The 286,134-nt window shown below is 47.8% G+C and overlaps 5 protein-coding genes and 3 long non-coding RNA genes across 24 annotated transcripts; 5 read left to right on the forward strand and 3 right to left on the reverse strand.

Annotated features, from left to right (window-relative positions):
* The first annotated feature begins 1,877 nt into the window (after positions 1-1,877).
* On the forward strand, positions 1,878-15,487 carry ISX (intestine specific homeobox). The gene is given in 5 exon segments (XM_081590512.1): positions 1,878-2,070; positions 11,410-11,561; positions 13,779-13,895; positions 15,196-15,384; positions 15,386-15,487. Coding segments are annotated over 5 exon segments (753 nt in total).
* Positions 15,488-22,054: 6,567 nt separating this feature from the next.
* Positions 22,055-23,861, reverse strand: LOC145503866 (uncharacterized). Its single transcript, XR_014051857.1, has 2 exons — positions 23,781-23,861; positions 22,055-22,448 (listed from the first exon to the last, which is right to left on the reverse strand). It is a non-coding gene; the product is annotated as an uncharacterized LOC145503866 (long non-coding RNA).
* Positions 23,862-43,759: 19,898 nt separating this feature from the next.
* On the reverse strand, positions 43,760-134,067 carry LOC145547137 (uncharacterized). 2 transcript variants are annotated; one of them, XR_014083568.1, is made up of 4 exons: positions 133,483-133,733; positions 123,578-123,736; positions 106,095-106,298; positions 43,760-45,053 (listed from the first exon to the last, which is right to left on the reverse strand). It is a non-coding gene; the product is annotated as an uncharacterized LOC145547137 (long non-coding RNA). The 2 variants fall into 2 exon arrangements; XR_014083567.1 differs by lacking the exon at positions 43,760-45,053 and adding an exon at positions 90,895-92,584 and having other exon boundaries at positions 133,483-134,067.
* Positions 133,689-165,636, forward strand: HMGXB4 (HMG-box containing 4). Of its 6 annotated transcripts, XM_081595930.1 has the most exons (12): positions 133,689-133,765; positions 138,522-138,621; positions 139,271-139,419; positions 139,680-139,758; positions 139,866-139,980; positions 140,544-141,502; positions 154,331-154,412; positions 155,351-155,415; positions 156,629-156,734; positions 157,190-157,359; positions 162,903-163,025; positions 163,499-165,636. In XM_081595930.1, the coding sequence occupies exons 6-12, from the start codon at positions 140,612-140,614 to the stop codon at positions 163,541-163,543; spliced, it is 1,482 nt and encodes a 493-aa protein (XP_081452056.1). In that variant the 5' UTR covers positions 133,689-133,765; positions 138,522-138,621; positions 139,271-139,419; positions 139,680-139,758; positions 139,866-139,980; positions 140,544-140,611; the 3' UTR covers positions 163,544-165,636. The 6 variants fall into 6 exon arrangements, with proteins under 6 accessions (XP_081452056.1, XP_081452053.1, XP_081452052.1 ...); XM_081595927.1 differs by lacking the exon at positions 139,866-139,980 and having other exon boundaries at positions 133,689-134,390; XM_081595926.1 differs by lacking the exon at positions 139,866-139,980.
* A 3,105-nt stretch (positions 165,637-168,741) lies between these two features.
* Positions 168,742-207,981, forward strand: TOM1 (target of myb1 membrane trafficking protein). Of its 7 annotated transcripts, none has more exons than XM_081595932.1 (15): positions 168,742-168,815; positions 186,490-186,574; positions 189,127-189,205; positions 190,313-190,480; positions 190,762-190,896; positions 191,006-191,152; positions 194,243-194,359; positions 196,574-196,707; positions 198,474-198,507; positions 198,902-198,995; positions 199,678-199,798; positions 202,289-202,364; positions 205,955-206,014; positions 206,952-206,991; positions 207,071-207,981. In XM_081595932.1, the coding sequence occupies exons 1-15, from the start codon at positions 168,764-168,766 to the stop codon at positions 207,223-207,225; spliced, it is 1,497 nt and encodes a 498-aa protein (XP_081452058.1). In that variant the 5' UTR covers positions 168,742-168,763; the 3' UTR covers positions 207,226-207,981. The 7 variants fall into 7 exon arrangements, with proteins under 7 accessions (XP_081452058.1, XP_081452059.1, XP_081452060.1 ...); XM_081595933.1 differs by having other exon boundaries at positions 190,331-190,480; positions 206,952-206,994; XM_081595934.1 differs by having other exon boundaries at positions 190,331-190,480.
* LOC145547138 (uncharacterized) lies at positions 175,973-181,550 on the reverse strand. The gene is made up of 3 exons (XR_014083569.1): positions 179,403-181,550; positions 177,207-179,095; positions 175,973-177,021 (listed from the first exon to the last, which is right to left on the reverse strand). It is a non-coding gene; the product is annotated as an uncharacterized LOC145547138 (long non-coding RNA).
* Positions 207,982-240,343: 32,362 nt separating the features above from the next.
* Positions 240,344-247,479, forward strand: HMOX1 (heme oxygenase 1). 2 transcript variants are annotated; one of them, XM_081595940.1, is made up of 5 exons: positions 240,344-240,506; positions 241,650-241,770; positions 243,964-244,455; positions 245,676-245,775; positions 246,749-247,479. In XM_081595940.1, the coding sequence occupies exons 2-5, from the start codon at positions 241,651-241,653 to the stop codon at positions 246,877-246,879; spliced, it is 843 nt and encodes a 280-aa protein (XP_081452066.1). In that variant the 5' UTR covers positions 240,344-240,506; position 241,650; the 3' UTR covers positions 246,880-247,479. The 2 variants fall into 2 exon arrangements, with proteins under 2 accessions (XP_081452066.1, XP_081452065.1); XM_081595939.1 differs by having other exon boundaries at positions 240,344-240,502.
* Positions 247,480-250,529: 3,050 nt separating this feature from the next.
* Positions 250,530-269,331, forward strand: MCM5 (minichromosome maintenance complex component 5). Of its 4 annotated transcripts, XM_081595941.1 has the most exons (17): positions 250,530-250,615; positions 250,853-251,027; positions 252,412-252,538; positions 252,633-252,761; positions 255,335-255,507; positions 256,367-256,522; positions 258,127-258,293; positions 258,741-258,912; positions 259,903-260,014; positions 261,453-261,596; positions 261,920-261,985; positions 262,214-262,390; positions 263,028-263,140; positions 264,904-265,032; positions 266,000-266,142; positions 267,993-268,120; positions 269,070-269,331. In XM_081595941.1, exons 2-17 carry the CDS (start codon positions 250,861-250,863, stop codon positions 269,169-269,171), a joined length of 2,205 nt encoding a protein of 734 aa, XP_081452067.1. In that variant the 5' UTR covers positions 250,530-250,615; positions 250,853-250,860; the 3' UTR covers positions 269,172-269,331. The 4 variants fall into 4 exon arrangements, with proteins under 4 accessions (XP_081452067.1, XP_081452068.1, XP_081452069.1 ...); XM_081595942.1 differs by lacking the exon at positions 262,214-262,390; XM_081595944.1 differs by lacking the exon at positions 261,453-261,596 and having other exon boundaries at positions 250,572-250,615.
* Positions 269,332-286,134: the final 16,803 nt, after the last annotated feature.

Below are 286,134 nucleotides of genomic sequence, written 5' to 3' on the forward strand. Positions count from 1 at the left end.
TCATTCTGTCTTGTTTTCTTCATAACACTGTCACAAATAGAAATTATATTGGCCATATATTTTTTACCTGTTTATTATCTATTTCCAATGTAAGCTCCATAAGAAGGGGGTGGCAGGGGCGGGATGCTTGCTTATTGTGATCACAACTATCTTTCCAGTCCTGCAATCACAGTCCGGCACATCTTCATGGGTACTTTAAAAATATTTTTTTTTAATTGAGGTATAGTTGATATGGGCTTCCCTGATGGCTCAGGTGGTAAAGAATCTGCCTGCAATGCAGGAGACCCAGGTTCGATCCCTGGGTTGTGAAGACCCCCTGGAGAAGGAAATGGCAACCCACTCCAGTATCCTTGCCTGGAAAATCTCATGGACAGAGGAGCCTGGTGGGCTGCAGTCCATGGGGTCGCAAAGAGTCGGGCACCACTGAACGACTAACACTTACTTACCTGGAGAAGGGAATGGTTACTCACTCCAGTATTCCAGAAGGACCTCAGAAGATGGCTCTCAAGTCCAGGAAAGCACATCTGAAACAGACTGCCCACAGCCAATACCCAGCAGACCGCACCCTGGCCCAGCCTCCAGCCTACATGTGATCCATAAATTCTCCCAGCTGAGCAAACACGTTTTATGGGGCCTGGGGACGCTTCCTGGCCTCACTGTTCCCACCTTCTTGTGTCCTGCTCTGGCCTGGCCAGCTCCCCACCTCTCTGGGACCCCCAATCCCCATCCTTAAGTTTCCCTCCACCTCCTACCCCTTTCCCCCAGCTCCCGCCACGAGGAGGGTGGAAAGTTTCTTCTCTTATCAGCCGTTTTACTGCCCCCTCCTCCCTGGTTACACAGTAATTGGGAACAGATCTCCTGGCAAGAACGGGTTGATCAGTTTGCGGTCGACAGTTTACTAGACGGAGGGAAAGGGTCCCCTCAGCGAGGTCCCAGAAGGCAGGTAAGAGGCGTGCAAACAGGAGGGGAACAGAAAGGTCCCCCAAAGGAAGGGAAAGGAGCCAGGAAGGAGCCTACCGAGAGGCTTGTGCAGCGAAGTCAGGGAGAGAGCAGAAGAAAGCGCTGGCTGGACCAGAGACGCCAGGGGAGGTTCAGACACCAGCATTCAGCCCAGCCCCGGCACAGAGAGCCAGCCTGGCGGTGACCCCGCGACCCTCTTCGGAAGCCTCCACCTGCAGGGTGGACAACGCACAGGTGCTCTGGGAGGAAGGCCTGTTCTGGAATCTGGGAGCAGCAGAAGTCGGAGGAATCTAGGAGGATTTCTGGAAGCACCCCTCAAGCTGCAGTGTAGCCCAGGACTGTGTTGGCCACCTGGGGGTCTCAGGTGGCACTCCAGCCTTCCAGAGGTCTGGCCAGAGCCAGCAGGAAAGAGCCACACACCAGAGAAAGGGTAAAGGTGGACACTTTGCCTCCAGATCTCCTCTGGGGGTAGCCTCCCTCTTCCTTCCAGCTCTTTTGCCCTGTTCCCCACTGGCCATGACCTCAGGGTCCCTGGCCTAGGCTGAGAACTGTGAAAGTGACCACCCCGGAGAAGATCTGTCACAGTAGGACTGAATTCAGTTTAGCAATGGTGATTCCCTTGATGCTGAGTCAACGAGGGCTCTAAGCCTGTGGGCATGGGTACAGCCCCTTCCAGCTTTCCCGACAGGACCAGCATCCTTGATTCCAAGGTGTTTTGAGGTGACCCACAGAAGTTCCCATGAAGACATAACCGTGCTGGATAATCCAACGTGAGAATCTCTGTTCACCTCTGCCCGCCCTCTTGATTCCAGGAGTTTCAGGAAAGCAAGGACCCCTCACTCCACGGACATTGGCCCCTCTGCCCCCTCACAGCTGCCCACGGAGGGTGCCAAGGCAGGCTCTGCTCTCCACGGGAGATGGAGAGAAAGAGCTTGGGGTGCTGTGAGGCCCCAAAGAAGCGGGGCCTGTCCTTCTCCATTGAGGACATCTTAAAGAGGCCGGCTGAGATGAGCTATGTGGTCAGGCCGGAAGGGGAAAGTGGACAGGGCACCAGCCAGGCAGCAGCTGCAGATTTTGGGCCAGAGAGACCCCCACAAGACCAGCCCCAAGGTAAGTGTCTTTTGGCCAATTCTTACTCACTCCTGGGTCTGCAAGCCCCAGCCAGGCTCAAGCAGAGAGAAAGCTGCTCTGTATCAATAGAAGAGAGGACTCCAAAATTCAGAGAGATGTCAGGTACTGGGCCAGTAGCCTTAAATACCATTCTATCTAGCCCAGAAATGAGGCTGTTCTAATTTGGCCACCAAGGCCCGGTTCACTGCAGGATGCGGGGATCTGGGGCTTGTTCCTATAACCAGGCCGTAGCTGAGAATGCCGGTGACCAGGTGGGCACCATCCTGGAGGCTGTGCATGTCTCTAACTTCAGCAGAAAAGTATAATTATCATAAACTTGACTGATGAGAAACTCATCGGTGAAAGAGAAGAGGCGGCTGGTGCCCCCAGGTCACACAGCCACAGAGCAGAGGACCCGAGACCCAGCCGCCCGAACACCTGCTTAGGCTGTCATGTTCTTCCCCTTCGTAAGCGGAGTTCAGCCTACACGGCCTCTAGTGGCTGAAGCTCTGCCCCAAATCTGCCCTCCCTGATCACACACTAGGCCAGTGCCCATCCCAGGATTTACCGCCAAATAACAGTGACCAGATCCCAGGCCCCTCCTTGAGGGCTAGCTTGAGGAGGGGGCGGAGGAGGGCACATACATGTTCCTAGCGGCCAGGCAACCACGGTGGCCTGCCAAGCCACCCCAGCCAAGCCCGTTTCCACTCTGGCCTCAGCTTCATCTTCAGTGAGACAGCTGAGCGAGGGAGAAAATGAAGCTGGTGATGTCTTGGGGGTCCACTGGAGTCTGACCGGCAATGAGCCTGGAGTACCCACAAGAGTGTCCTAGTCCTCTGTCCTTTCTAACACTTTAATCCAAGGAAGGGCTTCCCCGGCGGCTCAGTGGTAGAGAATCCGCCTGCCGATGCAGGAGATGCTGGTTTGATCTCTGGGTCAGGAAGATCCCCTGTAGAAGGAAATGACAACCCACTCTAATATTCTTGCCTGTGAAATCTTATGGGCAGAGGAGCCTGGTGGACTACAGTCCATGGGGTCACAAAGAGTCGGACATGACTGAGTGACTAAACAACAGCAATCCAAGGGAAAGAAGCTCAGGGCAGCCATGATGCCTTCTCCTCCCTAACACGGAGCCCCACTCCCTCCCCCAAGTTGAGTCTCCTAAGAAGGGGTTGGTGCTCACTGGTGGTGAGCCAAGAGAAAGAGCCTTGGTGGGGGGAGGGGGGGTGTTCATGTGTCCCCAGAGAGCTAGTGGGTTTCCTAGTAGCTGACCCTATCAATAGGAAAGGGTCCCAGCTTAATTGTCAGAAGTTCATTAATATCTTCCAGTGAATTGAATGAGCAATAAGCATTCACAGGAACCATTCTGCTGAGGGTCTAAACTGAGTGTCTCCTGCTGCAGCTACATAAAATCTATGTTTGTCCTCTCTGCTGCAGAGGAAGAGAGAGAGAGATCTTATTTCCCTTCCCAGAGAAGTTTCCCTTCCCCTAGCCCAACACTGGCTGTTGGCAAAAAGGAGGCCAGTCATGCTAAACCTCCGCTGAAGCTGCTGGCATGTTCCAGGTCAGCTAGACCCCGAGGAGACACTCAGTAAGTGCTTGGGAAAATGGCAGTCATAAGATTGGACTGGGCTCTCATGGCAATGTCATGGCCATTGTCTCCATCCATTTGTCACAGTTGTGAGCCCCACCTTAGAGCTGATGAAACCAAGAAGAGAAGATAAATCACCTGCAAAAACCACACGAGTATGTCACATTAGAATTGAACCCCAGTTGCCTGAGATCATCTACTCTAGATTATTTCTGAATGTGGCTAAAATCCATCCATCTCCCTGCTAGGCTGGGATTAAGCATTTTTACTTTTTTGGCCATACCGCACAGCATTAAGGATCCTACTTCCCCAACTAGGGATCAAACCCATGCCCCCTGCAGTGGAAGCACAGAGTCCTAACCATTGGACTGCCAGGGAAGTTTCAGGAATTCAGTGTTTCTAAAGAGACTCATGAGGGTCCCCCTGGAGGTTTTCAAGATGACTTTGAAGGTGAGGAAGGCAAAGATTATTCATGTCAATAGTCCCGTAATGATTTCTACACTAATCTTCTATTTATGATGCATGATACCAGTTACCCATTTATGGTCATGATATGAGGTTTTCTTTTAATATATATGCATTTATTTAGGGCTTCCTAGGTGGTGCTAGTGGTAAAGAACCTGCCTGCCAATACAGGAGATATGAGAGACGTGAGTTTGATCCCTGGGTAGGGAAGATCCCCTGAAGAAGAAAATGTCAACCCCCTTCAGTATTCTTACCTGGAGACTCCCTTGGTCAGAGGAGCCTAGCAGGCTACAGTCCATGGGGTCACAAAAGAGTCGGACATGACTGAGCAACTACACAACAACAACTGTCATAACTAAAAAGCAGACAAAGTATAAGTGAATGGGTATGTTTATGTCCCAATAAAATTTTATTTACAGTTACAGGCAGAATGCTAGATCTGGCCTCAGGCTGTAGTTCATCAACCCCTAAAGCTATTGGCGTGACATTCAAAGTCCTTCACAGACCAGCCCTGCGGGTCCCCAGATTCATCCCCCATCACAGCCTGCCTGCCCCTCACCCTCCAGGCACATGGAGCATCTCTCTCACTTTCAATCTTTCAAGCCCTTTTATGTCTCCAAACTTTGCCCTTTGAAACCCTCACTCTTTCCCCTTCTTCTTCCTCCTTTTCCTCTTCCTTCCCTCATCCTCTGCTTCTATATAAGCTTCCTTTAGCTGCTGTGCCAGTTACCACAAACTGAATGGCTTAAAACAACAGAAACTTATTATCTTAGAGTTTCAGAACCAGAAGTCCAAAACCAAGGTGTCGGAGGCCCCAAGGGAAAACCTACTCAGTGCCTCCCTCCCAGTTCCCCGTGGCTGCCAACAATCTACAACCATCTTTGACCTGTAGACACATCATCCCACACTCTGATTCCGTCGTCACTTGGCCTTGACCTTGGGCTCTATGTGGAATCCCCCTCTCCTTTATCTCATAAGGACACATGTTATTGGACATAGAATCTACCCTAAATCCAGGAGAGTCACATCTCAAGATCCTTGGCCTAATCGCACCTGCAAAGACCTTATCTCCATATAAGGTCACCTTCACAGGTACCAGGGGTTAGAACTGAGACGTTTCTTCTTGAGGGGAAGACAATTCAACCCACTCCATCTTTCCTCACTTCTTCGTCCCCCTCACTTTCCTCATTCCCCCTCCTTCCTTGTCCCCATCCCTTTTCTTCTCTCTTTCCCCTCTCCCTCCTTCCTCATCCTCTCCTCCCCACCCACGCTGCCTAGAACTAAAGACAGTGGGCCCTCTGCTCTGCTCTGGGCCCTGGGAGAGGAAGCCCTGACTCAGGGCTGGGGCCGTCTTCTTCTTGCTGTTCCTCTTCTTCTCTCACATGGTTCCATGCTGGGATGATAGTTTTTTATGACTCTTCATAGATCATTTTTGGTCTCCATACATAGAACTCTCAAAGTTTCCTTTTTCAGTTTTTAAATCCCTACTGTGTTCCTACAGAGTGTTTACTTCCCCAGATTTGCCGTGTAGTGGGGCTTCCCTGGTAGCTCAGATGGTAAAGAATCCACCTGCAATGCGGTAGACCTGGGTTTGATCCCAACCCCTGGAGGGGGGCATGGCAACCCACTCCAGTATTCTTGCCTGGAGAATCCCCATAGACAGAGAAACCTGGCAGGCTACAGTCCATGGGGTCACAAAGACCATGGGATCGTGGACACGACTGAGTGACTAAGCACATATGCCTTGTAAGATGGCAGTTGGTCATCATTTTTTTGGCCAGAAGTGGCTCTTCTCCCTGTTACAAGACCCAGGACTTTGGCTACCTCTAATCTGGGCACTCTGCAGGTTTGCATTTAGGTTGGCCTTCTGTGTGCATTTTCACAGAGATAAGAATTAGCTGACTTCCTCCTCAGTCCTTGGCAGGAAGGGCAACTAAACATGAACTCTCTCATTGAATAGAAACAAGTTCTGTGGCTCTTCCCATGTCACATCAGGGAACCTCCCCCAGTGTTACAGCTGGTATCGTGTCTGGTCCCCTGCTGTGTCACAAGTATAAAATGGAAAGGAACAAGGGCAGGCTCCCTTTGGGGCCCTCCAGCAGGCTGAGGACAGCTTCTAGACAGGACAGGTGGCTTGCAAAGAGGCACCTCCCAGAACAGGATGTGCCGGTCTTTTCACCCCAGAGTGGTCCTGGACTTCTACAATTGCCTGTGCCCGCAGCATGCAAGGCATGCTCCTTGGCTCGGCATTCAAGGCTCTTCACTCTCCTCTTTAACAGCCTCATCTGCTTTCTCCCCAATCCTCACTTCCATGGGTATGGGAGCCTGGATCTCCATCCAACCGCTGCTTTAGGAAGACAAGGACAAGGCTCATTTCAGGAGTCTTAGCCCAGCTGCAAATCCCCTGGGGCCTCTAGCTGAGAGGCCAAGGCCAATTAGCAGACTGCAGAGAAGGAGCAATCAGGGGAGGGAGCCAAGCACAGAGAAACATCAGTTTATAATTAGGTGGCCTAATCACCTGTGTAAATTGTGTATTTCTTATGATCAATGTGCTAAACGGCTCAGGTTTAATTAAGTTCTGCTGACTCGGTCTCTTTGAAGACCCACTGAAGTGTGATCACAGCTCAAGCAATTAATAACGTGCAAGGAGCAACTTGAGAGAGGTGGCAGTTCCCTGCCTCCTTCATCCGCCCTCTTCCCACCCTCCCTTGGGTGTCCTTGGATGGGGTTCCACACCCCTATTGTCCTCTCTGAGCCAGGGCCGGAAACTCCCAGCCCTCCTCCATGATTCAGAATCATCCCGTATGATGGGCGTCCATGAACTGGTTCTCCCAGCTTCCTCCTTAATGAGGTTACTTCTGGTTCCAAAATATTATGTTCGTTCAGTGTCCTGTGTTCTGCCTTCTTCCCTGTTCCATAATTCATTTATGCTGTTCTTCCTGCCCTCACCAGCTTCCTCTCTTATCACCAACTGTGGTCTGTAACCCAAGCATCAGGCTTGCTGGCCCCCCTCCCTCCTTTCCTAAAGCAGTTCTTGTATTTGATGGGAAAACTGAAGTGTCAACCTTCACCCTTCCTGAGCCAACCACTGAACTGCTCTTCCCGGTCCCCGCTTCCCTGTGAACCACGAGCAGGTCATTCTGCTCTGAGTCACTGCCTGGAGCTCTAGGGCAACATCCACTCCACTGGTCATCCTTCTCCCCAGGCACCAGCAGGAGATGGGTGTGGGCCAGCCTTCCCTTTCTCTTACTTTTCCTGTACTTCCAGTTTTCCCAACACCATCAAATTCGGCTCTATGACCGATGGATACTCATTTTCCTAGAGATATGTGGCAATTAGAGGAAAGTGCGACACAAGGAGAAACTTAAAATGAGGCCCAGAATATGACTTTTTCCAGAACCCAATGGGAAAACCTGTAAGGGAGCCCTATCCAATAGAACTTTCTCTGATGATGGAAATGTTTTCTATCTATGCTCTCCAACATGGTAGCCATTAGCCACATGTGGTTATGACCTATAACTAGTGTGGCTAAAGAACTATATTTTTTATTTGATGTGATTTGATTTAAATAGCCATAGGCAGATAGTGGTTACCATATGAACAGTGCAGATCTAAAGAGTTGAACTTCTAATAAGGTCCAGGCTTAATCCTATCCTTATTTCCCTGATGTCAGGGTCAAGTCTATCTGTCTCTCAAAACTGCTCTTCTGGTTGGGTGTCACTAGTCATATTTCAGGGACCCCACTCACTGGGGGTGATGTCAGCTGCAGGATTCCTCTCCCTACCACTCTTTTTTACAGTTCTCCAATTTAGACATATTTAGTTTCAAATAACATCCCAAGAAGGGTTGTATGGAGATAATCAGTGTGGACTACTGACACCCCAAGAACCCATGCTCAGTCTTGGGAGAAGGGCTTTGGCCCTTGAGTCCTTCAGGCTGGTCCACGTGGGGCTCAGCCTCCATCTTGCCAACCGTGTATATTTTAGACAACCCTCTTTCTTTACAGGAAAAGTCACTAGATCTGTTGGACACACACGTATACACCCTGTCACCATGATTGAGAGATCATCATCTCTCAAGAATAAACATTTACCCTGAGGATGTTTAGTTCAAAGTTAATGAGAATAAATATTTTTCTAACTGGCTCATAACTGACAGGCAGCCCCTCTCCGCAAAGTCAGCAATCACATTATTTTGCCGAGGAAGGCTCAGATCCTTTTCTTGTAACCTTATCTCCAGGTTATGTCCTTCTGATCCTCTAGGAAATAAGGGAAAGCTGTATTTGTCTTATTAGCTGCTTCCCTAGTTACACAAATGGAAACTTGAGATAATTATTTTATTAGGGAGTCTATACTTAGTCATGAACACTTGTTTGCCTAAGTTTCCTTCTGGGGAAAAATCAAGAGATGGCTTATTTTTGCTATTTTCTTAATAACTTTTTAAAATATGTATTTATTTAGCATTCTGACTCCTTAGTTGCAGCATGTGGGATCTAGTTTCCTGATCAGGGGCTGAACTCGGACCCTGTATTGGGAGCACAGAGTCTTAGTCACTGGAACAGTAAGGAAGACCCTATTTTTGTTATAATTTACAATCTGTTTCTAATCCTCTGTTCTCCATGTTGCTTACCTGCCTGTATTCCAGCTCTACACCTTACCTTTTTGGTTCAGTATCCTCTATTCCAAAGTTCTTTGTTCTTAGAAGAATCCCAGATCCATGTTATCCTGAACCTCCGTTTGCCCATCCAACCTGAAACCTTCCATTCTGTGAATTTTTTGGCAATTTTCTATAAAACTGCACTGTATCATTACAATTATCTAAAAGGCTGACCTGGTGAAGGAATGAATGAGATACTGTCAACACAGCTTGTTCATTTTTGTACTCCTGCAGACAGGCCCTCTGTGCCTAGCACAAAAGACATTCAGTAAGGTCTTGGCAATGGAGTCATACCTTCCATTTCTGTCTACACCAATTCTGGTTGGGTTTGGCTCTACCCCTTAAATGCACCACCAGCTCTAAACATAGAATAAATCTCTCTTTTTTTTTTAATTAAAAAGTACTGTGGACTTGAGGAGAGAAAGGGAGATAGAAAAGGTAAGAGATCAGATCATATCAGCTGGTTCACAATCCAACAGCTTCCTCCAAGGGGTGATTATGTTTGAAATCTCACTGTCCACAACCCCCAATAAGCTTCCAAGAGTTAGGAAAATGAGTAAAATTACTTTGAGGGAATAAAAAAAAAGATGGACTAATAAAAATGAGGGGTAATTGGGAGGGGTGAGACGAGTGGCTGGACCTAGAGTATGTCATACAGAATGAAGTAAGTCAGAAAGAGAAAAACAAATATCATATATTAATGTGTGTGTGTGTGTATGTATATATATATATATATACACATATATATATATATATATATATATATATGGGATCTGGAAAAATGGTACAGATGAGCCTATTTGCAGGGCAGGAATAGGGACACAGACGTAGGGAATGAACATATGGACACAGTGAGGTGGGGAGAGTGGACTGAATTGGGAAAATAGCACTGACATAAGTACACTGGTGGTTTAGTCTCTAAGTCGTGTCCAACTCTTGTGATCCCATAGACTGTAGCCCCCCAGGCTCCTCTGTCCTTTACAGGCAAGAATACTGGACTGGCTTGCCATTTCCTTCCCCAGACATAAGTACACTACCATGTGTAAAACAGATAGCTTGTAGAAACCTGCAGTATAGCACAGGGAGCTCAGCTCACTGCTCTGTGATGACCTAGAGGGGTGAGATGGTAGAAGTTTAAGAGGGAGGGGGAAATATGTATACATATAGCTGTTTCTCCAATAATTTGGCCACTTGATGTGAAGAGCTGACTCACTGGAAAAGACCCTGATGCTGGGAAAGAATGAAGGCAAAAGGAAAAGGAGGTGGCAGAGGATGGGATGGTTAGATAGCATCACCAACTCAATGGGCATGAATCTGAGCAAACTCCTGGAAATAGTGGAGGACAGGGAAACCTCATGTGCTGCAGTCCATGCAGTCGCAATGAGTCAGACACATCATAGCAACTGAACAACAACATAGCTGATTCATTTTGTTGTACAACAGAAACTAACATAACATTGTAAAGCAATTATACTCCAATAAAAAATAAATAAAATAAAATCAGAGGTTAAAAAAAAGGGCAGACTATGAAAGGCACTTGTCAGTTCTTAGAAATGCAGAGTAACTCAGCCAGAAGTGTTATCCTCAGCAGAAATCTCTCCTTCATCCATCTACCTTTTGCCCAGCCAACTGGGCCCCCAGGCAAGCCTGAGGCCAGGTCTTTCAAGCCTCCACCTGAAGAGAAAGAGAATTGCAGAGTTCCAGGGTGGATTTGGCCTTTGTGATTTGATCATTCAACTCCTCTACACTCCCCCATTCTACAGATGGGGAGACTGAGGCCCAGAGAGTAAATAAAACACTGCCCAAGCAAGGACCAGGGTCCTGGGGCCTCAACTCATGTTCAGTGCCCCTCTCACCACCTCCTTGCTTCCCTGGGATGGGCTTTCAGTCCTGTTTCCCCATACCCCCCTCCCAATCCAGTGACCTCTGCCACCTCCATCGTGCGTGTGTTAGTATTCTTGTGCCTGAGGGAGAAGGGCCTTAAGTAGCAAGTGAAAGACCACTATGACCAGTTGAGAGAGAGACTGTGGAAGAAAGGAAAAAGCTTTTTTTTTTCTTTTTGCACTAGGCCCCACCTATGATATAGCATCCCTGAGTGGGCCTGAGACTGGACAGGTGGCTGGCAACAGGCTGTCAGGGGCTGACTGCTGAGGTTTTTCTGTAAAGGGCTAGATGGTAATTATTTTAGATTTTGCAGTCTCTGTTTCAGCAACACAATTCTGCCATTATAGCACAAAAACACCCATAGACAATACATAAACCCATGAGTCAGGCTGTGTTTCAATAAAACTTTATTTCTAAAAACAGACAGTGGGCCAGATGTGACCTCCAGGCTGTGGTTTGCCATTCCTTGTTACAGACAAGGGAAATTTGCTTGAAGGCATCTGAGCAGCAAAAAGGATAATCAAAGAAGTTTCTAGAAGGTCATCTTGGCCACACTGTCCAGGATGGATAGAGGGAGTCAACCTAGGGGGAGGGTTTCTAGGAGAGAGAACATTGTAAAAGTCCAAGCCTAAGAAGCCAGAGGCCAAGTAGTGGCAAAAGTGGTTTAACGGGTACAACAAGGCAGCACAAAAGCTTCACTGAGATGAAGGTCACTAACCTAGCTTGGACCCTCCTCCCTCCAGAGGGGAAGAAGGGTAAGCGGAGGATCCGAACCACCTTCACCACAGAGCAGCTGCAGGAGCTGGAGAAGATCTTCCACTTCACTCACTACCCTGATGTCCACGTCCGCAACCAGCTGGCGGCCAGGATCAACCTCCCGGAAGCTCGTGTGCAGGTACAGCCATCCCAACCCTCAACCCCCTCCTCAATGCCTTTGGGGACATGGGTGAGACCCTAGGTATCCTGCACCCTCTGGGACTGCCCCATCTGAAATTTTCCATTGGCTTTATCTCACGAATACAGTTATTTTGTCCAAATATCATTTTCCAGGAAATGAAGTCACCATAGTTATAAGATGCTTTCTCTGCTTGGAGGATAGACATGGAGGGGGTTTTATGATGATGGCCATTGGCATCTGCTTCCACTCCCTTCTTCTCCACTTGACTGTAGTTCCAAAGCATCATTCACCAGGCAGCCTCATTCACAAAATAGGTCTTGACAATCTAGACTAGGGCTCAACAGACTTCTTCTGTAAGGGACAAGGTGCTAATTATGTTAGGCTTTTTGAGGCCATATGGTCACTGTCATAACTATTCAATTCTGCCCTTGTAGCACAAAAACAGCTATAGTTTACAACATATAAACAAATGAGCATGTTCCAATAAACTTTACTGATGAGCACTAAAATTTGAATTTTGTGTCATTTGCATGTCACCAAATTTAGATTCTTTTTCCCAACCACTTAAAAATGTGTAAACCACACTAAGCACAAGGGCTATACAAAAACAGGTGGGAAGGCAGAATTAACCCGAGGTTAACTCTGCCAATCTCTGATTTGGAACACATGGGTATCACTTTGGCAGAAACACAGAGAAGTGGCAAGGACCCTCCATGGTCAGAGACCTAATTTGTAATCTGTCATTTCTTCCTCCCACCCCTTGAGTGTCTAGGCTTCCTCTGTGGTTAGATATACATCAGCCCCTCACCAACAGTATGTCCCACTCTCTTTGCACATCCCCAGTTCTGCAAGTATTGCTCTAGCAAATCCAAAACCAATTGTTACATATTTGCACTCTCTCTAAAACAATTTTCTAAATCACTCCTCATTTTTTTTTAACAAATATGATGGGGGAAATATACTCAACATCTTTCTTTATAACTTAATTTTTAATGAATAAACAAAACAATCTTTGAAAAACAGAAAAATACAATATTTATTTTATATTGGAGTATATTTGATTTACAATGTTGTGTTAGTTTCAGGTGTACAACAAAGTGATTTAGTTACACATTACATAGATCTATTCTTTATCAGATTCTTATCCCATATAAGGTTATTACCGAGTACTGAGCAGAGTTCCCTGTGATATACAGTAGGTCTTTGTTATCTATTTTATATACAGTAGTGTGTATATGTTAATCCAAACCTCCTAATTTATCCCTTCTCCTCTCCACCTTTCAACATCTTGTAATAACCTATAATGGAAGAGAATGTTAAAAAAGAATACATATATTTGTATGTATAGGTATAACTGAATCACTTTGCTGTACATCTGAAACTAACACAACATTGTTAATCAATTATATTTCAATACTTTCTTGTAATATATGATGGACTTATTAAATTCAAAATCTGCACCAGGGTCCACATCAATATTCCACCCTTCATTTCATCCAAGCCTACTTTTCTTCTGGTCAAGGCCCACCCCTGTCTGGACTTCTTCCCTTTTACTTCCCATTTGAAATCAGTCACCAACTAGGTGGGTAGCATCTACATCTAGTGTAAAGCACAGAATTCAGCAGCTGCCTCAGCAGAATGACCAAGTGCAAATGGCCACGTGTCACAGACAGTCAGGGTGCCCATGAATACAGGCAACCCTCAATAGTCAACCTATAGATACCAGAGGGCCCACTGGGGTTGCAAACAGGCGGCCCACCAGCAGGCAAGAGCCCATGGATGGGTTTTCTCTGATCTGCATGGTTTTTTGAATCTCAGAGCTTTCACAGAAAAATCAAGATTTCTGCCTTAGAAGTTGGATGAAGCTGCAGTGCTGGCCTCACATTTCCACATGGTGGCTATTGGCTGAGGCTGAGATGCTGCCCCCTTCAGCCTCTGTTCACCCCGGACCCCACCACCCCCAGTTACAGGGCACCCTGCTGGTTCACGCTCCCTCCTATGAGCCCCCCAGTCCCTGTAGGCATAGAAGGTTATGACCTCGGATCCCCTCTCCCAAGGCAGATCAGATCCAAAGAAAACGTGGCTGCCGTTGACCTTTCTAAACTGTAAAGGGACGGTCCCTTGGAAGGCACCGTCATCATGTATTTTGAGGAGAGGAACTGGATGGAGAAAAGCCCCTTTGCTTATCTGCATCCTCTCTCGCCTTCATCTCAGATCTGGTTCCAGAATCAGCGAGCCAAGTGGCGGAAGCAGGAGAAGACAAACAGCCTCGCGGCTTCGCAATTGCAGAGTGAGGCCGGCTTGGCCCCGCCCACAAACCCGGACGTGGCCGTGAGTGGCTGAGGCACCGGGGGAGGGCCTGGGGGCGGGGTCACTGTCTGGGACCATCTCATCCAGACTGGAACCCCTCGGGGGCTCTGTCCACTGTTCAGTTTAGTTCTGTTCAGTTCAATTCAGTCAAACAGTCATGTCTGACTCTTTGAGACCCCATGGACTGCAGTACGCCAGGCTTCCCTGTCCATCACGAACTCCCAGAGCCTACTCAAACTCTACTGTAAACATTGGCAATTCTTTTAGAAAGAGCATGGGCATGGATGCCTGGGAAACCCGCTGGAAGTCTCTGCCTCTGTCCCCGTGTCCTCATCCACTGAGTGACCATCACAGTCCTCTCCCTCTTCCAGGGACTGACTTGTATTACTTGTGTAAAACGTCCCAGTTTATGGAGCAGGGTCACAGAGTAAAGGGCATTGTGTGAGAATGGAGCCCATTGGTTCGGGAGTCAGGCTGCCAAGATCGAGGTTCGAATCGCAGCTCTGCCCTAAGCATTATGTGACCTGGAAGAGTCATTGTGCCCCTCAGAGGACAGTCATAGATTTGATGAGGATGAAATGACCAAGTCTTGAAGAATGTCTGCCACCCAGGAAGTGTTCGCTAAAAATTAAACGTTCATGGAGTCAACAAATTTGGAGTGTGTATCAGATGCTAGTACTGGATTCAGATCCAGTCTTGAATACTCATCGGAAGGACTGATGTTGAAGCTGAAACTCCAATACTTTGGCCACCTGATGCGAAGAACTGACTCATTTGAAAAGATCCTGGTGTGGGGAAAGATTGAAGACAAGAGGAGGAGGAGTCGACAGAGGATGAGATGGTTGGATGGCATCACCAACTCAATGGACATGAGTTTGAGTATACTCTGGGAGTTGGTGATGGACAGGGAGGCCTGGCGTGCTGCAGTCCATGGGGTCAGTCAGACATGACTGTTTGAACTGAACTGAACCAGATGCTAAACAGAGGTGAGACAGCAGTGCACAAAATAGACAGTCCTGTAGTTAACGATTTGTACAAATCCACAATGCCTCTATGAGGTAGGATTTTTATATTTATCCTTTTTTGCTGATGCAGAAACTGGACTCTGAGAAGAAAACTGACTTTTCCGAGACAAACAGTTGCTGTAAATGCTGGAATGAGGACCAGATTTCCTGGCCCCCCTGGGCAAGTGCTTCTTCCCAGGTTGGTCTCCCTATCCACCCCGAGCTGCTGGAGAGTCACCAGGAAAGGTTGGGAAGTCAAGGGACAGCGTGGAGTAAAGCTTAAGGCTGACTTCTCTCCTGGCCTTTCCTTCTGACAGGGCCCCATGCTGCCACCCCCTGCACAGCCCAGGCTGCTTCCTCTCACCAGATGCTGTCCACCAGCTCAAGGTCAACTGACCTCTGCCTGGCTCCCCACCCAGATCGCCCTCCTCCCATGCCACCCATGGGAGACACAGCCTCTGCCGGGCCCTCTCATCATCCAGCAGACCTGTATCCCTACACTCTGCTTTGTTCCCACCTCTGCACCCCAGAGGAGGCAGCATCTGTACCACCTCCATAACAGAGACTGGACATCCTCTTCTGAGTGGGGCCGCTCTCCTCTCCAGGTGAAAACAGGTGGCCGGAAAGTAACCACGTCTCTGAAGGAATCAATCTCATGATTCAGAGATGACCCACAGTTCAGGAAGCCACCCTGAGCATGTCCCTTGGCAGGTTGCTTCCGATTCAGCAGCAAGGTGACCAGTAAAGGAAGCTCTCCTCTCTCCTGGCCAGTGTGGCCCTCCTGCTTCAGACAACAGATGCTATGTGAGGTCTCAGGATGAGCCCTGGAAGAAGGAGGTTGCCCTCTTGCACCTGTGCTTCCTTTATGTGGTTGTGTGACCTCCAGTCAGTCACTCACCCCTCTGGACTTCATCTGTAACACAGGCAGTTGCACAAGATGACTCCTGAGCACCCTTCTGGCCCTTACTTTGGTGAGATGAACCATGGTGAGAACAGAAGCACAGAGAAGGCCAAGGAGAGGTTGTTTGTTTATTCACTCGTAAGACACTTATTAAGCACCTACTGAGTGCTTCATAAATGGAACTGGATATTGGCATGAACAACTGAGGCTCTGCCCACAGGAGCTCAGTCCAGGTTGACCAAAAGGGTAGTGCTGACCTTCCCCTGCAGGCAGAACATTCGCTCAATGACCTTGCAAGAGGCCCACGGCTAACACATTCTGTTTGGCATTGATATGAATGTTCTAAAGAGGAAGAGAAATATAGAAACATTTCTTTAAAACTTTAAACAGAATTTAGTGTCTGGTTATTCTGCCGGGCTGGGGAGGGATGTTGTCATTTCTAGTTTGGATGAAAGGAAAGATAGTAAGCTCTTGTCACAGTTCATCTTCCCAGAACCTTGCAAGGGGCCCAGTTAGAAAGCCAGCCTCACTCTATGCTGAAAAGCCAAGAAAGAGGGAGAGAAGGAGAAAAAGAAATTGATTTTTTTTAATATAAGGAATTGGCTTTCACAGTTATGAAAGCTGAAAAGTCCCATGAGCAGCAATTGGCCAATTGAAAATGGAGACGCAGGAGAGCAGAGGGTATCAGCTCCAGTGTGAGACTGAAGGCAGAAGCTCCATGTCCCAGCTCAAAGATAATCAGGCAGAGAGAGCAAATTCTTCCTTCCTCCACAGTTTTGTTCTATTCAGCCCTCAATGGATTGGATGAGGTCCACCCACATCGGGGAGGGCCATCTGCTTTACTCAGTCTATTAATTACAATGTTCATCTCGTCCAGAAATACCTTCACAGACATACCCAGAATAATATGTAGCTGAATATCTAGTTACCCTGTGGGCCAGTCATGTTGTCACACAAAATTAACCAGCCCAGGCTCCATCCCCTTTCCTAGTTACACATCCTCTCTCCAAGCACAAGGGGTTCAGGTAACCAGAATGCCTCAGCTTCAGTACAGATGTGAAAGTTGGTTTTGGGGGGCCACCTCTTCCACTCTAGGTGTTCCTTTTCCCCCAAGAACTATTTTCTTCCTTTTACCTTATATTTGTGGGGCAAATGAATCACTTTAGCACTCTTACCAGCTGTGAAAACTTGGGCAAGAGACACATTACCAGGACTTCCCTGGTGGTCCAGTGGCTAAGACTCCAAGCTCCCAATGCAGGGGAACTGGGTTCAATCCCTAGTCAGGAAACTAGATTCCACATGCCACAACTAAAGATCCCTCATGCTGCCAACGAAGATCGAAGATCCTGCATGCCGCAACTAAGACCTGGTGCAACCAAATGAAAAAAAAAGAGAAACACATTCCCTCTGTGTATCTGTTCCTTGGAGAGCAAGTTTCTTGTCTCTGAGGGTTTCTCTATTACCTGAGTTAATAAGCATGTGCATGTGCATACTCAGCTGTATCCAACTCTTTGCAACCCCACAGACTATAGCCCACTAGGCTCCTCCGTCCATAGGATTCTCCAGGCAAGAATCCTGGAGTCAGTTGCCATTTCCTACTCCAGGGGATCTTCCCAACACAGGGATCAAACTCCTGTCTCTTGTGTCTCCTGCAGTGTCAGGGTATTCTTTACCACTGAGTCACCAGGGAAGTCCAAATGAGATAATACATTGTGGTAGATAGTAAGCACAGGTATTAAGAACAAAGTCATTTTCCCAACTCTCCCTTTTACCTCCTTCAACTTCTGATCTTGAGCAGCTATACTCATCCCCGACTCTATCCCAGGAGTTCTTAAACCAGCTTACAGGAAGTCAAGGAACTCTGAAAAGAGTAAGCAAAATTGTGTGTGTGTGTTTATTTTTCCCAGGCAAAACATGCATTGTTTTCATCAGCTTTTCAAAGAGCTTTCAGCTGACAACAACAATAATAAAGGTTTCCTGTTAGACATATCTGAGTCAGACCCAGTAGGATCCAATTCTAGCTGTGTGGACTAGAGGCATGAGAGAAGTGAAAGGGTCATTTTTTTAAAGGTACTGAAACCGCATATTTCAGATTGAGACTTGAACTCATTCTCTTTTAATTGAAAGCACATACCTGGTCTCAGGACTTACTGAAGCTCAAATTCTTTATGTCTCAGCACAGAAGGAATGCAGTGACAGACAGCTGGCAAATATTTCAGTGTTGGTGAAGGCTTGATGAAAGTCACCTTCATATATAATGAAGTATGAATTGGTAAATTATTTTGGATGGTAACTTGACAACTACTAACATCCTAAATGTACATCTCTTTGACTCAGTAAGTTTTTTGTAAGAATTCATCTGATAAATACACATAGATATAAATACTGAAGCTCTAGTACTTTGGTCACCCGGTGCAAAGAGCCAACTCATTTGAAAAGACTTTGAGGCTGGGAAAGATCAAAGGCAAAAGGAGAAGCGGCAGCAGAGGATGAGATGGTTAGATAGCATCACCGATTCAACAGACATGAATTTAAGCGAACTCCAGGAGATAGCAAAGGACAGGGGAACCTGGCGTGCTGCAGTCCATGGAGCCTTAAGAGTCTGACATGACTTAGCAACTGAACAACAACAAATAAATACAGTCTACAAGAATGTTCACCAAGGCTTTGTCACAGATACCCCTGGAAACTATGAAAATAAGACACTGGTTGAGCCAATTAATTATAGCATATTCACCTAACTATTAAAAATAATGAAAGAGACTGAAATATATATACCTCATGGGAAACTGTCAGTAGACACATCATTAAATGGAAAAGACACGTTTCAGTACAATATTATGGTCTCATTTGAGTAAAAAATATCAAAATAGCCTGATAAATAAACACCATCAAAATGTGATGCTCTCTGCACACATTAGCTTTTGCTCCATAACAAATCTCACCAAAACATCAATGCTTGAGGTAGTGACTTCTTTGGCTCACAACCCAGGATTGACCGGGCTCTTGGTCTGTCCGGGGCTAATTTGGCTGATCTTGGCTGGGCTTCTTCAAGTGTCTGTGGTCAGCTGGTCAGTTGGTGGCTGCTAAGGGATCTTGAGTAGCCTCACCCACAGACTGGCCTGGGTTTGGCAGGCTGTTAGCTGAGGTCACAAGGAGGGCATGGCCACCCACTCCAGTATTCTCGCCTGGAGAATCCCCATGGACAGAGGAGCCTGGTAGCCCATAGTCCATAAGGTCACAAAGAGTCAGACATGACTGAAGCGATTTATCATGCATGCATGCATAGCTGAGGTCACAGGGTGACTGGGTCACAGTAGGCTTCCTAGTGGAGTAGCCACAGGATTCCAAGAACACAAAAGCAGAGTGTGCAAGGGCTCTTGAGGCTTGGCCTGAGAATTCACTTGTCACTTCCGCTACATCCATTGGTCAAAGCAAGTCAAGGCCAGCCCCGACTCAAGGTGTGGGAAGAGCTATGAAGTGTGTGGCCATGTTTACTATCCACCATAACACCCAAGATGCTTGCTCCTGGAAGAAAGCAAACCTAGATAGCACGTTAAAAAGCAGAGACATCACTTTGCCGACAAAGATCCGTACAGTCAAAGCTATGGTTTTTCCATTAGTTATGCACGGATGTGAGAGTTGGGCCATAAAGAAGGCTGAGCATCAAAAAATTGATGCTTTCAAACTGTGGTGTTGGAGAAGATTCTTGAGAGTCCCTTGGACAGCAAGGAGATCAAACCATTCAATCCTAAAGGAAATCAACCCTGAATATTCATTGGAAGGATTGATGCTGAAGATGAAGCTCCAATACTTTGGCCACCTAATGTGAAGAGTTGACTCATTGGAAAAGACCCTGATGCTGGGAATGATTGAAGGCAAGAGAATAAGGGGACGACAGACGATGACATGGTTGGATGGCATCACCAACTCAATAGATGTGCATTTGAGCAAACTCCAGGAGATGGTGAAGGACAGGGAAGTCTGGTGTGCTGCACTCAATGGGGTCACAAAGAGTAAGACTCAGCAACTGAACAACAACAACATAATACCCAAATGAATATCTCATCTCAACTTCTTCCTTAATTTCTCCTGACACCTCTACTTGACTGTCTAACTTGACTGTCTAACTTGACTGTCAAACTTAACATGTCTAAAAACAAACTCTATTCACTCTCTAGCCCAAACCTGTCTCTTCCTCAGCCTTCTTCCCCTCAGCACAGGGAAATGCCTTTCTTTTCATTGTTCACACTCAGATCCTTACAAATACTTACAGCGCTTTTGATAACTATCTTCTCTTTATAAATAGATATAGCTACATATGAGGGAGGTAGCCACATGGCTTGCAGAATCTTAGTTACCTGACCAGAACTGAAACTGGCAGTGTAAGTTCAGAGTCCTAACCACTGGACAGTCAAGAAATTCCATATATATATATATATATATATATATATATGTATGTATATAAAATACATATTTAAAAATATATGTATAGGGGACTTCTCTGGTAATTCAATGGCTAAGACATCACATTCCCAATGCAGGGGGCCCGAGTTTGATCCCTGGTCGGGGAACTCAATCCCACATGCTGAAACTAAGATCTGACACTACCAAATAAATATTTTTAAAAATATGTATATATATTTAGTTTTTATTGGAGTGTGTCATTGACTTGCAATGCTGTGTTAGTTTCAGGTGTATTTGTCTGATGACTCTCTTTTCTCATCAAGCAGCAAACCCAGCATTCAACTCTTCCTCCTCTATGCCAACCTCGGTCATCTTGGTCATCTCCCCAGCGTCTCCCTGTGGTCACCTCGCCCCACCTGGGCTCTATTCTTCACTTCATAGCCAGCGAGATGCTGGAGAATGTGAGGCAGATCATGACTCAGACCCTCAAGCTCTTCTCTGACTCACATGGAATCAAGTTAAAGTCCTTCTCGTGGCCGCAGGGAGGTTTTCTGTGGCACCCATCATTTTCCCCGTTGGTCCCTGCTCCAGTCTTGCCGGTCCCGTACCAGTTACTGCTCCACCATGCTGAATACACTCTTGCCCTAGAGCTTTTGCACTTCTGGTCACTGCCTGAAAAATCCTTTTCTAGCTATTTTTCTGGCTGACTCCCTCACTCCCACCAGGTCTCCACTCAAATAGTACTCAGACAGCCATCCTCAAGCCAGCGTATCTAAGACAGCACACACATACACCCCTTGTCACTCCTCACCCCTTACCCCATTTCTTAATTTTTATACTTCGTATCAATACCTGACATATTATGCATTTACTTAGTTATTGTCTCTCTCTCAACAGTAGAATGAAAGTTGCATGAGGTCAGGGATCTCATGTGATTTGTACACTGCTGTATTCCCAAAACGGTGAACAAAATCAGGCCTGGCACATAGTAGACACTCAATATTTGTTACGTGGGTGTGCACACACACATCCCTATACATCTAGAACGTTCCTAGACAAATACAAAAAAAAAAAACCCTGACAGCAATTATTTCTAAAGAGTGGAGTAACATGATGGAGAGAGGAATGTTTGTTTTCCTGCTGCCTGGTAGTGTTTGAATTTGTGTGCCCTAAGTATATAATTTTATGAATTAAATGTTAACAAATAACAGGACAATGGATGTTTTTTCTCACTTCTTTTGTGCTTTACAGTTTGACCTCTTGCTATCAAAGAAAATGTTTTTCTGCCTCTTCTGGTGCTGGAGGGCTCCCCTGTTGGGACAGGGGGTCACCCAACAAGCCACTGCTGAGAATCACAAGATGAGGATGGAGGGCTGGAAAGCAGCCTCTGGGGGCAAGGAGGGGAGACTCGGGCACAAGGGGAAGTGGACAGAGAGATCTGGGACAAAAATCAATGGAGATCTATTCACAGAAAAAAAAATAACACAGAGAAGGCAGGCAGGCCCAGAATCTGAGAAGAGAAGGTGGGGTCACCAGTGTAACAACCTACTCCACAGTGCGTGATCGCGAGCCACTTAATTCAAGAAAGGGAATTTCTCTGCACTTCATTTTCTTCATCTATAAAGTGATGGAGCTAAAATCAAGGCTCTCAGCTGTCCCTTCTCCCAGCGGCCTTCCTATAATGACAAAATCAAAATGGAAATGAACCTTGAAGAGCTGGCTGAGACAAAAGAAAACTTCACTTTGAATAATATAAAATATAAAGATTACATACGTATGATATTTATAAGTTTTATCTGTATAAATATAGACCAAAAAACCAAACAGGAAAGTTTATGAAGAAAGAGAGGTGGCTTAACAATAGCCCATGAGAAAAAGACTTAGAAGATTTATTCAAAGTGAGCTTAGTGGAAGTTAGCAGTGTGTTGCAGCCCCGGAATGAGTTAAGGGAACCTTTGGCTGCATGAAGTATGAAGTGCAGAATGAGGGAGGTGATACTTCTCTATAATCCAAAACAGCAGGAGTGATGCAGTCCTTTCTCCATGCTTCTTTTTAAGAGTGAAGGGTAGACAAACTGGACTCTGTTCAGAAGAGATGGCCTGTAGAAAGATCAGTCTGACACCATCTAAACCTCCATCAGCTTCCACTTCACTAAGAGTGGAACAACCGTCCACTGTGGGACTCCTGATATAAAGCACACAATGCCATCTGTGAGTTGTTCTTCTCCTTGAAAAAAGTATTGAACTTGACTCCAATCATGTTCTAGAAGACAGAACAATAAATTAAATACCAGGAAGAAGCAGTCAGTCATATTCAGAATATGGGATGGTAGAGGTGGTGGTGGTTTATTTGCTCAGTCATGTGTGACTCTTGCAACCCCAGGGACTGTAGCCCACCAGTTTTCTCTGTCCATGGGATTCTCCAGGCAAGAATACTGGAGTGGGTTGTCATTCCCTTCTCTAGGGAATCTTTCTGACCCAGAGATGGAACTCAGGTCTCCTACACTGCAGGCGGATTCTTTACCATCTGAGTCATCTGGGAAGCCCCAAATATACTATAGGAAACATTTTTTGGATCCCAATTTTTTAAAATGAGAAAATCTCAAATATAATCAAGGAACTCTGAACATGAGTAATAGAGGATATCAAAACTCTGTAATATGGTCAGGTTTTTTAAAGTCCCTTTTTGTTAGTGACGCATACTAAAACCTTTTGGACTAAAAGAGTTGATGTTTGAGATTTGCTCTAAACTACTGGCAAAATGTTCATAGTTTCTGAGACTTATTGATGGGCATAAGCTATCCTCTCTAGTTTTGTATATGCTGGAGATTTTTCATAATGAAGAAATTTTAATCCAGAAACCATTCATTTAACAGAGGTACAGGGGCACAGAACAAAAACAAAATTGATCTGGAAGGCACAAAAGCACAAGTTCTTGAAACCAGGTCTCCTGAGGGTTGTGTGAAAGAACCAGGGATGTCTGTGACACAGATAAGGGGTTCCAGGAGATCCAATGTTTGAAGGGCTTGTCTGGAGGAAGAGGAAGGGCTCACTCTAAGTACCCCAGAAGGCAGCATCAGGACCAAAACAGAAATTATAGAAAGGGAGGTTTAAAGTCAGTGCAAAGAACATTGAAATTAGGTTTTCCAGAAGTCCCTTCTCCCCGACTTCATCAAATTCCTCTTCTCCTGCAGCCCTCCGTGAGCCCTGTGTTCCAACCACACTAAATTGTCTGAGGTTCTAGGGCACAGCGGGGACATTCCTATCTCCTGCCCTTTGCACTGCATTTTCCTGGCTAGGAGTGCACTCCCCTCACCCCAGCTATTGGAATTCTGCTCATGCTTCAAGGCCCAACTCAAATGCTGCCCTCGTTGCCCTTGATCTCTTTTGAAGTAATATCATCCTATAATTGCTCTGAATCTGCTGGTGGCTGTTCCGTGCATATCTTTATAGATGGATATCAAAGATAAGTTATAAATTACCTTTTATAATGATTCTGCCTCTTTACTCTCACAACACTGTGTACCTTAATTATGATAAGAGTGGCTCTTACATATGGAGGGCCCTACTAGGGGCCAAATACTCTCATTCTCACCCTAGTCCAATGACGTAGGCATCATAAGAGTCAGAGCGGGGTGCAACTTGCTCAGTGTCACACAGCAAAGGGCTAATTTTAACTCAGACTTGCCTGATGCCAAGGCTTTAAGCATTTATGTTTATAACATATGTGTTGTTCAGTCATTGAGTCATGTCTGACTCTTTGTGACCCCATGAACTGTAGCCTACCAGGCTCCTCTGTCCATGGGATTTCCCAGGCAAGACTGGAGCAGGTTGCCATTTCCTTCTCCAATGTGTATATACATGTGTGTGTATATATATGTCGGAGAAGGCAATGGCACCCCACTCCAGTACTCTTGCCTGGACAATCCCACGGACGGAGGAGCCTGGTAGGCTACAGTCTATATATGTTATTCTTTATATATGCTGGGACTTCCCTGGTGGTCCAGTGGCTAAGACTCTGTATACCCAATGCAGAGGGTCTGAATGTATAAATGGTATATATGTGCGTTTACACTCATCCCATTATTCATTGAGTTTATTTTCCTTTCTAGTAACACTGTCTGGAATATAGTATGTCCTCAATAAACATTTGAGAATGGATGGACAGATGAATGAATAAATCCTGTAGTATGACTAGTTATGCATACACTTCTTCCCACAATCCCCTCACCCTAGTAAACTTATACACAATAGAAAAAATAAATGGGACTAGGCTCTAGGATTCCACATGGAGTAGAAAAGTAGTCCAAGTGGTAAAGAGTGGCAGGGGCCTTGCCAAGGTTCCCAGGAAGCCGATGGGGTGACAGAGGGAAGGGAATTGCCAATAAGGTCTCATTACAGTGGCAGTCACCAGCCCAGGCTGCCCCTAGGTGTTGCCAGATTTGCGGGAGGAGGTGATGGAAGAAGAAAGCCTCTCTCTTCTTCCCCAGCTGCCAGGGCCCTGACCGCTGTGTGACCCCTGGGAGTGGGGACCCACACTCCCCAGGGGAGGAAGGTTACAGCCCAGTTATCACCAGGAGGCAATAAAGTCATTTCTTGATAATTAGAATCCTAACCAATTTAAGGCATTTACAGCTCTCAAACAATTACCTGGTGATTCTTATCTCCCCAAGAATCCTGAGATGTTATTTGAAAGAGGTCATAAACTAAGAACCTGGTTGGGGGCGGGGAATGATGACAGAGGACATGGAAGAAAGATGGCTGCCCATGAGGATAAGAAGAGAGGAAAAATTTTAAACTCCAGTCGCATGCCTGGTCATCAGATGTGGGCAAGGCAGATCTATCCTTGTGGATTTTGTAGGAGAAAAGTGTTATGTCTCTAGAAGATTCCTCTCCAGAATCATGAAATATTAGCTAGAAAATCTTTAAAAAACTAAATAAATAAACCCAGGAACATACTCTGGGTGTCTTTGGTTTATGTTTGTGGCTACTGGATGAAAATATTCCTATTTGGTGTATTAGGTTCGGGAAATCCATAAACTGTGACTCCCTCATAGAGAACCACAGGCCCCACTGCATCTCAAAGGTTCTGGCAAGATTTATAGGGAAAAAAACAGGATCTACAGGAAAGTTTAATTCAATGAAACCCCCGATGTGTTCAGACTCTGACTACCGGACATTTTCAAACCCCACAGGAAATCTATTAACAGCACAAGAAGTTTCTAGAAATATGGATTATCTTATCCAAGTTTCTTTCCCATTCTTGGGCTGAAGTTACACTGAGTGTTTAACTCTCTGTTCTGTAATACACTCCCGGTTAGGACAAGTAGTGTAGTGTTGGTCACTCAGGCGTGTTCTACTCTTTGCGACCCCCCGGACTGTAGCCCACAAGGCTTCTCTGTCCATGGGCAAGAATATTGGAGTGTGTTTGTCACTCTCTTCTCCAAGGGTTCTTCCCAACCCAGGGATTGAACCTGGGTCTCCTGCATTGCAGTTTACCTTCTGAGCCACCAGGGAAGTTCAAGTATTTGCAGTCAACAGTAGGCAGTCAGTCATCCGACTTCCAGAGATGATAGGAAAAGACTTGGTCTGTACTAAAAGAGCAGAATTGATCCAGTTAAAGAAGGAACTTTCTAACAGTCAAAGCCACAGACAGCAGAACAGGTGACCTCAAGAAGGAACAAGCTCCCTGACAATATGTGCAGATGAGCTGAAGCTGAACAACCCCCTTAAGAGTGCAGGACTCACTCAGTAAATATTTGAGAATCTATATTGTTCAAAGCCCCAACTGAAGGTAGAAAAATAGTAATGAACAAAGTCCCTGATGTATTGGGGCTTATATTCTGATGGGGAGGGGAGAGAAACAGATAAGAGCCAAGTAAACAAAAAATAAATGTAATAGTTACAGAGAACTCGAAAGATATTAAAAGGGTGATGTCATAGTATGGGAGAGAGGCTAGTGAAGTTATGGTGACCAGGCAAAGCCTCCATAGGACCAAGACGTCTGAACTGAGAGCTAAGCTTGAAGGGCAATGAACCAAGTGCAAAGATCAGCACATCCAGGAACTCTCCAGCGGAAATAATTTGAGCATATTTGAAGAACAAAAGGGAGACCAGCATGGTGGAACTTAGTGATGGGGCTGAGAGAACCCTGTGGGTGAGGGTGGAAGGGTACAACACAGTCTAGCATCAGTGGACTAGGCAACTCCATGCATCCTTACAGTTCTGAGAATCTTTGTCAATGCCCCTGAATGATCAGACTGAGGTCACAGTCCCTCTCCCTTGACAAATGTCAACAATCTGAGGCCTCGATTTCCTCAGTTTCCTCACCTGACAACTGAAAGTCATAAACCAACTTTGTGAAAATTCTACCCAGGTGAGGGTCTATGTACTTACCTAGAGAGCACAGATACAGCACCATGTGCCATTCTAAACACTTTATAATATTACTCATTGACCCCTCCTAAGAGACCTAGGAGGTTTTGTTGTTGCTGTTCAGTCACTAAGTCATGTCTGACTCTTTGCAACCCTGTGGCTTGCAGCACGCCAGGCTCCTCTGTCCTTCACTATTACCCAGAGTTTGCTCAAATTAATGCCCATTGAGTCGATGATGCCATCCAACCATCTCACCTTCTGTCACTCCCTTCTCCTCCTGCCCTCAATCTTTCCAAGAATCAGGGTCTTTTCCAATGAGATGGTAGACACTGGTAGTATTCTTATTTTATCAAGGGGGAACTGAGGCACAGAGAGGTAGTTGGTATGTCTATTCCATAGTAGATGCTAAGAACATCATAGTTACTGCATGCTTAGATTGTAAAGTTTCCAGGAGATTGTAAATAAAATATTCTCTAGAATCTTTGTGCTTTCCTACCCCTACTTTTGAACTCCCAGTCTGGAGCATGTACATGTCCTTATAGATTCTCAACAAGGAATTATTCAGTTGAGTCATATGGTACCAAAACACCTCATCTCCAGAGCCTGAGGATAACTAAGAGTCTTGCAATCATCCTTATCAAAATCCCAATGGCATATTTCACAGAAATAGAAAAAGCAATTCCCAAATTCATAAAAAAAACTACAAAAGACCCAAATAGGCAAACAAATATTGAGAAAGGACAAAGTGGGAGGCATCACATGTCCTGACTGCAAACTATATTACCTAGCTATAGTCATCAAAACAATATAGTACTGGCATCAAAACAGACATACAGACCAATGGAATAGAATAGAGAGCCCAGAAATAAACCTGCACTATCAACTAATCTATGACAAAGATGCTAAGAATACACAATGGAGAAAGGATAAATAAATGGTGTTTGGAAAATCAGACACCCAACGCAAAAGAATAAAACTGAACTCTTAGACCACTCACAAAAATCAACTCAAAGTGGATTAAAGACAAATATAAGACATGAAACCATAAAACACCTAGGAGAAAACATAGAGGAAAAGCTCCTTGACATTGGTCTTGGCAGTCATTTTGTGGGGAAATAACACCAAAAGCACAGGCAACAGAAAGCAAAAACAAATAAATGGGATTACATCAAACTGAAAAATTCTGCACACCAAAGGAAACCATCAACAAAATTAAAAGGCAACCTGCAGGATGGGAGAAAATATTTGCAAACTATATATCCAATTAGGAGTTTATAACACAAAATATAAGCTTTGGTGTCTCAGAGGGTAAAGAATCTGCCTGCAATGCAGGAGACCCAGGTTCTATCCCTGGGTTTGGAAGATCCCCTGGAGAAAGGAATGGTTACTCACTCCAGTATTCTTGCCTGGATAATTCCACGGACAGAGGAGTCTGGTGGGCTACAGTCCATGGGGTCGCAACGAGTCAGACACAACTAAGGGAATGCTTACAATTCAATAGTAAAACAAAAACAAACAAAAAATAACCCATTTTAAAAACAGGTAAAGGACCTCAAAAAACATTTTTCCAAAAACAATATACCAATTGCCAACAAGGACATGAAAAGGTGCTTAGCATCATTAATCATCAGAGAAATGCAAATCAAAATCACAATGAGATATCACCTCACACCTGTTGAGATGGCTATTATCAAAATGACAACAGCTAAGTATTGGCAAGGGTGTGGAGAAAAGGGAAGTCTTGTGAACAGTTGGTGGAAATGTAAGTTGGTACAGTCATTATGGAAAACATTATGGGGGTTCCTTAAAAAGCGAAAAGTAGAACTACCATGTGATCCAGCAATCGCACTACCAGGTATACATCCAAATGAAATTAAATCAGTATCTCAAAGAGATACATGCATTCTGTGTTCATTTCAGCATTATTCAAAATAGCCAAGATATGAAAACAGCCTATGTATCCCCCCATAGATGAATGGATAAAGAAGATATGGTATGTACAATATACATCATGGAACACTGTTTAGCTGTAAAAAAGAAGAATCACCTGCCATTTGGAACACCAAGGAGGAACCTGAAGGATCTTATGCTAAGTGAAATTGGTCAGACAAAGACAAATACTGTATGATATCACTTATATGTGAAATATTAAAAATTGAACTCATAGAACCAGAGAGTAGAACCATGATTACCAGGGGCTGGGGGTTGGAGAAAAATGGAGAGAGGTTGGTTAAAGTGTACAAGCTTTCAGTTCTAAGATGAATAAGTTCTGGGGAGATAATGTGCATTCTATTAATAGTTAATGACATTCTATTATATCCAGAAATTTGCAAAGAGAATAGATCCTAAGTATTTTAAGGTGAAGTCGCTCAGTCGTGTCCAACTCTTTGTTACCCCACAGACTGTATCTTACCAGGCTCCTCCATCCATGGGATTTGCCAGGCAAGAGTACTGGAGTGGGCTGCCATTTCCTTCTCCAGAGGATCTTCCCAACCTAGGGATTGAACCCAGGTCTCCCGCATTGTAGGCAGACACTTTACCGTCTGAGTCACCAGGGAAGTCCTTAAGTATTCTCACCTCACAGGAAAAAAATAACTACATGAGGTGATAGATGTGTTAATTAATTTGACCATGTTAATTAATTTGACTGTGCTAATCACTTCACAATGTATAAGTATATCAAACCATCATGTTATACTCCTTAAATACATACAATTTTTATTTGCCAATTATACCTCAATAAAATTGAGGGGGGCAGAGGAGGTCCTGCCTTTAAAATATTGGGTACTGAAAGCCATGGCATATAGCTACACAGGTTGTGCACAACTACAGGGCCTCAAGAGAACTCATATTCATTTAGCCTCTGTTCTGACCACAGGGCTTCCCCAAGGGTAAAGAATCCACCTGACAAGCAGGAGACACAGGAGACGCCAGTTCAGTCCCTGCATAGGGTAGATCCCCTGGAGAAGGGACTGGCTACCCACACCAGTATGCTCGCCTGGGAAAAAGGAGAGAGGAGCCTAGCAGGCTACAGTCCACGGGATCACAAAGAGCTGGACACGATTGAGCTACTGAGCACCAGCACATGAGCCCCGCATCCCATCCCTGGATTACAATCCCCACTGTACAGCTCATGAAAAATTGAGGCTCAAGTAAAAGCCATACTGCCTAGTAGAGGTTCATACTTGAAAGAGGCTCCCTCTGACCCAGTCCATGGGTCACGTTCCATGGACCCACGCTCCAGAGGGTTGGGGGGAGGGGCACCTAGCTTTCCAGAGATCTTTTCCTTATGAGGGGAGGGGTCTCTTGGACCTGGGTTATAATACATCCAAGTTGTGAGAACCCAACAGTACACTTATCCTCAACAGTGGTTTAACAGAGGGAAAAATAAGTATACATTCCCTCCTATGCTGAAAAGAAAAAGGTATCTCTATTACAAAATACATATTTAACACATTTTACTGCGTTAAAATGTTTTTAAAAGAGTGAGGGGAAAAAAGATCTCCTAAAGCAGACAAGGGTGTTATTTAATACCTTTCCATTTAACCTTATGGCAATCAATTTATTTAAAACACTAACCTTTTTATGAGCCTTTGGCTCAGACTATTTTCTTATTATGCATCCACATCCCGTGGGCATGTGCATCTGTATTTTCACAAACCTCCAACTAAGATGCAGCATTTTCTTCCATTAGGACTGCAGACAACAATTACACAGGAGTGTATTCACAGTAGCTATGACCTGCAGGTACCTCAAAATATCTAATATATTACTAAAGAAACACGTGTACGCTACAGGATCACAAATGTTTTACTATTTTGATAGCTGGATTTCTGTAAAATTAATTGTCTTTAAAAATCTGTATGTTATGTCATCAATTTATTATTCAGAGAAAGGGTCACGAGTTTTGCCAGGCAGCCAGAAGAGGCTGTGGTTCCAAAAAGCTAAGGACCCCACCGCTACAGGATGACTTCCTCCCCCACCAGGGGCTCCCGACAGCGAGATCGCAGAAGCCTTTTGTGACTCTTTAGGCACAGCATATCTCTCAGCTTCTGTCCTGCGCCCTCTCCAGCTGAATCATTCATTCATGCTGAAAGAAATTCCAGTCACAAGGGGTTTGGATCCTGCCCACCTCCTTAACCTCTGGAACCGATTTTCTCCAATCCCACTTGCTCCACCCACTTACCTTTTTGAAGAGCAGGGAAAGCTCCCGCCTCTTCAGCCTTTCAAAGGGAGGCTTTGAGTTGATACAGGACTTTTACACCCGAAGGATAGGTCAGATTTCGTCTGCAGAGTCCCTGGGTGGCAAGGAGCTCAGCTCACAAACTTTCCGTAGACGGGCTGACATTTCTTTCCATAGAACAGTGGGAAATGCTACCGAAGAACACTTCCGGTGAGTTTAAACTCAGAATTAAAAGTTTGTTCCATCTCAGGCAAGGAAACCTTTTCTCCTGAATCACCTGACCCAGATCTCGGAGCACACTTCCCTCCGGGGAACCGTGGCGCAATGCTTTCACCACCTGATGCTCTCTAGTGGCTGGTAGGCCATAAGTCTCAGGTTAGGGGTTCAGGGGCAACCACTTAATCAGTTTTGTTCTGTGTCACCACCCCACCATTCATTCTCCAGGGTGTTTCCTATGTCCTCTGGGAAGATGTGACCCCGGGCAGAGGACAGAGGGTCCTGGGCTAAAAGCAGACAGTTCTGATTCATGTCCAAGCTTCCCTCAGCTGCTGGGTGCGTCTGGACAGTGGCTCCCACACACCTGGGTCTCAGTGTCCCCATCTGGAGAATGAGAACAGATAACTGGATATCCCCTCTCGGGAGGCCTTGGGTACCACATCAACATCATCCAGTGAATGATGCCCCTGGAAGGTGCTACCTACAGCCAGCGTTGCCTTGCTTCATTTCTGGCTTCATGTGGTCAGACAGGTAGCCCCATTCAGGCCACAGAGTTCACAGCCTCCTGCCATGAAAAGAAGCCCCTCCATGAAGGCAGGATGTCCAGGGGTCCTCAGTCAAGAGGGCCAGGAAGTACAGAGGGCCCGAGGTTGTGTCTAGTGACAGACGTTGTTTCTTGCTTAGTCTTAAATTTACTCATTGACATGCCTCCTTTGGGTCCTTCTGGGTCAAGGCCAAGCTGACCCAGGCAAAGAAGTCTGACTGATGACCCCTCTGAGAATAACATGTAGGGGATGGTGACATGCTAGCCCAGTCTCCCCCGGAGGCTCCTGTGACTTGGAATACCCTTTGGGGATAACAGGATGGGGAGTCATTGCCCTTGGAGATTCCTCATGCAAATGCCTTGGTTTACAGCAGAGAAGAAGCAGAGGAGAAGAGCCTCGCACAGGGTCATATACCAGTGTCAAGAGGACCAGAATCTAGTCCTTCTCTCCAGCTTTTTATTTTATTGATTTTATTTAAAAGGACACTGTGACTCAGACAACACAGAGGTGATGTGTGAAGGAGACAAAGTATCCTCTCCCCTCCCTCGCCCCTCAACCCCACGCCCTAAGTATGATGAATCCATGCTCCTCCCCAGGGGTACCCCAGGTGTAAGGCCAAGGTCACCTCCATCTCCCCAGCTGGTTTCTGAAGGGCACATGACAGGAGCTGGCAGTCCGCAGCTGGTCGGGGCTGCCTCTCTGCGCTCAGATGTTTTCCCCTCTCAGCCCCACTGCCCTGGAAGAGAAAACGGCTGTCAGTCTCCTTTCCTAAGTCAGATCCCAGTGGGGATTTCTGGAAAGGGGCCTTAGATACAAGCCCCTCAAATGTCTCATGGATGAACACCATTCCTGCCCATCTGCCCCTACCCAGCTTCTGCTCTCATGACCTCTGATCTCATGGGTGGTCTCCTAGCTTCCATAATCATCCACTCAGTGCCTCTCTACAGCACTATTGGAGTGAGCTTTAAAACCACCCCTGCTGAAAACTTTTCAGTTCCCTGTGACCCCCTAGTTGCCAGGATACCCAGATGGAGGTCCAGAACCCCCTGACCAGAAGGTCCAGAAGAACTTTTTGTGATCTGCCCCCAGGAGACCTCTCCACCCCACCTCTGGTAACATCAGTGGACATTTCAATTGCTTCCATGTCTTGGCTTTTGTAAATAGTGCTGCTATGAACACTGGGGTGCATGTATCTTTTTGAATTATAGTCTTGTCCAGATATATGTCCAGGAGTGGGATTGCTAGATCATATGGCAACTTTATTTTTAGTTTTTTGAGAAAACTCCCTACTGTTTTCCTCAGTGGCTGTATCAAGTTACATTCCTACCAATGGTGTAAGAGGGTACCCTTTAAGAGTTGTTGTTGTTCAGTGTCCAAGTCATGTGCCACACTTTGCAATCCCATGGATGAAGCATGCCAGGCTCCTCTGCCCTTCACTATCTCCCGTAGTTTGCCCAGATCACATCCATTGAGTTGGTGATACTATCTAACCATCTCATCCTCTACTACCCCCTTCTCCTTTTGTTTTCAACTTTTCCCAGCATCAGGGTCTTTTCCAATGAGTCAGTTCTTCACATCAGGTGGCCAAAGCATTGAAGCTTCAGCTTTAGCACCAGCTTTAGCTTCAGCTTTAGTCCTTCTAATGACTGTTCAGGGTTCATTTCCTTTAGGGTTGACTGATTTGATCTTCTTGCAATCTTCTGCATCAATTCTTTGGTGCTCAGCCTTCTTTATGGTCCAACTCTCACATCTGTACAAAACCATAGCTTTGACTATATGGACCTTTATAGGCAAAGTAATGTCTCTGCTTTTTAATACATTGTCTAGAATCAAGTGAAGAAGAACTAAAGAGCCTCTTGATGAAAGTGAAAGAGGAGAGTGAAAAAGTTGGCTTAAAACTCAACTTTCAGAAAACTAAGATCATGGCGTTCGGTCCCGTCACTTCATGGTAAAGAGAAGGGGAAACAATGGAAACAATGACAGACTTTATTTTGGGGGAAGGGCTCCAAAATCACCGCAGATGATGACTGCAGCCATGAAATTAAAATTTTCTTGCTCCTTGGAAGAAAAGTTATGACCAACTTAGACAGCATATTAAAAAGCAGAGACATTACTCTGCCAACAAAGGTCCGTCTAGTCAGGGCTACGGTTTTTCCAGTAGTCATGTATGGATGTGAGAGTTGGACGGTGAAGAAAGCTGAGTGCTGAAGAATTGATGCTTTTGAACTGTGGTGTTGGAGAAGACTCTTGAGAGTCCCTTGGACAGCAAGAAGATCCTACCAGTCCATCCTAAAGGAAACCAACCCTGAATATTCATTGGAAGGACTGATGCTGAAGCTGAAACTCCAATACTTTGGCCACCTGATGTGAAGAATTGACTCATTTGAAAAGACCCTGATGCTGGGAATGATTAAAGGCGGGAAAAGGGGACAACAGAGAATGAGATGGCATCACCAGCTCAATGGACATGAGTTTGAGTAAGCTCCAGGAGTTTGTGATGGACTTGGAAGCCTGGTGTACTGCAGTCCATGGGGTCGCAAAGAGTCAGACACGACTGAGCATCTAAACTGAACCGAACTGGAATCAAGATGGCCAAGAGAAATATCAATAACCTCAGATACACAGATGACACCACCCTTAGGGCAGAAAGCAAAGAACTAAAGAGTCTCCTGATGAAAGTGAAAGAGGAGAGTGAAAAATTTGGCTTAAAATTCAGATTCAGAAAACTAAGATCATGGCATCCAGTCCCATCATTTCATGGCAAATAGATGGGAAAACAATGGAAACAGTGACAGACTTTATTTTGTTGGGTTCCAAAATCACTGAAGATGGTGACTACACCCATGAAATTGAAAGATGTTTGCTCCTTTGAAGAAAAGCTGTGACAAACCTAGATGTATTAAAAAGCAGAGACATTACTTTGCCAACAAAGATCCATCTAGTCAAAGCTATGGTTTTTCTGGTAGCCATGTATGGATGTGAGATTTGGACCATAAAGAAAGCTGAGCGCCAAAGAATTAATGTTTTTGAACTGTGGTGTTGGAGAAGACTCTTGAGTCCCTTGGACTGCAAGGAGATCAAACCAGTCAATCAGAGTCAGTGTAAGAAAAATGTAGGGTAGGAGTCAAACCTGAATCTCTTGGCCTGCATCACCCTGAGCTCAGATGAAATTTCACAAGACGTTTCTTCTGAACATAAATTGGGTCAATCCACAAACCATTGTGGGATACTTGCCATGTGCTAGGAGTTGGAGATTTTCTCAAATCCCCAAGTTTACAAGGATCACAATCAAAATCAGATAAAGATTTTGGAGGTCCCTAAAGCATTAAAAAGGAGAAGATGTGAAGGGAAATAACTGCTTCCCACAGGAGCATCTCCATGGCCCTGTGGCATTGCTTTTGCTGTCTTCACTTTCAAGAATAGGAACTTAGAGTGCTCTTAGAGAGGGGACGCAGCAAACCTGAGGTCGAAAGACAGAAAGCCATGCAGCCAGGTCCAGAACCCTGGACCCTCTGTCTCCATCCCCTCCCGCCAACAGACACATGTACCATATTGTGACAGTGCCCTTAGATCAAGAAATGAGGAAACTAGAAGCCAGGCCTCATCCTATCAGTCCCTGTGCACTTAAACCTTATAAGTGTGATGAGTTAAGCATCCAGACTCTGGAAGTCCTGGGCTAGTGTCCCAGCTCAACCAGCTGTGCAAGCTTCTATGAGCCCCAATGTCCTCATCTGTATGATGTAATGATAAGAGAACTACTGGGTCAGGGCTTCCCTGGTGGTCTGGTGGTTAAGGCTCTGCACTGCCAACTCAGGGGGCACAGGTTCTATCCCTGGTTGGGGAACTAAGTTCCCATACACTGCATGGCATGGCCAAAAGATTTTTTTTTTTTAATTTTTTTTTTTAAAAAGAGAACTGTTGGTTCAAGAAAGCAACATGTAAGGCCACCTGACATATCCCTGGAGCACAGCAAGCAGTCTCTCAACAGTACTGACTGTCAGCCTGCTTAGCCCTATTTGGCCCTGTTCTGTGCTGTAGTCCTCTGAGTCTAGAAGACACACAGCCTCCAGGAAATGTGGCTTCTGCTTGGAGAAACAGGCAATGAATCAGCTTAATTCCAAGGTAAGAGTCAGAAGTGTGGTAAAATTAATTCCACCAAAGGAGTTCAGTAATGGATGAGAAATGAGCTTTCGCTTTGAGAGGTCTGAAAAGGTTTCACAAAAAGTGGGGTGGATCCCTAACTGCTGAGAGAAAGAGTCAGAGATAGAAGTCTAGTTCTTCAGGAGGGGAAACAGTATGAACAAGATCCCAGAGGCAGGAAAGAAGGCTAGAGAGAAAGCAGCAGCTGACCTAGATTAGAACAGCGACTTGAGAAGCACTTGGGGGAGAAATCCCAGGAACTCTGATTCTCCAGGCTCAGGTCCTTCCTTGGACGTGTCTTGAACATTCCTTGATGTGGTCAAGCCCAGGACAAAGTTGTCTTCTTATCCTGCATGTGATCTCTGAAATGGCATTTATGGCCCTAAAGCAAAGTTCAGTTTCAACTTTCAGATGACCATCAGGAAAGAGATGTTCATTCATTCAGCAGCATTTGCTGAGCACCTACTGTGTGCCAGGGAACCACACTGGTGCTGGGGATTCAGGAGCAAACAAGATGGACATACCGGTACTTCCCTGGTGGTCCAGTGGCTAAGATTCTGAGCTCCCAGTGCAGGGGGCTTGGGTTCAATCCCTGGTCAGGGAACTAGATCCCACATGCTCACAGCTAAAATATCCCATGCACCACAACTAAGACCCAGCACAGCCAAATAAATAAATCAAAATAAATAAACTTAAAAAAAAAAAAGATGGACAGGCTCTCAGAGTTTTCTTTCCAGGAGGAGAGTCAGATGGTAAGCAATTTCCTACACAGTTCTAGTAATTCCTTCACTGTCATTGTGCTATGCGTGTGCATACAGGTGGAGGTATGATAGGAAGTGATCTGCCTGGGGGCTCAGAGCAATCAGATGGGGTATGAAGCCTCTGGCAAAATCAGAGCAGAAGTGACATTGGGGAGCTGACCTCCACCTCAAGTGGCTGAATGCCTTTTTAAGGGGCAAGGAAAAGCCAGCAGGACAATTCCTCCTACATCCCAGGGTCACCATCTCTCAAATGAACCAGTTGTTTTTCAGTCATTCAGCCCTTTCCAACTCTTTGCGACCCCATGGACTGCAGCACGCCAGCCTTCCCAGTCCTTCACTATCTCCTGGAATTTACTCAAACTCATGCCCATTGAGTCGATGATGCCAACCAACCATCTCATCCTCTGTCACCCCCTTCTCCTTCTCCTCCTGCCCTCAACCTTTCCTGGCATCAGCGTCTTTTCCAACGAGTCAGCTCTTCACATCAGGTGACCAAAGTATTAGAGCTTCAGCTTCAACATCAGTCCTTCTAATGAATATTCAGGGTTGATTTCCTTACAGAAGCCAGATCAGGGCTGATTTGACAGGTTGCAAGTACAAGCCTTCTCTGGAATAACAGGGTGTTGGAGAGGAAAGCACATTGACCCAAGAGCTTCTGAGATAGTCTGAGTTTCAGTATGAAGTGGACCACCAACTTAAGTAAGCCATCTAATCACAGCTTAGAAATGTGGGGCGTGGGACTTCCCTGGTAGCCCAATGGTTAAGACTTCACCTTCCAACCCAGAGGATATGGGTTTGATCCTCAGTCAGAGAACTAAGGTCCCACCTACCTCACAGCCGAAAAACCAAATATAATACAGAAGCAATGTTGTAACAGATTCAATAAAGACTTTTAAAATGGTCCACATCAAAAAAATTAAAATTAAAAAAAGAAATGTGGGGCTTGCCCAAGAGGTGGAATTTCTCCTAGATCCATGTTTTTAGAGTATTTTCTATTGAATAAAATTACCATGCAATCACTGGATGGGGAGGGACTCTATTTAAAAACAAAATAAAAGTTCTTTGGCTATTTTTTTTTATTCACAGGACTTCTCAGAGCCTTGAATTTGCTGATATGCCCATGACTGGAGGGACTTAGCACAGCACAGCACATGTGATTTTTTAAGATAGTCCGTAGTATATAGCACTTTCCAACTTTATTTGACTAAGAATATTTTTAGGGACACCTATCAATATTTTCCCTCATACATTTAGGAAAACACCCTAAGATTAACTTCTATGGCTGGACAAGACAACTAGCCTTAATAATGAGGCTCTTTTTCAAGCTGGAAGGTATTGGGTTGGTCAAAAATTTCATTTGAATTTTTCTGTAAAATATTACAGAATGAACTTTGTGGCCAACCCAATACTTTGAGTGCAGCTAATGTAGCCTCCTCTCACTAAAGGGTTTCTTCCATTCTATCCTGACAAATGATCCTTCAGCCCCTCCACTCACAGGGCACTCATTCCCTGATGGGGCAGCCCACCCCCACCACTGGAAGTGGAATTCCATCCAGAGCGGTTCATTAAACTGAACTGAAATTCACCTCCCTGACCTACTCATCTATGGAAACAGTAATAATTATGGCTACAGTTTATTGAACATCTACTATGTGCCGGGCTCTGTGCTGAGTATTTTCGATGTGATCTCAAAGAAACTTCTCAAGCACTCTGAAGTCAGCATGTGATTCTGCTACACCTGAGGAATCTGATTTCAGAGAAGTTACATTACCTTTCCTTGCTTATCCAGCTATTGAGGAACAGATCGAGGACTCAAACCCTGACAGTCTGACCCAAAGGCCAAGCATGGCGATGTACCTAACCATTGGACATCCTTGCCTTTCACTCAAGGCTCTGCCCTCAGAGTCCCTAGAATAATAATACCCACACCTGTGGGCCCTTCCCACGTGCCAGGCTCCATTCTAATGACTGAATGCATCGAATCCTGACAGCAACCCATGAACTAGGGTCTGTGACTATTTCTGGTGCACTGAAGAGACCCTGATCAGTCACCTTCACAGAGTGTACAGACCTAGGCAGCAGATGGGAGCTTAGAACCCAGGCTCTTGGGTTCCAGAGCCACCACTCTGGCCCCATCTCTGCCCTTTTCCAGACCCCCTCCTCCATACTGGCTGAAGCGACAGTGTCCACATCAGTCCCATCTTCCCCAGCTCATCGACCTCTGGTCCTTCCCAGGACAAGGTCTTTAGCCCCCTGTCCCTCCTCATCATTCTCCCACAGCCCCATCACAGATTCTGTGTGAATAGATCCTTTCCATGACCCCAGAGAAGGGAAAGGTGGAGAAGCCAGGACTGAAGACAAGAGCAAGAAGATACAGACAGCCATCCCATGAGGGCCTGCTGGGTCCAGATCCTTTGGGGGATTATTGTGTTTAATCCATGTGGCAGCTGCTAACATCTAGAAGAAAACTCTTGGACCCATCCATTGAATCAACAGGGAATCCTATTTTCCTTATTCACAGATGAAGTAAGAGGTGTACAGAGGTCTTAGTACAGGCTCAAAATCACACAGCTCATGACCAATTTCAAATTCAAACCCGAGTCCATCAGGCTCCATGGCTTTTGCCCCTTCTTCTGGACCACACTGCAGCCCCACTCCACAGAGGGAGTCTGGAGAAATGGATGCTCATTCCATTTGTGTCCTGGACCCCTTTGCTGGCCTTGGAGCATCCGGGAGATTTCCAAGGGCTGCCCCCCAGCACGAGGAGCCTCCTGAATTTGGTGGGGGTGGGACGGAGAAGGGAGAGAAGCCATCCGCCGAGGCTCCAATTCCCATGGCCAGCGCTGGCACGCCACCAACATATCTTCCTTTAAAAAAGAAAAATTATGTATTTTTTAACACCAAAAACATTTTGTATTGGGCTATAGCCAAATGAACAATGCTGTGATAGTTTCAGGTGAACAGTGAAGGGACTCAGCCATGCATATACACGTATCTCTCTCCCGCAAAACCCCCTCCCATCCAGGCAGCCACATAACACTGAGCAGAGTTCCATGTGCTCTACAGTAGGTTTTTCCAACACAACTTTAAATTTTATGACAGGAAAACACTCTCTCAAATACTCACTCAAAGAGGTGTCTTTGAGTGAGAATTCTTTAGAGTTCTGTAAAACTCTCTGTCTTGGCGCCTGACCAGTGGATAAAGCCAATGTGGGTCTGGCGGCCTACAACATAAGCAGAGTAAATGTCAGGCTGAGAGCTTAGGGTGATGGATTAAATTACAGCCTGGGGTCCTGAGCATTTTCCCATGTGCTCAGCTGGCCCTGGCCTGTGTCTTGAATGCGAAGGATGCTGAAGGTTCTGAACTTGATGGTGAAACCAGGAAGGAGCAGACGGGGCTCTGAGTTCAAAATCTACCAATGCTGGTCATGGGAATTTCAATAATCGCTCTAAAACATATATGAATTCCCTTGTACATTCCTTCATTCAACCTTTATTGACACAAATATTGGATTGGCCAAGAAGTTTGTTCAGGTTTCCTTGTAACATCTTAGAAAAACCCAAATTATCTTGCCTAGGAGAGAAAACAAGGGACTAGAATCTACTTCACCAACTGCAAAGCACATCACACTTGATGGGACAGCTGAGGGTCTGCCAGAAGATTTCCACTGTCGTCACTGTGATCCCTGAATGGGAACGGCACCGAGCTGATTATGTTGTACTCTGACCCTCAGAGGCCAGCCCACCATCACGTGGCAGTGGACAAGTCACTGACTCAGCTTCTTCTCTTGTAAAATGAAGGGTGGGCATTGGATTCAAGCCCAGATCCCAGCCTCAGACCCCCAGCCACCAGGCCAGGGGTTGCAAATATGTTCTATAAAGGGCCAGGTAGCAAACGTTTTAGGCTTTATGGTCTCTGTAGCACCTAGTTAACTCTGTCCTTGTAGCTCGTAAGTAGCCAGAGACAATATGTAAATGAATGGGCATGGCTGTGTTCCAATAAAACTTTATCTACGAAAACAAGTAGTGGGTCGGATTTTTCTCACAGGCCATCACTTGCTAACCCCTGCCCTAATGGCTCCCCAAAATGCTGCTGGATTCTTGTGGCGATAAAGAAGATTCAAACACTAAAGTTTCTATGGCCAATCACGTTGACCACTTCAGCAAATCCATCTTGCCATTGACACGTGACTCTGTATTTGAAAACTTGAATACCCTAGTTAGGACAAGCAAGAAGGAAGAAGCACCTTCTTCCTTTAGACGCTGGGAAGTACCCCTACCTTCCTGAGTCCCCTTTAAATGTATGTAGTGAAGGCTCTTCTAGGAGAGATTCAGCAGCCAGTGGGGTGTCCAGGTGAACAGCCTCAGAACATCTGTCTCCTCTGAAGGTAGAAACTGGGACTCAGGAGAGGTTAGGAAACTTGCCTGAGGTCACAGAGCTAAGAGGGATCCAGGTTGGAACCAGAATTTAGTTGGGCTAAATGGGCTCCTGCCCTCTATCTCTCACCTCTACCTATGGATGATTCTCAGGCCCCTTCAGGTCCAATTCTCTGAGTTCCAGGAAGTGGAGGGCCCTGCAAGAGAGAAGAGAAGGATGGCAAAGGGAAGACCAAAGAGCCTGTGTGCCAGGCTGTGACCTCAGTTAAAGGAGGTGTTGTCCTCCTCAGGGACAAATAAGTAACCAGGCTCAGAGAGATGGGGGGACTTGCCCAAAGTCACACAGCCAGTAAGTGGGAGCTGGGACAGGAACCCAGGCCTATCAGACCCCACGTGGCAGGGCATGGTTGATGTCTCTGGCCATGTTCTGCCCTTCTATTTACACTCTCAGAGTAGGGTGGAAGCCAGAGAAGGCATCTCCCCAGGTGGCATACAGGTGAGAGACAGGGAAGATGGCACCCCACCCCCACTGCCTATCTTGGGGCACCACCTGAGCCAACAGTTGTCCATCAGTCTAAGCCAAGAACCATGAACAATGGCCCCCCTTATTCAGTCTTCAAGAAGCTTCTGTGTCTGGGACACCAGCTGGTTTCAGCTCCCAGGGATGATTATCAGCAGCCGGGAAATGCCTGGAGGTCTTGAACTTCTGAACCCCTCGCTCACCTCCACTTGAACCCAATGAAATAGCCCCTTTGCTATTATTACTTTATAGCCTTGATTGTAAATTCTTCCCTGATCCTGCTTTATGGCTGCAGGATAAAAACCTGTGCCTGGGATGCCACACTGGTGGAAAGAACCCACTGGCTTTATAAAGTGGTGCTATTACAGCCAGGAGGAGGGGTGTGTCTCGTTGGTCCCAGGACTGAGCATCCCAGGGCTTGCTCAGGCCAAAACCCTCCAGGCCTCGAGGAGGGCAAGCTGGCCAGACGCACTGAGCAGGTCATTGCAAAGCCCTTAACAGCAACCCCAAACCCTCCCTAAGGATGGCAGCGTCCACAGCAAGTTCCCACCGTCTGTTCACTGCATCCCTGGGACCATATATCATGATTATCTGTTTAGCCCAGGCCACCTCCTCTCTCCTCCTCCTCTGGAGGGCAAGGTTGGCTGTCTTCTTTCTCTCTGCAGTTGAAGATAACTGCTGGTGCACAGGATCCAGTTCCATCAAAGGGTCTCAGACCACCTCCCCCCCCAAGGCAGTGTCCTCACCCCCTGGGAATGGAGCCATCAGAAGACTCCATTGGGACACAAGACTGACTCATTGTTCAGTGTGGTTGGACATAAGTACCTCCTTGTGGAGTTCTTTTTATCTTTCCTCACAAATCAATAACTGCTTACCTTGGAGGAGTTTTAATTAGTTAATGCCTGCTGAGTGCTCTGCTGATAAACTAGCCTGCTAATAATGCTAAGTGTCTGCCTTACTGTTGCTATTTTTATTATTATATATTGTTGTGGTTACAAAATCCTCATTTCCTGAGCTACACAGCTGGTTTTAGGGGGAAAAAAAAACCTGGGGCTTGAGCCCCCTGCCCTGAATCCCAAGGAAAGGGGTCCCTCTGGACAGCTGGCCCCTTCCTCCCCAACTGCTTTATACCCTCAACACAAGGGTCTCGGAAGAGGCTTCCTTCAGCACCAGGAAACCACCCACCGCACTGGGTCTCTGGCTTTGAAGCAATGGATTCCCCCCCACCCCCCCCCCACCCAGGGTTCTCTGAGCCCCACCCCCTTAAATCAGTCACCTGCAGGGAGAGCAGGAGGGAACATTTATGAAGCACCGACTGTGAACCAGTAATGGTGCCATGTGCTTACTGCTGGAACCTCATCTGGTCTTCAGAGCTCCCCTCTGCCCAGTGCCAATGCAGGCCCTGTTTCCCAGTGAAGTGACTTGGGGCTCAGAGAGGTTAGGCCACTTGCTCAAGGTCACAGCATCAGCAAGTAGGAATATGTGGATCTAAGTACAGGCCAGTCTTCTGGCTTATGACTGGTAAGCCCCTGGGGGACCTTTCCTAGCCTTGGTCAACTTCTCATCCATTTTATATCTCTTATTATGGGCTCTGGGACCCCAGCCTGCCTACTTGTCTTGCCCTCTTTCAAACTGCCCCCACCTTCTCCAACCTTCAGGTTTCTGGCCGGCAGATGGGTCCAGACAGGGGCGTGAAGCCTGGCCTCTCCGTGTCTCCTGGGTCTTCCCTGGGGGAAGAACCAATATCTGGGCTTCTGTGGCCAGGTGGTTCAGAACCTGGACAGAGGAGCACGGAGGCCTGGGTTCAAAGCTTGTTTGTGCCTCCTATTAGCTGTGTGACATTGGGCTCCAGTCTTCCCATCTGGGAAATGGCCATCCTGGTAGCATCTGTCTCCCAGACTGTCGTAAGAGTTCAGTGAGAGAACTCACATGAAGGGCTTGACTGCTGCCCAGTGCTAAGCCGTTCCTTTTTTTATGTTTATTTTATTATTTATTTTATTTTGGGGTCTTTGTTGCTGCCCAAGATCTTCTCTAGTTGCAGTGAGCAGGGACTACTCTCTAGTTGGGGTGCACGAGCTTTTCATTGCGGTGGCTTCTCTTGTTGCTGAGCTCCAGGCTGCTTGGGTTTCAGTAATTGTGGTGCATGGGCTTAGTTGCCATGAGGCATGTGGGATCTTCCCCGACCAAGGATAGAAACTCTGTCTTCTGCATTGGCAGATGGATTCTTTACTAGTGAGCCACCAGGGAAGCCCAGTTCTTTTTATTGGTAGTAGTAATTGTCAGTAACATGTAACAAGAAATGACTACATATCAGATGTTCTTCTGGGGAATTGTCTTGTTTTACTTAACTTACAACCAAACTCTGATCATTCTAGTTTACAAATGGGGATCCTCCTGTGATCTCCATTTCACAGGTGGGAAAACCTGAGGCTGGGAGAAGTAATTTGCTGAATGTCACTCACTTTTAATTTGACTTTTTATTTTGAGACAATTGGAGTTTCACAAGGAGTCCTAAGAAATATTGCAGAAAGACCCTAAATGCCCTTTATCCTGTTTCCCCAATGGGAACATCTTGCAAAACCATAGTATAATATACACAATGTACACAACCAGGATAATGACACTGATACAGTATGAACACAGAATATTTCATACATGCACCCCAGTGATCAGAGCAGCATTAGTTACAACTGCCAAGATATGGAAGCAACCTAAGTATCCATCAACAGATGAATGGATAAAGAAAATGTGAGATAGACAGATAGATAGACAATGGAATATTTTTCAACCATAGAAAGAATGAAATTCTGCCACTTGCAGCAACCTGGATGGACCTGTACAGGGAATTCCCCACTGAGGCCATTTCTGGTACCCAGTGTCTGTGCCTCGGTTCCCCCTCTCCCAAAGCTTTGGGTGTAAATGGTTTAATTTGGAAATGTGATCCAGGAAGGAGTGAGGACCAAGGGAAATTAAACACAGGATGGGAGGGGAACCAGTACAAAGACTTGCTATCTTTCTGATAAGGATAGGAGATGCTGCCACAGAACCACAGTGGTCAGTATTGAAGGAGAAGATGGAGTCCAGCCACATGGCTGTGTATTGTCTGCAGTAGCCAAGTGGATGGGTTTATCCAGATAGTAAAGTACCAAGTGGGCTTCCCTGATGGCTCAGTAGTAAAGAATCCCCCTGCCAATGCAGGAGACACCATTTCCATCCCTGGGTCAGGAAGACCCCCCCTGGAGGAGGAAGTGGCAACCCACTCCAGTATTCTTGCCTGGGAAATCCCATGGACGGAGGAGGAAGTGGCAACCCACTCCAGTATTCTTGCCTGGGAAATCCCATGGACAGAGGAGCCTGGCAGGATAAAGTCCATGGGGTCGCTAAAGAGTTGGACAAGACTGAGCACGCAAAGTACCAAATACCAAGTGCCAAGTGAGCAACACCCTCATCAGCCTCTGCCTTAGGCTGTGCTCTGGGGCAATCCCAGATGCAGGCATGACCATGACCTAATTTCAGTATCACTAATGCTCCTGCCCCTTTAAACAGGTGAGGAATCCCTAGCTCTGAGAAGACACCTGAGGGAGGGATGAAAACAAGCACCACCACCCCCCCCAGCTGACCCCTTTCCGAACTTTCTCACTGCCCAGGTTTTGCAGGATGAGGCCAGGGGAATTGCAGCGTCCTCTCTCCTCCCCTGCCTATGTGGCTCCTTTGTGCTTTCAAATTTCACTGCTGGTTGACAGACTTGTCACCTGTCATAAGAGCAGAATCCATTATTATTATCAATAGTGGTAACGGATCATTAAACAACAAATGCACTAATCTCATTAAGTCATTTATTTAATTAATTTATTTTAATTCATGTAATTAGTTAATATGATAATGCTTTCTTTCATCCAAAGACTGCCTGCAGGCTCTCCAAGCTGAGTGTATTATTATTAATGGCTTGTCACATGTTGAGAAGGAAGAAGTTTGGGGAGTTGCTCAAAGTCACAGAGTGGCCTGGTGGGGATCATCTAGCCTGTGGGGAAGCCCACAGCTCTTTACATCCTCTCCCTAAATGTCAATGCCACCCATCCTTCGGGACTCAGCTTAGGAGTCACGTCCACCAGGAAACGCCCCCCACTCTGAACCAGTGTCTCCTGGCTGAGTTAGATGGCTCCCTGTGTTGCACGTGTCACAACTGCAGAGTGCCCCCCCCCATCAGAATGCACATCCTTTGGAAGAAAGGTCTGGATTATGACAGCAACAGCAGCAATCACAAACACAGCAACTACCATGCTTCACTGAGCACCTACTCTGTGCCAAGCATCTTCCAAAGCATAGAGCAAGGATAGTCACCTTTTTAAAAAATTCTATTGAAGTGTAATTGATTTACAATGTGTTCATTTCTGCTGTACAACAAAGGAACTCCGTTTTACATATATATTCTTTTTCATATTCTTTTCCATTATGGTTTATCACAGGATATTGAATATATTTCCCTGTGCTATACAGTAGGACCTTGCGGCTTATCCATTTTCTATATAATAGTGCACATCTGCTAATCTCAAACTCCCAGTCCAACCCTCCTCTCCCTCCCTTCCCCTTTGGCAACCACAAACCTGTTCTCTGTGAGTCTGTTTCTGTTTCATAGATAAGTGAAAGTGAAAGTGTTAGTCATTCAGCCATCTCTGACTCTTTTGCGACCCCATGGACCATAGTCTGCCAGGCTCCTCTGTCCATGGGATTCTCCAGGCAAGAACACTAGGGTGAGTTGCTATTCCCTTCCCCAGCGGATCTTCCCAGGGACTGAACCTGGGTCTCCCACATTGCAGGCAGATTCTTTATCGTCTGAGTCACCATAAGTTCATATCATATTTCAGATTCCACCCATAAGTGATATCATAAGGCATTTGTCTTTCTCTGTCTGACTTACTTCGCTTAGTATGATCATCTCTAGGCTCACCCATGTTGCTGTAAACAGCATTACTTTATTCTTTTTTATGGCTGAACTGTGGTGTTGGAGAAGACTCTTGAGAGTCCCTTGGACTGCAAGGAGATCCAACCAGTCCATCCTAAGGGAGATCAGTCCTGGTTGTTCATTGGAAGGACTCATGTTGAAGCTGAAACTCCAATGCTTTGGCCACTTTGACTCATTTGAAAAGACCCTGATGCTGGGAAAGATTGAGGGCAAGAGGAGAAGGGGACGACAGAGGATGAGATGGTTGGATGGCATCACCAACTCAATGGACATGAGTTTGGGTAAACTCCGGGAGTTGGTGATGGACAGGGAGGCCTGGCATGCTGCAGCTCATGGGGTTGCAAAGAGTTGGACACAACTGAGCAACTGAACTGAACTGAACTGAAGAGTCCTTTGTGTATATATACCATATCTTCTTTATCCATTCATCTATTGATGGACATTTAGGTTGTTTCCATGTCTTGACTATTGTAAATAATGCTACTATGAACACTGGGGTGCATGTGTGAAATAGTCATCTTTGATCCTCACTCCAACACTGAGAGGTAGAAATGGTTTCCTTTTTGGTTTTGTTTGTTTTGAGGTTTTGGGGGGTTTCTTGGGGTTGGATTAAGGAAATGGAAACTTCAGGCAGTCAGAAAACTTGCCAAGGGCCACTCATTGGAACTGGAATTCAAACTCATGTCCAGATGACCCCAAAGACAGACCCCTTAACTTCTAGACTCAGCTGTCTTATTCCTTCTGGAAGTCTCCCCCTCTAGCATGAGGTCAGTTTTACTAAATGCTTATATAATGAGTGGGCTTCCCTTGTGGTTCAGCTGGTAAAGAATCCACCTGCAATGCGGGAGACCTGGGATCCCTGGGTTAGGAAGATCCCCTGGAGAAGGGAAAGGCTACCCACTCCAATATTCTGGCCTGGAGAATTCCATGAACTCTATAGTCCATGGAGTCGCAAAGAGTTGGACACAACTGAGCGACTTTCACTCACTCTATAGAATGAGTGAATGCTTTAATTCTCTCTTGACAAATTTGAATCTCATAACAAGACAAAGACTCCATGGTTGAAGAAGTGACAGTGACATGTTTAGAAGAGTTCTGTTATTATCAGATAAGTGATAATTCGCAGTAATGTTGAACGACATTAAAAATTTCAGTACTGTTGATGGGATTACATTTTATCTGAAGGCTTAAAACCAGACACAAAACAATAATTCCATTAGTTGCTGAAAATGGTAATAATCCCAGTGAATATGAATTTTATCGCTATGGTAACCTTAAAGCCCAGAGATAATAAACAAAAAGTTCCTGCATGTTGTGGGGAGTACATTTTGTTGCCTCTACTCCATCAAGCATCATAATTCCATTAGTAGTTAAAAATTGTAATAATGCCCTTGATACTAATTTTTATTGCTATACCTGTAAAACACAAAGATAAGAAATAATTTTGTCAGCTGGAAAGTGGTGATAATAACTCAGTTGCAGCAGTGAGAGGTCTGTGGTTTGGTTTCAGTGTGACTAGCATCTTGATTGCAGGGAGGAGGGTAACAGCTGAAATAGTCATTCAAAGGCTGTTTTGCATTTAAGTGCTTCCTTCCATTTCTAGTGCCTTCTTGACAAAGAAGAAATCAACTCAGAAACAGGTGGATGATGGCTCTGCCATGAGCTTGTGATCACCCTGGGGCTCAGTCTTCCAATCTGTTAAATGGGATGATGTGCATTCTATTTCAGTTTAGACTGATGTCAGGGGATACAGCCACCCAAGTCAAGGTGTCCCTGACCATGTGGAGCTTACGTTTGGGGAGGAAGACAGATATTAACACTATTCACACACACAGTCTTTGTATCAGTAAGGAATCTGTCAAGAAAACAAGCCACTTTTGTGTATTCCAAGTATGAAGGGATTCAGGGTAGGAAATCCGAGGTCTGCCTGATGTTGCAAGGCAGGGAGCCACCCCTGATGAGCTGGTTTTCAGGAGCTCACCCAGAGGCCACTGGGAAGCTCCCAGGAGCCACCTCAGCCTGAAATTCTGATGTAGGTACCTCTCAAGAAGCCCACCTGGGCATTGCTTCCAGCCTCATGTCTGCACACCTGTCTGGCTGCAGCACCTCTGGAGCACAATGTCTCTCTTTCTCCTCCACGGATCATATGTCCCACCGGAGCCTCAATGGCCAACTCTAACCCAGAACCATCCTGGGGAGGGGATTCTGGGAGATGGCAGTCCCTGGCCATCTCTCCACAGTGAAAGAAGTGACAGAGATGCTGAACTGGACACAGACAACCCTGTATAATTCATAAGTTATCACTACATTATAGCCCGGAAGGGCAAGCTCGAGGCCCAGGAAGGATGTGTAAGGGAGGACCTGGGGGACTTTAGGGATTCTGGGAAGGCTTCCTGGAGGAAATGAATTTTGACAACCAGAGGATAAGTAAGATTGGTCAAGTGAAGGGAGTGGTGAGAGACCAAAGAGGGGAGAAAATTAGGAGAAAGAATTCCAGGCAGTGGGAACAGCATGTACCAAGTAGGACTTTGTTTTCATTTGCTCCCTCTGTGGGGCTTCTCCTGCAAGTCAGTGGCAGAGCCCCACAGGTGGGCTGGGAGCAGGGCAGGGGGATGACACAGAGACTTCTCAAATGCAGTGACAGAATTTGCTCATGTCACCAAGTGTTAGCATCCACAGACTTCACCATAGCATGTAATTGTTTTGAGGAAAAGTTTTTCATGAATGTGGCATCTCAGAGTGACTAGAATGTTGACTCATGTTTCACAACTTAAGTACCTTGTTGAATTTATTTTTGACAGTGTTGTCATGTTTTTGACAAATAATTTCTTTCCCCTTCTAGGACTAAAGGTTACACAGCCCTCCATAACAATCCCACCCAGGCACATTTGCATTCTTACAGATCTCAGTTAAGACAACATTGAAAAGACAGAATAAACTGATAACAGAATAAACAGAATTTCCTGATGCTGGGAAAGATCTAGGGCGGGAGGAGAAGGGGACTTCAGAGGATGAGATGGTTGGATGGAATCACTGACTCGATTCACATGAGTTTGAGCAAACTCCAGGAGACAGTAAAGGACAGGGAAGCCTGGCATGCTGCAGTCCATGGGGTCACAAAATGTTGGACACAACTGAGTGACTGAACAACAACAAGAAGAAGATATTTGAGGGTAATGGAGAGAGTGGGGGACAAGGAGATCTTGAGTTCAGTTTTGAACATGTGGATCTTGTGGTACACTGGAGACCTCCAAAAAGGGGTGGCAAGTGACAATTTCTATGTTGGTGTGGAATCTAGCAGCGGGGGCTGCGCTACAGATGAGACTTTGAAGACGTGGATAGAGCTGGTAACTGAAGGCAAGATGGTGGATGAGGAAGAACAGAGCAGGAAGGACCTTTGGAGAACATTGACACTTAATGTTAGATAAGGGACAAAGGGCAAGTGTCCAGAGAAGTGAGACGAGAGACAGGAAACTACTGCATCGAATAAGCCAATGGAGATGGGCGTTTCAGGAAGGAGAGAGATCTGAAATATATCCACATATTTAGCAGCATAGAGAACGCTGGCCACCACAGTGAGAGCAGCTTGTTGGAGAGAGTTGGGGGAACCCAGACCAGCAGGGCTGAGGAAGGAGGAGAAATGGGACATATTGGCCACTCTTTGGAGCTGTATGGCCCCCAAGCTGGGGAGAGAGGCAGGGTGGCAGCTGGAGGGAAGCATGGGGTCAAGGTTGAAGTGGAGGTGTTTGTTTTTCAAAACATGGGTGGGATTTGAGCACGTTTAAAAGATCCAAGAGAACAAAATGCAGGAGAGGGAAAAAAGGCAACCAAAGCAGGTTGTAGGAATGAAGCTAAGGCAAGCACTATGTGGGGTGCCTTTGTGACAACATAGATGGACCTAGAGATGATCATACGAAGTGAAGTAAGTCAGACAGAGGAAGACAAACACCATATGATACCACTTACGTATGGAATCTAAAATACGACACAAAAATGGACTTACCTGTGAAATAGAAACCGACTCACAGACACAGAGAATGGACTTGTGGTTGCCAAGGGGGAGGGGTGGTGGGAGAGGGATGAATTGGGAATTTGGGATTAGCAGATACAAACTAGTATACAGAGAATGGATAAATAAAGTCCTACTGAATAGCACTGGGAAGTGTATTCAATATCCTTGATAAACTATAATGAAAAAGAATATTTATATATATGTATAATGGAATCATTTTTCTGCACAGCAGAAATTAACACAACATTGTAAATCAACTATATTTCAATAAAATAAGTGCTTAAAAACTTATGCAGGGCAAAAACTTAAGGAGACACTCATTCCTTAAAGTGCAAGGGCATTGCCTAGCCCTTAGAGTGTGCATCTCCTTAATTTTGCAAAGATCTTGGGGTCCTGACAGGTTGTGGAGCACAGGGTGACTCTGAAGGCTGCTTTCTCCCAACAAAAAGCCCCCAAAGGGAAGTTATCATCAAATTTTTAGAACTTGAACGAGATCTCTAGAGTCTATCGATTTCTATGGCTTTTCAGACTGTCCTCAGGTGGGAAATCTTCCTCCAGGCTCTCACAGAAGCATGATAAACAAATTAGGAAAACCAGAAGACTCCAGTGGAAATGGGAGCCAGGAATACCAAACTATGGATGCTGCAGCCCCAGGGGGCACAGAAGCCCAGAGGCTCTACCCGTCAGCTTGCAAACCTCTGGTCTGGTTCAAGGTCCCCCTATTCATCTGTGTATTCACTGCAAATTTCAGTCCAGCCTTTTGGGGGTGAGGAGCCAGATGATGGGGAGCAGCAGGAAACCCACGCAGCTGTGGAATCCTCTTTCAGTTGCAAAGGTGAACTTTGCTTTCAACTAACCCAGCACTTTTAAATTAAATGGATTTATCTCTGTCCTGCCTGTTCTGTTCCCCAGAGGATTCAAGGCAGCGTACAGAGATATAAGTGATCCAACAAGATAAAAGTTAACGATGTATACAAGTTGATAATAAAATAGCAAAGGGGAGCCAATGGGAGAAAGGTTTGGACCTGAGGTGTGCTCACCATCCTGGCCACTGGCTTGAAAGGGTCACAAACAGACAGAGAGAGAGGGACAGAGAGAGACAAAGAGAAACAAAGACAGAAGAAGAGAGAGAGACACACGAACAGAGAAAGGGACTGGGGAAAAGGAAGGGAGAGGAGGGGGAGAGGGAAGGAGAGGGGTTAGAGTGAGGCTGAGATGCAGACGGGACAGGACACACTGGACCTCAGAGGAGACTTTCAGAGCTGAGTCTTCAGACCTCAGCTCCACTGCTTGGCTGCACCATCAAGGGCAGCTCCCTTACCATCCCTGGCCTCAGTTTCCTCATCTGAGAAGTATGAAGAACCTTTGCTCTCCCTGCCGCCCCCAATCCCATCCCCTCCTGGGCTGCAGCCAGCACCAGGAGATGACTGCTGACACAAGCCCTCCCCTGAGGTCTGTTAGAGCCGTGATTTTTTTTCTGCTCTGCGTGGCAGGCTTGTGTAGCTCCCCAATTTGACTGGGCCCTGGCAAGTCCCAGTGCCCATCATCGGACCTGGCAGGGGGACCGGAAAGGTGGAGGGGGTGGGCTTTGTCTGCCTCTAGGGGAGCCCTCTGCTTCTTTCTACGGAATGGGAAGACCAGTTCTGGGGTGTTTTCTCTCCACCGCTCTGAAGTCTTCTGGGAATCAGGAGGGGTTGACACGAAGGCAAATGTGAAATAGATCCGTGCCGCTGGCATCTCTCCCCCTCTTCTCTGAGTGTGAAAAGCCCATAAAACAATTAGAGCCCATGCTGCCCTCCTGCCGGAGCAAGCAAGATGAGTGTTTGTGCTTTGTCAAGTGTAATCAGCAAGGTGATAAGGGCTCCCCTTGCAGCTGTGGGTGAAGATAGGCAGCCCCATAAACCTGGGTCACCAACGGGGCACCGGGGTGAAAAGGTAAAGGAAGGAGAGGGCAGCACCCGCCCTGTCCCAGAGAAAGTTTCCATCTGGAATTCTGACCTGGTCTGCAGGCAGCTTCTCTGATTCCGTTGGACTTGGCCCAGACTTGGGGAAAGTGGCTGGTGGGGGTTGAATCAGAGCTTATTCATGTCTCACCAACAACCAGGGTGACAGTAAGGTTCGAGGCACGGGTACAGGCAGGCCATTTGTCAAAGATCCAATCATTTCTGTTCTGAACCTGCAACCCTGCCCCCTGCCCCTTACCCCTGCTCCAGAGCCACTCATCATGCAGCCATGGGGGTCCCCAGGACCCTGTCCAGCTGCAGCCTGCATCAGTTCTGATAGGACAGTGCCTAGGTCCTGCCAGGGGGTAAACACTGAATATCTCCCCTGACAACACCCCTAGTCTCCTGACCCTGAATATCTTAGAAGAATATGTGTATGCTTAGTTGTTCACGCTTTGCAACCCCATGGACTGTAGCCCTCCAGGCTCGTCTGTCCATGGAATTTCCCAGGAAAGAATACTGGAGTGGGTTGTCATTTCCTCCTCCAGGGGATCTTCCTGACAGGGATTGAACCCTCCTGTATTTGAAAGCAGGAGGACCAGGGAGAGGACAGAGGGAGCGAACAGCCTCTCAGTGTACTTGGGGACTGGTGTGACTGTCACCAAATGCTTTCTCTCATTTAATTCTAACACAGGGAGGTGGCTCTGCCCTTTGAGAGTAACATACAGAAAAAAAAGTCTTTCATTAAATTTCCACCAGTGTGTCCTCAGGAGAGACACTTCAGTAAACTCCTGGGGGTGATGGACAAGGGCCAAAATCACCAGTCATTCTGAGAAGGAAAGGAAATTGATCAGTGCCAGGAGTCAGAGCCTAGCAGTGACCTATATGTTCTTGTGGTTTGGGATAAAATTCCCAGGAACAGAGGACAGGCTGTCTGAAGCCAAGCCCTTTCCCAGGCAAGAAGTGAACTGGGCCAGGAGGTCAGCGAGCTAGCAGTTTCTCTTCATGATTCAAGACGTGTCCTCTGCAATCATGCTGCTCTTTGGTTGTCAGTTTCCTCATTGGAAAAATGAGGGACTAGGAATTGATGACCTCAACTCTACTTCTGTGATTCAGTGATTTTCATCCAATCACTAAATGAAAGGAGTATCTATGAAGTAGGCAATTCCACCCAACTGGGAGGTGGCACGACAGGACTTGAAGAGCACAAAATTAGGAGACAAACTGAGGCAGGGCTGCCATGGATGTTTATTCAGGTTGCACACTGTGCAAAGGTATTCAGCTGATAGGCTGAGGGGGTTTGCTAGAATACCACTGAATTCAGCTCATGAAACAGTGCATCCTGGTACAGGGCTTCATCTTCCTGGAGGATGAACCTTCTAGTGTGCACTTTGCCCTAAGAGCTAGTCACAGAATTGAAGTTGAGTTCTAAACTCAGTTTTGATATTTCTTAGCTCTATGACCTCAGGCCATTCAGAGAACTTGAACTTGATGTCATCACAGAAATAGAGATTCCTTAAAATACTAAAAATAGAGTTGTCATATGATCCAGCAATCCCACTTCTGGAAATGTATCTAAAGAAAACTCTAAATCAAAAACAAATACATGCACCCAATGTTTATTTAAAATAAAAACTTTACGAAAAACTAAGATCATGGCATCCAGCCCCATCATTTCATGGCAAACAGAAGGTAGAAAAGTGGAAACAGTGACAGATTTTATTTTCTAGGGCTCCAAAATCACCTTGAACGGTGACTGCAGTCATGAATTTAAGAGATGCTTGTTCCTTGGAAGGAAAGCTATGACAAACCTAGACAACAGAGACATCACTTTGTTGATAAAGATCTGTATAGTCAAAGCTATGGTTTTTCCAGTAGTCATGTATGGATGTGAGAGCTGGACCATAAAGAAGACTGAGTGCCAAAGAATAGATGCTTTTAAATTGTGGTGCTAGAGAAGACTCGAGAGTCCCTTGGACAGCATGTAGATCAAACCAGTCAATCCTAAAGGAAATCAACCCTGAATATTCACTGGAAGGACTGATGCTGAACCTGAAACTCCAATACTTTGGCCACCTAATATGAAGAGCCGACTCATTGGAAAAGACTCTGATGACAGGAAAGATTGAGGGCAAAAGGAAAAGGGGTCAGCAGAGGGTGAGATGATTGGATATAACCACCAAATCGATGGATATGAATTTGAGCAAACTCTTGGAGATAGTGAAGGACAAGGGAGCCTGGCATGCTACAGTCCATGGTGTCACAGAGAGTTGGATGCAACTTAGTGACTGAACAACAGCAACAACTTGATGTGGCACCTAAAAAGATGATACAGATGAACTTATTTACAAAACCAAATCACAGACTTCGAAAACCAACTTATGATTACCAAAGGAGACATGTAGGGGGAGGGATAAATTAGGAGTTTTGGATTAACATATACACATTATATGTGTATATATAAAACAGATTATCAACAAGAACTTACTGAATAACACAGGGAACTCTACTCAATATTTTGTAATAATCTATATGGAAAAGAATTTGAAAAAGAATAGCCATATGTATATGTATAACTGAATCACTTGGCTGTATACCTGAAACTAACACAACATTGTAAATCAATTATGCCCCAATATAAAATAAAAAATAAAGGAACTGGCAAAGCTTAAAAATATAACATTGTCTTCTCAGTATTAAAAAAATCTACTAAGATACTGTCACATGTATACATTGGACTATTTCTGCAGAAAATCCAGAAGATCCTCTTTTATAAATAACTACACATATGTATGATTGTTATATATATTAGAGAAATTTCAATGTGCCTGTAAATCTAGTGAGTCTGTAAATCAGTATTGTTGCTGAACCCTAAAATTACATGGGTCTGCGGTATGCCTTAGGATTTTAGCTCTAATTTGCATTGAACCTGGGTTTGTTACAATCACTGTATACTTGGGACTGTGTTTGAGCATCAGCTCTACCAAATTTGTACCTGATGTTTGTTTGGTATCCACATTTGTTACTTCTCTTAAAATTGTACATCCTAAAATTTAGAAAATAGTTTTGATGTTGTAAAACAAAGTTACGGTTACAAAAGGGGAAAGGGGTTGTGGGCAGGATAAATTGGGAGTTTGGAATTAGCAGATACAAACTACTACATATAGAATGGATAAACAACAAGGCCCTACAGTATAGCAGAGGGAACTATATTCAATATCCAGTAGTAAAGCATATAGAAAAGAATATGCAAATGAATATGTGTGTGTGTGTGTGTGTGTGTGTGTGTGTGTGTGTAGAACTGAACCACTTTTCTGTGTACCAGAAACTAACACGATGTTATAAATCAACTATAGTAGTGCTCAGTCTCTAAATCGTGTCCAACTCTTTGTGACCCTACGGATTGTAGCCGGCCAGGCTTCTTTGTCTAGGGGATTTTCCAGGTAGAGATACTTCAATTTTAAAAAAGAGAAAGAGAGAGGACTTCTATGGTGGTCCAGTGATTAAGACTGTGCTCTCAGTGCTGGGGGCACAGGTTTGATCCCTGGTCAGGGAACTAACCACATGGAGCCGCCTAAAAAATAAACTTCAAAAAAAGGAAGAAAGAAATGACTGCCCTTTACCTGGTAATTTCACCCTTTGAAACCATCTGTGTGCATCACCCCCTGCCCACCACTGGATCATATTGTCCTAGTTTTCCATTTCCATCTGAGGATGCTCATCCGGAGTAATACATGCAGCCTCCATATGAACGGGGCAGTGGAAAACAGATGGAAGTCAGGGAAGGCATCACACTGTAATTGCACGAATAGGTTTTCATTTTTGCATGTGAACCCAAGCACTTAAAACAGAAGCATCCTCTCCCCAGTGGTTACTGCATTGCCTCTCTCTTCTTGGTTCTTCCATCTGTCACTAGAGAAAAAAAGAGACGAAAGGGTGGACATGGATCCCATACGTTCAAGCTGGGAGGTCCCAGAGAGGTCATCTGGTTCCATTTCCTCACCAAGGCTCCATCGTCAAGCATTATCCAATTATCATACTCTCTTGAAGTCACTTGCTGTCTGCTTCCCACAGCACTGAGAGCAAGTTACTAACAGCTTTCTCAATGGGCATAATCACCCAATTTTAGAGCTGGACAGGCTCGGAAAGGTGCCAATTGGGATGTACTTAGGGACATTCTACCTGCCTTCAATCTAGCCGTGTGTTCTGAGTTATTCATTCATGATCAGATCTTGCCTTCAAAACTTCCCTATCACAAGACCCTTGTCTTTTAGAATTTGGAGAATGCTAATACTTATACTTCTAGAGGGCTTCCCACGTGGCACTAGTGGTAAAGAATCCACCTGCCAATGCAGAAGATGCAAGAGATGCAGGTTCAATCCCTGGGTCAGGAAGATCTCCTGGAGCAGGAAATGGCACTCCACTCCAGTATCCTTGCCTGGAAAATTCTATGGGTAGAGGATCCTGGTGGGCTACAGTTCATGGGACCACAAAGAGTCAGATACAACTGAGCAGCTGAGCACAATACTTCTAGAAAACTCTGAAACATGATTCTTGCATACATAAGGCCTTCCTCCCCAACCTTCAGTGACTTTCTAGTGCAGACTGGATTAATCCAATTCATTGAACTGGCCCTTTGCTGTATATTCGGGGGAGGGGGGGCAGGGAATACAGGCTCCCAGCAGCTGAGAAGTAAACGCAGAGATGGATTCCCATCAGTCCCTGCTTTTGCTATCACCTGCATGTCCATGGGCAAGTCCCCTTACCTCAGTAAGCCTGTTTCCTCATCTGTAAAATGGGATGGTACTGATTCAGACTTTACAGGAAGGGTTCAAAGAGGTGATGCACAGTCTGAAACAGTACATTCAGTTTCAATTCAGTCGCTCAGTTGTGTCCAACTCTTTGTGACCCCATGACTGCAGCACACCAGGCTTTCCTGTCCATCACCAACTCCCAGAGCTTGCTCAAACTCATGTCCATTGAGTTGGTGATGCCATCCAAACATCTCATCCTCTGTTGTCCCCTTCTTCTCCTGTCTTCAATCTTTCCCAGCATCAGGGTCTTTTCCAAAGAGTCAGCTCTTCACATCAGGTGGCCAAAGTACTGGAGCTTCAGCTTTAACATCAGTCTTTCCAATGAATATTCAAGACTGATTTCCTTGAGGACTGACTATTTTCATCTCCATGCTGACCAAGGGACTCTCAAGAGTCTTCTCCAACACCACAGTTCAAAAGCATCAGTTCTTCAGCACTCAGCTTTCTTTATGGCCTAACTGTCACATCCATACATGACTACTGGAAAAACCATAGCTTTGACTAGACAGAGCTGTGTTGGCAAAGTAATGTCTCTGCTTTTCAATATGCTACCTAGGTTGGTCATAGCTTTTCTTCCAAGGAGCAAGTGTCTTTTAATTTCATGTCTTCAGTCACCATCTGCAGTGATTTTGGAGCCCAAGAAAATAAGAAAGCGAAAGCGTTAGTCACTCAGTGTATCAACTCTTTGTGAACCCGTGGACTGTAGCCCCCCAGGCTCCTCTGACCATGGAATTCTCCAGGCCAGAATACTGAAGTGGGTTGTCATTTCCTTCCCCGGGGAACCTTCCTGACCTGGGGATTGAACCTGGGTCTCCCGCATTGTGGGCAGAGTCTTTACCGACTGAGCCACCAGGGAAGAAAATAAAGTCTGTCACTATTTCCATTGTTTCCCCATTTACTTGCCATGAAGTGATGAGACCAGATGCCGTGATCTTCGTTTTTTGAATGTTGAGTTTTAAGCCAGCATTCTCACTCTCCTCTCTCACTTTCATCAAGAAACAGTACATGGTGGATGGCATCTCATCGAGCACATTTTTACCACCAAACGTCTCTGTTCAGGAACCCCAATTCACAGCCAAGGAGCTGAGATCAGCAGGAGTGGATTGCCTGTAATGACTTACTGCGGCTGCGGTAATTGGGCCTTTTAAAGCCATTTGCCTCATTTTCTCCCCATCTCCCAACAGGTGGTGAGGCTGGATGCAGCACATTCAGAATGTGCAGAAAACCCCGAACAGGACTGTTTAGGAGACAGGCCGGGCTGGCTAATTGGAGTGTGGGCATCTGTACCCGGGAACATGCCTCCCCTACCAGCACAGGAATTCTTGGAATCAACACAACCATCAGTAAACAGTCGCTCTACTAGGCACCGGGACTCCAGGAAAAAAGAATCACAGCCCTGCCTCCAGAGGCCCCACACTCATGGCCCCTGGTCTAGTGGGGAAGAAGGCAGGCAGATAAACGAAAAACCACAGCCCACATCGATAAGTATCATGAGAGTGCGGGTGCCAGAGTCCATGACCTAGAGAGCTCACAGAGACACGAGGGGCCACCTGGGCCAAGTATTGAAGGGTGGGTAAGAGTGACACCCTGGACCCTGTGGGGCTCCTGGGCACAAAGCCTTTTTGTCTAGTTGCACCACCGCCAGAGAAAGCCATCACACAGCAACAAAGACCCAGCGCAGCCAAAAGAAAAAAAGCTACAGAACTACAGGACACCTGGTGGAGGAGGAGAGTTTCTGGAAAGGTCCTTCTAGAAAGAAGGATTTATTGGAGCTTGATGGGGCTTTCCAGGTGGCGCTAGTGGTAAAGAACCCACCTGCCTGTGCAGGAGACATAAGAGACACATTCAATCCCTGAGTTGGGAAAATCCCCTGAAAGAGGGCATGGCAACCCACTCCAGTATTCTTGCCTGGAGAATCCCATGGACAGAGGAGCCTGGCAGGCTACAGTCCAGGGCGTCACAGAGAGGCAACAGGACTGGATTGACTGAAGCGACTTATCCCATCTAGGAGCCTGAGGTCAGAAACCACTGCTTGGGAGTTTTAATGTGCAGCCCGGGCCTCAGCAACAGGTAGCTGCTCATTCAATTTAAACTGAGTTGGAATTAGAATGTCCTCCAGGTAGCTGGAGAGGCAATTGTATGGAAAGTAGCAGGAGGAAGGCCTCGAAAGGCTCATTGAGCTGGCTGAGGAAGGGCCTGGAATCCCAGGCTAGGACCTTGAATGTAACCTGAGGGCAGGAAGAAAACCATCAGACGCTTTTGAGAAAAGACACTCTTTGGGAAAGGAGGACACTATCAAGGTCCAAGGTGGCTTACAGGAAATGGGAATTCGGCTGCTAAGGAGAGGGGATCTGGGCAGAGAACGCTCCCACGTGAGGGACCATGCTCCTCACCTGGGAGATCCTAGACTGAGACCAGATTGGGCCAAACTGGACTCAGCAGAGTCAGGTGCACTCCCAGTATTTGTGAGGAGACATGCCTGATACTGCCCTGAGCAGCCAGTCATCAATGCCAGCCTGGAGGGATCCCATGTGGGCCTCAGCCCCCTCATCTCCCCTTTGGAGTGCTCTCAGGCCCTCCCCCTCATAGCACCAGCCTCCTGCTTGGTCCAGTCCATGATCCGACTCCAGTTTCAGGAAGGAGGCCAGACAAGCAGATGGTCCCCACTGGCCAGTGTGGCATTTCCTTCATGAGATGATTTGGGATTGGGCCATAGGATGAGGCTGCCATATTGGTTTGGAATGACTCAAGTTGTTTATGTAAACAGGGACCCGCAAATATTTTCCCTGGCTACCACGTAGCCTGGGAGTAACCGTAACCATGCATCTAAGTATTTTTAAATTATCACTCAAATTATATGTGCTGTGCTGTGTTGTGCTTAGTCGCTCAGTTGTGTCCGACTCTTTTCAACCCCATGGGCTGTCATCTGTTAGGCTCCTCTGTCCATGGGGATTCTCCAGGCAAGAATAGTGGAGTGGGTTGCCATGTCCTCCTCCAGGGGATCTTCCCAACCCAGGGATCGAACCCAGATCTCCTGCATGTAGATGAATTCTTTACCATCTGAGCCACCAGGGAAGCCCGAGAATGTTGAAGTGGGTAGCCTATCCTTTCTCCAGGAGATCTTCCTGACCCAGGAATTAAACCAGGGTCTTCTGCATTGCAGACAGATTCTTCACCAGTTGAGCTACCAGGGAAGCCCCACTCATACTGTATATTATTAGGTAAACATGTTCTGTTCTCTTTCCTCGACAAACAGATCTTTATTGCAATGAAAAGTGGGGGAACTGAGGTCATGGTCAAAGACCCGAGCCATGGGGTGGTCCCAATCAGTCATCAGCAGAGCCCAGGCTTTGTCCCCAAGATGAGGCTACTTCTGCCTCACTAACGGTCCTGCTTCCCAAGCATACTTTAATGGGTGTTCTCCTCCAAATCATTTAAGTATGAATGGACCCTTATCCCAAAGCAATTGTGGGCCTCTTACCCAACCCCTGGCAACTAGGGTCCTCTTTTTTTAGAGAAATAAAGGGAAGAGGCAGGTTTCAGAAGGAGCAAAATCATTTGAAACCCCTGCCGATTGTTTGTTTTCAGCTCACCACCCTCCCTCTCCCTTTCATGGTCTCTGCTTGAGAAGGAAACCACTGGGAGTCCCAGTCTCCCAGTCTAAACAACCTCCTTGCCTATCTGGCTCTAGAGTAGTGTCTGCCACTGGGAGGAGCTGGCATGAGACTTGGAATGTGGAAGAGAGAGGGAAGCATCATGCTCAGGGAGTAGCAGCTCTTGGGAAATGGTGGATTTGCTGCAACCAACCAAGGTGGTCGGAAGAAAGTTTTAGAAATCCCCAGGCATTGTGACCATTTCCTGTCAGGCTTTTTTTTTAACTATAGTTGCTTTACAACGTTGTGTTAGTTTCAACTGTCCAGCAGGTGAATCAATTATACGTACACATATATCCCCTCTTTTTTGGATTTCCTTTTCTTTTAGGTCACCACAGAGCACTGAATAGAATTCCCTGTGCTATACAGTAGGTTTTCATCAGTTATCCATTTTATGCATAGTAAACATTTTATACAGAGTAGTGTATATATGTCAATCCCAGTCTCCCAATTCATCCACGATCTCCATTTCCCCCTTGGTATCTGTATGTTTGTTCTCTCCATCTGTGTCTCTATTTCTGCTTTGTAAATAAGATCATGTGTACCAATTTCTTTCAGATTCCACATATATGCATTAATACTTGTTTTTCTCTTTCTGACTTACTTCACTCTGTATAACAGTCTCTAGGTCCATCCATGTCTCTAGGTCCATCCACATCTCCACAAATGCCACCTGCTTCAGTGCTTCAGGTCAGGTCAACATCCTTGGATTGGGGGAGCAGCTCCTTTGACCTCTGTTTCGCATGCCCCCCACACACACACACACTTCTTTCAACTGTTACACAGACTCCTGCTTCTGTAGTAAACCTCCCTGCCTGAACACATAGAGAGGCTTCTATTTTCCTGAGAAAACTCACACCAATATAAAAGTCAATGCCATAAAAGAACATTGACTTTTGACTGGACTATTGATTTATGAAAAGTGTTGAAATTTTAGAAAGGGATTTCTTTTGTTCATTAATTTCCCAGAAGGGCCATGACCCAAAAATGGGCTGAATCTGTAACTCCTGTCTAAGAAGCAGCTGAGCCTTGGGGACAGACTTACAAGGGGCCCTGATAGGGCCCGGTGGTGGCCCATAACTATGCTTCTCCTGACCAGGACCATCTCCAGAGCATTTTATCTTTAGAATCCTTCTTGTGGGGAGAGGAGAGAAACACAACACAGCTCCTCTTCAGAGGAGTCAGGAGACAGGAGGGGAGGGTTGAAGGAAGAGAAAGAAAGGAGACCTGCCATGACCAGACAGCTGACCTCCACCTAGTTAGACTTTTTACACTAATTTGGCCCAGGAGACCCTGACAACAGGCTGTGCCTCCTACAAACAGCCTGGTCCCCTAAGGACTACTCATTCCACCCCTATAGGCATGGCAAGTCAAAAAATGCCCCTGCCTAAAACATCCACGTCAAGTCCCTGAAACCTGGGAGTGTTACTTTATCTGGAAAAAGGGTCTTTCTGATGTTACTAAGGATATTGAAAAGAAGAGTTATCCTGGATTATTCTTGGGTCCTGAATCCAATGACAATTGTCCTTATTAGAGAGAGGCAGACTGCCAGTCTCACAGCACCAAGGACCTAGAGCTGGGAGGCGCTGCAGGAGGTTAGTCATCTGGTTAGACGGCTGGAAGGCTGTCACGAGGTGACAAGAGACAGTGGCATCAGCTGATTAGCTGTCCCCTTTCCATCCTCTTGACAGGCTGTGCATCCAGTGGATCAGCTCCACTCAAAGGCAGGGGAGCAGGACTCATGGGAACTGAGATGGTTCAGGTCATTGACATGCATGGGTCTGCTCTGAACTCACACCCTCCTTTAGGTTGGATTAACTAAAAACTGACTCTGAGATGGAGATGCATCTGCAGGCTGTTTCTTGAGGGGAACCTTTCCAGGAACAGGACCTCTGAGAAGGTGCAGGTTGCAGGACTGGGCAGAGCGGAAAGCTGAACTCAGACACAGTGATCACAGAAATCCAGCTGCTCCTAGGAACCACCCCAGAGCTTGGATGGCCTTTCAAAGTTGTTCCGAATTACATTCCTCGAGGGACCAGCCACTGAAGACAGATGGCTCCTGGCCGGGGGTGGGGAGATTATCTAAGAGAAAGTCACTCTCTTCACCAAAGGGCCATGCCAAGAAAGGGACTCAACCATGAGGCATCAGCAACTTCCAATCCTTGCAGAAAAGCAGTGGATGCTCCAGCCTGAATGGGAGAGCTGAGTAGCAAAGCACAGGACCACTGCACACATTCCTTGCCACCAATATCTGCTAGAAAACGACGTCTGAGGATTTAGTAAGAAGCCGCAGTAAGAATATCATGGGTGCTTTGATCACAGGATGAATATTCTTGAGATTTAATAAGATAACCAGAGCTGGAATGAGACTTAGCGTTCACCTGGTCCAGAGGTGAGGAGTGGCATTTGTACTCTTCCAGTCTGGGCCATGGCAGACATCACTAATCGATCACAGCCTTCTCTCTTTGAAGAGCCCGATGGTTGCGGCCTCCACAGTATTTCTCTGCAAGACCTTCAGGCAGCCAGGACCAATCAAAGGGTGCTGACCTTCACCTGCTTCCCGCATTTTCCAGAGGAGGTGCCACGCAGAGGAGTGGGTTAGTCTCCAGTCCCCAGGACACTAGAGGCAGAGCTGGGTGGGAGCCAGCGAGGCGCCTCCCCAAGAGGGGTCCGTCCAACGGTGCCCGTCTCATAGGGCATCAGCCGCTGCCTGGCGCACAGTAGGCACCCAGCTCCCTCTCCCGGTTCAATTCCTGCCTCCCGGAGCCAGGCCACAGCCTCAGGGTCAAGGTCCCACGGCCCCTGCTCTGACAGCCCCTCGGAACGCAGGGGGCGAGCTTGCCCCAGTGCTGATTTCTATCATCCTCTCAGCACGTTAGCAAGGGCTTAGAGTAATCTGCAGGCCGGCGCCGGGAGGCCTCCATTAAGCTCTATGGGATAATCCTGGTTGTATCGAGGACTCTTCCCCTAATTTGGGAGAAAAGAAATTGACATGCTCAGAAACTGGAGGGAGGGAACCCCCAAAGAAGTCGTCATCATTATGCTGCGATTTTTAATCCTCCGTGACAGCTGGAGATGGCAGCCAGATGTGGGCCCGAGCGTTCCCCTGACAGAAAGCCAGGGCCAGGAGGAGGTTGGGCAGGGGGAGCCCCCCGACCCCGTACCCCCCACCCCCACCCCCATGCTACAAATGCGGCGTCCCAGAGCCGAGGAGTGACAAATCCAAGGACACCCACCGAGCCCCCCACCCCATGTCCCCATGTTGGGGACTCGTGACATGCGGGCCAGGGCTTTTGCTACCACATTCTGCCGCCTCCCAACCGGGTCAGCCGCAGCCGCACCGGTGACCTGGTGATGACACCAGCTGGTTTGCCCCTGCGGGTCCGGCTCTAGGCCTCTCTGGGGCTGGCGCTAGGAGCTCTGTCTCCCCCTTGTGGCCAGACCACAGATAGGCCCAGAATGACGCTATCCATCGTCAGCTGGAGGTGGGCAGCCAGGAGCAGGAAGGATACGCTGACCACTCAACCCTGCAACACGAGTCACCGTCAGTTTCCTCATGAGAGTCTCTTGGTCCAGTTTTCACCCCCTCAGTAGTAACAGAACGGACTGCAAACACCATTAGGGGCTGAATTGTGTCCCTACAAAAATTCACGTGTGTGTGTGTGTGTGTGTGCGCGCGCGCGCGCGCGTGCTTAGTCATGTCTGACTCCTTGGCAACCCCGTGGACTGTAGCCCTTCAGGTTCCTCTGTCCATGGAATTCTCCAGGCAAGAATACAGGAGGTGTTGCCGTTTCCTACTCCAGAGGGTCTTCCGAAGCTGTATCTCTTGCGTCTCCTGTACTGGCAGGCAGATTCTTTGCCGCTGCACCACAAGAAAAATCCACATAGTGAAGCCCTAAACCCTAGTAATTCAGAAAGTGACTGCATTTGGAGATAGTATCTGTACAGAGGTGACTAAGTTAAAATGAGGTCATTAGGATGGGCCCTAATTCAATCTGACTAGTGTCTTTTTAAGAAGAGGATTAGGGCAGAGACATACCGACACAGGGAAAAGACAGCCACCTGCAAGCCAAAGAAAGGGGCCTGGGGAGAAATCAAGTTTGTGCATGCTAAGTCACTTCAGTCGTGTCTGACTCTTTGCAACCCTATGGACTGAAGCCCACCAGGCTCCTCTGTCCATGGGATTCTCCAGGCGAGAATACTGGAGTGGGTTGCCATACCCTCCTCCAGGGGATCTTCCCGACCCAGAGATCAAATCCAGGTCTCCTGCATTGCAGGCAGATTCTTTACCACTAGCACCACCTGGGAAGCACAAAATCAAGCTTACTGACACCTTAATATCAGACTCTCAGCCTCCAGAACTGAGAGGAAATTCATTTCCACTGTTTAGGCCTCCCAGTCTGAGGTCCCTTGTGACAGCAGTGCTAGGAAACAAAACCATACCCCCATCCTTCTTTCTCCTCTGGCCCCCGATAACTCCCCCTACCCAAGTCTCTCTCCTTCTTCATCTCTGAAGATAAACCCTTGGCTATTCATTCTACAAATGTTTCCAGAGCATGACAATGAACTAGTTCCGGGAAAGAGAGAAATGAATAAGAACTTTAATTCAATCAATAAATATTAGCTGAGCACCTATTAAGCACCTTACAGGTTCTGTTCCAGGCATTTGAATAAGATTATACACAAGAAAGAAATGATTCTGCATTCAAGATACAGGCAGGCTGATTGGGGAAACCATTCTGTCAAGCAAACATCTAACACATCTTCTACCAAGTTCTGGATGCAAGTTCTATATGGAGTTTGGCTGGGCGGCAATAACAAACTCCCAGAAGAGTGGAAAGGAAAGGGCCCAGGGAGTCATGAGTTAGAGATGATGCTCGTGCTAAACCTTGAAGGATGGGGAGGGATTCTCTCTCCTTCTTACTCTCCAGACAAGTGTCCATCCTCCAGCAGTGCTCAGCGGATATTTGCTGGCCATATGAGCAAAGAAATTAAGCACACGAGTCTAGATGGATGGAGAGAAGGGAGGACAGAGGCAAGGGATGGACAGGCAGTGGCAGAAAGAAGGCAAAGACAAGACACGTGCCCCAGAGCTGCTAGCCCTCCCCTAGCTGACATCTGTTCTGATCTGAAAGTTAATTAGGGTATTCGGATGTATTATTTTCCATCCTGCTTAATAATTACAATAGAACCCAAGGTGTGAGATAACGCTGCGCCATTATAAAATGAGATTTAATTATTTTCCCAACTCATGAGAATTAATGAGAAAGCTCAGAGAAAACACATGCTTTCATGTAGCCATTTGAGCAAGCAGGTCTCTCCCTCCTGATTCCTCCAGTCCCTCGGAGGCAGGGTCCGAAAGGGGCAGAGATGGCGACTTCTCCCTCATGTGGGTGTGTGCCTGCAGGGACACAGCTGCACGGGGTCACAAGTCTATGAAAGCAGTCTGGCTGTTCCTCCGGGGGTGGGAGCATTCCCAGCAGTCAGGACTGTGGGTTTATTCATTCAGCAGAGATTTGTGGAGTGCCTACTGTGTGCCAGGCATCGAGCATCCTAGGTCTCGAGGTCAAGTTTCACACCAAAGCGGGTTCAGGGAAGAGCAAATGCAGAGATCTCAGAGAGGGAGGGACAGACAGCAAGATGGGGTGGAAGGAGTGAGGTGGATGAGGATGTGCTGAGGTGGGAACACGCAGCAAAGGAGTCTTATAGATCAGAGTAAGGAATTGGATTTCCTTTTTAAGGACAAAGGGAAACTATTGGAGGCTTTTACGGGGCGGGCAGGGTCATAAACTATTTTTGATTCTTTAAAATTCATTTTCTTGGAGACCTGGGTTCGATCCCTGGGTTGAGAAGATCCCCTGGAGGAGGGCATGGCAACCCACTCCAGTGTTCTTGCCTGGAGAATCCCCACGGACAGAGGAGCCTGGTGGGCTACAGTCCACGGGGTCACAAAGAGTTGGACACGACTGAGCGACGAAGCACAGCACATAGTTGACTTACAATGTTGTGTTAATTTCTACTGCACAGCAAAGTGAACCAGCCATACGTACACACATATCCACTCTGTTTTGGATTTCCTCCCCATTTAGGTCACCGCAGAGCACTGAGTAGAGTTCCCTGTGCTATACAGTAGAGTCTCATTAGTTATCCGTTTTACACACAGAAGTGTATATATGTCAGTCCCAGTCTCCCAGTTCATCCCCCACCCCCCTTTCCCCCTTAGTATCCATACATTTGTTCTCTACATCTGTGTCTCTATTTCTGCTTTGCAAATAGTTTCATCTGTATCATTTTCCTAGATTCCATATACGTGAATTAATATACGATATTTGTTTTTCTCTTTCTGGCTTACTTCATTCTGTATGACAGACTCTAGGTCCATCCACATCTCTGCAAATAGCACACGTATGTTCCTTTTTATGGCTGAGTAATATTCTATTATATATATATGTGCAGCAGAGAAGTCTTGTAGATCAGAGTAAGGAACTGGATTTCATTTTAAGGGCAACAGGAAACTATTTTTTATATTTTTAAAAATTTATTTTATTGAAGTATACTTGATTTACAGTGTTCTGTTGATTTCTTCTCTACAGCAAAGTGACTCAGTTATACACATATATATACATTCTTTTTCATACTCTTTTCCATTACTGTTTATCACAAGATATTGAATGTAGTTCCCTGTGTTATACAGTAGGACCTTGTTGTTTATTCCGTATATAAATAATAGTTTGCATCTTATTTTGCTTCCCTGATAGCTCAGCCGTAAAGAATCTGCCTACCAGTGCAGGAGACACAGGTCTCATCCCTGGGTTGGGAAGATCCCCTGGAGAAGGAAATGGCAACAGACTCCAGTATTCTTGCCTGGGAAATCCCATTGACAGAGGAGCCTGGTGGGCTACAGTCTATGAGGCTGCAAAAGAGTCAGATATGACTTGGCGACTAAACTGCAACAATCTTATCTTTTATTATAAAATATCACTCTGGTTACTGTGTAGAGACAGGATTGTGGGACTGATGACACCTGGGGAACAGTGAGGGGTCCTCTGTAGCCAACATGCCATGGATACAATAGTGTGTATCCTGCCCCCCAAAATTCCTCCTTGTCTCTTGATGCCCCCCAACCCCAATCACATCTCATTTTGTACAGCGCTCTGCAGCTAAGAAGGTCCTTCCACTTGATAACAACATTGGATTGTGACCCTCATAATAAATGCAAGAGACAGTACTGTCATCCTCATTTTTCAGAGGAGGAGACTGGGGCTCAGAGAGGTTGAGTGACATGTCTAAGCTCACACAGCTAGTTAGTGGCAGAGCCAGGGACTGGAAGAATATCGCTCCCTGATGAAAAAATGGCAAATACACACACACACACACACACACACACACACACACACACACACGGCTTTGAGAGTGTGATGTCAAAACCCACAATGCCTAGTGGCAAGTTTTCTGGACAAAAGTCCAGGATTTTTACAGCCTAATGACCTTCCTGCCCAGATCCTTCAAAGAAGTCCCCAGCGTGACTGACCACTCAGTCCAACAAGGCGCTTGGTATTCAGGGCATTTCCAGGGCCAGGGTGAAAGGGCAGATGGGCACTGGCTTTGGAGCCACAGATCCTCAAATGGGATTCCAACCCAGAGGCTTCCAGAGTGGGCCACTTAGATCCTCTGTCTCCTCAATCACATGTGGGATTAACCCAGCTTTGAGGGTGGCTGCAGGGCCTGGGGCGCTTTCTCTGACTCTGGGGCGGGAATCTTTCTCCTTGGGGCTAGTATTCTGAAACATCTCAAGGTTCCTGGGGGTTGCGGGACACGTGGGTGCGGACGGTAGGGACACTCGGAAGCCCGAGAAACCTCTATTCCTTTGCAGCCCAGAGCCCAGCTGCCTCTCTGCTCATGTTGGCCTGAGGATCCCGCAGTTCCATCCTGGCCTCGGCCCGGACAACACTGCCATCTAGTGGTGACTCTCGCCTCTCCAGGACGAGGCCTCGTTTTGGGGAATCGCCTGGGCCGACTCGGGACACGAGTCTGAGCAAGCTCCGGGGGTTGGTGATGGACAGGGAAGCCTGGCCTGCTGCAGTCCATGGGGTCGCAAAGAATCGGCCACTACTGAGCGACTGAACTGAACTAGGCAGATTCGGACTCAGCAGATCGAGGCTGGGGCCTGAGACTCCGCATTTCTAAGGCGCTCCCAGGAGAGGCTCCTACTGGTGGTCCTCGGACCCCACTTTGAGTGGCAGGGAAAATGGCATTTCTGAGCGGTGCTGAGCAGCAGGAAAACTGGGGGAGCCCATCCAGGAGGCTCAGAGGTTGTCAGCGGCCCCAAAGGGCACAGCCTATGGGTTATCTGAACAGAAGAAATGGAGTTGGACTGAGTATTACCCCACAGCGCCCACAGAGAGAGAGCGCCCACAAGCGCCGGAGACAGGGACAGGTGCTGGGGATGCAAAGAGAAGCGCTTAGTCTGCATGGTCGCGGGCGTGGGAAAGCTATTTCTTCACACTCTTAAAAGAGGGACTATTTCCAGAAAGTCCAGCAGGGGGCAGGAGAAGGACAATATCGCAGAAAGGGCACAGGATTCCGTGTTCAAAGGCCAACGTGAGATAAATGGAGATAGTAGCATGGATGCATATACACTACCATACATACACAGATAGCCAATGAGAGTTAGCTCTATGACTCAGGTAACTCAAACTGGGGTTCTGTAATTACCTAGAGAGGTGGGAATGGGCGGGAGGTGAGATGGAGATTCAAGACAGAGGGGATATATGCACACCTATGGTTAATGCACGTTGATGTATGACAAAAATCAAACCAATATTGTAAACCAATCATCAATTAATTAAAAATAAATATTTTTAAAATTTTAATAAAAAATAAAATAGAAATATTTGTTGTTTAAAAAAAAAAGGCCAGTGTGCTACTCCTGTTGTGTGACACCAGGTTTCATGACCACAAACAAATCCTTTTCTTAGGCCTCAACTTTTGCCAAAAAAAGGTACAGGGGGGGAGATGGGGGAGTGCCATTGGTTGAGATCATCTATAACAAATTCTCCAGTAATAAGATTTCAAGATTTGCAAGATGGTGTACATAGCAATTAGGCACACAGACCATTAGACTGCCTGGGTTTGCAGTCTTGTCTCTGCCAATCACTAGCCCTGTGACATTGAGCAAGTTACTTAACTTCTCTGTGCCTCAGTTTCCTCCTCTGTAAGAAAAGACATAAGTATAGTGTCTACTTATTGAAGAATAAGGAAATTGGTATGTAAAACACCACCTGGCTCTTTGTAAGTGCCAAGTGAATGCTCGGTACTATTATAATGTGAGGTGCTCTGAAGTTCTTATCAGCCCTTTAAAAATCTCATTAAGCCAGGCAGACTGGGAGGAATTCTAAAATGGTGAAGATTCCAAATTATAAATACTTTGAAAGCAAGGCAGTTTTTAAATGCCAGGCATGATTTTCCTGCTCCCTTTTTTCTGGCCACCGAGCAGCTTTGCAGGGGGAAATTCTCAACGATTTTCTCTACACTCACCTTTTTAAAAGTTTCCCTATTACCCAAGTTTGGCCAATCAGAGAACTACGTTCCCAGGTTCAGTAATTGGTTCAGGAATGAGCACATGACCCAGGCCAAGCCAATCACAGGGCTCTCTGTGGCTTTTGCCAGAGGTATTGGAAGAGACACTCTCTTTTCTTCGGGATCAGTAAAATCCTGGAGCTACTTGGTCATCAAAACTGTTAGAGGGAGAGAGCCTACCTGAGAATGGCGCCAAGACAGAAATTTGAGCTGAAAGTTGGAAAGAGAGTTCTGAGAGCATCATTTGAATTCCTGATCCAGGCATTCCTGACTCTAGACACTCACACTTCTGAGTTATATATCCCAGTAATTATTTTTTTTAATTTCTTAAGTTGGATGGAGTTGGGTTTCACCTGAGAGTTTACAAAGGAGTTTTAAGATGGGTCTTACAGAATTCTTGTCTTCTATCCTATGATGCCGAGACCTGACATCCCTATCTTGGTGGAGGAGAAGGACACACCTATTACCACAATGCATGATGGGTGTGATTGTGCCCATTCTACAGATGGAGTAAGTGGAAGCAGCATCACATACAGGTCACACAGGTGGCAGAAACTGATGAAACCTTGTCTATCCAGCTCTAAACACCATGCTTTCTACATTAATCCACATCATCTTCTCTGCACCCACTCCTTTCTCCCTAGAGGAAGTAATCACTTCTCTGAAGACAGTCACATCCACAGCTGGGTGTTGTTTTTGCTTCAGCTCCATCCCTTCTTTCTTTCTGGAGTTATTTCTCCACTGATCTCCAGTAGCATATTGGGCACCTACCAACCTGGGGAGTTCATCTTTCAGTGTCCTATCTTTTTGCCTTTTCATACTGTTCATGGGGTTCTCAAGGCAAGAATACTGAAATGGTTTGCCATTCCCTTCTCCAGTGGACCACATTTTGTCAGACCGCTCCACCATGACTTGTCCATCTTGGGTGGCCCCACACAGCATGGCTTAGTTTCATTGAGTTAGACAAGGCTGTGTTCCATGTAATCAGATTGGCTAGTTGTCTGTGATTGTGGTTTCAGTCTGTCTGCCCTCTGATGCCCTCACTTAACGCCTACCATCTTACTTGGGTTTGTCTTACCTTGGACATGGGGTATCTCCTCACCGCCACTGCTCCTGACCTTGGACGTGGGGTATCTCCTTGCTGCCACTCCTGCTTCAACATTCAGAAAACTAAGATCATGGCATCAGGTCCTGTCACTTCATGGCAAATAGATGGGGAAACAGTGGAAACAGTGGCTGACTTTATCTTTTGGGGCTCCAAAATCATTGCAGATGGTGATTGCAGCCATGAAATTAAAAGACACTTACTCCTTGGAAGGAAAATTATGACCAACCTAGACAGCATATTAAAAAGCAGAGACATTACTTTGTCAACAAAGGTCTGCCTAGTCAAGGCTATGGTTTTTCCAGTAGTCATGTATGGATGTGAGGGTTGGACTATATAAAGAAAGCTGAGCACTGAAGAATTGATGCTTTTGAACTGTGGTATTGGAGAAGACTCTTGAGAGTCCCTTGGACTGCAAGGAGATCCAACCAGTCCATCCTAAAGGAGATCAGTCCTGGGTGTTCATTGGAAGGACTGATGTTGAAGCTGAAACTCGAATATTTTGGCCACCTGATGTGAAGAGCTGACTCATTTGAAAACACTCTGATGTTGGGAAAGATTGAGGGCAGGAGGAGAAGGGGACGACAGAGGATGAGATGGTTGGATGGTATCACTGACTCAATGGACATGAGTTTAGGTAAACTCCAGGAGTTGGTGATGGACAGGGAGGCATGGTGTGCTGCAGTTCATGGGGTCACAAAGAGTCAGACATGACTGAGCGAATGAACTGAACTGAACTGAACTGAAGACAGTGATGTTGCTTGTTGATTGTCCATTCTCAAAGGGAGGTTCCTAGATTAGCAGCCACAGCATTGACAGGGAACTTGTTAGGAATGCAAATTCTGGGCCCCAACCAGATCTGGGCTTTCCTGGTGGCTCAGAAATAAAGAACCCACCTGCAATGCAGGAGATGTGAGTTCAATCCCTGGGTCGGGAGGATACCCTGAAGAAGGAAACGGCAGCTCACTCCAGTATTCTTGCTTGTGAAATCCCATGGACAGAGGAGGCTGGCAGGTTACAGTCCATGCGGTTGCAACAGAATCGGACACAACAGATTGACTAAACAATAACAACCCAGACCTACTGCTTCAGAAACTCTGAGAGTGGGGATCATGGATCTGTTTGAACAAGTCCTCCAAGAGATTGTGATGTAGGCTGAAGCATGAGCACTTCTGCCAAAAGTGAACACATCAGCTTCATTTTAGTTTAATTAGTTGTTTGCTGAGCCGTTTGCCAGGGTGGGTGTGCAGAGATGGGCCAGATGAAGGCCTTGACCTCAAAGAACTCCCAGACTGGTGGTAACAGCCACGTCTGCACTCCACACCCGCTGAACCAAGAGCTCAGAGTTGGGGGCATTTGCAAGCATCATTTTTGTTTCCTTGGTGGTGGCCAACACTTTGAAACACTCCAGGAGACACCCTCCGCATCTCAAAGGCTCCTAATCTCGCTTCAATATCCAGCTTCCCTGCTATATAGCACAGGGATCTCAGCCTGGTGCTCTGTGATGACCTAGAGGAGAGGATGGGGGGAGGGGGAGCTAAAAAGGGAGGGGATAGATGTATACATATGGCTGATTCACATTGTAGAGCAGAAACCAACACAACATTGTAAAGCAATTATATTCCAATAAAATAGATACATAAAATAATAATAAACTTTAAACAAAATCCAGCTTCAATGTCACCTCCTTGAGGCCTCCCAGCAGAATTTAATTAGACTCCTCACCCAGCAGGACTCAAGATCTAATCACATTGTATTATATTAGCAGTGCTTGTGAAACTGGTCTCTCCCACTTAACTGTGGGAAATTTGAGGGCAGGCAGTATGTTCTGTTCCTTGGCTGCCCCAAGCACCCAGCGCAGGTCTGGCACACAGCAGAAGTTAATATATGTTCGATGACTGTGTTAAGAAGGGAATTAAAGGCAGCCCTGAAGGACAGGAAAGGCTCAAAAGCACAGCCTGAGAGGGACCACACTTTGCCATTCCAAGCAGGGTCCCAGAGCTGGCAGTGTCAACACCAGCGTCCCCTGGGAGCTTGTAAGCAATGTGCAACTTCAGGACCCTCTGGACCTGCTGAGTCAGAATCTGCATTTTAACAAGATTCCCAGGTGCCCATTGAAAGTTTGGAAAAAACCCTGGAAGAGACTATCTCACTCCCTTTGTGTTCATGTTCAAGGCATTATCACTGGGGTTGGTTTTATGATATAGAACACATCTATAGTGCTATCAGCTGAAATCAGTTTCTTCTCTCGTGGGGAACTTCCAAACTTGATATCTTCTGGAGGACAGAGTGGCTCACGGACAGACAAGCCTCAAATTTCCTCTTGCCCAGGACACAGCCACTGGGCAGCATTCTGAGAAGGAAATGGGAGATATCGCTTCCTCCCTCTGCCAGGCTCTCGGCACTGCAGAGACTTCCAAGAAAGATACACAGAGCTTAGTTCTGGTCGAAAAGCCTCCACTCATCTAATAATGCAGTCAATAATGGCCAGGGAAAATCGGTGGCGCCCGGAGATCGATCTCGCTGTGTATTTATGGAGCTCAGATCCCAGGGAGGTGTGGGGGTGGCGGAGGATGGGACAGCCTCTGTGCCTGCTTCCCGGAGATCCTGATTCCCTTCCCAAGAATTATGGGGTATCCTTTGTCTCTGCTCGATAACACCCTGGAGTTACAGAGCCATTTAGAAACGAATTGGCTCATTTTTCTCCCTCCCCCTTGCTCACGGTGACAGGTCGCCCCGGCCCAGGAGTCATTAAAGGAACGGATTGGACACTTGGCCCATTCCATCTGGTCCATGTCTGGCTCCACTGGCCTCCCTCTGTCACCAGCAGGCCCTAAAGCTTTCACTTCTCATCAGAGATATAACATTTTAGAAGAAAAAATAGTTGAAATATTGAGAGGTAGGTATTTTATTTTATTCCAAGTATTGTTCCCCCCTTGGATGAAGAACATTGCATTTTTATTTCCATTTTACACTTCTCTAAATGTACCATACCTAACAGTCCTATGAGCAGATAGTGACAATATTGGGTTTATTTTTCCCCAAATTTGCAAAGCTGTGTGCTAAAATTAAACAGATTGCAAGGGACTTCCCTGAGTGGCCCAGTTGTTAAGAATCCACCTTGCAGTGCAGGGGACACAGGTTCCATTCCTAGCTGGGGAACTAAGACCCCGCCTGCTATGGAGCAACTAAGCCTGCATGACCCAACAAAAGATTTCGCACAACACAGTGAAGATCCCACGTGCTACAACTAAGACCCCAGGTAGACAAATAAATGAGTACATAATTTTTTAAAAATATAAATGAAAGTGAAAGTCGCTGAGTCGTGTCTTTGCCACCCCTGGGACGCAAATCTGGATCTCCTGCATTGTAGGCAAATTCTTTACAGTCTGAGCCACCAGGGAAGTTAACATAAACTGACTGCAAGCTGATTGCCAGAGCAGGGCTTCCTAGGTGGCGCTAGTGGTAGAGAACCTGCCTGCCAATGCAGCAGATACAAGAGATGCGGGTTCAATTTCTGGGTATGGAAGATCCCCTGGAGCAGGGCACAGCAACCCACTCCAGTTTTCCTGCCTGGAGAATCCCATAGACAGAGGAGCCTGGCAGGTTACAAAGAGTTGGACACTACTGAAGCAACTTAGCATAACTGCAAGAGTAGAACTGAGATAGAACATTTAACCTCAACCTGTTTCCTCATCCACAAGGTTGATAACACCAACTGCTAAGGTCATTTCAAGGAAAGTGCTTCTTACAATACCTGGAGGTACCCAGTAGTTATTAATTCTTTTCACCTACAATGTATTATTGTAAGAGTATTAAGTGCCATTACTGAGCTTATCTTGTAGCTCAGCTGGTAAAGAATCTGCCTGCAATGCAGGAGACCTGGGTTCGATCCCTGAGTTGGGAAGATCCCTTGGAAAAGGGAACAGCTACCCACTCTAGTATTCTGGCCTGGAGAATTCCATGGATTGTATAGTCCATGGGGTCAGAAAGAATCAGACACGACTGAGCAATTTTCACTTTCACTCACACTGAGCTTACACATCTCAGGGTCTCCATGAAGTCAGCATCACTTGTCACAGGGAGTAGCCTGTGCAGTGGTTAAGGCTTTGGCAACACCACTTATTAGCTGGAATGAGCCGTCGGGCGAGTCATCTACCCTCGCCGAGCATCCTCCTCTGTGAAATAAGGATGCTAATAAGGGTACCACACAGGAACGGAGGAGGGGGTAACATAAGAATATATTTAGAAACCCATTAGGCACAGGGCTTGGAAGGGGGTGAGCCAACATCACATTTAATCTTTTTTAAGATTTTTTTTAATGTGGGCCATTTTTTTTAAGTCTCCTGAATCTGTTACGATATCGCTTCCGTTTTATGTTTTGGCTTTTTGGCCATGAGGCATGTGGGATCTTAACCCCCCAACCAGGGATCAAACCCACACCCCATGCATTGGAAGGTGAAGTCTTAACCACTGGACCACCAGGGAAGTCCCCGTGTGTAATCTTCACAAGAACCTAGGTTGGAGTGTCGCTGTCCCTACTATACCAGAGAGGACCCTGAGACTCACCTACAGTATCTGCTTGAAGTCACACAGCCAGCAAGCAGTAGAGCCAGGAATTAAACTCAGGGGTCTGATGCCTCTGTACCGCACTGATTTCTGAGTCAAACCAGCTCAGCTTCAGAGAAACCAGTTAGAGCTGCCCCCACACTCGCCCTTGAGGGTGGGGAGCCCTCTGTGCTTGCAGGCAGGTAACAGAGCAGGGCGACCTTGACCCAGAGGTTGAGTCGGACGCTCGAAGCTTCGATGAGCCTCTTCTCCTCCCTCTCCACTCTGCTCTGCATCTCGGAGGCAAGTCTCAGCTATAAGAGGCTGCCTGGTCCTCTGCTTCCTGTAGGGAGCAGCCAATGGGAGGCAGCAGAAGGAGACTGGAGGACAAGAGGAGGGAGAAGCTGGAATATTTATTCCCCCGCCCCCTCCTTCCTCAACCCAAAGCCCCCAGTCCTGGTGACCTCACTTATAGCTACAACTCTCTGAGGTTCCCAAACAGCTTCTTCCTTTGTCCGTTCAAGCCGAGGGCTGATGGTGCTTTCCAGAAGCTTCCAGGCCCAGGAAGCTTTACCAGTCCTGAAGGTTTCCTGGCTCCACTCCACCTTGTATGCAGCCCCCTGATTAAGTGCCCTTCTCTCCTGCCTGGAGGAGGACTGACTTTTCACTGAGGTCCTCCGGGGCTAGGCCAGGTAGGCAGGTAGAACACGTGCCCTGGCCTGGACTGTCACTCCTTATGCCCCTGAGGTCCCTGTGGTCTTTGGCACAGCTAGCCACACAGCTCTCAGGCCAGAAGGAAGAGGGTGGGCCAAGGCTGGAGTTTCCTCGGGCAGTGTTGTGTGGGTCTGGCCTTTCTGCCAGTCGCTGAAGGGCCAATTTCTTATGGAAAAACCCGAACAAACTCTTTGGCCAAATCAATAGTACTTTTCTTCAGAAGGGTTTCCTCCCAGGATGGATAAGGGTCTCACAGAAGGACTAGCCCAGACTTGAGGCTAAGATGGTTGGCAGGGTGGGGGGCTTGTCCCTAGGGTGAGATCAGCAAGGGGGGCAGTCAGTGGGTAGTCTGGGGCCATTTGTCTTGTACAAAGGGAGTTAGCCACAGTTGAGCCATCTAAGGAAGGAGTCCTGGGCACAGGAGCAAAGGTACCTCAGGAGATGTCAGAAGGTGTGGTCTGCAGGTGGGGCCTTACTGTGCCAGAGAGAAAGGCACCAGCCAGTGAATAAGGAATCGGGAGAAAGTTTGAACTCTGGGGATGGAGTTTGCTGTGGTTGAGTAGGGTCTTGGGACCCCTACACTATGGACTGGTTGGGGGGGGGGGAGTCAAGAATGAAGCCAGACCCCGTAGGCAGCTGCAATGCATGTAGAAATCAGGCACAAGTCAAGGACGGAGCAGTCTTGGCAGAAGGGAGGAGGAAGTTTGCAAAACAGCCACTGTGAAGACTCCCATGACCCAGCTCACATGCTCCAGATCCTGGACTTGTGACTTGCTGGTGGGCCTGATCCTCCCACCTACCCTTAATCCTATCAAGCTGAGGTCACAGAGCTGGTAATTGATAGAGGCAGGATTTAAACCCAAAGTCAACCATGGTGATCGCAGGACACACACTTCTGTTCTGGATGGCTGACCACAGAATAGCAAACCCAGAAGAACTCGTGAAATCTTTAGGTCCCCTCTGTTCATAGTGGAGGATTATTCTCAGACCCAGAGGGGACAGGGGTCCTGCTTCGGTAGAGCCGTGACTACAACACAGCAGCCAGTGAGAACATGGCCTCTCAAGGCTGTTTCTGGATGCATCATCCCCTTAGCCTACTGCCTCTCCAGATGAGGCTGTCTCAGTCCGTTCAGGCGGCTATTACAAATATATCACAGATGGAGTGGCTTATAAACAACAGAAATGTGTGCTTCACCCTTCTTGAGGCTGGCAAATCCAAGATCAAGGTGCCCGTAGATTTGGTGTTAGTGAGGGCCAAGTTCCTGGCTCAGAGATGGCTGCTTTCTCAGCGTAACCTCATGGTGTAGAAGATTCTAGGGGGCACTCTGGAGTCTCTGTGCTGTGATAAGGGCAGGAATCCCATTCATGAGGCTCCGCCCTCAGGACCTAAGCACCTCCCAAAGGCCACGCCCCCTAATACCATCCTCTGAGGAGGAGTGCTAGCATTTCAACATATGAATTTGAGGGATGGCACAAACATTCAGTCTATGGTGGAGGGACTGTCTATTTCCTTCAGCACTCACTCACTGCAGTGTGTCTTCATCATCAAGCATCCCTGAGGCCCCAAGGGACATCCATACCCTCTGGGCCTTTGTTTCCTTTATTGAAATCCTGGATCCAGACTGGGTGATGGGTGCTGTCTGGGATCTTCTCCCTTTCATTCTGTTAGAAAGATGCCCACAGCCCAGAATTTCCTAAGGAGGTGAGAGAAGAAGGAAAAGATTCTGCTTTCTCTGACAAACCAGGAAAGGATCATTAAGCACTCAAAAGTATAAAGCCACACAAAATGCTTAATAATTGCCAGAGATTATTTGTGAGGACTAGTCCAGTACTCTTGCCTGGAAAATCCCATGGACGGAGGAGCCTGGTAGTCGGACACGACTGAGCGACTTCACTTTCAATTTTCACTCTTCACTCTCATGCATTGGAGAAGGAAATGGCAACCCACTCCAGTGTTCTTGCCTGGAGAATCCCAGGGGCGGGGGAGCCTGGTGGGCTGCCGTCTATGGGGTCATACAGAGTCGGACACGACTGAAGCGACTTAGCAGCAGCAGCAGCAGTAGAGAGAAAAGAAATGGAGGAAATGAACAATTTCAAGCCTGCAAAGTGGTTTTGCTCCCAGAAAACCCAAGAAAGACGCTTCAAGTTCAACTCCCTTTGAAGACAAAATGAAAGATTTTGAAGCCAAGGGCTGGGAGCTGCAGGGTGTGGGGAGGGGGGAGGGGGTGGCTGGCTTCACTGGAGAAGGATGGAAGGATGTAGGTCAATATCATTCCCTAAGGAAATGGGCGGGGCCATGCTGAATGGTCCCAGGCCCCAGTCCCTATTTGAAAAGAGACTTTTAAACAACAAAGTGAGAGCAAATGTTTACCAGAAACATTACAGAACAGGGATTAGTATCATTATATTCAAAGATATCATATAAATAGATAAGAAAAAAACACTAACTCCTAGTGGAAAAACAAGCAAAGAACTGACAGTTTATAAAAGTAAAAAAAAAAAAAAAATGAATTTCACTCTCTCTGAATAAAACTGCATAAAAAGAAAAAACATAGTCATTCATTTAACAAACACAGAGCAGTTTATGTTCAACATTATAATAGATTTTAAGGATATGGAGACAGCTAAGTCAGAGACTTCAATCCCAAGGATCTTGTTGTCCAATGAGGAGGAGATACACACTAACAATTACGGTAAAACACTGTTGGCTTCATAGAAACTTCAGCAGGGAGTGACTGACTCCTAGCATCCGAGGAGTGCGGGAGAAGTTTCTTGGAAGGCCAGGGAGAAAGATATTTGAATGAATCTTGAAGGGTTCCATCGAAGTTAGCTAGGTAGACACAGAGAAGGCAGAAAATTCCAGGTGGAGGAAATTGTACATATGTGGTTGACAAAATCACTGTCAAAGATGCTATCACCCAAAGATGCCCACATCCTAATCCCCAGGATCTGTGAATTTGTTATCTGACATGACAAAAGGGACTTTGCAGAAGTGATCAAGGTTAAGGACCTTGAGATGGAGAGATTAACCTAGGTTACCCTGGTGAAAGTGAAAGTGTTAGTCGTTCAGCCGTGTCCGACTCTTTGCGATCCCATGGACTGTAGCTCGCCAGGCTCTTCTGTCCATGGAATTCTCCAGGCAAGAATACTGGAGTGGGTAGCCATTCCCTTCTCCATGGTATCTTCCCAACCCGGGGATCAAACCTGGATCCCCTGCATCGCTGGCAGATTCTTTACCATCTGAGCCACCAAGGAAGCCCAGGTTATCCATGTGAGCCCCATCTAATCACATGGGTCCTTAAAATCAGAGACTCTTTCCTGGCTGTGATCAGAGGGACATGTGATACACAAGATGACCAAAGAGATGCAACATTGCCAGCTTTGAAGGTAGAGGAGAGGGGCCAAGGCATGTGACAGGCCCCAGAAGCTGCACAGATAAGTAAAGAGATTCTCCCGAGAACGAAAGGAGAGAATCCCGGCCAGCACATGGTTTGAGCTCAGGGAGACATGTTTCAGACTTCCAGCTCTGTGAGGAATGTAACATAATAAATTCAAGCTGTTTCAAGCCACCAAATTTGGGGTAATTTGTTACAGCAGCAATAAGACACTAATACGTGGTGCAAAGGTATATAAGACAGAGAAATGCAGGGAGATCCCTGGTGGCCCAGTGACTAAGGATGCCACGTTCCCAGTGCAGGGGGCCTAGGTTCAATCCCTGGTTAGAGAACTAGATCCCACATGCAGCAATTAAGAGTTCTCATGCCACAACTAAAGATCCTGCATGCCACAACTAAAACCTGGCACAGCCAAAGGAAACACACACACACACACACACACACAAATGCATATGGAAAGAGCTACAGTGAGAACAGCCTTCCCAAGTGGCACTAGTGGTAAAGAACCCACCTGCCAATGCAGGAGACTTAAGAGATGTGGGTTCGATCTCTGGGCTGGGAAGATCCTCTTGGAGGAAGGCGTGGCAACCTACTCCAGTATTCTTGCCTGGAGAAACTCATGGACAGAGGAGCCTGGTGGGCTACAGTCCATAGGGGTGCAGAGGGTCAGACATGACTGAGCGACTAAGCACCAATGCATGCACAGTGAGATCAGGGGTGTGCTCTGTAATATTTACTGACTACCTGCCAAACATCAGTTCCTCTTTTCTGCTTTGCACAAGATCCAGTGCCAAGCATTTTGGGGCTCATAGACCAGGAGAAGACACAGACCAGTGAAAGAAAAGTGACAAAGGGCTCAAGGGAGGGCAAGACCAGGGTGCCTGGGGGACTGGGTCATGCCTCTTTTGGGAGGAGGACCATTGGGTTGGTTGGGTCTGGTAGAGTAAGTAGCCACTGGCCTGGGAGAAGGGCCTTCCAGGCTGAGGAGCAACATGAACTAACAATGACAATATCTCAGCATCTGTGGGGTGCTAAAATCCATAAATTCAGGTAGACCACGTCCTGAGGTCAGGATGGGGGTGACAAGTAGGGGTTCCAGTGACCAGGTGGAAGACAAGGACTCTTGCCACCTATGGGCCTCTGTTTCTATGTTTTCCACAGGCAGGGTACATGTCTCCCCATCATTGAGACGAAACCAAAGTAGCTCAAATAGCAGGAATGGACCTGGTTCCAGCATTAAACTCGTTACCTAAAGCCCTCCAATCCTGGAGAAAGATCATCCCAGAAGCCCAGAGCAGGCCTGAGCTTTCTGGTCAAGGAGCTGTAGCTGTGGCAGACAAAGGTAGAGGGCAGGGAGCAGACAGGTCACGGCCACTGAAGGCTCCTTGCCACCAGATCCCAGGCTCTGGTTTCCTGCGTCTTCAGAGTGCAGGCAGAATCAGTAGTTTCGACCACTGCCTGGACACCCCCTAGAATGCCCCTCAGCACTTTGGCAAAAGGTGACTCCTTCTTCCTTCCTTCTGGGCCCATGAGACTAATCATAAAATACTCTCTGCTTCCCAGTCCATAGGAGAAAATGCCTTCTAAATCCATTAAGTTGCTAATGCGTATGTTCGCAGACCAGAAAGAAAGGTGCCGGATTGATGGATGTACTTGTCATATTTATGGTTTGTAGCCATGTGATTAATGGGCTTTGTGGTTTATAATGCAATGCTCATCTCACTCTCCTCTTTAAGCCCTGGGTGATGTATAGGACCCGGCATTGCTGTTGCATTTCAATGGCACGACAGTGATAACATTTTATCACCCTGGATTATCAATTAGTCTCCTTTGAGAAAAGGCGGTCCCAGATTCAGTACGGGGACAGGATGGGGAGACAGGGACGCCCCTTGAGAGCATCTGTGCCTCGCCATCTGGAGATCACAGCCTTTCTCCCTGAGAACCGCGTCCCAGTTCATCTCTAAGACAAGAGGCCACAGGCCTTTGGGGACAGGAGGACAGGAGCTGGACCATCCACCCCAGAGCCTCCTCTCACCCCTCACCAGGCTGCTCTGTGGCTCCTTGGGTCTCTTTATGTCCTCCCCACCCTCTCTGATTCAGCTTCCACACACAGCCTCCAGAGGAACTCTTATGAGTTGAACTGTGTCAACTATGTCCTTGCCCGCCGCCCCCACCCCTCACCAAACTCATCTGTTACAGCCTTAACCCTCAGGACCTCAGAATGTGACTGCCCTGGACATAGACCTTTTTTTTTTAAATTTTTTAGTTTGTATTGGGGTATGGCCAATTAACGATGTTGTGATAGTTTCAGGTGAACAGTGAAGGGACTCAGCATACTTATACATGTATCTGTTTTCCCCCAAACTTCCCTCTCATCCAGGCTGCCCCATAACGCTGAGCAGAGTTCCATGTGCTGTTCCGTGGTTCTTTAAAGAGGCAATTAAGTTACAATGAGGTCCTTAGGGTGGGCCGTAATCCCTTGTGACTGATGTCCTTATAAGGAGAGAGATTAGGACATAGACACACACAGAGAGGCAACCATGGGAGGACGCCGGGAGAAGACCGCCATCTGCAAACCAAGGAGAGCGGCCTCAGGAGAAACCAGCCCTGCCCACACCTGCATCTTGGACTTCAAGTTACCAGAATTGTGAGGACAGAAATTTCACTGCGTAAGCCCCCCAAGTTTGGGTGCTTGGTTGTGGCAGCATGAGCAGAATAATACAAGGATGCCCTTTCACATTCATACCCTTTCCTAAAACCTCTGCTGTCTTCATTACATTCTCGCCGTGTGGCCTCGGGCATCCCAGTTAGCCTGTCTGAGCCTCAGTTTCCTCATCTATAGAATGGAATGAATAATAATTACCTGCAGAGTGGTTGAAAGTATTAAACCACCTTAGCCCAGCAGCTGAGAGACACCCTGTGCTGCAGCCACAAAGAACACGACTCTGTTGGGCTGTCTAGCTGCTGCTCCCTCAGGCCAGACGGCCCTTCTCCCCACTTCTTTTTTCTCCAGGGAAATCACATGCCTCCTTCGAGTCCCAGCCTGGATGCCCCCTCTTCTCCAAAACTTCTCTGATTCTCCAAGAAGGCATGATTCCTCTGCCACTTCTCTGCACTCGTCCCATTGCACCTGTGCCTGCTTCTCAGCTCACAAGCCTTGTCTCACCAGGGCTGGTAAGTTCCTTTAGGGTGGGAAATGAACTTATCATTTTCCTCTATCACCCACAGCTAGTGCAGGGTGGGCACACAGCAGGTGCACAATGTGAGGTCCTGGAAGGGCCAAGGGCAAGCCGGGCAGGAACCTGGAAATAGAGAGACTCTGGGAACCAGATAGGGCCCAGCCAGTTAGGAAGGCCTGGCGTGGGTCTCACCTACTCACCTGCTGTCACCTACCACCTCCACTTTGATCTCATCCTGTCTCTTGACCTCCATCCCCTGTTCCACTTCTGCCCTTGGTCCTTCATCCCACAGATATGAACCAACACCCACAATGTGCCAGGTGCTAGACACACACAGAGAAGGCTCCTGCCTTCGTGAGCTGGCAGCCTGGTGGGACATCCAGTAATAAATAAGTCAGTGCATAGATGCACAGCTCCAAGTTTGACAAGACCTAGGAAGACCAAACAGGGAAATGAGGACCAGGACAGCAAGGGAGACCCATTCCAGACCAGTTGTTAGGGGAACTTCTCCAAAGAACTGGTGTTCAAGCTCAAGGCAAAAAAAGCAGTCAGGAATGAAGGCTGGATTTCAGTCCCTACTTGCCCCCTGTGGTAGGCAGCCTCTTGTGCAGTTAACAACCTGTGCAACCAAACACAGTATACAAGGGTCCCATTTCTGGACTTGCTGAGCCAACCAGACTTCCTGATTTTGAACTTCTGTGCTTCCTAGGGCCTGAGTTCAGTTTCATCATTTGTCCCCTCCCACTCTTGGCTACTGAGATGACACCCTACCCCACAGATTTGGCTCTTATTCTGGAAAGCAGACATTGGTTTGAGCTCCTGGCTGGTGTTTCTAGGAGCTAGTGTCAGCCAGAGATCACAAGATCACAAGATCACACAGAGACCAACATGGAACATTCATAGGTGAGTGAGAAGTTAGCACACAGAGAAAGCAAAAGGGAACACTGGCTGGGAGTCCCTTAAGTCAGGGACCACACCGCCATCACCTCTGGATCCCCAGCAGTCACCTGACGGCTGGCACAGAACAGGCGTGAAGCAACACTGATGCGTGGGGAGGAAGGCTGAGGGAGGGGCAGTGTAGGGGGGAGAGGGAGGGCGGAAAGCAAAACTCTGGGGACAAGAACCCAGCAAGCAGTCAGAGCAGTAGGTGCACAGGACAAGGGTGGAAGAGGGACCAAAATTAAGGCCACAGGTGTCATCCAGGTGAGAGATGACAGTGAGATCAGTGAACACAGTCAGGACATCATTAAGATACACCTGCTGCCAGATAGTGCTAGAGGTAAAGAACCCGCCGGCCAGTGCAGGAGACCTAAGAGACGTGAGTTCGATCTCTGGGTCAGGAATATCCCCCGGAGGAGTGCATGGCAACCCACTCCAGTATTCTCACCTGGAGAATCCCATGGACAGAGAAGCCTAGCAGGCTACAGCCCATGGGTCGCACAGAGTTGTACACGACTGAAGCAACTTAGCACACATACATGCTAATGGACTGGATGTGGACTGGTAAGAGAGGAGGAGGAATTAAGGATCCTTTCTGAGTCTCTGACTTGAATAAGCATGCATGCTTAGTTGCTCAGTTGTGTCCAACTCTTTGTGACCTCATGGACTGTAGCCCATCAGACTCCTCTGTCCATGGAATTTTCCAGACAAGAATACTAGAATGGATTGCCATGCCCTTCTCCAGGGGATCTTCCCAACCCAGGAATCAAACCTGTGTCTCTTGCATCTCCTGCCAGGGGATTCTTTACCACTGAGCCACCATGGAAGCCCTGGGTGGATGGTAAAATCACTTACTAAGATGGGGAAGACAGGGAGAAAATCAGACTAGAGCCAGGGGTGAAAGGAAGTAGAATCTTGAGTTAAGTTTTGGAGTTGTAAGTTTGAAATATTTGTGAAATATACAAGTAGAGATAGGTAACTGTCAGGCAGATAACTGGATATACAAGTCCTAGGTTCAAATATGCATGGGCTGAAGGTATAAACTCTTCAAAGAGTTTCACAGTAAAGGAGAGTAAAGAAAGAGAGAAGGTGACACTTCCCTGGTGGTCCAATGGCTGAGACTCCATGCTCCTAATGCAGGGGGCACGAGTTCAATCCCTGTTCAGGGGACTAAGAGTTTGCATGTTGCAACTAAAGAAAGAAAAAAGATCCCACATGCCTTAACTGGGCTTCCCTGATGGCTCAGATAGTAAAGAATCTGCCTACAATGGAGGAGACCCGGGTTCGATCCCTGGGTCAGGAAGGTCCCCTGGAGAAGGGAACGGCTACCGACTCCAGTATTCTTGCCTGGAGAATTCCATGGACAGAGGAGCCCAGTGGGCTACAGTCCATGGGGTCTCAAAGAGTCCAACACAACTGAGCAACTAACACACACACACACATGCCTTAACTAAAGATCCCATGGGCCACAACTAAGACCTGACACAGCCAAATAAATAAATAAAATTTTAAAATAAATATTTTTTAAAAAGAAAAGGGAGAAAGAGCCACAGGAGGGAAATTTGGATTCAAAGAAGGGTTTTGTTTAAGATGAAAACTATTACAGCATATTTGTATGATGATGGAAAGGATTCAGAGTTTAGAAGGAAAGCCTGATGCTGCAGGAGAGGGACAAGCGGCTGCAGTGCTGTCCTCAAGAAGATAGAGGGGCGACCTTGGATAGGACAGCTCATCAATCAAACCAGGAAGGAAACAGATGTGGACAGAGATATGAGCCTCACCTCTATGAGATGCTCAGTATACATGGAAGTTACACCTTACTGCCCACCTGATCCCAGACTGACTCAGCTGCTTCTCACCTGTCTTCCTTGCCCGGAACTAGTGCCTGCCCTGACGATGCTCTCTGTTTATTCTCGGAAGACCTGGGGTTCCCTAGCATGATTCCTCTGCACACCTAGCCTTTCAACAACCAGCCTCCATTCTCAGAGCTCCCATCCCTCTGATGTGCCAACAAGCAGAGCACCAGGCTGGCAGATGGACAGGAGGACATGGCCCTGCTCTTGGTGGACACCAGGAAGCTTTGGGAAGCTGGCAGCCCCAGGAACATCTACACAAAATCAGGGACTTCTTGCCAAATGTTAATGAAGTATCTGAATAGAAAATTAAAATGCTGCTGTCCCCATTCTCTGCTTCCTCTCCTCCCTGAACCAAGCCCCTTCCACTGCCCTGTCTCCGTGAAATTAGAGAAGCAAGACCAAGTGGGTATGTCCGCCAGAGTCAGGGACAACTGTGATTGAAAAGGGAAATTGGAGAGCACCAAACATCACAGAGGCATCCAAGGAATGCCAGGGAGATGCAGCCAGTGGTCTCTGCAGATTCTCTCAGCTGGGGCATCCATCCAAGTGAGTCCGAATGCACAATGGCTGGCAGAGGGGTTAGGCACAGTAGGGGACACTCCCATTGGCCCCAAATTTTGGGGGTAAACTTCCTGGTCTTCTTAACAGGCAGTTGCCACAAACGAAGCTCAGCTGGCTGGGGAACTGGGGCCAAAGGAGAGCCAGCCTCACCTCTGCAGGTGTTGTCCTGATGCTGCTGCTGTCCAAGGGACCGTCTCCCAGCCAGAGGCTGACAGTTAACCAGAAAGCCATGGTTAACTATTGGCAAATATTTCAAAATAACAGAAAATAATGTGAAGTCCCTACCTTTAATGAGTCATAAAGAGTGTGAGCCCTGACTTAACAAAACTTCAATGAATTGAAAAGATACATGCATCCAATGTTCATAGCAGCACTATTTACAATAGCCAAGACATGCAGAATCTTAAAAATTATACAAATGAACTTTCAAAATAGAGATTCACAGACATAGAAAACAAATGTATGGTTGTCAAAGGGGGAGAGGGGAAAGGAGGTATAAATTAGGAATTTGGGATTAACAGATACACACCACTGTATGTGAAATAAATAACAAGGACCTACCGTATAGCTACCGTATAGCACAAGGAATTATATTCAATACCTTGTAATAAGATATTATAAGAAAAGAATCTGAAAAATATATATCTGATGTATAAGTGAATCACTTTGCTGCATACCTGAAACATTGTAGATCCACTATACTTAAATTTTAAAAATAATAGAAAAATACCTGAATGAACCTGTCTCCCTGTCTCTTTCTTCTCTTCTGCTCTCTCCCTTGCATTTTCCTTCTTTCTCTCTCCTCCTGAGTCTTGCCTCACCAATACCACTTCCTTTTACTATCTCTCTTTCTCCACTGCCATGGTCCTTTTCTCCTTCCCTCCCCCTTTCTTCTAAAATGATCAGAAGAGGCGTGTATGCCTATTTGCTAACCAGTCTCTAGTCCATGCCTATTCATGTCAAGCCTGGAACTAAAATCACTAGATAATACTAGAGATACGTTTACACAAAATCCACACAACTCAGAAAGGTAATAAAATAACAGTAATAAAAAAAGATACGCTGTGTGCCTACTGTGTGTCAGATGCTTTTCAAAACACTTTCACAAGTACTAAAACACATTTAATCCTCCTAATAACTCTAAGGTCAAGGGCTATGATTTCCCCTATTTTAGGAATGAAAAAATTGAGGCACACGATTTTGTTCATTACAAAGTCAAACTTCAAATTCAAGTAGTCTAGATTCAAAGCCTGTGCTATTGAGACTCAAAGAGGTTGAGTGACTTGGCTAAAGTCACACAGCTGAGAATTAGTATGATTGGGATGCAAGCTCAGGAACGTCTGATCCCAAAGCCCAATTCCTGCTCCCCATCAGAGAGTAATATATGTGATCCCTGCTCCTAATTTGGAATCCACAAGAGATGGACATTCTACACTTTGTGAAATTTCTTGTCAAATTTTCTTTTTCTTTTATGGGTGACCCTTGATCAACTTTTATAGGACCATAAAGAAAGCTGAGCACCAAAGAATTGATGCTTTTGAACTGTGGTGTTGGAAAAGATTCTTGAGAGTCCCTTGGACTGCAAGGAAATCAAACCAGTCAATTCTAAAGGAAATCGGTCCTGAATATTCATTGGAAGGACTGATGCTGAAACTGAAGCTGCAATACTCTGGCCACCTGATTCAAAGAACTGAGTCACTGGAAAAGACTCTGTTGCTGGGAAAGATTGAAGGCAGGAGGAGAAGGGGATGACAAAGGATGAAATGGTTGGATGGCATCACTGACTTGATGGACATGAGTTTGAGCAAGCTCTGGGAGTTGGTGATGGACAAGGAGGCCTGGTGTGCTGCAGTCCATGGGGTCACAAAGAGTCAGACATGACTGAACGACTGAATTGAACCGAACTTGATCAACTATTTTCTATGGATCCCAGACTATGATTAGAATTAAAAATTCCCTACCCCCTAGTTTACCAGAATTCCTCTCCTCAAAGAATGCATGCAAGCATGCAATTAAGTACACATCCATCTAAAATTTCCATGAACAGATGCTAATCTTGTTTTCCCCTTGAGGATTTGTAAGTACCAGTGGTTCATGTATATTATTAGATGTTCACATGCAGTTAATCTCCATATTTTGAGTGCCCATTACATGTTAGAGATAATGTTTCCCAGCCCTCAAAGAGCTCCCAGTCTGAAAGAGCATGTAAGTCAGGGCCACCAACTCTCAGTCAAGGCAAAAAAGTGATAGAAGCCTTAAAATTGGAACAGACAAGTATTACAATGGGAACTTGGGGGCTAGAAAGATCCTGGAAGACTTTATTGGAGAGGAAGTGCTAGAGTTAGGATCCTAAGATGCACTAGACTTCAATATTTCCTTTTTTGTAGAGTCTCAGCATCGTCTTTGAAAACTCTGCATACATGAGGATGTAGAAAGTTGCAGAGACTGGACATACTCTGTGTCATGTCTAGAAGATGGCTTTTTACTACTGTTAACCTCCCATGCCCACCTGACACATATCACTTTATGTAAGATAATTGGTCTCTTTTTCTTAAAGAGAGAAGAAAAAATAAACTAGGTTTTCTGTGTTTTTTAAAAGCTTCCTAGACATCTCAATGCCAGAAAAACAGGCTAATCTTAAAACGCTATTCTTATCAAGTCTCTTCTAGGTTTAAAATTCAATGCCTCTGTACTCCACAAGCCTGCAAGATTCTGTTCAAACACATCAGCCTGGCGTCAAGATCTTCCATGATGTGTTTCCAAATTACACTTCTGGTTTTAACTCTAATATAACAGCATATGCATTCACTATAGGATCTATGAGAGTGAGCCATGTGCTGAAAAACAACACAGAATTCTCTGAGATTCCATTAAGGAAGAAATAAATAAGTGCTTCAGGTAGTTGAGCACACCCATAAAGACCTAGGATATTGCCCACTGCGCTTCCCTGATGGCTCAGTGATTAAGAATCTACCTGCAATGCAGGTGACACATGAGACACAGGTTTAATCCCTGGGTCAGGAAGATCCCCTGGAGGAGGAAATGGCAATCCATTCCAGCATTCTTGCCTGAAAAGTCCAGAGGGGACCTGGAGGGCTACAATCCATGGGGTCACAAAGAGATGGACCTGACTGAGCGCGCGCACACACACACACACACACACTCCCCACCGAACTTTCCCTTTCCCCCTGAATTGTCCCATCTTCTGCCTAAATAGTGGACTATAAGTAGAAAAAAAAAAAAGAATCAAACACTGAAACAGAAGGTGGACCAGGCATCCAGGAAGCAAATTAGCACAACTTTAGTTGGTCCAATACATCAAAGAATTCAACCATGTGATTCCATCATTATGGGATGTCTACTAAGTATTGTGCACAATATAACATAATACAGTAAACAAATTTGTGAGACTTAGCGATCAGATACAATGTGGACATCCTAGGGGGAGTACTTGATAACCCAATAATAATAATAATAGTCCAGCAATGCAGATGGAATCACAGTCCAAAAGCTCAGAGATGCAAGAAATAAAACATATTACCGTCAATGAATTTAATTTCTCTCTTAAGCTTCATTTCGTTTGATGGCAGAAACTAAACCTCACTCAGTTTCTAGTCTACTTTTCTGCTGGGTAGTTCTCATATTCTCAAGAGTTAAAATAGTCAAAGCACAAGTATAAGGAGCTTCAATCTGATCCTCAGACTGAAACGGAGCAGGACCCTATGGTCATTGCCTGCCCCCCATGTCCTCTGCCTGCCTTTTGTCTGTGGAAAACTTTAGTCAAAGAATAAGTTTAATCGGAGAAATGAGAAATGCAGAAACAAAGGAAAACAATCAAAGGAGACCAAATAATAATAATGTAGTCATTAAGCATAGTCAAGGGCCTTTAGTTCCTTCTCAAGGACTACAGATAATATCCTGAGCCATATCCTGTGAGCTGTCTTATAGATACTGAAACCCCAGGTGGAAGACGTTAACTACATGATGTCAACTTCTGTACCCACAACATAAGCCTCCACAATTTCAAGAACTGGCCTCAAAGAAATCGAAACAAACTAACCCTGGAACTGAAGATTAACTGTACCTGAAACAACCAAGATGACACTGGTCAGACCATTGATGACCAATTTGAAGATGACTGTCAGAACTCACTGCTGTTTTTCTGCATGTATCCCCCCTCACTTTTGCCTATAAAAGCTCTTGGCCCACTGGCTACCAGTTGGGGGCTGGGGGTGGTGATGGGAGAAGGGAGTCGTCAGCCTTTGGACAGATGTCTGCCATCCTCTCCCACCCACCCAGTGGCCAGCATCTGAAATAAAGCAAACTTTCCTTTCCACCAACTTGGCCTGTTTATTGGCTTTTAAGCAGCGAGCAGCCAGACCCCACACGCACTTTCAATAACAAGACATTATTATCTAACCATGTGGCGTCTTCAGACATCTTCAGGCATCTTTAGACAACGCAATGTTGTGTGTCCTTGTGCCAGGACCCAAACCTCCAGGTTCTCTCATGGCTAAATCCCACTCAGAGCCTCCAGACAACTTTCTGAGGGGAGACTGAAGCTTTTCTTGACCTCTGTGATACAGATGGGATCCAGGAAAGTCATTTTTTGCTCCCCAGGAAACTTATAAGACTTACCCAGTAATTTCTGCCTGACAGACCCTTGATAGACAACAGACAGACACCTGATAGACCCCTGACATACCCCTAACAGACCCCTGACAGACACCTGACAGACAGACACCTGATAGACCCCTGAGAGACCCCTAACAGACCCCCTGACAGACATCTGACAGACAGACACCTGATAGACCCCTGACAGACATCTGACAGACAAACACCTGATATACCCCTGACAGACACCTGACAAACAGACACCTGATAGACCCCTGACAGATCCCTGACACACACATGATAGACCTCTGACAGACCCCTGACAGACCCCTGACAGACACCTGACAGACCCCTGACAGACCCCTGACAGATCCCTGACAGACGCCTGACAGATGCCTGACAGACGCCTGACAGACCCCTGACAGATCCCTGACAGACACCTGACAGACCCCTGACAGACCCCTGATAGACCCCTGACAGACCCCTGACAGACACCTGACAGACACCTGACAGACCCCTGATAGACCCCTGACAGACCCCTGACAGACACCTGACAGACCCCTGACAGACCCCTGACAGACACCTGCAACTATTTTTACTAATTTCTCAGGCCAAATGGGACACAGGAGAGTCATGGGGTCTTGCCATTTTCCCAGGGCTGATGCAGGAAGAGGGGCACATATTCCCTCTGCTCTCGGGCACCAAAATTAATTGGGAAATGCTGTCATTTCCTCTTCTCTTTATTTTTTCCTGGAAAGAAAGAATAGGCAGAGCTCTTTCTAGCGACTAAATAATGAAGCTCCAATCTTCCCTAACTATTTCCTCTCTCAATCCAGAAGTTTTGTATCTCCTCTGTGGTGTGAAACTTTTAATTCATAATGTGTTCTTGACACTATATATAGAAGAGTAGAGAATTTATGTGATGGGTTCATCAAAACATATTCTCTTTTAACTTTGTTTTAAATTTCATCTCTACATGAAATTCAAAAATTTATTTTGGACCCACAGATCTAGTAAGAACAATGAACCTTAAACAGGATAAAGAAATAAATCCACATCTAAGGCGGGCACATTTAAAGATTTTTTAAAATCTTAGAAGTATTAAGAGAAAAATGCCATATCATATGTGGAAGGGCCACTAATAAGAATGACAACTGATGTCTCAGTGAAAACAAAAGTGGATGGAAAACAGTGAAACAGCATCTTTAAAGTGGTGAAAGAAAAAAAAAAACCTGTCAGCCAAGATGTCTATGTCCAATGAAAATATCCTTCAAAAATGAAAGTGAAAGAAATATATTTTCAAACAGACAAAAATTCAGAGAATTTTTCTCCATCAGATTAGCACTATAAAAACACAATAACAAGTTCTTCAGGCTTAAGGGGAATTAAATCAGATAGAAGTCTGGATCTGCAGGAAGAAATAGAGAAAAAAGAATGATCAACATGAGGGTAAATATTTATATAACTCATTTTAATTATTGTTTTACCATATATTATATATTTTAAAAGACTGTTCAAAGTAAAAGTAATAATAATTTATTGTGAGGTTTAGAACATGCATAGAAGGAAACTATACAGCCACAGAGTATAAAAAGCAAGGAGACAATAAAAGGAAAATCATTGTTTTAAGGTTCTTACATTGTGAATTAGTACATTATTTGAAGGTACAGTAATGAGTTAAAGATACATATTGTAATTTCACTTTTTAAAAGCACACATAATGAAGCACAGCTAAAAACAATAAAGGAGTTCAAACTGAATAGTAAAAATTACTCAACTCACCCCTAAAAAAGTCAAGAGGAACAAAAAGAGATGAGACAAAAAAAATAAAGACAAATTAAAAACATATACCCAGAAGGAAGATCAATACTTCCACTTATGTAAAAGGACTAAGGATTTCAATTCAAAATCAGAGATTGTAAATTAACTATATGCTAATAAAATTTTTTTAATAAATAAATAAAATACAGGGAATTCCCTGGTGGTCCAGTGGTTAGGATTCCACGCTCTCACTGCCAAGGGCCTGGGTTCAATCCCTGGTCAGGGAACTAAGATCCCACAAGCCATTTGATGCAGCCAAAAAAGAAAAAATAAAACAATAAAAAACAAAACCAGAAATTATCAGTGTAAATAAAAAAAAAAAACCAAAACCTAACAACATGCTATTTATAGATAAAGCACTTTAAATATGAAAACTGACAGATTAAAAGTATTTCTTAAAAAAAAATACCATGTAAAATAAACTCTAAAGCATGACAAAGCTAATTTACCTATATTACTATTAGGCAAAGTGAACAAATCCCTTGAAAAATACAACTCACTGAAAACAACACACGAAAACTAGGAAGTTTGAATAGCCCCATATCTATGGAAGAAAATAAATTCTTAATCAAAACTGTTTCACAAGGAAAATTCCAGGTCAAGATGGTTTAATGAATTGTAACATCTAAGAAATAAATAAAACCAGCTTTACATAAACTCTGCCATAGATTGAGTTGCCCAAGAAATAGACTTTGGGATAGAGTTTCAGAGAAGTGGTTTGTGAGAAGATTCTCTTAGGAACAACTTCTATGATGGAGCAAAAGAAGAAAGACTAAACAGAGGAGGAAGAAAGACTAAACAGAGGAGTTGGACAGTGATGGAGTTGTGACAGAGGTTTCAGCCTCTTTAAAGCTATTCCAAACCGAAGCAGGATCCAGATCTTTGTGGTCCTACATCAACCTAGTCATTGGGTACAGAGTAAGTAAGACAGCTCCACTTATCCCAGGGCAATTCCTGAGGCTGAATCATCAATGGGTACTATTCCCAGAAGCTGGAAAAACAATCCCTTCATTCCTGAGAGGGGTATCTGGAGTGGATATGGGCACCACAGGGTGAGGAAACACTTTGCAACTGATTTTATGAGGCCAGTCAAAATTCAATAACAAAAATTGAAAAAGATATCATAAGAGAAGACAATTACAGGCTAGTACTCCTTTCGAACACAGATGCAAAAATCCCTTAATTAAATATTAGCAAATTGAATTGGTGATACAGTGAAAATATAGTACATCATGGCCAAATGGTATTTATTCTGGGAATTTGAGTCTTGGTTTAATATTAAAAAATAAAGCAATGTAATTCATCACACTAAAATAATAAAGAATAGGACTTCCCTGATGATCCACTGGTTAAGAATCCACCTACCAATGCAGGGGACAGGGTTTCAATCCCTGGTCTGGGAAGATTCCACATACCATGGGGCAACTAAGCTGGTGCACCACACTTACTGAAGTCTGCATGCTCTAGAGCCCATGCTCTGAAATAAGAGAAGTGATGCAGTGAGAAGCCCCTACACAGCAACTAGAGGGTAGCCCCCGCTCATCGCAACTAGAAAAAGCCCACTCACAACAACGAAGACCCAGCACAGCCAAAAATAAACAAGAAAATAAACAGGATAAAGGATAAAAATCACACACTCATGTCAAAAGACACACACAAAAAAAGGGGGGGGTGGGCTTTTGACAAAACTCAGTTCCAATTCGTTTTTTAAATTCTCAGGAAACTAGAACTAGGAAGGAGCTTCCTCAATCCAATAAAGAACATCTATGAAATATCTTCCCTGGTGACTCATACAGTAAAGAATCTGCCTTCAATGAGACCTGGGTTTGATCCCTGGGTTGGGAAGATCTCCTGGAGGAGGGCATGGCAACCTACTCCAGTATTCTTGCCTGGAGAATCTCTGTGGACGGAGGAGCCTGGTGGGTTACAGTCCATGGGGTCGCAAAGAGTCGGACACGACTGAGCAACTAACCATGGCACAGCACATGAAATATCTACAGCTTACATCCTATTTGGTCTTCCCTGGTGGCTCAGTGGGTAAAGAATCTGCCTGCAACACAGGAGACGCAGGCAGATGCAGGCTCGATCCCCAGACTGGGAAGATCCCCTGGTGGAGAACACGGCAACCCACTCCAGTATTCTTGCCTGGAGAATCCCATGGAGAAAGGAGCCTGGAGGGCTACAGTTCCTGGGGTCACAAAGAGTTGAACATGACTGAAGTGACTGAGCATGAACACATGTACAACGTCCTTCTTAATAGTGAAACACTGAATCTCCCTAAAATCTGGAAGAAGCCAAAGATGTATTTTCTTACTACTTCTATTTAGCATGATACAGGAAGTCCTATCCAGTGCAATAAAGTGATAAAGTGAAATAACAGCATAAATATTATAAAGGAAAAAGAAAGATATCTTTATTCCCTAATGAAAAAAATTGTTTACCTAGAAAACTCTAAGGAATCTACAAAAACACCAACAAGACTAACAGGTGAATTTAGCAAGTTCACAGACTGTAAGGCCAGCACAAAAAAATTGGGTCCCACGTGACTCAGTGGTAAATAATCTACCTGCAGTACAGGAGACTCAGGTTGGATCCCTGGGTTGGGAAGATTCCCTGGAGAAGGAAATGGCAACCCACTCCAATATTCTTGCCTGGGAAATCCCATGGACAGAGGAGCCTGGCAGGCCACAGTCCATGGGGTTGCAAAAGACAACTTAGCAAATAAACAACACATAAAAATTAACTGTATTTCTATATACCAGAAAGGAACAGTTGAAAGATTAAATTTTTTAAAACAACCTAATTAAAAAATAGCATTAAAAATTAATTACCAAATAATGACTCTAACCAAAAAACATGCAAGACCACTCTATTAAAAATTAAAGATCTAAATAAATGGAGAGATACTCTGTCCATTCTCTTCAAATTTATGTATCATCCAATGCAATCTTGGTTAAAATACCAGAATTAATTTTATTTATTTCTTTTTGGCTGTGCTGGGTCTTCAATGCTGTGTGGGTTTTTCTATAGCTGTGGCGAGCGGGGGCTGCTCTCTAGCTGTGGTGTACGGGCTTCTCATTGAGGTGGCTTCTCTTGTTGTGGAGCACAGGTTCTAGACCATGGGTTCAGTAGTTGTGGCACATGATCTCAGTTGCTCTGTGGCATGTGGGATCTTCCTGGAGCAGGGATCTAACCCATTAGATCCTACAGTCTAACCTACTTTGGCAGGTGGATTCTTTATAACCCATTAGATCCTACAATCTAACCTACATTGGCAGGTGGATTCTTTACTACTGAGCCACCAGAGAAGCCCGACAAGACTTTTTGAAGAAACTGATAAGCTGACTCTAAAACAAAGGAACATATAAAAGACCTAAGATGGCCAGAAAAATCTTGAGAAAGAAAGTTAAAGAAATTTCACTACATGATTCCAAGGTTTACCATAAAGCTACAGTAACCAAGACAGTGTGGTAACGGTTAGAGGGAACTTAGAGTATGACAGAAAAATAAGAAACAATCAAGATTACCAGGTATATGTTTAAAACAGAATTATAGAACTAAAAATTTAATTAAGGTGTAAAGCTCAGTGGATAGATTAAATTAGAACCAGTTAAAGAGAAAATTATCAAAACAGAAAATAACTTTTTAAAAAGTATTTAAAATGCCCTCTGAAAATAGAGGTAGGAAAAGTGAAGAGAAATAAAGAACAGAATGAAATATCTAACAATGTCTGATTAGAATTCAAAGTGAGAGAGAAAATAATGAATAAACTGTATTTGCAGAGATAAAAAGAAAAAGACTAAGATTTTACCAGAACTGATGAAAGACACAAAAAAGTCGAGGAACCCAAGAAAGATCCAAGCAAGATAAATTGAAAAGAAATTCCTATCTTGATACATTAAAGGCAAATTTCAGAATGCCAAAGATTCAAGGATACAGGCTCCATGACAGGAAGGAACACCAAGCACATAATAACCATCAATACTTAAAAGAAATCAGAGAAAGGCATCTGCTACATACAGAGAAATAATCAGATTGACAACTGACTTCATAGAAACAACAGAAGACAACTGACTTCATAGCAACAGAAAGTGAATTATCATCTTCAAAGTGCTGAAAGTAATCATCAACCTAGAATTCTGCACCAAGGTGTCATAAAAGTATTTGTGGAAGGAGGACAGTAGGAGAGGAGAGAAAGAAGTGATTATTAACCAACAGACTTTCACAAAGGGAACTCTTAAAGGATATGCTTCACAGGGAAGGAAAATGGTCCCAGAGAACGTTTCACATGAAAGAAGAAACAGGAATAAATAAATGGTAACTATGTGGATAAATTTAAATAAAAACTAATTTAATGAAACACTCACAATAATGATCAGTGTATGAGGTTAAAAAAAAAGAATTAAAATACTGAGCAATGAGAAATAAGCCTGGAGGTAGATGATAATAAAGCATTCTCAGAACCTGGCTTTGTTCAGGAGGAAGGTAAAGATACTAATTTTAGGACATTGTCATACATATGTATATGTGACATATAATATTTTCCGTTTGCATATGTTATTTCAGTATGTTTTATATAATTATAACATGTGTGTGTATTAGTCTCTCAGTCATGTCCAACTCTTTGTGACCCCGTGGACTGTAGTCCACCAGGTTCCTCTGTCCATGGAACTCTCCAGGCAAGAATACTGGAGTGGGTAGCCATTCCCTTCTCCAGGGGATCTTCCTGACCCAAGGATTGAACCCAGGTCTCCTGCATTGCAGGCAGATTCTGTACCATCTGAGCCACCAGGGAAGCCCTGATTATAATATATATGTTGCTTTATTGTAACATATAATATTAATGTTATTATCATATATATTTCTACGGAAACCATAAAAAATAGAAACATGGGCTTAGCACAACTTCTCAACAAACAGGTAAAAATGAAATAAGGCTAAAAATGTCTCAATCAAGGCAAAAGAAAATATGAAAGGAAAGGGGAAAAGGCTAGAAAAAATGCAATGAATAAAAAATCAAAATTGGATGTCAGAAATGAGTCTAAATATATAAATTATAATTTATGTGAATGGACTAAATTCTCCAGTTAAAAGACTGAGATTTTAACAGTGTGTTAAGAATTCAGCTATATGGGATCTGGGAATGAGTTCTGCCTGGCAACCTCTAGGGGTTTTCTGTTCTCATGCAGCCTTTGGGGTCAGGATGAGGAGGACAAGGATAGGGAGGAATACTTGTTCACTGATACACTATTTGGTATCCAAAAGAATCAATGTGGATTACAGGGGTGCATATAGTAAAACAGAATCTTTATCATGAAATCAAAGCAAAAGGAAAATAGGTAGAAAATAATATAAGATGAAGTGATATTAGCACACAAAATGCATCCATAAATCCTTGCCAGAAGTCAGCTGGAAAGGTAACTCTGAGATTCCTAGCAGCAAAAGCAAAGAGGGAAACATGGACATTATTGCAAATTCCTGATATCCAAAGTATCAAATACAAACCAGCAAAACAATGACAACTTTCCCTGGTGCAGAGACCTGAGAGAATTTTGTCCCCAGTAAAGAGGAAAGTATAGAGGTAACGGACACCAGTTTCTGGATATTCCTTTAACAAACTCAAGAACCTGTTTTTGCCCTGCTTTTTTATAATGTCCTTCAATGAAGGCCTGTATGAAACCAACTCTACAAGGGCCAAGACAATAAAGTCCAAATCCACATCTCCCCGATGTCTGACTTGATCCAAGGACAAAATTCATAAGAACTGGGATAATGGTTCTTGACTGTTTTGGATTTGTGGGCCACTTGGGGAATCCATTTAAAGCAATGGGGTGTCAGGAACATTTCCCAAAAGAAGTAACACTTCTGTTGAGTCTCAGTTCCAATTCCCTTGAGGTACTGCTGCACTGATTTGTTACCCTAGAATTCTATTAGAAATTAACATTAATAAAAAATAAGCAATAATATCAACAGCACAAGTGGTTATAGTACCATGTATTAAGCACTTTTTTAAGCACTCGGACAAATTTTGTAGCCCCTCTCTACCCGCATGCACATACACTCTTCTTGAGCAAGTTTGTATAGATTTTCTTCCCTTGGACAAGCAGTAGGAAAAAGTCACAGTAGCTTCTTTTAAGAAATGGAATAACCAACCACTAAAAAGAAATGATAGTTATAAAACAAGATAGAGGTGCTAATTATCTTTACAGTCATACTACAATATAAAATATATCAAACTGACATGCTGTATGCCTCAAATTTACACCAGGTTATATCTCAGGTGTATTTCAATAAAAATTTTCTTAAAGAGCAAAAAAAAAAAAAAGAAATGGAGTAAGACAAAGAAACTCTCTTACAGGAGAATCTTTCTTTCTGTGAAGCTAAATAGTCTGAGATGGAAGAGACAAAGGCAGGAAGATCAGTGAGGAAGGGTTGCAGTAATCTTGGCATAAAGGGGTAGAGAAAAGATATACATATATATATACATACATGCATAGATCATCTATTATATCTATATCTAATATCTATATATATAATCAGAGAGGAAAATGGTAATCCACTCCAGTATTCTTGCCTGGGAAATCCCATACACAGGGGAGCCTGGCGGGCTAGCGCTGCAAAGAGTCAGACATGACTGAAGTGACTGAGCACGCACGCATATGTATAATCAGAAGAGTCAATAATGTTGTAATGAAAAGGGCCGTAGAGAGGGAAGAGTTAAATACAGGTGACCTTGCACAAGTTGCTTTCTTCTTCTGCCCTTGGTCTCCCGTCTGTCAACAAGGGAGTCTCTGATCCCCTGATTATGTGAGCCGGCACGTGGGCACAGAAGCAGTGCAATAGTGAGTGAAATTTATTATGTGTGCTGATTGATTTAAATGGATGACCTTGAGGTGCTCTGGGGCCTTCTGAACCCTGAGGAATGATTAAATGACAGCCACTGCAGCTCTGTTGTTAAGCATCTTTTCTTTACCCACCAAGACTTTTTAGAAATGCCGCGAGATGCCATACACTGAGCCGGGGCCCTGATATAAGACATAGAGCTCCTAGTCTGGAAGAGCATGCAGTCTGCAGCCCCTAACCTGGGGGAGGAAGCATCTCTTCCCTTTGCTTGAAGCCCCGCCTGGGAGACAAACCCAGAGAGAACCACCGAAGACCCAGCCTAGAAGTGCTGCCTGAGCCCCCACCCGGGCTCCAGGGCTCAGGGGAAGGTGAGATGGATTCCGGTGCTGCTGCTTAGAAATAGATAATTAATCACAAAACCCAGGAAGATGGTTTTGTTCTCCCCAAAGCAAGTTAATCTTGAAACCTTATTACTTGGGGAGAAGTGTCAGAGAGATTTGAGTACCATTAAAACATAATCAGGGCTCTTAAGCACATTGTTTTCATCGCCTATGAAAACATAAACTTTTATCAAAAAAGATAAATAGTTAAATGTCAATGTCAAACTTGGGAGGTGACCTGATGGGGCTGGAAGAACAATGGATAGAGATTTTGTCTCATCTGTCCCAAGTAAATCCATGAATTTTCATTTCCCCGTACATAAAGCAGCTGTAACTGTTTCTGCCCTGCTTCTCCCATGCACTTCATGGCTACCATTTACTGAACACAATGCCAGATATCATCCTAGGAAGCTTCCAGGCATTGATCAACTCCATTCATCTTGACAGTGAGTGCAAGGGCCAGTCATTATTATCTCAGTGGAATAAGGGCCACAGAGAGAGTTGACATAACTTCCTGAATTCAAAGGGCTAAGTGGGGTGGAGCCACATTCTGAAGCCAGACCTGTTTTGCTTTAAAGACCATCAGCTGAAACTGTCCTTGACAGTCTGAAACTCCGAGGCAATGAACTTGGTAGATACATGCCTGACTGTGGAGTTCCTTGAACGCCAGGCTGGAAGACACCTTGACAGGATCCACTTTTTCAAACAATGTCCTCTCCTGACCTAAGCAACTCTGCTGCCGAAATTAAGGATCCAGGTGTCCCAGGAAAGACTGAGGTTTTTAGCACTTATTTCTCAGTTGTCAGGCGCCTGAGAAGAAATAGTCACAGAAGCGGATGAAATGACAGGAAACCTCATCTCCCCCTTCCTCAAACCCTCCAAGAGCCTTCCACTCCAACCACCATCTCCACGGAGCCAAGCATCCATGCAGACCCACACAGGAAGCCCGAATTAGCTCAACCTGCCTCCCAGCTGCTGGATGAACCTAATTAGATCAAATTAATAATTTATTCAAGCAAGATGAGACATGCCAGGAATCTCCGGGGAGGCTGTAAAATGATAAAGCCATCTTATTAGGAAAATGTGTCAACACCCCATGCAAACTCGGGTTCTGGGATAGAAGGGGGAGGCCCATCTGACACCAGTCACCTTCCGAGGCCGACTCCTGGCTCCTCCCTTGGGCATCTCTCCAAGCGTGACATTACCTGTCCTGTCACAGGCTCCTCTGCTGTCTTCCTCCCTCAAGTCCTCTCCCCACCCTTCCCTTCCTCCTGCTCCACCCCCCACTCTGCCTCCTCATCCTTCAACCCGACAAATTATTAACCTAAACATTCAAGATCTCTCTCCCCCACCAGAACGGAAAGCCGGATGACAAGCTCATATGTCCGTGTCACACAGTGAATGATTCTTACATAAAAATTAACAGGCACTTGACAAAGTCATAATCACTAACTAATGTTGCATTATGCAATTTCCATAATTAGTCATGTTATTGATATTTCCTTCCAACCGCAGAGTCGGTGGGGCCACCTTTATTTATGGCAAAGGAAATGGCTAGTCTGTGTGCAGGTTCTCCAGAGAAAACTTCTGGGAAATACTTCCCTTGAGGCTTAGACACACACCCAGAACCTGGCTCCCACCCTCCCCAAGGCCAACCCCCTCCGGAGCTGATTTTTCGCTTCAGAGCAACAGGAACAAATCAGTCTGTTATGCACAATGGTCAATGTGAAGATATTAAGGCTTGGCACCGGGGCCAATTTCTCAACTATCTCAGCTCTTTGAGGAAATTAAAAGACGCTTACTCCTTGGAAGAAAGTTATGACCAACCTAGACAGCATATTGAAAAGCAGAGACATTAGTTTGCCAGCAAGGGTTCGTCTAGTCAAGGCTATTGTTTTTCCAGTGGTCATGTATGGATATGAGAGTTGGACTATAAAGAAAGCTGAGTGCCAAAGAATTGATGCTTTTGAACTGTGGTGTTGGAGAAGACTCTTGAGAGTCCCTTGGATTGCAAAGAGATCCAACCAGTCCATCCTAAGGGAGATCAGTCCTGAATATTCATTGGAAGGACTGATGCTGAAGCTGAAACTCCAATACTTTGGCCACCTGATGAGAAGAGCTGACTCATTGGAAAAGACCCTGATGCTGGGAAAGATTGAAGGCAGGAGGAGAAGGGGACCACAGAGGATGAGATGGTTGGATGGTATCACCGACTCAACGGACATGGGTTTAGGTGGACTCCGGGAGTTGGTGATGGACAGGGAGGCCTGGCGTGCTGCGGTTCATGGGGTGGCAAAGAGTTGGACACGACTGAGTGACCGAACTGAACTGAACAAAGGCAGTGGTGGAAGTTTAAGAGTTTTAAGGAACTTTGCAAACAGCCTCTCCAGCCATGATACAGCAGTCCTCCTGGAGGTTGTAGCTGTTAATCCATCTTACATATGAGAGGACTAAGGCTCGCAGATATGAAACAATGAGTCCAAGTGAACAGTGGATATGTGCAAAGCTGGGATGCAAATACAGGTTTTTCTAATTAAAAGCCTCGGAGACTATGCTGCATACCAGAGGCAGACAGCAAGTTCAAACACTGGCTGTTTTTCAGTAGTTACTCTGTCTTTTGGCAGTGTTCATAGCAGCACAATTTACAAAAACTAAGACAAGGAAACAACCTAAGTGTCCATCAACAGATTAATGGATACTTTGACCACCTGACGGGAACAGCCAACTCACTGGAAAAGACCCTGATGCTGGAAAAGATTGAAGGCAGAAGGAGAAAAGGGCAATAGAGGATGAGATGGTTGGATGGCATCACCAATCCAATGGACATGAACTTGGGCAAACTCCAGGAGATGGTGAGAGACAGGGAGATCTGGTATGCTGTAGTTCATGGGGTTGCAAAGAGTCAGACATGACTTGGCGACTAAACAACAATAACATATATGTGTGTGTGTATGTGTGAGTGTGGGCGTGTAGGGTTGACCCAAAAGTTCCTTCTGTTTTCAAGTAAAAATAATACTCATTTTTTATTATCACCAAAAACTTCATTGAACAAAATACTCACTGTTTTGTTCTACTGCCTTCTGCCATTTTGGGGCAACTTCATAATTCCAACTTCCTGAAACGTTTAATCTTTTTGAGCAAAGAATTGTCCCAGATGTCTTTTACAGTCTTCCAGGGAATTGAAATTTTTCCATTAAGAGAATTTTGTAAAGACCAAAATAAAGGGAAATCTGAAGGTACAATATCTAGTGAATACAGCAGATGAGTCAGGACTTCCCAGTCAAGCTGTAACAGTTTTTGCTGGTCATCAAAAAAGCATGCAGTCTTGGTTATAACAGAGGACTTGCTCATAATGGAGGACTCCCTTCCAGTCCCACCATATATACAACATCACCTTCTTTGGATGAAGACTTTCTTTGGAATGGTTGGTGATGGTTCATTTCACTTGCCCCAAGATCTCTTCCATTCCACATCACTGTACAGTATCCACTTTTCATCACCTGTCACAACTGGTTTTAAAAATGGAACGTTTTTGTTCCGTTTAAGTAGAGAATTGCATGTGGAAATACGGTTAAGGTTTTTTTCCCCTTAACTTATGCGAAACCCAAACATCAAAGTAATTAACATAACCAAGCTGGTGCAAATGATTTTCAATGCTTGATTTGGGTATTTTGAGTATGTGAGCTATCTCCCACATGGTCTAACGTTGATTGTTCTCAATTACTGTCTCAATTTGATTGCTATCAACTTCATCTGGTCTACCTGACCTTGGAGTGTCGTCCAGTGAGAAATCTTCAGCCTGAAACTTCGCAAACCACTTTTGACAAGTTCTGTTAGTCACGGCACCTTCTCCATACACTGCACAATCTTTTTTTTGCCTTTCAGTTGCATTTTGAAAGTGAAAGTGAAAGTCGCTCAGTCGTGTCCGACTCTGCGACCCCATGGACTATAGAGTCCATGGAATTCTCCAGGCCAGAATACTGGAGTGGGTAGCTGTTCTCTTCTCCCAACCCAGGAATCAAACCCAGGTCTCCCGCATTGCAGGTGGATTCTTTACCAGCTAAGCCACAGGAGTGCAATTTTTACCTTTCTTGAAATCATGAAGCATGATATGACAACTGTCACAACACAATCTAACAAAATTGTTTCAAATGAGGTTAAAGTGCTTCTAGAGCCATCTTATGGGGGAAAAAAAACAAACGAACTTTTTGGTCAACCCAATATACATGATGGAATATTATTCAGTCATAAAAAATGAAATAATATCATTTGCAGCAACATGGGCGGACCTAAAGATTATAATACTAAGCGAAGTCAGATAGAGAAAGACAAATATATATGATATCACTTATATGTAAATCTAAAATATGACACAAAGGAACTTATTTACCAAACAAAAACAGATTTATAGAAACAGAAATCAAACTTATAGTTATCCAAGGGGAGGGAGGGGGAGAGATAAAATGAGATTAACAGATACTCACTACTAAATATAAAATAGGTACACAGCAAGGATTTATTGTACAGCACAGGGAACTATATTCAATATCTTGTACCAAACTATAATGGAAAAAAGAATATAGATATACACACAAAGATATGTAAAATCAAATCACGTTGTCCTAAAGCCACCACTAGAACACCTGGATTCAGCCATGCCTGAAGCCAACATACCCCAAACTTTAACTTGCCTGAGTTAGAAGGTCCCTCTTTTCATTAATCCAGTTAAGAGGGATTTCTGTCACTTTCAGAGGAGAGACACTTGGATAGGTGGTGTCTTCAGAGTGCCCCACATTTTTCCTGTGACAACTCTTGTCATGCTTGCTTGTAGGTCTAGATGTCACATCTGACTCTCCCACCAAAACAGAAGTCCCATGAGAGCTAGATGCCTGCCTAAACCCTCCAATCCAGTGAGGAGTATGGCCCATTCCCTTCCATCACTGGGGTCTCCACAAAGGCAACCTCCATGAAGAAATCTCCTTTGACCACTCTGCCTAAACACAAAGGCAACCTCCATGAAGAAATCTCCTTTGACTACTCTGCCTAAAACAGGTCCTCCCATCATGCCCCATTTCCCAGGCCACATGGCTTCTCCTCAGAGCATCCTCTGTCCCTACCTAACATTTTACTGTAGATGATGTTTTTGTTAGTTTCCTGTCTTGTCTCCCCATGAGAATGTAAATGCATGTAACTGACATGGAGCAGGGATCTTGTGTCTTGGGTTTTCCATTGCTACACAGTGCCTGGAAAGTACAGCATCTGATAACCAAGGTCAGCAAGTGAGTGCGTGACCACCACTTACACTGTGGTGATTCTTCCTCTGTGCTAACACCCGGCCTTGTGCCAGGCACTGTGAGACTGCTAACACATTCAGAGCGAGAGCTAAGAGCTTTACACCTACTCTTTTCCCTTAGCTTCACAACCACTCCAGGAGGTAGGTATTACTATCACTCCCAGTTTACAGATAAGAAGCTGAGGCACAGAGAGGTAAATTAACATGCCTAAGGTCACACAGCTAAGTGGCAATCGTGGAACCAGGGTTGGAACCCAGGAAATGTGATATCAGCATCCATCATGTCATCACAATTAGACAGCTCATATCTTGTGGAAATAAGTTAAGGCAGAGTCTCTGCTCCCAGATAATGGCCAGATACATGAAATAAGTGAGTGCTACCCACACACACAACTGGTTTATTTATTACTAATTCATTGCATTTGTGGGTAGAGGAGATATTCTGAGCCACAGAAGCCAAACTTACTCTGTCTCTTTTCGATGGTTAGCACAGATTTACCTTCATTAAAGCTGAGCGATCATTTAAGCCATAATTCCAGCTTTTAGCCATTCTAGAGAAATTGATGGAAGGGTAGACTTACCTGAGATCTTTTCCTTCAAAGATCAGTGAGGGAAGAGGTGGAGCACAGGGAGGTAGGCAGATGCGTGGCTGCTGATTATATTCAAGATTATAGCTGAGCAACTTCCCTGGAAGTCCAGTAGTTAAGACTCCACACTTCCAATGCGGAGAGCCCAGGTTCCATCCCTGGATGGGGAACTAGGATCCCACATGCTGCACAGTGTGGCTAAATAAATAATACAATCCATTTTAAAAGATTATATTTGAAATAATTTCTAAGATGTCACATAGAAAATGGCCCTTTAAATGGAGAGCAATGGGCCTTCATGCTGCCATTTTTCTCCCCTTCATCCATGAGAATCTTCTAGCTCTATGGTCCCTCCCCCTCCCACTCTTGAGCAATATACAGGCACATTTCAGAGAAGCCAAGAATTAAGTCAAAATTACCTTTCTCACTCTGTCTCTCAGACAGATGGGACGGTTCACTTTCATTGGCTCTTGGAGGTTCAGGGGGGCCAGGGGAGGGTTAAGAATAATAATAATACTATATATTCATAGACTCCTATGCATCAGGGAGTGCCTGTAAACATCATCCTGAAGTATTATTAACTGGTAACTGGGCTCTGAGCCCTTAGTCATAGGCTGGAATGAAGCCCCAGAGGCCAGTGAGAACCAAAAGCTATGTATAAAAATGGCTAGATCCAAGGGTTAGTGCTCCATAAGAGCAGCCAGCATTTCCTTGTCCCCCACCATCCACACAGGCCCTTCCTCCTATCTGAAGATCTCAATACCTTCACCTCTATGATGGGCTCAACAAGAGAAAAGGGGGTTAGGAATGTTTTCTGCTCCTGGTAACAGGACATCTGACTAACACAAACAAACAAGGGGATGTCAGAATCTGTTCATTAGCTCAATGATGTCAGGGCTGTGTCTCTGCAATTCTACTGTCTGTTCCCTCATGGTTATAAAATGGTTGCTACAGCTCCAGGCATCATGCCCACATTCCAGGCAGGATGAAAGAGGAGAGCAAAGACAAGTCTATCTAGCTCTTTTTACCAGTAAAGCAAAAGCTTTCTTGGAAGCCTCACGTCACCCCCAGAAAATTTCCACTTATACCTCATTGGCTAAAATAGGATCACATTAAAACACCTAGCTGCACTCTAGATTGACTAGTCAAGGGAGAAAATGTTGGGAGTGAGTGCAGAGTTAATCAGCTAGCAGTGCAGGGTAGTGGAAAGAGCACAGACCCAGGAGTCAGATGATCAGTCTCTTCTGCCATCTAGGTCTATAGTCTCAGGTCCTCACCTGTAAAATGGGAAGTATTGAACCAGAAGATCCATACCTCTGACACTGAGTCAGTTTATGACTTCTACAGGAACACTGGAGCTGACACAGAAAGAGGCAACAGACTATAATCCCCTGCTTCTTACTCTACCCTGAAATTGTAGCCTTGGGCACTGAAGCCTAGTCTAGGAGGAAAGGAATTACAGCCAGGGGGAAATCAGAGGGACTGGAGGGTCAAGACTCCTGTGTTGGACTTCCCTGGTTGTGTAGTGGATAAGAATCCACCTGCCAGCGCAGGGGACACAGGTTCGATTCCCGATTCCAGAAGATTCCACATGCCTTGGGGCAACTAAGCCCATGCACCACAAGTACTGAGCCCATGCTCTAGAGCCTGAAAACTGCAACTACTGAGCCCGAGTGCTGCAACTATTGAAACCCGCATGCCTAGAGCCTGTGCTCCATATCAAGAAAAGCCACTGCAATTGAGAAGCCTGCACACTGTAATGAAGAGTAGCCCCCCTTGTTGCAACTAGAGAAAGCCCTAAAAGCAACAAAGACCCAAGGTAGCCAAAAATAAGAAAAATAAAATAAAGACTCCTATGTTCCCTTTCCTTGTTTATACTAACTTCCCAAGGATTTGGGTGTGCCCAGTACAGTATAGAACCTTCCAATTGAAAGTCAGATAACCTGAACTAATAGCAGCTAACCTATAATAATATCAGACATTGAAACTTTACTGTGTATCAGACACTGTGCTAACAGTTTCACATGCATTATCTCATCAAATCCTAGCAATCCCATAACGTAGGTGTTATTAACACACCCATTCAATAGATGAGTAAGCAAGTTCCAAATCATGCCTTTGTCCAACTCCACACAGCTACAAAGTGGAGGAGCTGGAATTCAGACCCAGGGACTCCTACCTACTGCCCAGGTTCTTAACACAACCTAACTTTTATCCTCTACCCATCCTTTATCCTATTTATACCCATTCCCATGGCAACCCTATGGGGATGCATTGTTCTGTCTTCTACAGATAAGAAAAGCGAGTCTCCAAGGCATTACTTGAATGACCCAAAATGATCAGCTGGTAAGTGCTAGAGGGCAAATGGGAACAGAGCACTCGCCCAGAGTCTTACTCTTGCCACTATGCCATGCTATGTGAGCATGCATGTAGGAAGGAGGCCCTGCTTGGCTCCTCTGCCAGAAAGCCAATCAGTGCTGACCCTACTTAGCTGACCCGCTGGAATTTGCTAATTCCTGCTAATTCTGGAATTTGCATTGTCAGTAATAGCCCAAGGAGGGGCATCCTTAGTGGCCTTGCTCTTTTGGGGGTCCCTGTGACAGCCAGGGATGTTGGAAGAGCTGTGTCATGACCAGAGGTTGACAAACACCACAGCTCAACCTCCTCCTCAGCCGGTTATCCTGGGACTCACAGTGGTCGGTGATGGGGTACAGAAGGGGAGACTTCAAGCCCTGCAGCCCCCCTCTCTGACCCTCAGTCCCTAGAGAAGTAGACGACAAATCAGATAACAGCCGTGCCTTCTGGGAAGATAAACCCAGCACGCTGCTCTGAGGGGTTCTGGAAGACCGACCCTCTGGGCCACCATTTACAGCTGTGCAGAGTGCCGATAATCAAACCAGTCAATCTGAAAGGAAATCAACCCTGAATATCCATTGGAAGGACTGATGCTGAAGCTAAAGCTTCAATACTTTGACCACCTGATGCTAAGAGCCAACTCATTGGAAAAGACACTGATGCTGGGAAAGATTGAAGGCAGGAGGAGAAGGGGGTGACAGAGGACAAGATGGTTGGATGGCATCACTGACTCGATGGACATGAGTTTGAGCAACGTCCAGGAGACGGTGAAGGACAGGGAAGCCTGGCATGCTGCAGTCCATGAGGTCACATAATGTCGGACATGACTGAGTGACTGAACAACAAGTGTGCAGATCCCCCCATGAACATGGGGCAGCCTCCCCTTAAATCCCACAGCAGACCACATCCTGACCATACTCAGTTCCGAGGTGCAGGGGAGAGCATCACTTCCTGCAAGGATGCAGTATCATTGGGCTGCCTTCAGGAGTTAAAAGGAAGCTCAGAAGATCGAGTCACGTCAACACTCCCACTTCCTTAAGTCCTCAAATTCCCTTCACTACAACAAGTTAAAAGGGGCCCCCAAACAAGAAAGGCTCCCAGTGAGACCCCTGCCTCCCTCTCCCCTGGCCCAGTACTCACTACCTCATGACAGCCACGGGGTAACTAAGCCCGTGTGCAACAACTAGTGAAGCCCATGCACTCAAGAGCCCATGCTCCACAACAGGAGAAGCCACTGCAATAAGACCATGCACCACAACTGGAGAGTAACCCCCCGCTTGCCACAACTAGAGAAAAGCCCAAGCAGCAATGAAGACCCAGCACAGCCAAAAATCAATCAGTGAATCAATTTAAAAACTTTACTTACCAATTTTTTTAAAATAAAAATAAATAGCAACTTAAATCCTTACTTGAAGTGTCTCATGGAACTTTTAAAAAAGAGGAATCTATTTGTGCATGTGTGCACGCTAAGGCAGGCTTCCCAGGTGGCACTTGTGGTTAAGAACCCTGTTGCCAATGCAGGAGACATAAGACAAGTGAGTTCGATACCTGGGTTGGGAAGATCCCCTGGAGGAAGGGCAAGGTAACCCACTCCAGTATTCTTGCCTGGAGAATTCCACGGACAGAGGAGCCTGGCGGGCTACAGTCCATGGGGTCACAAAGAGTCAGGCACGACTGAGCGACTAACACAGAGTGACTAACCACGCTTTTGGCCTGACGCTCCCACCTTGTGCCTCAATTCTCCAACTAGAGTTTTGCCTCGTTTCCAAGACACTCCTACCTACATTCCACTTATGATAACTATACTCCTTCATTGTCCCCCACAAATGAATGCTTTGTGGGGAGGAGGGGAACCCTGCTTACCAGCCCAGCTCTCTAGGGCTTTTTAAATTTCAGTGTGCATGTGAATCACTTAGAGAATCTTGTTTAAATGTAGATGCAGATCCAGTAGGTCTAGAATGAGGCCCAGGAGCCTATATTTGCAACAAGATCCCATATGATGCTTACAGCCTGAACTGCATTATAGGGTCTAGAACAGGGATCCACAAACTAGGACACATGGGCCAAACACAGCCCACTCCCTGTTTTGGTTAAATAAAGTTTTATTAGAACTTCATCTCACTCATTTATTTACACCTTGGCTATGGCTGTTTTGCAACAGTGGCAGAGATGAGTGGTTGCAATAGAGACCACATGGCCAGCAAAGCCAAAAATATTCACTATCTGGTCCTTGAGCAGAAAAGTTTGCAGACCCCTGGGCTAGAATGATCACTGGTTCTCAAACTTGGCTGTATATTGGAATCAGCTTTGAAGTTTTAAGAGTTACTGATCCTAGACTTCCCTGGTGGTCCAGTGGTTAAGAATCTGCCTGCCAATGCAGGGGTATGGGTTCGATCCTGGCCTGGGAAGATTCCACATGCCATGGGGCAAGCAAGCCCATGCACCACTACTACTGAAGCCTGCACACCCTGAAGCCTGTGCTCTGCAACAGGATAAGCCACCGCAACAAGAAGCCTATGTACTGCAACTAGAGAATAGTCCCCACTTGCCATTACTAGAGAAAGCCTGCACATAGCAATGAAGACCCAGTTCAATTCAGTCACTCAGTCATGTCTGACTCTTTGCAACGCCATGGACTGAAGCACGTCAGGCCTCCCTGTCCATCACCAACTCCCGGAGTTTACTCAAACTCATGTCCATCAAGTTGGTGATCCCATCCAACCATCTCATCCTCTGTCGTCCCCTTCTCCTCCCGCCTTCAATCTTTCCCAGCATCAGGGTCTTTTCTAATGAGTTAGTTCTTCGCATCAGGTCACCAAAGTATTGGAGCTTCAACTTCAGCATCAGTCCTTCCAATGAATAGTCAGGACTGATTTCCTTTAGGATTGACTGGTTTGATCTCCTTGCAGTCCAAGGGACTCTCAAGAGTCTTCTCCAACACCACAGTTCAAAAGCATAAATTCTTTGGTGCTCAGCTTCCTTTATAGTCCAACTCTCACATTCATACATGACTACTGGAAAAACCATAGCTTTGACTAGACAGACCTTTGTTGGCAAAGTAATGTCTCTGCTTCTCAATATGCTGTCTAGGTTGATCATAGCCTTTCTTCCCAGGTGCAAGCATCTTTTAATTTTATGGCTGCAGTCACTATCTGCAGTGATTTTGGAGCCCCCAAAAATAAAGTCAGTCACTATTTCCACTGTTTCCCTATCTGCTGCTGCCGCTGCTGCTAAGTCGCTTCAGTCGTGTCCAACTCTGTGTGACCCCATAGATGGCAGCCCACCAGGCTCTCCTGTCCCTGGGATTCTCCAGGCAAGAATACTGGAGTGGGTTGCCATTTCCTTCTCCAGTTTCCCCATCTATTTGCCATTAAATGATGAGATCAGATGTCATGATCTTAGTTTTCTGAATGTTGAGTTTTAAAGCCAATTTTTCCACTCTCTTCTTTCACTTTCATCAAGAGGCTCTTTAGTTCTTCTTTGCTTTCTGCCATAAGGGTGGGGCCATCTGCGTATCTGAGGTTATTGATATTTCTCCCAGCAATCTTGATTCCAGCTTGTGCTTCATCCAACCCAGCATTTCACATGATATGTTCTGCATATGAGTTAAATAGGCAGGGTAACAATATACAGCCTTGATGAACTCCTTTCCCAATTTGTAATCAGTCTGTTGTTCCATGTCCAGTTCTAACTGCTGTTTCTTGACTTGCATTCAGATTTCTCAGGAGGCAGGTAAGGTGGTCTGGTATTCCCATCTCTTTAAGAATTTTCCACAGTTTGTTGTGATGCACAAAGTCAGAGGCTTTGGTGTAATCAACAAAGCAGAAATGTATGTTTTTCTGGAACTGTTTTGCTTTTTCAATGTTTTCTTGCTTTTTCGATGCCAACAGTTGTTGGCAATTTGATCTCTGGTTCCTCTGTCTTTCCTAAATCCAGCTTGAACAACTGGAAGTTCACAGTTCATGTACTGTTGAAGCCTGGCTTGGAAAATTTTGAGCATTACTTTGCTAGCCTGTGAGGTGAGTGCAATTGCGCAGTAGTTTAAACATTCTTTGGCATTGCCTTTCTTTGGGATTGGAATGAAAACTGACCTTTTTCAGTCCTGTGGCCACTGCTGAGTTTTCCAAATTTGCTGGCATATTGAGTGCAGCACTTTCATAGCATCATCTTTTAGGATTTGATATAGCTCAACTGGAATTCCATCACCTCCACTAGCTTTGTTCATAGTGATGTTTCCTAAGGCCCACTTGACTTCGCATTCCAGGATGCCTGGCTCTAGGTGAGTAATCACACCATTGTGGTTATTTGGGTCATGAAGATCTCCTTTGTATAGTTCTTCTGTGTATTCTTGCCACCTCTTCTTAATATCTTCTGCTTCTGTTAGGTTGATACCATTTCTGTCCTTTATTGTGCCCAACTTTGTATGAAGACCCAGAGTAGGTATAAATTAATAAAAAATTTTTAAAAAAAAGGAATGAGGGAATGCTAGTGTATGTAAAAGGAGACAGGAAGCAGTGATTACTAATTTGCAAGGCATAAAACAGTCCACAACTTTTAAAAAAAATATATTAAAAAATAAGTAAGGACTGATCCTACTCCTAGAGATTCTAATGCAACTGTTACGGGGTTCAGCCTAGGCCTCCAGTCTTTTTACACACTTCCCAGATGATTCTACTGTGCAGAACCATAGGGAATTGAGAAATGTAGTCTCTTGGACAACTCCCCCTGCCCAGCCCTGCAGCTGGGCCACTGCTCACATCGTGACATCCTTCACTTTAGCTGGACTTTGCTTCCAGAAGAACTAGGCTTCAGCTTTTTATCAGCTGCTTTAAACAAAACAGCCAGCTGGGTCCTGAAATGTGCCCTCTACCCAGGGCAGGATTTTGGAGGAGTTTCTGATCCTTTGGATGTGTCAGGCTTCACATGCTCATTTGTAATAATATGGACATTCCCACCTCATAGCTCAGTTGGTAAAGAATCTGCCTGTGATGCAAGAGACCCTGCAGTGCAGAGTTTGATCCCTGGGTGGGGAAGATCCCCTGGAGAAGGAAATGGCAACCCACTCCAGTATTATTGCCTGGAGAATCCCATGGACAGAGGAGCCTGGCGGGCTACAGTCCATGGGGTCGCAAAGAGTCGGACACAACTTAGCGACTAAATCTCCACCACCCCTTCCCAGCTAAACTTCATTCAATTTGCAAAAATGTGCATCCTGCCCCCACCCCACTGAGACAGGCACTACTGTCTAGATTGCCATGGCATGAAGCCACACAACCAAATGTGTTCCTGAAAACACGTGAATTGCCCTTCTTGGAAATAAAGAAAAGAGAATTACTGGTAAAAGGAAGTGAATTTTCAGGCTTCACTGTCCAAATGCATGTATAGAGGCCCTTGGCACTGGGCTCCAATTAAAGTCCCTAGGAGTCCCCTGGTTAAAACACTTGCATAGTCCTTTAGAAAACATCAGCTTCAGGAGGAGAAATGTTAAAAAAAAAAAAAAAATGGCCTCTGAAGCTCACAGAGGTTATCGTCAAATTTTATATCACAGATAATGACAGAACCAGATTTTGACACCCACTGACTTGTTACATTGTGATGCACCATCTTCTAACGTATGTGCACTTTTTCGTTTCCTTTGAGTTAGCTGGGACCATGTTCCCAAAGGTCCCAGCTCTGATCACTGGATGCCTGTTATCTTCAGATCCATTATGGGACAATACACTGCTGGCTACAGCCGTCAGCTAGAGGGAGAAAAGGCTCCTTCTGGCTCCTACGAGGCCAAGGGAAGAGGCCTGATGTGCAGGTTCAGTGTGTGGAAAGGTCACATGCATCCCCTGCTGGCATGCAGGATTCCTCTAACAGACACCGACCATAGCCTGCCTAGGGGGTCACTCTTTCCTTCTTCCTTGTTAATAAAACATCAGTTTCATTCAGGTGACAAAGTGCCCAGCCCAGGAGATAAACCATGATTGATTGGTCCAAACTATCGTGCAATCTTCATTTTCTTTGCCAGGTACTAAGTCCAAAAATGGCCATTCAATCCAGTTCTGGAAATAAAGGAAAAAAAAAAGAGTGCTCAGAGAAGACAACGAGTGCTCAGAGAAGACAATCAAGTGCTTCTGGGAAAGCTATTTCTCTCCTGACTTCCTTGATGGTCCAGTGGCTAAGACTCCATGTTTCCAATGCAGGGGGGCCAGGGTTCCAACCCTGATCAGGGAACTAGATCCCACATGCCACAACTAAGAATTCTTATGTTGCACCTAAAGACTCCGAATGCCACAAAGAAGACAGAAAATCCTGCATGTCTCAACTAAGACCCAGAACGGCCAAATAAATAAGTAAATATTAAAATATAATAATAATAATAATAGCAAGAGAGAGATTCCCCACATACAACAGAAGACAGCATCCTTCATAACCCAGTCACAGAAGTCTGCTCCTTTACCATATTCCATCAGCAGAAGCAAGTCACAGGTCCTGCCCACTTACATAGAAGGATTTAGACGCAGGCACAACTCCCAGGGGTGGGCGTTACTGGAGCCACCCTTCAATTCGCCCATGCTACATCCTTATTGATACATCTATTGGTAGAATTCTGATGAAAATCCTCTCCACCCACCTCACTCCTGAGTCAAACAACCCAACTCCTGAAAATGATGTTTAAGGTACTTGGGAAATTCTGAATATAAACTATATACTGGATGATAGGAAGAAAACAGTGTTAATATTATTAGGTATGCTAATGGAATTGTGATTCTATATAAGAAACTAGAAAGGGTCAGTTTTCATTCCAATCCCAAAGAAAGGCAATGCCAAAGAATGTTCAAACTACCTCACAATTGTACTCATCTCACATGCTAGCAAAGTAATGCTCAACATTCTCCAAGCCAGGCTTCAACAGTACGTGAACTGTGAACTTCAAGATGTTCAAGCTGGATTTAGAAAAGGCAGAAGAACCAGAGATCAAATTGCCAACATCCGTTGGATCATGGGAAAAGAAAGAGTTCCAGAAAAATATCTACTTCTGCTTTATTGCCTATGCCAAAGCCTTTGACTGTGTGGATCACAACAAAGTGTGGAAAATTCTTAAAGAGATGGGAATACCAGACCACCTTACCTGCCTCCTGAGAAATCTGAACGCAGGTCAAGAAGCAACAGTTAGAACTGGACATGGAACAACAGACTGGTTCCAAATCAGGAAAGGAGTATGTCAAGGCTGTATATTGTCACCCTGCTTATTTAACTTATATTCAGAGTACATCGTGAGAAATGCTGGACTGGATGAAGCGCAAGCTGGAATCAAGATTGCTGGGAGAAATATCAATAACCTCAGATCCAACAGATGTTGGAATATATGGCAGAAAGCGAAGAAGAACTAAAGAGCCTCTTGATGAAAGTGAAAGAGGAGAGTGGAAAAATTGGCTTTAAAACTCAACATTCAGAAAACTAAGATCATGGCATCTGGCCCCATTACTTCATGGCAAATAGATGGGGAAACAGTGGAAATAGTGACAGACTTTATTTTAGGGGGCTCCAAAAATAGCATCTCCAAACTGCAGATGGTGACTGCAGCGAAGAAATTAAAAGATGTTTGCTCCTTGGAAGAAAAGTTATGACCAACCTAGACAGCATATTAAGAAACAGAGACATTAGTTTGCCAACAAAGGCCTGTCTAGTCAAAGCTATGGTTTTTCCAGTAGTCATGTATGGATGTGAGAGTTGAACTATAAAGAAAGCTGAGCGCTGAAGAATTGATGCTTTTGAACTGTGGTGTTGGAGAAGACTCTTGAGAGTCCCTTGGATTGCAAGGAGATCCAACCAGTCCATCCTAAGAGAAATCAGTCCTGACTATTCATTGGAGGGACTGATGCTAAAGCTGAAACTCCAATACTTTGACCACCAGATGCAAAGAACTGATTCATTGGAAAAGACCCTGATGCTGGGAAAGATCGAAGGCAGGAAGAGAAGGGGATGACAGAGGATGAGATGGTTGGATGGCATCACCGACTCAATGGACATGAGTTTGAGCAAACTCTGGGAGACAGTGAAGGACAGGGAAGCCTGGCGTGCTGCAGTCTATGGAGTCACAGAGTCAGACACGATTTAGAAACTGAACAACAACAATTAGGAAGACCTTTCTTGAGGGAAGTTCCCCATTTCCTAAAGAAGTTCCCCATTTATCCAAAAGCCAATGATTATTTACCAGGCACCTACAGCTCCAGCTGTTGCATTACTCTAAGGAACACTATAGAAAGTTAACTACCCTTGGAAATGATACGCTGGATAAGCCAAGACAAAGTCTGGTTGATTCCAAGAATACTGCAGAAAGGGTCTAGATTGAAAGGACCCCTTCCAATTGGACCAGATAATCTCTAAAGTTCCTTCCAAATAGCAGATCTGTTTTTCTTGTCCTTATGCTCCTTTCCCAGTTACAAATTTCATGTAGGACTAGAGGCTTCCAGGGGTCATCTAGGGAGACTGGAAAAGGAACTACATGTCTTCTATCAAAGAATGCCAACTTGAGACTTCCCTGTTTGTCCAGTGGTTAAGACAATGTGCTTCCAATGCAAGGGGAGCAGGTCTGATCCCTAGTCAGGGAACTAAGATCCCACATGTGGCACAGCCACAACAATTTTTTTAATTAAAATTTTTTAAAAAAAGAATGTAAACTTTATCATATCTCAACAAAGGGAGATGGTGGGAGGGAAGTGCAACAAAGTGAGAGAAGGAAAGAAGGGAGAACTTTGGGAACAAGAACTCAGACAGGCAGTCTGAATAGCAGATCCACAGGGTCAGGGCAGAAGAAGCCAGAAATTAAGGTCACTGGTGTCAACCAGGTGAAAGACAACAGTGGGAGTGGTGGACATAGACCCGGAACAAGCTGGGGAAGGCAATGCAAACTTGAGAAAGCAAGAGCCACGTGCCTTTGGTCTGCCATTATATTCAGAAATTGGCATGTACGAGAGACTCAATGCAAAACTGAATAAATAAATAGTAATGGAAGTGGATGGCAGGGGACAAAAGTAATAGGGTCATTATAGCAGGGAGGATTGGGGTGAGGGGAACTTTATGTATTTGAAAGACAGGAAGAGTATAAGAAATAAGGAGAAAGGAGCTTTAAGAAGTTTTGCTATGCCTTTTGATGCCAGTTACTTTTGTCATTTTCTCAAGAGGATTGCAATAAAAAATTAAATTGCCTGTTCAATTACTTTTGGATTCTGGACTGATCATTCTTTGCATGGGATTCCCATTGAGAACAGAAAAAAGTGGCCTACAATTTATATGAGTGATGATGTTTTTAACCTCATAGGAGGCCATAGCATTAGTCAATCGGCAATATCTTTGAGACACCAGTCTTATGCAAAATGAGAATGCCATAGAATTAGCTCGACACACTGCAAATTTAAAAGTCATCCCTGAGATTCATTGATCCCCAGGCAGCTTGTTGTCTGGCCTTGTTAGATTGCCCAAATTTCCTTTCTGTGTTTTATTCACGCCCTAGCTAAGGAAGGACATACTTACTGACAGGTGGTAAGACAGGATGTACAGAGTGGAGACAGTACCAACGAGATTTGTTGTGTGTGGTTTTGATCAGCAGTGACATGTACAGCATCCTGTGATACAGAAGGCCCCAAGAGTTCATGCAGCACACATTGTCCAAAGCATCAGAGGACAAAGTCTTGGATGGATTTGCAGCAGAAGTTAGATTTTTTTTTTAATATTTGTTTATTTATTTGACTGTTCTGCATCTTAGTTGCAGCATGTGGGATCTAGTTCCCTGACCAGGGATCAAACCCAGTCCCCCTGCATTGGGAACACAGAATCTTAGCCACTGGACCACCTGGGAAATCCCGCAACAGAAGTTAGATTTGCTGCAGACACCTGGGCTCGGACTCCACAGTGGGTCGGTGGGCCACTGGGCTGGGTGACCTTGCCACCAGTGGGCGTGGAAAACACCCTTGCCCTTGCATGGTTCTCCTGCTGCTGAGAGCCGTATCTCCACCATTCCAACAAAGAAACCACAGCCTTCAACATTTTCTGCCACTTCAACACAAACTATTACCTGAAGTAATTCATACAAAAGTCCCAAGAGTTAGCCATAATTGACCTAAGCCCACACCTCTAGTAAACAGAGAAACATGGTTCTTAGACCCAGTTTTCCAACGACTCTGTTATGGACTGAATGTTTGTGTTCTCTAAAACTTGTATGTTGAAGCCCTAATCCCCAGTGTGACTGTATTCAGAGATGGGGCCTTGAGGGAAGTAATTAAGGTTAAATCAGGTCATAAGAGTGAAGCCCTAATCCTACAGGAGTGGTATCCTTTATAAGAAGAGGAAGAGACATCAACGAGAAAGACCTCGCTGATGTCTCTTCCCTGTCTCCCCACCTGCTCAGAGAAAAGGCCATACGAGGATACAGCAAGAAGGCAGCCATCTGCAAGCCAGGAAGAGTGCTCATTAAGAAACAAAATCAGCCAGAACCTTGATCATTGACTTCTAGCTTCCAGACCTGTGAGAAAATAATTGTTGTTCAAGTCACCAGCCTGTGGTCCATTGTTCTGACGTCCCGAGCAGACTAAGACAGACACCGGCACCTTCCTAAAGTGCCCCACCACCTACCCTTCACTCTGAACTTTGTTCATCCTGCTTCCCTGCTCTTAGGTCCCTTTCCCGACTTAGATGCACCAGAACCACAAATCTCTGAACAAGCATCACCCACTCCATCAAACCATTCTTAACCCTTCTGACGCTGGCCCTATGCAGACATCAGCAATCAAGACAGCAACAAAGACGTTTACTGAGCACTAAGTGTCACCAGGCATTCTGACATGCATGTGTCATTTAAACCCCCCATCCACTATTTCTATCCACTTTATCAAATAGGCACTATTTCTATCCACTTTACAGATGAGGAAACTGAGGGTAAGTATCTTGCCCAAGTAAATGGCAGGACCCAGATTCGAATCCTAGCAGTCTGACGCCAGAGCCTGTGACCTTGCCGAATCTCATAGCACATGAATATCTGATCACCTGACCTGTTTATTATTTCATCTCCTCCCACCAGACTGTAAGCTCTGCAGGGGCTGGACCTTGTCGATCCATCTCTGCATCTCTGTGCCTCCAATGCCCAGCACAATGCCTTGTGCATCTTGGGCCTCACAGAGGCTTGGGGAATGAATGATCGAATGAACGAATGAATGCCTCAACCTCACACTGGTAGCCACCTGTCACAGTGATCCGAAAATGTGCAGTCCCTCTGACTGCAGTTATTAACAAAGAACCTCAGTGTGTGATAATGAAAGTTACAGCGTGTGCCCGTCTGTCCACACAGCCTCCCTCTGTCTCCATGCAGGCACGTCTGAGTGAACAGATAACTCACGCTGAGATTTACTTAAAAGGCATTTAAGTCAGCTCACACGTCTGCAGACCAAGCCTATTACTTGCCGTAATCTATTCCATGAATTACCATTTTGATTTCCAGTGCAGAGAGACGGTGGTGGGTTGGTAGGGTTTTCCCCCCCTTCTCATCAGTTGAGTTACTCTCTGTTTTTGTGGAATAAATAGCTATAAATTGAGTTATCAGCACTCTAAAATGGGGAAATATATTCTTGATGCTATATGAGCAGCTGACAACATTATGGAAATACACAAAGTGTATGTCCGAGTTTACGGGGAAGGTGATGAGTTGTGACGGATGTTGGGAGAAGGGTGGGGGTGGGGGGTGGCCTCAGGCTCATGACAGGCGTTTCCTCCAGTGCAACTGGGTTCAGCCTCTAGTGAGGGGTTTTGGAGGTAAAATGCCAGGGAGGGCTGAGGTATGAGGATGAACAAGGGGGCTGATCGCTGGACAAACCAACTTGGGAAATAAAATAAAAGCATCTAAGTAGGGATGGTATTGGGGACACTGTTGGTGCCCTACTCCGGGTCAGGAAGATCCCCTGGAAAAGGGAATGGTTACCCACTCTAGGATTCCTGCCTGGGAAATACCATAGACAAGAGGAGCCTGGCAGGCTGCAGTCCACAGGGTCGCAGAGTCGGGCATGACTGAAGCAACTAACACTAACACACAGATAGCTCTTACCTAGCCTATGTGCCCATCTCTCAGTTGCAACATGCCTTGATTATAAAGGCTACACGTGCAAACTCGCTTTGGAAGCCCGCCCTTGGGCTACTGGAGTAGCTTTGCCGCTCTGCAGCGTCCCTACCCAGGACCAGAGGCTGCTCTCTGGTGTGACGCTATGAAAGACCAGCATCTTGCTCTGAGTGGGGAAGTGCCCTGAGGTTTCATATCCACTCCAGAGCATCCCAGGGAACCAGACTGATGCTGGGGTTTCTCCCGACGTCTCTAGCCTGCACCTTGGCTTCTTCCCCTTCCCTGCCCGCTTTTCCCCTACTAGCTTACAGGATTCTCCAGGGAGCATCTCCTTAATAAACCATGTGGATATAAAGGCTGGTCTCAACGTCTGCCTCTGGGAAAGGACACAGGGTCTGTAGTCAGAAGCCTTCTACCAACCACGAGGGTCTGTGGCAGTGGATCGTGGGAAAGCCAGGAGCTGATGGGGCAGCAATCTCCAGGGGAACAGAATAGGAGTGGAGGGCAGCAAGGGAATCCCCGGAAAATCTATCCAATGTCTGGCAGCGGGTCAACTCCATCAGCCACTCCAAAGGTCAGGCAGGCATCTGATGACACTACCAGGTAATAGACCTTCCATGACTCCCCTTTCCTTCCCTCCACATTCCCCTACCCAATGTTCCACAGCCCCAGAGGAGCCAGAAATAGCAGTTATCCATAAGGAGAAAAGAGAAGGACCATCCCCTTCCCAAAGCCAGAGCCCTGTCTGCAGTCAACCCAGCTGGATGAGGGAGGGAGGTGACTTATCTTGGAGACCCATTGAAGTGCTAATATTGAATAGATCTAGACTGGATGTATATAAGTGAATGAATGCTCAGTTGTGCCCAACTCTTTGCAACCCCATGGACTTTAGCCCGCCAGGCTCCTCTGTCCATGGGATTCTCCAGAATACTGCAGTGGGTTGCCATTTCCTACTCCAGGGGAACTTCTCAACCCAGGGATCAAACCCAGGTCTCCTGTAGCTCCTGCACTGGCAGGCAGATTCTTTACCACTGAGCCACCTGGAAAGCTCAGACTGTACATTCCAATTTCTGAACCAAGGCTCTATTTTTGTACCTTAAAGTGACCATAGGGGTTTCCCTTGTCTCAGCTGACCCGCAGAGCCATAAGGGCCCACCAGAGTTTTCCTTCAGGGCAGGGAAGGGACAAAGCCAAATTTAGAGGGATAGGGAGAGACAATTTATTAAGTGACTTTTAGGATTACACCTCACAAGTCCTGAATGTTTGAACTGGGGTCCTGAATCGAACTGGGGTCTCCTGCATTGCAGGCAGATTCTTTACCAACTGAGCTATAAGGGAAGCCCATTTGACACACCAGGACACATCTAATAGACATTTGCCATAAGTATTACTGTTGTACTTGTACTGTAATTGATTTGCTGGATATAATGGTTTCTTGTGCCCCTAAGACAGACTTACTGTCAATGGGAACACTCTGGTGAGAATGGAGACAGAAAGATTAATTCAGAGGCTGCTAGGCTGAGGTATGACATAGCAGTTGCCAAGATGGGCTACCTGAAGCCATTTGCATCCCCCTTTCCCCTGCTTCCCTCTCCTATAGAGCCTAGAAAGTGAAACACTCACTTCCTCAGATTTCCCCTGCAGCCAGGGGGAGTCACGTGACACAGTTCTGGGAACTGTTAGACATAGACGGAAGAGAGGGATTCCATTCCCAAATAAAAAGACAAAGGCTCTCAATTAGAAGTGATAGCCCAGAATGTGGACGGGATGCTTGGAGACAGCAACTATGTTGTGATCATGAGAACCAATACCAACACTAAGCATAGTGGAAGAGAAAAAGCAGGAGGAGCCAGGGTCCCTGGTGACATCCTTGGGCTTCTGTTCCAATCCTGAACTGCCTGTCCCAAATTTCCTTTTGCACATGAGAAATACACCCTTTACTTTTTAAAGCCACTGCAGCAGAGTTTCCTGGTACTCAATCCTAGCTGATATGAATGATGAGGGTTTGACATAGAGAAGCTGTAGAGAGACAGAAAGGGAAAATGTGGGAGACACTTAGGAGACATAATTGATAAGACTTGACACTTGACTGGACGTGAGAGGAGGAGGGAATCGAGGATGTAAAGAGTGACTGTTTTACCCCAGATAAGGAATAGAGAAGTAGAAACAGATTTTAGTGGACAGAGATAAACCATCATCATTTAACAAGCTGCTAAGAACTGAATCATGTCCCCCTAAAATTCCTATGTTGAACCAATGTGATGATGCTTGGAGCTGACGCCTTTAATTATCTCCTAAGTTACCTCTTTAGGAGATAGTTAAGTTTACATGAGGTCATGAGGGTAGAGCCCTCGTGATTCAACTAGTGACCTTATAAGAAGAGGAAGGCACACCAGTGCTCCCTTTCTGCTGTATGAGGACACAAAGAGAAGGCAACTGTCTGCAAGCCAGGAAGAGGTCTCTCACCAGGAGGCACAGGCTGCGGGCAGAGGTGGAAGGGGGCAGAAATAGAGAAATAAAAAGTCAGATGGGAGGCAGCAGAGGAGAAAAAAGGAGAGAGAAGAGGGAGAGAATCGAGAATAAATCTCTGACAGGAAGGAAGGAGCCTCACATGAATTCTAGATCTCATCCTCCCACCTCTGAAGTTGAGAAACTGAGACCCAAAGAGGAGAAAGAGGAAAAGATAAAATCAGTGGCACTGGTGGATGTCCGCCCCTCGTTTATTCACTCAACAAACATGTGTAGACAGCTTACCATGTGCTACAGACCAGGAATCAGGGTCAAATAGGGCAGAGTACCCAAGGGGACAGCCTCGTCCCATGGAGAGAGACTCTCTGTGCTGCTCATGAGCATCAGTGTCCCAAAGCTCCCAGCCCTCAATTATTAAAGTATTTGCAAGAGGTGAAGTAAATTCACATTTGGAGGGGTCTGGAAAATTCCATGGATGGAGGAGCCAGGTAGGCTGCAGTCCATAGGGTCGCTAAGAGTCGGACACGACTGAGCAACTTCACTTTCATTTTTCACTTACCTGCATTGGAGAAGGAAATGGCAACCCACTCCAGTGTTCTTGCCTGGAGAATCCCAGGGACGGGGGAGCCTGGTGGGATGCCGTCTATGGGGTCGCACAGAGTCGGACACGACTGACGCGACTTAGCAGCAGCAGCAGCAGAAGCTTATTGAGAGAATCCTATCATGGAAAAATAATATGAAATTATGAATGCAAAACTGAGTACAAAAGTAGAAGGGGTTTGTGCAAGTGAGAGACCCAGAAGCTTAAGCGTTTGGGGCTTTAATAGCAATTCTACTCTGACCACACCTAAGCTGGAAAGTGGGTACCAATACTTCTAAACTGGGCTAGCAGTGCCCTCTAGTGGACATGCAGAGGAAAGCCTCAGAGAGTCCCGAAGCTCCGACTCAGCTACCAACAAAGCCAGGCAGGCCAGTTTCGCTGTTGGCCTCCCAGAAGTTTCTCATCACCACCTTCCGACCCCAGAATTGTGTAATTATTACTAGAGGCTCAGAGATCAGCACCTAGATGTACAGTTTCCTGTAGTTGAGTCTGAGGCAAGTAACTTTACACTTCTGAGTTTCAATCTCCTTTCCTGTAAATAATATGTATCTGAATATGATTAAATTAAATGTCTACTTCAGGGATGGTTCTAAGATTAAATAACATGAGCCGGCAGGCCTAGAGCCTGTGCTCCACAACAAGAGAAGCCACCGTAATAAGTCCGAGCATCACGACCAGAGAGTAATCCCCACTTGCTGTAACTAGAGAAACCCTGCACGCAGCAATGAAGACTCAGGGCAACCAAAAAAAAAGGACAGGCTCTTCTATAATCACAGTTCAATGGTCAAAAACAGACAATTAAAATACATGCAATAAATACTATTATCAACTCCACAAACTCTATTTCAGTTTTACCGACTGTCCAAATCATGCATCCAGTTTCATCACTTCATGTCAAATAGATGGGAGAAAAGTGGAAACTGTGACAAATTTTACTTTCTTGGGCTCCAAAATCACCACAGATGGTGACCTCGGCCACGAAATTAAAAGACTCTGGAAGAAAAGCTATGACAAATCTAGACAGTGTGTTAAAAAGCAGAGACAAAGGTGCATATAGTCAAAGCTATGGTTTTTCCAGTAGTCATGTAGGGATGCGAAAATTGGACCATAAAGAAGACTGCGCATCAAAGAATTGATGCTTTTAATTGTGGTGCTGAAGAAGACTCTTGAGAGTCCCTTGGACTGCAACAAGATCAAACCAGTCAATCCTAAAGGAAATCAGTCCTGAATATTCATTGGAAGGACTGATGATGAAGCTGAAACTCCAATACTTTGGCCACCTGATGCGAAGAACTGACTCATTGGAAAAGACCCTGATGCTGGGAAAGATTGAAGGCAGGAGGAGAAGGGGACGACAGAAGATGAGATGGTTGGATGGCATCACCAACTCAGTGGACATGAGTTTGAGCAAGCTCTGGGAGTTGGTGATGGACAGGGAAGCCTGGTGTGCTGCAGACCATGGGGTTGCAAAGAGTCAGACACAACTTAGCAACTGAACAGCAATACAAAAGAAAATCCAGGATCGTGCATGACATTCAATCGTTATGTCTTTCTGTCCCGATGAATTTGAGCCAGTTTCTCAATCTCACGTGCATACATGCACGTGCATACTTCACAACACTGGCATTTTTTAAGACTTTTTTAGAGCTGTTTTACACTTACAACAAAATTTAGGGAGAGGCACAGAGACTTCCCTGGCATTGACATTTTTAAGAGAAGAGGCTAATATTGTAGAACATCTTTCATTTTGGATTTGTCTGATGTTTCCTCATAATTAGATTTGGGTTGTGCATCTTGGTAAAAATAACACAAGAGTAATGTTTCCTTCCCAGTGCCTTGTATTAAGAAGCACATGATGTCAAGTTGTCCATTTGCTGGTGATGTTAACTTTGATGCCTGGCTAAAGTGGCCTTTGCCAGGTTGCCCCAGTAATGTTGCTGGGATTTCCTTTGTAAATAATAAGTACCTTGTGAAGAGCTAATTTGAGATTGTGTAACATCCATGACTCCCCAACTTTACTCACTATATCAGCATCCTTTGCCCACTCTCATCTCAGTTGTAATAGTTGCCAAATAGTGATTGTCTAACGCCATCTTTTTTTCTCTGTGTTTAGTTGGTTTTTCTCATAAGGCAGAGCTTTCTCTTCTAGCCCATTTTTTAATTTACTTGTTTATCTGTATCAGTGGACTCGGTGATTCTTCCTTAATTATGGGGTGTAATTTGCTACTGTGCTGTGCTGTACTGTGCTCAGTCGCTCAGTTGTGTCTGTCTCTTTATGACCCCATGGACTGCAGCCCACCAGGCTCTGTCCATGGGGATTCTCCAGGCAAGACTACTGGAGTGGGTTGCCATGCCCTCCTCCAGGGAACCTACTAATACCATTGTTTATTTTCATCCTCAAATGGTGCCGCCAATTTGGCCAGTAAGAAAGACTGGGAGATGAGTGGGTTTGGGGGCTCGTGAGAATAAAGTATATTTTTAAAGTCACAGGAAGACAGTGCTCAGCAAGCACCTGGGATTTAGAGCCAGACTGGAAAGTAATAGGATGTCATCCCTCCCATTTGCATATTGTTTATCTGTAGCCACAGTTTTACATACAAGAGCCCCACGAATAAGGAAGAGAACTCTAATCCCTTCCCTCTGTAGTTTAAAGTCATTAAAACGTGTCTTACAGACTGGGTAGCCCCAACCGGAGCTTAGTTGCTGGAAAGGAAGATACTGGGTGGAAGTTCACCTTCTAGAGAGGGGTTGGGAACTGAGGGGCATGAGGAAGAACCAATGACCTGGACTCTGAGATTCTGTCCTCGAGGCGAGGTGATGGTCCAGCCATCTGGCACTGTGGGTGTGCCAGGGGGACAAGACAAGACTGCCCTCATCCTCTGGGAACTCATCACTGAAGAGCTGGGACCCTTGGGGACCCATGTGACTCCCCAGCTGAGCGTAACACAGAGAGAAGGAGGAAGGCAAAGCAAGGGTCACAGGGAATGGGCAGTGCGCCGGGAGAACAGGGAGCGCTGCTGGGGACCAGGAGTGGCAGGATGAAAGCCAAATTGCGGGTATGTGACAGGACCTCTGAACATTTAGGAGACCGGAGGGAAAACCGGACCCCCCCTAAATAAATTGAGGGCTCAGAGCAGTTGCCATTTGAGCAGGTTTATATATGCAGCTGTGCTTGGGTCCATGCAATGGAGAACGTCAGGATACACTCTCTGCATCCCTGGGCACTGAACCAGAGTTATCAGCCTTCAGACACAAAGATGGGGTTGGGGAATGACTTGAGTTCTGATGGGGCCAAGAGAAAGTGAGTTCTCATCTTGGTGATGGTGGTAGTGGTGTTCAGTCGCTCAGTATCTGATTCTTTTGCAACCCCACGGACTGACGCCCACCAGGCTCCTCTGTCCATGGGATTTTCCAGGCAAGTATACCGGAGTGGGTTGCCATTTCCTTCTCCGGGGGATCTTCCCAACCCAGAGATTGAATCCACGTCTCCTGCATTAGCAGGTGGATTTTTTACCACTGAGCCACCTGGGAAGCCCTCTCATCTCAGTACTGCCATCAATTTACTGTGGGACCTTGAATAAGTCACTCTTCATATCTGAAAAACCAGTAGGATGAGGCCAGACAGTACAAAAGGAGTACTTATGAGAATACAATGTATGTCTCAAATGACTAAAAAGCAAATAATTTGGTATCTGTGAACATGTCCTTCAGTTTATTGGGTCATATAGAAAATTGCCAAATATGTACCCCATGTTGATTTTTCTTACACTGGACTTCACCAGGAGGTTGAAGCTTTGATCATATCTTCAAAGAGCAAAATTCAAGGGGTTATTAATGTATTTCAGGAGGTCTGGGTGTTTCCATCATCTAGGATTAACCTTAATTAGTCATCTCATAGGTGGAAGGCATGGAGAGGAGGGAGAGAGATGGAAGCCCCCAAGTAGAGACAGAAGAGAACTCAGGAAGCCAAGTGTAGTAAAAAAACAGAAGTTCATTCAACCACTTTGAAAGTAACCTGGTGATATCAGTAAAGGTAATGATATGCACTAGGTTATAGTATTTCCAGGCTTCCCAGGTGGCGCTAGTGGTAAAGAACTAACCTGCCAATGCAGGAGACAAAATGAGGGTTCAATCCCTGGGTCAGGAAGATCCCCTGGAGGAGGGCATGGCAACCCACTCCAGTTTTTTGCCTGGAGAATCCCATGGACAGAGAGCCTGGTGGGCTACAGTCCATATGGTCGCAAAAAGTCAGACACAACTGAAGCAACTTAGCACACACGAGTAGCATTTTCACGCCTAGCAGACTTCTCCAGGAAGCTCTCACACAATTGCACAGGGCACTCAAACAAGATTGCTGCACTACTGCTTATAACCATTTTTAAATATTTATTTATTTGGCTGTGCCGGGTCTTAGTTGTGGTGTGGGAGAGATTCAGAATTCAGGATCTTTAGTTGCAATACTCAAAACTCTTAGCTGCAGCATGTGGGATCTAGTTCCCCGATCAGGAATTGAATCCAGGCCCCCTGCATCAGGAGCTCTGAATCTTAGCCACTGGGCCACTAGGGAAGTCTCTAATAATGTTTTAAATGGATACAATGTAAATGCCCAAAGTGATGACAGTAAAAAAAAAAAAAATCTGGTACACTGTCACCATAGAATACTATGCAGCTCTGACAATAAATCACTTCATGTACGTGTGTCAACACAGATGGACAGTGAAGGCAAAATTTGTGTGTGTGCATTTTGCAGCTGGGTTTCTGATTTTGGTATTTCATGCCTTCTCTCTTTTTTTTGTCTGATCAGTCCAACTAGAAATTTACTCATTTTATAGATCTTCTCAAAGGACAACCTTTTGAAAATAAACCTTTATTTGGAATAATTTTAGACTTACAGAAAACTTGCAAAGAGAGTTGAGAAAGTTCTCATACACCCCTCACTCTGCAGTTTCAGGTTCCCCTTGTGTTACTATGTCACATTACTGTTGTATATTTGTCAAAATATAAGAAACCAACAATGATACATTACTATTAATGAAACTCTAGACTTTGGATGTTTCAGGTTTTCTATTAATGTCCTCGTTCTGTTCCAGGATCCATTACCCTGTATAGATTACCACTTTGCATTTTGTTGTGTTCATGTTTTCTGGTCTGTGACTATTTTTCAGCCTTCCCTCATTTTTCACGACCTTGACAGCCTTGAGGATACTGGTCAGGTGTTTTGGAGACGGTCCCTCAATTTGGGTGTATCTGATGTATTTTATCCTGATTTGGCTGGAGTGATGGATTTAAGGGAAGAATGTGTGCTCAGTCGCTTAGTCGTGTCCAACTCTTAGCGACCCCATGGACTGTACCCTATCAAGTTTCTCTGTCCATGGAATTTTCCAGGCAAGAATACTAGAGCAGGTTGCCATTTCCTACTCCAGGAGATCTTCCTGACCCAGGGATCAAATCTGAGTCTCCTGCAATGACAGGTAGATTCTTTACCACTGAGCCACCTGAGAAGCCAAGGGAAAAATACCTCAAGGTAAAGCGTCTTTCTCATCCTGTCATATCAAAGGTAACTAGTATCACTTGGTTAAGGTAGTGCTTGTCAGAATTCGACATCTACAACTACTACCTTCTCTCTCCATGACTATAGTCTTCAGAATTGAGTCACTAAGTCTAGCTAACGCTCAAATGGAAAGGTGGGAATTAAGCTCAACTTCCTGGTGGGGGCCAGGAGTGCCTGCATATCTTATTTGGGATTTTTCTACAGTGCATATTTGTCTTTTTTCCCCTATTTATCTATTCAATCATTTATATCGTTACGAACTCCTGTATATTTATTTCATAACCTTGGTTATGATCCAACAGATAACATTTAGTTAGTTTCTTGGATTGCTCCAGCTCTGACCATTGGGAACTCTTTCAGGTCAATTCATCTGTCCCTTTGACATACCCTCGTCCCCTCCCCCTCACCCCCACACCCCCCATCTCTCTTTGTGAAGAACTCGTCTTACTTGCTGGTACTGCAGAGTGCCTCAGGCTCATCTGTACTTTCTCTTCCCCAGCCCTGGAATCAGTTTTTCAGTTTCATTTCTTTTCTCTACCATTCGTCTGCTTTCCATTTTAATGATTTCTGCTCTTCCTCTATTATTTCCTCTCTTCTGCTTATTTTGACTTTAATTTTAATTAATTTCTCTAATATTTTTTTTTTTGGCTGCACTGTGCAGCATGCGAGATCTTAGTTCCCCAACCAGGGATGGAACTCATACCCCTGCAGTGGAAGCACAGAGTCCCAACCACTGGACTGCCAGTGAAGCCCCCAACCCACTGATAATTTCTTAAAGTGAAAGTTGATGTTATCGACTTGAAACTTTGAGACCTGTCTTGTGGACAGATTTAGTACCATAGATTTTAGTACTGTAAGTCTTCCTCAGAGCCCTACTTTAACTGCATCCCACACATTTTGATATGTTTCATGTTTTTTGTTTTGATTCAGTTCAATATGCTTCCTAATTTCCTTTTTGATGTCTGCATGATTTGAAGGTACGTTATTTAATCTCCAGATAATTGGGAATTTTCCATAGAGACATTATCTCTATGTCACTGATTTCTAGCTTAGTTCCATTGTAGTGAAAACATATTTTACATGACTTGAATCCTTTCTAAATTTATTAAGACTTTTTTTTATGGCTCAATGTATAGTGTATCTTGGTAAATGCTCCATGTGCTTTTACAAAGCATGTATGTTGTTGAGTGACACATGCTAGTAAAGTAATACTCAAAATTCTCCAAGCTAGGTTTCAATAATACATGAACCATGAACTTTCAGATGTTCAACCTGTTTTAGAAAAGTTAGAGGAACCAGAGATCAAATTGCCAATATCCGCTGGATCACTGAAAAAGCAAGAGAGTTCCAGAAAAACATCTATTTCTGCTTTATTGACTATGCCAAAGCCTTTGACTGTGTGGATCACAATAAACTGTGGAAAATTCTGAAAGAGATTGGAATGCCAGACCACCTGACCTGCCTCTTGAGAAATCTGTATGCAGGTCAGGCAGCAACAGTTACAGCTGGACATGGAACAACAGACTGGTTCCAAATAGGAAAAGGAGTACATCAAGGCTGTATATTGTCACCCTGCTTATTTAACTTATATGCAGAGTACATCATGAGAAACACTGGGCTGGATGAAGCACAAGCTGGAATCAAGATTGTTGGGGGAATCAATAACCTCAGATATGCAGATGACACCACCCTTAAGGCAGAAAGTGAAGAACTAAAGAACCTCTTGATGAAAGTGAAAGGGAAGAGTGAAAAAGCTGGCTTAAAGCTCAACATTCAGAAAAAAAGATCACGGCATCTGGTCCCATCACTTCACGGCAATTAGATGGAGAAACAGTTGAAACTGTGGCAGACTTTATTTTTGAGGGGCTCCAAAATCACTGCAAATGGTGATTGCAGCCATGAAATTAAAAGACGCTTACTCCTTGGGAGAAAAGTTATGACCAACCTAGACAGCATATTAAAAAGCAGTGACATTACTTTGCCAACAAAGGTCCATCCACTCAAGGCTATGATTTTTCCAGTAGTCATGTATGGATGTGAGAGTTGGACTATAAAGAAAGCTGAGTGCCAAAGAATTGATGCTTTTGAACTATAGTATTGGAGAAGACTCTTGAGAGTCTTTCGGACTGCAAGGAGATCAAACCAGTCAACCCTAAAGGAAATCAGTCCTGAATATTTACTGGAAGGACTGATGTTGAAGCTGAAACTCCAATACCGTGGTCACCTGATGTGAAGAATTGACTCATTTGAAAAGACCCTGATGCTGGCAAAGACTGAAGACGGAAGAAGGGGACGAGAAAGGATGAGATGGTTGGATGGCATCACTGACTCAATGGACATGAGTTTGCGTGGACTCTGGCAGTTGGTGATGGACAGGGAGGCCTGGCACGCTGCAGTCCATGGGGTCGCAAAGAGTCAGACACAACTGAGCGACTGAAGTGAACTGAAGCCAATTAACATGCTGCTCAAGGTTTTAGTGGCATTTCTGATTTTCTGTTTAGGTATTCTATCAGTTATTGAGAGCCGCTTGTTGAAATCTCTGATATAATTGTGTTTGTCTCTTTCTCCCTATAGTTCTTCTGACAACAATCTCTGATTTTCCTTGAGGTTCTGCCTGACCTACTCTTGGGTGAGGATGTGACCTTATTTAACCAATCAGCATACCCCATGCCTTTGCTCATACCGATTGCTTTCTGTTTGGACATACGATCCAATTCAGGAAAGAAGAGTCAATCCCATGATATCTACCAAAACAAACAGGAAAAAGAAACTTTCTCTCCAGGAATGTTGCTAGCAATAAAGATAATTAAGCCTGGAGCTATTAGAGTCACTACCTGGGGCCTGAGAATAAAGCCAGTTCAGAAGAAAGCACCAAAGAGAGATGTCAAGAGACCAGCTGGAGCTCCTCCCTGGATCCAGCCACAGCTGAATGCACTGGACACCTCAAAAATGTTAGCCAATAAATTCTCCTTTTCTGCTGAACTATTTTGAATTGGGTTTCTGTCACTTACAACTAAAAACATCCTGACCAATACTGAAGAAGAGAGAAATACATTGTTGAGTCTCTTAAATACTTAGCAAGGATGCTAATGTCAGGTAAGGTGTCCCAGAAGTGCAATCCCATACCATTTGGTGAAACTCGTTGCCAGTCTTTTTGGTAAGCAGGATAAGGGCTACGCAGGTCATTACGCTAGAGTTATTTTGTGTGTGTGTGTGTTTACCTTTGAGGGATATATTCAACAACTCTGTCTCAACTGTTTTAACATCTCAGCATCTCAAAGTTGTAAGAACAGTAATTAAACAGAATCTGATCTTCTACATAGTATAGAGGAAGAGAGAGCATGATAAGGCGAAAACGGCAGTGAACCAAGAGTCCAATAACCTGGTATCTAATCCTAATCTGATCACTAATTGACAGTATGGGTTGACACAAATCCCCCTGCTCCTTTTGACCTCAATTTGTAAGCCTGTAAAGTGATAAGAATGACTATATCGTCTTCAAGCACCTGTCCAGTTCTGGAATGGACAGCCTGCTAGGATAGAGGTTCCTAATTTTTGATAGGATCTAAACCCCAGAAAAATACACATGTGCACAAACACATAATTCTGCATAGAGTCGCATGGGTTTCACAACTCTAGAAGCCATTCTATATCTCTAAACTCCCTGCTCCACAGAAACTACGACATTAGCTTCTGCTTGGGCTTCTCTGGTGACAGGGAGCTCACTACCTTACAAAGTAGTCAAACATAACTGAACTGCGCTGGAAAAATTGATTCGTCTTCATATTGAACCAAGAGCTGCACACTGTAACTTCTACACCATTGGTCTAACTTCTCCAGAGCAAAATGGGGGGGGAAAAAAACACTTTCCCTCCTTTGTGTAGCAACTCTTCATTTCTCTGAAAACTGTTTCTAACTTTGAAATGCAAACGATTTATGGGGAGAAATGCAGATGACTTGCTATGCAAATTATTTTACAGTGCATTATTATAAAGATATATTCTGCATTATTATAAAGATATATATTCTCATCCCAAATACGCCAATCATTTAAATGCAGATGCTAAATTCCAGACAAGCAGCACTGGTATTAATCTGCATGGTCTAGGTTCTGCAAAGACAGGAATTATTGTATAAAAACATCTCGAAGGAAACAGCAGTCTTTTGGAAAGAGCACTTCAGTAAGAATCAGAAGTCTTAGAAGTGGCTGTTAGCCTGTCTTGCACTCCAACTACCTGTGTATCCTTGGGCAAGTCACTTAACCCCTCCCTCTGAACCCCATTTTTCATCTGTAAAATGTGACAGAACCTACCTCACAGCGATGCAGTGAGGATCAAATGCTGTCCTGTTCGTAAAGCTTCTAGCCCAAGCCTGACACAGAACAAATTTTTACTACAGACTACCTCCGGGGCTCCGCAAGCCCAGCGTCTCATTCGATGCGCTCGGCGCTCTTGCACCAGCGGGATTCCCCTTCCCAAGCAGAGTCTGCGCTCTGGGCTCGACTGAGGCTCCCTGGTCGCTCGCGCTTTTCTCTCCTTCTCCAAGATGGCGGCAGTCGGCGGCGCTGAGGCGGGATCCGGGCGAGCCTAGTGAAGGTAGCGGCGAGCGGAGCCCCCACGAGGCCGACCTAGGCCCCCACCCCCAGGCGGCAGCGGTCCCGCCCCGCCGCCACCCGCCGCCTCGGGCCGCGACACCTCCCCGAGAGCGTCCCGGGCCCTTCGCGGCCTAGCCCAGGGGCCGAGCCGGGGACTGGAGTAGCGGCCGCAGTCCGCCCCCGGGAAGGGGCTGGAGCGGGCCGAAGGAGGAAGGCGGGCGGGAGCTGTTCAAATGGGGAAGGCGGGAAAGTGCGGGCCGGGAGGGGGCGTGCGGCCGCCCCGGGGGCCTGCGGGCCGAGGCCGCCCCTCCCCCTGCCCGGCCGTCTCCGCCCTCGGGGGCGCCTGGAGCCGCCGGGACGCGGGAACCCGGGTCGCGGCAGCCTTGAGGCTCAGGACCCGGGACTTGGGGTCCCCGGGCTGTCAAGGGGCAAGGGAGCCGGGGTGACGGGAGGGCCGGGACGCGGCTGGCAGGAGTGGATGCGAGGAGCTTTCTTTTTTTTTCCCTCTTCGCCCAGCTTTGTTGAACTAGCTGTTGCTGCAAAACTGCCAGGAAAATCCCGTTGGTTTGCCGTGGGGACCACAAAAATGGTGGTCTTGGGGGCTCTTTGTAGTAATAACCTGTGTGGTATGTAATCTTTGCGTGCGACCCAGTTTGAACGTGCCTTCCTTGGTGGAATCTCCATCCAGACCCATTCCCCCCCCCACCCCCCCAAAGCTGTTGCTTGTAGATTTCACTTAATTTTTCTATCGGGCAGAAGAGGAGAACCATCTTATCTCTCTGCTACCTGATGGCTAAGTTGGTGGCTGATTATATTACCCCATAGCAGAATTAAAAAAAAAAACAAACCCTGAATCTAGAGTAGAGCCTGTTGATTGGATAAGGCTTGTCAAAATTTGTACTGCTGAGTTTTTTTGGAAATGTGTGTTGTCAGCAGATCTGTGTGGTGGTCGTGGTTCCGCTTAATTGCACCCCAATGAGAGGATTCAATCCCCAACCCTGGCTGTGGGGATCTCTGCAGTTTCCAGAGCTGGCAGGGGCTGTGAGTGCTGCATAGGTAGGTTCGTGGAGAAGGGAGTGGCAAGAATTCGGAGTCTCTGGGTTCTGAGATTGGAGGAAATCTGGGCGAAAATGAGAAGGCATCCCCTGCTCCTATCCTCGAAGTAACAACAGCAGCAATTCAGAAACTGGCAACAGCTGTATGTTCATCTTCCTTTTCCTGCACCGACTGGCAGCTTGAGTTCCTGAAAGAAGGGCTGGAAGAAGAGAACATGGAATCTTGAAAATCTTGAACAAGGCTTGCCTCTTGAACTGGACCCGCGCCTCAGGATTTCGCTTACTGCCCCGGTTTCCGAGGCTTATTTGGTCTTTTTCAAAACACCCTTACATTTTGGGATGAAGAAGCTTACTGGTGATTGCTGGGGCTCAGATGAACTCAAAACACCATCTTCCGAAACTTTTTTTTCCAAAGTACTTGTAATTTGGGCTTTCAAAATAACAATGTACTGTGTCTGATGATTTCCCCTTTTTTCCTGATTGCTTTGACAACTCGGAAAACAAAGCCTGAACATCACCATATACTTATCTACAAGTGGAAGAGTAGCTCTGTCTCATCTTTTTCATCTCTTGAAGAGAAGTCCACAAGTTTGATAATTTGCACCTTCCAAAAGTACACATTTTTCATGATGGCATATTTCTTACTTCTACAAACAACATAAATAATGAACTTTTACTTCTGTTGTCACTTCTTAACCCACTGAGAGGAACATAATTGTAAAATTATCCTGCCTCTTGAAGTTGACAATTTTGAATTCTATACACACCAAAATTTATGGAGTTCCAAAGAATAAGCTTTAACATCTAAATGAGTTTTTACATTTGCCAACATTTAATGTAATTATGGCCTCTGTTTTCTAATGTGAATATCTAGCCTAATATTTTTCAGTTTTATTAATCCTCACAATCTGCTGCCTAAGCCTGGACTCTGAATTTATCATGGATAATGTTCAAGACCTGGAAAGAACATCAGGAGAGTTATCTTATATAAATGTTGCCCTAACTCTGCCTTTCCTCCACACTGTTGCTTGAGACTTCTTTATCTGGTTTCATCTTCCTTCTATGAGTCAGCATCCAAAACTAACCCCTGGGCTGCAATAATATCCTCACTTGAAAGAACCTAGAAGTTCAGGGTCTATCAGTCTGCCCAAGCTGTGAGTGAGATAGACCATTGTGTCTAATTTTAGTTTTTTAAGCTCTTGACTGTCCCAGTTCTTTACTGAGTTGGACTTGCCTTCAGGCCCCATTCATTTTTTACTATAGGTTATTTAATCTTGTAATTTATAAAATGCTCCTCCTGTGTCTTTAGAAAAATTAAATAGTAGCAGACCTAATTGTAATACAAAATGCCAACACCAGCACATGTTTTCTGTGCTGTTCTGTGCCTCTGAGGATCAGCTCCTAGTTTTCTGTTCCCTTGTACAGTTTTTTCATCCACTGGTTGTTTTTCAAAGCAGTCAGTTAAGAGACCATGAGTGCCTTTTCATATTCCAGTAAGTGACATCATTGTTTTCTTTCTGGAGCTGTCTTCAGAGCTACTTATTCCTATTCTGACTGTTAGTTGTTCAGCTCTGTTTTATGTTAGTTTTGATATTACCAAAGGGAAGGCCTGGTTATAAGTCTCAGGACCTGCCTTCACTTCATACAGAAGAGCATTTTGTTCTTGACCACAGATTGGTGGCTGCATTGGCGTTGAATATTTCAGATTTTTTTTGCCCATTATTTCTCAAAGATTCTTAGCCAGAATCCATTTGGCATGGAAAACATTTAACTTGAGGTCACAAGTGGTGATATTTCTTGGCATTATCAGCCTGTGAAAGTGAATGGGGTCCATATACTCTTCTAATAAACTTACTATGCTTTAGTGCCAGTGAGCAGATATGCTGTTTTTAAATGAATGGATGTAATTCCCTATGATGGTGTCCTCCTCTGACCCCTCCTGGAGTTGCACCATGTGGGTGGACAGGGGGCAACAGTCATTTCTATTTGAGAAAGTTTAATACTTAGTACTGGAACATGAAAAACTGGCTATATTGTGAATTTCTACATGAGACCCGACCTCATATCCCCATAATTTCCTGCAAAAAGCCCTTTGAGTAAGCAGTTCTCCAATTATTTGTAAAAGAAATTTCTTCACTTCACTCAAGCTTCTCTTACCTTGACCAAGTCCATTCTTCTTTCCACTCCTTAGGGAAGTGGAGAAATGCTTTTTTACATTTCTGAATGTTACTTGTAAATCGTTCTTGGTAATACTTTTTCTATTTTCAACATAAGCTTATCTGTGCATTGTATCTTATCTGACTTGTGTAAGTAGGTCTTTTTTCTTTTGGTTTATTTTAAATGTAACTCTTAGGAAAGTTTCCCTTGTTCATTCATCTTTTCTTTCCCAAAAGTTACATACTTCACAATTACCTGTACCTTCCTCAAAGGGATTGTCAGTATCTTGTTGAAGTGTCCTTCAGCATTTCTAAACTCCACTATAGTTATGAAGGTAAAATAAAAGTAAATAATCAGATCAACTTTTAAGCATTTCATTAACAGAATGAGGACATTTTCAATATATTTAGTATGTAAAATTTAAACTTCCTGCAAAAACTTTTCCTGCAGGAATTGTGACATTGCCTGTCCTAAAAATATTTGAAGAACCTTACCTTCGAGTGTGGTTTATGGCTCATCATCTTCAAAGTCAAAATGGACATATAAACTAGAATGCCAAAAAAGTAATTTTAACTAATTTAAAGCAGTATTTAGAACACTTAAATTTTAATAGTTCTTCAAAGTAGTGAAAATCTTAATAATGATAAAAATTTCATCACCAGTGGACAGGTGGCAATTCCTCCTTATTTTCATCTGTGAAAGTGAAAGTTGCTCAGTTGTGTCCCACTCTTTGCAATCCCATGGAGTTTTCCAAGCCAGAATACTGGAGTGGGTAGCCTTTCCCTTCTCCCAGGGATCTTCCCAACCCAGGGATCGAACCCAGGTCTCCTGCATTACAGGCGGATTCTTTACCAGCTGAGTCACAAGGGAAGCCCATTTTCACCTGTAGCCTTTAAGAAAGGCTTCATAGCATTAAAGCTGTTTTATGGGCAACTACTGTAAGAAGTGTGCCTACTTTTACACTTCTGTGATTTTGAGCAAATTCAAAGAGCCCAACAAAATACACACCAAAAAATTATGCTCTCAAGATCTTTACTATCCCTGTCATGTTGTCATCATTTCTGCTTAAGCTGCAATACAACAGATTTTAGCCTGTCACCAATTCAACCAGTAGGATGTTGTGGTCTCAAATGCGTGGCATGATCTGTCTTCCTCTGCATCCTGCTTTGTCTGTGCATTTTGTGACCGTAATTGAACCTAACCCTCTGACTTCATGTCGGCTTTCACCCTGTCTCAGTGTTACTAGACCTGTTGGCATTTCGCAAGTTCTCATGAATTTTTGAAGTTTTTTTTTTAATGGGAGGTATTTTATATACTTCCCCAACTGACACCTTTAATTCATGAATCAAATCGAATTAAGCCTAATGCACTTGCTACAGCTTCATCCCTAGTATATTTACAAACAGAGGAGGTGGTGACAAGACACTCCTTTATTCCTTGCTGCCCTTCCAGTCCGCCCTTGGATCACTTCGCATTTCCACCTGGAAGGTTGCTTCTCCACAGTGATTTCGCATTACAGGAGGGTTTTCCTTCTTTGTTTCTCAGACCTGGTCCTGTAGACGGGAAGGAGCCTGGACACAGGGACCCCATTCTCAAAGGCCCTGCAGGACCGCCATGGCTTATGATGACTCCATGAAGAAAGAAGGTATGACCCCTTAACCTGAGAAGCATTCCAAAGGGGGTGTCCTCTTCAATCCTTGCAGCCCATGGACATAGAGACCAGGACTGGCCATCACAGCCTGGATTCCCAAGTGATGACCCAGAGCACTAGTAAAACTTCACATCATCCCCAGACTGGGCCCATGGAAACGCAAACTGGGACAGGGTTCTAACACAAGAGTCTGAGCCATAAGTCTCTGTAGTCTTTGGGGTGATCCCCAGCAGCACTCGTGGTCCTTGCCAGCTCCAGTGTGCAGGAGCCTGGGGATAGGAATCACACAGTGGACGCCCACAGAGCAGCACAGCACATGAATCCTTATTCTTTTCAGCCTTACCTCTGCAAGTCTGTGTCCACCAGCCAAATCACAACTAAGAAACCATGTCTCAGGATGCACCTTGGGCCTTTGCATAGCATGGAAGCGTTGTTTCTTCAGGTCTGATTTCTTGTATTCGCAGCCAAGTCGTCAGGACATAATGCTTGTCCCCTCGGATCTAGCCCTGTGTTCCAGTGGACTTACCAAATGACATGATTCTAACTTGGAAATGGAGGGACTGTTGCATTTCATGGGTGGTGATGCAGTCGTGACTTACTTGACTTTCTCATTTCCTTTCCCAAACGAATCTGTGCTTCTCAGATTGCTTTGATGGTGATCACAGCTTTGAGGACATAGGGCTAGCTGCTGGCCGAAGCCAACGAGAAAAGAAACGTTCTTACAAAGATTTTTTAAGGGAAGAGGAAGAAATCGCTGCTCAGGTCAGGAATTCTTCCAAGAAGAAATTAAAGGTAAATTCTAAACATTTGAATTAGGAACATTTAAACTAGTTCATAGCGTGTTTCCTAGTATTCGAAGAAAGATGTTTCTTTGAAAAACATTTAAAAAGAAAGATAAGCATCATTCACATCTTTTTTTTTTTTTTTAACTATTTCCTGTGTGGTACTTTATTTTCCAAAGTCAGAAATCGTCAGAAAACAAGATTGGTTCCAAAGTGCCTGTGCCTCGTCGTCTTATTCGTTGCTCAGTTCTCCTTCCTCTTGAATTCCAGGACAGTGAACTTTACTTCTTGGGGACGGACACGCACAGGAAAAAGAGGAAGCATTCCTCCGATGACTACTACTATGGAGGTGAGGCTGGGGAGCAGCAGCAGGCGGGACAGACACTTCACTGGTTCTTGGAGTCGGGGTAGGGGAGAGAGATCCAGATGTTGCTGACTCAGTGGCCTATTTAACAGGAGAGTGGTTCTTGTTCTGAGTGCCGATAAACCAGTGTGAAGGAGGAGAGAGGTGGAGGGCTGGTATTTTGGAGGATTCAGCATAGAAGAACAGTCTTCATTTGTGATACACCAGGTACCAGGTTCCTTCTCCCCCCAATCATCCACTTATCTTGTGCCCATTGTTATTAGCATCCCTCTTGCCATTTGTAGTCCTGGGCCCTCCAGCCTGCGCCTGTGGGTTCCTTCTCACTCCAGCGCGTATCCACTCACAAGACCAGCTTTTCTTAGCTATATTATACACTTAGCTGACGAGACCGACTCTTTGCTAGAATGGATTTGTCCTGAACCCAGAAACAAATGATGCTTTGTCTTCAGTGTAATCTAAAGTTGTAACTACTCGTAACCCCGCAGCCATGGTCCATCCTTCTGAGCATGCTGTCTTTGGTGGCTTGTGAAGACTCAGTGAAGAAAAACATCTTGAGTGGCAAGAACTGTCTCCAGGGTCAGAGGCAGGATCTACCAAGCCAAGAAGCACGTGGGCATCATCTCTGAATGTTTACAATCAGTTGAAGGGCCTCCCCTCCAGTCATTCCTGTTAGCCTCTTCCTCATCTTAGTTGGGGGTTTTTGGTGAGAGAGAAAACTTGTTGGAAGTTACTCTGCCATAGGGACAATTACTTCTCTTGATTACTTCTAGATATTTCATCTTTGGAGCCGTCACAGAAGAAAAAGAAAAAGTCCAGCCCACAGTCTGCTGATACAGCTATGGACCTATTGAAAGCGATCACTTCCCCTCTGGCCACAGGCACCAAACCCTCCAAAAAGACAGGAGAAAAGTCATCCAGTTCCTCAAGTCATTCAGAGAGTAAGAAGGAACACCACAGGAAGAAAGTCAGCGGAAGCAGTGGGGAGCCATCCCTGGAGGATGGCAGTTCCCACAAATCCAAAAAAATGAAACCGCTCTACGTGAACACAGAGACACTGACCCTTCGTGAGCCTGACGGCTTAAAGATGAAACTTATCCTCTCGCCCAAGGAGAAGGGGAGCAGCTCCGTTGACGAGGAGTCTTTTCAGTACCCCTCTCAACAAGCGACTGTGAAAAAATCCTCTAAGAAGTCAGCTCGGGATGAGCAGGGTGCTTTACTCCTAGGTCACGAGTTACAGAGCTTTCTAAAAACAGCCCGGAAGAAGCACAAGTCATCCTCAGACCCACGTTCGTCTCCTGGCCCCGAAGGCTGTGGCTCTGAGGCCTCCCAGTTCACAGAATCCCACAGTGCTAACCTTGACCTTTCAGGGCTCGAACCTATCCTGGTAGAATCAGACTCCTCCTCTGGCGGGGAGCTAGAGGCTGGGGAGTTAGTGATCGATGATTCTTACCGGGAAATCAAGAAGAAAAAGAAGTCAAAGAAGAGCAAAAAGAAGAAGGACAAGGAGAAGCATAAAGAGAAGCGACACTCCAAGTCCAAGAGGAGTTCGGGGCTTCCCCCTGCTGCCGGGACAGGAGAGGTCCCTGCGCCGCCTGCCCCCGCTCCCAGCCTCCCATACACCGGAGCTGCCGCCCCGCCCCCGCCACTTCCCAGCCTCCACACAGACGGGCACAGCGAGAAAAAAAAGAAAAGAGAGGAGAAGGACAGAGAGAGAGATCGAGGAGAAAAGGTAAGGCATTTTTTTAAAGTATGGTGGAGGACAGGAGGTGAAGCAGGCTTTTCCTTGACCGTAGTAAGTGGACTCGGAATTAAGCAGGTGAACCATTGGGAATGTAGCAAGCTAAATCCACTGGAGTGATGCAAAGTATAAAATAGCACCGGGCTTCCCTGATGGGTTAGGAAAGAACATTGTAGAATCTCTAGTCCACTTTTTTTTTATAACAGAAACAGCAGTCTTATTGAAATATAATTCTGATGGCTCAGACAGTAAAGAATCTGCCTGCAATGCAGGAGACCCGGGTTCAATCCCTGGGTTGGGAACATCCCCTGGAGAGAATGGCTACCCACTCTAAGTATTCTTGCCCGGAAATCCCAAGGACAGAGAAGCCTGGCAGGCTACAGTCGATGGTTTGCAAAGAGTCGGACACAACTGAGCAACTAACACATTCACTCATAAAATAGTACCGATGGAACAAAAATAGGAGCTACCTTAATTATTCATGGGTTTTCTTGAGAGAGTTGTTCTCCCACTGTGCCAAGCATGGGTTTAGAAATACCGAGGTTTTTTCTGACTGGCCCTTGGAATTCATAGAAGGAGCCAAACCCAATTTCTTTTACTCAGCAGTGCAGTCTGCCTAAGGCAGAGAGAGATGAAAAGGTATTCATTCTGTGAGTTCATCTTGAAAAACAGATTTTTTAAATTAGAATGACAAAATTAGGTAATGGCTTCCCACTAACTGATACTGGCTACGGTGTGGTGTTCCTTTTAGTGTCAAAGATGTGTTCTCTTGCGTGTGAGTGCTTTCTGTGTGCCAAGACCAGTGCTGCCACACGAGTTAAGAGGTGGGAAGAGGAGCAAGGGGCCTATAACTCTTGATCTCAGGAAGCTCACCGTTTGCTGAGAAGAGAGGAATAGAAATCAGCCACCTTGGTTTGATTTCTGTCTCACAACTCAAGAAATTTCCTAGCAGTTGTACTATGGGGGCTGATGACTGTGTCACTACAGGTTTCCTTTAAAAGATGAACTTTTTTCCCCCAGTTATCAAAGTAGCATGTTATTTGTCTAGAAACTTAGAAATTCAGAATAGTAGAAAAAAATCAATCATAGTTTTTACCACCCAAAGACAACCATTTTCTTCCTTTCCCCTTCAAAGTTAAATGTCAGGTAAAATCAGAAAAGAAAAGCAACTAAGAAAGAGAAAATCAACTATAATAAGAATATGGGATTGGTGATTTCATTTCGGCCTATAATTGAGGCACAAGTTACTTTCCCCACTAGTAAGATTGCCGTTTAAGAAAATATACAAATCAGAAAGAAAAAAACTGTACCTTCTGATCTAAGGATCATCAAGAACTGGACAGTCAGATTCCAGGGCAGGTTTTATTCATTGTTTATTCCAAAATTATTTCATGAAGTAGTACATTTCCTGTGTAAGATACTGTTTATTCCAAGAATTTCCACTCTAGTGATACATGCTAATGCCATTAATTAATCTCCTGGTAAATGTGAGGAAGGCAAGGTGGTCACAGAAACCTTAAAGGAGAAAAAGGTTATCAGCAGAAGGGAACACATGGAGGCAGAGAGATGTTTAGGAAGCAGGACAGCAAAAGAGCTGAACTCCAGTCCTGTGTTTCCAACTGTCTGATAATATTTCTACTTGAACACCTTGGCTACCTCAGACTGTGTGTCACTCATGAAGCTCATCACCAGGCCCCTAAACCTGGTTTAGCCTTTCCCCCTCCATTACCTCCTATAACCCTCATGTCCTACCAATCTATATGCTTATTATTTTTTTCAGTACTTTATTACGAAGTTTTTCAAGCTAAAAGCATTAAAGAATTGTAGTGAACACCATATGCCACCCATTGAGATTCTGCAGTTAGTATTTTGCCATTTGCTTCATCATCCATCCGTTTATCTTATCTTTGTTAATGTATCTTTAAGTTGTATGTATCATACACTTCACCCCTAGACACCTCAGTTTGCATGTCATTAACTTAAGCTCAATATTTGTCTTCTGGGCTTTTATTAGGTAAAATTCACATATGGTAAAAATGCACAAATGTTAAGTTACCATCTGATGAGTGTTGATATGTTCGCACACCTATTTGACCAAACCTCTATCACAATATAGTGCTTCCCTGGTGGCTCAGATGGTAAAACATCTGCCTGTTGTACGGGAGACCTGGGTTCGATCCCTGGGTTGGGAAGATCCCCTGGAGAAGGAAATGGCAACCCACTCCAGTACTCTTGCCTGGAAAATTCCATGGGCTGAGGAGCCTGGTAGGCTACAGTCCATGAGATCACAAAGAGTCGGACACGAGTGAGTGATTTCACTTTCACTTTCACTGTCACAATATAGGTACTACCCTCATCACAGATGCTCAGAGGTATTTCTCGTACCCCTTCTCAGTCAGTCCCACTGTTCTGATTTTTTTTTTCCAAACTTATAGTTCACTTTTACATTTCCCTCCACTTAAGGGTTGAGCCTGATATTCTTCCTCTTTAATAGCTTCCACACTTTTATGCCCTCTATCACCACTGCCTCATCTCTCTCAGTACTTAATGTAATAAATGGCCCTCTTTCCATCTCTTCCCCCATGCAGTTAATTAGTCTTACACTGATGCCAGAATGAACTTAAGTATCACTTGATGATGACAGTGGTCCACTCAACATCCTCAGTGAATTTTTACTGTCTTCATGTTAAACCATAAGCTCCGAGGGGACCAAGATCATGTCTGTCTTGCTGTCCACTCTGTCCCTAATACATAATCTGCAGTCTGGCCCGTTGTCAAAAATCAATGAATGCTTGTTGAATGAATAAATATCAAAGTCCAAACACTTGCCCAAGCATTCATAATGGTGATTTAGCCTGAAACCATCCTTTTCAGCTTTACCTGCTAGTAGTCTGATTTGCATGCAACTGTGCAGAAACCAGACTTGCTCCTCACAGTCTGACCTCCACTCCTTGGATTGTATTTTGCGGTGACCTTCTTCCCCTTGTTTTTCCTCCACATAGTGAAGCTCTACTTCCCCTTAAGACCCAATCAAATGCCACCTCCTCTAAGATATCCTGACCCTCCAGTTACAAGTAACTAATGAATTCCCAGAAAACCCTTGCTATGGGCAGTTACTGCACTTATTTTCTTCTTTATATTGGATTTGTCTTTGTGTGTATTCCGTTTCCCCTATTGAAGATGGTAAGCTCCTTGAGGATGTTTTAGCTCCTTAGGGACTCTTTTAGCCACCTACTGTGATTGCTTTCAACTCCTTAATGTCCTTGGTAGGCTTTTTGTGACGCATGTCAAATGAATGAATATGTGGGTGAAAACAGCATCAAAAATGTAGGTTGTAAACAAATGGTAAAGAATCTCCAATGCCAAAGTGAGGGATTTGGCCATGGCACTTTGGGTTCTGAGCAGGGCTTAAATATGCAGTAAATGATAATTGAAGAATAAAATGATGAAGCTATACCTGGTGGCTTAGACTGAGCAGAGACTTGAGACAGACCACCCAGGAAGTTACTATAGTCAGAGATCAGTAATGAAAGCCTGTTAGAAATAAAATTGAAGAGACAGATTCAGGAGAGACTCTGAAGGAAAAAGTGACAAGATCTGGCAGCTGGACTTGGCTCTGGGGAACCAGAAACATGAGTGAGTACATAGATGTCCCTTCAGGTTTTGAAGATAAAATTATATTCTCAAGGGTGAGGACTTATTTATAACTCCCCCAAATGGTGAGTGATTGCTAGTGAAAAATGAATTTGAGTTTATAGCAAAAAGTCTTACTGTGAATCAGTATTTGATTGTGACTGTCCAGAGCTGAAACCCGATTACTCTGAATGCAATTCTTTATTTCTCCAACAGATTATTTATGGGACATACACTGAGTTTTCACTGTGTATGAAAATTTCCATGGAGCTTTAAAAAAAAGAATCCTTCCCTGGGCTTTGTTTCAGTATAAAAAGGAACTATCTGAGGGACTTTCCCAGTGGTGTAGTGGTTAGAACTCAGCACCTCCACTGCAGGGTCCATAGGTTTGATCCCCGGCTGAAGAACTAAGATCCTGCATGCTACTTGGTGTAGCCAAAAAAAAAATAGAACTATCTGAAAATTCACCTCAAGATAGAATGGAAGGCTTCAGGAACAGCTTTCCCTTGGCCTGCAGAAAACACACATGAGGAGCTCACTGTGAAAGTGTGGTAGGCCTCTGTGTGCCCTTTCTACCCTAGGTTCTGTGACCAGGACAGCAGTAAATGTGGAGAAGCAAAAGAATGTCTGATTTGGAAGAAGAAGAAAAGTTAGGTGTAGATTCCAAGACATAACAATCTAGAGGTTCAACAGAGCTAAGTGGTGAAGAACGTGGCCATGGAGCCAGCCCTGTGGGCTCCATTCCTGGCTCTGCCACTTAGAAGCTGTGCAGTGCTAGACACGTTGCACAACTTCTCCATCTACAAGTTGGGAGTGAGGATAGACCAACCTGGTAGGGTTGTTAAGGGTTCAGTGAGGTGATACATGGAAAGGTGTTTAGGGCCTCTGTATGCCAAGGCCCTCTGGGGTGCCAACAGCACAGGGGTACTACGGGATTTTTTTCAACATTAAAATTTCAGGAGAAACAGCCATGCTTGCCATCTGTGAAGTACCTTCTGAACTATTGGAGTGAAGTAATCCTCAGTTTTAACATCTTTTTCTACTCCGTGCCTTTCCATAATGCTGTATCTTTTCAAAGCTAGGTTTTCAGTGATTGCTGTGATAAAAAGCATATACTCTCTGGTGGTGCAGTGTTTAAGACACTGGTTTCTACTGTAAGAGGCACAAGTTCAATCCCTGGTTGGGGAACTAAGATCCCACATGCCATACAGCTAAAAAAGTAAATATGTTTTTTAAACAAGGAAATTAAAAACAAAAACAAAAACATATACCGCTTGAAGACCTGCACAGGCACCGTGACCCAACAAAGTTTGGAAACCCTTGACTTTGCACAGTGTTTGGCACTGCCAGGCTCCTCTGTCCATGGGATTTCCCAGGCAAGCATACTGGATCGGGTTGCCATTTCCTACTCCAGGGAGTTCTTGTCCTAGTTGCTACTTACTAGACTTGTTCTCTGGAGATGGCTTCCTCACTTGCCTGCTCACTTGTGAAATGGGCTACTTAGAGTAAATCAGGTGAACGAGTAACATGCTTGGCACAGGGCATGGCTCAATCAAGAGCTGCTGTTACAGCAACTGTTGTTTTCATCCCAGGTTCCTTGGAAGCATAAAATATACTTGAAAACATGTTTTCAAAACTTTTTTTTTTTCAGCCACTCATTTCACAAATTAGAATAAGCAAGGGGGTGCTGCTTTTATGGTTTTGTTTCTGTTTTGTTTTTTCATGTTAACACCCACCTTTTCGGAAGCCACCTCTGCAACTAGCAGTTAAGAACCAGAAAGAAAACAGGGTCCCTAAGGAGCAAAAGGAGATGTTACAGAACGAGTTTACAACAGATCCTTGGAACACTTCATGGGCTCTGGGGAAGGGGGAACATCAGCTGGAGATGCATCAAGAGGCCACTCTGGCCCTATTCTTTTCTTCACAGTCTTAACGAACAAGCACGCAGCCTGCTTCACATAGAAGCAGATGAGGGACTACAAATGAATGTGCTTTTCACACACAATTCTGACACTTGGTTATGCATAAAGTACATATTTATTCTGCCCTTACATTGTGCCAGGCCCTGATCAGATATAGTGTCAACTCTCAAACAGCTCTCGATGTGGTAAGAGGGTTTGGAAAGTACCCAGTGGGTTGAACCTCAGCAGAGATGCATGCCGAGTGCTGAGGAGAGCCTGGGGGTGACCAGGAAGCATTCAGAGGGAGGCAGCACCCAAACCGAATCTCAAGGCCAAATAGGAATTGTTGAGTGGAAAGGAGGAGTGGGCATTCCAGTCAAGGAGTGGAGAATGCATATGAAGGCACAAGAGGTGGTAGGGTGTTCAGAAACCAACAGGAAGTCTAGCCAACCGAAAGGTAAAAGAAACCATGTGGAAGGCAGGAAGAAGCAGGCATTAGTAAATTACAGTGGGAATAAGAACTTTGCTATGGAGTTGCTCATATGTTCTAAGAACTGCACTAATTTTTTATCTATGGTGTACTGATGAATTTCCACAAGAGCCCAATGAGGTGTAGGTATTTTTATGTCCATTTCACAGAAATGAGCTCAAAAAAGTGAAATAACCTGCCCTTGGATACATACCTGTTGAGTGGCAGTACAAGGGTTTGACTCCAAGTTGTTCTGATGACAGGACCCAGAAAGAATGTTTAAATTCTACTCAGTAATGTAATATGAGAGAGAGCAGAATTAGATTCCCATTCAGAAGGGTTAAAACAGAAGCTTTGGTGTGAAAACTTGACTGTTCTGGTACCCTTTCCTTTGGCCAGTACAGATTGAGAGATCTCAGTGAGGTTAGTTCGGAGGAGCATCAGATGATGACCCTGCCAGTTCCTGGGTAAATGCCTCAGGTATCTGGTTCTCATCTTAAAATGGCAGGAATAATGAAACCTACCTTGTAGGATTGTTGGGAGCGATAAATGAGTTTCCACAGGTAAAGCCTTGGTAACCGTGTCTCCTGCACAGTATTAACATCAGTGAAGAGGTTGGGTTCCGTCATCAGCAGAAGGAAGCCAAGTTTATTTAGAAGACCTGTAAATTATGTTTTGCCAGGTTCCTCTGTCCATGGGGATTCCCCAGGCAAGAATCCTGGAGTGGGTTGCCATGCCTCCTCCAGGAGATCTTCCCAACCCAGGGATCGAACCCAGTCTCCCACATTGCAGGTGGATTCTTTACTGACTGAGCCACCAAGGAAGCTGTTTTATCCTTTAAAAATAGGTTCTTAAACTAGAGTCCTAGATGGGCTCAAAGAACGATTTTTATCAGACTTTCACAAAGAGTTCTGTGCTCTAAAGGAGTTCAGCATGACTGCTTTATACAACACATTAAGAAGTTGCTCTTGGAAGGTCTTGATATTGTGACACATCTTCAAACATTTAAAGGAGGTCTGGCTGTAAAATTACTGAGTCATGCTTAAGTGGATTTGTTGTAGTTATTTGCTGCTAGTAATAAAGGACCCAAGTTTTCGAAGTATTAACAATTTTGTTAAGGAGAGCCCACAGTTATTCCAGATATAACCACTATAAGTCACAAGAGTTTGGGAGTAGGGAGAGGGATTGAATATTTGTATAATAAGTGGGAAAAAAGGGTTTACCGGTTTGTTATTTAGTTGCTAAGTCGTGTCTGACTCTTTGAGACCCCATGGACTGTAGCCCACCAGGCTCCTCTGTCCATGGGATTTCCCAGGTAAGAACTCTGGAATCGATTGCCATTTCCTTCTCCATTTCCAGTTTGGGGGTGGGGGAGGGGTGGTGATTTATTGTAAATAACAAATGCTAGACTTGAATATATTAAAATCCTATTTCTACTATAAAAATAAAAAATTTAGTGTGTGAGCTTACCTGGAGATCCAGTGGTTAAAACTGGGCTTTAGTGCAGGGGTCTCAGGTTCAATCCCTGATGGGGAACTAAGATTCTAACATACTGTGCGGGGCAGCAGAAAAAAATTTCTAGGGTGAAATTACTGGCCTTGCATTTAGAATCATATGGAAATGTTTTGTTTGTCTAGAGATCATCCATTATTTGTGTTATTTCTAACTGTTAATTTATAAAAAAATGGCTATGCCCTGGAAAAAAATTTAACCCTCAAGTTTGAATTCCAAACTTTGGATCCTTAGGCTGGAGTTGCATCTTATAACACAAAGGTTAGGTTCTAAGGTCAGCACATAAGGTGAAAATTCTTCAGAGTTTCCCTTGAAAATCCCTTAGGAAGGCTGAAGGCCAGTAGATGCTCAGTCCAACAGAATGGCAGCCCATTCTTCACCAGATGAAGTCATTGATGTATATTGAGAAGCCATAATTTTCTTTTTTAAATTATGTCAGCTCCAACATCAGACTCACCCTTGGGTAGTGAGGTGCACGCACTGAGGGAGACATACAGGAACTGTCTGAGGAAAGCAGATTTATGCTTTCTGTCACACTTGCTCCAAGGACTGGGTTCTCAAAACAGAATCACCCAGACAAATCAGTCCATTGCTCCCTCTCTCTCTCATGACCAAATATAGAACTGTGAACTCATATCTTTCTCTGTAATGCCACTTCATTTTCTCTTGAGCCCAATAAATTGAGATTTGAAAGGACTAGAACACTTAGCGCGTCTGGGGATATGAGGCTGCTACTCAATTAATAAAGGAGATACAGCACCTAGAACTCACTCCTGTAACATCTCTGAACAGGACTGGCTTCATCAGAAGAATACTAAAACTAAGACCTTTACTATTTAAATGAAATGTTTGAAGGCCTTACCGCTGTTTTCTTTGTCTGATTTAAGTCAGATAGATTCACCCTATCCCCCTTCACCAGAATTTCTATTTTTAAGAAAACTCATATTGGCTTTTTGGATGCTACAACTTCTATTGTAAAAAAAAAAAAATAGAGGGAATAGAAATTAACTTTTCTATTACGGCATAACAAATTACCACTATCCATTTGTTAACATCACCTCACCATCCTACAGATCAGAAGTCCAGCCAGGTCTCCTCTCAGCCCTCTGTTCCGTTTCTCACAAGGCTAAGCCACGTGTTGGCTAGAACTGGGTTCTCAGCTGAGGCTAGAGGTCCTCTGCCAGGTTGTTGGCAGCATTCAGTTCCTTTCAATGGTAGAACTCATGGCAACTTGTCTCCAAGTTCAGGGCCAGTAGGGGAGTGTCTTCTGTTGGGTCTCACCTCCTTTAAGGTCTCACCGAATAACATGTTGAGGTCACAAAGAGTCGGATGCGACTGAACTGAACTAAACTGGATAAAACATCAGGCCCACTCAGGATAATCTCTCTTTGATTCACTTGGATTCAATTTGCTTAGGAACCTTAATTACATCTGGACAGGTTCTTAGGAACATTAATTAATAGCAAAAACTCCCCTTTTGCCATATAACACAATACGATCCATGGGAGTGACACCCTCTGGTATTCACTGGTCCTGCCCACGGTCGAGGGAGGGTGCTTTACAAGGCGTGTCCACCAGGGGGGCAGAAATCTTGGGTGCCATCTTAGGACCCTGCCTACCACAGAGATAAGATAAACTGAGTACCTCCTAAAGTGCCAAATGCTGATGAATTCCCACCTCTGGAAACAGTATTATCCAAGCTCAGTGGTACCATCCAGGTTTTACTTACAGGGAAACTAAAGTTCAGGGAAATGAAGCAGTTTGTGTAACTAGTGCCATCAGGATTCTAACCTAGCTCTGTCGGCCCTCAAAGCCCAGGATCTTTCTCTTTTGCCACATTGTGTCTGATAAATCCTGTTAACTTTTCTCTCCCTTTCAATTGACCTGCTTTTCTCCAACCCCGCTGTCTTGGCCATGGGCCTTCATCCATCCCTTCTGGGTGTTCCTGCAGCAGCCTTGTCACCTCCACAGGACTCCCTGCCTCACCTCTTGCTCTTCTCCAGTCCATTCTCCATGATCATAAAGTGCAATCTGACCTTGTGACTTCCTGCTTGAAATAGCTGCCTCTTTCAGATAGAACCCTTACTCTTCAATACAGTTTACATGGCATCCATCTCTGAGCATGCCATGCTTCTCTGACGTCATCGCCTACCTCCCTCTCTGATGAGTATCATCACGCTGAGAGCCTAGAACACTTGTACCACTCTTCACCTGGCTAATTCTACCCAGCTTTAGGGTCTAGGTTAAACGTCCTTTCCTCCAGAAAGGAGGACCTTCTTCAACTCCATGATTAGTGAGGCGGTCCTATTGCATATTCCTGTAGCAACCAGTACTTCCCCTATAATGTTGTCAATTGTATTATGATGACACATTTATCTCTCTCCTCTGTTAGATTCTGTGTCTGGTTCTTGGCTGTATTCCCAATGTCTGGCATATAGTGGATGCTCAGTAAATATTAACAAATGAATGACAGAGTACTTTGATGGGTTACTTTGTTTCCTTTGCAATCTCCTCCTTGTTTGTCTCTGCTTTTCCTTCTTTGCCACTGAAATACTTATTAATATCACATGTCAGAAGAGCTATCCACTTCTCCTGTGTTTTATTCAGGATCAAATAGTATAAGGTGAAGCTGAGAAAAGATGGTGGGCCTTCAAACTTTATGTTTCAAAAATTTTCCACCATTTTATGCTGCTTGACTGCCTTAGAATAAGATCTGGGCTTCAAAAGCTCATCCTCTTTAACTACTCACTATACCCAGTACAGGTACTCAAAAAAATGCAGGTTTATTTTCTATACACAGTTGAATAAAGTCCTTATGAGAGCTATGAGAGGAACTTGTTTCTTCAGGATGTGGATTGAGATCTAATGTATTGAGTAAGAGTTGTGATTCATTCTATAAAAGTAATTTTAGTTTTATGTTATAGCTGTAGATAGCCTTGTGAAATAGAGGGCAATAACCTTTCACAGTCTTATAACTTGTCTAAGGAAACATTGTTAAAACTCCTTACAAGTTTTATAATATGGCCAAATGTCAGTCCAATGAATAAGCTGTTTTTAAAAGACTGGTCTGAAATTTTTGAAGGTAAATTTATAACAAACATGCCATAATTTTTATAGCCAAAGAAGTGCTATCTCATTCAAAGCAGGTACTTTGGGAGATGTCGCAGGGTTGTTTCCATTCGTCAAAAATGGTTTCAGAATTCCTTTGGGAATTCAAGTCAGAGCTGCCGCACAACTTTTTTTATTGTCTTAAGTGTTGGCTATGACAAACGTAGACAGCATATTAAAAATCAGAGACATCATTTTGCCAACATAGGTCCATATAGTTGAAGCTATGGTTTTTCCAGTAGTCATGTATGGATGTGAGAGCTGGACCATAAAGAGGGCTGAGCTCTGAAGAATTGATGCTTTTGAGCCATGATGCTGGAGAAGACTCTTGAGAGTCCCTAGGACAGTTAGCAGATCAAACCAGTCAATCCTAAAGGAAATCAACCCTAAATATTCATTGAAAGGATTAATGCTGAAGCTGAAGCTTCAGTGGTTTGGCCACTTGATGCAAAGAGCCGACTCATTGGAAAAGACCCTGATGCTGGGAAAGATTGAGAGCAGGAGGAGAAGGGGTGACAGAAGATGAGATAGTTGGATGGCATCATCAACTGAATGGACTTGAGTTTGAGCAAACTCCAGGAGATAATGAAGGACAAGGAAGCCTGACATGCTGCACCCATAGGGTCACAAAGAGTTGGGCACAACTGAGCGACTGAACAACAACGAAAGTGTTGGCTAGCCTTTGGCCTTTGAGGATAGTGGTTTTATGAAAACAACATTAAGAATTAAGTCAGGTGAAGTGCATGATTAGACTTCATTTTAAACAAGGTGCAGCTCTGAAGTCATGAGACAGGGACTGTATCGTTTGTTGTTTTGTTTTGGTTGTAAAATCTGACTCTTGAGGCAAACAAAAGTTTCCAGTAGCTTTTAAAGCACCAGTCATTCATGTCATTATAATAACTTGCAGGACCAGAAAGGACTACCTTGGAAGGAGGTGGAGGACCAATCATCATACTTTGATACTTACAAATGAGGTTGTAAGGAAAGCCAGACTGAAAACATCTCAGTATATTAGATAAAAGTTATAAAGGGATAATCTTTTGTTCTGAAATAGTAACTTTTTCTGTAAGGAAGCAATGTATTTTTTTCCTTGGCCCATAGTACATAGCCCTAAAGGTCAGGTGCCTGGGTTGTAGCCATTCTGGTGTTACAGCCGGCATAGCTGCGGGACCCAGACCAGTCACTATTTTTCTGAGTTTCCTTTTCTTCATCCTCAAAGTGAGAGGTTTGGACAGGTGCTATCTAATGTGCCTTTTCAGGTAGGAAAACTTTTTTCTTCCAAGTTTATGGATAATTGTAAAATGGAATGCATAGTAATGTATAATACCTTCTGTTTTATATATACTTTGTTAGTTTTAAAAGCTTATTTCTCAGAAATCCTGTGTTGCTTTTGGAATTGTCATAATTCAATGAAGCATAAACATACTTCAAGTAGTACAAAGCACTTTATTGATGCAAAAGAGGTTCATCTTATGTTGAGTACCAAAGAATTGTCCTCAGTTATTTATTTACTTTTCACCTTGGACCACAAGAATGTGAATAATAAAATAACAATAAACTACAAGTGACAGTCAAAGCAGGATCAAGAAAATTTTAAGATTAGAAATCAAAGCCAGGGACTTCCCTGGTGATCCAGTGGTTAAGACTTTGCATATCCAATGCAGGGGGCTCAGGTTCAACCCCTGGTTGGAGAACTAGGATCTCACGTACCGCAGAACCAAAAGAAAGGAGAAGAAATGAAAACCAGAGGCACAACATGAACGTAAATTTGGCTCTTGATTTTCTAGCCCCAAAGTAAAGGAAAGTTATGTGGTTCTTATTTTCAAAGATGAAAAATAGATACCCTAGGAGAGGTAAAGATTTGCTTAGCACTTAATTCTAAAAGAATTAGGTAACATTTGTAGGACGAATGAAGAGCTTTACAAACAATTATCAAGTAGCTGCAACAACCTGAAAAATCTAAAAATAATTGAGCATCTGGTTTTTACCTTCTAAAAGTAAAACTGATACTCATCTCTGAGTCATAAGTAACATGGTTTAAAAATTAATTATCCTGTTTAAGGAAAACTGGTTGGCAGTGTAGGACCCTTGAGGAAAAAGTGCAGGTCACTTTTCTGTTTTGTTCTCACATACGCAAAGTTGTTCAACTTGGCTTCTAATTAAGTCTTACCCTGTTCTATTTTTATGTGGTACTAGCCAAAAAAGAAGAACATGTCAGCCTACCAAGTGTTCTGCAAGGAGTACCGTGTAACCATTGTGGCTGACCATCCAGGCATAGGTGAGAACATTTCTCATTTTCAGTGTTCTTACTTTCCATTTGTATCTTTGAAGCAAGGCAGTTAATCCAGTCAGCAGGCAAAGTTCTTCCCATGGTCTGAAAAGGACACAAATCTCATTTCTCTCAATTGTACAAGTCACTTTAGATTTTGTCTTAGTACACCCCGTCCAAAAGCACAGTATGTAAACATACAGTTGTTTCTTTCCAAGATTCTACAGTTGACTTTTTCCTTAAACTGCCTCTTGGGTATGGAGTTGGAGTGAGATGACATATTACATTGTTCATTATTTGTCTCTATATCAGAAGTTGGTACGGTGAGAATACTACACCTCAGCCCTTGGACAAGTCAGGTAACATCTACAAATCTCATCGGTCTAGCATATGGACTAGCTTCTCAACCCTCTCACCAGGGCTATTGTGAGGCACACATGAAGCATCAGAAAAGACTCGGATGTGCTTTATAAAGTGTGAGCTTGCTCTACAATGTGGGGAGCACAGTATCACACATCTGAAAGATTGCTACTGAGATGCTCTAGGGAAATTCTCCTTTGTTTCTGAGCTCTCAGAAATTTGGTAAAAACCTAACATTTCTTATCAAATTCTACGTAACATTTTTTCTTTAACCTAAATAGATAAGCCACATTTCATGGGATCACATTAAAAGATACCAATACGGTGCTTCAGGCATAAATCCTTAAGGAGTAGATGTGTGAGATTTTGAGCCTGTCTCATAGCGACCCAAACAGCTCCTTCCTTCTATAAAAGACCCAAAGGAAGTGGTGGGGTTTGGTTTGGTTTTCTGAAAGAATCTTGTGCTATTTAAATCTGATCTTCAAAACCCTCTTCCTAGTTTTTGTTCTTATCGGCCTTCTGTTTTATTTATGGTTAAACCTTTACTGTATTGAGTTTTCCTGGGTTTTTTTACTCTTTTGTGCCAGATTTTGGGGAACTGAGTAAAAAACTGGCTGAGGTGTGGAAGCAGTTGCCAGAGAAGGACAAACTGGTAAGCAGACTTTATTACAGACACATTTTTCATTGCGCTGTGCCTTCCAAAGTCTGTAATCCTCCTATGTTGCTGTTGTTGTTTAGTTGTTCAGTCATGTCCGACTCTTGCAGCCCCATGGACTGTGGCCCACCAGGCTCTTCTGTCCATGGGATTTCCCAGGCAGGAATACTGGAGTGGGTTGCCATATCCTTCTCCAGGAGATCTTCCTGACCCAAGAATCAAACCCGTGTCTCCAGCATTGGCAGGCAGATTCTTTTACCTCTGAGCCACTGGGGAAGCCCAAAATTCCAAACACTGAAAATAGAAAAAAAAGAAAAATTACAGATTGGTGGAAAATGGCTTAGAGAGCAGCGAACGAGTTGGTGCCAGTTCACTGTAGGTGAGGATTTAGCTGCAGGGAGGCTGTCTTCTAACCTCATCTAATTTTTTTCTCAGCAACCTTATATTTGAGCCAAAAGATGACCTACCTTGAGCAATGATACGTGTTAAAAGAGAATCTAAAGTCAGAGCCGCTGACTACACCTAGTAGTTAGCCGTGGTCTGAGAACTGAGGAAAGATGTCCATAGTCACAGCAAATAATAAAAACATGGGACAGTGTTTACTAGGAAGATAGTTTCTGGATCATCATCTCCATCAACCATTACCAAATAATATACTGCCCTATTGAAACACTAAGACCGTGATAAATAGTCATACCTGAATCACGCACAGTCACTTTCCAGTCAGATGATATGAAGGTGGTCTAGGAATTAGAGTTTCCATTTTGTTTTATTTAAGGTACCGCTCATCTAGGTGAAATGACATATATTTTTCACCCAGGTAGATTATATTTAGTTTCTGTTTTTTGTGTCGTTGTTATCCTACTATTGGTGTTGCCAGCTGACAGGTTAGAAGAAATATTTAAACCAGATGGACATAAGGGTGAGCCAGGGTTTCCTCTGTGATTTTACATTCCAGCCTTAGTTAGAGTGATTTCAGAATGAATGCTGCCATTTGACCATTAGCACTGAAGGGCATAGTCCTCTCCTGAGACGCTGCTGTCACTACTGCCCAGAGCCTGTGCACTGACCCTGCAGCTCAAAAATAAACACTAACCCTCTGTCTGCTCCCCTCCACTGTTCCCTTTCTTTTCTTCATTCTGTTCTTCCACTGCTTTCTCTTTCAGTTTTTTGCCCTTTGAAATTTATTTTTGCCCTGATCTGATTGCAGGTTTGGAAGCAAAAAGCTCAGTATCTACAACACAAACAGAACAAAGCAGAAGCTACAACTGTGAAAAGAAAAGCATCCAGCTCAGAAGGTTCCATGAAAGTGAAAGGTAATGACCACATCCTTCTCCTCTTTTCATTTTCTTCCCCACAGCTCTGTGAATTTTGCTTCTTTACTAAGAAATGGAGAGAGTGGCCTATATTAGAAGCAGATCTTGATTTCCAGTTACCAGATATTAAAGGTTGCCCCCAATATTTAGAAAATGTTAAGTCAGAAGTCAGCAAACTTTTCTGTAAAGGACCAGAGAATACATATTTTAGGTCTGAGATCCATATGCATTCTCTGTCACGTGTTTTTCTTTATTTCTTCTACAACAACCATTTAAAAATCTAAAATCATTCTTAGCTCACAGGTCATACAAAGTAAGTTATTAGCCAGATCTGACCCACAGTCCACAGTTTTAGCATATGCCTGGTGGAGCTCATTAAAAGGGAAAACCAGAAAGAACAGTTTTGTGGTCAAAGCCCTGGGCAAGCTTTATCTCTGTTTCTTCTCTGTTCTCAGCTTCTTCTATGGGAGTGCTGTCACCCCAGAAGAAATCTCCACCCACCGCCATGCTGTTACCTGCCTCGCCAGCCAAAGCTCCTGAGACAGAGCCCATTGATGTGGCTGCTCACCTCCAGCTGCTGGGAGAGTCCTTGAGCCTCATTGGACACCGCCTGCAGGAAACTGAGGTAAGGACACCTCAGCAGCAAGACTCTAGCTGCTGGTAAAGTCTGGATCTGTGTGCTCATTCCACATACATGCAGTGAGCAACTGCTATATGCTGTGTTATACCAGGTGCTCAGGATACAGTGATAAAGAGGGGTGGTAATGTTTATTGCAGTACTGTTTACAACAGCCAGGACATGGAAGCAACCTAGATGCCCATTGAAAGATGAATGGATAAAGAAGTTGTGGTACATATATACAGTGAAACATTACTCAGCCATAAAAAGGAACAAAGTTAAGTCCCTGGTACTGAGGTGATGAACCTAAAGCCTGTTATACAGAGTGAAGTACATAGAAAAACAAACACCGTTTATTAATGCATATATATGGAATCTATAAAAATGTTACTGATGAACCTGTTTGCAGGCAAGAATAGAGATGCAGACATAGAGAACAGACCTGTGAACAGAGCAGAGAAAGGAGAGGGTGGGACAAATTGAGAAAGTAGAATTGAAATACATACCTTACCATACATAAAATAGATAGCTAGTGGGAAGCTGCTGTGTAACACAGGGAGCTCAGCCTGGTGCTCTGTAACAACCTAGAGGAATGGGATGAAGTGGGGGGTGGAGGGGAGGTTCAAGAGGGAGGGGACATGTGTATACCTGTGGCCGATTCACATTGTTGTATAGAAGAAGCCATCACAACATTGTAAAGCCATTATCCTCCAATTAAAAATAAATGATTTTTTAAAGAAGAGTGATGGTAATAGAAACACCTAGAGATTTGGAATCTGGCTGTCAAAGCTTACACTGATACTTTTCTGTTGAAACAATGACACAAAAGGAAATTACCCTGATACTTCCTCTCCCTCCCCCCTGTTTTATAGAGAGATAATTGACATATAACCTTGCAACTCACTTTTATTTTTGAAAAATGAGTCCAAATCCCATGGAAACTTTCATCATTTTTACTTCCAAGAGAGTTAGGATTTTTCTGTGCATTTCCAGCAAGGTTTTGAATAGACAGTTTAGATTATCCAGGGGAGTAAGAGTTCCTCTACAGCTTTGAAAATAGGTAGCAAACGGGGAGATTGAGGTGTCCGAGCTCTTCATTACTCTGCACTTGAATTATACAGTGTTATGTACCCTAAGGAGATCTTTGTCCTTTTAAGCTTCAGTTTCAAAATCACTTAACCTGCAAAACTGTCATGTTCCATTTCTGTTACCATATTCCACTTCTAATCATACTGCCCCCTGGCTAACTCAGTGGTGTAGGATTTCAGGTTTCCGCTGGGTCCTAGTAGGACATTTCAGCAAAGAAATCAGTCTCCATTACTAAAGCCATTTTTAAGCTGAGAAGTCAGTGTAGAAATATAAAACTACCCACTTGCTTTTATGTGGAAGTTGAATTACTATTCAACGAATAAAACGCCAGAGGCCACAAGAGATGAAGCTTTGTCTAAGTGCTTTGGCTAATTTCTCAAAATTTAGTAAGTGTCAAAAACAGACATTTCCTGGTAGGCTCGGATATTTGAATGGATATAGATATTTCTAGAAGAAAATATTCTGGGATCCTTACTTATTTTTCATATTTAGATATTCTTATGTTTCCTAAAAAGTTACAGTGACTGTAGCCATGCAATTAAAAGTTACTTGCTCCTTGGAAGAAAAGCAATGTGAAACCTAAACAGTGTGTTAAAAAGCAGAGACATTAGTTTGCTGACCAAGTTCTGTATAGTCAGTACTATGGTTTTTCCAGTAGTCATGTATGGTTGTGAGAGCTGGACAATAAAAAAGGCTGAGCACTGAAGAATTGATGCCCTCAAACTGTGGTGCTAGAGAAGACTCTTGAGAGTCCCTTGGACTGCAAGGAGATCAAACCAGTGAATCCTAAAGGAAATCAATCCTGAATATTCATTGGAAGGACTGACGCTGAAGCTGAAGCTCCAGTTCTTTGGCCACCTGATGCAAAGAGCCCAACTCACTGGAAAAGACCCTGATGCTGGGAAAGATTGAAGGCAGGAGAAGGGGATGACAGAGGAAGAGATGGTTGGATGGCATCACCAACTCAACGGACATGAGTTTGAGCAAACTCCAGGAAATGATGAAGGACAGAGAAGCCTGGCATCCTGCCGTCCATGGGGTTGCAAAGAGTTGGACACGACTGAGCGACTGAACAACAATAAAATTCACCTCCCATATTCCAGATTTTCCCTGCCGTTTCCTTTTAATTTAGCAAATACTTGTTGAGTACTTTGGCATGATTCCAAAAACTGGGGGGAGGAGAATTCCTAATAGTTTCCTGATCATTGCATATCATTAGGAAACTTGCAATGTAACTGGAAAGATAAAATAGATACAAAATTAGCAAATAAACCAAGCCAGCTTCTGTGAGCAGTTGCCATGGGAGGGTTACATGTCCATATTGACCGGAAAAGGGAAAAGAACATTGCAGACCCTCTATTCCACTTTTTTAAAAAACATAAGGAACATTCTTGTTGAGATATAACTCTCATGGCTCAGACTATGAAGAGTCTGCCTGCAGTGCGGGAGACCCAGTTTCAATCCCTGGGTTGGGAAGATCCCTGGAGAAGGGAGTGGCAACCCACTCCAGTATTCTTGCCTGGAGAATTCCATGGACAGAGGAGCCTGGCAGGCTACAGTCCATGGGGTCGCAAAGAGTTGAACATAACTGAGTGACTAACACAGCAACAGCCGTAAAGTTTACCCTCTTAAAATGTAGAATTCAGTGGCTTTTAGTATATGCACAGATTTCTGGCTCCATTACTACTCTCTATTAACCAGATCGTTTTCACTACCCCCAAGAGAGACCCCATATGTATCTGCAGTGGACTTCCCTGGTGACTCAACGGTAAAAAAGCTGCCTGCCATTGTAGGAGACAAGGGTTCAGTCCCTGGGTCAGGAAGATCCCCTGGAGAAGGGAATAACCCCCCACTCCAGTATTCTTGCCTGAGAAATTCCATGGACAAACGAGGTTGGCAGGCTACAGTCCATGAGGTTGCAAAGAATTGGACACAATTTAGTGACTAAACAACAACAATGTGTCAGCAGTAAGCAGTAATTGCCCTTCTAATCCACTTTTCCCCAGACTTTAATCATTTGCATATATCTTCACAATTTTGCAATTTCCTCAGACAACTTATACTGTTATCTACTGTGTGTTTTTATTTAAATAAATTTATCCATGCTTTCACAATGATATCCTGGATATCACAAGTGTGGTATTCTAATCTTTTTTCTAATGTACATTGGAAAAATGGATGTGCATTATCAACTGATTAATGTTCACCTGTATGCCACCTGAAATTAGTAAACTACTACACTTCAAGGAGCATTGATTTATACAGTTGCTCGTTTAAAATTGAATACCTGAATCCTAATAAAATTGTGATCATTATTATAAGTCTACACAACTCACTGTGAACAAGCTCAGCTTGCCCCACTGTGCAGCCTGCTGTCATTCTACAGCTCTGCCACCTGAAGCAGTTAGAGCGGCAGTCAAGAGCAGAGTGAGGGGTCAGGAGAGGCTCTGAAAGGGAAGTGGGGTTCCATCAGGACCCGGAAGGACAAGCAGGACTTGTATGATGGAGATGACATCATAAACCAAGACAACAGTGCACATGTGCTTCTCAGCCCTGGCGTCTTCTGCAGAGATGGGTCAGAAGAGACCCAGTGGGGCTCTCAACCCCCATTCCTACCTTCACCAGATCTTTTAACTGTTTTATGTATTAAGGTTCCACTTGAGGTTTTATTTTCAAAGAATTTTATTGCTTAAATGATGAAAAACTAGAACATCCAGCGCACAAGGTGGGGGAAGCCTGAAATATGAAGGGCACAGTACAAGTCGCAGAAGGAAATGATGGCTCAGGAGCTTCGGGGATGTTTTGAGTAGAAGGAATGATCAGAGCTCTCATTTGATTTTCTTTGAGAATATTTTCAACTTTAGATTGAGAGTGAAGACACCAGAATTAGGGAAAAGTTATAACAATAGTCTAGACATGACAAAGATTTGAATTTAATTCAAATATTTATTGGGGGCTTACACTATACAGAACCCCAGTAGTTATTGGGAGGATATAAAAAAGAATAGGACATGGTTTCTGCCCTCAGGATGCTTATTGGGAGAGTCAGACAGAAAATATTACCTATAATTAACTGTAAAAGTATGGAGTAATACTATTAATTGCTATCTTTCATTGAACTCTCAGTCAGCTTTGGGAGTGCTATACATGGAGTCTCTCATTTAATTTACATTGCATGTTTGTAAAGCAGAATTTGTGTTCCCTTATTTTACAGAAGGAAGAACAGACTTTCATATTAAGGAACTCTCTCTGGAATTTATCCCCTAAGTGCTGAAATGGAGCCTTGAGTTTGGCGGCATGACCTCAGGGTCCATTCTTATAACCCTTTGCTTTATTTTCTGACTTGGAAGTAGGGGGAGACATTGGACAAGGAGAATGAAGGGAAAGAAAAGTCAGTGGTGGCAAGGCCTTGAGACTGGGCAGGTGTATGAGTGATGATGATGTTAGCAGAGGAAGGAATGCTAGGAGGAACGGTAGGTTATTTCTCTTTACAGTGTGTTGAGACTGAGAAATACCCAAAACGGAAGATCTAGCAGGAAGCCTGAAATGCAGTTTTGGAGATGAAGATGTTGGTAATAGCAGTAAACATTATGGATACTTTCTGAGCAGTTACCAGGTAGCAAGAACCACCCCCAAGTACTTTACATCTGTTATCTCACTTAATCCCCTCCGTGCTGCAAATGCTGTTAGTACTGTCTGTTACAGGCACAGCATAGAAAGCAACTTGCCCCTTTCAGTGAGTGGGGGAGCCAGGTTCTGAACCTGGCTGTCTGAAGCCCAGCGCTCCTTCTCTGACGGACTCTGCTACACTGCCTTCCAGGTCACATATCCTCACAGTACTCCTAGTTGAAACAGATTACACAAGAGGTCAGCAGCAGTATTTGCAGCAAGCAATCTTATTTCTTATCTCTTTGAACCACAGAGATAACAAACAATATGAATTCTAGGAGAGGTTAAATTTTAAAAAGAACAGAAAAGTGGTAATCCTCACCTGTCAAAAAGCTACGTATATGGAGAATTTGTGTATGTGTGCTTATATTAAACATTAACGTGTAGAATTCTCATGGTTATCACATTTAAGCTATATTTGTGGAGTTCATGAGAAAAATAACTTTTACATTCATGACCTCTACAAATCTTGCCAGTAGTTCTCCACAATAGGTGAGGCCTTTTTAATATTTTTAAGTGTAGGGTTGTTTTTTTATCTGCCCGCCCCACCACCACCCACTCTTTCTAAGTGACTAACCCAAGGTCTCACAGAGCGTGCAACAGGTTAGGAATACAGACAGGAAACCTGGAATGTGTTGAGTTACCAAAGCAGAAACCTTCCATTTCTGCCACAAGTTTCCTGGAACTGCCCAAGACTCAGAGAGCCATGCGAGGAAGTACCTGGGGCCTGGAGGGAGCCTCACAAGTGTGATGCAGGCCGCAATCTCCTCCTTTCATGCTCTCCCTTTCAGGGCATGGTGGCTGTGTCCGGCAGTCTGTCTGTGCTTCTGGACTCCATCATCTGTGCGCTTGGCCCCTTGGCGTGTCTGACCACACAACTACCTGAGTTGAACGGCTGTCCCAAACAGGTCTTGGTAAGTTTCCTTGTTTCCTGGGATTTAGGGGGGGGCAGACCCTTGGGAGGCCTGTCAGTCACAAGCTCTTAAAGCTTCCTGGATACCGCACTGCTGTCAGCCAGCGGAACGTGACACTGACTGTTGCATGTGCGCTGGACTCTGAGTGAAATCGCAAACACGCCATTTCCTAAGATTTCTCTCCTTTAGAGAGAAGCAATGTAGCCCCTAAGGTACTGCACCTCCTGTGTTTCCTATTTGCTCTTCCAGAGACGAAGAGAGTACAGGAGTCTGCTGCCACTGTTTTACTAGGATTAATGGGAGACGTCAGCAGAAAAGCTCCCAGCATAACAGACAACAGACTACCATCTTCTCTCCCCATTTTCTCTAACTCCAGACTTCTTTTCTGATCTCTCTCCCCTAAACAAAGAAATATGTCTCAGGGAACTAAGGTAAAGTACTCTTCAACTGAAACTTTTCCCCTTGTTTTGCAGTCAAACACACTAGACAACATTGCTTACATCATGCCTGGACTGTGACAGCAAAGACTCTTGGGACAGAAACCTTATCCTGCCCTGTTGCTGGCTTGTGTGTATGTGACTGTTCCAGATCCCTTCACTGGCCTCTGGGTGTAGGTTTTAAATTTTTATATATATATGCACATATATATATATGTAAAATGTAAAATATATACATAGGACTGTAAGTACTTTGCTTTTAATAATTTTATGAAGTGGCAAAGGTTTAGCCAAGAGGAAACCTTGGCATGAATATGGGCTTGGAATTCTTTCTTCTCCTGTGGTGGATAAATCTGCCTTAAAAATCAATGTAACTTGGGGGCTGGGGGCTAGTTTTGGATGCCAAGTGCATCACAGTAAAGTTGGCTAAAATGTGATTTTTTTCCAAACTCAGTTGTACCTCCAGACCCATCACTGACCATTTGCCTTACCTGTCTTACAGTCTGAAATGTAATGGGAAAGATTATGGGGAGATGTCAGTTAACTGAAAATACAAAGCTTTTCAACTTGAAGTGACCTAGGTGGGAGGCGATAACATCGTTCCCATCTGAAAGTTATTTGCGATGGCCTAAGTGAACCTAGTAGAGGGTTCATTCCAATTCCTGCTCTATCGGTGTCCGCGTCTCAAAACTTATTGTAACCATTGGTACCATTGGCAGCCTCTGTCTGGGCCAAGGAGTTTTGTGAGCCCTGGAGCAGGTAAAGCTGTCAGTGTCAACAGTTGCACAGTCTGTACTGTGAGCTGACCCAGAGCGTTTGGTCTGCAGCACTAAGAGCTGGTATCTTCCATGGGCAGCATCAGCTTAGCTCACAGTTCTGCCGCTTGGTTGTTGGGCGGATGTGGAAGGTGAGCTTTGCCCAGCCTGATTCCTGGGATCTTCTGATTGGCTCCCCTGCTAGCCAGATACATGGCGTTTTGCATTCCACACATAAGCGAATTGCAAAAAAAAAAAAAAGTACTCTGTTTTCATGTAGGTTTATTTATGTACGAGTATGAATGTGTTTTAATTATGTGTATTTAACTCTTTAAACTCCCTTAGATTTTAATTTATCCTGTAAATTTCTGTATATATAATTTAAAAAACAAGAGCCTCCACCAGCAACAGCATGTGGAAGAGAATAGATTTGTCATTTCTTCCTCCCCTCCTTCCTTTGGCCTCCTCTGCAAACTCCAGATCACCCACACTTTAAGGTATCGTGCCTCAAAACGGAATCATTATGTTGGGATTCTAGTTCTTTACAATTAAATAATGTCAAGAAAGTGAAATAAAAAGGAATGTTACCATTCCCAGCTGCCCTCATTTCCAAAGAACCAGATTTTGCTTCCCACTTCCAAAGAAAACAGTTGAGCCCTTCAGGGTTGTTTTTAAATTTGGTACAAGAGTCCACATCAAAACCAAGCTCTGAGGTGACTGCTTGCTTCCCTTGGCCAGGATGGAGCACTGAGGCATCAGAGTCGATCTCTGAGGATAGTGCCCCCAGCCTGCATCCTATGTAACTCCTTCCATCCTTCTTTCCTTCCTTCCCTCCCATCCGTGTGGTCACAGGGCTGTGTTCCTTAAAGGTATTCTGGCTGCCGAATGCCTTTCTCACCTCAGAGCAGTTTTGAGATTGAACTGGGGAAACAGTAGGGGACCGGAATGTCTGGGAACCAAAATTACAAAGAACAGAAATCCTGGTTTGATCTCGTGTGTCACACTTGTCATACACCTCCTCTCCACCCATGTCAGTTTCCTGTTGGACACAGGGTATCAAGGAAGGGGCCTCAGAGACACGGATTAGTACAGAAAGAAGTCAGTCCTACCATTGTCATTTGTACACATTAACGAAGTCCTGACGAGAGCCTGCTTTTTGTTTGTTTGTTTTCCTTTAAAGTCCAACCCTATTGTATTTGTATTTAAAATTTGTACACATTTGTATAATAATCTGTTCCTTGTGGTATTTGGTACTATTAGAGGAAAAACTTTGGACTCAGACCTTCTTGCAGTTTTTATATCATTGTTTTATTTTGTTTTTTAAATAAATTCTAGCGGTTTGATCCAAATCCCATTACAGTTGTATAAAGAAATAAAATTTTGTACTTATATTATTAAAAATCACATTTTTAATATTTGTAGTCCAGTGTCAGCTATCTTTTTCCTGTGGCTAACCAAAGTTCCTGTGAAATTTTAAACCTGTCTTTCACATTAAAAAAAAAAAAAAAAACCCATCTGGAATAGAGGTCAAGTTTCTGATCAAAGCCATCTTCCTAACAAGCATCTTGCTCTATTTCTATTAACTTTTACATTGAGGACTTTCAGCTTCTCTTTTGCTAATCACAAAGCCAGTGGCTCTGTAAGTGTAGCGGTGTTCACTGGCAAATGAAATTGTATGCACATTAGATTGTTGGCCTAAGTCAAATATCTATCAATCTTGTATAAGAGTCGCATCCAAATTGTGTGCTAAATCATGTGTTTCAGTACTGTCCTGATTTGCTGAGTTACACTGGATTGGATAAATCACTTAATTTTTATAGGTATCTGCAGTCCCATCTATAAAAGTGTTAATGTCACTTCTCTGTCTCCAAGCCTTGCAGCCAGCCTGACATGAATGTTTAGTAATACTGTGAACATCTAATATATGAGATTAGACCTTTCAATGTAAAATTTTCAATGCAAACACAAGGTGTTAATAGTCATAAATAGCAAAATATTATGATTGGCTGTAAGGCTCACTTCTTACAGAGAGGCAGCAAGAAAGAGATCACCATATTGCTGAATAAAGAGAGTGCTTTTCATATTGTATTGCACTTAATTCTCCCCAAAAGCTTTATAAATATTATCCCCTCTTACAAATGAGGTGACAGGTACAGGAAAGCACTTTCCCTGAGTTTAAACAGCTAAGTAAATGGCAAAGCCAGAATAAGCACACTGGAACAGCAAACCCCAAAGCCGAGGCTCTCTTCTACCCCAAGCCACTTTCAAATTTAAATTGTGTATGTAATTCATCAGAATCCTTCTCCATTATCTGCAGTCCTGAGCAAATGTGATTGTAGGAAAACTATCACACATTTTCATTGTCCAAATGTTCTTTTGTCCTACCTGGACTTTACTATAGGGACCTCACTTTTCTTGTCATACTATGGTCTTTAAATTTTGGAAGCAGAGTACCTTAAATTTTTTGTTTAAAAGTACTTAAAGATTATAATCAATTATATTACATTTATGCATTGTCAGTCTCAAGGGACTTCAACATTTTTATCCATAGTAAGGCATTTGATATTGATATTGCTAAACGCTTAAAAGGAAAAATTAAAACAGACTATTTACTAAATGAGTTTGTTCCCTGTTAGGAAATAGTTTGAAGACATAGTTTTGTACTGCACTTAATGTTTGCCATTTACGTTACTATTTATCGTATTGACAAAATCTACACACCTCCATTTCTAATTTAATACTGTACAACTTTCTGTCCGCATAGAGTTAATATAATTTCACTCCCTGTTCAGAGGTATGTGGGTTGTTTCTGCTTTCTTACAATGAAGGATAAAACTTATGGCTGTTCTATTCTCTGTAGTAAAGCCAAGATCTGCCTATAATCACTTCAAACCAGAGTGATGCAAGAAGGCAAGAACTTCAGTCATCCAACATAGGGACATTAAAGGTTAATGGAAGAATCCAAAGGAAAATCATGCTAAATACTTTCCATACTAACAAGCAATAGGCTTAAGTGAAAAAAAAAAACATGGAAGGTACCTACCTGAAATGAAAATCATCATAAGTGCACATCCCCCCTTTATAGACTAAATGCCATTACCAATTTAAATTTTCAAGCATTAGTCATTGTGCTGAACAACAGTGAGAGAAACAGAGCATCCCAGCCTCAAGGAGCATCTAGACTACTGGGGGACTGGGCATGTATTAACATGTCTCATGAGCATTATTAAAACACTTCAAAGCACAGGAGTACATGATTTCAATAAAGCTTTTATATCGTCAAGATGTCAGACCCTATTGATTGCTCAAACAGGTAACATACAGAAGTGATAAAGTTCTAATCCAGGTTTTCTATCATCCTAAATTTGTGCAATTTACTAGCCTTTCAAATTAAAAATTCACAAATATGGTCGATACATACTGAAGCACCTCGAAGTAGCTCAGACTACCAAAGCAGTGGTTATTGTATCTTTTGGAATGCATGTCATTAGAAGCAAAAAAATATAACCAATAGATAAAATATCTAATGAGTAAGTGACACAGCTGAAACATGGCACACGAGAACATGGAAGAAGATATTTGAATTACAAAGCTGGAGAAAGCCTTTGAGATTCTTAGCTTGTGGTCTACTGGTCTACTGGTGTACCTCAGGGACCCCAGAACCCCACTGAGGTACAATTCTATCTGGCCTTTTTTCTTCAGAAACGCTCCACTGCTTTCCACAATTTCTCAAAGGAACCTGTGACCTTAAAAAATAAAGGTTAGAAGTCCTTGATCTAATTCCAGAATTCAGAGAAAATGGAATCCTGCTGTTTGAATCACACAGTAAATGAATGGCAGAGATGTGTCCTAGGACCCACTCATAACATTTGTATGCTTTCTGCCACCCTGAGCTCTAGCCTATCACTAGCTGCAATTCATTGAGTTGTCTCTCAGTGTCAAGGTCTCGAAAACCCTTGGCCTTTGCCTCCTATTTGAAGTGAGGGAATCTGGGCTGCAAACATGATGCATTCTGCAGCTGGGAGACCTCAGCCTCAAACAGGAAGCGTCCTCTCTGGGTAGGGAGGCAACAGGCCAGAGAGGCTGTCAACCCCAGCAGCGGGTGTGTAGTCATACTGAGGTCCCAGGGGCTTAGACTAAGAGCTAGAGCTTTGGTCTCGGCTTGCTGGGTAACCTTACCCAAGTCATTCCCCTGGTCTGAGATTGGTTTTCCAGATGTGAAGAGCTCAAAGACCACGCCCCTAAATCCTTAAGGAAGCATGGAGGGCGTGGCTTAACGAAACCCACGCCCCCGGGTCCGCAGTCGCCCTACGTAGTGCGTGACGTCCGCCGACGCCAAGTTAACAGCAGTGAGGTCATCGCCCTCCGCCTCAGGACGCAGACACTTCACGTCCGAGGCGGGGCCTGCGGCTGGGCTCCAGACTCCCTCTGCTCCGCCCCAGCCGCGCCTCCTCGAGGACGGTCCAGCGCGTCACGTGACGCGTCCGCAGCGCTGGCGGTTGCTGTCAGCTGATTCCCCGGTTTGGTGGCAGCGGCAGCAGTGGCGATGGACTTTCTCCTGGGGAACCCGTTCAGCTCTCCGGTGGGACAGCGCATCGGTGAGTCCCCGGGGCCCCGCGCAGCCCCAACGCAGCACTCCGCGCTCGACCCCGGCCCCCCGGGGCACCTCCAGGTCCCGAGTCACACACCATAGGGAGGCAAGGAGGGGAGTGAGGCTGGCGTGTCTCTCCCAGACCCGGCCCCGCCCTGCCTCCCGCCTGCTTTGATTGACAAAAGCCGCTGTCCACTAGGAAGCCTTGGCTTGTGATGGATGCCCACGGCAGCCAATAAATAAAGAGAGGAGGCGGGCCCAGACGGCCGCGGCTCAGCCAATGTGCAGCTGCTGGGGTCGCGAATCCAGGCAGAAAGTTTGGGGGGTTAAAGGGACTGCGTGGTTTTTGCAGTCGTTGGGTCCCTCGATGGTTTTTGTCGTCGCCTCCCCCGCACGGGTTGCGCCACCTGGGTTCTTGCCATTTCCTTCCTGGCTCGTCTGGAACTGCGAACACGGATACCTGAGAAGGGCTGGAAGTCCATTCTCAAGGACCAGGAGACTGGGGCTTGGCGGCCGGGCAGGCATATTGCTAGCGGGCGGCTGGGAGCCCTTCCTGCGCCGAGCCGGGGCTAGACGCTGGGGAGCCCACCCCACGAGAAGGCCAGGCCAAAGCCTCAGGAACTGCCGGCCGTAGCCGCCTCACCAGCCGGCACCGAATGGACCGCGTGGAGTCGCAGACTCTGAGTTGAAAGGGATCTTCGAAACCACCTGATTCGGCCTCACTCATTTCTTAGCAGATGGGAGGGCCAAGCCCTCTGGGCGAGACACAGGCTCACTCAGAGGCCAGGTCTCCTGACTCTCTTGGCACCTGTTGACTGGAGACTTACTAATGGTGCGGCGTTGGCTGTCTGTAGAGAGGATCTCTCCCCTGTGATTAGGGAGTAACAATGATCCCTGCCTCCTTGGAGTTGTTGTGTAGGTTAAACTCGTTCAAAAGTGTAAAGGATTTAGTGCCTTCCACGTGGCAGATGCTCTCTTAAAAGAAGGTGGTAATATTTATTATTGTTACTGAGACACCAAGTGAGGGTTCCAAAATCCTGAGAATGGCTGGACAGTTGGTCTCACAGACACTCATTCCTGCCCACTAACTCAGAGAGGACCCACAGGCCATGGCCTGGACACTTCTCCAGAACAGTCTGGGTGTGCTTCCTCGCCTGAATAAACCGAGGGAAGTACTGTGAAAGCCTCTCTCTATCTTTTTGATGATTTTTAGCCTTAAGTCCAGACTGGGAAAACTGGATCTTTTAGACAAGACATTCTTTTCATTCTTGCTGTCTTATAAGTCAAACCTCACTTAAGTCTGTTAACCCAGCTCTGTGTTGAAATCACCCCCCGCGGCTGTTTGTGGCTCTTTTGAGGTTTTGTAATCAAATGTATTCAAGAGGGTGCTGTCAGTAGAGAATTTACACACCAGGAAGCTCCTGGACCTGAGAGGGGCAGCTGCTCTCTCAGGACCCTCACCCACCTGCTGCACAAACAAACACACACACACTGATGAGTCATTGTTTGGGAGCTGAAAAGAGAAGGCAGCTCATCTCTTGTCTGTATTTCTCCAACAGCAGAAACCTCTGCTTTCATCACATGTCAAGTTTGAGACTTCCGACCCACCCATCCCCCAAAAAAGAAAAAATTCTGGCTCACAGTCAGCCAGATATGCCTGAGGCTTTCTAGAAAAGCTCCTTGGGACTCCAGGCTTGAGGTAGTCTGAAAGAAAAGAGCTTCTCTTCTTACCCTGAAGGGTTACCTGTCTTGGGCAAGAAATATTCAATCTGAAGAGCATGCTACTAACTCTTAATCCCTTAGAGCGCAGACCAAGTTTTACTGCAGAAACAGTCCTTATCCTGGGGCTCTTTTAATCCAGGGCTATCATCAGAATCCCCTGGAAGACTTGTTAAAGCATCAAAGACTGGGCCCCACCCCCAGAGTTTGTGACCATAGATCTGAGGTGGCCACCAGAATGAAAGCCTCTATTCTAGCCCATCCCCTTCATTCTACACTGGAGACTGAGGCCAAGAGAAGGAAGGTGGAAAATAGGACTCACCCAAGACCCTAGTGACGTGATTGGAAAGCTGAGATGAACCCCTCTGGGTCCCTGAAATCGGAACCAAAGCTGAAGAAGCTTTAAAAATACGATTAAATGAATAATGTCTGCTATTTGAGTTAATACCCTCAGTATTCCTTTTCTTTTCTTCTCCCCCCTCCCCCCCGGGGTGTGGGGGAGCAACAGCCCTGATCAGCTGTAATTACTAATGACCTAGTATTAGCTGCTTGCATTTCTATAAACTGCAGGATTGAAATAATCTCTTCTCAAGCCTGCCAACTCCATCCCCCTGTTGAGAGTAGAGCCCTGTCCAGTTGGCAGCACTGAGCACAGTAGGTCCTGATGGTGTAAATCAGAGCTCAGTGTCTCTTGACTCAGAAAGTTTCCAGTCACCCATCCACACCCCTTTGTGCTTGCTGCTCCCTCTGCCTGGAATGGCTGCTGCCGGTGCCTCCTTCAAAGCTCCAGGCATCATCACCTCCTCCATGAAGCTTACTCTGACTCCTTCAGATCCAACCATTGCTCTTGTGCCCTCCCATCACCCTTGCTCCTCAGGCTCACTCCCTGTCTGCCTTTGGGCTCTGAGCCTCTGCTTCCTGGGTGAAGTGGTGGTTATAGCAGCATCCATTTCTCAAGAGTGGTTGTGAGAGTGAAGTGAGATGCTCTCTGGGGAGGGCCTGGCACATTGTCAGTTTGCAGGAAACAGCGTCATCGTTTTTATTATTTTCACTGACATCACACTAATAAAGCACCCTGGCATTCTGTTAGTAGTTGTGTGTGTGTTTCCCCTGCTGGACTAGGCTTTGTGAGAGTAGATGCTGAATCTTACTGATCCAGACCCTAGGTACTTAGCATCATGCTGACACATTACTGGAGGGAAGAAAGGAAAAAAGGAAAGTAACAGTTTGTGAGCAAATACCAGGTGCCATACTTGTATCGCAGTCCTCTTGTCAAACCCAAGTTTGTGTGCTGGATGTGCAGTGATGCCAAACAAACCAAAACGGGAGTTTGGAGCAGAGAAATGTTTATTACAAGGGCCAAGGAAGGAGATTGGGGTGTGCATACTCAAAAGACCCAAAATCCCATTGGTTTTCGGGGAGGGGTTTCTAAAGGCAAAATTAGGAGGAGGGTGGAACTCCAGGGTTTGTAACTTTCTTCTGATTGGTTAGTGGGAGGTAACAAGGTGGGGCTCCAGGAATCTTAGGCATCAGCCTTCTGGTTCCATCCAGTCTGGGGTCTCCCTGCTTGTGCAGACCTAAAGTCACCATCATCCACCTGAGTGAGGCCCCAGCTCTTACAGTAGAATTCAGAGATGTGTATCAGATTGTCAAGTAAATCCCTTGAGGAGGAACTAGGACTCTTTTTATTGCTGCACTATTGTTTCTTGACTGCTTTTCCTTTGTTTCTGGGTTCCCTCCCTCCCCTAATGAGTAACTGAGTCTGCCCTTTGGAACTCAGCGAAGATTTAGGAGACAGAAGCCTTTTCCGAATAAACAAGAAGCAGGGGACACTGAAAAGCTTTCGCACCCAGAAGGGCCCTGCAGAATACCAGTGTGTTTCAAAGCCCCCTTTTCTTTGATACTCTTCAGTCTTGGGGGGAACAGGTGTGGGACAAGAAAGGGAATAAAGTTTTGGATAAAGAAATTAATATGAACTTGACAGTGGATAAAGAAATTAATATGAACTTGACAGAGGAACTCAGTTTTAGGGGGAGTCGGTTTCAACCCTACAAGGTTTTGCTGTTTTTTCCAGTCACCAAAAGTAAGTCTGAAGGAAGGTGTCATTTCCCAGGGTTTCCCAGCCTCCTAGAGTTGGGACCCAGACCCAGGTCTCTCTGCCTGCAGAACTGAGGTCCTCTCTTGCACCCTCACCACTCTGCCTCTGGCTGGTCAAGACCTGTTTGGAATTTGGAGCAGCCCAGTCCCCCAGCATCCACGTTATTGTTTGACCCACAGACCAGCTTTTCTGCTTGTGGCACACGCTGGGCCCCTGAACGTATCCAGGTCACTCGTGCTCAGTCAGTCGTGTTCAACTCTGCGACCTCATGGACTGTAGCCCACCAGATTCCTCTGTCCATGAGATTTCCCAGGTGAGAATAGTGAAGTGGGATGCCATTTCCTCCTCCAGATACTCACCTGTCAACTAAAGAATACGCACAACCTAAAAGTTGAGAAGCGTGTTTTGTCTGGAGCCCTCACTAAGAACTACAGCCCGGGAGGCAGTCTCTCAGATAGCTCTGAGAGACTGTTCCAAAGAGGTCCGAGAGGAGCCAGGAGATATAGGAGTTTTTGCTGGGGGAAGGCGGGGGGGGGGGGGGCAGCGTTGGGGGGGGATGGCGGGCGGTGGCGGAGCGGACACAGGGTCAGACATCAAAAGATGACTGCTAATTGCAAAAAGCTGCTGCTGCTGCTAAGTCGCTTCAGTCGTGTCCGACTCTGTGCGACCCCATGGACGGCAGCCCACCGGGCTCTGCCGTCCCTAGGATTCTCCAGGCAAGAATACTGGAGTGGGTTGCCATTTCCTTCTCCAGTGCATGAAAGGGAAAAGTGAAAGTGAAGTCGCTCAGTCGTGTCCAACTGTTAGTGACCCCATGGACTGTAGCCTACCAGGCTCCTCCATCCATGGGATTCTCCAGGCAAGAGTACTGGAGTGGGGTGCCATTGCCTTCTCCAAATCGCAAAAAGCAGATATCACAAATTAATGGTTTTGGTGCTTTTCTTTGTGTGGGAAGATGCAAGAGTCTGGGCTTTTTGAAGGCATTCCTTTGGTATGCATCTTCACTGTCTAGGCCCAGTATACTCTTTTTCTCCATCCTGAACTCTGCTCAAGGTGCACTTTGGTGGAGGGAGGGTGCCGCTGTGACCAAAGGCTTGATGGCCACAAGTGCTTTTGTTTACTGAAATGGTGGATGATGCTTTATCTATCAGGAAAGCTTCCAGTGGGCAGCAGCCTGTGGCTGAAAGGACCCCAGATAGTGAGTACTAGCTAGTGTTGACACAGCCCTCTTCTTCCAAGGATTTAAAAACCCATCCCAGGTATTCTCCAAGGACAGCCCTTGCTGGCTGTGTTTTAAGAACCCAGTTTTCCACCTCCAGCTGTCAGCTCACCCCAGCACTTTGACTAGAGGCACAGCTGACTCAGGAGAGCCAGCTGCAAACAACAGAGACTCTAAACACAGACAGTGCCTGGGGACCACCCCCTAGTCGTGGGGCAGGAGGAAAGCTCAGAGCCCAAGACTGAGCCCTGGGGTGGACAAGAGAGGTTAAAGGTCAGGGAGAGCTGCTCTTAGCCCCACAAAGGCCAAGCCACGGGGCTACCAGAAGGCATCATAGGTGGGCGACCACAGGCATTAGCAGGAAGAGAGCACCACAGGCCCTCAGGGCTGCCTTTGGGGAGCAATGAGTGGAAACCAAACTGGACACTTAGGCAGTGTTGTCAAGGGGATACCAGGCTGTGTGGCAGGAGACTTGGATCCAGCTCATGTTCGCTACTGACTGTGTCTCATTCCTTCTCACCGCTTTCTGTTAGCGCCACCATTCTCCCTCATTCACAGAGGACTGAACAACCGAGGGGATGGTGAGGACGGGGGAAGGTTGATACTAAAGAGAAGAAAGAAATGGATGGGCACTGGGGAGGAGTGATGGGACCGATTCCATCACTCCGAGCTCAGTGCCAGCACGGTTCACAGCGGGACTGGGTGCTTTGTTTGGTAGTGAGCTCCCCACCACTGGAGGTATGGAGGGGAGGGAGGTTGTAAGCAGGATGTTGCATGGCTGGCAGGGTAGACTAGACCAGGATTTGCAAGCTTTTTCTGTAAAGGGCCAGAGAGCAAATATTTTCAGTTTTGTGGGCCGTATGGCCTCTGCTGCAATCTGTTGGCCTCTGACCTCAGAGCACGAAAGCAGACAGACAAGGTCAGTGAAGGAACATGGCTGTGTTCCAATCAAACTTCATTTATGGACACTGAAATGGGAATTTCATGTAATTTTCATGTTATGAAATGATCTTTGGAATTTTTTTTTTCAACCATTTGAAAGTGCCATTCTTAGCTTGTGGGTCATGCAAAAGCAGACTCCTTTTGGCACATGAGTTTATAGTTTGCTGACCTCTTGGCCAGAGGCAGAATGATGGAGGGCATTGTGCTTCAAAATGGGGTCCCAAGGCATCCCTATTAGAGATGCTTGAGAATGCTCCAACTCTGGACCCCCTGAGTCAGAATCTCTACCACTTCCCACTCTTTGCCATGGGAAGCCCTTGCAGCTTGAAGCTCCGATTCCTTGATCCGTAAGTGCTGGCACCAGGTTAGAACCCAAAATTTGTGTCTTAAGGATAACAGGGACTAATGTCTAGAAAGGGCTTTGACTCAGCTGGCCGCATGGAGTGTGTTCCTGAGTCAGACCAGGTGGTCCAAATCCTGGTTTATCCATCATATGCTTTGTTACCTGGAGCAAGTTACTTAACTTCTCTGTTCTCCAATTTCCTGTCTAAAAAATAAGGATAATAATAGCAGGGGTCAGTCAGGATTGGGAGGTCCAGCCATGTAGGGAGGTTCTTGTATGGTCACGTTGTGAAGCACTTGGCCCAGTGCCCACCAGACAGTAATTGTCCATAATTGGCAGCTGTTGTGATTTTTCCCCAGGTGTTATCATCATTGCTGGGGCAGAGTCTAAGGTCGCTGGGGAGCCAGGGTGCCCACCTAGGGCCCTGGCCCCAGCACAGCCTCTGTCTGGTCTTGGTGTTACTGGGAATGAGCAGTCGCAGGCTGGGTGGCAGCCGCAGTCACAGACAGGTCAGGTTTCAGGCTGTGGGGTGGAGCCGTTTCTCACTTGGGAATTAAAGCCTTTGCCTGACCCTACAGATGGAACTGGTGAATAGGTTTTGTTCCCTCCCTGAGCTCAAAGAAATAAGAGTAAAGTCCAGGATTTCCGCCCTTCTGGTTTCAGAAAAAAACAAAAACCCTCAGTCTTCTAATTAGCCTGGGGCCATCACTCCATGAAAAGCAGGAGGATTCAGGACAAGTTAACTCTTTACCTCCTTATCACGGAAGTCTCTGTCTAGGCTTGCTCTCTCTAGACTTCTGCCCTTTGTGGCTCACCTTTAGTTTTCTTTTCATAGTGTTTTCCTTTTGTTCACTTACCTTTTTAAAGTTGGCCTTATCCTGTGTAATTACATCCTGAAATCATGACTTTGACAAGCTACTCAACATTAAATAGGCAACTCTAAAAGTGTTTTTATGTTTGCTCATGAGCCCACCTGATCCCAGGTTTGCTCATGATCCCAGGTGGCACATTTCAGCCACTCGGATGTAAACAGTCTGAATAGGCTCAGAACATAGACCCTGCATCAGAAGATTTGGGTTCAAGTACCAGCTCCTCCCCTCCCCAGCCATGTCCCCAGGCAAGTGACAGAACCTCCAAGGGGATTGTGCCTCCATGGACATGGGAGATTTGACAACTGGTAGAGACCCCAACGTGCCATGAAGAGCCAAGCAGCTGTGCAGGACCCATGGGGAGGAATTGGGCTTTACACCTGTGGGGAAGGTGGAAAAGGGAAGGAGGGAATCAGGAGGGAGGAGCCAGCCAGGCCACAGAGACTGAGACCAGGAGAACTGAAGGACAGGCAGAGATGTCCTCTGTTCACCTGGAACTTGAATACACTGATGCAGGATAAACTCTGGGATGGTTCCCTTCGTGTGTTCAGTTTTGGCCAGGTCACGGTACCCAGATATTTGTTGTTGTTTAGTCACTAAGTTATGTCGACTCTTTTGCAACCCCATGGACTGTAGCCCACCAGGCTCCTCTGTCCAGGAGATACTGCAAGCAAGAATACTGGAGTGGGTTGCCTTCCCCTCCTCCAGGTGATCCTCCTGACCCACGGATCAAACCTGCATCTCCTGCACTGGCTGAGCCACCAGGAAAGCCCACACAGATATTTAGCCAAACATTAATCTAGATGTTTCTGTGAAAGTATTTTTTTAGATGAAATTAACATTTAAGTCCGTCTTTGAGAAGAGCAGATTATCCTCTATAATGTGGGTGGGCCTCATCTGACCAGTTGCATAGAAGAAATACTGGTCTCCCCAGAAGATGGGATTCTGCCAGCAGATGACCTCTGGACTTGAACTGCATCTGTCTCCTGCTGGTCTGCCCTGCAGATTTTGAACCTGCCAAGCCTCCACAATAGCACAAGCAATCCCTTAAATCTCTCTATAGATAGATAGGTACATATATACATACATGCCTACATACATCAGTAACATCTTTTGCATTCGTGAGTCGGGGGAAGGAAAAAAGAATGTCATATATGCCTTTGCCAGCCCCTTCAAACCTCTGTTTTCACAGTTTTGCTCCTACTTACCTGGATAGTTTTTCAAAAGCCCTCCTTCAGCAAACTGGAATTTTCTTCAGTTAGCTACTATAGTTAGCTGTATCAACTTTAAAATTGTGGGTTGCCAAAGTTATGCCTTCTATGAGGTATTTTCGAGTTCCTCTTGTGGCCTGTGGTCACAAAATGGCAGGGGAGAGGCAGCCAGGGTTTTGGGGAAGGATGGCTCAGCAACTTAGGAGAATGATGGAACTTTCCATGCTGGATCTGGAAAGAGCTATTCACTGGAAAGTGGGCTTCAGGACGGTTTGCTGGCTGGGGAAAAAAAAAAGAATGACTTCTGCATGTATGTGATTTAAAAAGCTATCTTTGGGGGATGCTTGAAACTTTCAAGCAATGATTTGGGGGTTGATATTTCCAGTTGCTAATGTTTGTTTGGGGGCTGGCTGTTGTGCTGGATGGAACGCGGAGCACTTGAGGTGCCTTCTTTCATTTCCGCCTCAGATAACCCTGGGGGTTGGTGCTTTAGTTATCCTTTCCCCCTTTCTGCAGGAGGGGAGCTCGGCACAGAGAGGTTAAGGAGTTCACTCAGGTCACACAGTCAGCGAGTGCTTCCATCAGGACTTGAACTGGGATTTGTCTGTGTCCAGATCCCACTCGCCTACCTTTCCCACTTCATTGCTTCCCCTTAGAATTGACAAGGATCCGGCGGGTTCCCCTTACAGTGGAAATGTCTGGGTCCAGAATCCATGTTGTTTGGGTTTGTTCATAATTCTTCTTTCTGCATTTCTGCACCCACACAGCCCCAACCTTTAGCGTATTGGTTTCCTCCTTCTGCTGGACTGCACAGAACAGAGCGCGATTAGCACCCGCCAGCACTGCCTCTGTCATCAGGAGAGGAAAACCTTCCCTGGGAGCCACCAGAAAGTTCCACTAACGTCAGAGGCCAGTATTGGGTCACGGGGCCTCTTCTGACTGCAAAGGAGATTAGAACACCTAAATAGAGTACACCAGTGGAGAGTGTCTTTCACAGTAGCAGACTCTGTAGGAGTCAGGTCCATACACTGGAGTGAATAAACATCTAATGTAGTCACAGGGTGAGTTAACACGGATGCAGCCTCCCATGTGGACAGGTGCGTTGAGTTCCCACACTGCGTGTCTGGGAGGACAGCACAGCTGGCCACTGTCCCAAGGGGAGGATGGGAATGGTGAAGGCTCTGGAGGTCACGTCCAGAGTGGAGTGGTCACAGGAACTGAGGATGTAGCGCGGAGGTCAGATTAAAGAGGGGCACGGTACTTTCTAGGGCTTCCCAGGTGGCACTAGTGGTAAAGAACCTGCCTGTCAATGCAGGAGACGTAAGAGGCACAGGTTCGATCTCTGGGTCAGGAAGATCCCCTGGAGGAGGGTATGGCAAATCCCTCCAGTATCCTTGCCTGGAGAATCCCATGGACAGAGGAGTCTGGCGGGCTACAGGACATGGGGTCAGAAAGAGTCTGACAGGACTGAAGTGACTGAGCACACACGCAAGGTAGTTTTTAAAAATATTCATAGGACTGGGCCTTCCTGGCAGTTCAGTGATTAAGACCCCACATTCCAGTGCAGGGGTCAGAGAACTAAGATCCTACATGCCACATGGCATGGGCAAAAAAGTTTAAAAAAAAATTAAAAGTTCATAGGACTGCCAAGTGGAAGGAAGATTAGGATTTCTACACAGACGCTACTAAAGGGTCTGCGAGGGCCAAAGGGTGGGAGTAGTTCATTTAAATTAAAGTGCTCTAAGGGCTTATTGTCCTGGTGAATATGGCCTCATCCTTCATTCAGTCATTCATCAAACACGTCCTGCAGGTTTTTCACAGGCCTGGTCATCTGGTCTGGTGTAGAGAATTCCATGACTCACAATCTCCACCCTGGAGCTCACAGCCTAATGGAAGAGATGGAGAAACAAAGCAGTAAATACTGCAGAGTTACCGTAACACTAAACAGAGCTTGTAGTTGTGTCTGCGCGGAGTACTGTTGGCCCAGCACAGAGGGCAAGGCCCTCTGGGGCTCCAGGCAGGCCCCATGGGAAGCAGGGCCCAGGCAGAAGGCCTGGGCAGTGGGAGGATGAAGTGGGGAGAAGACCAGTCTCCACACCACATCCCACCACCAAGCTTCAGGGTACACTGGCTGCAAGTGACAGATAGATACCCAGCCAACACAGCAGAGCCGGCCCCACGTGCTGGGCTTACCTGGCAAGAAGTCGGAAGGTGGGAGGTTTCAGGATTAGCCTGACAGCTCAGAGATGTCTTTCAACGCCCAGACTCTTTCTTGGTCCTGGACCTGTTGGCTTTGTCTCCTGAGTGTGTCACCCCCTCAGCCCGAGCTCCAGGCACCATGCTCCCGTGCTGGCTCCCAGAAGCAAAGGAAGGAATCAGCGAGACAAAGCTCTCCCTTCCCCAGCGCGGCCCTGCAGACACCCCATGCTCCCCAGGGATCAGGACTGGGTGGCTTGCCCACTCCTGGACTAGGCACTGCCAGTGGGTAGCAGGGTTGTTGTTTTGGGTGGGGACGAGGGAGGAGTTGCTAGGGGGCAGGCTAGGGGTGTCCATGCCCAATTCCCTCTGTCCTTCTCCGAGGACTGGTCTGCCGGGCCATTGGCATCACTGCCCTTCTCCTCTGGCTGCCTCGCTCCATCCGGGACCCTCAGCCCACCTCCGGCTCCTGGATCTTTCCTGGTCTCAGAACAGCCTTGGCTCCCTCCCTCGGGCCCTTCAGACTGACTCTCGAGCCCCTTGTCTCTCCTCTTCTCCTCTTTACCCCTGAGGTTTCATCTTGGAGTCTTTCATTCAGCTCACGCTCTTCCTCTCCCAGGAATGTCCCTCCTCATCTTTTCAGCCCAGCAGCTCATGCTCTGTGCTCAGCCCAGACAGTACCTCCTCACTGGAACCTTCCCAGTTCCTCCTGCCGGTGCTGACCCCTACCCCCAGCTCCCCAGTACCCTGGACTGACCTCAGTCACATCACTTGTCCTTTTGCACTAAACACATCCCTCCAGCTGTTTTCACTGATTGCTGTCTGGCCTCCCCAGGGGCAGGGATTCTGTTCTTCATCTTTGCCTCTCTGGCGCAGGGCTGGACGAACAGGAGCCACTCAGAGTGTGTCGTGGGAGGGAGAAGAGAAGGGCAGGAAGAGGGCACCTAGGAGGCAGTGGGGAGGTGGGCAGAGGGGGCAAAGGGGCGCTGGGCCAGCGATGGAGGCAGATGTGGGTGGAGAGAGAGGCAGGGAGAAGAGAGGTGGGTGCTACTTACAGCGGATTCCAAACAGCATATCATTTCACTCACAGATACTTCTGTGTGTCTCTTAAGGGTATGGAACAGGAATCGTACTTAGAAACAAATGAGCCATAATCACAGTACCATTACGCACTTTAAAAAAAGATTATGCTGATGTGTTTTTTTAAGGCTGAAAACAGTAAAGACTAGAAGGGAAATCTCCTCAAGGGTTCACCATGGTTCCTTTGAGCGATATGAATAGGTGGCCATAACACTGGAAAGGTAACAGTTCCTGAAAGTGGTTGGTGGGTACCCTCACAGGGGAGCTGGTCATAGGAGGAGGATCTGGAAAGAGGACCCATGGAGCTCTGGGTAGAGCCGATGCCTCATGTCACTGCTTGCTTGATCATGGTCAGCTACCTCTCCTATCCCAGGTCGATGAGCCCTGCCCCAGGCCTGGTCATGGTCAAGGTGGGGCTTGAAGACACTTCATTACTGTTTGCAAACCATATTTCATTGAATTTAGAAAGAATCTACCAACTGAGTTCTGACAGGTGGTTATTTGTAAGCCACATCCCAGCAGCAGAGGGGCTCAAGAGTGGACAAGGGAGCTTAGGTCAGTGAAGCACGAGGAATCTTCCCTGGGACAGAGCAGGGACGGGTGCTCAGCACCGAACTGGGGTGGCGAGGTGGCCTGGAGCCTCGGCTGGTCCTTCCACAAACGTTGGCTGAACCTCTACTCTCCGTCCCGCCAGAGGGTGGGCCCGGAGAGACAGAGATGTCTCCAGAGCTCGGCATCCAACCGAGGCAGGCAGGAGCACAGCAGAGGGGGAGCGCACAGGTCCAGAGCCCCTCGGGCCGGCTCTGCATCCCCACCCTCCACTTCTGGGTGTGGGTGTGAGCTGTCCCCGCACGTGGTGTGGGCTGTAGGGTGGTGACAGGAGAGGAGGGTCCCAGGCTGACGGGCAGGGAATGCCGGTCATCTGGTCGCTGTTGTCCACAGTGTCAGTGCCGAGGGGCAGGATGAGCCTGGTACGGTTCCCCTGGTTGGAGGCACACTGCCGGGCTAACGCTGGGGTAGGGCCTTACAGGTCCTCCCGTTGGCACATCTGAATCGCACACCCCTGTGCTTGTCTCAGCACCTGCTCTTTTCTATCCAGGCGTTTTTCCCTTCTGTGATGTCACTGTGGCTGCCCACCAGGCTGCAGACTTCCTGAAGGCAGGACCTGGTCAGCTCTGCTCACCAGTGTCTCCTGGGGCCCGGATGACATGTGTTCAGTATGTTTGAGGGGCACGCAAGCTAGTAGCTAAGAAACTCTTGGGGTTCAAACCTCTGCTCTGCAACACGCACGCTGTATGACCATGGGCAGGCCACCGGCCTCTCTGTGCTCCTCAGTGTTTCCACCCTCTGCCTTAGGGGCTGTGGTGAGGGCAGTGGGGCTGACGAGAAGTGCAGAGCGCTGTGCTTGGTTGTGCTGAGAAGCCGACAGGTGTTGGTGGTGAGGAGTGAGGTCTCACCACCACCTGTGACCTGGTGCCTACCTGGGGGGGAGCCAGGCGCCCCAAGCAGAAGGCCTGATGCGTGAAAGCACGAGGCCAGCCGGGGGAGGGAGGAGACCACAGCAGATCGTGGCCAAGCTCGGCCCCAGTTGTCCCTCTCAGCCCCCGAAGAGGTCTGGTTTTCAACCCTTGGGCAGTGGGGCGTCATGGACAATATTTAGACAGAGAAGAGCACTGGTTGGATTTATCTTGGGAGAAGAGAGTGTGGAGGTGATGGTACAGGGCTGGGTGGGAGGCAGGCCAGGAACCAGAGCCGCGACCCTGAGGACGGAGGTGGGCACCCCTGAGACACGTTGAGCAGCCGGACCTCTGGGGACCTGGGGACAGAACGTGCAGGGTGGTGGGGAGGAGGCTGTGGCTGCTGCCCTCAGGCTCACCTGGCAGGAGGTGGTCAGGGGGGTGGGCACCCACAGTGGTGACCACAGGTCCCCTGAGCCCCACAGAAATGGCCTCTTATGAAGCAGGGCTTCCCCCATGGCTGAGGGAGTGGGCTCTCCAGAAACTCAGGGTGCCCATGGGTCGAGCAAGCTGGCTCCAGGGGCCTGCAGCTGGAGATTGTGGTGGCCACTGTCTCCTACTCTCAACCCGGGTCATGGTCATGGGACTCAGCAGTGACGTGCCTCTACTCTTCAGCTGACGCACTACACATTGTCAGGCCGAAAAGGCCCATCGCCTGTGGGGGAGGCCGTGTTCTTCCAGCTTCACAGATGAAGAAACCAAGACTCTGAGGCTCAGACCCTTGCCTGGAGTCTCCGAGTTCAGAGGTGAGGCCAGGCTTGTCCCACTCCAAAGCCATGCCACCACTCTGGCTGTGCCCGCACCAGCCCCACACGGAGAGGACAGACTGCTGAGCAGACAGACAGACGCCCCGAGATCCCCAACCTCCACCTGCCCACCCGGATGACAGCAGATGATTCACAGGGCCCAGCTTCCTCGGGAGGTGGGGGACAAGGGCAAGATCACCCCAAGGCCTCCAAAGGTCACGGCCAACAGCAGAGAGCTCAGGAAGTCAGCTGTCATTCTTTTGGAACTAGTAACCATTGTCAGTGTTTTTATTCCGCCTTCTTAAAATAGCCAGCTGAGTTAATTCTGTGGTTAAAACCAAAAACAAAACACACATCCCCAGATTCCTGTGGGTTTAAATTTCTGCCCTTAATGGAGCATGCCTACCCCTTGGACTTTGTTTACCTTTTTTTCTTTCCTTTTTTCTTTAATCACATCCCCAGATTCCTGTGGGTTTAAATTTCTGCCCTTAATGGAGCGTGCCTACGCCTTGGACCTTTTTTACCTTTTTTTCTTTCCTTTTTGCTTTAATCTTTTTTTTAATCTTCTGGTCAAGTTGCTCGCCATCTGGGATCTTAGTTCCCTGACCAGGAATAGAACCCGCACCCCCTGCATTGGCAGCACAGAGTCTTAACCACTGGACCACCCCACCAGGGAAGTCTCTGGACGTCTTTATTGAGGAAGTCCTAGAACTGTCCCAGCCCTGAAGGGAGGGGTCTGGGCGCACCTCCCTTCTGCTGGAATTGCTCAGATGTCTCTAGTCTCCCTTCTGCCTCTTCCTCGCCTCCTACCTGCTCAGACTGACTGCAGCACCTCCTTTCCCCCCAACCCCCTACAAAAAGCTCCATCCTCCAAATGGCTCCGCCCACGGCTGGCACTCAGGACTAAAGAGCTTGGCCCTGTGCTCAGGTTGGCGTCAGACTCGCACTCCAGGGGACCCCCTGTACCCACCCTGCTTTCTCAGGATGGCTTTCTCTCTCTCATAAATGTCCCATCTGCCCCCTCAGCAGCCGCTTGTCTTTCCAAAATGATCATAACTCTTCTGAGACCTTGCTGCTCTCTCCCCCAGGAGGAGGGAGGTGCCGTGGTTTTCAGCGGTCCTTGGGGGAGGTCATAGGGAGGAACCAGTGGAGGAACCACCGAGGGCTGCTGATGGAGCCAGGGTCCGGAAGGAGGGGGCAGATGGCCTGAGAGGTCTGGGTGCATCCTTCTGGAAAAGCAGAGTCCCTGACGCCCAATGAGAGAGAAGGGCAGCAACAGCCACAGCCACCCTCCTCGCCACCGTGTGACCTCTCCATGCCTCAGCTTCCCCATTAGTTAGACAAGGGCAGTAGTGACCACCTTATAGATGCCAGGCCCAGTCACCTTCTTTATGTAAACAGCTGGGTGTTACCTAGCAGTATAACTTGGGAAGTGAAAATATCACCATTGTGGAAGAGCCTTGTAGGTCCAGCCGGGGGCTAAGGGACCTTTGAAGGATTTGGGACTGGAAGGACACAATCACTTTCAAGTTCCAGAAAGTTCACTCTGGGTTAGCATGGAGGACGGGTGAGGAGAGTGAGGCGGGGGGGGAGCCAAGGCCAAGGCCGGGGCGGCGAGAGCGGGGAGGTGGCCTGGCTGGCAGAGAGCAGGGCAGGGGAGGGAGGGGTTGGGATGGAGAACGCATCCAGGGCTGGAACTGGCAGAACTTGGTGGATCATTAGAGTCAGTCAGGACTTAGGTTGATGAGTCTTTCCCGCCGTGGGACTGGGGGTCACTGAGACGTGGCTTCTGAAGGAGGTGCTGCTCTGCATGGTTGATCAGCCACTGCCCCCCAGACCCTCGAAAGTAAGACCCGGCCCTCCCCTGCCTGGGGGTTACTTGTCAGCTCTTTCAGTTCTTCATATGTGATTCAGTAGGTGTGTAAGCACCAGGGGTGGGGAGTGTGGCCCAGAGAAGCCACACCCAGGACATACTTGTGGGATGAGCAAGTCCCTCTTCCACCATTTTAAAGGGAGCCCTTTGTCATCCCCTCCCGCAGCCCTAACCCAGGAGCCAAGCAACCTGCCTGCCGCCAGGTCCATACCTGGATGCCCAGCTGCCTGGCCCGTGTCCTGAGCTACCCAGGCCTCCATCTAGCCTGCAGGACCCAAGGGGGCCCCTGGGTGGAGCTGAAGTCAGGCCCGTTTCCAAACGAAGAGCATGGAAGCCACTGTTCTAGGGATCTGACTAAGCCAGCCCAGCCCAGGCTCTGCCCCACAGGATAGGACTGCCTGCCGGCTGGAAGAGAACCCTGCCCAGTCTCACGGAGCCTACCCATCTGTCCTGAGAGCTTGGCCTCTTTGAGCGCCACAAGGCAGGGACCATGTCCGTCTGTCCACATTTTATCCCCGGCACCTAGAGCAGGCCTGGCATGTCACCCTAAGAGCAGGTGGCATGGGAACCTCCCCTGCACCGTCATGTGTAATAAGCTCTGGCTGCCTGGTCCATCGGGGCTCCTGGGAGACACCCCACTGCACAGTGCCCCGGGGGTGCACCGAGGCTACAGGCAGGAGCACTCCTAGCCTAGAGCCAGGCTCTCAAGCTGAGAACTCAGTCATGACGAGGGATCTTGACTAGTGTCCTAACCACTGATCCAACCAGTGGTAAACACTCGTACGCGTGCTTGACAGACACGCAGGGGTAATGTGCACAGCAGGGTATGTGCACTCTGCTGGAGCTTCTTTTAAAGCTAGGTTTGTGTGTGAATGGAACCTAGAAGGTGTAGAGGTCAGAGAAAACAGGCAGTGTGACGCAAGGTTGGCGCTTCGCTCTTAAAGAGTGTTTTTGAAAGCCCTAGGATTTTCTCTTCCTGCGTTCGTTGTCCACCCACCATCTCTCACACTAGAGCATACGGAGCAGATCTTATAGCAAAGGACCTCTAAACACAGCCTCACCAGGCCTGGAGAATCTTCCTAACCCTAAGGTCTAGACAGACAGGGTGGTTGTACACCTTTGTGAATATGCTAAATGCCGCTAAAATGGTGAATTTTATTTTGTGCGACTTTTGCCTCAATTTAAAAAAAAAAGAAAAGACCCATCACCACTTACAAGCACCTGTTTGGCACCAAGTACCCTGTCGATGCTGGTTCGCATTACCAGATTCCCCTGGGCGGTTCTGCAGGGCGGCTCGGTGTCCACCTCTCTGTAGATGAGCTGACTCAAAGGGGAAGGCCGTGGCCAGGCCTTTTGGTAACAGAGTAGGGATTTAAAACACGGCTCTGGAGGTAAAGAACATCACTGGAAGATTTGAGAGGAAACAGAGAGGAAAAGGGAGCTGGGGGCAGGGGAGGCAAGTAGATTGACTCTCCATTCAATGCCTTTTTGGAACTTTTTACACTTTGAACCTAAGAAGGGTTTCCAAGTCCAAAGATAATTAAAAAGTCGAGAAAGAACACTTAATTGCAAGTATAAAACCAAACCCTGTCTCAATATTGTCATGTCAAAAACAAGCACACTGAGGCCAGGCCTCTGAATCCATCTGCTGCCCATGTGGTAGACTCAGCCAGGGCTTCCCTCCTGGCCTCGCATGGCTACTATAGGAGTTAAGAGACAAAATGGGACGATGAAGGTGACACCATATACATGGTGCTGGCACACCTCGGTGCCCAGAGAGCAGGCGCTGTCCTCCCCACTCCCGCTGTCTGAGTTTGTCCATCCGGGACCCCCGCACACGTCTGTGACCTGTGATTTCTTGTCCTCAGAGAAAGCCACGGATGGCTCCCTGCAGAGCGAGGACTGGGCGCTCAACATGGAGATCTGTGACATCATCAACGAGACCGAGGAAGGGTGAGGACCGCAGGGGGAGAGGGAGGCGGGCAAGGCGGCCACTGCAGTTCATCTTAAACATTTCAGAACCGTGATCTAGTCTGACCATCTCATCAGGTGGGTGAGAGGCCCAGAGATGCCAGGTGTGCAGCCAGCCAGCTAGCCCCTGGATGCTGTCCACCCAGCGGTTGCAGCATAGCCTACTGGCTCTTCCAGGGACATTACCTGTGCTGCATCTTTGCAGGACAAAGCCAGCTGGAGGCTCCTAGAATCTGGAGGTGGCCCCGAGCCCCCTATGTATGCCGTGGGAGGGACTGTGCATCAGGGATGCCTAGCTTCCCCCGTGAACAAGGACAGACTTTCATTTCCTTATGATCTGAAAGCAACACGGAGGGTCAGGATCACAAGGAGGCCAGTGAAACTGAGAGAGGCCGGGCAGAGTTAGTGTTTCTGGAGTGCAGGGCACGGCCTCCTGCTCGGGGTCAGGGCGCCCCAGTGAAGCATGTGGTGTGGGGGAGGCGCTGTGGTCCCAGCTCCTGGGCTCTGACTAGCATTACTAGTCACCGGCGTGTGACCTTGGGCAAATCACTGTACCTCCCCAGGTCTTTGTCCTCAGAGACAAAGCTCTTTTCTGTCCAAGGCCCTTACGGGAGCAGAGAAAGGGACAGGGTCACTGTCCTTCTCAGGAAAAACCAGGGATGAGGTGGGAAGGGTGTGATGACCACCGCCAGCCAGAGGAGCTACCAGAGGAGGCCTCTGTCTGCAAAATGAGGCTTGGCAGTTGGAGCAGGCTCTCAGTGCTGCCCCCATTTCTCCCTGCGGTGGTCCAGTTGCCTTGCAAGGGCTCCTTCACTGTGTGGAGGGAGCAGACCCGCAGCACCAAGCTCGGAGCCAAGGAGGCTGTGGGCGTCTGCGGCACATGGTCAGGGCCCATCAGGAGCACTCAGCTGCTGCCAGAGCCTTCCAGTTTCCCAGCCGTGTGCCCTGGGCTTGCCGAGGTGCTGGGAGCGGACACGCCCTCCTGCATCTGGACTCCTAAGTGTGGAGGAGAGGGGTGGGCAGGTGGCGGGGCCACGGAGAGAGAGGACTCAGGCAGAAAACCTCCCGGAGCCCAGTCATGAATGTCAAGGCTGGAGGTCACTGCTGTGTCCTTTGAGAAGCAAGTCCCCATCTCGCTGTAGACATCGGCGGAACTGGGGTGATACATGTTCAGATGCTGTTGATGTGAGTACCTCCTGAGTTCCAGGCTCTGCGCAAGGCCCAGGGGATCCAGCAGTGAGCAGGGCAGACATGACCCTTGACCTCACTGAGCTTGTCATCTAAGCCTTTGTCCTTGGGTTGTGGCCTTCTTGTCGTCCACTTTGTGCCCTGGTAGAGAACTAGACCCGCAGGTCTGTAAACTAGAACTAGACTCATAGACCCGTAGCCACAGGACATGGGCCAGAACTGCTGGTTCTCAGTGCTGCGCCCCTTCTCTCGTCACTCTGTAAGAAGTGGAGATTCATCCCTTCAGAGCGCTGATGTGGCCACAGGTGAGCGGTCAAGCCAGGAACAGAAACCAGCTTCTCCCAGGCTGGAGCCCCGAGGGTGGCTGAGGAGCTGCCCCAGGGCATTGGGTTGAAAACTGCCCTCACACTCCGGGGCAGGGTCCCACCCCAGCTGGGGCCGTGTGGTCCTTCACCCCTTGTGTCACCTATGCCACCGCCACCCCTTCAACGCAGGTCTGTTCCCCAGAAGCCTTGGCTGCCTCCTTCACTTCTGTCAGGGAGCCCCCATCAGGGTTCCCGACTCTTCTACATTGCCTTTGATGGATTTGGCACTGACAGCCCGACACTGTCCAGCCGACAACGGGACAGCCCCCTCCCCGTCTTCCCCAGCCTAGAAGTATTGCTTGAGCTCCTGCAGCACGCCGGGTTCTGGAAAGGCACTGTCAGAGGAGAATGCCGCCCCCGGCCTCTAGGGGGCATCCTCTCTAGCCGGGCAGCCCCCCGGGGGAATGCAGCCAGGAGATGAGGACTGGGAAAGGGTCATGAACCAGTAGGATTTCAGCTGGGCTTTTACTCGGTAGGTGTGCAAGCTGTGGGCTACAGAGGCTTTTAGGCTGGAGCAGTCCAGGCAGTGTAGATCTCCCCTGCACAGGGCTAAGGGACAAAGACACAGGGGTGAAGTGTGGGGACAACCGTGGGGTTACAGGTGGAGCAGGGAGAGCAGCTGCCACACTCCCCTCCCCACCGTGACCACAGGCCTCGCCAGCCCCTCCCTCACCTGCCCCCACACGCGGTGGCCTCCCTTCACTTCCTGCCTACCTGGGCCTGGTCCAGACTCCTGGCTCTACTACCTGAACCACTTCCCCCACTCCTTGCAGCTGACACCATCCCACCCTTCAGGCTCAGCTGCAGGCCTCGGAGAAGGAGGAGGCTTCCCTGGCTCCCACACCCACCCATCCCCCTCCCCCTGGGTGGAGGAGAGCCATTCCCGTCTCCCAGCGCCTCCTGATCTCAGGCACGCAGCCTCCCTGTTGGATAAGGAGGTTCTGATCCTCTGCCCATCCTTTCTTTTGTCCTTCTGCCCAGTCCCAAAGATGCCTTCCGAGCTGTGAAGAAGAGAATCGTGGGGAATAAGAACTTCCATGAGGTGATGTTAGCTCTCACGGTGAGTGCCCCGTCCCTCCATCCATGGGGGACCACAGCCCACCAGGGGCCTGGTGGGACTCCCAGCCACCCTGGGGCCCCTCTTCCAGGTGGTACCAGTTTAGTCGCTAAGTCATGCCCAACTCTTATGACCCCATGCACTGTAGCCTGCCAGGCTTCTCTGTCCATGGGATTCTCCAGGCAAGAATACTGGAGTGGGTTGCCATTTCCTTCTCCAGGGGATCTTCCTGACCCAGGAATTGAACCCAGGTTTCCTGCACTGCAGGCAGATTCTTTACCGACTGAGCTACGGGGCTATGGGCAAAGCACTGGCCTGTCTACACAGCTGGCCAACACGGAGTGACAAGAGCTATTTGGAAAAGTTCTCTCCAGCCTACTGGTGTGGGGAACAGACACACTGAAGCCCACAGCCCTCCAGGGCCTGTCATGGGACACATGGGCAGAGGACCTGCCCAGTGACACAGAAGCTCAGTGCACACAGGCCTCTAGGGGGCAGTACCCAAGATGAGTTCCAATTAACACTTGGACTAATTGGCCCTGAAAAATGAACATAATGCAAATGTCAGAGGCCAAGGCCAGTCCTTGCCCACAGCAGGGCAGGAAAGACATGAGCTGGCAGCCTGGCAGTCAGGATGGGTTTGGCTGGGGAGTGGGGTTGGGAGGGCTCTGTCTCTGACTCCCCCCAGAAGTACTTATATCTGGATTAATCCACTAAACTGAAAATCAGGAAGTGGGGACAGGAGTGGGGAGGGAAGTTGAACACCTTTTTCCCAGGCCACAGGGTCACCATTTCAGTGAAAGTTCTCTGCTTTCCACCTGGAGAGCCACCTCCCTCTAGATTGTGCTCAGCTCAGAGACAGCCTCAGGACAGGATTCTGTGGGCACCAAGGCCACTCAGCCAGGGACCTCCAGCCAGTACTCAGCCCTCTGCCCACCCCAGGCTCACCCCCAAGCCACCCAGCCCCGAATCCAGCATCATCCCTGCCCCTCCATGTTGTGGGTCTCACTTTAGAAAGCTGCACCCACTGCTGGGCCTCTATGCTGGGACGTGGGTGGGGGGTGAGGGTGGGGTCCTGGGTGCTCCCTCTCCTCTGCCAGGTGCTCATAGGCATCACACGTCATCCAGGTCTTGGAAACCTGCGTCAAGAACTGTGGGCACCGCTTCCACGTGCTGGTGGCCAGCCAGGACTTTGTGGAGGGTGTGCTAGTGAGGACCATCCTGCCCAAAAACAACCCACCCACCATCGTGCATGACAAGGTGCTCACCCTTATCCAGGTGAGTGCGGGCAGCCCAGGGCAGGTCAGGAGGAAGGCTCCCCCGTCAGTGCTGCTTTTTGTCTGTCCACTTCGGTTTCTCTCATTGGGACCGTCTTGCTCATCTGCGGACGGGACTTCTGAATGAGGGAGCCTGGTTGGCAGAGGCCTGGCTGTCCGGGTGATGCTGCCAAAGGACCAGTGAGTCCAGGAGGGAATTTCTGCTCCCTGGGGGTGGCAGGCAGGCTTGCAGAGGAGCCACTGAGCAGTGGTTATCAGCCCTGTCCCTTTGTCCCCTCTCAGTCCTGGGCTGACGCGTTCCGCAGCTCGCCCGACTTGACAGGTGTGGTGGCCGTCTACGAGGACCTGCGGAGGAAGGGCCTGGAGTTCCCCATGACTGATCTGGACATGCTGTCGCCCATCCACACACCCCAGAGGGTGAGGGGCAGAGGCGGGGTGGCGGGGGTCATTCCAGAGGGAGTTCTGCGGCTGTTTCCTGGGGGGCCCTGACCTTCTAGCCTTGCTGATTCAGCCTGTTGCCTTCTAGACCGTGTTCAACTCAGAGACACAGTCAGGACAGAATTCCGTGGGCACTGACAGCAGCCATCGAGGGGACTCCAACCAACACACCACACCCCTGCCCGCCTCGGCCCTGCTCCCCAGCGACACACCTATAACGCCGACCCCTGAGCAGGTAATCAAGCCTGGGTCACAGCCATGCAGGTCAGGCTGTAGGCCCGGCACCTCCCGGCACGTTAGGGAGGGGGCCCTGTCAGTGTGGAAGTACTCCGCCCAGTCCTCAGGCAGCCCCACAGGGGCTCACTATTTGGGAGATAAGGCTCAGAGAGGTCAGTTAACTTGCCCAGAGCAACACAGCCCAGTGAAGACAGGGCCAGGATTCAAGCTCAAGTCTGTGACTCCAGACAGGCTCTGTCCTGCACCCAGGCCATTCTGCAGACTGTCCCCTCTGTGGAGCCTTCTGGGCAATGCCAGGAAGAGGACAGACTTAGCAGCCGGCCCTTCATCCACAGCAGCTCCACTCCCTGCTAGGGTTTGCTCAGGCGCTCACATAAGATTTCATTTGAATAGAGGTTCTCACTAAAATAATGGTTCTCAAACATCTGCATAGAAAAAATGTTAAACCCTTGTCTCACACTATGATACTTCCCATCAAGCCCTCAGAAGAGGATTTGGGTTGTATGTAGTGTAAGATCCTAGAGGCCAGTCCTGGGCAGGGTTTTCTGGTGCCCCATGAGTAACTTTGCAGGACTTCCTTCTTCAGACCATGCCACTTGTCCCTCCTGCCCCTGAGGCCAGCGCCATAGGTTCTATTCTACGAGGGACACCCACAGCCATGCCCAGCATCTCTGGGTGTTCGGTCAGTTTAGTTGTGGATGGGAGTCGGTCATGGCCTGCGCACCGTGGGTATCACTTCTAAGGTGTTTGACAAATGTCTGCAGTATTGTTTAGCCTCAGAAACAAATAAGCTTACCAACAGCCTTCACACCCAAACCTATTTAATTCTGTACTTCTAGCAAGTTATGAAGTCAATCCCCAGAGTTACAAATATTACTAGAAAAGTTTTCCTAATAAATAATAGGCCCAATAATAAAAGGTGCATAAAAGTTGTAAAATCACCCTGTGATCCAAAACTGATCTTAGTTCAGTTCAGTCTCTCAGTCGTGTCCGACTCTTTGTGACCCCATGAACCGCAGCACACCAGGCCTCCCTGTCCATCACCAACTCCCAGAGTCCACTCAAACTCATGTGCATTGAGTCAGTGATGCCATCCAACCATCTCATCCTCTGTCGTCCCCTTCTCCTCCCACCTTCAATCTTTCCCAGCATTAGGGTCTTTTCAAATGAGTCAGTTCTTCACATCAGGTGGCCAAAGTATTGGAGTTTCAGCTTCAGCATCAGTCCTTCCAATGAATATTCAAGACTGATTTCCTTTTGGATGGACTGGTTGGATCTCCTTGCAGTCCAAGGGACTCTCAAGAGTCTTCTCCAACACCACAATTCAAAAGCGTCAGTTCTTCGGTGCTCAGCTTTCTTTATAGTCTAACTCTCACATCCATACATGACTACTGGAAAAACCATAGCCTTGACTAGACGGACCTTTGTTGGCAAAGTAATGTCTCTGCTTTTTAATATGCTGTCTAGGTTGGTCATGACTTTCCTTTCAAGGAGTAAGGGTCTTTTAATTTCAGGGCTGCAGTCACCATCTGCAGTGATTTTGGAGCCCAAAAAAAAAGTCAGCCACTGTTTCCACTGTTTCCCCATCTATTTGCCATGAAGTGATGGGACCGGATGCCATAATCTTAGTTTTCTGAATGTTGAGCTTTAAGCCAACTTTTTCACTCTCCTCTTTCACTTTCATCAAGAGGCTCTTTAGGTCTTCTTTGCTTTCTGCCATAAGGGTGGTGTCATCTACATATCTGAAGTTATTGATGTTTCTCCCAGCAATCTTGATTCCAGCTTGTGCTTCATCCAGCCCAGCGTTTCTCATGATGTACTCTGCATATAAGTTAAATAAGCAGGGTGACAAAACTGATCTTACCTGATTGTAATTTTAACCAGTTTGCCTGTAGTCTGGCCTCTGTGTAGATTAAGACTGATTATGTCCAGTGGAAGAAGGTTCTTGCTAAACAAGACTGAGTATTCTATTTAATTTCAGAGGGCCCTTCTGTCTTTTGGGTCACATTGATGTAACTCCCAGACTCCTTGTAATTAGGTCCCATCTGACCCAGACACGTGGGGTTTGTGATCAGTCGTTTTTCCACTCACTTCTACCAAGAGCCTTCATTAAACAGGCCAAAGGTACCAAACATTTCACAGGTCTGGAAGGTGCTGGCAGCCTGCAGTAGACTGTGTCTGCAGGCCCACTTCTTCATCTGTAAGGGGTGGAGGTAGTGATACCTGTCTCATGAGACTGTGGTCAGGGTTAACTAGCAACAGACGATAAGTGCTTGTCACTTAGAGGTGATCGGAATAGCAGCTGCCTTCACAGGCACCATGAATTTATATGATAACACTTGTATTCTGAAATCAGCCGGGTTACCCAATTTAGAATACATCCAGCATTTCCTAAAATGTAGGCCACTAAATCTTAGACTCATGAGACAGCCCATGATCAAAGGGTTCTTCAACCAGCTCATGTTTGGCAACGTCCACAAGGGTCCCTTCCTGGACGTTCACAGTATCCACATTGGACACAAGACACCCCGCAGAGCCCATGGTGTGAGATGCTACACCAGGGCCCTTCCACCACCTCACCTGGGTGCTAAGACTCTGCGACTTGATATGCAGCTGTTTCCCAAGCCAGGACTGGGACCCTGATCATTGAGAATCTGCTCACATGCATACTCAGGTGGGGGGGTGGCACAGGGACTTACCCTCGGTAGAATCTGGGACACCAGAGCAGGCCAGAGCAAAACAGAACCCCATCCTCCTAGGAGGACAGCCTCCCTCCTCTCCGCTCAGGGGAACTGCCCTTCAGGGCCTTGTTAGGCGCCGGCACCCATGAGATAGTGGAGCGCTCAGCTTCTTTCCTCCTGGCCTCTCCCTGCTCTGGGCACCCTGGCTTGGAGATGGTAACGGTTGGTAGCACCTCTGTAAGCAGGCTGGTAGGGGTGGGAACAAGCCCTCCACAGGCCTCCTGGCACAAGGCTATGGCCCAGGAGCCCAGAGGGTGCCGGCAGGTTGGGCTGGTGGTGCCAGGCTCTGGGAGGGGCAGCGGCTCTGGACCCCGGCCTCACTCTGCAAGACCATCCATGTGTTCCAGATCGGGAAGCTGCGCAGCGAGCTGGAGATGGTGAGCGGGAACGTGAGGGTGATGTCAGAGATGCTGACGGAGCTGGTGCCCACCCAGACGGAGCCAGCGGACCTGGAGCTGCTACAGGTGAGTGGCCACTGCCCCAGCTCGGCCTCCCCGCTCCCCACCCACAAGGCAGTTTCCATAGTGACTCTGGGCTCCTAGGTCACAGTTGGAGAGGTTAAAACCAGGGACTTTGGGCTCCATCAGATTGGAACTCAGCTTCTACCACTTGATGGTGTGAACAGTAAAGCCTCTCGTCTCAGTTTCCTCATATGTAAGATTGCTTTTATGGTACACATTTGACATGAGAATTAAATAAGGCTTTGCATGTAAACACCCCTTCCTCTGCCTGGTTCCAAATAGCTCCCAATCAGTGTCTTGAGGAAGGCTGGAAGGTGAGGTTTCCATCCATCAGAAGAGGAAGCCTAGCAGGCAGGCATGAGCTGGGATCTACGGGCCAGGGCTCCCGTATGTCAGGTGATATCCCCAGGATTCCGCCCCCAGCTGGGCATGAAGGAGCTGTATGTGGGGAAAGGCACCCTCCCCATGGAGGTCAGCCCTGGGGACCCCCGAGGCCCAGGAGCCACCTGAACCTGTGAGGAGACAGAGGGCTTGATGTGATCAACTCATTTGGTGACTTTCCTGCTGGACCCTCGCATTTCTGGTGGGCAGAGCTGAGTCATTCTCATCTCTCTTGTCCCCGGGCCCAGCTGAGCTATGTGGCCCTTACCTTACTGCAGGAGCTGGGGGTAGGAGTGAAGTCAGAGTCTCAGAGTTGAGTAAACCACAAGCATGAAGAGTAAATGACAGAAGCCTGAGTGAGTTGGGAAGCGACAGGATTACTACAGTGCAGTTAATTTCAGGTGTCTTATCCCCGGGCTATGCGGGTGTGAGCGATTCTGTGGCCTCAGGAGGCTGGCTGGCAGGCAGGGGTGTCCCTGGGACAACTGATACACGCTGAGCATATCCCATGTGCCAGTGTCTGGTGTGGACACATGATACAGGTTCACTCAATCCTCCCCTTTCCCCCCATAAGGTAGGTACTCTTACTGTCTCCATGTCCCAGGTCAGCAAACTGCTGAGGCAAAGAGATGTCATGGGACATGCCCAGGGTCACAGAGCTAGCTGGTCATCAGCAATGGTCATCAACAGAGCTGGGGTATGAACTCAGGGCCCTGGCTCCAGTTGCTGCTCTTCTGCCCTTGAGAGGGGTAGGTGAGGAAGTGGGGACAAAGCCGCAGTGTGCTTAGTCATGGGGGGAGGAGAGGGGAGGCCCATGGGATGCTGGAAGGAGTCTGGGCTGCCCTGCCCCATGATCAAGGGGCAGAAGAAATCCCAGGAGTGGGTCTAAGTGGGGGAGGGGCAACAGGGTCCGCAAAGAACCAAAGTCAGCGGTCTTCATGATGCTAGGAGAAAATTCTGGCTCGTGGCTGAGTCCACAGTGCCCAACAGCTGTCTGTTGGGACCTCAAGACTCTAACCTGGACCCCCGTCCACCTGGTGGCGGGCCCCTGAGGAAGGAAGCGCTCAGTCCTACAAATGAGAAGCCTGTGATGCTGCAGCTTCTAATTTTTTTTTTTCCCCAAACAAGCTTAAATACATAACACTAACTGATTAAAAGTCAGTTGGTGACCTGGTGACTAAATGCAGTGTGGGACTCTGGAACAGAGGGGAAAAGGACATTAGTGGAAAAGCTAGAGAAACCTGAGTGAAGCTTGTAGTTTAGTTAATAGCAGTGTACCCGTGTTAAGGTCTTACTTTTGACAATGCCAAACTAAGGTAAGGAGAGGCTAGGTGAAGAGTTTACAGGAACCCCTGTGCTCTCTTACCTTGGGAACTTTTCTGTATATTTAAAATTATTCCAAAATAAAAGGCATTAAAAAAAGAAATTAGACTAATGAGGCAGAAATTTGGAGTCGGGGTTTGTGGATAATAGTTGGATCATCCAGTTCATTTTTTATGCTTTGGTCACAAAAAACCTGACTGCCCCCTGAGAAGTGGCAGGTGTTCCAACAGCCACCTTGCCAGCTCGACCTTCCCCCAAATCGGAGGTGGCGGCAGGAGCTCCATCCAGAGGTCCGCACAGAGCCAGGTTAAACCCGCAACGCAGTTCCCATTTGTGCTCCACACTTAGAAATGAAACGCCAGTGCTCGTCCGTAGAACCCCAAAAGCTGTTCCCTGCAACCTCAAGTCCAGTGTGGAGACCGCTGCTTCTCCATGGCGCGCCAAGGGCCGGGCGTCTGGAAGGGACGGCCTCGCTCCACGTGGCTATGGTTGTCTCTCTTTCTTTCCTGGCAGGAGCTCAACCGGACGTGTCGCGCCATGCAGCAGCGGGTCCTGGAGCTCATCCCCCGCATCGCCAACGAGCAGCTGACTGAGGAGCTGCTCATCGTCAACGACAATCTTAACAACGTCTTCCTGCGCCACGAACGGTAGCCCCGCCTCCGGCCCCGCCCCACCGCCTGCCCCGCCTCTGGCCCGCCGCCCCACCTTCTCCTCTGTTCACACCCCCTGACCTTTCATCTCCCTCCCAAACACTAGGCCAGCCACCCAGTGCACACTCTCAACTGTCTTCATCCAGCGTAGGCCACAGTGCCCACCCTCCCTCCCCGCCTCCTCTCCTGCCACCTGTGTGCTTGCATCTCACCTCCAGGCTAGCATCGGTGGTGGCTGAGTGCCGCCATCCAATGGCCAAACAGGCCTGTTCTGTCCCTGCTCCCCGACCCCCACCCCGCCCCCCAGCAGCTTGGCTCTGGGGCCTTGGACAAGTGACTTAATTAGGGCTCCTTGATTTCAAACTCGGGAAGCTCTTCTGGCTAACTTAAGCAGAAAAAGAAGTCATTAGGAGAACAGCCTTTATTGAATGTGTAGCCTTCAGAGCCCAAGGAAGAATAAAACAGTGAGCCTCTCCCAAGGGGGCAGAAGGGCAGATCCCAGGGTGGCTCAGGGGTCTCAGGACAATAATGCCTGGACCGTGATCCCAGGGTGTCACCCTGAATACATGGGCTCCAAACACTTGCCCCCTTGGGGGTATCATTCTGTTCAAGAATCAGCACCCCGGGAGACACCCCGATTGGCTCAGCTTCCTTGTGCCCACAGGAGTGGGAGGGGAGAGGCCCCCTTGATCCTGGCGGTCCCACCAGGGTCACGGGAAATGGGAAGCAGTTCCCCAGAGGAGCATGTAGGTGCTGGGCCTGCAGAGACAACACACCCCCACTCCTCTCTGTGTCTGTACAATGAAGCAGTGATCCCTTGTAGGTAACCAACAGCCTGTGCAGTTATTTCTGTAAGGGCCTCGTCAGTCAGGCTGTCTGCACAGGGTGCTAATTATGCCTGCTGCCTCCATCTCCCAGTTCATTTCATATGTTTATCCGTCAGCAGACACTTGCTCAGTGATTCTGAATCAGGTAATGGGGATGGGGCTGCAGCAGATAACATCTGGCCAGCCTTTCCTGCTCACTGGACCAGTGGCGCTAAGAGCCCCTGCCACTAGGGGTGTGGGCTGAGGGGTGACCCAGGGGCCCAATCTTGAGGTGACCAGGACTCCTCTGACACCCACTCATCAGACCTCGTGTTTGTCTGGTTGTTTCCGGTTTATAATCACCTTGATCCTCACACCTGGGAGGCAGGTTGCACTGTCACCCCCTTGTTAATCGTTCAGAGGTGATGTAATTCACCTGGGGTCACACAGTGAGGGACAGAACCCCGACAAGAGCAGATCCCAGACTGAGGTCTTCAGCCCACCCAGCAGCAACTTGGCCTGTCTAGGGTGGTTTAAGTGTCTCCATGAAATAATGTAAGAGATATGTGTCCTCCTTACACCACTTTAGACACTCACCACATACACAAATGTATGTTACCAAACAAGGTAAAAAAAAAATCCACACCATTACTATGTGCGTGCACCTCCTTTTCCTTTTCCTCTGTAGTCTATGCCTGTTGTTTGTTTAATGCTGGCTGTAACTAGGGTAACTAGATAATTGGTCATCTAATTGGGACACTTGCTAGTGAAAGAGGCACCCTGCTAATACTCCCCTAGGGCATAAACTGGATTGTCCGGGGCAAACCTGGCCAGTCATCACCCTGTTTGTGACCCATTCCGTGGGTTTCGAGACCTGCAGTGGGCAAAGCTCTGGCCTGGCTTTGCTGAGGACCCTCTTCGTCTGTCTCCTTGACCCAGGTCTTTTCTGTCCCGTAGGTTTGAACGCCTCCGAACAGGCCAGATCACCAAGGTAAGAAGCAGCTTCTCCATATTAATGACAGGAAGGGCTGTGCCCACCTGCCTCCCCGGGTATCCTGGCCAGAATGTGTCTTCTTAGCCAGGCTCTTAGAGAAGGCTCCTTCTAAGTTTTTTTGTCACTGTCCTTTTAGGGTAAATAAGGTTCTGCCACCAGCTGATGCCCCAGGGTCTTGTGAACCTCCCAGCAGGTTCAGCTGAGCTAGAGGCCAGGGGGAGGAAGAAAGACTCCCTGACTCCCAGTCATAGCTGCTGGGGGTGAGGAGGGGAAGAGGAAGCCTAATGACACACCCTCAGGCAAAGAATGCAGGCGCCAGTGCTTCAGGGCAGAAGGGAATGAGGCTGCAGCTCCAGTCAGAGGGTGATGGTGGCCTCTCCCCTCCCCACAGGCCCCAAGTGAGGCCGAGGCGGCCCCTGACCTGATCGACATGGGCCCTGACCCTGTAGCCACCGGCAATCTCTCGTCCCAGCTGGCAGAAATGAGTAAGTGCAGCGTGGGGGGCTCTGGCCGGGGTACGTTACATACCATGGGTACCCCTGCGGCTCTTGGGGTGCCCTCTCATTACACAATTGGAGCTGGAGTGCCCACAGCAGAATGTCGGCCCAGCCCCCACCTCCCCAGGGTCCCCTGCTGAATCTTGCTGCAGGGCTCAAATCTTGCTGCACAGCTGGACAAAACATGAGGGACTCTCCCTCACAGCCCCACAGCTCCTGAGCCCACTTAGATCTCAGAAACCCCGCTATTGTGTGATTGCCCTTGGATCATATGGTGAACCTGGACACATCACGTGGACACCCTGGGCCCCTTTTCTCCTGAATAAGCTTATGCACAGAGCAGGCTTAGACCAGACCAGGCCCAGAATGGGCTCTTAGTACACGTCAGCCATCAACACCTTTGTCACTTGATCTGTTAAGTGTTACCGGCTGCGATCTGTTGAGTGTTACCGGCTGCCTGCTCAGAAGTAATTGAGAGAGAGAAGGTGAGGTGCCTGGTGTCCCTCAGCCAGCAGGTGGCCTGTCCCATCCGTATGGCCCACTCTGCCCCTACTCCAAATTGCCCTGCCTCTCCAGAACCAGCCTGGGCCTGGCAGGATGCAGCTCAGCCATGACTCAGTGTCCAAGGACAGCCAGGCAAACCCTTCATGTGGTCTTTCTGTCCCCACAGACCTGGGCTCCAGCAGCGTGAGGGCTGGCCTGCAGTCTCTGGAGGCCTCTGGCCGACTGGAAGACGAGTTTGACATGTTTGCGCTGACGCGGGGCAGCTCACTGGCTGACCAACGCAAAGAGTGAGTGCTGAAACCCACCCTGGGCTCCCGTGGTTTGGGTCCCCCGCTGTCAGGGGAGGGCCTCTCTCCAGGTCCCTGAGCTCGGTGTGTGAGTGGGCACACCAGCCCCTACCTGCACCTCTTCAGGATGGCAGAGTTCTTTCCCCCGAGTCAGCCCTACATGGCCTGGGATGGATGAGGGAGGGACGCCCGTTGGGTGATGACCGGCTTGGTTCCAGAATCTTACACAAGCCGAGCAGATGAGGAAACCAAGACTCTGAGAGGCTGGTCATTTGCCCCAGCACAGGCGGCTAATGTTTGACAGCGTTAGGAACCCCGGACTGTCTGGTTCTAAAACACAGTGTCTCCAACCCAGCCCAGCTCCCCACTGCACTGTACACCATCTACCAAGCCCTTGGGGGCTGGTCCAGTGATTTCTGCTATTCTGTATCCAGCCTTAATTTCCAGAGAAGTTGCATTATCCCACTCGAGTCTGCATGCCCTGCCCTTGAGCTGGGGCTCTATGCTTCCCGGGACTGTCCATTTTCAGGGAGATGCTTTCAGCAGTGGAGACCACGTGGCCAAGTGTCCACCAGGCCGGCTTCCCAGGACTGGCTTCATACAGACTGGTCAGGGGACAGGATTTGCTTGGGGTTGTTGTCAGCCTTTTGCTTGTAACCCCAGGGCAACCAGGTTGTACAACCAAGGAAAGGACTAGACTAAGGGAACTTCTTGGCAGACTCCATTCTGGTCTCCTTGGGAACTGTTGGTGGGCCTCCAGAGGGCCCAGGGGTCCCCCATCCACACTGGCCAGTCCCAGTGAAACCTGACAGGCTGTAGCCAGCCTGGCTCATAGGGCTGCTCCACCCACAGGCCGACCAGCCCTACGCTGTGAGCTGAACCCGTGAGTCTGGGGCGGAGTCTGTGCTCTCAAGCCCAGGTGCTCTGGGACCAGTGGCTCACAGTCACCTTGGAGGTAGGGGCGCAGTGAGGCTGCTGTGTGACTGGTGGCTAATGAGTCTGGTGGGACTTGCCGCCAGAAGGGCGGCCCGCCTGAGAGCCCCGTCCCGGCTGAGGTTTGCCGCCGTACTGTCCCTATTCTGGGGAGCAGGGCCCTGAAGGCCAGAGAAAAGCACACCCCGAGCTTGCTCCAGAGCCTGCAGTCTCTTGGGGGTGGGAGGTAGCCTGCCTGAGGACCACTGCCGTGCAGTGCTAGGCCGTGGATCAGCTCTTGCAAAGGGTCAGAGGCAGGGGAAGTGTGAGATACCCAGTTTTCTGGTTGGCTTCAGCACCCTTGCATGGTGAGTGGTGTGACAGGGTTAACTTGGCGATTCCCACGCCCTCCTGGCTACCTCTGTTCTTCAGAGAGGCTGCCTAAGAATTTGGGGGTTTATTCTAGAGGCCCCTTTAAGTGCCAGCCTACCCAGTCCCCAGGGAGGCAGTTTGGTGCTATCAAAGCTACGTGTGCTGTGCTTGTGCTGGTCCAGCCCAGCTCCAGCAGAGTGTGAGGTGCTTCCCACCCATCCTGCCGGGAAGAAGACCCCTCCTCCCTCATGGCGCAGGGCCTTCCTTTGAGGCTGGAATCCCAAGATTCTCATCTTTGCCTCAACAACTGACCTAGGGACTTCCTGATGGTCCAGTGATTAACTCCACGCTTCCAATGCAGGGGGCACAGGTTCAATCCCTTGTCAGAGAACTAGATCCCACACAACCACCAGAAAAAAAAAGACTGACTCAGTCTCACCTCCTCTCTGCTGGCAGTTCAGGGCAAGAATGACAGCTTTTCCCAAGCAGCAGGGCCATGTCCCCAAGGCCTCCCTGGATGTCCCCCTCTGTAGCAGCCAGAGAGACACCAGCCCCCTTGTTAGCCCGGGCTTTCCTCCCATTCCCCCTGAGCCTTCGCCAGAGACACAGCAGATACCTCCCTCCCCATCCTCCTCTGCCCGGAGGGTACAGTGTCCCCTGCATTTCCTCCCAGTCGCCACAGTTGGCACCCCCAAACACATGCAGAATCCTCACCCGCCGTCTGCAGGTTTGTTTTCAGCTGCAGAGTGGGGTTCCCCCATTCACAGCCTTCACAGAACCACAGATTCTGAAATTACGCAGTGGGGGCTGCTCTGGAGAGGGTCTAGATACGAGCTCTCCATGACCATGGGGTCTGGGATGCTGTGCTCATCCCTGTAGTGTGGCCAAATCCAGGAATAGGAGGTTGGTGGTCTTGGTCTCTGGCCCCCAACACCTTTCCTCGCTTCTCCAGCCTTGCTCTGCCTGTCATGCAGGTCACATGTCTGGCCCAGGTTCCCAAAGGCGGGAAAGGAGACCCTTTCCTCCATCCGCAGGCGGGCCTGCAGATTGGCGCCCCTCCTGGGGCCCCTGCCCAGGCACCTCCCGAGTCCACACAGGATGTGGGTCCAGCCCTTGCCTACCCAGCCCCCTCCCTCCTCACGTCAGCTGGCATGTCTGGTACGGTGAGGGTGGCAGGTAATGGCCATGGTGGCCTCTGTATTTCAGGGTAAAATATGAAGCCCCTCAAGCAACAGATGGCCTGGCTGGAGCCCTGGATGCCCGGCAGCAGAGCACCGGAGCGGTAAGCAGAGGGGCCCTGCGGCCACCCTGGGGTCTGTCCAGAGGAAGGCTGGGCAGTGCTTGCCTGGCGGTGCCCTTGGTTTATGACAGGAGGCGTGAGAGAGTGGATGGGAGGGGCTCGGCACTGACTTGGAGCTGAGCTAGTATTCATCCTCACTGCCCCTCCAGAGACCCGTTATCTGCAGGCATGTGGACAGAGAGGGACTGGAGGACAGACCCTAAAACCACAGGGAGGCACCCAAAGGTGCCACTTTTATTCCATTTAACTTCAGGCATGTGTGGAGTGAAAGCCACTTGCCACACTGAGCACGCTCTGCCAGCCACTTGCCCCCTCGGCAGGAACTCCAAGGACAGTTCCCTTGCCTTTGAATGTTTCCGGATGCCTTTTGGGCAGAGAGGTGGTTAGAACGTGCAGGACCCGGGCACTGGAGAGGCAGAGGCAGTGAACAGCAGGGCCAAGGAGGGGGTTGGTCACAGCACAGGGCTTCAGAGGCGCCGGTGGGACTGGGCGCTGGGAGGTGAAGCCTGAGGGGCAACTGGGAGGACTGACTTCTGCCTGAGGTGGGAGCCCTGGGCAGTCTGGATTGGGAGTGGAGGAGGGGGAACGTTTATCTGGCTTCATTTTAGGAAGACCGAGCCTGGAAGCTGGGAGAGCAGTCAGGAGGCTCTGAAAGCCATCCCATCTTCTGGAGTGGGGAGGGGGGGGTGCAGAGGGATTCCCAGTGACTCCCCAGCGGCGTCCACAGCGTCCCAGGAGTCATTACCAAGTCAGAACAGTGCAGGACAAGCGAGGAACTCAGATGCCCCCCTGGGTGCATTATGGACCTGCCACCATGCAGAGAGCGTTTACACCTGATTCTCAGAACCTCCCACTTGGATCCTGTGCCTTCTGCTGAGTGAGCACTCTGTGTCCCCCACTTACTGATTCATCACACAAACCCTGAAGGTGTCCCCTTTGCAAATGAGAAACCCAGGTCCCAGAGAGGGGTGAATGAAACCACAGATCTCACATCCTTCACACACTGCCTGGCATGGAGTGAAATGTTTTACCTTCATAGCACTACAGTGTGGTCGTCCTCACTTACAGAGGAGACACCAGGGCTTAGAATTGAGGTCATTTGCCCACGATCTCACAGCCGTTGGTCTGTCCAGCGCAGAAACCAGTCCTGGTAACGAGAGCCCCAGATGACCTGCAGAGCTCCAAGGAGCAGAGTTGCTCCCATGCTCACCCTTCCTTTTCCATGGGCCATCATTCTGGCTCCAAGAATCCAGATGAGTCCAGACAGTTGGGGAGCACTTCCCTCCCCCACCACCTGGTCTCCCATGGGCAGAGACTGACCTCACAGCCCTGTGCCTTCCTGTTATAGAATTGGGGTGGTGGGGGACAGATGTCACCTGCTAGGGGCACAGAGCAGCTCAGGGACCTGACGAACACTGGGACGAGGTCTCCTGGCTGCTGCCCCACCTGCCATCAGCCTTGGGGCAGAAACACACACACCTCTGCCTGCAGAAAAGCAGATGCTGACAAGTTCTGCCCGTTCATCTTTGGTGACTTGAGAGATTTAAGTGAGTTCTGCCAATCAGGGTACAGCTTCCTCCAAAGGAAGTCATAAAGCAGGTCATAAACATCTGCTCCTGAGATGCTCAAATCTGGCTGAGGGCTAAGGCTTTCTCCCTCTCAGCTGTCAAAACATGATTCCAGGCAGCAAAGTACCGAAGGAATCACGCGTCAACCCTGTAGGTGGCCGGCTGGTGTTTGCCTCCAGGGGTTGATGAATCCTGGGAGGTGAGGATGCTGGACGGCCTGTGCCAGGCCCCGGGCTGGGTCTCTCTGGCTGGGGAAGATGATCACAGGGTGATGGGCCAGGAGCCAGGACCCTAGGTTTCCTCCACCATCCGCCTGCTCTGGGGACCTGGGCATCTCCTTTTTGCCCATCGACAAACATGAGGGGAAACAGGTATAGCAGTGCTCCTGACACTGGGTGCCCGTCAGAACACCTTGAGAGCCCAGTGGGGGGCTGCCTACTCCATCCTAGGATTGTTCAGCACACCCACTGGGATCTGTGGGGTGAAAGTAGAGGGGGAGGCTTTGCCCCACCCATCTAGGACTCTGGGGTCCCCACAGGGAGATACCTTTCCTGTTCCCTTTCCGCAGCCACCACACCTGCACAAACATGGGCGTGCGCACACCCACACACACACATACATATACAGGCTCTTGAGGCAGTAGCAGGCCTGTGCTGGAGGAGGCTGCCAGTACACCAGTGGCCTGGCCTCCCCACCCCCCTCAGCGCGACTCTCTCTCACCCAGATGGGAGGCGGCAGTGAGAAGAGCCTCAGTGACTGGATGGTGAGACAAGGCATGGTGAGGAGGGGCCAGGCGCACTCACAGGAGGCCTGCCCAGGTGGTGCCAGCATCACAACCAGAGGCGTGCGGGGTCAGCCAAGGGCCTGCGGGCCCCACCCAGCGCCCAGCACGGTCCTACTGCCTCTGCTCTCGCTTCCATGGCTCCTCGGTGCTGCCTCAGAGCAAGGCCTGGGCAGCACCTCTGGCAGCTGGGAGGTGCCCGGGGCGCATCCGGGTCTGGGCCAAGTGCCGACAGAGGGAGCTGGAGGGTGCAGCCCAAAGAACTTGCTGCTGCTGCTGGTGCTGCTGGGAAGTCAGCTCTGCCGCTTCTCTGGTGACCCTGCCCCCTCTGGGGTCTCGGTGCTGAGGACGGAGCTTGGGGCCTGAACTGGCTTTGGTTGGAGAAGGACTTGCTCTCCCTCTGTTTCTCAGAGTAGCTGAGTGGTAGCTCGCATTTCCCAAACGTCTGCCCTGTGCTGGGCACGGTGCTGCGCTTTTTATCTCCCTCGTCTCTTTAATCCTCACAGCAACCTGGACCTAGACGGTAGGTACTGTCATCCTCTCTAATGATGAGCAGTGAGGGTGAGAGGAGCTAAGTCACCTGCTCCAAGTGCAGGGACCCAGCCAGCTTCCAGTCTCTCTGACCCTGGAGTCTGTGCCCATAACCTCCGGCTGGATTCTTCCACTGAAGATGCTTTTCAAGTGGGAAGACCCCACACTAGCCCTCAGCCCCCGCCCTGTGCAGGGCTGTGTGGCAGAGTCACAGTGACATATCACCTCTGGACCCACCAGCCTGGCCTCCTCTGGTCATCTCAGCCCCTTTCTCCTCACTGGCCCTCCTCTGCCCACTTCCACCAGGAACAGTGAGTCTGCGGAGGCTTGTGGGGACAGCCCACGGCCATGCCCTTGCCCCAGCCTTGCTGGCTGGCTGCCCACTTCCTGGGCTTTGAATAATCTCGTGTCAGTTGTCAGGAGCCCCTCTCCATCCCCTGCTCGGCCTGCTGGCCCGCATCCCCCTCGCCCACAGCCTGGCACCGTGGGCAGAACTCGGGGAGACCTCAGGGTCCCAGGCAGCTGGGCCGGAGCTGTCTTGGAGGGACTGCCATGAGGGGCCCGGGCAAGTCAACTGGCCTCATCCCATGAATGAGGGGCTTGGGTTGGGCAACTCCCCCGGGGCCGTAGCCGGTGGACTCAGGCTGGTGAGGGGCTCTGCCCTCCTGCCTCACTCCTGCCCTCCCCTCCAGATCCCTGTCACCCAGGCCTGCCTCATGGAGGACATCGAGAAGTGGCTGTCCACGGACGTGGTAAGTGGGGCCCACTCCTCACCCACCTCACCTGGGGCCCCCGTTTTCTCGTGAGGAAGTGACCGGTGGGGGCGGGCAGGGTGAGCAGCTGGTGAGAGCATCACCAGGGTTAGTGTCCCCTCCCCTGCTGCTTCCCCAGTACTTCCCCTTAGAGGGGTCCCAGCCTCACACTCCTCGCAGTCTCTGGGGCCTCCCCTTGCCCAAGCGTGCTGCCCCCGTGAGGGCCCACTGTGAGCAAGACAGGCCAGCCAAGGGTAGCAGGGATGTGAGATGCTCAGATGCTCTGAGCTCAGCACCTGGGGTAGCTCGGGGAGTGGTGCCCAGAGGGAGCCCCATTGTGCAGAGCGGAGACTGATGGGCAACTGCCAGGGGTGCTGTGCCAGGAGAAGGGGGCCTGGCATACTCCAGAGCCCCTAGTGTGCAGGAGGGGCAGTCAGTCCAGGCGCCCTTCCAGGTTTCTTCCCCAGCCTCTGCCAGCCCACCCCCCATTCTGAGTATCAAGGACCAAGTGCCTGGGCACTTTCTGCAAGTGGCCAAGACTGTGTTTCTGCCCAGGGTCCATCCGTTTTGCCCAGTGGGTGAAGGCTCACCCCCTGCCCGGCCCCTAGTTGAGTGTATGTAGCTGACACAGGCTTGGGTGTCAGCCTCTCCACCGTGGGCAAGTCTGCCCATCCCTTTGGACCCTGGAAGGGGAGGAACTAGTGCCCTCAAGGGCACCACACCCTGCGCCTGGCACTCTCCCAGAAGTCTCCGCTTTAGCTTGCCAACACCCCCATGAGTGTCACCAAGCAGAGAACTGAGGCTCAGAGAAGCCAAGTGACACCCAAGGCCCTGTGGCTCAGAAAGTGGTGGGGCCGAGGTCTGGACCCCTCTGGGTCAGCAGCTGAGCCCCGTCCCGCCGTGCCCGCAGCTAACCTCCCTTCTTCTGCCTTGTCAGGGGAATGATGTGGAGGAGCCCAAGGGAGTCACCAGTGAAGGTAGTAGACCCTGGCCCTGCCCACCCTTCCCCCGCTCTGGCCTCCGAGCCCAGCCCCAGCCTCTCTCTGGTTGCTCTAGAATTCGACAAGTTCCTGGAAGAACGTGCCAAAGTGGCCGATCGTTTGCCCAACCTCTCCAGTCCCTCAACCGAGGGGCCCCCAGGCCCCCCACCCAGCACTGCCCCGAGAAAGAAGACCCAGGAGAAAGACGACGACATGCTGTTTGCCTTATGAGTGTGGGGCCTGGCACCCTGCTGCCCGAGCCCCGGTTGTTCCCACACCCTGTGGCGGAGGCCTGTCCCTCCTTTGGTGTTAAGGCTGCTTGGGGGTGGCTTGTCACGTGTGTCCTTCTCTTCCCCTTGAGGTTGGGGCCGTGCTACCTGGGAGTGTGGGAGGCAGCTGGATGAACTGGGGGAGTGAGTCAGTTCTACTTTGGGGCCCTGGACACTCATGCCTCCCCTCCCACCCCCACCAACCACTGCAACTTTGCTGAGGACAGGAAGGCCCCGGGCTGGAGAGGCTGGTCGCTTGGTGGCCCAACGTGACTCCCCTTGTCCTGGGTGATCCCCTCCCGGGACCCGCCCCCAGAGGAGCCCTCTTCAGAGCCCACACTGCCAGTCGAAGCCTGGCCAGAGGCTGGAGACAGAAGAAGTTTCTGTCACAGCCTCAGGCCCGTTCCCTAGTGCCTGCCTTGGAGCCCGAAGGGTTGGCCAGCTGTTGAGGGCAGGGCCTGTGGCTCTCTACTGAGAGCGCACTGTCCAAATAAGCTGCATGTGTTAGGGGAAGACTTCACCAGCCCCAGGCCGCCAGGGGGCTTCCGGCAATGCCTGAGGCTCCTGGGTTCCCCCGTGACCTCCACTGCCTTGCCCTCCTTTCTCTGTACCTCCCTCGCAGGGCTCCACTGGGCACTGGGCCCCTCACCTGTCAGTTGATCCTCTTGACTGGGAGAGGTGCCTTTCGTATCCCCAATAAAGGTAGAAGAGCACCCTACTACAAGTGTTCAGTCTCCAGGAGGGAGCTACTTGGCCTCACCAGGGGCAGGGACTCGGCTGGGCTGGACTGGGCTGAGGGCTGCCCACGAGACAGACATCTACAGATGGGGTAGGTGTAGCTGCAGGACTGGGCACCCAGCCAAACCTCGCACCAACACAGGCTCCGCCACTAGTTCCCTGCCAGGCGGCCCCGTTGCTCTCTGTGGGTGACATGTCTGCATCCTCAGGGCAGCCCCTGCCCAGCAGCAGGAGCTCTGTGATCACAGAGACGGAGCAGGTGCGGGTGTGGCGGGGCACTGAGTCTGCAGGGAGGACGCAGCCATCCTGTCCAAGGCCCATGTGCCAGGCTCTCTGTGAGCTCATGGCATCGTCTCCACAACCCTGGGTGGAGCAAAGTTGCATCTGGTTTTTCAGAGGCTGAGTCTCTGACTCGGTGGGTCCTGTGAGCCACCCCAGATGCACTTGTTTGTCAGGTGCTGAGCACTTCCTCATTTATCAGTACATCATCCCCATTTTTCAGATGGCAACACTGAGGCTCAGTGTGGAAGCCTTGGCACATGGCTCAGGAGCTGGGCCACAGGTCAGGTGCTGGTGTCAGTTCTTATCTCTGTGGCAGCTCAGGTGCCCTGGTCTCAGAGTACAGCCTTTTCTGGTCTGGAATCTTCACATCAGGCTCCCCGAGAGTCACTGCTTGAGTCACGTGAGAGCCCCCAACCCAGCAGCCCCTCGGTGGTGGAAGGGAAGGGGGCTGGTGTGGGGCTGGAACAGTTGACCTGCCTAAAAGGTCAGCCCGTGGAGGAGAGCAGAAGTCGGAATGCCTGGGCCTGGGGGCCGAGTGACCAGAGTGGGTCCAGGGGCCTCAGCAGCCCCCATCTCCCGAGAGCAACAGGTGGGCTGTGTGTTCTGAGGCGTGGCCTGGAGCCGGGCACACAGGAAACCAGGCCCACCCAGCCCTCCATGAGGAGCTGGAGCAAGGGGAGTAGCTGCAAAGCAGGTACATGGGACCAAAGGCTTGTCCATCCTCCAGGCAGGGAGGAGGGGGCTCATTGTCCAGGCCACGGTTTGGAGCGTAAAGAGAAACCAGCTTGGAGAAAGACGGCTGAATGTGACCTCTGACCTGTCTCCCCAACCTGAACCACCTTTCTCTCCCCACCACCCCCTGGGGAGCAGCTCTGTCCCTGTCCCTGGGCAACCAGTGTCAGCCTGGTCTGACAACTTTTTAGGAGATGGAGGCGCCCACCCTTCAGTCACACCAAGCTCAACTGGTCCGAAGGTTACCTCCTGCATCCTGCATAAATTTGCTGTGTCCGCCCAGGTAGTGGGAAGGCTCTGGTTCTCACAAGATTAATATTAAGCATCTCCCGGGCGCAGTCCAGCCTTGCCTGGCTACTTGACAGTGACCCCCATGCCAGCCCTACCCAAGGATGCTCAGACTCGGAATGAGGAGGAAGCCAGAGTTGGTGTACCGTGCTGTCACACGGTCCCCAGCGCCTCTCCATCTTCTCCTGCCTCAGGTCATGCGGAGGTGGCCAGGTGCTGGGGACCGCAGCCCAACTCACCAGGCTGCCACCCCCCGACAGCACTCAGGACAGCGGATGGCTTCCAGAGGCCCCTTCCTGGGCTGTTCGGGCCAGTGGTCAGCAGCAGTGCACCGAACCACCAGCCTCTAGGGTGGTGGCTGAATTCTGTGTGGGAGGAAGGCCCCAAAGCACCTGCGTTTTGTGACCATCTTTTTCATAATACCCACCTGTATCATGAAGCTGGGAGCCTCTGGTGGTCAGATAAGAGGACTGTGGTGATAATAGGTGGGTTACCCGCCACCCCTTGGCCTGACTGGACGGCTGCCAGGGACGCTCACACACGTGGTGGGGCAAGCTATGCCGCTGAGCTCCGGCAGGTGTCCCACCTGCTTACTGAGCCTCCAGGTCTCTGACCCGGGTGCCCTGGAGACTGGGGCCCTTCCCCGGCAGCCCCCCAGCTCTCACCACCCCACATTCCTGCTGCAGGCCCTCCCCTGGCCTGGGCCTTTCCACACCTCACAACAGTCCTGTGGAGTCAGTGGTTCTGACCACTGCTCACAAGTGGGAAACGGGCTGGGGGGAGCCAGGAGGGAAGGGTGGGACCCGGTGCTTTGGGTGCTGTGGCCTCTGCTCCTCTCTGCCCACCTTTCCTCCAGGTGAGTGACGGCGAGCCAGGAAACCCTCAGTGGGAGCTCCAGGGGCTCATGGCCTGCGCATGGCTAGAGTCGCCTGTTGCTTCCTGCATGTGGGTACCCCCAGAGTGCCAGTGGCACACTAAATGTGGTTCTGTGTACTGAGAACTCAGAGGTGAATGTGCCAGGCCCAGTGGGCCCCATGGGAGGGCAGGGGGCAGTAGACACAGGTCTAAGTTCCACATGAACCACCTATTCTGACGTGAAGAAAGCGGAGGCTGATGCCAAGGAACAGAGCCTGGAGGTCAGACAGGGCCCAAGGCCAGTGAGGTGGGGCCTGCCCCAGAGAGCCTGGCCTCAAAGGTGTCCAGGCTTCCCCTGGAGGGGGCTGCCCCACCTTAAGGGCCCCTCCAGAGAGAAGGCGTCTGGGGCTGGGATGGGTGAGGGAACCCTGGCAGAAGCCACCAGCGCTGGCCAGGCTGGGTCTCCTGGCAGCAGGTGGTGTTTGATTGGCCATGGTCAATCGCAGCAGCAGGAAGCTGGGGGGCCCCCGCTTAAAGGATGACCAACTGCAGGCGGGAGCCTTGGCCTGGGGGCAGGGGGGCAGGATTATCCAGGCGCCAGCAGCTCCTGCTGGGCCCAGCCAGGGGCCTGGGGAGGTTGAGTGGAGCCAGTTAGGTGGGTAGGGAGGAGGGAAGTACTGACCAGAGCCGCCTTCAAAGCCCCCTGGCAGAGCCTCCACCCGCTTTGCTCCCTCCTGGCTTCCCTGACCCACCAGCCCAGACTTGGGCCTGGACACTGACCCCACTCCCCGCCTCCCAGTGTCAACATCTAAGCTCTCCAATAGCCAGTCATGATGCAGCCCTTCTGAGCTGTGTGGCCTTAGGCAAATTACTTAACTTCCCTTTGCCTCCCATTCTCTCACTTGCAAATGAGCTCGCGGCAGTTGCTCCCTCGTAGGGCTGTTCCGAGGGTTAGTTAAGAGGACCAGTAGCATAACTCCTGTCAAGGAAAAATGTTCCAACATGTCATGAATGGTACCACCTGCATCCAGAATGGCCTCTGCATCAGACACTCAGCCAGGCGCACTGCCCTGTCAAATCCTGGGTAATTTCAGAGACCCCAGCTCAGCATCCAGTATTGCCTTTCCAGCTCTCAAGGGTGCTGGCTGCCTCCCGGACAACCTGGGTTCCAACAACAGGGACCTCGTGCCCCTCTCTTGGGTCTGAGCTGCTGCCCCTGAGTGGGGCCATGGTGCCTTGATCCCAGCAGTGGGAGAGAAGCAGGATCTGCCCGCTGGTCTTGGATGGTCCTGCTGACTCACGGCGGGCACTTCAGAAAGCCCTCCCCCCATCCCATCCCCGCCCCCACACTCTGCCCTCTCTAAGGGTGGCTCTGGCTCAGGCCGGTGTCCCACATCGACCACAAGGTGGCAGCAGTACTCCATGTCCCAGGGCCCGTGGGGCCAGCGCCTCTGAGTTGACAAGAGGAGGGACCCACAAAAGGGAACCCTGGGTGGGCAACACGGAGCCACGGCCCTCTGAGCTCCCCAAAGCTGCACGTGCCTCCTACGAGGTTACAGAGTGCACTCATTTCTGTGGGGACGCTCGGTGGACGCAGCAAGCGGATCCATGTGTATTTCCAACTCTACCTGTATATGCAGGATAGCACAAGTTTATACAGTCACAACCCAACACCACAGATCTCCTCCAGTTTTCCATTCCCTGTGCCCCCCTTTAACTGCAGAGCCTGGTTCCTGCTGCCCTTCATGTACAGACCTATTTGCTCAGTCCCGTCGGTAGCCAGTCACCCTCTGCCCCCACCGGCCCAGCCCTGAAGGTGTCCTCACCTTCCTTGGGTCCTGACATCCCTGGATGGACCACCAGAACCCCTGCTCAGACCCCACCCTACCTGGGGCCACCGCAGCACAGCCCTACCCGAGGCTGCTGCCTGCCTTGCCTGGTACTGCCTAATGATTTTGGACCATTTACCCAGGACAGAAGAGGAAGAGGGGATTTCACTTTAAGAAGCATGGTCAGGGACTTCCCTGGCAGTCCAGTGGTTAAGACTCCCTGCTTCTACTGCAAGGCGCTTGGGTTTGATCCTGGGTTGGGAGCTAAGATCCTGCATGCCACACAGAACAGCCAAAAAGGTTAAAAAAAAAAAAAAAAGGATGGTCAGAGAAAGCCTCTCCAAGGTGATGTGTGAGTCCCATTGTCCCCGCAAACCATCCAAAGGTTTGCACAAATCTAGAATTTACCCTTCCAAACTACCATCGCCTACCTCTTACATCACAAAACACAAAAATCCTTAGTGAGTTAGTGTGCCATAACAGAGTTCCACAGACTGGGGGCTTAAACAGCAGAAGTGTTTTATGTCATAGTTCCAGGCCGTGGGGGTTACAGTGCCAACAGGTTGTTTGGAGGCCTCTCTCCTTGGTTTGCAGACAGCCATCTTCCCTCTGTGTGTATCTGGGTCCTCATCTCCTCTTAAACCAGTCGTACTGGATTAGGGCCATGGGGTCTACAGTCTGAGGTCACAAAAAGTCAGGCACGAATCAGTGTCTCACATTCTCACATTAGTGACCTTGTTTTATCTTAATTACCTCTTTAAAGACCCTGTCTGCAAATACAGTCACATTTTGAAATCTTAGGGGCTAGGACTTCAACAGATGAATTTGAGGGAGGCACAATTCAGTCCACCTGCTCAGATATAGAGTCCCTCTGGCCATCTTCCTAGGGCATGCCTGCTCTGCTTTGGCCCCTGTCCCAGAACAGGATCATCCATGACCCACACCAGCTCTGCAGAGGGGTGACCATGTGTCACACCCACCTCCACCCTCTCCATGTCCCCTCCCCTGGTAGGGGTTTGAGGGCAGTTTAATCCATCCTTGGGCCAATCTGGCCTTGGGGGTCAAGGAAAGACCAGCCATGGGGGCCAGGGGCAGAGCAGAGAAGGAAGGAGGTGGAAGCAAGGGGACCACAGACACCCAGAGCCTAGGCCAGGGGCTGTCCTGGGCCCAGTTGCCACCTGCTGTGTTTTAGAGCAGATCCAAGGGAGTGACCTGGTGGGGTTCCCTTCCACCCACCCTGGGGCACCAGGACCAGGCCCCTTCGTCTCCCTTTGCCTCTGACTCAGGACTCTTGTGGCCTCTCCCAGCCCCTGCCCGAGGCCAGCCTGCACCTCTCTCCCCTGTAGTCCAGCTGGCTTCATGCCGAGTTACAGCTGGCTGGGCCACTGTGTTATCACCGACAAGAAAACAGCAGCCCAGAGAGGTGAGGGGGCCTGTCTGGGCAGGTGTACTGCCTCCCTGTCCAGAAAGAGGCAGCTCCCAGCCCACCCCAGGAGCTCAGAAAGGCCAGGGCGGGGGTCTTATTTGTCAGGCTAGAGGCTGTGCAGGCCTAGCGCTGGCAGGGAGTCAGCAGACACGGTGGCTGGCTTACACCGCCACTGGTTTACGGTGTGGTTTGAGGCAAGCCCTTCCCTCCCGGGGCCTCAGTATCCCCAGCTGTCAACCCAGGAGATTGACTAAGTGATCCTGGGACTCCCTCCCACTCTGCTCTTCTGCTCCCTCAACCCCCAAACTCCACAGTCCTCCCTGTGAAAGAAAAAATTACATATATGAGGCTAGAAATCCTAGTAACAGAGGTAGCAACATGGAGTCTCAGGGTTCTCCTGCTCCAGGACACACAGGAGTGGGAAAATGCCTGCCGACCAGGACAGCAGAACAGGTAGGGGAGGCCCTGGGCCACACTAGCTGCCCTCTGGGGAGCTGGCAGCCCCAACGGCAGAAAGGAAGTGAAACCCAAGCTGCGAACCTCTTTGCACTCACCACCCCTTGCCCCAGCCCTGGGATAGCCCCTGAAAAGAGGAAGCTAGTGGTGCAACAGGAGAGCAACCTGCCCTCAGGCTGCACAGGGTAGGGGTGGGAGCAGCCCAGCCCTGGGGCTCCTGAGATGGAAAGGAAAGGAATCACAGGTTCCCTGGAAACTCAGTGGTAAAAAATCCACCTGCTGATGCAGGAGACACGGGTTCAATCCCTGATACAGGCAGCTGAGCCCGTGCACCACAACTGTTGAGCCTGTGCTCTGAAGCCTGGGAGCCATAAGTATTGAGCCCACATGCTGCAAGTACTGAAGCCCTCGCACCCAAGAGCCCATGCTCTGCGACAAGAGAAGCTACTGCAATGAAAAGCCCACAGATCGCAGTGAAGACCCAGCACAGACAAAAATAAAAATTTTTTTTTTTAAAGAATCTCCATCTTGTGGAGGAGAGAAGTAGGCTCAGAAAGGTCAACTACTCAATCCAAGGTCACACTACTGAGAAGTGGACTGGCCCCACTGAGTCCTCCTCTTCTCGGAGGAAAGAGTTCTACTGGGGGGTCAGATAAGGTGCATTTTATTCTGATACTGGGGCAATGCCTAGGGCTGCTTTGGGGCTAGAAGAGTCATCATGTGTGCAAGTCTGTGTGCATACATGTGTGTGCATCATATGTGCATGCTTGCACAAATAAATGTGTGTGTGCCCCTAAAGGTGGTGGGCTGGCTGCACCATTTAGTCTGCAGGAGCGTCCTGGTCACCTGTGGGAAGGGTGCTGCCAGGGTGAGGCAGAGTCTCTTCTCAGGCCCAGAGTGACGCAGAAACTTGGCCAAAGTCACAAAACAAATCTGTGCTACAACCAGGATTAGAAATCAGGTCGCCTACAGATCCGGCCCAGCAGGAAGTGGGGAGAGGACAGCAGTTGGAAGTCCCTCCGTGGAAGCACCTCCTGGCCCCTTCCCGCACCCCAGCTCCCACAGAATGTTAAACCTCAGAGACCAACTGGTCCGCAGGTTGTAAACCTCGCACCAAGGACTTCCTTTATCATGGCTTCTCCAGGACATGACTTGCAAGTTTTTTTGGCCTCAGTTTTTTGCCTACAAAACACTTTGCAATGCATTGAGGAGTTAATGCTTTACCTTTTGTGTGTCATGGTCAGACTGCATCACATAGTGAGGCAATTTCTCATTCCAGTCAGAAATAGCCCCACTGGGCCCATCCACAGTTTGGAACAGCCCCAACACCCGAAGGGCAGGAGCCAAGGACTGCTGCACTGTGTCAGGCGCCCACAGGCCTTGGCCTTCACTTTCACCACATTCTTGACCCCTGGCTTCTGCACTGGCCCCTCCCTCATGGTCGCACTCTGCTCCCCACCTGAAACCTCAACTCTGGGTTACTGAGTCCAAGCTCATACCATTCACTGCACAACAGGCCAGTGAATTGAGAGATGAGTTGTCAGTACAGAGAATAGTGACTTTATTTGGAAAACCAGCAGACCAAGAAGGTGATGACTCGTGTCCCAAAGAACTATCTTACCCGAGTTAGAATTCAGACTTCTTTTTCAGTGAAAGAGAAAGGGGTGTGGTTGAGTGTTGCAAACTTATTGGTGCGGAATCCTTTGTTCTTCTAGCTTGTACGTCTGTTGGCATGATGTTCCTATAATCCTCCAACAAAACAAATATGCTTTTTTGTTTGTTTTTTGTGTGTGTGTTTTGTTTTTTAGGGGAAGTACTCCTTTACCCACCTCCAGGCCCAGCCCTCAGACACTATGTTCCTGACCCTTCTTTCCAGGCCTGTCTCTTTTGCTAATGATTTTTTTTTAATATCTATTTACTTATCTATTTGGCTGTGCTGGTCTTTGTTGCAGCATTCAAACTCTTAGTTGTGGCATGTGGGATCTAGTCCCCTGACTAGGTATGAAACCCAGGCCACCTACCTACTTTGAGATTGAGGAGTCTTAGCCACTGGATCACCAGGGAAGTCCTAAGACAAATGTTATTCTCTGTTCTGCAACTTTTTATCTCTGTATGAATGGAAAAGTATTATACCTTTAAAGGTCAGAGCCTTGAGAATGGATTATCCCATATTTCAGGCTATAGGCAGCATTCTTTTAGTGACTAACTTGTAGCAAAAGCAATAGAACACACAGGCTAAATTGAAGAAACAGATCCAATATGGAGTCAGATTTGTTCTTCTCTGTGACACCTGCAGGGGCTTCTCAGGTGGCACTAGTGGTAAAGAACCCTCCTGCCAATGCAGGAGACATAAGAGATTGATTCAATCCCTGGGTCAGGAAGGTTCCCTGGAGGAGGGCATGGCAACTCACTCCAGTATTCTTGTGTGAAGAATCCCATAAACAGAGGAGCCTGACAGGCTACAGTCCATGGGCTCGCAAAGAGTTGGACAAGCAGCTTAACACACATGCACACATGACACCTGCAAACCCAGGCTATCAAATTGTTTGAGTCTCGTTTGTCCCACCCTCCGTGACACTTGGGAATCTCAGCTTTTAGACCTGGACTTGTGGTGAGAAGCCCCACCCCTTTTGCCCCTCACCCCTCCACAGTTACCCTCCCACCAAGAGCTCCACCCATTGCCCACCCACTGAGGCTCAAGAGTGACACTGCTGAGCCTTCTCAGATGCTGCCAAGGAGCTTGAGGACCAGGCAGGGTGGTCAGAGACCTCCAAGTGAGAACACCCAATGCTGTCCAGCCTCGCCTCCATCTCTCGGTGTCCCGTTCCCCCTAGCCAGGCACCACCGGTCCGTCCACCATCCCTCCATTCATTCATCCAACACAAATGCCAGTATAGCCTCCTTCCTTCCATCACCGTCTATCCAGACTGCGTAGATGCCTGCCACATAGGGGACATCAAGGGCCCCCAGTGAAAGCCACAGACACAGGGACACCACACAGTAAGGACCACAGCAGCAGCCACTGACAAGAGATGAGGACCTTTCTGTCTTTCTCATCCCCACCATAGCCCACCAGAGAAGAAAGGGATCCAGAGAACAGAGGAAAGTGGGAGTGAAGGAGCAGGCCTCCCCACCCCTTCCAAGTCCCTCCAGCAAGGACCTCAGAGCTGAGAGAAGAGTAGGAGCGGGCTGGAAATCGGATGTGAGATTTAACTTTGAACCTTTTCATGCTTGAAAGTAACAAGAGGAACTTCTCTGGGGGTCCAGTAGTTAAGACTCCGAGCTCCCACTGCAAGGGGGGCGGGTTCCATCCCTGGTTGGGGAACTAAGATCCCACATGCCACAGAGGTTTGGCCAAAAAAAAAAAGTAAGAAGAAAGTTGACAAAACTGCTGGAGGTGTCGAAAAGGCTGCAAATGGGAGGCTGGGCACCATCAAAGGCAGGGGATGGAGAAAATGAGCAAAAGTCACAGTCAGGTTTGTGAACTGTGACTTGGGATCTGCACGCTTGGAGGGCAGCATGGGGAGAGCAGAACTTCTCTGTGTATCAGAGGAAGATGAATCCTACATTCCGATGTCCACGGCCTGCTCCCAGAGAGGGGAGGGGAGCCCAGAGTGAAGAGAAGGGGAAGAGGAGAGAGGAGCCAGGGTGCCCAGACAAAGGGTTGAGGAAGGTCTAGAGATGAACTACTGGGCTGGGGGAGGGGAGGGTACAGAGTATGTCGGGAGCCGCGATTGGCATTACTGACAAAATGGAGGCACGGCCCCAACCCCCTCTCCTCATCCCGCAGGCACGGTCCCGGGATGAAGGAGTTAGGTCTTGTGATTCTGACTTGTCCTTTCCTTCTTCCGGTTGAGTTGGCTGGAAAGAATGTTATAATCCATAACGTTAACTATTGACATTTGTTCAAGGATCTTTACAAAGAATGCTCCAGGATGAGCACATAGGCTGCAGCCTGAGACCATGGGAAACACTGTTATCTGAAACCTGCCTGTAAGGGGAATGTTTATGGCAAAAGAAGTTTGCTGAGTTTAGGGGTTAGGAATAATTAAGAATAGTTAGAAGCTAAAGGTTTAAGGTATGTTGTAGTGTTGGCATATTTTACTATAGCTTATGGAAACTAGGTATTTTAGAGATACTAATAGCCAAAAGACTTTTTAGGAGATGATGAGCTTAAGTTACTAGGGGATAGCAGGATTTAAAGAGATAAGAAATAAACTGAGGAATGTAATATACAGACCAGAGACAAACTTGAGTTACAATGTTATCACAAGGACATTTAAGAAGAAACTCTGAAGGACAACAATGATTTATGGAGACAGTAAATATGGGTGAGGGGAAACTGAAGATGTCATACCTCTGACCTAATGCTTTTGTAAAAGTATAAAAGAAAACCTGATGCTTAAAATAAACATGCAGCCCAGTGCTTTGAGCGAGAGACTGCATCATTTTCGTTCGCCGACCCTGTTCATCCCTTCAGGGCGTTTCCCTGGCTGCCGGAGCTGGACTCCGGCAAGAGTACCCCTGCAAGTTCCGGGAGAACAGACCTATCTAAGATGCCCTGTGTAGTGCCTTCTGTGTGGGATTTCACCCCTTTCTGTGACCCCAAGATCTTCATGTTCCGCTCACAAGTGTTTTGTCAAGATGGGGGTTTTATGGAAATAGAGAAGGGACCAAGTTTCATGTCTGAGTCAGCACCGTACAGAGCAGAAATCATTCGGGGAGAAGCGAGAGCAGCAGGGGAAGTGGTGAAAACATAAGCGTCCAAGAATCTCTGAAAGTTCGGAGGATTGTGAACTTTTACTGGACACAAAGTTAGAGGATTAAAGCCAGCAGCTCTGCCTTCTGCCCAGTGAATTCCTCATATGCAGCCAGAATAAATTGTAAAAGGCAAATCTGTCCATATTTTATAACACCTGCACCCCCAAACCCCAACACGCAAACATGAAACCCTCCACTTGCTCTCAGGTTAGGGCCCACTTCCTCGCCTGACCTGCAAGGCCCCTGTGGTCTGGGCCCTGCCACACTCTCCAGATCCTCTTCACTCTTGACACCCAGGCTGGTTTTCTCAACTCAGCAGTTCCACACCCTACTGACCACAGGACCTTTGTACATGCTGTTCTCTCTAGAACTGCCCCACCCCACCCCAACCCACAGTTAACTCACTCACCCTTCAGCGCTCAACTCAGACAAGCCACTCCTGACCAAGTCATCCATTCATTGTGGAATTTACCACACTGATTACACTGGCAAAGAGGAATGGAATAATCACAAGATGGCTTGGAATCCATGCCTTAGAATAATCATGATTCATGTCATGGTGCTAGGCACACCTTCCTTGAGTATGTTTTCATTTGAATCCCAAAGTGGAGGTCTGTCATTGGGGGGGGGGGGATGGCTGTTGAATAGACAGCCAACAGTGTCTGCCATATTACCATACACTGTACCCTCTTGCAGGGTGGAGGGGGCTAGCATCTATTTCTGGAAGGGAAGGGAATGGGCAGGCTTCCCAGTTGGCACAGTGGTAAAGAATCTGCCTGCCAGTGCAGGAGACACAAGAGACTCAGGTTCAATCCCTGGGTCAGGAAGATACCTTGGATTAGGAAATGGCTCACTCCAGCACAGGAGCATGAGTGAACTCACCATGTCTGAGGGCTGGACTCAGAATGGCCTGAGGAGATTGTGGGCTGTGTGAGGTGTAACGGAGCCTTATTACTGGACAGCTTGTTTTTCATATGGGTAAACTGCAGGTCTTCTTGGGCTCCAAAATCACTGCAGAGTGTGACTGCAACCATGAAGTTAAAAGACGCTTCTAGGAAGGAAAGCTATGACAAACCTAGACAGTATATTAAAAAGCAGAGACATCACTTTGCCAAAAAAAGGTCTGTATAGTCAAGCTATGGTTTTTCCAGTAGTCGTGTACAAATGTGAGAGTTGGATTATAAAGAAGTCTGAGCACTGAAGAATTGATGCTTTTGAACTGTGGTGTTGGAGAAGACTCTTGAGAGTTACTTGGACAGCAAGGAGATCAAACCAGTCAATCCTAAAGGAAATCAGTCCTGAATATTCATTGCAAAGACTGACGCTGAAGCTCAAGCTCCGATACTTTGGCTATCTAATACAAAGATCTGGCTCATTGGAAAAGATGCTGATGCTGGAAAATATTGAAGACAGGAGGAGAAGGGGGCAGCAGAGGATGAGATGGTTAAATAACATCATCAACTCAGTGGACATGAATTCGAGCAAACTCCAGGAGACAGTGACAGACAGGGGAGACTGGCATGCTGCAGTCCATGGGGTCTCAAAGAGTTGGACACAACTTAGCTACTGAACAACAAAACAACAAAACTGCAGGTGAAATCATGTCCCCTAGAACACACAAAAACCCCACACAACAAAACCTCCCAACTCAGTTAGCAACAAGTAAGATTTTTCATCTCATCCTCCAACAGAATCCTGGTAAAGACCAGTATGGAGTCATAGACCACTGCCATCAACTAAGCCTTAATCTGACACTCAGTCTTTGCTTGCTCACCCCAGTGGTGGGACACTTGCCGCTTCCCATAGAAGCCCATGTCACCTGGCCAGACCTCCAACACTGACCCACCATTAAGCCATAAAATCTGATTGGCTTATTGTTTAATGGGAACAAAGTTTCAGTTTAGGATGATGAAAATGTTCCGGAGATGGATGGTAGTGATGGTCGCTCCAGAATGTGAATGTACTTAATGCCACTAAAAGCTACACTTAACATTGCTTGAAAGGGACTTCCCTGGTGGTCCAGTGGCTAAAACTCCTCACTACCAATGCAGGGGGCCTGGGTTCAGTCCCTGGCCAGGGAGCTAGATCCCACATGCCACTACGAAGATCAAAGATCCCCCCCACCCATGCTGCAACTAAGACCCAGACAGACAAATAAGTAAACATTATTTTTAAATGGTTAAAATGGTAAATTTTGTGTTATGTATTTTTATCAGAATTTTTAAAAGTGCATTGCCTCTGGGCTTCACAATTTATAAGCTTGTGTGACTTTGAGTACTTTTAAAGTAACCATTTAAAGATTACTCTAAAAAATCTAATTAACAGTTAAGGCAAACCCTTAGGTGCACCTCACCCTCTTTGATCCTGATTTTTTTTCGTTCAGTCTTGTCCCCCCAGCTAAGAAATCTGGGCTTAATAATTCCAGTTTCAAGTCCTGCCTCTGCCCTGAAGGGACTACAGTCACTGTGACCCTCCCCTGCTAGGAGTTTACTATGTGCTAGGCTCTGAGGCTCTGAAGATGCCTTGAGGAATAAGTCAGAGCCCCTGTCGTCCCAGACACACACGGAACACTAGGACTTTTTTTTTTTCTTTTTTCCGGTACAAAGCTACAGGCCTCCAGTCTACGTGAAACCTGGCCCAGCCCTAAAGGCCTGTAGGGCTGGCTCACGATGATTCGTCCCTGAAGACGTCACCTAGCTGAAATGATGATGACAGCGGCACAGGATAACTCTGGTTCCTGAACACTCAGCACCTGGAATGTTTGTGAGGTGAAACCTGTGGCCTCCTGGAAATGTTCGGTGACACAGGACAGCCTGGGGATGTGCCAAAGGACAGGAGGCAGGAATTGCCGTCTCTGAAATCTCATCTAAGTTCAACCGCACCTGACCCCCCAGGAATCACAGACCCATCAAACAATCAAAAAACCTGATGGAGACCAGAAGGAAATGGAACACCCAGCTAACCCAGAGGGTTCACACTGGAAGTTTGTAGGCCTTGTCGACTCCTATAGGGGGATTTTTTTTCAACTGGGTTTTTTGTCAATGTTCCCCACAGACACACACGAAAAAAAGTGAAAATTCTCATTTGTCTTTGAAAAATTAATACATAAATGAAGATGTCTCACATGACTAGCTGGCTGGAGCTGAGTTCCAATCTCTCTTTGGACGAGGCAATCATCCCAACCCCTTAGCTTCCCTTACACACACCGCCTGCCAGGCCCCTGGAGGCCTCTGAGTTCAGGTTTTCTCATCTAATCCAAAATCTCTGTGTCACAGAGGAGTTCAATGAAGCCCAAAAAGTGAGTGACTTTCCCAGTAAGTAACTCATCTGGGACCAGAAAGATCTAGAATCTCAGGGGTGCCACCCAGCGCCCACCCCAATCCTCTAAAGAACCTCCCTACAGGCTCTGCTGATGCGCAGCAACATGGGCCCACCTGTGTGGGGAGGGGAGCAGGTGGTTCATTGGGAAGACTGAGGAGATGGCCAGACGGGCGCCTTGTCCAGTCAGAGACGTGCCCCTCTGCAAGGGACACAGACGAATGAGACGCGGTCCTTGGCCTTCACCACAACCCCTGTCTCCCCTGGTCTCCTCCCGCCTCCATCTCTCCTCACCAGCCCTGTGAGCCCTGCTTCTTCCTCTGTAAAATGGGAGTCCTCACTGTGGCAGGCAGAATTCAGGTCCCAGCCCCTGAGTGTGTAGGAAGCAGCAGGTGTGAAGGTTGAAAGGCACTTGGGGAAGAGCATGGGAGAGAAGTGGGCTGATGAGGACAAAGAGGAAGGAGAGACAAGGCAGCCGCCAGGAGAAGGGGCCCTTGGGAACAGAGTGTCGATGGTTATGGGGGTATCAGTCAGGATGGGCCAGGTGATGCTGAGGTAAGAAACAATCCCTCCTCCCAGCCACTCCACTGTTTTACTTATTTTTCCCCAATTTTATTTAGATATAATTGACAGATGTTTGTATTAGTTTAAGGTGTACAGTGTGATCATTTTATATATATATACACACATATATATAAAGAATGGATAAACAACAAGGTCCTACTGTATAACACAGAGAATCATATTCAATATCCTATGATAAACCATAATGGAAAGCGATATTTAAAAAAGAATGTATATTTATATAAATTAATATATATCTGAATCACTTTGCTATGTAGCAGAAATTAACACAACCCTGTAAACAACTATATTGCAATTAAAAATATTAAAACTAAAAAAATAGCTTAAAGGAATGGGGTGATTCTTTCATTTGTCTTAGCCAGGTCTTAGTTGCAGCACATGGGATCTAATTCCCTGACCAAGGATCAAACTTGGGTCCTCTGCATTGGGAGCATAGAGTCTTAGCCACTGGACCACCAGGGAAGTCCTAGAATGAGGTGATTGAGGGAAAAAATAGTTGACCCATCATGTGGAAAAGCTTCTTTTAAAAACTCTTTTTAATGTCATTTTTTATTAAAAAGAAAATAGTTAAAAATAAAAAAAATATATATCCACAGAAATAATTACTTTTAACTGAGCAATTGTAACAAGTCAGCCACAATGCTGAATATCTGACATGGATAACTTCATTTCACACAAGCTAGGAGGTAGACACTATTAGTATCTTCATTTTACGGATTAAAAAAAACCCCAGGCCCAGAGACATAAAAGACTTTTCTAGATCACGCAGCTTATTACTAATAGAATTCATAATTAGTAATATGGTCTAGATATGTTTAAACACCAGGCTTTATAAGGAAGGAATAGCATCGTTTATAGTAATAAATCCTATTTTCCTTTGTTTAGTGAGCATCTCCCACTTGACACAAAGGCACTTTTCCTGAAAGTCCTACATAATCAATCATAGGCCTAATAAAGGCAAATTAAAAATCTGATAATAAGATGCACCTAAACTCTGCCACCAACTAGCCGGGTCTCAGTTTCCTAATTTTACCGTACGGGTTTAACAAGACCACATGGTATTTTTGCCAATGCCCAAAATTCTTAGCCAGAATCTAATCAGGAGAAAAAAAAAAGACAAATCTAAAACATGGGACATACATTTTCAAGGCAACTGACCTGACTCTTCAAAACAATTCTTTGCTAGTTAATGTCACAAAAGACACTAAAAAGACAACCAAGAAGTAGATGTGGGCTTTGACTGGGTTAGAAGGGAGGAAGCTGTCATTTAAAGAACTGTTTTGGGGGCTTCCTGGGGAAATGGAATGTGGACAGATGTTGAAGGACGTCACGGAGTCAGTGGTCACTTTATTGTGATAGTGATATTGTGAGCCCTTGCTCTCACAGATAAAGGGTCATGAGATCTTCAATTTACTTATAAACAGTGCTAGAAAAAAATACAGGCATACCTCTTTTCACTGGGATTGTAGATACTGCTTTTTTTTTTTTTGCAAATTGAAGGTTTGTGGCAAACCCGTGTTGTCAGGTGATGGTTAGCATTTTTGAGAAAGAAAGTTTTTTTTTTTTATTGAAGTATAGTTGATTTACAATGTTGTGTTAATTTCTTAGCTGTACAGCAGAGTGAATATATATATATATATCTTATATATATATTTTATATATATTACATATATTTCTGTAAAGCTAAGAAATTAGCATTATATATATATATATATATATACATTCCTTTTTAAATATTCTTTTCCATTATGGCTTATCACAGGATTTTTTAATGTTTTTTTATTGTGGTAAAAGTCACATAATATAAAACATACTGTTTTAACCATATTTAACTGTACAGTTCAGTGGCACTAAGTGCATTCACACCGTTGTGAAACTCTTGCCATCATCCATCTCCTGGATTTTTCACCTCTCTAAACTGAAACTCTGTCCCCATTAAACACGAACTTCCCAACCCTCCTCCTCATGTACCCTCGGCCCCCCGCATCTACCAGTGTACCTTCTGACTCTATGAATGTGACTATTCTAGGAATCTTGTAGAAGTGGAATCAAACACTATTTGTCTGCACCTAACGTCTATGGGCTTCACTGGTGGCTCAGATGGTAAAGAATCTGCCTGCAAGGCCAGGTCAGGAAGATCCCCTGGAGAAGGAAATGGCAACCATCTCCAGTACTCTTGCCTGGAGAATCCGTTGGACAGAGAAGCCTGTCAGGCTATAGTCCATGACATTGCAAAGGGCTAAGCAACTAAGCAACTAACACGGCTAAGCGACTAACACTTTCTTTCAATTTCAGTGTCTATTGAAGTGCAATTTTTTTAAGTCTTTATTGAATTTGCTATGATATTGCTTCTGTTTTATGTTGTGTTTGGCCATGTAAGATTCAGCTCCCTGACCAGGGACTGAACCCACACCCCCTGCAGTGGAAGGCGAAGTCTTAACCATTAGACCACCAGGGAAGTCCTGGAGTGCATTTTTAAGGTTAACTGAGTTTATGTCCTAAAGACAGATTGTACCTTCTTCTTTTTCCCCTGTGCTATACAGCAGCTTCTCATTAGTGATCTATTTTATACATAAGTAAGTAAGTAAAGTCGCTCAGTCGTGTCCCACTCTTTGCGACCCCGTGGACTGTAGCCTACCAGGCTCCTCTGTCCATGGAACTTTCCAGGCAAGAGTACTGGACTGGGTTGCCATTTCCTTCTCCAGGGGATCTTCCTGACCGAGGGATCGAACCCAGGTCTCCGGCATAGTAGTGTACATATATCAGTATCATAGGATACTGAATGTAGTTCTCTGTGCTGTACAGTAGGGCCTGGTCATTTATCCATTCTCTATATACAAGCTTACATTTGCTAACACCAACCTCTCTCTCCATCTCTCCTGCACACCTTCTCCCCCCTTGGCAACAGTCCATTGTCTCTGTGAGTCTCTTTCTGTTTCATGCTGCTGCTGCTGCTGCTAAACACTTCAGTCGTGTCTGACTCTGTGCGACCCCATAGACGGCAGCCCACCAGGCTCCGCTGTCCCTGGGATTCTCCAGGCAAGAATACTGGAGTGGGTTGCGATTTCCTTCTCCAATGTATGAAAGTGAAAAGGGAAAGTGAAGTCGCTCAGTCATGTCCGGCTCCTGGTGACCCCATGGACTCCTCCGTCCATGGGATTTCCCAGGCAAGAGTACTGGAGTGGGTTGCCATTGCCTTCTCCGTTCTGTTTCATAGATAGGTTTATTTGTGTCATATTTTAGATTCCACATATAAGTGATACCATATGGTATTTGTCTTTCTCTGTCTTGACTTATTTCACTTAGTATGATAAGGAAAGAATTTTCAAATTAAGGTATATACATCTTTTTTTTTTTTAAGACATAATGCTATGGCACACTTAGGTTATGGTACAGTATAAATATAACCTTGATATACACTGTGCATGCTTGCGTGCTAAGTCGCTTCAGTCATGTCCAACTCTTTGTGATCCTATAGATTGTATCCTGCCAGGCTCCTCTGTCCATGGGACTCTCCAGGCAAGAATACTGGTGTGAGTTGCCATGCTCTCCTCCAGGGGATCCTCCCAACCCAGAGATTAAACCCGTGTCTCATGTCTTCTGCATTGGCATGCAGGTTCTTTACCACTAGCACCACCGGGGAAGCCCCTGATATGCACTGGGAAAACCCGAAAAAATCATGTGACTCCCTTGTTTGCAATCTTTCTCTTATGGTGGTGATCTGGATCCAAACCTGCAAAGATCTCCCAAGTTCTGCGGTAAAAGAGAAAAGGAGGGAGAGAAAGAAAAGCAGCAAAGTGTCACCAGCATGTGACCTCAGGGAAGGGTGTGCTGTTCTGTTCAGCTTTTTAAGAGGTCTGAAATGCTTCCACAATGAAAGGGGAGAAAGAGGGTATTCCCTGGCAGTCCAGAGGTTAAGACTTCACCTCCCAATGCAGGGGGTGCTGGTTTGATCACCTGGTTCTGGAACTAAGGCCCCAAGGTTCCACATGCCTCTCGGCCAAAAAACCAAAACATTAAACAGAAGCAATATTATAAAGACTTAAAAAAAATAGCCTTAAAAAAATTTTTTTAAAGGGAGAAAGAGGGATTTTCCTGGTGGTCCAATGGTTAAGAATCCACCTTCCAATGCTGGGAACACAAGTTCGATAACTGACCAAGGAGCAGAGATCCCACATGCCACAATGCACCTAAGCCTGCAAGTCACAACTAGAGAGAAGCCATCTTGCCACAACTAAAGAAGCCTGAGCACAGCAACAAAGATCCAGCAAGCTGCAAATAAGACATAACAAAGCCAAATAAATTGTAAACAAAAATTTTAAGGGAGAGCGTGGGGAGAGAAGAGGTAGAGGAAGGTGGAACTGGACAAGCCTGATCTCTCAGGGTCCCTTGGGTTTTAGAGTCTGGGACCCTGTGTGCATTTGCTAAGGATGCCAGGACCGTGGTTCACAGACTGGGTGGCAACACACATTCATTCTCCCAGTTTGGAAGGCTGGAAGGGCGTGTCGGCAGGGCTGGTTTCCTCTGAGGCCTCTCCCTTGGCTTGCAGGTGACCCTTCCTCTTGCATGCCCCCAGGGCTCTGTGTATCTCTCCTTTTCCTAGGAGGACACCAGTCACAGTGATTAGGCTACCCTACAGGCATCATGTTAACTTCATCTCCAAATATAGTCATCTTCTGAGTACTGGGGGTTAGGGCTTCAACATATGAATTCTGGGGGGACACAACATTCCCTAAATGCTGCCAAGTCCAAGTTCATACTGCTCACCGCACAACAGGCCAGTACCTCAAGAGGCAAGTTGTTGGGGGCAAGGAATAGTGACTTTACTTGAAAAGCCAGCAGATGAGAAGATGGTGTCCTAAAGAACCGTCTTAGCCTAGTTATAATTCAGATGTTTTTCTTTCCTTTATTTATTTTGGCTGTGCTGGGTCTTGCAGCAGCTCATACTTTTCTCTCGATGTGGAAAGTGGGGGCTACTCTAGTTGCAGTGTGGACTTGTCCCTGTGCTTCACGGTAGGGCCTTGTTGTTTACTTGTTTTATATAAGGAAACACTTTGTCTGAAGATGTTCCTTTTGTTGACATTCATGATGCTATGTAACCCAGCCTGTACCTCCCTGGCACTCCAACTTCTTGGATTACGTGGAAGCACCCTGTTTTCTAATTTTCAAATGCAAAGCTCCCAGCCCCCACCCCACACCCCAAGGCACTGCTTGTTGGGGTGTTATAGCCACGCGTTCCGGCAAACAAGCTCACTCAGAAGGACGATGCAGATAGTGAAGTGCAGTTTATTACACCGGCGGGCCCAAGGCAGAGTATCCTCTTAGCCAAGGACCCCGACCAGCATTTGTGAAAATCTTTTATACCCCATGTATACGTGTCTGAACCCACCACCCAACTTCCTTGTGACTTACATAAACAAAGGAAAGGTAAATACAATCACAATAACTCCATCATTCATGTGTTATGTGTTCAAACAGTCAATAATCAATAAGCCTGAGGTTACATTCCAAACAGTCAATAGTCAATAAGCCTGAGGTTACAGATAAGAATTTATGACCTGTCCGGAGGGGGTCTTATCCTTCTATTGTCATCTCCACAGGCACTAAGCACAGAGTTCAGAGTCCATTAGAGAGGGGGCCGAGCATAATCAGCACGAACAGGCCTAAGACGGAGTCCAGGCTCTATGAATTCCTTCTTCAGGGGGAGCTCACAGTACCCCCAGCCACCCTCCTTGCCCTCCTTTCCTGCTTCTGAAACCTCCATCTCTTTTCTTCTCCTTCATTCCTGCCAAGATCAATGCCTGAGCCTTCTGTGACCTGCAGATTTTGGCTGAGGATCTAGGGTGGTGGAGAGAATTACAGGGCACACAGCACAGGCAGTGCCTTAAAGGTGCATATTAGCTGCCTCTGTCCACAAGCCCAGTGGCCATTCACCACTTTCTCACCCTAAACCTCAGTGTGGCAGCAGGACTGTTTTCTGACTTTCGTGGGCTGACTTTGCAGCTGAGGCTGAAGGACTTTCTCGGAAGCCCCTCCCTCTTCACTCTTTCTCCTTCTGTTTCACCTTTTCCTTTCAGACCCTGTGGGATGGGTGTGAGGCAGGCAAAGTGTGCTCAAAAATCAAAAAGGCAAATCTCTGATATGAATTATGCCCCTCCTCTGGGATGTGACATCCATTAAGGTTATTTTTGTTTGTTTTATATATTCATCTTTCCTTTCTGACAAAAGGAAGGGAGGGAGGAAGGAAGAGAAAAGAAATAGAAAGCAGCCCAAAGGTTTATCTTAGGTGCTGGCTATATAGATTAACTATATTTTGAAGGAACGAATATGCCCACTCAGTGGGTTTTTGTGTAGCCTTTGAAATGAGGCTTACAAATGGGTTGTGATAATTTGAGAAAACAGTTAATTTAAGGGGAGAGGCACAAATTAGACATAATCACAACATACAAAATTTTCATAGAAAAAGGCTGTAAAGAAAGACACCTACTCCTTAAACTGTGGTCACTGTTTTTTACCTATCATCATATTGTATATTTATTCCTTTGTGAGTATGCTACACTTTGCCTAGCATATTAACTCTAATTTTCTGCAAGTGTGAGATTACAAACTTCAGTGAGATAAGTGGCCATGCAGTACTTTCAGATGTTGCTGTAGTTGTTGTGTCCTACTCTTTTGTGACCCAATGGACTGTAGCTCCCCCAGCCTCCTCTGTCCATATGATTTCCCAGCAAGAATACTGCAGACAGTTGCCATTTCCTTCTCCAGGGGATCTTCCCCACCCAGGGATCGAACCTGCATTTCCTGCAATGGCAGGCGGCTTTTGCAGGCACTGAGCCACCAGGGAAGCCCAGTACTTTCATAACTGATAGATTAAAAACCGATTCTTTTAAAAATGTATTTATTTAAAATTCAAAGATGATAACAGATCCATGAAGTGTCATTAAGTGAAGGGAGTTTATCTTTGTTCCTCAGTTTTAAGATGGAGGAACTGAAGATCCAGAGAGACAACCAAGTGTTTACTGACCTGGGCAGAAGGAAATCGCTGATCACTCATCTGTGCCAGCCCCACCTTCCCAGGGCTCCAGCAGTTCCCACGCAGCTGGAGGCAGTGAATGGCCAAGTGACTGGCTCCAGGTCATTTGTTAAGGTACCCTGTGAACGTCTGCCATTCTGAGCTCATTTAAGCCTCCCAATAGCCAGACCTGCACGGTTGGCGCTGGTGTTAGCTGAGCTCAGGAAGGTGAGGCGGTAAGGAGGGGTCACGGGGTCAAGGCCAGAACGCTGTCCTCATCCAGCGGACGGCCTGGGCGCCAGCGCACGTGACCGGGCTGCGCCTGCCCTGCTAAGCAATCCTTTCCCAGCACGTCTTGCTGAGTCACGGTCCCCAGCAGCTTTTCGCTGAGTCACGGTCCCGAGATCTGTTTTCGCTGAGTCACTGTTTCCAACTGCTCCCGCCTTAATCCCTGCGGGCAACGTCCCAGTTACCAGGTGGGCAGCGGGGGCGGCGACTCCCTGGATCCTGCGTGCTCGCTGACGGCTGAGTCGCCCCCCGGCGAGCCCTCTTCCCCTTCCTTCTCCCGCGGCTCCCCAGCTCGCCGCCTTTCCATCCGTGCTTTAGGAAATTTAACACTTCCTCCGGCCAGGAGCAGCGCTAGGGGCTTCACACCTTAGATTGCGGAGCCCAGTGGGGTGAGCGGGATGATCCTCTTTAAGAGATGGGGATCTAGTCAAAAGCAGGGTCCTCAGCGAAACTGCTGGTCCGGATCACGGCCAGACAAGGTCATGAAACACGTGGAAGGCAGAGAGCAAAGAAGCTGGACGACTAAATGCAAGGGGCTGCTGGTTTAGAACCTGGACTGAGGGAAAGGGCAATTAAGGACCTTCGAGGCAGTTGTTGAAATTTGAACATAAGCTTTAATATAATCAATGTGTGTGAAAGTCAAGTTTCCTGATGTTTATAATTGGATTGCAGCTTAGGAGAGATAGTCTTATGGATATACTACATGCTAAATGAGCCAGGAAAAAAAAATTCATAGATGTATGTCAAGTAGAGCATATATATAATCGAGAGAGAGGGAGAATGAATGGTAAAACAAAAGGGACCAAATTCTAACCTAACAACTAGTGAATCTAGGTGAAAACATACAGGAATTCTCTGTAGTATTCCTGCAACTTCTGTGTATTTGGAATTACTTCAAAGATGACTTTTTGAGAAAACAGTAAAGATGAGAAATCTAATGTTCAAAACTCCCAACTGAGAGCAAAGTTTGTCAGATGTTAGTGAGCCTGACCCTATTCAGAACCATCCAGAAACTTCTAGATAGGAAAAAGGCTCTTGGGAGCCCTGAAAGGGGAACTAGATGCCACTCTCAGACCAAACAACAGCTAACACTCACTGCAGGCTTCCTGTGCCAGGCCCAGCTTTGAGCTTCTTACAGATCTTGAACTCATTTAATTCTCACCACATCCTCTTGAGCTGATGCTGTTATGACTCCTTGTTTTGCCAGACAAGGAAATAAAAGCTTAGTGTTGAAATATACATACACGGTAAGTCATGAATCCCAGATGTGACTGCAGTCCTTTGTGGAAGTGCTGTGATCAGATTGAACCAGGTCCAATCAGGTCTTGGAGCTGTAGTCAGGCTCCGTATTGGCCAAGCTTTTTAGTAGTCTGAGCTCCCAAACACTGGACTGCTGCCTGGTCTGGCTGTGGTCTTCAGTCCCTGGACCTGTCTTAATGGAGACTGGGCAATGTTAGAAAAAAATATTAGTCTTTCTCCATTCCTCACCACCTCAGGCCCAGGATTTCTAGACAGCTCATTGTTGTAGAACTTCAGTATGCTTTACAGCCAGACACACCTGGCCTCCCTCATGTCCCAGGTGAGCTATGTGACTATTGGCAGGAAATTTAACCCTGCTAAGCCTCCTTCATTTAATATGTAGGGACTGGATATAGGGAGTGTCACGATCCTTGCTATCTTCAAGGAGCTTACGGTTAGGATGGAGGCTACTAGGGGACAGGGACCTCAGCCAGGGACCCATAAGGCAAGGGGAAGAACTTCAGGAAAAGTCTGAGCTGAATTGGTTTGTTTTACAGCTTTATTGAGATGTAACTGATATACAATAAACTCTACATATTTAAAGGATGCAAACTGATGAATTTTGACATGAGCATACTGGTAAGCTATCTCCACAATCAATGTAATGAACTTACTCATCACTCCCAAAAGTTTCCTCATGGTTCTTTGTAATCCTGCCCTCCAACAAGAGAACTGCTGATTGTATTAGTTTATACTTACCAGAATTTTATGTATTTCTATATACACTTCATATATAATTTACACATGTGTTGGTCACTCATGCGTGTTGACTTTGCAACCCTATGGACTGTAGCCTGCCAGGTTCCTCTGTCCATGGGATTCTCCAGGCAAAAATAGTGGAGTGGGTTGCCATTTTTTTCTCCAGGGGATCTTCCTGACCCAGGGGTTGAACCCAGGTCTCCTGCATTGCAGGCAGATTCTTTGCCATCTAAACCACTAGGAATGCCCTATTTATATATAATTTTATATAAATGATAGTATACAGTAAGTACTCTTTTAGGGGAAGGTCTGACTTCTTTTCCTCAGCAGAATCCTTTTGAGATTTATTCATGTTGTATGGATCAATGGTTCATTTCATTGCTGATTATCCAGTGTATGTTCATATCACAGTTTGTTTACCCATTTACCTGCAGATGGGTTGTTTTCAGTTTGGGATTTTGCAGATAAAGCTACTGTGATTATTCATGTACAGGTGTGGACATATGCATTCATTTCTTGTTAATACCTAGAAGTGGAATGGCTGGGTTGAATGGTAAGTGTATGCTTAGCCTCTTAAGAAACTGCCAGACTGTTTTTCCAAGTGGCTGTACTGTAAAAGAGGAAGAAAACCTTTCCCTCTACCCTCCTAGGTTGTCCAGCAGGGGCCCTAGAAATTAAACTGAGGGAAGATAAATTGACAAGAGAAGTAGAGTGTGTTAACACGCAGAGGGTTCATTCATGAGGGAGAAACACTGTGCTGAGTTAGTTAAAAGATCCTTAGAACTGAGGCTTATGTAGCATCTTAACAAAATAAGGGTGTAGAGAGGTGACAAGATAAAGAAAAAAGAGTTTAGGTCTTTGGGGGCAGCAAGCAGAGGGAGGGTAAGCATATGGGGGAAACTCATGGAAGATAAGGGTTAATTTGGAAAGGTTTGTTATGCAATTTCTTTTGGGTGCCATCCCTAGGCTAAGAGTCTAGAGTTGTCTAAGCCTGATTTCAGACAAATCAGGGGGAAAGCAGAGAAGTGGTTTTCTGACATTTGTTGTTTCTCAGTTGTCTTCAGCTCAAAATAACTCTTATACCAAAGTAGTGTGATCCTTACACCAGAGTGTGGTGGGGCACATGTACCATTTCATATTCCCACCAGCAGTAAACGTTCTCCTTTCTCTGCATTTTCAATAGCAGGAAGAGTCAGCCATTAATTTTAGCCATTTGAATAGGTATATAGTGGTATGTCATACCGGTTTTAATTTGCGTTTCCCTAATGACCTGAGATGCTGGAGAAGATTCCTGAGAGTCCCTACGACTGCAAGGTGATCAAACTAGCCAATCCTAAAGGAAATCAACCCTAAATATTCATTGGAAGAACTGATGCTGAAGCTGAAGCTCCACTACTTTGGCCACCTGATGCGAAGAGCCGACTTATTGGAAAAGACCCTGATGCTGGGAAAGATTGAGGGCAGGAGAAGAGGGCGACAGAGGATGAGATGGTTGGATGGCATCATCGAATCAATGCACGTGAACTTGCGCGAACTCCGGGAGGTAGTGACGGACAGGGAAGCCTGGTGTGCTGCTATCTGGGGGGCTGAGAAGAGTTGGACATGACTTGGCAACTGAACAACAACAACAAAATGACCTATGAACTTGAATGTCTTTTCATGTGCTTAGTTAGCATCCATCTATTTTCTCTGGTGAATTATTTGCTGAAACTTTCTACCCATTTAAAAGATTCACTTATTTGCCTTATTACTGAATCATATTGATTCTTTATATATTCTATAGACAAGTCCTTTGTTGGATGTATTTTTGCAAATATTTTCTTCTAGTCTCTGACGCCTCTTTTTTTGCATCACAGTATCTTTTTTTTTTTTTTTTTAAGTATTTATTTATTTATTTGGCTGCTCTGGGTCTAGCTGTGGCATGCAGGGTCTAGTTCCTCACCAGGGATGGAACCCCAGCCCCCTACACTGGGTGTGAACACAGAGTCTTAGCCACTCAAACACCAGGTAAGTCCTGGTCACAATGTCTTTTAAAAAGCAAAAGTTTTAAATTTTAATGAACTCCTATTGGTTGGGTTGTTTTTTTTTTTTCTCCTTTTTTTTCTTTTGGTTGTATTTGAGAAATCCTTGCCAAATCTAAGGTCTGTAAGTTTTTCCTATATGCTTTATAGGTTTACCTCTTTCATGGAGGTCTATTTCTGGGCTGAGTCTTGAAAGGTGAGTAGCCCAGCAAAGGCACAGGAGAGAACATTCTAGGCAAGAGGGACCACTTGAGCAAAGGCCCAGAGGGATGGGAGCTTCTGAAGTTCAAGAGTAATCAGGTATTCCTGAAACTGGCACACAGGGTGTAAGATCCCTCCTACTGGAGACGTGGCCTGGGCTAAGGGCAGAAGGCTAGACTGAAGAGCCTGGACTTTATCCCGAGGGCGACGTGGAGCTAACCACAAGTGTTAACCAGAGAAGTGATGCCGGCACCTCAGTTGCCTTATCAGCCAAATCAGGAGCAGGAGGAGAAGAGGAGAGAAGGAATGAACAAGTGTTTCATCTTGGGCCGGGGCAGGCCCTCTTCTCCTGCTCCTTCATCGGGGTACCCAGTCCTCCCAGAAGGGAAATGATAATCAAGTGCTATTAAATGCTAACATTTCCTGGTGACTGTCTTACTGCTTCTGGGAGCTCTCCCTCCCCCCTCCTTTTTCGCTTTGTTTTTATTTGTATTAAGGTAGTTAACTTACAATGTTGTGTTAGTTTCAAGTGGACAGCAAAGTGATTCAGTTATATATCTCTATAAGGAGCTCTTTGATTAGCCACGTTCATCTTCTGTCTGTTACAAGAGGTCCAAACGTTTTGCTCCCATTCTGTCGCTGGGGTGTCAATCTTGTTTATCAGGCCTCTTGCAACCTAGAAAGATTCAGTGTTTTGCAGTCCAGACTGAGGATGGTTTTCATGATTTGGGGATCGTCTACCTTGCGGAGACCAAGGCTGGGCTCCATGTAGCCTGCACACCACCACGGCGTTCCCCGTTCCACCCCATCTCCCTACCGTCCCTGGGTTAAGGACTTGCTTGTTCTCTTGGATCCATGCGGGGCGTGGATGCGGTCTGGCTACCCCTGCTTGAGGACACCCAGGCGGGGGTCCACTGATTCGCCTGGAAAAGCGGTCCAGCTGAAGCTAAAGGCTTCTCACCTCGACCCCTGTGTTCCCCCAGCCTCCGCGGAGGCCTCGCCTTGGTTTTTCACTTTCGTGCCTGAGGAGACGCAGCCCTCGCCCCTCCCTGCAGCCCATACCGCTTCCGTTTTCCAGACGGGTGGAGGGGCGGCGCCTTCGGAATGCTGAGTCTCGGTTTCCACGTTCCCCTCGTGCCGTTTCTGCTGTGTCATGGTTGGGAGGGGGGACGGGCGGAGACAGGAAAGGCAGATTTTGCTGAGTCACTCCAGCTGCTTCCTTAGCCTCCAGCTGGGTGCTTGGGTAACGGCAGTCTTCCCTGATGCCAGGAGGAAGTGAAACTTCTGGAAAAGGGTAGAAGCTTCCCATTTCACTCAAGTTTTTGCACCGCGTTTGCAAAGCCCTGTCCCATACATCTCAAAAGGGATGTGTCCAAGATTGACCTGCTGAAGGTATCCCATCACAGCCAACTGATCATTCCATCTTCCCAGCTGGTTGAACCCAAACTTTGGAGTTATCCTTGACAGCTCCTCTTACTCACATCTCATTTGCTATTCTTCTCCTAACATGTAAAGCTCTGCCTTTACAATATGCATGTCCTAGGCCACTTACCTCTCTGTTCTTTGCAAGCCAGCATCATCTCTCCTTGGATTTGTGTGGTCGGTTGCCTTCTGCCAATGTCCTGTGTCACACAGAGCAGCCAGTGATTGATCCCAGGAAAACCTAGTGAGACCCCAGCACTCCTCCCCTCCCAGCGCTTGGGTCTCCCCTACTTACAAAGGTCCTAGGAACAGCCTTCAGGCCTCCCAGGCTACTTGTCTCTCCTGCTCCCATCTTCCACCCTGTCCCCTCTCGCTCTCTGCTGCAGCCACGCTGACCTCCAGGCTGCTGCCTGTCCCTGCCAGGTCTGGACCACTTGAGGCCTCAACTCTGACTTTTTCCTGTGGCCCCAAACAATGGTCCTCCCACACCTCCCAGCCTGTGGAGCCCACCTTGACCTGACTGACTTAGCATCACAATCACTGATTGCTTCCCATACTTCACATCTCTCTGACATCTCCAGCCAGGGAAAGTTCTATGCTCATAAGGGTTTATGTGGCTAGACTGGGCCCATCTAGACTGGGCCCTTCCAGAGACTCTGCAGTGATTTCCCTACTTTGAGGTCTGTGACATTAATTTCATGTGCAAAGGGTGATTGAGGAGGAGATAGGCTCCAGGTTAGACATTTACAACTGGCCTCCTGCAAAGGGTAATGACCCTATTTGATGATAACAGATCATATTCACAGGTTGTAAGGATTTGGCAAGGACATCTTTATGGGGCCACGATTCTGCTCACCACAGATAAATACTCACCTCATGGGTATGAGGAGGATGAAATGGGACCCTGCTTGGGAGAAGGCTTGGCTTAGAGCAAACTCCAATGTTTCTTTCCCATTTCCATGTACATTTGTCTTTGGTGCTCCCTACCCCCTTTCTGGATCATTTCCCTGGGCCCAGACTTCATGAGGACAGTGAGCACCTATGTTCTGTCAAAGTGGGGTTCTAGCTTCTTCAGCTTTGTACCTCCAGCTCCACACATACAAAACTGGCCCATTTCAGCTGTTCAAGTATTTGACTCTGCGAGGGAATCCAGAGAGAGGGTGGTGGGTTCTCTGATGGAATAAAGCTTTATTTTGGTGGCAGGGAACTCCCAAGTGGCTCAGTGGTAAAAAAAAAATCTGCTTGCAGTGCAGGAGATGCATGTTCAATCCCTGGGTGGGGAAGATCCCCTGGATGAGGAAACTGCAACCCACTCCAGTATTCTTGCCTGGGAAACCCAATGGACAGAGGAGCCTGGTGGGCTAAAGTCCATGGGGTTACAAAGAGTTGGACACGGCTTAGTGACTAAACAACAACAACAACACTTTAACGGTGGGATGCCAGGCATCACACAGGGAGATGGCAGGAAGGATCTCTCTGTCCACCCCGTCCTGCTTCTCAAAGCTGTCGTGACAAATATCACAAACACAGTGGTTTGAAACAACACAGATTTATTCTCTAGAGTTCCTGAGGTCAGAAGTCCTGAAATGGGTGGGCAGGGTTGCATCCCTTTTGGAGTTCTAGGGGAGCATCTACTACCTCACCTTTTCTAGCTTTTGGAGGGTACCAGCTTTCCTCAGCTCGTGGCCCCAAACTCCATCTTCAAAGTTAGCAGCACAGCATCTTCCAACATCTGTGTCCTGCTTCCCTCATCACATCACCTTCTGTATCTGTAACCTCCCAGCCTCCCTCTTATAAGGACTTTTCTGATCATATTAGGATAATCTTCCCATTTTAAGATGCTTAACTTAATCCCATCTGCAAAATCCTTTTTGCCATATAAAATAAGTAACATATTCAGATGTTTTGGGGATTAGGATGTAGACATGGTGGGGGGCATTATTTAGCCTACCACAGGAGGAGAAATATCATTTAAATCATTCCAGTTTGAGGACAGAGAAGAGGAAGTCAGGAAGCTGAATCAGCATGGGGAAAGGCCACAGGCTCAACACTGGGACAGAGGAGATACCAGATCAGCCCTAGTCCAGCCCCCTCTGCCCTAGGGTTGTCTGTGTGTGTTTGTGTGTGTGTGTGTGTGCTGGGGGGTGGGGGGTCTGTTCTTACTAAGTCAGGGGCTCCCAGGGAAGAAGCTGTACTGAGGAGTGAGCCTGGACTCGGAACCAGGAACCCTGGGCCACTGAAGGCTCTGTGTCCTAGGGGGGCACAGCCTAGGGAAGTCACTCTCCTCTTGGATCCTCTGCTCCCCCATGTTAAGTATGAGAATGGCAGATCACATGAGCTTTACCTTCTGGGCTTTCTGAATGGACAGGCTGGTGGCAAGCATTCAGACTTTCCCACTCTTATCCTGTAAACGCTTGGATGGCAGACTGGCCTCCCATAAAAGGGGATGGGATATGAGTGTCAGAAGTATGGATTCTGGCTTCAAAGTCTGTGCTTTGAATCCTGGCTTGTCTATCACTAGCCATGTGACTTGGGAAAACGACTTAACCTCTTTGTACCTTAGTATTTACGTGGACAAAACAGAGATGAAAATGACAGTGCTTTTGCCAGGATTAAATGCAGTCTTGCACATAAGGGTTCTGTACACAGTAAGTGATCAGCAAAGTTGGACTAAGATCAAAACTTATAGCTTGATTCCAACTCTTTCTGGCAACCTAGCTATATTATCATGTTTACCAGAAAGAGATCTTGTGGCATACATTCATTCATTCAGTATTGATTATCTGCTACTTACCAGGCACAGTTCCAGGCTCTGGAGATTCACAAAACAAAAACCCTGCCCTCCTGGAGCTTATATTCTAATGGAGATATCTGTTTCTAATAATCCTTCTTTCTAGAAAGTTCTTGGCAACTCTTTTCTGAAATCTTCTAGCAGCTCCAGTTCTAGTTCTGACCTCTGTGAATCTTGTGAACTGGTAAATGCCACCCTCTGTAGAATGAACCTTTCAAGGACAACCTTGGAGGTGACTTCTGGGCTCTAGCGGGAAAAACCTTTTTTTGGGCTTGTCTTGCCTTCTACTGGATTCTGAGACATGACGCCCTACCTTGAACTTTTGAAATCTTTGTGCTAGACTGCCTGGGTTCAAACCTTTATCTTCACCTCTCTGCCATAGTTTCCTCGTTTGTAAGATGGGGACAACAACAGTAACAGCCTTATGGAGTTATTATGAGGATTTAATCTGTTAATACATGTGTTTAGTATAGTATCTGGTGCACAGGAAGGGCTCAATGAATATTAGCTATTAGTATTGTTATCATTGTTCATAGAAGCAGAAGGTCGATATATAATTTATACCAAGAGCTAGATTCTTTGACGTAGCCCCCCTCTATAGGAGACTGAGCAGCCCCCATGTCTCTAGATTGATTTGATGGCTGAAGTTCAGGTCAGTGATCCTGAAAGAGGATGGATCATGCGCCAGAGCTCTGACCTTGGATTGAATGGACACACTGACCTCCAGTACCTGCCTGATTCTTCCAGAGTGTCTCCAAGCATCAGAGACTCCTGCTTACCCCCAGGAAGGACCGCCTCAGCTGCTGTAGTCCCCCAATCTGAGAATTTATGCTTGACAGCTCGGCTGGCCATCCTCAAGCTTGTATTCACATTCCTTCAGAAGTGGAGCACTTGCTACCTCTTTTCCAAACAATATCCTTGTCCTGAGTCAAAGTTAAACTTATTGTTTGTTTTGTTTAGTTTAATCTAGAATCCAGAATTGCAGCTTTGGGAAGGGACTTTGGTATTGTCATTTGCGTTGTCATCTGGGCTCGCCCAGTGACCTGCTTCCCCCCATCCTAAGTGATCAATCTCATGCAGTATCAATTCCATAGTTGATCACAAGACCAGCTCTGTTCCTGGGCCTGAAACAGGCATGTATGCGTAGTCACTCAGTCGTGTCTGATTCTTTGCAACCCCATGGACTGTAGGCCACCAGGCTCCTCTGTCCATGGGGATTCTCCAGACAAGAATACTAGAGTGGGTTGTCATGGCGATCTTCCTCCAGGTGATCTTCCCAACCCAGGGATTGAACCCAGGTCTCCCACATTGTAGGCGGATTCTTTACCATCTGAGTCATGAGGATGAGATAACTCAGACTTCATGAGCCCTGAAGAGCACCCTACGCAGGTGAGCAGGGAGGTGGTCTGGATGACCAACATCATTGTCCAGCTGGGAGCCAAGTGCTAAGAGGGCCTGAAGGAGACAGGCAGAGACCTGGAGTTTGGGTCCCGTTTTCCTGCTTTATGTGTGTCCTTGGTCATGCCACTTAATCCCTGCCCCACCCACCCCCCAGCCTCATTTTCTCATTTCTCTGTAAAATGGTAGAGATTTACCTCACAGGGTAAATATAGGGATGAACCATGAAAACAGTACCGTCTTTAGCACTTAGCAGGTGCTCAAGAAAGAAAACAAGGCCAAAGGGAACAAGAGGAAGCAGGCTGCCAGCTGAGGGTCCCGGAAGGAGGTGACAATTAGCAAGCAGGCTGGTGTGGGGGACTGCAGACAGGGTCTGGGTACGATGAGTCCTTGACATTGCTCCCGCAGCCTCCTGCTCTGAGAAGCCCTGCCTCCCAGCTCTCTGGAACCATTAAGATTCCTGGGGTATTCAAGTACCATTTCTGGGCTGGAGGCTCTGAAAAGGGCAAAATCACACGGCTGCACAGATTTCCAGAAGTTTTTTTTTTTTACGTCCTGTTTTAAATAGATTGTTTTCCAAGGGTCATATGACCGCTCCTCCGGGGCGGGGCGCGGGCCCCTGCGTCTGTTGCAACGTCGGGCCTGAAAGTGGGGAAAGGCAGGCGGGCGGCGGCCACGTGACTCGCCCCGGGGATAAATAGACGGCGAAGTTGGGACTCGGCACAGTCGTCCTCCCGCCTCCTTGATCTGTTTCTGAGCCGTCGGAGCCCGAGTTCTCGGAGCCAGCACCGAGCCCACACCTACGCTGCCGCAGGATGGAGCGCCCGCAGCCCGACAGGCAAGTGCGGGGCGGGGGACCGGCCTCTCCCGGGCAGGGCAGCCCCCTCCTCCCGCAGAGCTCCCGAGACCGTGCCGGGAAGCAGGAAGCGACCTCGCTGAACAGGCGGGCGGTCACTTGGGGCTTTGGTGTTAGGAGGAGCTGGGTGCCAATGCCGCCCGGTGGGGCAGTGGAGAGATGAAAGGTAATTGACATGCCTGGCTCCCTGTGGATGACCCGATGGGAGTATTGCCGTGGGACCGACTTTGGTTTTGGTTTTGGACTCGTGTGAGTGCTTGGAGGTAGGGTTTGCTTAATCCGGGATCCCCGCGACTGTTGGAGCCTGGGTGACAAAGCCTGGCTTTCTTACTGGAGACTCCTTTTGACCGCATCCACTTCTGCCTAGCTGTCGAATTAAAGAGCACCTCACCTCGGCTACTGAGCCCGCGCTTGCAGTATGAGGGTGGCATAGTAGAGGAGGAGCAGCAAGCAAGCCAAGGTCTCCTGACTAGCTGGAGTTTGGCCCTGGGTCTGTTCACCTCCGAGTCTGGCTTCTCCCATCTTCCAAGAATTTGACCAGCATGTACAGAACAGGGGGTGATGTTTCTGAAAGAGTGCTGGCCAGAAAGGAGAAATGACACTCGTGTGGGAGGTGGATGCAGATGTAAGGCAGAAATACTCCCCAAAAGGGACTGTTTCTTTGAATAAAGCCGAGTTTTACTTGAGCTTTTTCAGTACTTTTCTGTGAGCAGGATATTACAAGGGATCATGAGATCTGTATCTGAAACCTCAACCAAGTTAATGAGTTAAATCTTGGGTCTAAAAGCCAGTGGAAGCAATTGAAGGTGAATGAGTGTTCACCCTGCCCACGGATGCTGCTCCCTTCTCTTCTCTATTGAGAATAATTGGCCAGACCTTTCCTGTTGGTTTGAGGGACCCGTATTACACAGTGTTTTAATAACTGAAAAGTGTGGCTGGGGCTGCATCTTAAAGGTAGTTGGGAAAGTGGCTGTGTATTAGGTGGGAACCGAAGCCTGATAAAAGCTGAAATCTTTTTTAAGTCCTGCAAACAGGCAGGGGTACCCCTCAGAAGCTTAGCGTTGGAAGGGACTGTGCTCAGAGCCCCGTCCTCCACTCCCTTGTTCACCTCTGTGCCTTCTCTCTGCAGCATGCCCCAGGATTTGTCAGAGGCCCTGAAGGAGGCCACCAAGGAGGTGCACACCCAGGCGGAGAATGCCGAGTTCATGAAGAACTTTCAGAAGGGTGAGGTGACCCGAGAAGGTTTTAAGGTATGTGGACTGGAGGTACCAGCCTTGGCAGGGGTACACTGGGTAGGAGTGCACCCAGAGTGCAGAGCAATGGTATAAGTGGGGATGGCTACTAGGGATGCTGAGGGACCCGATGAGCATGTTCAAGGGAATCATTTTACAGGTCATGACATTGAGGCTCAGAGTGGAAATGACTTACCCAGGGTCACACAGCAGATTCACAGCCTGCAATGTGGTATTGTGGAAGGGCTGGGCAGTGGTACTTTTAAGTGACCACCTAGTGCATGCTTGACATTTTACTCACTTAATTTTAATCAATGCTTCAACTTTGATAAAGAAGATGAGAAAGGGAAGGCTCAGAGAGGTTAAGTAACTAACAGAAGGTCACACAGACTGTAAGCAAATGGGAGAGACCAAAATCGAGCCAAGGCTCGTCTTGGTGCAGAGCTTATGCTTCTGAATAGGTCTTATCTGCCTCTGAAGGTAAGAGGAGAGTATGGGTTCAAGCTTGAGTACTTCCATTCCCTAATAGCAAGACTACCGGCACTATCTAACCTCCCCAAGGTACCTTTTCCTCACCTGTGAAATGAGACTTTTCAGCAGGGTTTTCTTTTTTTTTTTGGACCACACTGCATAGTATGTGGGCTCTTAGTTTTCCAACCAAGGATTGAACCCATGCTCCCAGCAGTGGAAGCACGGAGTCCTAACCACTGGACCCAGGGGAATACCCAGCATGATTTCCTTAAGTGCCCATTGTATTTGAGGCATGAATTTTTGCTGTTACTCAGCACAGTTGTGAAATTCATGCAGGTAGAGGGAAAGCATGTGACAAAAGAACCCGGCAGGTGCTGGGTGTGAGGAGAGGCTTGTTTGGGTTGAACAGTGGGGGTAGAGAGCTGTGGCTCACCACTTCTGACACCCTGCCTTTGGCTATTGGGAGACGCCCTCTACTTCCAACAGGAGAGGTGCTTCAGTGAAGGGCGATCTAACATGCACCTCTAAGGGGCTCACAGCCCTGGGCTGTGTCCTGTGGGTGTCAGTCTCACCCTTACTCCTTTGTTCTGCCCCCCGCCCCCCTGAAAAAGCTGACGTACAGTTGCTGTAATGTGACTGGGGCAGTGGGAGTGGGGAGGTGGCTGCTGGAGTACCCCATGCCCAGCCACTGTACTCTTTGGAGCTTCCTTCTCGGCCCCCGAGTTCAAAGTCAGCACAAAGATCCAGGAGAGGACCCAGTGCTCTGATAGAGGTAGCGTTTTTTATCACCACGGTCCACCTTCAGTGCTGACTACCAGGTTGCACCTAGTGCTTTATCTCTGTCATCCTCCTTGACCCGCACACCTGCCCCATTACTCTGTGGTCAGATTACCCTTCTTTGCAAGGAAGGGAACCAAGGCTTGCCTTGTGCAGAGTCACTGAGGCCTCAGATTGCCCAGAGAGGGTGAGTGGTTTTATCCACCGTTACCCAGCTGAGGACTGGCCGAGCGGACTTAGGACCAGGTCGGTCACAGTTGAAAGCCCAGACTGCTCTGTGTCAGGCTGTCTGGGTTTCTGCCCTTGTGAGAGACAGCGCTCCCATGAACGATTAAAGGCTCAGAAGTCACCTGAAAACCTCAACCGGAACATCTAAACTTTATCCTCTTTCAAACTCAGAACTACAAAATTAATGTGTAATGGAAGTTACCCAAGCCAGGGGGCACTGGGCTGTCCCTCAGTCCAGCTTTCAGAGGTGATGGGGTTCAGAGGGGTCTTCTGGTGAGAACTGTGCCCTGCAGATGGATCCCCAGAGGTCAAAAGCCAGAGAGAGGTGCCTAGCATCTCCTGTAAGCACTTTCATTCAGTTACTTTCTCCAGAAAGCCATGCCTGTGCTTGGCTCCATTTCCGTTCCTTATTAGCTTTGTGACTTCTGTGTCTCATATCCTCTCTGAGCCTTAGTGTCTTTTCTGTAAAATGGGCATAGCCATTCCATTGTTGGATTTTTCCAAGGATGAAGTGAGGCTTCGTATTTTTTCCAGTGTGATAAAAGGTTTTTAGGCTCAGACAGTGCACAATGAAAATTTTCTCTTCTGACACTTTCTTTGGCTGCCATATGGGGAGGTTTGGAGGGGCTGGCAGGAGGTGGGAGCCCAGCCTGGGGAGGTGACAAGGATGTCTCTGAAGGCGATAGTAGGAAGGGGCTGGATGCTCTGATAATGACCTGCTTGCTCTGGTTTCAGCTGGTGATGGCATCTTTGTACCACATCTATGTGGCCCTGGAGGAGGAGATCGAACACAACAAGGAGAACCCCGTCTACACTCCCCTCTACTTCCCAGAGGAGCTGCACCGCCGGGCCGCCCTGGAGCAGGACATGGCCTTCTGGTACGGGCCCCGCTGGCAGGAGGCCATCCCCTACACGCAGGCCACAAAGCGCTATGTTCAGCGACTCCAGGAGGTGGGGCGCACCGAGCCCGAACTGCTGGTGGCCCATGCCTACACCCGCTACCTGGGCGACCTGTCTGGGGGCCAAGTTCTCAAGAAGATCGCTCAGAAGGCCCTAAACCTGCCCAGCTCCGGGGAGGGCCTGGCCTTCTTCACTTTCCCCAATATTGCTAATGCCACCAAGTTCAAGCAGCTGTACCGCTCCCGCATGAACACACTGGAGATGACCCCCGAGGTCCGGCAGAGGGTCCTGGATGAGGCCAAGACCGCCTTCCTGCTCAACATCCAGGTGAGGGTATGGGCTGCACTGTGTGGCCACCCCTGACTCTAGCTGCTCTTCCAGGGACCTTTCTCGCAGGGTGGGGGGCGGGGGGGTGAAGGGTCATGGTTAAGGGCGGGGGCTTGGGGTCCAGGGTTCCAGTTCTGTCAGTTACCTGGTGGGGTGATCTTAGGCAAATCCCTTTCTTAATCACTTTGTACTTCAGTTTCCCCATCTGTAAAATGGGGATATAATAGCACTTAGCTCATGGAGTTGTTGTGACTGCTTAAATCAATCAAGTCCCCAAAGCAGGGCGTGTTACAGGGTCAGCCCTCAAACATTAGCTACGGTTATTGTACGATGTGAGCATCACCATTGTGGCACTCTGTGACAACTCCCTGTGACAACATACAAGTTGGCTGTGTGCTCATATGTAGCCAGGTTGGCACTGCAGGGCTCACAGATGCCTCTCAGCCCAGCCAGGAGGCATGATGTGTCTTTGTATAAGTGTCTCAAATCCAGGGGAAGATGGGTTTTGCCTTGAAGGGGGTGACCTCTTAGGCAGAGCCACGGTGAGTGTTCCCGGTGGGGGTGAGATTCCTTCTAACCCTGATGCTGTAGAATTCTGTCGCTCTCCTATCTGGAGGCCCTGTGAGAACTGGGCTCTTAGTTTATGCTCTCCTGGCTCCTTATTCCCAGCCTGGGACCCCAGAAGAGACTGGTCATAGCACTCGCTATTGAGCAATGTGCGTCCTTTGCATAAAAAATACCCAGCAGACCTGGTCAGTCTTCTGAGAAAAGCTGTATCTTTCAGAAAAGTGGTGTAGAAAGAACAGGCGCTTTGGAGCCAGAGCCCCATGGGAGGGCTGGCCCTTGCCGCTTGACTTCTGGGTTAGCCACCACCCAGGCACTTAATCTTTGGAGTGGCAACGTCCTGGTCTGTAACCCTGGCTAATGAGTACCACAGAGCATTGAGTGCCTGCTTGGGTACCACTCAAGACATGGTACTTTGCAAAGGGACCCAGCATTCGGGCATGAGTGGCCATTCAGAATGGTTGTTATTGGGGAGTATTTGGGGAAGAGCAGGCAGGCGAGTTAATGAACTTGTGACATCTTATTGCTTAAGCTGGATGTTCAGTATTTTTGCTGTGATTCTGTTCTGTCCTGCTATTTCACAACCAAACCTCAGACCTCCCATCAGCAGGCTTGGCCCCACCTTTCATGGAGACGTGCATTTTGTTCTCTTGCAGCTGTTTGAGGAGTTGCAGGGGCTGCTGACCCAGAAGGCCAAGGACCGTGATCCCTCACAGGCACCAGACCTTCACAGGCGAGCCAGCAGCAAGGCACAAGGTGAGGGCCTCCCGGGGGCAGTGTGTGGAGGGCACGTGGCTCTGCCGTCTCCTGACTCTTCTGTCTTCTCCATGCTTTAAATGAGAAGTCGGGGGTGGAGCCAGCCTTCACCCGGATGACCCCTCTGCACCTCAGTCTCCCCAATTCTAGAATCAGGGGCGTTGGGCTGGTTCTAGGCCACTTTTGAGTACTCAAAGAATACTCTGAAGTCATGGCAAGTCCTCCTCCCTCCACCCCCATGCACACACACACACACAATTTAGGTCCCTTGGGGGCCTGTTAATGGTTCCCTAGCAGAGACCCCCTGACGTGGGGCTAGGGGCCTAGGGCAGCTTATAGCTATTCCCCCACCATGGATGCAGGGCCCTGTCTCGGGTTAGTCCCTCCCTCAGGCCTCTCAGAGAGCTCTCTAGGGGGTGGCAGTGCTGAGAGAACATGTGGGAAACTTCCAGAGCACCAGAGTGCTCCACAGATGTCCTCTCCCTCCTTATGGGCGAGAATGTGGCTTTGGGAGTCAAAGGAGGGGAGGGGTGAAGCTCAGCCACCTGCTTGGCAGGTTATCTCAGGCCTCTGCTCCTGGTGCTACCATAGCTCACGTGTGCCAGGACTACATGGACCCCTCTGTTGGTGGGATTTTGCTGGGAACATTGGAATGTGGCCATTCCTGATGAGATTACCTAGTGGGGGTGAGGGGACTCTACTCTAACACATCAGTTCTCATACTGGTCCCCTGGGTACCCCTGGAGAGTACTTCCGTACAATCTGGCCAAAAATGGAAGAATGGAGAGCTTGGAGAAGTAAGCAAGCTCCCTTGTCTTAGGAGGTACCCAAGTAGTGGCTAGAGGGCTACTGATTTTCATCTTGCAGGGACTTTACTAGACCCTGCTGAGGCTCCTCTGATTTGTTTTTCTGTGACGTCAAATGGCCCTGCCTCCATCCTCCTGGACTTGACATCATCTCCCTTCTCTTTCAGACTCATCTCCTGCCAAGGTGTCCAGGGGGAAGCCCCAGCCCAGCGTCCTCTCCCAGGCACCTCTCCTGCGATGGGTCCTCACACTCAGCTTTCTGGTGGCCACGGTTGCTGTGGGGCTTTATGCCATATGAATGCAAGTGTGCTGGCTCCTGGGGCCATGGACTGTTTGTGGAGAGGGGCAGCCTCTTGGCTGGCTTCCTTACCTTGAGCTTGGGGCTGGGGGGGAGCTGTCAGGGCTCCTGCTGTCTCCCTGCATCCCTCTCTTCTGGATAAAAAGAGCCTGAGACATCTCCACCAACCCAAAGTACATCCAGTCAGTGACCTGAACTTCAGAGTGGGACAAGGGGTCCTCCATGGCCCCCCAGCACTCTCCCCTTCCTGTTCCTGCAGCAGAGCCCAGAAGATGTAGCCAGCGCAACAGCTGTTGTGAACCTCTGAGAGCCTTGGGTCTGAGGTCTCCCTTTTGACCCACTGTGACCGCTTGCCCTGTGGGCCATGGCAATTTTTGTATATGTTCAAAGATGTTGTGTCTTACATTTCTGTCTTGTTTTTGTTGGAGCCACTTTGTGTTCCTGGCTCAGCCTGAACTGTGGTATTCTGTTGTGTTCTATTCTGTTCTTATAGCAGGGTAGGGGTGGGTTGTAGCGGGTGGGGAGGGAAGTGTTTAACAGGACTGTGGCCTTGATTGCTAACTTTCATGTGAAATAATAAACTAAATGGCCTGATAGTAACTTGACATGTTTTTCTTGGGCTCTGTTACCCTTGGGGAACTGACCTTTTTTCCTCACTTGTTTCTTGAAAGTCTGGTGGGCGGAAGGGGTGAAAGTGTGGGTGACACAGGAGCTGGTTTGGGATGTTGTGCTCTGTTCTGAGGGTGGTGGGGGTGACCTTGAAGCAGGCAGTGGGCACGTCTTTGGGGTGAACCCTGGTTGATAGAAGACAGCTTTACTGAGGACAGGATTCACTGGAAAGCTGAAATGAGCAAATTCTGGAATAAGATCTGTGTCGTGTACAGTGAATTGTAGGGACTGGAGTAAGAACCCTGGTTCAAACCCCAGGTTTTCTTCTTTTTGTAACTGCCTTTGGGGTTAGGTATTAACCCTTCTGGGGCTCAGTTTTGTCACCTTTTAACACCAATACAGAGACCCAGCTCACCTGTGTTGAGAAGCAAATGAGATGCATGTAAAATGCCAACAGCACACAATATGAACTCTTAATAATGAAATGAGGGAGATCAGTGTTCTGCGATTTCTTGCTAAGTGATTCTCTACTGTGCGAGTCCCCTCACATGACGTCATCTCATTTGATCCTCAGAAAAACTGAGGAGTGTTACCACTTCTAGAGGGTCAGGAAGGATTTAAACCAGGTCTGCCCAGCTCTAGATCCAAGCCTTTTCCACTGTCTGAGGTCCCGAAAGTGTGTTAGTTGCTCAGTAGTGTCTGACTCGTTGTGACCCCCATGGACTATAGCCCACCGGGCTTCTCTGTCCATGGAATTCTCCAATACTGGAGTGGGTAGCCATTCCCTTCTCCATGGGATCTTCCCAACCCAGGGATTGAACTCCAGTCTCCCACGTTGCAGGCAAATTCTTTACTGACCGAGCCACCAGGGAAGCCCCGAAGTCTTAAAAGCCACTGAAAGTAAAAATGAAGTCCTCCAATCTGGGAGAGTGAAAGCCCCAGGTTGAAAGTGTATTTAGCAAAGTAAAAGACAAAGCTTTTCCTTAATGAGACTCGAGTGTGAACACTGGGAACCACGAGACCTTTGTCCCTAGTTCTGGCTCTGTGAAGTAAGTCTGGAACCTGGTCAAGCCACTTCACGTCTCTGTTTGCTCGCTGGCAAACTAACAACAACCTGCCTCCCACAGCTGGTAGGAGGGTCCAGTGGTCTCCAAACACCAGTCTGTGGATGGTGACATCAGAATACCTGGTTATCATGGACCCCCAACCTGAGAGGCTCTGATTCTGGAGACATGGGGCAGGACTCTGCAATGGCTAGTTACCGAAAGCTTCTTGGGAGATCCCAAATAGCATAGCAACTAGGTCCAGAAGCCACTGTTTATGTGATGATGTATGCCAAGAGTAGGTATTCAAAATATTTACTTGGCTCTTTTTCACCCAGGCCCAGTTTCCAATTTTCTATGACAAGAATACCAGTACTCATTGTTTGCAGTGACAAAGAAAGGAAGTTCAGTTCAGTTCAGTCGCTCAGTCGTGTCCGACTCTTTGTGACCCCATGAATCGCAGCACGCCAGGCCTCCCTGTCCATCACCAACTCCCGGAGTTTACCCAAACCCATGTAAAATCGAGTCAGTGATGCCATCCAACCATCTCATCCTCTGTCGTCCCCTTCTCCTCCTGCCCCCAATCCTTCTCAGCATTAGGATCTTTTCCAATGAGTCAACTCTTCGCATGAGGTGGCCAAAGTATTGGAGTTTCAGCTTCAACATCAGTGCTTCCAATGAACACCCAGGACTGATCTCCTTTAGGATGGACTGGTTGGATCTCCTTGCAGTCCAAGGGACTCTCAAGAGTCTTCTCCAACACCACAGTTCAAAAGCATCAATTCTTTGGCGCTCAGCTTCTTCACCGTCCAACTCTCACATCCATATGTGACCACTGGAAAAACCATAGCCTTGACTAGATGGACCTTTGTTGGCAAAGTAATGTCTCTGCTTTTAAATATGCTATCTAGGTTGGTCATAACCTTCCTTCCAAGGAGTAAGCGTCTTTTAATTTCATGGAAGGAAGAGAGGGAGGGGAAATAGAACCATCTTAAATTCTACCAACAGGAAAACGGCTTAATATTCTGTATTCTATTCACATGGTGGAAGATTAAAGAGCTGTTAACTAGAATGAATTAAAGCTATGTCTCCACGCAGAGGGACCTCCCTGAAGGTTCAGATTCATTTGGTATAATTTTGACACCTTTAAACAGACTCATATTTTAAACACTACCGGTAAATACGTCAATGTAGACTACGGAATAAAAAGATGGTTCCTGTAGTTCGTGTTTCCAGTGAGAATGGAAAAGAAAGGAGGGGAGATTATGCAGTTCCTGTTGCCGCTTGAGAATCCGTCACGTTTTGCTGGATCTTCCCGGTTTTTTAAGCTAGGCTTGGAATCTGGTCGTGAATTTTTGCAAATTTTAAGCATGGCCAAATAATGAAAACTCTTCTACAACTTAAAAAACAAAACAACCCCCCCCCCAAAAAAAACCCACCATTTGGGACTAAGAAAACATCCCTGGAGTCCCAAGTCTGACTTTGGTCCTAGAGGGGTTAAGGAGACCAGAGGTGGATTATTTCTGATTAATCCCCAACTTGTTTAGGTGTCAGAGCGGGAAGGGCATCAGGGCAGCGCCCCCTCCAGACGCTATGGGACAGCAGGCTCACACCCGGAAAGTGACCACACCTTGAGAAGCAATTACTTCTCAGGGACCTATAGCTTCTTCCGCCCCTGGTCAGAAAGGGATCATTTCCTCCTGAAAAAGGCTTAAGACGAGTACACAGCAAGGTCCTCGCACACCCACCCCGGCCCTCAGCCCACCCCTCCGCCATCTTTGCGCCCCGCCCCGCCGCTTCCTCCACGTCAGTTTCGCGCCAAATTGTCAGGCAAGCAAAATGGAGCCCGGAAGGAGGGTATCCCGACGTCCTGCGCCCTGCAGCCAATCCCCTTCAGCAGTTTCTTTGGAGGCGGGACCCGCAGGCTCAGAGCGGTCCAATCGCTGGCCTCGGGGTCTCGGCGAACCAATGAGGGCGCAGTGGCCGCGGCGTCCAAACGCTGCATCTGGTTTTTCCCGCGAAACGCGGCAGTGGATCGCTGGGGCTCCTGTGTCTGCGGTTCCGGGGAGCGCGGGAAGGCAGAGGTGAGGCTGGCGGGGCTGGGGAGTGGGCCCGTCGGAGCCAGCCCCCCGGGGGACGGCCGGCGTCTGTATTTGGGGCGCAGTAGGGCTGGGCAGGGGTGTCTCATGGGAGAGCTGAGGTCTGGGAGGTGGAACCGGAGTCACGTCTGCCTCGCACTCGGAGCCGAGGACCTGCGTGTCGGAGGGGACCCCGCACGCCCCCGTCTGCCCTCCAGTCTGCTACGTCTTGTTCCGCGTCAGGTGCAGTCATGTCGGGCTTCGACGACCCCGGAATTTTCTACAGTGACAGCTTCGGGGGCGACAACGCGGCCGATGAGGGGCAGGCGCGCAAATCGCAGCTGCAGAGGCGCTTCAAGGAGTTCCTGCGGCAGTACCGGGTGGGCACCGACCGCACTGGCTTCACTTTCAAGTACAGGTGCGTGCCGGAGCGGGACAAGAGGGGAGATGCGGTCCCAGCGGTGCTAAGTTCCACTCGCTGAGGCCCCGCACCCTCACGGCGTTTGGTTTTGTACAGTTCATATCTGAAGTTAACTTTTGAGTGAGTCACCTGGGCCCTTTGGTTCTTTTCCCAGGACTTGCTTCTGTTCATTTGTTTCTTATAGTCCTATGTAATGCCTGCAATACTTTGTAAAGTGAGTTATCTTCAGTTCTCTGGAGATGGTAGTTATACTTTGCCTTACTTGCTCACTCATTCATTCGTTCCACTCAGTCAGCTTCTATTGATTGAGCACCTGCTGCATGCCAGCCACTGTTCTAGGTGGTGAGCTGCAGCACTGAATGAGCTGGGCAAAGCCCCTGCTCCTAGTCATTATACAATGGTGACAATCCAGCCAAATCCTTGTAGGCCCTTAAATGCAGAGAGGATGAATTTGCAGGTCCAAACTTGGGCTTGATCCATTATTAGCTCAGTGACTTCCAAGTGACAGTCTCTCTGAGCCTCAGTTTCTTCATCAGTAAAATGGGCATAGCCACTCCTGCTTACATTTATTCATGCACCAGCTGACACTGACCATCTGTGTGCCAGACCCTAGGGTACAGAGATGAAAAGATTCATACTACTTGCCCTCAAGGAGCTTTTGAATCAGTGGGACTGAGGCATAGACATGCCCAAGTAAATTACAAGTTGATGATTGCCTCAAAGGAGGAGTGTACAAGAGGAGTTAGGGGAGGCTTCAGGTGATCTAGAGCTGAGAGAAGAGTATCTGGTGTGGAAGGCATTTCTGATAGCAGGAGGTGCATGCATGGGCAGTATGGGGTGCCCTGGTTACAACAAGGGGCTCTCAGAGCCAGACTGGCTGTTGTATATGGCTCTGGACATAAGGTAGAAAGGGATGAGGCTGAGGAGGTCAGTGGCCCCCAAAAGCGTTTTTGGGATAATAGTCTCACGAGATGCTCTGTAAAAAGAGTCCGGTGGTTGATAAGACAGGCACGGTCTCTGCTGCCTTCCATCACTAGGTTCCAGCTGTGTGCCTTGTTAGTATCTCAGAGAGGGTTAAATGCTCCAGGGAGTTCAGTGAAAGGACTGATTTGTAGTGAGAGTCTCCCAGACTCCTCTGTGAACTTTGAATTGTTCTTTGATGATGACTTGGACTGCTTCCATGGAGCTTGCTTTGGAAGATGCCTCTGTCGGGGAGGCCGAGGTGAGGGGTGGTTTGCTGGGTTAAATAGTGGACCCACCTGGAGCTCGATGTGTTTGGGAAGCTGGTGGCGGGGCAGTGGTGTGGGCAGACTCAGGGTGTGGGTGCTCCTCCGCCAGTATTGCCTCCTCTTCTCTGTGCCCTTCCCCGTACCTACTCCAGGGATGAACTCAAGCGGCATTATAACCTGGGGGAGTACTGGATCGAGGTGGAGATGGAGGACCTGGCCAGCTTCGACGAGGAGCTGGCTGACTACTTGTACAAGCAGCCAGCCGAGCACTTGCAGCTGGTGAGTGGAACCCCTGCCCCGGGACCCTTGCCCCGGAACCCCCAGGGCTGGCCCCGCTCTGGTCACTCACAGCCTGTCCCCTCCTCATCTCCAGCTGGAGGAAGCTGCCAAGGAGGTGGCTGACGAGGTGACCCGGCCACGGCCTGCTGGTGACGAGGTACTCCAGGACATCCAGGTCATGCTCAAGTCAGACGCCAGCCCATCCAGCATCCGTAGTCTGAAGGTGGGTCCCCTCAGAGGGTGGTGGTGGTGGCTGTGTGCGTGGAGGGGTTTTGGAGGGAGAACTGAGTGCCAGCTGTGTGACCCTGATCAACTCACTCAACCTTTCTGAGCCTGTTTCTGCCTCTGAAAAATTAGTTCCTTGGACAAATGCCTGCTGAGCTCCTTCTGTGGGCAGGACATGAGTTGGGTCCTGGAGGAGCAGTAGTGAACTCAAGGACAAGCTCCTTGCCCTGGGAGACTGGATAAATGGTTAACATCACCCACGAAAACTGTAGGTGACTGTGAGAGCAATGGAGAAATTGGAAGGTGATAAGAACGCACAGGACCCCTCTGGAAAAGATAGCGAAGGCTGCTTTCCAGAGGGGACATCTGAGTGGAGACCTGTGGGTGAGAACAAGCAGCGTGCAAACAGCTGGGAGGGAACAAGGGGTGGAGAGAGGAGGGCAGGGCATAGCTAGTGTAAAGCTTGCAAGGTGAGGGGCCAGGGCGTGTACCAGGCCAAGAGAAGGACGGTCAGTGTGACTGGAGAGTGATGGGGCCACAGGAAAGCTGGGCAGGGCCAGTCTGCCATCCAGCAAACACTTTTTGAGTGGCTCCCTCACACCGGGTGCTGGGTTCAACTCTCACTGTAGACAGACAGTACCCAGTACCTGGTTCCATGGAGCTTATAGTGAGAGAAACCGACAAGGAGCAGTGAGCTGGTTTCAGGTCCCAGGACACAAGCCATGAAGAAGAAAAAACCAGATCAACATGACGGGCCAAGGGGCTGGGTGGCGGTTGGAGAAGGCGTCTCTGAGGAAGTGATGTTGGGGCGAGTCTGAGGGATGCGTGGCCCTGTGAACAGCTCGAAGGAGGAATGTTCTGGGCTCAAGGAGAAGCAGGTGTAAAGGCACTGGGGTGGGAACAGCAGCTGTTTCAAGGGACAGACAAGGGGCAGAGGCATCCGCAGGGGCTGGACCCCAGGGAGTGAGGCCAGGGGAGAGGAGGGGAGGGAGCGCGTGGAGAGCCAGGCAGCCAGGGCCTTGGCTGCTGTGAGAAGGAGTTCAGATTGAGAGGTAAGTAGGAGGATGGGCTGATTCTGTCTTTAAAAGCTTCCTTTGGCTGCCAAGTGAAAGGAGAATTTATAAAGCAGGCAGGAGTGGGACCCAGGAGAGTTTCCTGAGGAGGAAGTGACGGTCTGATGTTGGTTCTTCTGTCAGAGGGTTGTGAAAAGCAAATGATAGGATGCACGTGCCTGTGCCTGGTGAATTCTGGCCCCAGGTTGTGCCACCAAAAGGCCACGCACTGGTCTTTGCTGGCGTCCCCTTGTCCTGCTGCTCAGTTCATGTCCCCACCAAACCTTCCTTGGTTGGCACAGTGGCACGTCTATTACAGAAGCAGGGCTGGGCTGTGGGCTCTCGAGGCTGTGGTGTGTGCCAGCTTTATCTCTGTGCTCTGCACCAGGCTGGGGAGGTGGGGGGGAGTCGCAGGTGGGACCATGCTTGGAACTAAACCAAGCATCACGCGTTTGCTTGTCCGTGGAGGTGAATTTGGGCTTGTTTTGTGGGGCAGCTGTTCCCTCAGAAAAGCAAACCTCAGCCCCACTTGGACAGACTTCCTCTTCTCAGCCCCATTGGAAAACCCAGTGACTGGCCTGCTTGGGTGGGTATTCTGTGACAGAAGAGGAGCGCTCTCTAGAAGGATCGCTCGTCAGGGTGGCCTCGGGGCTGAGGCAGCCCCAGTCCTTTCCAACCCTGAAATCCTGGGGTATCAGATCCCTGCACCCTGTAGAATGTTTTCCAGAAAGCAAGCTTTGAGAGGGGTGTCAGCAGTTCTGGGGTCCCCTGGGCCTTGACAGCCACGTGTGCCCCTGGTCTCAGTCACCAGAGAGGGCCAGCCTCCTTCCTGCTCCCCTCTCCACCCCCTGGGGCTCCAGAGAGGGCATCAACTCGAACCCGTAGCCTACCTTCCTGTCCCAGAAAACTAGATCCCACATGCTGCAACTAAATATACATGTATATATTTTTTAAAAAGTAGTGAGAATAGTGTAATGACCCCATCTGCCTCCATCTGGGTTTAACAGCTGTTAATATTTTGCCTTACTTGCTTTCTCCTTTTTTCTGCTAAAGGATTTTATTTTTTATTTTTTTTATAAATTTATTTATTTTAGTTGGGGGCTAATTACTTTACAATATTGTAATAGTTTTTGCCATACATTGACATGAATCAGCCATGGGTTTACATGTGTTCCCCTTCCTGGACCCCCCACCCACCTCCCTCCCCATCCCATCCCTCTGGGTCATCCCATTGCCCCGGCCCTGAGCATTTGTCTCATGCATCGAACATGGAATGGTGTTCTGTTTCACATATGATAATATACATGTTTCAATGCTATTCTCCCAGAACGTCCCACCCTCACCTTCTCCCTCAGAGTCCATAAAATTGTTCTATGCATCTGTGTCTCTTATTCTGTCTCGCATGGCACTTTATATGTAAATACTTCAGTAGACATTAGAACAGAAGAGATTCTTGATGCATGATCTGTGGTGTCCCTGGCTCCCCTCACCCAGCCCCCTCCCTGCGTCTCTGTTGCAGTCAGACACGATGTCACACCTGGTGAAGATCCCGGGCATCGTCATCGCGGCCTCGGGGGTCCGCGCCAAGGCCACCCGCATCTCCATCCAGTGTCGCAGCTGCCACAGCACGCTCACCAACATCGCCATGCGCCCCGGCCTGGAGGGCTATGCCTTGCCCCGGAAGTGCAACACGTGAGTGGGCCTCGCGGGCCCCGCGGCACCCTAGGGGGTGACGGGTTGACCTCTGAGCAGAGATGTGAAGGATGAGGACGAAGCCCTGCAGCCAGGAGGGGCTGGGGCTGCGGCGTGCCCTGTAGGCGTAGGGCCAAGCAGATGTCCTGGGTCTTGGGGTTGAGAACAGGGTGATGTCCCCCTGCCCCTCTGCAGTGGTGAGTTCTGTCCCTCCAGGGAGCCCAGGCAGCCTGTGCAGGGGGCCGGGGTTGGGAGTCCACCTGGAGTCTTCAAAACCTGGCTCGCTGGGGCAGGCCTGGAGCGGAGGCCCAGAAACATGCCAGGCTCCTTGGTTTACATGTGGCCTATGGCTGCGTTGCCTGTGGCCTCATGGCCCATAGACAGAAAATATGTGTCTCTGGCTTCTTTCAGAAGATGATTGCTGACCCTGAGCTTCAGGGCCCTCACCCTTTCTGGCCACTGGTTCCCCTTTGCTTCCTAAATCTCAGGCCTCAGCCACACTTCTCTTTTCCACACTTAATTCCTTTTTGATCTCAGTTTTTGAGTACCCTGAGTGCAGAGGACGTGCAGATGTGTGTTTCCACTGAACCCCAGACTCCAGCCTGGCTGCCTGCCAGACACCCCTATGTGGCTGTCTAACACAGGTTAATGGGAGAGCCAGGTTCCAAGCAGACCTCCCCAACCCTAACCCTGTGTGTTTCCCCCGCTGAGCCGCCCCCCTCTAGCGCCTTCCCCCAGCTTGTCCTGGAGACCCCGAGCTTGCCTCTGGCCACGCTTGTCACTGACTTGTGTGATGGGTTCCCTGGGCTTGGGACTCTAGGGATGGCTCTGGTGACTCTTTTCTCCTCTCTCCTTACAGGGATCAGGCTGGGCGCCCCAAGTGTCCACTGGACCCGTACTTCATCATGCCGGACAAGTGCAAGTGCGTGGACTTCCAGACCCTGAAGCTGCAGGAACTGCCGGACGCCGTGCCGCACGGGGAGATGCCCCGGCATATGCAGCTCTACTGTGACCGGTGAGCAGGCCCTTGGCTGTGCCCGCCCGACCAGGTCAGGGCTATGAGCAGGCTGGCTGGCCATGCCTCCCGCCCCTGAGTCAGGGGCCATATGTGGACCCCGAGTGCAGTGGGGAGCAGGGAAGGGGGCTGGTTATGGAAACTTGCTCTGTGCCTGGTGCTTCCTCCAAGCTTTTCCTCCCCTCATCTCCCAGTATTTTGCAGGGGCGGGTCAGTCTCACATGTGACCAGCTCCCTGAGTGGAGGGGTCTGGCTGCTGCTGCCTGCATTCTTTCTACAGAGTCTCCCTGGCCCTCTTAGAACCGGGAGGCCTGAGGTGGCACAGCTGGACCACCAGTGGCAGGGTGGGGAAGACCCTCTTCCCAGGCTGACGCCCACTCCGGGCTCTCTGTTAAGATTTTCTTGGATGTTGCTGGGTAATCGGAAAGTGGGGAGAGGATGCTAGGCCGGCCCGGTCCTCTTCCAGGGACCTGGGAGGGTGGCGTGGAGATACAGACTGGGCTTCTTCACCTGGGCTCACGCACCCTGATACTTCAAGCAGAGAGTCTCTGCGGTACGCTTTTCGGACGAGGGGATCCACAGGTTGTTAGCTCCCTCAGCGACAGTGGAAGGTGTAGAGGTCAGACTGCTGAGCAGGTGACGTGAGCTCACTGAGCCTCAGTCTCCTCACCAAGAAAATGGGGACAGTGACGGGCTTTAATCTCTCATCACTGCTAGGAAATTTAAAGTAGAAAATGCGTGTGAAGTGTTTACCACAGTTCCTTCATACAAATTAAGTATTTGGTATTAGATTATTTTTGTAGTTGGGTTAGATTTAAAGCTGAAGAAGTGGGATCTGGGAAGAGAGGAGTCCCAGAATGTTAACAATGACAGTGAGGGTCCTTTAGGGGATGGGACTCTCTTTTGCCTAACACCCTTCTGGGTCTGGTACCTCACTTGATTCCACAGTAACCCAGTAGGTCAGATCACTTTATCAAACCCCTCCAGGCTCAGAGAGGTGCGTGACTTCTTTGAGGTCACACGGCTTGTAAGTGGCAGAGTATGAATACACGCCCCAGCATCCTGTCCACACTACACTGGAGCATGGTTCTGGCCGGAGGGGCTTGGAGACTTCCTTGTTGCAGCATTTTTTTTTTTTTTTAAGAGGAGATTAAAGTCCAGGTGCAAAATGACTTGCCTGAGCTTCGTGGAGCTGTGAAGAGGCAAAAATGGGGAGTGGCCCTTGCAGGGAGGCTGGGAGGGCATCAGGAGGAAGGTTTCCCCTGAGATGGCTGAGGGGAGCCTTGCAGCGCTTCTGACAGCAGGCCAGGTGGAGATGGGGGCCCTGAGGGGCTGAGGGTGGGCCTTCTGACCCTTCCCAGTCAGGCCGCCGCCATGACCAAGGATTGTCCTCCTCCCAGCAGCTGGCCGTCCACACGTGGGTGGGGTCGTGGTGAGAGGGAGAAAGCCCTGGGGTGGGGCGGTGGCTAGAGCCAGATCAGCTCATGAAGCCTCCTGTAGAGATGCTGAGGTGAACAGCGAGCGTGACGGGGTGGTGGGAGCCAGGGGCTCCTGTCCCCCCAAACTCTCACCTTCTTCCTCGTTCCTCCCCACCCTCCTCTCAGGTACCTGTGTGACAAGGTCGTCCCTGGGAACAGGGTCACCATCATGGGAATCTACTCCATCAAGAAGTTTGGCCTGACCTCCAACAGGGGCCGCGACAGAGTGGGTGTGGGCATCCGGAGTGCCTACATCCGGGTCCTGGGCATCCAGGTGGACACAGACGGCTCCGGTGAGTGGGCTTTGGGCTGACCCCTTTCATCCCTCCCCGGGCCTCCTCCTGGTCCCCCCTGTCTACCCGCCCCCCCCTCCCCCCTCCCCCCACTCCCCCCTCCCCCCTCCCCCCCTCCCCCCTCCCCCCACTCTTCTGCACAGCAGCCAGGGGGAGCAATGTTTTCATAACCAAAGATACCTGTCACTGCCCTCAGCAAGATAGAAGACTTGCCGGTGGTCCCTGAGGGCGCCTCTGATCTGGCCCCTGACTCCTCACACCCCCCTCCAGGTCCTCCCCTTGCTCACTGGAGCCTGGAGCACACAGGCCCAGCCCTCGGGCGAGAAGTGGGGTCTGTCTGTGCTCAGACTGATGCTCGTGCTGCCCGGCTCTGAGGGCCTGCCCGCTGGGAGGCCCTGGGCCGGGAGGGTGGACCCTCATGCACCCACGCCTCCTCTGCCCGCCCAGGCCGCACCTTTGCCGGCGCTGTGACCCCGCAGGAGGAGGAGGAGTTCCGGCGGCTGGCTGCCCTCCCCAACGTCTACGAGCTCATCTCCAAGAGCATCGCCCCCTCCATCTTCGGGGGCACCGACATGAAGAAGGCCATCGCCTGTCTGCTCTTCGGGGGCTCCCGAAAGAGGTGGGGGTCCAAGCCTTCCCAGGTCCAGGGAGGGGATGGGTGACTTGCCCACAGCAGGGCAGCTGCCGGATGGGCAGGACGGGAATACTCTTTCCATTTGCCTGGGACCCTCAGTCCCGCCTCCTACTCTCAGGCACCCTTCCCACTTTCCAGGGTTGCTGTCAGCTGGCGGGGGGCCAATCCACGCCCTCCCTCCAGAGCAGTCCCCCCGACCCTGGCTAGGTGGGGCACTTGGGGGACCTGGCAGATGCAATGGAGAGAGCTCTGGGCGTGGAGTCTGGAGACCGAGGATTAAATCTCTGATAACTACTTACTTACTGTGTGACTTTAGGCAAGAGACACCACCCCTTTGTACCCAGATGTCCATATGAATATGACAGATGGAAGCCTAACACTCAGGGGACATCATGTGCCCTTTTGAGATTCTGAAACAGTAGAGATATAGAGAGTGATAACGTTACTGGCAGCTAACAGTGACAGAGTTCTTACCATGTGCCAGTCTGTCTTCTGAGTGTTTTCATGTGTTTGCAACCCAGTCCCCAAGTTAGCCCTATGAGAAATCTACGGTTGAGCCCATTTCATAGATGAGGAAACTGAGGCATAGAGTGTTACAGGGACTGCTAACAGGCATATGTCCTGGCCTGGAGCCTGCCCCTCGTGGTGTCTGCTCCACGGTACCACCAGCAGCATGCTGGCGGCTCCATCTCTCCAGTTGGGGCACGTGTTTATCAGATGATGTCTGTGTGTGCCCGAGCCCAGCTCTTGGTGCCATTTCCTTTGACCCTCCCCTCCCTGGGTGTCAGGTCACCACAGAAGAGGCTAGGGGATACAGCTGGCTATGAATGTGGCTCTCAGGCCAGAGCCCCCACCTCCCACCTACTCCAGGGCTCAGGACGTGATGGGGCGGGAGTGATAGCCAGACCTCTGTGACCAACCAGCCCTCGCTGGATTCTCCTGTTGCTCACCTGGCCTTCCTGCCTGTCCCCCCAGGCTCCCAGATGGCCTCACTCGCCGAGGAGACATCAACCTGTTGATGCTGGGGGACCCGGGGACGGCCAAGTCCCAGCTGCTGAAGTTTGTGGAGAAGTGCTCGCCCATCGGGGTGAGTGTCTCAGATGACCTCTGCCTACTCTGGCTTCCCCACAGGGATGCAGCTGCAGGAGTAGCCACGGGGGAGAGAGGAAGAAGGGGACAATGGTGCCTGTAGGTTTGGGGCAGTGGGCGGAGCGATGGACCAAATAGGGTTTGGGTCTCAGCCTGGCTAGTAATTGGCTGTGGGCCTTGAGCAAGTCACCCAGTTTCTCGGCCTCTGTTTATCCATCCGTTGAGTCTTCACATCGATAGCAGTCATGCCCAGAATCAAGGCCCAGGTGCTGTGTGTGGTACTTTCATGTCTTGATTCATTCACCGCTCACCTCAGCTCCACATGGTAGGTCCTGTCACCCTTGTTTTATGGATGAGGAAACGCGTACAGAACCACTCAGCATCTTGCCCAAGATCCCATGGCTATTATGTGCTAACACAGGGATTTGAACCCGAGTGTCCGGTCGGCTGGGTCCCCTGTGTGGTGATCAGCACATCTGGGGGATCGGAGTGGGGTGAGGATGGCCACGTGGTCTTATGGGGGGAAGTGTGGCCTCTGGGTAGATGCGAGGTGGGCCAGGAGTCCTCTGCCAGTGCTGCCCAGTGGAGACACGTGGACTCCAGCTGTGAGCCTCAGGAAGTGTACGTTTCCTAGTAGCCTCTCAGAAAAGCAAAAGAAAGTGGTGATGGGCTTCTCAGGTGGCTCAGTGGTCAAGAATTGCCCTGCTAATGCAGCAGACACAGGTTCTGTTCCTGGGTCGGGAAGATCCCCTGGAGAAGGAAATGGCAACCCACTCTAGTATTGACTAGGAAATCCCATGCACAGAGGAGCCTGGTGGGCTACAGTCCGTGGGCTTGCAAAAGAGTTGGACATGACTGAGCATGCATGTACACAATTTTAATAATTTTGTTTAATCCAACATGTGTAAAATATTATTTCAGCATGTGGTTTAACATAGAACATGAAGAAGATACCTTGCATTCTTTTTAGCACTAACTTTGAAATCCTTATGTATCTCATACACTTAAGCACACCTTGCTTTGGACTTGCCACAGTTCAAAGGCTCCTTGGCAACGTGTGGTTCTCCGGTCTCTACAAAGATGATGGGACTCAGGGTGGGTAATCCTTTCCAGAGAGTCCGGAGTCCACCCTACTGTGAGGGTGTCACTTTGCTCGGCCTCAGTTTACTCCTTGGTGAGCCTGGCTCCTGGGGGCTGATTGATGAGACAGTCGGGCTCAGGTGAGTGATGGATGTGAACAACCCTGGGGAGAACCTCCAGGCCAGCTGGGGCTGGTGGCCCCCCATCAGAGGAGGAACGCTGAGATTGTCTGTGCTCTGCACCCCGCTGTGATGTGTGACCCTGGGCGAGGCTCCAGCTCTGGGGGCCCCTTGACTCACCGGGGTCAGAGCCTGGGGGCTGTGTTGGGCCCTCACCCTCCCGTTGGCTTCCCCCAGGTGTACACGTCTGGGAAAGGCAGCAGTGCGGCTGGCCTGACAGCCTCAGTGATGAGGGACCCCTCATCCCGGAACTTCATCATGGAGGGCGGGGCCATGGTCCTGGCCGACGGAGGGGTCGTCTGTATTGATGAGTTTGACAAGGTGAGCCCAGCAGGGTGAGCGGATGGCTCAGTGCTGGTGGCACCTGGCGGCTGTGGGCTGGGGGTGTGAATGGCAGAAACCCGCTTTGATGACGTGGAGACCTCCCATTGTTATAGGGACGTAATAAACCTCTCCGAGCCTAGAGAGTGGGGAGACGAGAGCCAAGCCTACACGTTATCCCCGTGACTAGAGGTGACCTGGTTCCTGCCATTGGCTGGCACGGAGTGGGGACTTAGGAACAGTAGCTCCTGTAGGGTTTCCTGCTGCCGCTGCACTCCACCCCCCTCACCTGGGTCTGGTGGACATTCCTCTCTTCCACACAGATGCGAGAGGACGACCGTGTGGCAATCCACGAGGCCATGGAGCAGCAGACCATCTCTATCGCCAAGGTGAGTGCCCTCCCCGGGGGCCCGCTCAGCCACATGCGGCCTTGCCCGGCCATGACCGGGGTGCTGGGAGGGGCTGGACCCTGGCCCCATCCTCAGGCTGTCCTGAGCAGCCCAGCCTCTGTTGACCGCAGCAGTGGTCCTGGAGTCATGTGTGTGTGTGTGACCTGAGAAGGCTGTGACCCCGAGTTCTCATCTCTGTCCTCTGCTGCCCCCACACTTCCCTCTCAGGCTGGCATCACCACCACCCTCAACTCCCGCTGCTCCGTCCTGGCTGCTGCCAACTCAGTGTTTGGCCGCTGGGATGAGACAAAGGGGGAGGACAACATTGACTTCATGCCCACCATCCTGTCCCGCTTTGACATGATCTTCATTGTCAAGGACGAGCACAACGAGGAGAGGGACGTGGTGCGTAGGCTGCCGGGCTCCTCCCAGGCCTTCAGGTCTCAGGTGGGGGAAGGGTGGGCAGACTAGGGGCTTCAAGGGTCCAGAGTCCTGGCTGCCAGATCAGCCTGTCAGTGGGCCCCAAGGAGGTGGGTTGCAGACTTCAGAAACACTACACTGCGGGTCCCTGGTCCTGCCTCTCCTGTGTACCACGTGCGGTTTGATTTAGTGACTCTCATTCCCTGGCCATCAGTCCTTTTGTATGTGGAACAAGGGGGTTGACCTTTGATTGCAAGTAATAGAACCCCAGTTCTGTTTAGTCTTTCTGGAGGAACTCAAGGGCTTGTGTAACAGACAAGCCTGGAGGTGCAAGGCCCAGCTGGGTCTGATCTCAGGGTTGTCTGCCTCTGTCTCACTCGGCTTGGCCTCCCTGGGTAGAGGTTTGTTCTCAGGCAGCCTTGCCCCGCCTCAGGGCGGCAGGGAGGGCCCTGGCAGCTCTGGATATTGTCTTACCAGCTGACAGCCCCCAAGGAAAGAAGGGCCCTCTCCTCTCCACTGGTTCTAGCCCTGGGAGCTCTACCTGCCCGCCTGCTCCAGCTCTGTGTTGGGACCTGGCTCGGGAAGGCCTTTGGGCTGACCATGGGTCCCCTCTGCCTCCCAGATGCTGGCCAAACACGTCATCACGCTGCATGTGAGTGCACTGACGCAGGCCCAGGCCGTGGAGGGCGAGATTGACCTGGCTAAGCTGAAGAAGTTCATCGCCTACTGCCGCACGTGAGTCGTGGACGCAGGCCCCTGAGGGTGGGGTTGCCAGTCTTCCCTGGTCGGGGAGAGCCCTTTTAGGATACCTGAGATGAGTCGTTAGGGTTTAGCTCTGCTTCTTCCTCCCCCTACACAGTCACCCACCCCGTGGCTCTTTGCCTCAGCTTCCCCGTTTCTAAAATGAGGGTGGAGGGTTTAGATGGTCTTGAAGATCCCCTTGACTGATGTGTGGGGAGGCATTGTGGACATGGTGTCTGGTAACGCCTGCCCCCACTGTGTGGCCTTGAGCAAGTCAGTTGACCTCTGAGCCTCACTTTCCTGGGGTGGTTGTGCCTTCAGGTTTTTCTAAGAATCACACAAGATGATGCGTGAGCGCTTGGCACAGCCCTGCGCCAAATAAACACTCAGTGAACAGCAGCTGCAGCCTTAAATATTGTTGTTCTCACAGACTGCCAGCAATGGTAGTCATACACATAGTGATTATTCTGTGCCAGGTGTTATTCTGAGCATTTTTTTAATTTTTAAATGTGGGTAGTGCTGCACAGCTTGCAGAATCGCAGTTCCTTGACCAGAGATTGAACCTGGGCCCTAACAGTGAAAGCACCAAATCCTAACCACTAGACCACCAGGGAAGTCTGATTATTGTGTATATATAAGTGAACTTTATCCCTCTCCCTAAACCTGTGAGGTTGGTGTATTGTCATCCCATTTTACAGATGGGGAAGCTGAGGCAAAGAAAGGTGAAATAACTTGTCCAAGGTCGCAGGCAGGAGCTAGTGGAGCCAGGGTTTGAACCCAGGTGCCTGGCTCCACAGGCTGTGCTTTTCACTCCTGTACCAAGGTTCTGGACACGCACCTCCTCTGTCTCTTATTGGAGCTAAAACCCGGGGTAGAGGGATCTTCGAGTGCCTTTCTAATGGGAGGTGAAGTACTGCATTTGGGTGGGTGCCTCCTCACCACTTTTGTCTCGGTGACCCGGTGCCCAGTGGTACCTGGGTCTTCGTCATGGTTCTCAGCTCGTCATGGCCCCGTCCTCGGAGGCTTGGGCCATTGTGTGTGAGTTTGAGAGCCCTAAATTTTTGTTCTCCCTTGATGCCAGGTCCCAGGGGGCCTTGCGGAGTTTCCTCTCTCCCTCTGGGCTCAGTCCCCTCATCCTCAGGGTAAGGATTGGATTAGGTGATCTGTGTGTGTGTGCATAGTCGCTCAGTCGTGTCTAACTCTTTGCAACTCCATGGACAGGCGATCCCATGGACAGTAGCTCTTCAGGCTCCTCTGTCCATGGGATTCTCCAGGCAAGAATATTGGAGTGGGTTGCCATGCCCTCCTCCAGGGGATCTTCCCAACTCAGGGATCAATCCCCAGGTCTCCTGCATTGCAGGCAAATTCTTTACTATCTGAGCCACCAGGGAAGCCCTGGAGTAGGTGATCTGAGGTTCCCCTAAACCAGTGACTGTCAGTTGGCTGGCGCGGGGCTGTGGGGTGGAGGGGAGAGAGTGCAGGTGGATCTGACCAAATGCCCCCGGCTGCGACCCTTCCCGCCCCTCACCCCCTAGTCTGGCATGCTTCCAGCCCTTGGACAGCAGTCACCAGGAGCCTTTCGTGGGTGTCATTGTGCATCTCACCCCTGAATATGTTGGGGGGAAGCACTGCTGTGAGCCTGCCATCTGGTGGGCCCAGAAACTGTCTGCAAGCCAGCAGAGGCCGGCCAGGGTGGGTACCCCCAAGATTCCTTCCCGCTCTCATGGCAGCTGCTCTCCCCAACCCCTGTCCTGCAGGAAGTGTGGCCCCCGGCTGTCAGCAGAGGCCGCAGAGAAGCTGAAGAACCGGTATATCATCATGCGGAGCGGGGCCCGTCAGCACGAGAGGGACAGCGACCGGCGCTCCAGTATCCCCATCACTGTTCGGTGAGGGGGTTGGATGGGCTGATGCATGGCCTCGGCTTACAGGGCGTGGTGTGCCCTGCAAGTCTGGGGCTGGGACCCACTGCTGATCACTGGTGCCGGCCATGGTCAGGCTGCTGGGCAGGGACTACTCCTTTAGGAGTGAAAACAGTGGCCTCCCTAATTATCTGTATCTTTTGCTTTTGTTTACTGTGGAAAATCTGGAACCCTCTCTTCTGAATTCCGTCTAGCTTCCCCCATTTTAGGGAAGCCTGAGGGTGAGGGAAGGTCCAGGCATGGGAGTCAGGAGACCTGGTCCTTGCCTCCTGCCCACTGTGTGATGGCTGAGAGATTGCTTTCCTTTTTTGGGCCTCAATTATCTTAGCTGTTAACTCTTCACTGTGGTGAGTTTATACAGTTCAATGTCCAAGAGCTTAAACCTACCTCATTTGAAGCCTGCTTCCAGCACTGATTAGATAGAAGTGGGTTTTGCTCTGTATAATGGAAGGTCCAAATAAAGTCACTTAAGTAAATTGGGAGTTTAGTTCCATCTTATGTGAAAATGTTTGGGGACAGGTAGTCTAGGATCATGTGATGGTTCTTCAGTCATCAGCAGCAACTTCGGTTCCTTCAGGCACAGCCTTTTGCTCATTGTCCAATATGGCTGCTGGAACTCCATCCATCACCCTTGCATTCCAGGTGGCAGGAAAGGGAGGAAAAGAAGGGCCTATTTTTTTCAGGACACTTCCTAAAGTTCCCATAAAATGTTTGGACTTATACTGGCCACATCTTAGTCACACAGAAATACCTAGATGCGATAGGGATTGGGAAATGTCTTGTAGCTGGGTACCATGTGCTGGAATAGAAGTTGAGGTTCCGTTACTAAGAGAGATGGATCACGGGGACAGCCAGCAGCCTTCCCTGTGAAGGGGCTGGACAGGAGAGGGACGATGGACTGAGTGCACCCTGGTGTCCCATTGCTCCCACACAGGCAGCTGGAGGCCATTGTGCGCATTGCTGAGGCCCTCAGCAAGATGAAGCTGCAGCCCTTCGCCACGGAGGCAGACGTGGAGGAGGCGCTGAGGCTCTTCCAGGTGTCCACGCTGGACGCTGCCTTGTCTGGCACCCTGTCAGGTAAGCAGATGTGGGGAGACAGGCCGGATGGTCTGTGGACTCTGGCTGGGGCTCATGCTGGTTGCCTGCTGTACTGGTTGCTTCTCTGCACTTGTTGAGGTCTCTATGCTTCCTCCTGCGAAGAAGCCACTCCCCTGTCCCCACCCCACCAGCCATTTTCTTCCAAGATGGGAAGAACAGCCTCTGGAGACCCTGGAGCACAATCCTCTTAGGCCCAGTCCATTATTAAGGCTCACTGTTTTATCATTGGTTAAGAACAGCACTCAGCAGCCCTGTTCATTGAGTTGTAACCATTTGAGCGCTTCTGACGCTCTTCCCCCGTTTTACTTACAGCTGCCCCCAGAAGCCAGCTTGGGTACTTAGTCCTTCCCCTGTTAGAGATGAGAAAACTGACATGCAGAAAGGCCTTTTCACGGTGCCCAAGATTGGTCGCCGTTCTCCCAGCTAGAGTGCAGGTCTCTTGATCCCGAGTCCAGCATGGGTGAGGTTGCCGTCAGTCCTGCTGCCTGCTTCAGGGTAAGCCTCTGAGCAGACTTCCCAGAGCGTTGACTGTGTGCCAGGCTCCCCTGGGATGAATCTGTTCCCTCACCAGCAAACAAGGCTTAGTGTCTGCCGGGCTGTTTCAGGTGCTGGGAGGGCAGGAGCAAGCAGATCTCTTGAGTCCCACCTTGCAAGGCCCCCCTTCTCCTGGGAAGACACAGCAGAGGCAGACATGCCAAACTCAGGGAACCGAGAGTGTGGAGGGGAGAATTCCAGCAGGTCGGGTGTGTTGGTGAGGGGTGGGGCTGTGTCCCCGTCGGGTGGTCCAGGATGGGCTTCCAGAAGGTGGCAGGAAGCAGGGATGGACATGAATGGACACCTGTCTCCCTGTAGTGTGGGGATGGGCCCCTGGGTAGAGGAAGGGCTGAGTGGCAAGACCCCAGGGACAGCAGGTTCAAGGGCCAGTGTGGCTGGAGCCGGGGAGGTGGGTGGGGGCTGATTGCCTCTGCCCTCCCTTGGTGATGATGACCCAGTCTCTGCCCTGGGGGGGCTTCCTGTCCCCTGAGACATTTGCTTATGGGGGGCTCCCTTGGATGTTTGAGGGCATAGGATGGGTGTGATTTGGGGCAGGGTAATTAGAATTGGGCTTTGCAGGCTATATAAGAGTTTGCCTTGTGAACTCATTTCAACTTGAAGCCTCAAAGTCCCTCTCAGTGGCTTCCCCCTCCCCCGCCCTGCCTCCAGCTCTCTCTAGCTGAAACAGCAAGGCCTCTGCAGGCCTGGGTCAGCAGAGGAGACCCCCTTCCAGCAGTTGTCGGAAATCAGGAGCTGCTTGCCAGGGCTGCTTGGGGTGCCTCACAGATGTGGTCTCCGGGACAGCCTGCATGCTCCTGGGTCATTGCTGGGTCCCCTCTAGCTTTCCATCCTGACGTAGCCGCCTCCAGGAAGTCTTCCTGACTTCTAGCTGCCTGGGGTCTAGGTGCTGTCCTCAGGGCCCTCCAGTGGCCGTTTCACTCACCAGAATCAGAAAAACCTGTGCTGCGGCCTCCAGCCCGTGGGACCTGGCCCCACTCTGGTCCCCCCTCTGGCCGTGTCCCTGGCCCCACAACTAGGTTTTAAATGAAGTGGGCACATTTCCCACCTCTGACTCTTTGCACCTGCTGTTCCCTCTGTCTGCAGCATCCTTCTGCTCATGCCTGCCCTGTCCTTGACTCCAGGCCTCTGTCTGTCATCTCGTTCAGGCCCTGGCTGTCCCCAGGCTCCCTGTCTGTCTTCCTCTCATGTTCTTTTCGGGGCCTGGCTGGCTCTTCCCCGTTGTGGGCAGACTGAGGTCCCCACCCACCGACACGCCTCCCTTCTCACGCCCACAGGGGTGGAAGGCTTCACCAGCCAGGAGGACCAGGAGCTGCTGAGCCGCATTGAGAAGCAGCTCAAGCGCCGCTTCGCCATCGGCTCCCAGGTGTCTGAGCACAGCATCATCCAGGACTTCACCAAGCAGGTGGGCCTCCCGGGGCCGGGTTCCCACCTGCCCTGCACTGTGTCCTGAGCTCAGCAGGCAGGCCCAGGATGGGGTAGGGGCGGCTGTTCTAGGGGCCCAGGCCTGTCCTCGGTGCTCTCCCCTTGTGACTTTCTCTGTCACATTAGGGGGAGAGGACAGGGGTCTGAGGTTCTGCTGGGACCTCCCAGGCTCCCCCAGCTCTTTGTCTCTCCCTTCCCCTCCTTGCCTGCCCTTTGTGGGGTTGGGGAGGTAGAACCAGAGGGTGAGCCTTCCAGTCCATTGGGGCAGAGCTCTTGATCCCATAGATGGTGGAAGGGCCTTCTAGAAGCTATGGGGAACTTGTCACCATCTTTGAAGTCACAAGGACAGTCCTAGTTTCTGGGCTCAGCTCCCTTTCGTGTATGTCATCTTCTCTTCATCCTTAGGGCAGTTTATGTGGTAGGTGGTACCCCACCCATTCAAGGGGTGGGCAGACCAAGACTTAGAGGAGTTTGGGGATGTCAAGAGTGGTAAAGAATCCACCTACCAGTACAGGGAGACGCAGGAGACCTCAGTTGAATCCCTGGGATGGGAAGAGCCCCTGGAGGAGGAAATGGCAACCTACTCCAGTATTCTTGCCGGGAAATCCCATGGAAAGAGGAGCCTGGTGGGCTCATCCAGTCCATGGAATAAGTGACTTAGCCTCTCTGTGCCTTAGTTTCCTCCCCTGTAAAATGTAAAATGATCACGTACCAGCTGCTCAGGGATGTTGAGGGGTGGAATGAGTTTAAATATGTGAAGATTTAGAACAAAGTTTGGTATGCAGTAGGCGCTTAGGACAGGTGAGCCCATTTAGGATGCAAAGTGGTAGGTCGTGAAGGCTGGAAAGTTCCCATGAGCAGGGGTTGCCTGGGCTCCTGAACGATGGAGTGTCTGGGGCACACCTCTCACCCCGCCCCATGTCCCGCAGAAATACCCAGAGCACGCCATCCACAAGGTCCTGCAGCTCATGCTGCGGCGGGGCGAGATCCAACACCGCATGCAGCGCAAGGTCCTCTACCGCCTCAAGTGAGCCTGCGGTCACCGCCGCCTCCTCCAGCCACCCTCACACTCTGGACGGACGGACCCCAACCCCCCTGCCTTGCTGCCTCTGGCATCTGCCCTGGCTGCAGATCCAGGAAATGTGCTTTTGGAAATTTATAGAAATAATAAAACCATGGTGTGTGTGTGGATATCTGTGGGCTTCTACACCAGGTGGCCCATCAGCCCCACGCTGCCCTCATGGCAGGGCAGATGTGGGGGGCAAGGACAGGCTTTGGAGCCTGGCAGACCTGGGTTTCTGACCTGTGCACCTTGGGCTCTGGGCAGGGTGTGCACTGTGCACGCTGGTGAGAATCAGCAAGACCCAGAGTATAAACGTGCTTAGGAGAGCCTGCAGCTGCTCCCCAGCAGCTAATGCGTGAGCAGGAGCTGTGGTTCTGCATCAGACTGGCCAGCTTCACCGAACCGTTCTGCACCTGTTTCCTCATCTGTACATGGCAGTGAGTTCCCAGGGATGTGTTTAGGAGAAGAGACCTACTGGTAGTTAACGTCCATAAGGAACCAGGCAGTGTGCTGAGATTGATGGCATTTGGATCCAGGTACCTGGATTCCCACTGGGCCTTAGAACGAAGTAGGTAAGAGAGTGGTACTGGGATTCAGTAGGCTGGCTCTCTCCCGGTGGGCCACCTCAGACTGTGTGACCCTGAGTGAGATGCCTGACTTCTGTGGGCCTGAGACTTTTTTTTTTAAGCAATTGAAATTGTATTTTTTGAATTTTGGCTGTGCTGGGTCTTTGTTGCAGCATGCGTGCTTAGTTGCCCTGTAGCACATGGGATCTTAGTTCCCAAACTAGGGGATTGAACCCGTGTTCCCTGTATTGCAGGGAGGACCCATAACCACCAGACCACCAGGGATGTGTGTGTGTGTTCTTTTGACGTTTCATTTTCTTGGTCTAGTTAGCACCCACCACACATAGTTACATGCTTTGTTTTCTTGTCATGAGAAATTTAAAGATCTATCTTGGCAACTTTCACATACCCAGTATATATCATTAACTACAGTCATCATGCCGTACATTACATTTCCATGACAATGTATTGTGTACCTGGAGGTTTGTGCCTTTTAACCCCCTTCACCCGTGTGTTGTCCCTGCCGGCACTTATCCACCTCAACCCGCGGACCTTCTCTCCTCTGTTTTGTGTCTCTGAGCTTGGTATTTTTTGATTCTGCATATAAATACAGTCATGCAATATTACTTTCTGCATCTTCCTTAGTTTGCCTAATAATAATGCCCTCAAGGTCCATCCATGGCACACATGGCAGGATTTCCTTATTTTTTTAATGGCTGGATAATACTCCGTTGTATATATGTATGACATTTTTATTGTTCTATCGATGAACTCTCAGGTTGTTTTCATACCTGGTGTACTATAGATAATGCTGAAGTGAAAATGGGGGTGCAGATACCTTTTTAAATTAATATGTCATATTTTCTTCAGATAAATACCCAAAAGTATCTATCTGTTGGATTATATAGTAATTCTATTTTTTGCTTTCTGAGGAACTTCCATACTCTTGTTTTCCCTTAGTACCTGTTTACCTTCATATCAACAGTGTTCAAGTGTTCCCTTTTTTCCACTTCTTCACCAGCACTGTTGTTTGTTGTGTTTTTGCTAATAACCTTTCTGACAGGTGTGAGGTGATATCATTGTAGTTTTGACTTGCATTTCCCTGATGATCAATGATATTCAACAGCTTTTCTGGACCTGTTGGCCATCTGTATGTCTTTTGGGAAGGTGGTTATTCAGATCCACCCATCTTTTAATTGGATTGTTTGGGGTTTTTATTTTTTGCTGTTGTATGAGTTCTGTATGTACTTTGGATATTAGTTCTTTATCAGATATGACTTGTATGTTTCTCCTATTCCATAGGCTGCCTTTTCATTTGGTTGATAGTTTTCTCTGCTGTACAGAAGCTTTTTAGGGATGTTGTCCCACTTGTTCTTTTTTTTTTTTTTGCTTCTATTGCCTTTGCTTTGGGTGTCAAATTCAAAAAATTATCACTGAGACTGATGTCAGGGAGCTTACTGCCTATGTTTTCGTCTAGGAATTTTATTGTTTCAGTCTTAACATTTAAGCCATTAATCCATTGCGTTAATTTTTGTGTAAAGTGTAAGACAGTGGCCCAGTTTCATTCTTTTGCATGAGGCTGCCCAGTCTTACCCACACCATCTGTTGAAAGAGACTGTCCTTTCCCTATTGTATGCTCTTGGTTGCTTTGTTGTAAATCAATTGACCATAGATAAGTGGGTTTATTTCTGGGCTGCTCCTGCTAAGTCACTTCAGTCGTGCCTGACTCTGTGTGACCCCATAGACGGCAGCCCAGCAGGCACCCCCGTCCCTGGGATTCTCCAGGCAAGAACACTGGAGTGGGTTGCCATGTCCTTCTCCTGTTCTGTTTCATTGATCTATGTGCACCTGAGTTTTATCAGTCAATGGAGGTTGTAGGAGTCATCACCATGAGTTGTGAGGTTTGATAAGTAGAAAGCACTAGTAACAGCAATATTTGAGAAAATCAGCAATGCCAGTTTTTTGCTCATTATTTTGCCTAATTTTGAAATAACAATTTGAGTATATTTTGTTTTTAAAAAGGTAGAATTCACAAAATTAAAAGCAAATCAGTTTGTTCACTCGATCATGTCCGAGTCTTTGAGACCCCATGGACTGCAGCACACCAGGATCCCCTGTCCTTCACTATCTCCTGGAGTTTACTCAAACTCATGTCCATTGAGTCGGTGATGCCATCCAGCCATCTCATCCTCTGTCCCCTTCTCTTCTTGCCCTCAATCTTTTCCAGCGTCAGGGTCTTTTCCAACAAGCTGGCTCTTCACATCAGGTGGCCTAATACTGGAGTTTCAGCTTCAGCATCAGTTCTTCCAGTGAATATTCAGGGTTGATTTCCTTTAGGATTGACTGGTTTGATCTTCATGCTGGCCGTGGGACTCTCAGGAGTCTTCTCCAGCACCAGAGTCCAAAAGTATCAATTCTTTGACACTCAGCCTTCTTTCTGGTCCAACTCACATCCATACATGACTACTGGAAAAACCATAGCTTTTGACTGTGTAAGGTATTTGATATTGAAAATACATTTGGAAATAGAAAAAAAAACCTCAAAGCATGAATGTACCAACATACATTAAACATCTTATTCTAATATTAGTGTTTAAAAATAACCACTATGTAAAAAGGAAGACAGTCATGAGAAATTCAAAGATGATTTGCTTTTCCTAAAAACATGAACAGGAAGACTTGATGCCTCATTGTGCTCATTGTTGAATCACAAGTGTATTTTTGTGCAACAAACTCCTGCTGCTTAAAGCTGTTTGTGACGGATGGCGCTGTTCCAGGAAATGGAGAGGTGAGAGGGGCTAAGTCAGCTTTGGTCTGACTCACCCGTGTTCAAAGCCCATTCCTGCTTGGATAATTGGAGGAGCACCTTTCTCACGGCGCTCTGTTGTCTTGTCTGGGTGCTGACCTTCTTGAGAGCATCCGAGCACTTCTGGTTCCTCTCAGCCTTTCATCTTGTTCAGGCGGAGACTCTCGAGTGTTCACTTCATCAATCCCAGGACCCAGCTTTCCATTCCTTTGCTGGAGGAGTGTCGAGCATTAGTCCTGCAGCAGGGCTGGTCTGCATGTCTAGGAGGTGGAGAGGGAGCTTTCTCATGGGAATGTGCTCCCCGAGGTCTCAGCCGTGAGGATTGGTGCCCGAACCCATGGAGACCATAGAGCGGGGAGTTTTCCAAGTCCTTCACCCACACTTGAAGCTGGGATGCACTCGCTCCCCTAGCAGTCATGGCTGCTGTTACAGATGGGGAAACAGGCTCAGAGAGGCACAGGTCACAGTGAGCGAGGGCAGGGCCAGGATCTAAACCCAGCTGGGCTCTGAGCCTGCCTGCCACACCGTCTTTACCTCAGCCTGGCAGAGGTGTCTGTCCAGGGGAAAGTCTGCCTGCAGCCATAGTCACCATACCCCGGGGGCAGACAGCACTGCTGTGGCAGGCCTGACACAGAGGGACCAAATGGGGGTGCCACTAGCTTGGCGCTAGCTGGTGGAGCAGGAGTGGGGCTCATGCTGCGGATGTGGGCAGGAGTGGCTGGGAGCTGGGAGCAGCCAGGCTGGGAGACATAGGGCTGGGCCCAGGGTCTCGGTGAAAATCCGAGAAGGGTCGTAACACACATTCCATTCCATCCCAGGCTGCTCCCTCTCCTGAGACCTCACTGCTCTCAGATCTCCCTCCCCTGGTCCAGAGAGAGCCCTCCTACAGACCTCTTCCTCCGCTGGGCAAGTCCCTTAATCTCTCACCTGTAAAACAGAGGTGACAATAGTCCTCCCCTGCTGTGGGGACTCACTGAGATGCCAGATGTCCCGTCAGGCCTGTGCCTGGCACAGAGGAGGGGATCCCAGGGAAAGCTGGGTGTCTGGTTTTCTCTGCCTTCTGGCTTCTGCATTCTGTTTCCACCTCTTCCTACCCAGAATGGCCCAGCTCCTCTCCTAGTGCCCTTGTCCCCCTATCCATCCCTGGCTTCTGTGGGTCTTTGAACTTATGTTTCCACTAAGAGAACTACCCTGTACCCCCATCTCCAGTCCAAAATCCTGGAGAAAGAGCATGAGTGAGGAGAGAGCGGAGGAGGGTCTGTGATTCAGCACCTCTGTCCAGGGGTTGGGAAATTTACATCATTGCAATTGTCCAAAGTCAGATATGGTTTAATCAACCCCATAGTGGGGCCACCCCAGTAGCTCAGGTGGTAAAGAATCTGCCTGCAATGTAGGAGACGTGGGTTTGATCCCTGGGTCGGGAAGATCCCCTGGAGATGGGAGTGGCTACCCACTCCAGTATTCTTCACTGGAGAATTCCATGGACAGAGGAGCCTGGCGGGCTACAGTCCATTGGTCGCAAACAGTTGGAGATGACTGAGCGTACACATCCTTGCAGTGGCAACTTCTCCATATGATCTTCCCTTGTTAGTTCACACACACTGAATCAAAAGTCTCACAGTGCAAATGTGCTAAGACCTGTTTTATTAAGGAAAATGCAGTGAAGATTATATCAGACTGGCTTTTTATTCATTGGAAATAAATATGGTCCACGCTTGAGATGTGTTAATTTTAGAGAAGTGCTTGCAAATAGCTGCCTAAAACCCATTCTCTACTCTTTAAGAAATAAAATCACAAAAAATACTGGATTTTAAAAGACACAGGAGACAAGCATTCTACCTCTAGCTCATGAAAGGAGTCTTTGTATTTTTGCATGCCATTGTTGTTCAGTTGCTAAGCCAATTCTTCGCCACCCCATGGACTGCAGCATACCCGGCTTCCCTGTCCTTCACTATCTCCTGGAGCTTGCTCAAAGTCATGTCCATTGAGTTGGTTATGCCATCCAACCATCTCATCCTCTGTCGCCCACTTCTGTCCTCAATCTTTCCCAGCATCAGGGTCTTTTCCAATGAGTTGGCTCTTTGTGTCAGGTGGCCAGAGTATGGGAGTTTCAGCTTCAGCATCAGTCCTTCCAGTGAATATTCAGGGTTGATTTCCTTAAGGATTGACTGGTTTGATCTGCTTGCTGTCCAAGGGCCTCTCAAGAGCCTTGTCCACAGTTTGAAAATAGCAATTCTTCAGTGCTCAGCCTTCTTCCTGGTCCAACTCTCCCATACATGACTACTGGAAAAACCATAGCTTTGACTATACAGACCTTTGTTGGCAAAGCGATGTCTCTGGATGCCATAACAACTTTTATGGTAGTGGTTTTACTGCTATGTTGTGTCCGACTCTATATAAAATATAACAACTTTTATATATGTACTTAAACACACATAAAATATGTCAATTTTGTATTTGATAATAAATTATGTAAATGGAAACTTCGTGTCTGGATGAGCCAGAGTAGACATTTGTTTAATCACTACGGTCTGGCCAAAGAGTACATTAAAAGAATTTCTGATACAACATTTGATAGAATACAGATTTTTAAAAAAAGGGCTTCTCTCGTAGCTCAGTCGGTAAAGAATCTGCCTGCAGTGCAGGAGACTCGGGTTCAGTTCCTGGGTCAAGGAGATCCCCTGGAGAAGGAAATGGCAACCCACTCCAGCATTCTTGCCTGGAAAATCCCACAAACAGAGGAACTTGGCAAGCTACAGTCCACAAGGTCACAAGAGTTGGATACAACTTAGTGACTAAAAGCACCACCGGATCAAAAAGAACCATTTTTCACTTAAAATACGAGGCAATAAAGGCATAGTTTTGAAGAGCATGGACTCGGAACCAGGCGGCCTGGTCTCCAGTCCCAGCTCTGCCACTTTCTAGCTTGTGACCTTGGGCCACTTAACTACCCTCTCTGAGCCTTGATTTTCCCCCCTGGCAGATGGGGATGATACTGTCTCTTCAGGAGAGATGTGAGGATTCCATGGGTTAATGTTTATAAAACATACCAGACTGTGCCTGGTACACCAGAAGTGTTCAGGGTATGGGCTAATACTATATAAAACAAACATTTCAAAGTGAGTTCCAAGTTCATGGCACATATTACTGTTCATGAATCAAAAAATAAGGGCTAAGGGATACACTTCTGCCCACCACACAGGGCAGGGTTTTTAGGTGAGGCAGGGAGGGTTGGGAGGGATGGGTAAAACCGAGGGAAAGTGAAGACAGAGTGGGTTTTTGTGGATGCTAAGGCAGGATGGTGCCAGGCAAGGACCCTTAGGAACCTGAGATGAGGGAAGAAGGAAAAGCATTCAGCAGAGAAAAAGGACTCAGCAGTCAGAAACGTGTGGCATTGGGATTGAGGGGAGCCAAAACCCCTGTCCCAGCAGCTTAGGGTTCATGGAGGACATCTAGAGACGAGGCCCTAGGGGTTACTGGGAGCACGCTTCTTTTGAGGACCAGGATCTTCTGGGGTTTTCCTTTGCCTTGTGCGTTCCCTGGCAGTTTGTGTGAAGATTGAGTCTAGTTCCCCAACACAGTGCTTGTTGAATGAATGAATGGTAATGCCCCTTACTTACTGAGCACTGCTGTGTGCTAGGCACTCACATTCTGTGAGCTGATCCTCCCTGAGGCCCTGTGAGCTTGTGCTTTATTACCTTCATGTTATAGGTGAGGAAACCAAGCACAGAGAGGTTAAGTAACTCCCCCAAGGTCACACAGCTAGAGAGTGGTAGCAATGGAATCAAACTAAGGATTCTCATGTTTAGTGGAGCTACCTGATATGTGTATCAGACAAAGAAAAGACAAGATTGATGTTTTACTGTCCATAGCATCTCAAGACCTCTGAGACCTTTGCTGGGATTGCTTCTCTAACAGGCCTCTGCAGTCCCAGAAAGGACTTCGTCCTGGGGCACGGACGGGGTGAGAGGCCAGGGCCCAGGGCGGACCTCAGAAGCTGGAAGGGCAGGAGAAGCTGCTCACTGGAAGGCCTGAATGTTCAGTTTGCTCTCTGGGGAGATGCCTCCTGGGTGTGTTCAGGAATTTGGGGTGGATAGGTGGGGGGTAACGATGCCAGCTTCCTCACTGCTGTGGGAACGGTGCTCACAGCCAGACCTCCGCTCCCAGAGAGCCCTGAGGGCAGGGGGTCCAGCTGGATCTGGGCCAGGTCACTAGTGAAATCTTCGCCCAAAGATGCAGATCAGTAATGGGGTGGGGTGGGGTTCAGATACTATCAGGAGGGTGAATCCTAACTCAGGCAGAAGCCAGGCAGAGGCAGAGAGACAGAGGAGGAGCCCACATCCTAAACTGGTCAGAAAAACTGTGCTAGCAGTGACTGCTCCATCCCAAACCTTGCCCAGATGCTGAGGGCTGCCATGAGGATTAAGCAGGTTAATACACACAAAACACTTAGCTCCTGACACAGAGTAAAACTTGTTAAATGTTCATAGACTTAACAGAAACCAAGGTACATTGGCTCCTCCTAACAGATGGGCTGTGTTTTGGGGTAGTAAGCTCCCTGTCTCTGTAGGCAATCAAGCACCCATTGAACAGTGGGCTTGTTCTTCCAAATTTGGTGTCTAGGATTCTCCTAGGCTACTTACTAATCAGGGCTTACTATGTGCCAGGGACTCACACCCACTAATTACACATGTTACTATGTTTCCCTTCTCTCATGCCAGGTATGCAGTAGGAACTCAGTAAACACTGATTAAATGAATGAGCAGCAATGCAAGGTTATTATCCTTACTTTACAGATGGAAAATCATGGGTCGGACTTTAAGAAAAACAATGTCTCAGCCCATAAGTGGAGGGTCCAGCTTACCAACCTAGGGTGTTCTTATTAGGAGACACTATTAGTGCTTTCAGGGGATTCTTGTCTGTCCCATCATTTCTTCTCACCCACTTCCACCCTCTCACTTTGTTCTTCTTTATGGAATCAGTTCAGCCTGTGTTTCTGAGTCACTTGACCTGCCTCATTCCAGAGCCTGATAGCAGTGCTGTCTGTCTATCACTGAGAATTTGTCTCTTTCCTCTGGGTTGTCAGTCTTATTGGCATAGAGTTACTTGTAGTACGTCACCCTCTCTGGGTCTCAGTTTTCTTGACTGTAACACATGTACGTCATTCTTGGTGTTAGCACCAAAAGTCCTGCATCCCAGAACTCCCCCCCCCCCCACCATCCTGGGCAAACCGGTACAGTCGGTCACCCTACCAATAGGGAAAACAAAAGCCTACATCAAAGGGTCATGGTCAGAGTTGAATGGCACATGTGAAAGTACTCAGCTTGGTCCCCATCACAGGACCAGCACTTCATGCATCAATGGGAGATGCCAGTACCAATCCTTCCTGAGTGCCAGGGGGGGTCTTGATCCCAAGCCTGGATCCCAACATCGCCACATCCTGGCTGTGTGCCCTGAGTTCAGTTTTTCTCCTTGGGCCTCTGTTTCCTCTGATTTTTAAAGAGGCTGATAGTCATGCAGACTGAGCAAGTGTGGGGAGGATGAAGTGAGCAGAGTACTTCTTTCCCGCGTAGCAGGTGGTGTGCATGCCTGCTCAGTCATGTCTGACTCTTTGTGACCCTATGGACCGTAGCTGTAGCCTGCCAGGCTCTTCTGCCCATGGGATTCTCCAGGCAAGGATACTGGAGTGGGTTGCCATGCCCTCCTCCAGGAGATCTTCCTGACCCAGGGGTCGAACTTGCATCTGTCTCTTGCATTGGCAGGCAGGTTCTTTATACTAGTGCCACCTAGGGAGCCCCTAGCAGGTGGTACCTGTGGTTAATAATGTTACTAAGTCATGGTCAAGAACTGCATAACTTTTGCCAAGTGCTATATATTGGGCCAGGGGCCCCAGAGGAACCAGTGGGCCCCTTGTCTTTAGCTTTGGTCCTTTCTTAAAAAAATTTTTTTTTAATTTATTTTTATTTTTGGCTGTGCTGGGTCTTTGTTGCTGTCCTTGGGCTTTCTGTAGTTGCAGCGAGTGTGGACTACTCTCCAGTTGCGGTCCGAGGGCTTCTTGTGGTGGCTTCTCTTGTTGTGGAGCACCGACTATAGGATGCACGGGCTTCAGTAGCTGTAGCCCATGAGCTTAGTTGTCCTTGAAGCATGTGGGATTTTCCTAGACCATTGTTTGAACCTGTGTCCCCTGCACTGACAGGCAAATTCTTAACCACTGAGGGAGGTCTCTGGTCCTTTTTTAAAAAAATATCTCTTTCTTTCTTTTTTATTTTTTAACCTGGTCCTTTTTGAAAATAACCCCAAGAAGTGGGAGATTTTTGAAAAAGCGAAGCCTCCTGTTCTCCCAGCGCTGTGAGGAGAGCAGTATCCAGGAGGGGGCGCCAGAGCACCATTCACAGCGGCAGTGTGACTCCCTCCCTCCTCCCCTCCCTCCCTGCCTGCCTGCTGTCACCAGTGGCTTCCCAGTGACCTCCGGTCCCTCCCTGGGAATCCAGAAACTCCCTGGCTGGGACTCAGCCTGGAGAATCCTCTAGGCTCTGGGTATTCACCACTTGCTTTACTTAGAGAAATGTTTCGCCGTGTCCCAGACCCTGGGGGGACACCTCACAAACTTCATCTCATTTAAACTTCAGGTATTCCAGGGAAAGAAGTTATCCTCGTCTCTGATTTCAGATGAGAAAACCGAGGTGCCATGAGATTAAGTCACAGCAGTGGGTGCCACCAGGATTCAAACCCAGGGGCATCCTACCCCCACGTCTTTGCCAGCTGCCTCTGAGAAGCCTGGTCTTAGAAGGACTTTACAGTCTTAGAGGCTTGAAAGGCCTAGACCCATAGAAATTTTTTTATTCAAATCAAATATATATTTGTTTGTTTGTTTTCCACTTAGGTAATACCTGATTGAAAAGAAAACAAAAAATTTTATTTTATTGAAGTATAGTTGATTTACATTGTTGTGTTAACTTCTGCTGCACAGCAAAGTAAATCACTTATGCACACACACACATTCTTTTTCATACACTTATGCACACACACACATTCTTTTTCATATTCTTTTCCATTGTGGCTTATTACAGGATATTGAATATAATTCCCTGTGACATACAGTAGAACTTTATTTTTGCCCTATATACCTCCCTGGGGAAATGTGATACTCAAAAGAGATGGATGTAACAGAGAAGAGATTATTACCTTATCACGCACCCTCACACCCCTCTCATGTTTTGTGCCTGATGGTGGATCTGATCTCTTGTGGGTTAATGCCTTCCTATTGAAAGAATATGGCATTCACTCATTCATGCATTTCTGTTGTAGAGATATTAATAGTACCTCCAATATAGGATTGTGATGGGGATTAAATGCTTTAATGTGTGTACAGTTCTTAGGAGAGTACTTGGCACATGGTGAATACTATATAAAAGTTTCGATTATTATCATCATCAATCTTTTTTAGTTCATTTAAGAAAATTTACTGAGCATCCACTATGTTTCTTGGGACTAGAGAGAACAAAGCTTGTTTATTCTCGACTTGGGGGATAAAGGCCCAGAAAAGGACATCAATGCTGGTGCGAAGGTGCCAGGCCTGTGAGCGAACACCAAGTGCTATGGTATCTTCCAAGAGGAAGGGGCTCTGTGTAGGTCCAGCGTGTGGGTCCTGGGGTGGCCTTGTGCTTTGAGATGGAGCCAAGGGGGCTGGCTGGGGCTGGGGGCGGCTGGCTGCAGTGCTGTAAGCCCCCCAGCCCAGGAGCCAGAGTGCTGTCCTGCTGGCTGTGTTCACAGCCCCCATGTGCACCCTGCTTCTCCAGCAGGAGGGCTGGGGTGAGGAGGGGGAGGAAGAACATCACAGAGCAGCTGCCTCCAGTCTGGAAGCATCATCCCCCACCTTCCCGGGGGAGGAAGATGAGAGGCGGCCTCTGGCGCCAACCCCAGGCATCAGCTTAACAGCTTCCAACCGCCATATAGTCCCCTGGCCCAAGCCACCAGCTCAGCCCTTTCCTTAAGCCCAGTCTGGTTTCACCTCACTCTGTGGGGGGCTGGGGGCTGGAGAAGAGTGAATGGAGTTGGGAGCAGGCTGGGCTGCGTGAACACAGAAATGGTGGGTCAGGAAGGAAGGCCAGGGAACTGCACTAAGGAGAGGGGCAGTGGGAGACAGGATGGAGGGGAAGGTGAGGCTGCTGGGGGCAGAGTCCTTGGGGGAGGGTGGTGGAGGCCCAGGCCGAGCCCCTAGGTGGCCTCTATCCATTTGTGATCCCCTTCACATGGAGGAGAAACTGACCACTGGAGCCTGAGAGAACCTGGGCAATATCAGATCACCACCCCTGTGTTACAGTTGCAGAGACTGAGGCCCAGAGAGGGCATTGAACTTCCTCACAGACACACAGCCAGCTAGAAGCTTCCCCCGAGTCAGAACCCTGAATTCTTGACTCTTAGTCCAGTGCTCCTCATGTGATACCACGTTGGTTTTTGGGGCCTCAGGGCCTCCTGTTTTATTGGAAAAAACCTCATCTTGCTGGGGGGCATGTTGCTGCCATTGCCCGGGTGTATAACCTGCACTCTGTCCTGTTCTCCCACCTTCATCTCCTCCCTCCGGGGAAGGAGCACAGCCAGGTGCAGATTCAGTTCAGCTTTTCCACTCACAGGACTCAGGGCTGGTGCCAAGGAGCTGGGAGCAGCCTCCCATACCCACTGACCCACCTTCTTCTCAGAGAAGAGGACTTGGGGGTGGGGGCCTGGGGTGGACGCCCTCCTGGATGGCCTGGAGGAACCCACCTCCTGGTACATGTGCTCTCATGTCATCCTGCCCCTTTCGCAGGGGCTGATTTAGTGACTTGAGTCTAAAAGTAGAATATGGATTACCACTTCTGAGATTTGGTTATGAAAGAGGGTTGCTTGTATCAGGGTGGCCCATCCCCCTCTCCCTTTTTCTATTGCTTGCTGGGGGCTGGCTGCCACCTTGTGAGCTGCCTTGCTATGCCAATATCCTGCCAGCACCTCAGACCTACGAATGGCCATGGGAGTGAGCTTGGAAGCTTCCCCAGACAAGCCTTCAGATGAGACCATGGTCCTGGCTGACACCCTGACTGCAACCTGCTAAGAGACCCCGAGCCAGAGAACCCAGTTGAACTGTGCCCAGATTCCTGATCCTAGAAACTCTAATAAATATATGTTGTTTTATGCTACTAAGTTTTGGGGAAATTTGCTCAGTTCAGTTCAGTTCAGTTGCTCAGTCGTGTCCGACTCCTTGCGACCCCATGAATTGCAGCACGCCAGGCCTCTCTGTCCATCACCAACTCCCGGAGTCTACCCAAACCCATGTCCATCGAGTCAGTGATGCCATCCAACCATCTCATCCTCTGTCGTCCCCTTCTCCCCGCCCCCCCCAATCCTACCCAGCATTAGGGTCTTTTCCAGTGAGTCAACTCTTCGCATGAGGTGGCCAAAGTATTGGAGTTTCAGCTTCAACATCAGTCCTTCTAATGAACACCCAGGTTTGATCTCCTTTAGGATGGATTGATTGGATCTCCTTGCAGCCCAAGGGACTCTCAGGAGTCTTCTCCAACACCACAGTTCAAAAGCATCAATTCTGCGGCGCTCAGCTTTCTTCACCATCCAACTCTCACATCCATACGTGACCACTGGAAAAACCATAGCCTTGACTAGACGGACTTTTGTTGGCAAAGTAATGACTCTGCTTTTAAATATGCTATCTAGGTTGGCCATAACCTTCCTTCCAAGGAGTAAGCGTCTTTTAATTTCATGGCTGCAATCACCATCAGCAGTGATTTTGGAGCCCAAAAAAATAAAGTCTGACACTGTTTCCACTGTTTCCCCATCTATTTCCCATGACGTGATGGGACCAGATGCCATGATCTTAGTTTTAAGCCAACTTAAAACTAAGCTCAACTAAGTTGAGCTTTAAGCCAACTTTTTCACTCTCCTCTTTCCCCTTCATCAAGAGGCTCTTTAGTTCTTCTTCACTTTCTTGCATAAGGGTGGTGTCATCTGCATATCTGAGGTTATTGATATTTCTCCCGGCAATCTTGATTCCAGCTTGTGTTTCTTCCAGCCCAGCGTTTCTCATGATGTACTCTGCATAGAAGTTAAATAAGCAGGGTGACAATATACAGCCTTGACGTACTCCTTTTCCTTTTTGGAACCAGGCTATTGTTCCATGTCCAGTTCTAACTGTTGCTTCCTGACCTGCATACAGGTTTCTCAAGAGACAGGTCAGATGGTCTGGTATTCCCATCTCTTTTGCTATACAGCACTTAATACAACCCACCACCACCACTTCCTGGAGCTGTTTCACCCTTCACTTCTTCTCCCTCCACTCCCTCCCACTCCCCTGAGACCTAAGGGAGAATTCACAGTCTCAAGTTCTAGTCCTCCATATGATATTGCCTGACCTTGACCTGACCTTGGGGAAGTCATCCCACCCTCTCTTCCTTAAAGCTGTTTACTGACTAGTAATAACTTGCCCAGGTACACAGGTCTGTGCACAGGGTCTTTCACATGCACTCTCTCACCTTGACCTTCATAACCACTTGGAGATGTATTTGGGACAGGTCTCCACATCCCTAAATGACAGAAGAATGGACTGAGCCCCAAGTGAGAGATGTTATGTGGAGGACACACAGTGAGGATACAGCCGAGCCCAGGCAAGTTCCCTGACTCCAGCTCAGGGCCATGTGTGACGTGGTGTCAGCATTTCTTCAGATGACAGCAATGAAGGTGAGGGTCAGCCTCTGCCTGTGACACGTGCCATACTCAACACACCCTCCACGTAGCATGCCTCCTGTGCTACAGAAGCTGCAAAACTCCACAACTACATTTCCCAGGCTCTCCTGCAGGTAGCAGTGCAGCTGTAACATAAATCCTGCCATAAAGAACAATTGTGTGGACTAGAATTTGGAGCTGAGTTCTGTGGGGAAAGAGAGCACAGAGTACCTATTTCCTTGCAGGATCGTAGTAGAGCAGGCATGGTTCTGGAACTGGCAGCCAAGGGGTGACTTCCTTCTTGCACAGCTTTCTGATGGTGGCCCAGTTCTGCAGTGTGTTTTGGGCAGTTGTTCCTGGACACTCAGCCACTTACTATGCTGTTAAAAATTTTCTTTTTGATTAGACTAGCTGGAACAGAATCTGTTGCTGCTGAAGCCTGGGAGATAGTCATATCTTCTCCAGTGTATGAGTGACAAGGTCACTGCGAATCCCAACTCCACAACCTCCCCCATCTTCTGGGAAAGCAAGAACTTCCCTTTTCTTGGTATCCACAGACCAGTCCCAGAGGAGCTCTCTGATTGGCTCTGTTGGGCATGCCCTTCTCTGTTGGGCCAGTCACAGTTGCCAGAGAGAAGAGGTCAATGACTGATTGGTCAGATGTGGCTCATTTCCTGCTCTTGTGGCTAGGGGACAGGGCTGGTCCCCAGAAGAAGGGGATGAGAAAGCTTGGGCACAGATAGAGCATTAACTACCAAGTCTGTGTGACACTCCATGCCAAAGGGGAGCACTATTAGTGAATCCCAGGAGGCCATCACTGTAATTAAGCCCAGAGGGCAGGAGATTATTACAGACATCCCGGAGTCCCAGATCATGGACGATTACACGCGCTCCTCACCCCTGCCATGCTAGAGAGATGCATAACTCGCTTCATCTCTACCCCTTGATGATGCTTCAGGTGGGAAGGGGGAGACTGAGGCTCAGAAGAAATGAGGTGCCTGGGAGGCCAGGAGACAGAGAAAGAGATGGGAGTTTAGATCCAGGCCTCTCAGGTCCCGTCCATTGCTGGACCAGGAAGCAGACAGACCTTGGCTTCCAGTCACTCTGCCCGGGGTCTCTGTCTCAGCCCCTGTGCTCTTATCCGTCAAGTGAGGACGACGATGGCTTCAGTGGGACAACCTGCGTGTGCCTACCCCGGGGCCTGGCCATAGCAGGCTCTTCCCCGTGACACTGACAGTGGTGCTTGATTCCTTCTGCTACACAACTTTCCGGTTGCCACGGTGACCACACTAATGGGGAGTTGGGCTTATTTTAGAACTTGGCCCACCCAGTGGTGGCTTTGCCCCCAGGCCCACCTGCTGCAGCTTTTGTCCTGTGGGCCTGTCCCCTGATGCCTGAGCCGAGAGAGGGGCGGACAGAGGAAGGGGGGAGCTCTTCTGGGCCTCCACCTCAGCCCTGTTCGTCCCCTCCTGCCAGCCCCTCAGCACAGCCTCCCCTGCCTCTGCTGGAGGCTGAGGCTCAGGTTCCAGTCCTGTTTCTGCTGTGGGCTTGCTGCCGACCTCTGGGGCCTCTGTCTCCTGGAGAGTGAACAGGAAATGATATTTTTGCTGGGCTTCCCCAAAGGGAAGGAGAATGTCTAGCACCATGAGATCCAGGTGTCAGTCTTCCTCCCCTCGCAAATTCTGAGCACAGCTTCTCCGGCATCCCTCCCCCAGGGCCCTGTGGCTCCACTTCCTCTGAACACAGCTTCTGGAGCTTCTCAGGGGCCCCCTCTGCTCTGTGAGACTCCCTCCGGATGTGGAAGTCAGCCTTCTCTTCAGTTTCCCTGAAAACCCCTCTCTCCTGTGTGACAAAACAGACTTCGTGGAGGATGTGGGGAGGGCCGTGAGGATGGGAGGGTTTGCTCTGAACCCAAACCCGCAGCTTCATGTTTTCCCTGAGAAGCCCCATGTTCCTACTGTTCCTTTGGCACTGCCTATCTACCCAGGCCCATCTGCAGGCAGTCCTGGTCTTATGTAGTCTCCCGGGCAAGGTCCAGAGAGGGAGCAACTTGCCCAAGGACACACAGCAAGTTAGTGGTAACTCCCTACCCATCCTTTCCCCACTCTCCTGGCTTCCTGTTCACCACCTCAGGAGTGAGGGCCAGGGGGGGAAAGGTATGAGATGCCCAGGCAGGGGACCCAGATGGAGACCATCATCTCCTCGGCAACCAAATCACTGCTTCTCAGACAGAAGATGAAGAGTATATAGAAATGACCCTGCTTTTAGCCCAGGAACTGCTGCTTGCCTGATGTTCTCCATCATCCTTCCGTTCGTCCATCTTTCCATCTGTCCATCCATCCATCTATCTGTCCACCTCTCCGTCTGTCCATCCATCATCCATCCATCTATCCATCTGTCTGTTCATCCATCCATCTAACCAACCATCCATCCTTCTGTCCACCCACCCATCTATCTGTCCATCTGTCCATCCATCCACCCATTTCAACAAGTACTAAACATGGTGTGTACTTAGGACAAAGCAGTTAATGTAGCACACTTAGGTTATTTTTGTCTTTTCTCCCTCCTTCCCTCTTTCCCACCTTCCTTGTCTCTCCACCCCCACTCTCCATTTAGGGGAAGAACACGGAACTTGGAACTGGAAGTCTTATGTTCAAGTTCTGTCTCTGCCACTTAGTAGCTACATGAACCAGGCACTTAATTTTCCTGGATATCTGGGAACCTCATTTTCCTCATTTTGAAAGTGGGGCTGAAGAACATTACAGGATTGTTGTAGCGATACAACGGAACCACGTGTGTGCCTCGTCTGGTGCCCAGAGCAGCGTGGGTGCACAGAAGTGTTGGTTGCA

Source organism: Giraffa tippelskirchi, chromosome 4 (genome assembly GCF_054371585.1).
Source record: "Giraffa tippelskirchi isolate mGirTip1 chromosome 4, T2T-mGirTip1v1.2.pri, whole genome shotgun sequence".
NCBI lineage: Eukaryota > Metazoa > Chordata > Mammalia > Artiodactyla > Giraffidae > Giraffa > Giraffa tippelskirchi.

Bases quoted from the DNA above. Each gene is read 5' to 3' on its own strand.
- MCM5 (XM_081595941.1), top strand. From the start codon at position 250,861: ATGTCGGGCTTCGACGACCCCGGAATTTTCTACAGTGACAGCTTCGGG. The intron at 252,762-255,334 runs GTGGGTCCCCTC...TCTCTGTTGCAG, and splicing joins CCAGCATCCGTAGTCTGAAG to TCAGACACGATGTCACACCT. The intron at 260,015-261,452 runs GTGAGTGTCTCA...GGCTTCCCCCAG, and splicing joins AGAAGTGCTCGCCCATCGGG to GTGTACACGTCTGGGAAAGG.
- HMGXB4 (XM_081595927.1), top strand. From the start codon at position 138,591: ATGGCTTATGATGACTCCATGAAGAAAGAAG. The intron at 138,622-139,270 runs GTATGACCCCTT...TGTGCTTCTCAG, and splicing joins TGACTCCATGAAGAAAGAAG to ATTGCTTTGATGGTGATCAC. The intron at 163,026-163,498 runs GTAAGTTTCCTT...CTTGTTTTGCAG, and splicing joins GCTGTCCCAAACAGGTCTTG to TCAAACACACTAGACAACAT.
- TOM1 (XM_081595932.1), top strand. From the start codon at position 168,764: ATGGACTTTCTCCTGGGGAACCCGTTCAGCTCTCCGGTGGGACAGCGC. The intron at 189,206-190,312 runs GTGAGTGCCCCG...AGGTGCTCATAG, and splicing joins AGGTGATGTTAGCTCTCACG to GCATCACACGTCATCCAGGT. The intron at 198,996-199,677 runs GTAAGTGCAGCG...CTGTCCCCACAG, and splicing joins GTCCCAGCTGGCAGAAATGA to ACCTGGGCTCCAGCAGCGTG.
- HMOX1 (XM_081595939.1), top strand. From the start codon at position 240,480: ATGGAGCGCCCGCAGCCCGACAG. The intron at 240,503-241,649 runs GCAAGTGCGGGG...TTCTCTCTGCAG, and splicing joins GAGCGCCCGCAGCCCGACAG to CATGCCCCAGGATTTGTCAG. The intron at 245,776-246,748 runs GTGAGGGCCTCC...CTTCTCTTTCAG, and splicing joins AGCCAGCAGCAAGGCACAAG to ACTCATCTCCTGCCAAGGTG.